Here is a 257,009-nt window from a genome sequence, read left to right as displayed (position 1 = left end):
TGTGCCCAGCTGCCTCTTTAGCCTGTGCCTGTCGGAGCGCCTTTCACAGCCCCCCGCCGCCGGCTGCTCAGTAACACGGCAGAGATGTCCCTCAAGTTACAGGCTTCCCATTCGCCTCCCGTTCTGCCAAGCAAGTCAGCATAATCCTCCTACATCCATCCTCTTACAGCAGGAGAGCACAATTTCTTCTGCAGGGTGGGACCCGCCATATGTTAACCCAAAAACCCAAGAGAGAGGCTCTCATCTCTAACGCAGGAGCAGTCACCCCGCACCCAGGACCCCGAGCGGTTAAACGTGAAGGTAAGACCAGGGAGATGCCCCCGTTGCAGGGGTGAGCAGAGAAAGCCCTTGCTAACTGTGCCCCTCCGGACCTGCCGCCTTACGCAGGCTGTCCGCACATGAACCGCAGCTCTCGCTGCTCTCCCTTATTCTAAAATTTCCACGCGCGATGACTCGGCCGCTTTGGCATTTATTCCCTGCGGACACAAAGCCCTGTGTACTGGCTCGGGCACGCTGAGGTGCCGCATCCCACCGCAACACGGGAAGACGACTTTCCAACAGGATCCAGCTGGAAGGCTGCACAACAGCTGCTGCCCGGGAGCGCGATCAGCAGCATGAACGAACCCACGTGGCACCTTTTTTTTACTAGCTCTGTTTACGTGCACAATAGAGACAACAGTAAATAACACTTTCCCCCACCTTTCTTCTCCATACCCATTTTTCTTCTCTATCATCTAATTTCTCCTTATCATGAGTTGGCTTCACTGATGAAAACTTCGCCTAGAGCATGGGATAATTTTCCCTAAAACTGTGTGTGATATTGCAGACATCTCTGGCCTCTTTTAAACTCCATCTCCTCCAATAAATGCCCAAGGGAACGTCTGAGTTACCGCAATTTCCTCGGGAATAACAGGGAGGACTGACCACAGTATCTCATGCACCACTGCGTGGCAACTCAAGGACATGTTGACCTCTTGTAACGATTGGTTTCCTTACCCCAAGAGAGACAACAGCGTCATCATATCTAGAGTTTTAATTGGTGAAAAACTGCCTTGCTAATTTTGCTATCAGCGATCGCAAGTCTTGAGTATTAACGGTTAAAAATGACTGAATGATGCAAATATCCGTGGTGTGTTAACCTTGTTAAGGGTTGTGAAAAGCAAATGCACAAGCAATGGATGAAATTAAATACCTGGAAAAGACAGGTTAGATATCAAGAGAGGCTCCTAGGAGACCCGGGAGGCACAGATCGCGCCTTTTGTTCACTCTTCGGGTTGTGCTGCTTCACCCCACCAGGCATTCACTGCTTTGCACCGCCACTGAAACGTCACAGGGAAGCAATACCGTCTTGTCATCATAGCCGGGAAGATCACCCGGTGAAGCCCCACCCGCATAAAGAAAGGAGAGTTGCACGAACAGCCACAGAGCACAGCTCTGCTGCGTACCTGCTGCCCCAGGCCTTCCCCCTGCTCAAACACAAACCGCTTTAGAAAATACTGGCAAACCCATCTGCGTGATGCTGTTTCCTTCCTCACACCGATGGCAGGAAGAGGGGAAAGAACGTGTTGACTCTTTTTCAGGCGTGAAGCCGTCCCCCTCTCGATGCCCAGGGTGCGACACGTGCCTTGGCATTCCCCTTTGCTGCAGGGCCGGTTCTTGCACACAGAGGAGCTGCACGGCAGCGACTGCCCCGACGGAGCGGGAAGCCAGCTGTAACGCAGGGACCTCACAAGACGTCTGTGCCCCCGTCAGCGAGCCGGGCACGGGCAAGAAGGGCCTTTGCCGTGCCCAAAGCGACCCGGCAGGGCGAGGCGAGGCCGTGTCCCTGATCAATCCAAGCAAACACGAAATCAGCAGCAAAGCAACGGAGCATGTGAAGATCCTGTCAACACACACTTAAAATAAGAACTGTGAGCAGATGCCCTTGGCTTTCTAAGGACTACAGAGAACTTCAGCTCCTTGCTTGGAGCTCCAGCAATTTGCTTCAGAAACGGAAGAACCAGAAGGGACCGCCAGTCCCACAGCGGAGAGCATGTCCATTGGGACGCCGCAGAGCACGTCCATTGGGACGCTGCACCCCCCGCTCAAAGGCTGGCTCTTCAGCCCACTTGCCACAAAACGGCTGAACTGGAATGAGGTCTCTTGTTCAGCTGGGCAACGCCATTAATGAACTAGCAGTGTGGCACAAAAAGGCACGTGCCCATCTGTTCCCTGTTGCCACCACAGCGAATAAACCTAGGGAACTAGTCCCTCCTCTTTATAAACCAAATAGCAGCGACGACATATCAGAGCATCTTCCCCAGGCCATCTGACCCTTCCGCAAAGAAGGTGTCCCTGCCAGCCCTGGTACAGGTATCTACTGCTGATCGCTCCGTATGCTTGATACGGAGATCCCCGTTCCATTTTAACCAGCAAGCCCTACTAGAGCAAGTCGTGGCTAACCTACTTCCTCTAAACGCTATGTAACAAGATATATTGCCGTCTACTGAGTCGAAGAAGGTGGAGGGAGATGATGACAAGTGTTCTGGCAGGAGGAGAATGAGCTCAGGGACCGCTCCATCACCTCTCATCTTCCAACTTATACAGACTGGTTATTATTAAGACCCCCGAAAATACCACTACAGCGGTAATGGTTCAGACCAAACCTCCATCTAGTCCAGCTTCCTGTCACAGTGACACACGGCAGGAGCAGCAGAAAAATACACGGCTATGACAACGCTGCCAGCACACGTATTTTCCCTGTGTACTCTCCCAGGCCACAGTTAGCGGCTCGGGGGTGCCCTGACCCAGAGACAGGAGTTTTTATATCTCGCTGCTGAGATCACATGTGCTCGATCCCACCCTTTAACACGAGATATTTTCTTTAATTGCCAGCATGCAGAATTGGACCATGCAAAACAAAGAAATAAAAACCACAATCCCCAGCCTTAAAAAAACCAGTTTCCACTTAAAAAGCAAAGCTTCTTTTAAACTGCACAGTATATTACTTCAAAGATTGCAGCAAAGAGCTAAAAATCTAAGCCACCAAGATACAAAAGATTTGAACAAATACCATCCCAAAGGTGCTGTTTAAAGTTTTAAAAACCCAAGGTTTAAGCTATTTATAAGCTGCTTGAGGCCCTGTTACCAGGGTTTGAAAGCAAGGGGCTGACAGCATGGAGGCTTTCCTAGGAGAAAGTGGAATTTCTTCACAAACCACCGAGCAAGCAGGGGCAGAGGTCGCGCAGGGTCAGTGTTTAGCACCCAAGTCCCCCAGCTGACACACAAATTCTCCTCCCCTTCTGCAGCGCCAACGTCTTCCACATCCTCTCCACAAGGCTCAGCAGCTCTGCACACAGAGCCCTGCCAGCTTCACTAGCAATGCACTTGCTCTTATCTAAATAGATTTATCAAAGTGTTTTCACGTTGTGGCTAGCAACTCTCTAGAACAGATTCCTCGGGACTCGTGTAAACTGTTCTCTGCGTTCCCTGGTACTTCCTCTGGCAGTACGCAGGGAAAGCGAGCGTGGGGACTGACGGCAGCTGGGGCTCATTGCACTTACTGGGAAATATTTTCGATCGCCACAATCAGTTTTTAAGGAGGACGTGGTGGCCACAGCACATCATAAATCCCGACCAAGCTCTGTAACTATTTTCCTGCCTGCACAAAATAGGTCAGAAAATCCACTGCTTTGTTTCGGCTTCTCCCTGGTATTTCCCAGGGAGTCACGCAGCCATCCCCCTGCAGCACGACCACGCGGGGCACGGGAACAAGCTGCACAATGCTTCCCGGTCCACGCAAAGCTTGGTTTCTTCCGTGACACGCAAGGTTTGATTATCCCCATGTCAGCATGTAAAATACTACCGTGCACAGAATAACCCAGTCACTAAAATGCTGCTACAGCTTTTCTCCCTGTGGCTGCCGGCTGACTATCCACGGCGCTAAGGGATTGAATTTGGCTGTCCAGTGCATCCTCGCTGGCTATCTGCAATGCCCAGAGAAACCTTCAAGACCTCCTAGCACTACCTCTTCCCCGGTCCCAACCTGCCCCGATGCACAGATCGGGTCCTTCTGTTTTCTGCAAGAAAGCCAAAGGAGATGCACATACTGGGCCAAGGCCCCCTGGCCTCAGCCCTTTAAGGCACGTAAGCGTCCGTATATTCTGCAGTCATCGTACAAAAAGATCGCGGTAGGCTTCCCAGGTTCCTCTAAACCAAGCTTTATGGTACTTCTCTCTAAAGCTACAAACATACGGACTGAAGGACTTCTCTGCAACTAGCCACTAACATTTCTGTATCTGTAACTAACTCAAACCAGCTGATGGAGCGGCTTTGCTATTTCAAATAATTTCCTCTGAACAGGCCATCCAATAACCACCAGAAGTTCCCTTTTTTTAATTTTACAGGGCGGTACTATTTGACATCATGTTTGTGTCCAATCCAGCCTGTTGGACAGTAAAAGTCAGCTGAAAGACTTTTACTCATTTCTTTGGTTGCTGGACTTTGCTTTCAAAGCTTTAGAAGTGCTGAGGTGAAAGGCTCTCTCCAGAAAGGGAAACACGCCATTTCTGCTTCTTCTGATGCATAAAAATGGTATAAAACTTGTTTTCTCAAGCCATTTTATTTTCTTTATGTGAAAAATTCCTTTTTTCTTAAAAGCAGCTGGAGAAATAGGTGAAGTTCTGCTATTATGTGTAACAGCAGCACCTGAGAAAAAAACCTGAGGACCTGAGAAAGTAAACAGACTTTGGCCTGACCACTTAACGACGATTTTAGTCTTTGAGATCTAACTTCTTTGTTTTGTAAGAACTATCAACTCCCTGGTGCAAACTCATCGCTTCACCCCCCCTGCGAAAAGGCTCATCCCTCTCTTTGGTTTGATTAGAGAGGCAAAAGCTTCCTTGAAGTTTTGGGTGCTTCCAGGTGAAAGTCAGCAGCGGCAGAAGGCAGCGGCCCCGCAGCCCAGAGCTGTTCCTTGCCATCGCTACACCCTGCACCGCCCCTGGTCTTCACAATTAAACGCTTGCCACTGATAATCTCTTTAAATCACCCTTCGTGATGAGAAGCAGCCACAAACACAGTGAAAGAGACCGGCGACGGGCGATTCTGTCTCTGGCAGAGCAGACCGAACACAGCGTCTTATCCCGCTCCTGCAGCAGCCCCGGTCCCGGCTCAGCACTTGCGGGTATGCAGTGGGCTGGAAGCACTTTGCAATCCCTTTGCTCTGCAAAGGTGAGGTCTAACCTGTGCCCAACAGGCCCTAAATGCAGGAGAAGAGCGGCAGCTCGGAGCCAGCCACGTTCTCTTCTCCGTTCCCCACGCTGCCGACCAGGTCACAGGAAAGGACACGTGAACCCTCGCCTCAGAGATGACTTACTCCTTCGATATTGCAGCTACGGGCCATGTCTGAGCAACCAAAGAAAACATTTTATGTTGCCAAAATATTACATAGCGCGGGGAGGCGGGTAATACAGAATTAGGGAAGAGCTGGCAAGTGTGAGGTTTCCTGTAGCTGGGCTCTCAAACATGTTGAGTAAAGATGTATCTTGGGAAGAGTGAAAGGAAGTCCAAGCCCTCGGCAGAATGGGGATCCAGAGCCCACAGCAGTTCAAAAGGGAGGAGAGAAGGAAAGCTATTAGCTCTGCATCCCAGCTGAAGGGAAAAGCAGTATCAGTGGTAAGACCTGGAGAGATAAATTAAGTGCCAAGGAAAAGCTCTCGCAACATTGTTGCGGCGTTTTACCTAACATAAGCCACTTCCATCTCTCATGTCCTCCCCGCTCCCCCAGAGATGCCCCTGTTTTGACGCAGGGCCAAGAGGGGGGCAGATGTCTCCTGGGGAGCATCGCCTGAGCCCACGGACACCTCCAGCCCTGCCGGCGCCTTCCAGAACTGCTGTCACGCTGGCTAACGGCAGCTGAAACCACTCACAGTGTTCATCTTCCTGCCAAGACAGGACTGTAGCAAAGAGGTTTACTTGACCGGGACCTCGAAATCTTTCAGATGAGTTGCCCACACAAAGCCAACGGTGAGTAAATTCACGCTGGGTGGTGTCTTTCAATACCCTCGCAGAACAGCTGGAAACTGAGCCAGGACATCCGCTGCCATCACCTAACAAGGTCAGACCCACCGAGCTGTCCAAGATCAAGCCTTGTTCTCCCAAAGCAGCCCAAACCGCATTTTACTCCTCTCTCTCTCTCTCCCAGGGATGAGGCTGTGCCCTCTGCCATACACATCTAGAGGAACTTCTTCAGCTGTACGGAGGTGAAGAGGACTTCTTAAAGGGGCCGATGTGACGCTGGGTACCTCCCTCGCCCAGATGTTGCGGTCGGGGTGACTGGTGGCACCAGCAGACCGCCTTCTCCTCTACCCCCAAACGCACCACGGGGTCTGTATTAAGCAAGTAAATGTTTGCAGGACAATGGCACTCCCTTTTTATTTACATTTGTTTCCCGTTACGTAGCTGCTTCAACCAGCAGCTGAAGTTTAAATAGGACTGGCTTAAAAGGTAAACATTTCTCACAGCTTTCTCATCAACTATATTAAATACAGTCATAAAAAAAAAAAAAAAAAGCCCCACAATATTTTCTGTATTTGCTGAAGGATGAAGTCCTCCTTGCCTTAAGCGTGTGCCAGATTACTCATAAACCTGGACCATATGCCACTGCAATTTACTGATGGGCCCAAGCTGTTTTGGTAGATACAAAATCCGAGGGGATTAGGGAGGCTCGATCCACGCTGAAAACAGAGCAACAGTGGTGGGGCAGCTGCTTGCTCTCTTTGCTCACTCTCAATTTAGGTCAGTAGCCAACAGACCGCCCAAACGCGAGGCTCAAGAGCTGGGCTGGGCTGTGTGCAGGCACACGCAGAGGTCGGCCCCAGCCACGGGCATCCCCTCCCTTCGGGATGCTCGCCCTTCGTCGGGACTCAGCGTCCAGCCGGGGCTCTGCGGCGAGAAGAGCGTGCAGGAGCAGATGAAACGGCCCCGGTTTCTCGTATTTAGAGTTAGGCTGCCAGACCTAACTGAAGAACCCTCAATTCCGAGCAAAAAAGGGGTTGCTTCTCCCGCCGTCCTGTTTGCCTTCCCGTGCGAATACAGGAATCACAGCTGCGTGGTTATATACCCCTGGGGTGGTGTGGGTGGGAAAAGCCCGAGTGCGGGGACAACGGAGCAGGGCGACATCCAGCAATAGCTCTAGCAAAGCTGCCTCGTGCAGACCTCGCTGGCGGCCTGTCTGAAAGGCGACCGGTAACTGGCAGGTCACCACAGCTCTGCTTTTCAAGAGGGGTCCGCTTTTCAAGAAAAGAAGGGGAGAGCTCAACTGAAAGGACCGCCTGAAATGGGGGCCTCTCCCGCGTGGTAGTTACTCGAAACAGAGGTGCTCGCAGTCAGCCAGACCTTGGCTCTCAGTCTGGTGCCTCGGCTTCTTCCTGAAGAGGCTGATACTCACATGAAACATCAAATGACATAGATGATCTGCTGATTCAAGAAAAGCCTATTTAATACCTGGCAGTACACATAATTCAGTTGGAGCAAGCAGCTACATATTAAACAACTTCTTCGCGAGATCACTGGAATCTCTTTCCCCTCCACGTTATCTTAAATTTCTTCTTTCCTAAGTAAAAAGACAAGCACCTCCGTCACCCTGAAGAAAGGCGCTGCGTATCATCAGGGAATTACAAAGTATTGCAGAGAGTACGATAGGAAATGGGGACCAGAGAGGCCGAGTGTGAACACCCTACATTTCTCTATACAGATGAGCAGCTCTCCAGATCACGGCTCCTGTGCATGAAATATTAAACCTAAATCATGTGAACTTTCTTCTCAGAATATTCCTCCACTGGCTATCATTTGGGATTGTAAGTTCTCATCACTTAGGACATGCTCGTGATCAACACAGCCCGACTGAACTTCCCAGCTGTCAACGCTAGCAGACTGCTTCCTTCAACACAGCGGCTTCGTACCCCTGCAAGGATGAGTCGCACCCAGAGATTTCACTGCTTGGCACAATTAAGTAGATTAGAGTCTGGCCATTATTACTTTTAAGTAAGAGTTCGCCATTTTAAGCTCGCATGTCTCATCTTGACAGCCGAAACGCATCAAAAAGCTACAGCGTGGTATCTGCCAGGCTTCAGAGGTAGGCACGACAGAGTCCGATAGCAAAAGCTTGGCTCAAGAAACCCGCGCTTCAAGTACGTGTGAAGGGTGAGGCAGCGGCAGGCTTCCAGCTGAATCGCTTGCCTGCTCCCTCTCCTTCAAGAGATGAACCCATCCCGCGCCTCCCTGCCTTCGCTCTCAGACCCCGATGCGGAGGGAGGAACCGGCACAGCGATCCCTCTAAACCACTCGTCAGATGTGGCCATCCTCCTTCGCCTCTTGCTTACGCCAGGGAAACTTCATTTGTCTCAGACTTATTACTCCTCCTCTCGCCAGGAAGCTTGGGCCCTGCTACACTGCGTCCCATCTGCTGTAATAAAACAACGGCCTTAAGTCTTCACTGATGTTGAAATCCTTTTGTATCAATCTGGCAAAGCAGAGAGGCTACACGGCTTCGTGAAAACGAGCCCCGAGCATCCAGCGATGGGTTGCCAGGAGGCGAGGACACTAATGGCTGGTTGGAAGGGTATTTATTAGGGTTTTTTTACTTCTTTTACAGATTCGTCCTCCTCAAGTTTCTTTGTCATTGCTGCGTCCCAGAGTGACCCCGAAACACGCATGCCTTCTCTTCTGGGCCAGGGCAGCTGAGATTGAATACTGTCGCTCCCTGCTTCGCATGCCCAGATGTGCAATGCAGATGGGGTGTGCAGAAAGGGACAAGGTCTGGCTGATGATAATTGTTTACAACTTTTATTAAACCCATTTTCCTTTTCTAATTATTATAATAGTTCCCGAAAACATCGTCCGTGGACTTTAAATGTTTGATGATTGTGTGTTTTAATGAAAGCTGTGGAATTATCCTGTGCTCGGTGCCACATGGCCCCACAAAGCTATGGAGATGCTAAATAATTTTTAAAAATTTATAGTTTACAAGATGTATTTCCCATCTGTGGCAATACAGTAGCTCCCAAATGCATTAAATTTCACTACATTAACAACACCTCTTAAAAACAATTGGCTTAACTCCACAGGATGGTTTTATAATGGCCCGAGAAGTGCGTTATAAGGTATACACATGTTGAAGATTAACATCGCTGAAGATCAAATGCCACCAAAGCAAATAAACTCCATGTTCAAACCAAGTGCTTTTATACTTCAAAGTAATGCATTGCTGTTCAAAGTATTAATCCCCTTAATACAGAGAGAAAGAAGTTCGTTTTGGCACTTTGCAAAAGCTCAGCCCAACAACCGAAGCTACGACAACAACAAAAACCTGTAGAGTTTAAACTGTAGTATCTATAAAATGATTAATCCCTGGGGTGAGATTAGTAGTGACTTCTCCTTCCCTTCTCTCCCCAGAGACGTTCTCTGTTACAAGGCAAAAATACACGAACTGTGCCCAACTTAAAAATTGATTTTGGGATGTAAGCCAGACCAGATGGTTAGAAAAGCTAAATACCGTTGATTTATTTCTTACCCTTTACGAAGCAATATTAGAGACAATGGACCTTATCAGAACAAATGAGAATAAACATGGGGATGCAGACTCAATAGAGAATTAACAACCAAAGCTACCAGATTCTATTATGCTATGATTAATTCTGAATTTGTGGAAGCATTATCAGCAGCAAACGTCTAGCTTTATCGAATGAAACCAGTGCCAAACCAGACAACCTTTTAGTTAGCGCTCTTCAATTTGCAAGATACTTCGGCAGAAAAAAAAAGCGCAGAAGATGCCAGGCTTTGTGCTGTGAAGTCAGCTGGAAAACCGGCTGAAACACCGCGGCCCACCCAAGCCCCAAGAAACCAACAAAGCAGCCCAGACGGACACCACCGCGCGCTGGAAGTCTCCGAGTAAAGGAGGCCTGAGGGACCTCACCAGGCACACCTCCGAGGTGCAGCCAGAAGGCCGTCACCCTTCCTCGCCTGTTCCCTCCGAAACAAGCAAATGGCCTTCCGCCCCCTGCTTCCTACCAACCGCCCCGCGAGGCCAAGGGGGTAACGTCGCCACGGACTATCCATCCTTCCTCTTCACCCGCTACGGCTTCCCGTGGCTCTGTGTTCTGCTCCAGATGATACAACGGCTTTGCTCACAGGGCAGGTAACTTTGGCCCGCGGTCACAAAGTCAGCAAGGCGTTCTTGCATCGGGAAGCAGCGGGCACCGAAACGCTTCCGCGGCTCTGGCCTTTGCCCCGTGCGCCTCGGTTTCCCCGTCCACAATCCACCACGGCCTCCCCGCTGGGTGCTGCAGCACGACCGACGCTTCCGTGGCAGAGCTCCCCCTCCCTCCGGCAGAGACAAGAGGTGCGAGACACTATTTATTGCCTTGTGACTGTCGGGTACTCCTTGTAAACAGGTTATATTAATTACTTAACAAATGTTCACCGCTGTCCTATATCACCCTCAGGTTCAACCGTCTCTGCAGAGAGAATATTCAGCGCTGGTTAACTGCTGCTGGCAACAAGAGGAAATGGACTTTCTGATGAAAACGTTTAAGGCCCTTTATTTGTGAGATGCAGCCGAGATGGGACTTAATGAATTTAGCCTTGTTTCGCTTCATTTACCATAGCTAACGCATACAATAAAAGTTTAGTTTATACTCTGGTGCTGCCATGTGTGAATATCTCATTATAACTGCAAAGACTTTTTATTTTTATTGGGACCGGTAACAGCATTGTGCCGTGTTAATTACCAACCATGTAACAAAAGTGCAGCAAGGTTTGTTTCCTTCCTTCCTTCCTTCCCCTTACATGGGCATAATGGAAACCAAGGGGGCCTGCGGACGGGCCACTGTTCAAGCTGGCACGTTTTATTAGATTACGGCTGCAGTTAATAGGGACTAGACGGGGGAAAACGGCGAGGAAGTCACTCCCGCCTCGGCGCGCAGCCACGTCCCTGCCACCTGCAAAGAGCCTCCCCGGAGCTCGGGCCGCTCCTCCCGCCGGCCCCCGGCGGCACCTCTCGCCGCAGGCGCCAGGGGCACGCACCGAACCTCCAGCGGATCCGTCTGCGGCGCTCCCTGCTCTCCGCTCCCTCCCCTTCTCGTCCCAGCACGTGGGTCAAGACCAGCACTCCGGCCACGTACAACAGGGGAGACCCACCGCTTCATAAGGAGCCGCCGCTGGGCTGGGGCCAAGGGCACCGGGCCGACTCAGCTTAGAGAAGATGCTAATCTTCTCGCTGCCTTTCCACCGCCTAGAGTACGATTTCTGTTACGGCAAGAAACGTGTATTAGAGCCCGTTTGTTTGATTAAAGACCGGGCTGCGGCTGCCCCGCTTGCCTCGGGCAGGGTCTCACCACCCGCCCACAGCTCCCGACACGCCAGGAGATGTATCTCAGATGCACTTGATGAGGGTATGGCCTTTTGGAGAAAAGGGAAGAAGGACAGGGCTAGCAGGTCAGCAACTGAGCAAAGACGGGCACCCGAAGTTAGGAAGTGGGATTAGATCTATTTTAGGACATCCCGGTCTGCTGAACATCCTGGCTATCGGGAAAGCCAGGCTGCCGCAGTCCTGCACGTCAGACTCATCAGTGGGGAGATCACAAAGGTGACATCGTGTCCCAACACGTGGCTAGCAGAAAAAAAATCCCAGCACGTTATCATATCCTGCCTTTCAAAGAAGTGGTTTCTTGTGACACTTGACCATTTGAGGAACAGGCACCACTGCTGGTGCTTGAAAAGCCACATGTTACTGGCTTGACGCCAGTTTCTTAGGGAGGCCGGCATTTTTCTTAGGACCTTGCTGAAAGCTGGGACTTTGTTTCACCTTCAGCTCCAGGCAGGGAAAGCAGGTGTTTTCTACCTCTGTGCAAAAGGACTTCTTTGAACACAGCTGATCTGCTTGTAGCTTCAACAAGGTCATATTTCCCAGCTCTTCCACAACATCCCTAAAGCAGAGCCAAAAGAGAAAGGAGCAGCTGGGAGGAGGTGGAGGACATTTAAGGAGGCCTTGCAAAGGGTACAAACTGATTTACTTCTGAAAAGCTGAAGGCTCACTAAAAAAGGGACAACAGTGAAGGCGCGCAGGAACGAAATGCCAACGCAGAGAAAGACGGAGCCAGCATATGTAGTGAAATACCAGCACACAAAAGATCTAGATACTTATTAGGTAACATAATCCTCCAGCCCAGATGTCTTTTACAAAACTGGCTCCTTCAAAACCCTCGGAGTCTTTTTTTCCTTTCGTGAACGCTCATATTTTGGAAAACTCCACGCTGGAAGTTGCTCAAACTGTTAACGCTCCCAGGGCTGCGGCTACAGTGAGTCACTCTGCTACACACAGCGACCTTTTGAAAACCCTCTGCAGAACTGAGCAAGCGGCTGCAATCACAACAGTAAAAAAAGATGTAAACTGTTCTTTTTAAGGGGCTCCTAAGACCGGGCTCAGATCTGACCCAAGCGGGTCCAATGCTACTGGCAGCAGCAATTTTTAGCCCAAAAAGCCAGTTTTCCAGATTTGTGCCCAAAAGAGAAACAGATGAGCGGTGGCTTGTCCTGTGCCCTCTTCACCCATCAGAAAGGATTCTGCCTCTCCAGGTATACAAAATGCATCCCTTTTATCCCCGAGAGGTTCACGCAAAGGTTCACTCGGTGTCAAGATTGCTTTCTCCTTCCCTGCCAAGTTTTGCTTTCAGCTTACGAGTCCACTGAATGAGAGAGAAACCTCAAAATGCTTTAAATCAGGCAGCTCCACCTTGGTCACTGGCTTCAGACGCAAAAGTCCGTAGCTACTAGCTGCAGGAACATGGCTGCAGGATTGGCCAGGGAAAGCAACTGCTACGCTCGTTTTTTCTTTCACCTCAAGACAACCGTGAGCAAGGGGACAACTTCACTGCACTGCTGCATCCACAGACCTGTCAGCATTTCTTCAACTACCTCTCAGATTTTTGGAGAGGTGACCTTTTGGCAATTGGTGCTGATGGGGCTTTGCACTGCCCGTCTGGTTACCTGCAGACGGCAATGAATCCTTCCCTGTGTCCGCTGGAGAGGTCCCGGTTAAGTCTGTTCACGTGCCACGGTTTTTTAGCACTCAGATACTGAGGAGCACAGAGCTTTGACTTCCTGAATAATGATTTTTACAGAACCGCTCGCTTTGCGTAAGGCCTTAGCCACCTGCCGCCGAAGCTCAAGTCCACGTGCTCACCCAGTCAAAACCAAACTAAAACACTGCGGAGGGACCGATAGCTTGGCGGTAATGGGGCGAGCGGGCTGCCAGCTGGACGCGGCAGGGTTAGAAATCTTTCTGCGCTCTCCCTCTGAAGACGCACCGACCGCCAGGCCAGACCGGGACGGCTGGCAGGCCACGGGTCCCTGCGGGGCAGCGGCCGAGCAGGTGCTGCCCCGGGGGCCACAACGGACTGGCGCCCAGCTCACGGTTGCGGCATTTGGCAGATCGATCGATCGGCCCCTCTGTTGAAGGGGGAGTCACGGTTGAGGTCAGGCTTTCAAGAGCCTCCCAGCCTGCAGGCGTGCGTTGGGTGTTCTGCTCCGCGCCGGGTTCGAGAGCCGGGACTCTTCTCCAGCGCGCGGGGCCCGCGCTCTTCGCCTCTCGGAGCAATGGGGAGGACACAAGGCTGCGTCCCGAGGCAGGAGGTGGCGGCAGTGGAAGGCGTTCGCCAAGACTGCTGGGGTGGGAGCCTCCGTAAAACTTCTGAGGTCTGGACAGCAAAATAGCAATCTACTTTACTGCTTCTCAAACTCTTTCAGCCTTTTTATTGCTCTCCTGTCCGTTACTGCCGCTGCGGCTTGTGACTAAGTTGCATTGCTATTCACACTTCATTTTCTCCAGTTTGGCTCCTTTAACAGGTCTCTCCCAAAAGCCGAGCAAGGTCTGAGCCGCCCTTCAGCTCTGCCTGACCTTTGCTTTCCCTCTTCACTTTCAGCTCTTTTCGTCAGAAGGGCTTTCTAATCTTCTCGGCTCCCGCATGGTCTTGAACCTGGTCTCGGTCTACACGTCTGTCGGTGGGGTGCTACGGCCAAAACGCACTTACTCCCTCCATTTTCATGGGGTAGGCTCCTATAACCAGAGCAGCACCTGGCCAAATCGGGTCACCCAGGGCAATCCAAGAGATCACCCTGTTCCGATCATCTGACAAAGACTGCAGTAGCTGTGCCAAAACAAAAGCTTTGGCAAACCCCGCTTGCACCGGAGAGGAAACGCAATCCCTCGCAGTCTTCTCGAGTTTAGACTGCTCAGTAGAAGTGCGTTACTTTTAAGCACTGCACTTATTCAAGTACAAGGTCCGGGCTGCAACGGCTTGGCCCCGGCAGCACCTAAGGCATTGCAGTTCAATGTAACTCTACTTTTCCAGTGCTTTCAGTTCAGCCTTGGCTGGTTAGCAAGCCTAAACAACTTCTTTATTGCTTATCCAGGCCCACCAGGGAACTTTCCTGACATTTCTCCAGTTTTGCTGGACTTGGAGTTTAGCTCCAAGTTCGTATTGACCTGTGGGTACAGCAACGAGTTTGAAGCCAGATCCGCCAGAAAGCCAAGCAGCCCCCTACGCATACCTTCTGTACATGGTTTTATGCAGCAGTTACTTCATCTAGGGTCAGCTCTAATTTACACTCAGAAACTTGCCTCCAGACCCACATTTTGCAGCTTGTAGCATACAAATAACTTGATGTGGGACATAAACACCTGCTTTTGCCATCTGTGGTCCGAAAAGCTCAGGAGATACGCATCTGGCAATATATGCTTTTAGCATGAGAGCAGAAAATGGGTGGTTCAAAACTTCAGGTTTTTTGACTCTTCAAAGGGAACAGTTAGCACAGCTCTTAAAATTGTACACGTATAGATGGGAGGGAATAGAATTTCTCCCTACAGCCTTTAGCAAAAACCCAATCTAACTCATACCCTATGAAAGTTACTGCTCTTACAATGAAGTTGGTGCCAAGTCGCTGAGAAATGGTGATGGGAGATGCGCTCTGAGTACTGCCATGAAGAGGTTTTGAACTGGAAGCCAACAGTACTTCTAGAAAGGGAACTATCCATACAGCAGAAGGTAGGTATGGTTCCTGGCCTTCCAGAACACCTGACTGCGTGGTAATCGTTGCAGAATAACACATCGCCCCACTGGTGCGCTCCTGACTGCATTCGTAGCATTCAGCTCACCTTACTTTTAGTGACGTGCAAAACACCTTCCCCCTAAACCGTTGACATGACAAGGGCTGCCCTACGGCTGTTCCTTTTCACTGTTACAGCTCATCTGCCATTCAGTCCTGAGCCATCTTGCACTGAATCAGCTCGGTGACTCGATGCAGGCATGGTCCTCCCCTCTCTGCTGCTCAGATTCCCTGTAGCCACTCCGCAGGAGGGCAATATTTTGCTGTCTGTATCACCTACAAAGCGCAGAGGCTTTGTGTAACAGCTGAGGCTTGTTCTGCGTGCCTCGCAGGCCGGAGCTCATGCGAGTCAGCAGGCAGCGAGCTGGAGACACTTCTCTCCTCCCAGCTTGCAAAACCAAACAAAGCAACCCCTCCTTGAGAGGCAACAATGGCAGTGGAAAACGGGAACCAAGAACTTCTCGCTGCATCTGCTGTTCAGCGTTGAGCGACGATACGCAAGCGGTGCAACATAGCTGGCCACACCTAAAAAGCTTCTGTCGTAAGTGCACAGGCAGATCTCCTGGGGAAGGGGTTCATGCCCTGTTACTCCCAAATCCCATCTCCTGTTGTTCCAGAGTGCGCCCTCCCCTCCGCCTCCCTGCGGAGGAAGCGGGATGGATGTGACATGTGCCGGGAGGGGAGGCTGTTACACACGTCTGACTTGGGCAGCTGGCTCTGTATTTTTCTTTGGCCCTGACAAGACACTGATGTTCAGGCTCTCTCGTTTCCAAGAGTTTGTGTAATGAGAGCTGCCCTTTGAAAACCAACAGCACGATTACAAATAAAAGGAGAGCACTGAACTCAAACCTGAGCTCTAGCTCAACAAGAGAAAACAACTTCAGATAAAGATGAGGAGGTCACTTTTTAGTGCCCCTTGGGCAAACCAGCATCCCGAGGGCTTCCCGTATGGGCTCAGCAAAGCCACCTAGGCACGCTACACCAGTCAGAAAAACAGAAGTAGCAATGGCAGTGCCTTACCCATGGGTTAAAAGCTGTTCTAGTTTGGGGTACTCAGCAACTTAGAATAAAGCCCTGCCTTTACTTGCAGAAGAGTTCAAGATGCACTCAGAACAAAGAACAAATGAAAATCATGCTGGCTACAATCCCGCAGTCAGAGAACTCCTGGCTGGGATGCTGCGTTACACATGCATCTTGCTTCGAAGAGGTGTTCGGTAACTCGGGGATAGGGTGCTTGTGGGCAAGTCCCACACACTAACAGCCACGGCTCTACTCCTCCCCAGCAGCACTTAGAAAACCCAGGAGGCCACAGCTCCCGCTCGCCTGGGGCTGTCTGCCCGTTGGAAGCGCTCACCGCTGCGCTGCGGCCGGGGACTGCCGCCTCCGGTTCCCGAGCATCAGCCAGCCCTGCCACCGTGGATCTGTGGCACCGGCGGCATCACCCCTGCTGCTGGCGCTAGCTATGAGACACCAGAAAGGGCACCGCTCTCCTGCGCGCCAGTTCTATCCGTAAAGCTAAGACAGCTACAGGGGACAGAGACACCTCCTGCTATTAAGCATAGACCGCGGTACACGTGCTTAACGTCAGCTGATACGCAAGACAACCTGATCCCTTTTCGTTGGGACTCCCCACGTTGTGAAGTACTGTACAGCGGTCCGATCTATTTCTCCGAAGAGACTGGTGGCATTTCTGTTTTGCCACTCTGCTGACATACACATAGAAGAAATTTTTTCTGCATAGAGCAGGAACAAGACAGGGGAGTACAACGTTAAATACTACAGGAACTCTAGTCACATCCGATGCTGTATTTTTCAGGTGGGGAACTTCCAAGTCTTGTCTCCAGCTTCCATTGTATAAAGATTTTATCTAACCAATTTCTTTCCCTCAGTAGATTTGGATATCAAAATAAATAAAATAAACGCAGCTCTGCTGCAGGCTTTGAAAGATTCCCTGGTAAGTGTGGCAACTGATGCAGAGTTGGTATTCCTCTTAAAAAAAAAATACCATTTTTAATTTCTGCTTACATGATTAGGTCCTGCAGCATAGATACATTCAATCACCATCCTGGAGTACATCGTAAATCTCTGCTCAGTATTAGAGTAGTAACAACAGAAAAGAACCTAAAATGCTTGAGGCAGAATATTCCCATTTGCTCTGCTTCGAGTAAGGTTTGTCTTCCTACAGAGAGCGTGTCGCTTTACCCGAGGGTGCAGAAACAGCAATAAATTGCTCTCGGGCCAGCGGGGCTGTGACTTAGTACCTATCAGCTACGTTGGACTGGGTGCCCAGGTGCCCTGCAACATCCCCCTTCATAGGCTGTCACCTCTGGACTCCTCAGGCACCACAGGTCTCTTCCCCATCTCCCCCAGCTTCGTTGGAGACCCCATGCCCTGAAATCACTTTCAAAATTGAGCTAGTTAAGTTGCTGGAAATTTCTGTGGGGGTGAATGGAAATCAATTTCGCTCCCGTTTACGTCAAATATAGCTTAAATCACCATGGGATCAGACTAAGTTACATCAGTACAAGACAGGTTTAAAATAAGTGTCCACAAGAGGTTCCCTACCAGTGCAGTGGAACAGATTACAACCAGTTTATACCAGTGCTACTTTGTCTGAATCACACGTTTCTGCCACTGATGCTCGTACTCCTTCTGCAAGCTTATGACCGAGAACAAGAACTGGGGGGGGATGCTCAGGATTTGGCTCCATTAACTCCACAGAGAGGTAACCGCGCCAGGAGCGCTGCCCTGTACCAGAGATCTGTGTCGCACACTTCTCTTTCCTCAACCCCTTATCCCAGTTGCAAGTTTTGGGGCGCAATTCCCACTTCAGCTACTACTCTCTCCCCCCGCCCCACACAGCCCGTGTTTCTAGATCTGTGCAGACGACAGCTGGAAAAGGTGGCCCGAGCCCTAAACACAAGTCATGTCTGGATTGAATTGTTGACCCTTGGGTCTTTATGGCTCCAGGTTATTTATTACAGGACACAAAACTTCCTTCTCTGGGGCTGGGAAGCTCAACGTTTCTTCACAGTAGAAAAGGGCTAAGCAAATACAACCGAGGCTTAGGTGAAGTGCTGGAGGCTTACCGCGCACGAAGGACAACGTCTGTGCGGCACGTGCTCAGCTCTCAGACAAAGAAGCCAAATGCAGGAGGTGGCGAGCTACTGAAATACCGTTCTCCCGCTTCTTTTAAAATGGAATTATGATCACAGCAGGGCCTGTTGCGATAGGACAAGAGCTAATGGTTTTAAACTCAAAGAGGGTAGATTTAGACTAGATATAAGGAAGACATTTTTTACGACGAGGGTGGTGAAACACTGGCACAGGTTGCCCAGAGAGGTGGTAGATGCCCCGTCCCTGGAAACGTTCAAGGTCAGGTTGGAGGGGGCTCTGAGCGACCTGATCTAGCAGAAGGCATCCCTGCTCACTGCAGGGGGGTTGGACTAGGTGGCCTTTAAAGGTCCCCTCCAACCCAAACTATTCTATGACTCTATGATCATCTGGTGAAAGTACAAATCCAAATTATATATAGCATTACACTGCAGCGACTAAATAATACAGTGACTACTCCTTACGCTCAGATTAACCTTGTGGTCAGGCAAAGAAATTACACAGCTCTGAAACTGCTCTGCAAGCGTAAATGCCAACTACCGCTTACATGGGCCAATGCTGTACAAAAGGGAGCTACGTGCAATAGCTTACTCCGGCCAGAAACTATGAGGCAAACTTAGCAGTGCAAGTGAAAGAAGAAAAGGCTTTAAAGAAGAGAACTGAAGTATAAAATCTTCCTATGTTGAGAGGAGTATAGGGCATTCATCTGACAGTGTTGCAGGTAACGAAAAGGTAAGTGGTTTGGAGGGGCTCTGGGGACCGCAGCACTCGGGTGGGGGTTTTGAATAGAAGCTGTTGGGTAAAGATGCCTGGTGGCCCATGAGAAATTGTTTGATTTGAGAGGGCCTCTCCTGAAATGCTTGGGAGGGGTTAAGTGAAGCAGAAGAAACACGTGAGCAAAAATACACTGTGTATCAGTTTGACTCTGTCCTGGTTTCAGCTAGGACAGAGTTAATTTTCTTCCTAGTAGCTGGTACAGTGCTGTGTTTTGGATTTAGCAGGAAAAGAATGTTGATAACACACTGATGTTTTTAGCTGTTGCTAAGTAGTGTTTATCCTAAGCCAAGGATTTTTCAGGTTCTCACGCCCAGCCAGCAAGAAGGCTGGAGGGGCACGAGAAGCTGGGAGGGGACACAGCCAGGACAGCTGACCCCAACTGGCCAAAGGGATATTCCATACCTTATGACATCATGCCCAGTATATAAACTGGGGGAGCTGGCTGGGAGGGGCGGATCGCTGCTTGGGAACTGACTGGGCATCGGTCAACAAGTGGTGAGCAATTGCATTGTGCACCACTTGCTTTGTATATTCTAATTCTTTTAGTATTACTATTGTCATTTTATTATTATCATTATCATTGTTTTTCATTCCTTTCTGTCCTATTAAACTGTCTTTATCTCAGCTCACGAGGGTTTTTTTTCCTGATTCTCTCCCCCATCCCAGGGGTGGGGGGGCAGTGAGCGAGCGGCTGCGTGGTGCTTAGCTGCCGGCTGGGGTTAAACCACGACAGACTCTGAATGTAATTTGCAGTTTGGCCATATTAAAAGATCTTGTGTATTCGCTTATTGTGAAAAGGTAGATGTGCAGACTTGCTTAGAGAAAATACTGAATGCTAGCCTTAAATATTCACCAAAATCAAACTTCCAGATGATAAATGAACATTTAACACTCATAAATTAAGTCAGCACTGGAACCAAGGAATTCATTAAGAAAAACAGAAACACAAACCTTGCCTCAAATAATTATCAACCTAAACATAAGTACTAGAAAACCTCCTTATACGATTTGTTGCGTTGCGATTAAGCGCTGTGCTGGAAGCAGCCTCGACTAAGTAGAGCCCATTCTTCTCTCTTCTCGTCCATACACCGTGTTTCTTCCACCACATCTGCCTTGTGCATTTTCCCAACTGAAAATATTCATTTCAAGCAAATTTCATAACGCTGCGGCACACTGTGTTCTCATACGATACAGAGAGCAGTGAGGCGCAGCTTTTATGAGGGCAATACAGCGCCGGATGCGTTTCTGCCTGGTTGGTTTTTAAGTCCATTTCCTTTTCTTTCAGGTGACAAGAAGACGTTTTGAACGGTGCGAACAAAATGTTTTTTCTCCGAATAAACGCTCATCTGTTCCCAGCCTCACTTCTATTCCTATGCACGTGTTATCAAGAAAATACATATTTAAAATATTGTTATAGCAGAGTTCACCAGGGGATGGCATTACCCCAATGCTAAAAATACTTTTTGCTTAGCTCATGACCAAGCTTTTTACTGTTGCAAGATGAACTTTGACTCTGTGTTTTCTAACACAGTGCCTTTGGGGGAGCTGTGGCGGCAGCAGCAGCAAGTCTCATTTCTGCTCAGCCGTTCTACCTAGACTCCATTTTTGAAACCGCGTTGCTCACGGAGAAGCGGGCCTCCATGTCTGAGAATAAGAGCAGCCCCAGCTGCGAACAGCTCTGACGCAAGGCTAGCTTGCCAAGCGTAAATGGCACAGGAGCGCACTAAGAAAATACCCACGGAAAGAAGCCGAGCCCAGCGAGCTCAGCATCTTTTCACGCCACTGATTTTCTCCTGTGTTTTGATGCAGACGCAACTGTGCCTCTTCACAACTCAGGCTCAGCAGATACCGAGACACAGGGGGACTGCGTGACTGACGGCGGGTGAACACGGACGGGGTATTTCGCTTCGGTGCGGTCAGAACCTGAGCCAAAGCCCACTGAGGGCAATAAGATGTCACTGGAGTTTGTGTCAGGCCTCTGCATGGATGAAGCGAAGAAAGCAGTAGCACAGTAACGTGAAGCTAAGGAAAACAAAGGAACTGGGGAAAGCGGTCACCTACGCAACGTCCAGTCAAATGACTCTTCAGCACAGATGACTGCCTGGAAAACACAACTCCACTAGGCTATGGGATGCTATAAAGCAGGCATATCTGCAATAGAAGGGCCTAAGCCCCTGCCAAAATTCCTTTCATGAACCCAAACTGGTTTCCAGTTTCACACTGCAGCTTTAGCTATGTTTTTATAATAAGATCTCTCATCCTTGTGTTTCTCTCTAATCTATTATTGACCAGGCAACTCGGTTTCACACACTAGTTGCTCTACAATCATTTAACGACGACACTCTCCTCCTCAAAGACAAGAGTAGAAACACTCTAAAAACCCCTCTGCAGCCCGGGAGAGGGCCATCGGGGAAACGGTGAGGAAAGCTCCTCTTTTATTCTCTTGGAACGTTCACTAAGATAAGCGGCTACAGAGATTTTATTTTTCACTATTAATTGGACACTAAAGTGGAACACTGCATTTTCAAGCTTGCTTTTACATTACGCTACGAACAAGCTCACGCATATTACAAGACGTGTGTAACAGTACAAAAAAGGTAGGTTAAAGGCAGGGGAAGAAGATGACAACAGAGAGTTACCTAAATATTTGATTCTTCTCTACTTTAAGTTCAGGAATAGTCACAGACACACAACCGGATGAAAAAACACCCCAAAACCTCCAGACAGAAAATCAGTGCTGACCTCTTCCCTATCATACTCCCAGATCACAGCACTCGGCATCCTGCAAAACCCAGCTTTGTGCCCATGAGGGATGATGCTCATCTACTTGCAGTTACTGACAGCCTGAGAACGAAGGAATATGCGAAAGAGGAAGGGACTGAACAATAAAAATTGTGCCCTATGCTTTGAAGCTAGTAAGACCTGAGTTTAAACTGATCCCCTACGGCAGAGAAGTGAGTGGCTGAGAGCGTTCTTGTTGAGCAATCCTGCCCCATTTGGGTTGCTGCTCAACAAGAGGGCTAAGCTTTATCCTTTCAAGACAAGAAGCACCATTTCCTAAGGTAGCCGTGCCTGACCATCGCTATTGCGAGATGTCTTCAGCCCTGTGCCTAACTCCAAAAATCAGTATGCGCTTAAAATTAGGCCCCTGCCTTTGCTGAACTTGCCCCGAAAGCAGGGGGAACTCGCTTCCTTCGGGCTGCAGTCTCAGGTGACGAGCAACGGGGCTAGAGCAGCGCCTGCGACGAGGCTATTTACGCCACACCACGCTGATCTGGCTCCCTCTGTGTGACAGCTGAGCTCTGCCGTGCCCGTGCACATCACCGGTGCATCCGCAGAAGCACAAGCACCCCTCACAGCGCCGTCAGTCATGTCCAAGGTGCGATGAGCAGAAGCGAGAGTCCTGCAGAGAATCACAGGTTTTTCAAGTGGCACTTCACACCCCAACGCATGCAAATGCTTGCAGCTTTAGGGCTCAGGAGGCGTACGTGTAGGAGACCGAGTCAGGACACCACGACGACTACATGCATGCTTGCTCCTTATGGCTTCTGGAGAGCACACCGAAGCAGACCGGTCCCCTTGTATCACCAACTGTCCCGTTACCACCCCTGAATGACAAATATATCGGGACTGTGACATTGACGGCTCTCCTTTGGCTGCAAGTCCCCTTCAAGGAGGAAGCCGTGCGAAACGGCGGGAGATGCTGACAGCATGATGTTTGAGCCAGCCAAGACGCCTGGGCTGCGGGAGATGGAGTTGGAAGGAGGGCAGACGAAGGCCCAGGCGCCGCGCACGCATGACCGGTGATCTGTGGGGTTCAGGCTGTCAGTTCCTGAAGGTCCACGGACTTGGCAGGCACCGCTCCCTGTCCCTTCTGTGCAGACAGAAAGGTAGGTGCCAAAAATGCTCCCCATCCTGGATGCATTTCAGATGGTGAGGGGAAGGCAAAGAGCTGGACTGCACCGCAGCTTGTGAGCCACCATGATTTTCCTCCGAGAATTCAGTCTGGTATCAGCTTACCCAATACGAAGGAACTTGCTTATTAAAGCAGCATCAAGTTTATAACCTCTTTTCAGCTGTTTGACACTGATTTTTTTCAACGAGGAGTTGATAACAGCATAAAAATGAGGGGTTTCTTGAGTGCCCTCCTCTTCAGTCATTCTCCGGGCAATTCTGAGCTTATGCAAAAATCTGTCTTTTGCTTTGTCTGTGTGCCGTGGGAAGGGGACCACGCAAGGTGTGTCTGGATGCTGCAGAAGCAGCAGTGTTACATTAGTCTAGTCATAGCTACAGACTTTTTTTTTTCTTCTTTTAAACTTTTCGAATTTTGAATGTAAAAAAAAAAAAAAACCAAAGAAACCTCCAAGTACCTTAACCAAAAACCGTATTCACCTGCAATTCAGTGTTTAAGTAATGAGAGAGGTAGCTGAGCTTTTCTCCCCCCAAAGATTGCAATTTCCAATTTGGAAGTGATGATGCTTACGGTCTTAATGGTTTTCCTTTAATGGGACAGCTCTGAATATAAACAAAAATTATCAACAAGCTATGCTTTCATTTATAAATATTATTCCAAGACACTCATGCTTTGGTAGCCTGAGAAGTCATTTGAAGGTCATCTATTATTCCTGAATAAATACAAACAAAAAAAAAAAAATTATGTATAGTTCCACTTTTTAATGTGGAGCTCAAAAGATAAATATCAACCGTGTCCTGATGAAATACACATCCATCCATTAACTATGTACCGTCCATCTCATAAGCTTTGGGGTACGGTGGCTGTTTACAGGCTCACAAGTTTGTGTCTTTGGCAGTTTTTCACTCACCTCGTTTGGTCTAATAAAAGGTTTTATCTCCACACCCAGCTTCACATGGATTGCATTTGGCTCTGCCCTATCAGTAAGATACGTTTTCATGCTTTTGACGTACCTCCCATAAAAGCTATTCCACGTATTTTCCGAAGGTGGCGAAACCATTTTACCTCTGTCTGACAAAACGCAGCCGCAGGGTCCCTCAGTGAATAAATCTAGAATCCAGAAGTGTGATCTCCAAGGTACATCACTGCCTTTCATACCGCCTTCCCCTGCTCCGACCAGGGAAAGGAAAAAAGCCCCGGGGGCGCGCGAGCAGCCGGCACGCTGGTACCCTCCCCGCTTGTGAGGATGTGCCAGTGCTCGGGGGACAGGACCGGGAACAGCGGGTATCGGGCCGCTACGATCCACCGTGCGCATCTGTCGCCCACAGGCCTACATGCTTTCCATCTTTAATATCCGCAATTATTTCAGCACGGAATGAAAGCCAGCGGTTTCCGTGAGGCTGAAACCCCTGTCCGCTGCTAGGCAATTCCTTTGCATTTGGTGGAGAAAGAGCGCAAAGTTCAGCTACTAGCGAAAAGGCTCGTGAGGAAAACAACTGAAACTTTATATAGACCTGTCCTACGTGCTGGACAGAAGCGAGCAGTGAAGAACCAGAAAGGTTTAGCAGTCTCCTGACTGCCTCAGTGAGACCTAGAGAAAAGGGCAAGAAGGGCAAGATAGCCAGAACTGCAGACTATAATAAAGTCAAAAAGTAATTAACAAAGAACTATGCAGTCAGACACAGACTTACATCATTGAGGCAGCTAGGCTAAAACATGGCAAACGCTAGAAATCAAGGCAGATAAATGGAGAATACTGAATCTTGAGCAAAGAATAAGAAGAATTAATATCTGCTAGAGTGAATAAATGCAGCAAGACATCGACAAGGAAGAGGTCTGGGAAGCACGGAGAAAATTTCCCCAAGCTACCGACACAAAGAGCATCTCTGCAGCGACGGCAACAAACAAGCAAAGCGCTAGTACGAGCTGTTAGTCTAAACCAAAAGACAAGGGGAGTCACAGTTACGTACAGCACGACTCCCCCTTACTGCTCTTCGGCAACGTTAACCATAGTACGAGGCGCTGGCTAGCAGACGTGTCTGAGAACAAGACGGCAACGCAACTATTACGAGTGCAATTTATTAAAACTATAGGGCACCTCCAGCAAATAAGCGCGACTGTCTTCCTCATCACCCAAAAGCACAGGCATTTACTTTCTGTACCGTACAGTGTCTTTCACTTTTAATTGTATTTTTTCTTGGCTTTGGCATCACCAACTGCTACTCCATTTGACAGCTTTGCCTAACAATAGACTGTACGCAAATGTGCTAATTACACAGGGATTTAAAAGAAAAAAAAAAATTACCCACACTTACTGTAATGTGGTTCTCAGCTGAAACAGACCTGAATCTAGCATCCTTTCCCCCACGGCCATCGCAAAAACACTTCTACATTACGGCAGTAACCAACCAGTCATATATTTCAGCAAACCTCCTCTCAGAAATTGCAGGAGACACATTGTTCTCCGGAGGGGAATGTAAGGCTCTTAAAGATCCTATATCCTAATGAAGGGGACTGCTAGTATAACGCCCGAGAGGGGGCAAGGCACGCTGGTCGCTTGTTTCCCGTTTAAGCAACACACTTCACGACAAAGAATATTTTTCATTGCAAACGTCAAGATGGGGGAAGCTGTCTCCACCACTAGAAACTCTATTTTAAACCCCATCACATGCAGGACGAGGGTCGCTGGCACCAGGAAGCAAGCTGGGCTCCTTAAAACAACATGGATCGCTCGGTGAATGTTATTGCCAATGTTATTGCCATCCAGATATAAATATGTACATGGACTATCATTTTCTTGTAACAAATGGTAAAAGCTATCCTGGTGACAGTGAGGCAGTGATGGAGAAAGGATGACTTTATCACCTACCTATGACTATGTTTCCCAAGCAACCTTCTCACCAATCCGGAGCCCTGTGTGATCATTAGTTCCTGCACATGGCAGCAATGAAATTGTCCCTTAAAGTAAATCATTCAAGGATTTTTATAATCTGAAATAAAATTTTCTAATATTTTTTTCCTAAGTTTTCCAGGTTTAAGGTTTTAATCTTTTATTATTTATTGTACGGCAGTTGTGAAGGGCATGATGAGAAGCCCTGCGTAAATAGTCGTCGTTGGAGGATCGGTGCGTGACAATGCTGCATTTAAGAAATTAATGATTTCTTTTCTTTTTCTTATTACTGCCACGGTCTGTCTGAGGGTGTTCAAATACAACAACAAAAAAAGTAAGACTAAAACAAAACAAAATACAGCTGCACTCAGGCTTCTGTGTGTTTTCCTACCTTGTGGCTGAACTTGCTGATAAATATTCTTTAGAAACGGCACCGAAGGAGGAGAACGGCATATATATTTTCTTTTCTTCCTTCGCACTCGGAGCATCAAATTCAAAAGAGGACAATTTTCTACTGTTTGAGATGCAGAGTATTCCTCTATTTTTGTACTCTCTAGGATTTATCGCTCTTTTTAACTACTATAAACACAATTTAACCTTTGCTATCTTTACCTCTGGTAGTTCTTCCTATCCCACCAGAGCCTGAATTACATGCTAATCATAGCAAAATACTGGACATTGTCTTAACCGTGGGCTTAAAAATAATCCTCTTTCAATAGAAAAAGACATAAAATACCTCATTAGACCAACAGCACTACCAGGCACAATCCATCCTAGAGTATAAAAAAATTTATGCTACGCGTCATTTCTTTCTACCTAACTTCCCTGACACCTGGAACTCAGCGATGGAATATTTTGGTGCGAGACCATTGCTGAATTGGCAGTCACATAGCTCCAGCGCTTACTTTCAGGCTTCATCCTGCTCAAATGAACAACAAGGCCCGGGCAGCAGCAGGGTCAAAGCGGCGTACAGAGGTCTTCTAAGCTATTGAAGCACCTGACTGTTGTATTAAGGGCGTGATCAAAAGATATCAAATCGGGACCTTTATTTCTACGTATCACATTTTTACTCTTCATGTACCCCTGCTTGTCCAATATTTCATACCAGATGTGTAAAATCGCTAAGGTACGTGTCCGGGAGGGATTTCAGCAGAGCCTCCGCAAACCTTTCCTCACCGCGCGTGAGCAGCGTCTACCCCGGCAGCCCAGGAGCAGAATCCCCCCGGGCGAGCGCAGCGCCCCGGGACCGGACGCCGCAAGCGGCACCGCATCGCCCAGGGGTCGCTCGGCACTGCCCTTTTTCTGACCGCAAACGCGTCTCTAACGTTACAGCGTCATCACTTACCGTCGGTATGATGAGAAATGCTGGTCTGGAAAGAAAGTGGGAGCGGGCCGTCCGCTTTCTGCAAAGAGAACTTAAGGAAGGGAAGCCACAGAAACTACGCAGTCATTGACAGGGTAAGCGCTTAGAGATACGGGAGATGGCGGAGAATAAATCCCAGCCCCACAGATGCTGCTTACTCACCCAACACCACAGAGGACGCAGGGTCTCCTTTTTAGACCTACCGCTCAACACCGTATATAGGACAGAGGCTCTCCTTACTAGACCTACTTGTACTTGACTTTAGAAAGCAACTAGAATACATTTGGGGCTCAATCACGTAAAAAAAAATTACAAGAGTAACCTGCTTCTGAGGAACAGCTCAGGTGACAAAGTGCTTGCAGGATCCGGTCCACTGTGGCTTTTAAATCCTTCTGAACAAACCCCCGTCCTCAAACGAAGGCAGCCGAGGCTCCTCCTTGCGCTTCACTGTTCTACGTCCTTCACATCTTTTTTATCGGCTTGACTCTATGTCCTACATCAGGACCAAATCCATACAGTAGTAAGGACATATAATTCATCCCAAATGATCAAGGATAATTATATGCTTAAAGAGCAATATGCAGAGGTTCTCCTACAGATAATTAAGGAGAAAACTCACAGTTCACCCATGTGGGAAGTTAGCCAGGAAGTGCAGACATACTTTGGGAATTCATCCATTATTTATAATCTGCAGTGTCTTGTCAAAAACCCTAAATGAAAAGTTAAAGCTTTAACACATTCTCTAGCATACTGCTGGGCCATCACCTCCCATTAGTTTTTAAGTAACACTCCCATTGGGCCAGATTCATCAGAAGGTTTCCTGGCACCCGCTTAAACTCGCTGGACCTCAGTGCCGAGTCGGCTCAAGGAAGCTCCAAATCAGCCGCCGTCACCGCCCCGGCCCTGGGACTCTGCCAGACGTGTGCGAACACGGCTTCGCGTCCCGGGGTGAGCCAGGGGGTCAGCCCCGAACCAGCACGCCGCTGACATCCCAGCGGGGCTTTCCGCACCGGCTGCGAGGGTGGGCTTGTACGAGCGCTCCAGGCCTCGTCCTCCCAATACGCTTACCACTGCTGTGCGTGGACGATGTCGAACGTGGGAGCGGTCGACGGCAAGACGGCTGCTTAGGGGCCAGAACTAAGTCGCAGTCTTGCGTACCCGTCTGAATCGGAGGCTCTCCAACCTCTATACTACAGGTGACAAAATAGCGCCGTGTGTTGTTGGTACTGTAACGCTACCATTGGTTTCCTCTTGGAAACAGCCTCCCATTCGATTTTTCCTTTGCGTTAAAAACGTAAAATAACACCAGGGTACCATTTCCACTATGGAAGGATCCTACAGTATTTCAATTAAAATAGCTCATCTTTAGACCCATTTTTTTTCTCCTGGACACCCCTACACTCCATTCACAGCTGAGGCACAAAACCCAATTAGTTATTAATTGAGGCACGTTAAAATTCATTAACTCTGCTTGTGAAGCTTAAGCTATAATTAACTGTCTTGCCAGGCTTTTGTTCTTTAATCTCCAGGTAGAAGGTCCCATTGTTAATAAGAAAGATAACGCATAATCCTACCATCTCTCTTGTGGGTAGATAGCTTAGTTCTGGTGGTGGCAATGTGACATTAACCCCGGCGGGGACTTCACATGTTAATGCTGTCCTGTCAGCTATCGACTATCCTGCGCCACATGTGATTTGGAGCATATTTTGGAAGAACGGGAGCACAAAAGAACCCCGATGAAAGTATTTGGAAAAAGGTCACTTTCAACAAGCTCAATGTCCTGCTAGAGGACACGTACAGCAGTCTCATTACGACACGCAGATCTTGCCTTCCAGCTTCGCCTCTGCAAGAAATTTCAATTTAAAGAGCTACTAAAAAAGCAGCTCAAGACAAATTCTTGATTCACATATGGAACAGCAGGAAGCCAACCTTTATTTTAAAGCAAAACGAACGCAGAAATTAACTTACATGTCAAGTTCCAAGGCTTAACGTGGCAGCGCTCGCTCTGGCATTTACATACATTTCTGCTACATCTCCACTCACTATACGGATGCCCAGGCTTGTGAAGAAAGCAGCTGAAATCTAACCTACATAAAAAGTGGCTCTTCCCAAATGGAGCTGCTTTCGGGGTGGAATTTCAAGAACAGTTCAGCGGAAGCGACTTCCCACTTCTAGTATGAGCCGCCTTTGGCGGAACGGAAATATTTTGGCTTTAAACCTGGAGATGGTGGATTCTGTATCAGTAAGCAACATCAGTAACAGAAGAACATGAGGAAACGGAGCAACCGAAAAGGAAAAGGGGGGTGTCTTGTGCTCGATGTTTTGTTGAGGCGCTGACCTCTGAGTCATGGCATTGAGGTGCTATGAATAAGTAAATAATCAAGTAAAGGCAAAGGGGAAAGCAGAAGAGAGAGAAAACAAGCTGCTTTTTGCGTCGGGTATTTTTTCCAAGCTCAGCCACCACTCATTTATTCCATGCGCTCTTTTTGCAGTAATAACCGAGATGCTCTGTGCATCGGAAGGACGGTTCACACCAGGCGTAACAAGCAGGTCGAGACAGTGCCTGTACTCAGGGAGAGGTGGGAGGCTCTGCCTCGGGTTTCGGGCCTGTAGCGCTTCCCCAGATTTGGGAGGGCACCTGTATATTTATTTTCTAAATGTTACCAGCGGCAGTTCAGAAAGTCCACGGGTTGCACAGCATCAGGGCACTCCCCTCCCCGCAACGTCTGCGGTACCGGCTGTGGCAAACCGGAGCGAGGGACAAGGTGGCGGCAAGGCTGCCCTGAATTTAAAGCGCGCTGCACCCCTGTCCGAAGTGCCGCCTGCTCCAGAGCCCCACGGCTTCCCTGGGGTGAGGAAGGGGACAGCCTTAAGGAACCCAGCCTTCCTTGGGGACTCGTGCTGCCCAGTGACGCCAACAGCCGGTTTGCCTCACCACAAAGAGAGGTTCCCATGGAGCCAGGGACGGCCAGGGGACGGGGCAGGTCAGAACGGGAGGCGAGGGAGCCAGGACTCTGTTTCCACTCCTTCCCCCGTCCCGTCCCCCGTCCCCCCCCCCCTCATTTCTGCCATGTGCCAGCCTACACATTGGAGCTGGCACAGAGGGAAGGCAGTCGGTGCCAGAAAACAAGTCTGGTGCAGATTATTTCCCTGCTGGAGCAACGAGGAAGCCATAGAGACTCTGGGAGTCGCAATATGGTCGCTAACCCCGTTCCTGCTGCAACACAATCACGCGCTGCTGCTTACGGGGGCTGGACCGGCTGCAGGCCCTCATCCAGACCGCGGTGCCGAGAGCGGCAAGAGCAGCACCGCTGCAGCGATACAGCTGATTTCCTCAGGCTCTAGCGAAGCTTTTAGGGTGGTATGAATATCTGTATGAGCTGCACGAGCTCATCCAGTGGCAAGTGCGTTCCAGGTACCGATCTGGAGACATCTGGGGGAAGAACCATTTCCTGCTTCCACAGCCAGCAGCACCAGCAGCAAAGGACAATGAAACTGGAAATCGGACAACAGTCAAAACACGATCCAGGTTTTGCAGTACCCTCTGCGTGTGCTATGATTTGTCATGCTATTCCGCTTCACAGAACACGTGGACGCTTTGTGTCTGTCCACACAGATGTGCCTTTAAACGGGCGATCTGCACTGCTGTCTTGATATGGCATCAACCACTGCAAAGCTGCATCTGAGGTCTTGCATCTGTAAGTACGTCAGCCCACGGAGCCAGCTCCGTCAGACGTACAGGCTTACCAGTACGCTTCTCCCTTCCTTTCTCTCTCCAGGGCTGACTAGTCTGTGCCACGGATCTGCGGATCCACGGGAGGACATTTTTCCCGCTGGTGGTCTCCAGAGGGCAAAAGCTCAAGCAAACAGCCTCAGAGCCCGCCAAAGTGCTGTCTGAAAGCACCAACGCTTATCTGTCAGGCAGGCAGAGCCAGCGTGGTGGGTTGCTTACTCATCTTGCCAACTGACTTAGCAGCAGCACGGATAAATTCATTTCCCTGTGTTGAGGAGACAGGGAAGCAAACAGGGCTTTTGTGAAAGCCCAGAAAAAAAATTGCAGCGACCTTGCACAATTTTTCACATGCCTCCGTATCAATCACACATGTCCTGTCCTCATAAGCTGGAAAAGTAGCTCTAATACTAATATTGATGATGCTGTCAAGCCTTCACAATAGGTGCCTGACAGCACCATGTAAGCCAGAGATACAGATAGTTCGGGCAATCAATAGCTTGACAAAAAAGACTCGGGTGGAAACCGCCACTCAGTACAAGTACAGAAGAGACTGCGAAAAGCTTCTGCCTTCCTTCTTCTGATCTTGCAAGGATTAATGCTTAAGGGAGTTACCTACCTCACACTCTGCCAGAAAGACGCTTATTTTCACAAGAGAAGACCAAAACAACTAAGCCCTGTTTCTGCCAAGGAGCATCTGGAGTTGAGAATTCACTGCGCTCTGTTGCGAGAAGCAGCTGAACACAAAGCAGAGGATGATAACAACCGTATTAAACTTCCACCTTCGAGTCTGGGAACGCTGCGGTGAATTTGCTTGCCATTGCCGGGTTTTCCTCATATGGGTCCGCAAGCTAATGGATCACCTCATCAAGAAGCCTGTCTCAGCTCTAAATCCAGGTGGCTTCATTACTCTAGCAAAGTATTAATAGCCATGTTATAAGATCAACATTTGTTTTGCCAAGAGCAATGAATAATGCAAACAGCACCGCCTAAAATCATTACTATTTTATTTAGATCAGAGGCTGAGAGTCACCCTCTGATCCTGTGCCAAAACTGAAAGAAAATGAAGTGCATTTAGAGCTAGTGGAAGGTAATGCATACAAAGGCACAGAGAATGAACTGCTTCATTCATCAACAAAATACAAAAAGTCAACAGCAGCACCGCATTCCCCAAACTACACCTGCCAAATACACCATTTTTATCTTACACGTCACCTTTGGAGCCTGTATACCGCAGAAGCCAAAGAATGCTTGTTTCTAGAAGAAAGAAGTTTTCTGCTTTGCTTCTTTCTGAAAGCAGTGACCCAAAAACTCTGTCATTAGTAACAATAATTAAAAGGTGCCATAAGAGGGAGTGTATGGATGATTGCTACTAAAAGGAACATTCTCATTAATTTACTACAGATTTTTAACTTGGCTTCATTAGGACATGTCTGTTGAAGGCCATTTAGGACTCTGGGGATATTCCTGTACTTCAGGCTCCCCCAGTGCTGTCGGGAAGGAAGGCAGGCAAGAAAGATCTGTTGGCTGGCGCACAGTTTTGCCTGTGTAGCCAGGGAAGCTATCACTTTGTCAGCCTTCTAGCCAAGAAAAAGCACCCTCTCGAAATCAGGGACCCGACCGACTGTGCGGCTATTCCAACAACGTCCTCCTGACATTTCCAGTCTCACAAACGCACCAGCGTGGCCCCGAAGAGGAGCAACACATCAGGCTGTCTCAATAGCGACCTTCTTTCCATGGCATTTGGGCACCTCACTCCCTTAAACAGTTTTGGAGACACCGGTTCCACTGAATGTTTTTCCTAAAAACACCCAAAGTTTGCTCTTAAACATAGCTTTTTAACTGGGACACAGAAAAGACACAGCAGCCCTCCAAAGAGATGAGAACTAATGATGAGCACTTGGGAGAAGTTCCCTTGTTAGACAATACCCATAAAGCAGAGTTAACTAATAATTAACAAACCTAGCACATACTAAGTATGCAGCCCTCTCTAATGGAGCAGAAGACAGGGAAATATTAAAGAAGTACTAACAGCTGGCTTGTTAATACTCTGAGAGCCAATTTCTTACATAAGACACAAATGGGAAGGCAGAACTGTAATTAAAGTCTATTTTAAGATAAACAGAAAAAACCTATCATGAATCGTATCTTTTGTTACACGTGTATTTTGCAGCTATTGGCCTACCCAATTTCCCTGGCTGGCCCCCGCCCTTGCCCCGGACAGATCCAACAGCCCACTGAGGAAAGAAACACCCCGGGCACGCTGCTCAGCTCCTGCAATGGTGTTGCAGCAGAAGGGCGTATTAAGTTAAGAGGAAAATTCCCTCCAAAAGCACCTGTGCACAGGGAAGCTTTTCAACAGAGGCGGGCCGTGGACTCCCCACGCTAAGCAGACCAGGTAACACTAGCGTTCCTCCGCCGCCTTCACAAAGACCATTAGCTGAGACCGTCAATCCCTCGATTTTTCACAGCGACGGAGTAGCCAGCGCGCACGGCGGGCGCTTGAGAAGGAGAAGGCAAGGCCGAGCCCCGCAAAAGCGAGACGCGGGCCACCGGCCGAAGGCACTGTGGGCGACTTCCAGCCTCCTGCACTCACTGGAGGAATCGGCTGTAGGAAACAACATCCTCGTACTATCGCGTTAGAAAAAATACTTCCATAAAAGCAGAGTTTTAAACTAAGTTGTTCTTACTTACAATGAACTTTCAGGGATGCCTTGAGGCGCGTGCCTCAAAGGAAGAAGTCTGTGATTTTCTTTTCTTTCGCAAAACACCTAATCTGTGAATTGCCTCCGCCTTCCTTTTACGAGCAGCAGGCTTTGTTCCTGTGTACACTTTTCTTCTAATTGCAGTCAGAACAAAAAAGCTCAGGTCTTTCATCAGATACCATCCGGACTGAGTTATCAGGGTTAAATCCACCCTGGATGGTACAAGCAAATTCATCTAGGCTGATAAAGCGTGAGCCTTTAGTTGCCAGGAATCCGCTAAAGCCCCAATCTGCAGAGATTTATTCCTGCACTTCATTTCAAGAACACAGCCAGCCTGCCTCCCTCCAACCCAGCACAACCTCACTGCATGCGTGTGTACATTTATTTTCTCAACTGAAACGTAAATAAAGAATTTTCTACCTGCTGCTAACACTTAACATGCAACTAAGAAGCTTACACAGTAAGGAATCTTTAATTAATTTAAAGTAACATCTAACACGTGTATTCGTATTTCACCAAAGTAAAAGCTAAAGTGCCACCAGTCTTTCAAGGGAGTGCAAATCACCAATATTTTAAATAGCAAAGTAAACAGAGACAAGAATCACATGTTCTAGATCACTGCATGTCTAAAATATGCTACTTCATCCAGAAACCATTTTTATAGCACGATTCTTTTCATGTCCAAAGATTTTTTTCATTATCAGACCAAAAATGTTGGGTGAGAAAGGTGGGACAAAACGTTGGGGCAAGGTAGATGATCGCTCCAGCCACCGTTTAACTCCGTCTCCTGTGCGCTCACCAGCAGCCGCACGTGGCAAGTCACTGCTACGTTACTGCAATGTTTATGGAAGTGTGTTTGGATGAGCTATTTAAAAGCTCTGGGGTGCAGTATCTACCTACTCGCTGACCTGATGCTAGCAAATACACGGAGCCCAAGACACCTGATCTGAAGCACAGGCTAAATATATTTGTGGAAGTAAGCGGGGTCCTAATATTGCTAGTTTCCCCATAGAGCAAAGAAAGACATATCCCGTCTCTCCTGAAATGGTTCTCTCCTCCTTGCAAAAGAAAAGACTTGAAGGAAGAGTAAAAAAATTATGAGAAGTGCCCTATACACAAACACCGGGATGCCAGACATCCTAAGATACATACATCAGATCCAAGGGCACTCCTACTCCTTATAGAAAATAAAAGCCTAGTATTTCTGCCCTAGGCAAGGGGAGGTTGTCAGCGTCTGTAGGATTCCTCAACTCATTTGTGCCTTAGGAAGCTAACCCCCGCAACAGTTTGTCCTTCCACCGCCTGCTCCTCGGCATGCCAAACCGCCTTACCGACACGAGCCCTGCGGCAGGTCGGGTGCTGGCAGTGAGGATTCGCCAAGGAGCCGGGAAAGCCACCGCGGCCCGGCCCGGCCCGAGCGAGCCGCCAGCTGACGGAGGAAGCCAACGCCGCTGGCCCAGGCTTGCGGCAAACAGCTCTGGCAATTGGACACCTGTAGCTCCAGGACCAGGGAAAGAAATTCACGTTTTACGACTAGGATCTAAAGCAAGTTTTATTGGAAGCTTTTATGTTTGTAGGTTTGAGTAGTTTTTATAGAGAGGAGTTCTGAAAACTGCCATAAAATTTTGCCTTGGGGGTTATGATTACATTTGTATCTTTCCCAAACTTATATAAATAAAGACGACAGTTTTTACTGTAGAAGCTTAAAAGGTTAGAGTGGTATTTGGTCTGTGATGAACCTTTTATAGATAGGATGTTGTAAGAATTTATTCTCAAATATCAATAAAAAAATACAACTTAACATTTCTTGATAAAGCAATGGTGATTAGAAAGAGAGCTGTCGAAGAGGTGGCGGCATTGCTACTCGCTTCCTTTCTGCTAAAATAATGCTTTATTACATTTTTGTTCACTGGAAACAACTAATTTGCATTCTGTCAGAGGAGAAACGTTCTTTCTAAGGACAGTGCTTTGCGGTGTCCTAATATTTGATGTGAGATTCACCTCACACCTGACTGTGGTGGTGAGTTGATACAACCCCCCCTTTATGAGGGACTGGCGCCTCACACAATTACACCTTCCTCATTATGCTTTATGCTTTTGGAAAGAGTAAATGAGAAACGATACCTGTGTTTTATGTAGCACGTGCCAGGCTAAAAACATGGAAGGACTCCATGCGTTTGGGCTCCATTGCAGTTCTTTTATTAAGAGACTGCTTTACCAAAAAGCTCTAAACACAGCCGGTGTCCTACCAGCCCACCTCCCGGGGCCGCCCTCCAGCCCAGCCCGCTCCCTGCTCCGGGGGGCCAGCTCCATCCCCTTTATTGCCTGACTCCCCATTTCACGCTCGGCTGTTTCAAACCGGGCTTGCTGTTTAAGTGTGCCACGAGCTACGCTTTCTCGAAGACTCTCTACTCATCTGTTCCCAGCTCCTGCCTCATGGCTTTTGGAGCACCCACCTGCCAGCAGCAGCAGAGCCCAGGTACAGGCAGGCACCCTGCAGCGACCGTGCACCCACAACCCAACGCTGCTCCCACAGCTCCCAGCAAGGCGGCCAGCGCTGCAGAGCCAACGCCTTCCCAGGCCCTCCAAGAGGTGCAGCATTTTTGTGCGCTGGGCCAAACCTGCGCCTCTTGGCTCTTCATCTGCTGGGCAGCTTCTCCTTCAGAGAAGCCCCCATTTACGGGCACGGCTCTTGCCTCCTTCGCCGAGGGGGAGCAGCTGAGCGCAGGCACCACACTCACACGGAGCCTACCCTGCCCGTAGCACCCACCCTGCTTTTCCTTTGGAGAACAAAGATACAGGAGCATGCTGACAGGCTGTTGCAGCCTGGCCGGCATGCCCGGGGGACAGGCGTGCCCTGCCAACAGCAGCGACTTCCCCGCGCTCTGCACAGCACAGCTCTGAAATCTCAGTAACAAGCACTGCTGTTGCTTGGGTGCATGGAGCCCTGGTTTCTTACCGATGGTTTTTAATGGCCTGTGGTCAGGTTGTATGTCTGCCCTATGCCTGTCCTTTGCGCAGCGCTGAGTTTAGTTGAAGTCCTTACCGGTACAATAACCCTGTGTGATGCAGGAGGACCATTTAAAAATTAGCACCTCTGTAACAGCAACAGGTCTTTCCAAAGAGACATTTAAGAGGATTTCATTTTCTAGACACTGTACCCAGACAAAATTTTCAGAAACTGAAACAGTGGGTCAGGGTGTGGTATCAAAGCTTCTCTTGTATCACAAGGATGCTCCCTCCGTTCCTCACAAGAGAGGATAGTCTTGTTGAAAGGGAAGAAGTCAGGAGCTGCGGAGCTCGACGTCTCCCTGGTCCCTCTGAAAAGCCACCAGGCTCCGTGCTTCTGCTGGTTCCTGGCGTACGTTTTCCCGCAGTCCTCCTCCCCTTCTCTCGTCCCCCTCTCCCCATACGTACAAGCGTGCCCATAACCAATTGCTCTCCAAAGTTCAGCAGTGACAGGAACGCAAAAGCAAATACTCCCAGTTCCAGGAGCACTTTGTACTGGTTAAAACGCGCATTGCCACTTGTCTCAGGGGAGCGAGGCAAACCGCAGTGGCGGGGCTCTTCATCGGGATTAATACACTTATTTTGCAAACATGGAACAGATTGTTTGTAAAGTGAACGCTTGAACACTGGAAACAAGGACTATTGAACCCGCTCTCTCTCCTCAAGCACAACCATATTAAGATTTTAAATTTCCATAAAAAACAGGGATAATCTTATTTGTTGCAGATAGGATGACTAATTAGTGAGCAAAACTCCCTCAAAGCATTCAGTATAAGCAGTTCTCAGTCCGAGCGCAGTGTGCGGCACAGTGGGGCTCCGAGCGCTGCATTAGCACAGGCACACCCGACTCATCCGAGCACCCTGTGAATGTGTTCCAGAGAAAGCAGGCAGACTAAACCCTGCTCAAGGCCTTTAGGAAGTTACGTGGTCTTGACCACGCATCTGAATGAAACCTTTTGCCAACAATTATGATAACAGAAAACAAATTGGGCACCTTCATTCAAAAATTATACATATTAAGACAAGTATTCATAACGAACGAGTGCTCTGCATCATTGGCAACAGACACAAAGTAAAATGAAAATTAGAGTATCCAAAAGGAAACAGAACATCCAAAGCACATGGTGGGGCAGAAAAAAAGCCGCTTTATTTATATATTTCTTTAAATCTCCCTCTCTCTTACCTTAATTTCCTCAGTCGAACGCCGCTCAAAACAGAATTGCACGTTCCAGCCATCGGAAAAACATGGATTTCACAGAAAGCCATTTGGAATCACAATATTTGCATCTGTTCGCAGTACTTTCTGCAGGCTTAATGTGCTTTTTAATAATGACCCTTTCATCTGACACAAAGTTCCCTGGTAAGTAAGATTTGAATATCTCTTACCTTAGAGTGTTCATCGCCTGTTCTGCCTCACGACTGCACACCCGGGTGCTCTTTTCATGGCTGTGCTGGGTCACCGGAGATACAGCTGTGTCCTGCAGCATCCAGCGCAGAGGAGATAGCTGGTCCACGAGGCACTGTAATAGCCCTGCAAAATAAATGTGCAGGGTTGAACCAAGCCGCAGTAAAATGCTCGAACATTTCATGACCAAAAATTTTCCATTCTATGACAAATGTAACTGTACTTTGAGTACTAATTAGAAAAATACATTTTGAGCCATTGCGGGCAGCATGAAAATTCTCTTTTCACAGTTCCAGCAGCGTCCCTCCTTTTGCCACCACCTCTCCATCCCTTAATGCCACGTTTTCTCAGAACGGAAGCCCTTGAAAAGCGAGCCCATCCGCTGCTGTGTATTTGCAGAGTGCCTGCTCTCAGTCGGCCTCCAGGCACTATGCTAATACAACTAATAAATAACAGGACATGTTATGACTGGTGCCTGGCTGTCAAGCAATTAATTAACATCCACTTTCTACAAAACACTTCAACATATGCCCAAGCCCCACTGATACCTAAGTTAAACATTTGCTGAACCACTTGCTCAAATAATAAAAGATTTTATTGTATTTGAAAGTGTTTATTTCAGTTGCATCCATAAGCGGGCCTCACAGAGAAAGCTACTGGACAGGCACCCCGTAAATACTACCGCACAGTCACCTGGAAAGTCAGTTACTTTACAGCAATTCAAAATTACGAGACTTTACAATAGCAAATTTTTTTTTTTTTTTTTTTTTCCTCTTTCCTTCAGGAGGAACCCAGGTCTTGCTAAAGCTGGGACACCCATATCTAGTTAAAGTGCTGTTGCCTGGGATAAGTAAGAGGCTACAGGCACCCATCAGGCTTCATCCTTACAGCGGTTTCTCTCCTTCCGATGCCAGGATTTACTTCAAACAAGACATCCTTCTTGTTTCTGAACTTTACGTTTATCCAACCAGCAAACAGCCACAGTAGCATGGGCATTTAGGCTGACAATCACCACACACCTAGCAAGTGACGAAAGGCAAATGTTGGCATCTAAAAGCTCATGAGAATGAATATGACTAAAAATTATTTGCACCACGCATTACCTGAGGAGTTAGAGATAAATATTTTGGTTAAGAACCTCATCTGTCTTCAGTATTTCTGGGTGAAGGAAAAAAGTTTAAATCATCATGTAATTTATTTGTTATGAATTGTCTCTTTAGGTCTTGCCACAGATATTCAAACCTAATTGTTTGAATATAAGGCTTAAAAACGTCACTGACAATGACACAAAGTTTCATCCCAGGCCAAAAAAACATTAAAAAGAAACTTAGTCCTCATAATTCAAGGGTTTTTTTGGGGTGGTTGTGTTAAACAAGAGTTGGTTGGTGTAACTTCGGTTATAAGAAATCCAATTTTAATGAAATGTTTGTGGGAGCTTCCTGACCACGAAGGATTTTTTTGGGATTGCTGTTGCAGTCCACTATTTTCTAACCATCTTTAAGTAGAGGCGGGCATGTGTAGAAGACAGGGAGAGACAGCGCGCTAAACTGAAAACCTCAGCCTCTGGATCTGAAAGCATGCCTTTCAAAAGAAAGGATGAAATGAAGCCTCACTCACAGAAAACCAAGTGGGATGTGGTTTCATTTTCCTTCCACAACAAAGCCAAAGCAAATCTTGAAAATCGGTAGAAAACACACTTGTCCTCCTCCCATTCAATCCAGACTATTCCGAGACCGCAGCAAACGAGTATCTCAAACTCACCCGCCGCCGCTCTCGGCTCCCTGCGGAGCAGAGGCACGGAGATGCCTGCAGTGGAACAACCTATGCCTCACCTTAGAGCCCTTCTGCTTGGGTGAGATCTCTGATGCGAGCAGCCCCACTGATGAAGTCTTTAGAGATGGTAAAGCAAGAGAATTTGGGCCGTGGCCCCCAGGGTTGGAAATTGCCACCCTGCACTGTGGCATTTTGCCAAGCAAGTATCTGTGGCAGGAGAAGTCGCTTCAGCTTGTCCCCACCCGAGGACTTCTGTTCAGTACTGCAGCCTGCATCTGTATGAGTGGCGGAGATGCTGCCTTGCCCTTGACACCAAAACCCAGGACTCAAAGCTTTACTGAAGGCTGATAATCAGCTGTTCCAATAAACTCCTGCCCGTACCCTGAACAGCGTATTCTACATACATTGACTGGGCTCAAAGGACCGTAGCAGCTAAATATTGCCCAAGGGTAAACAGAGTTTCAGAGACGGTGGAATATTGTCGGCAGCTGGAGGCTGAAGGCAATATGCACAATCAAAGGAGCCGTAGTTACCTTAGGCCATCTTACTGCCGCTATCTCCAGGGATAGCCGCTGTTTGTTTATCGTCCTTAAAGTGTTCCTCGGGATGCTGAAGACTTTCTGTGCACAAGGGCTTTGTCTATAAACACCGCACATCTGCAAGGAAAGTTTTCAAGGTGGCAGCCTTTTCAGACGGCACGGCGATGGGCTCGAGCCGCTGCCCTGGGATTTGGTACCAGAACTTGAAACCGCAGAGCTCCAGACCACAGCACAAGCCCAAGCCATTTGTCAGAGACTGAGCCACGCCACCTGACACGCCAAGGAAGGAGAAAGGATGCCACAGGGTATGCAAGGCTTGTATTTGGGGTCCGGATTAAATCGGTAATAACAAACACCACCACGTAGTAACAGGTCTGTGCCTGTACGCCGCTGTTCTGCCCTGGCCAAGGGAAGGGCTTCAGTCCCAGGGCTGGACAGGAGAGGAAAGCGGGCGGCTGGCTCCTCTCGCGAGGGCAGGAGCGAGGGATCCCCGCCAATGCTGGCTGCTGAGTGTCCCGGCCTGCTGCGAACACGCCTGCGGGGCTCCAACGGCACAAAAAGCTTTCCCAGGACAGGAATACTGTGGACATTCGGCTTATTTTTAAACACTGGAGACATCTCCCACCCCCCAATGCATGGCTCTTAATGTGCACACCAGTGCAGTTATTTTATTTCATCATTTTTAACTGATCAAATGCAGAATTATTCCTTATCACACAGGCCAAAAGGTTTTCTAGGAAGGCTAACCAAGTCTTTCCAATTTGATTACGCAGGCCACATGCTTCTGACGCACCGGCCTGTTTCTCTTCCTGCGAATTAGCACGCTTAGAGCAGAGGAAGCTATGGAGTCTTAGGAGGGCAAGTCTTAATGCTGGCAGGCCAACTTTAATACTGACGGTGCATTCTCTCAGTTTATCACACACTGGAACAGAACCTGACCACTGAAGCGGTCGGTAACCTTCCTCACCCAGCTGTACGTGAAACCCAGCAAGCATTTTCCCATCGTGCTGCCTGCAAACGCCAAACCTCCATATACGCTCTTAATTGGCAGAAAACCGATTTGCCTTTTGTTGCAGATGCATTACAGGCGCTGCGTCCTCCAGCTAGCGAAAGGGCTGTTTTAGTTAACCTTTAGGTTTTCCTCATTAAACTGAGTAGCTGTCACTTGGTCTTTTTTTTTTTTTTTTTTAAATTCCTGCATTTGACTTGATCATGTGATGACAAAGAGCTAAAAGCAGATTTACTACGTGGCACAGAAACCGTAGTCTGAAAAGTGTCAATTTCTACAGACGTGCTTGTTTTTTATTAGGTCACTCTTGATTAGTGTTGTCACTTAAAAATATCCAAAATAACCCGGATAATGACCGAAAGTCACACTCTGTCTTTATCCCAGAGGTCTTCACAAGTGATACGCAAGACATGAGCTCACAAAGCTGCCCTGGAAGAGGCTGACCCACCGCACAGGCTCGCAGCTATCTGGAGCGGCAACTGGGGAGCGACAGCAGCGTGGGAGGGGAGGGACACGGCCTTCACCAACTGAACGCACGGCAGGGAAGATGAGGCAAAGGGAATGTCATTATCCTGCTGGGGATGTGCCCAGAAATGAGAGAACGAGGAAACGCCAAACAGGGCAAAAACAGCCGAAACAGAAAGCCTTCGAAACGCCTTCACCCAGTTTTGAGTTGTTCCCCCCCCCCTTTTTTTTTTGTTTTTTAAAATAAAAATGCGCTGTTTGACCCAGGCTTGCTTAAAATATTTGTCTTGTGCTGTGTGAGCAGCATTCCAAGCCCAAACCTCAGAGAAGTCAGCCAGCAGAACGGGAAGAGACGCGCACATTTCCAGATCTACCCTTGGAGAGCACAGACTCCAAACGAAACGCTGAGGCTGCGACCTCGGCGCCAGCCAACTTCAGTGGCCGTTTCCAGAACGGTTTCAGAGGCCCAAAACAGAGACGTGCAGTCTCAAGGTACCACGAGGCATTTGGATAACATCAGCCTTGTTTCTCGCTATTCCAGCAGAAGTGCCCGTGCTCCGAATGGGAAGCAGATAGAGGAACGTCCCGGAGGAGTTCAGGGTTTCAAGCAGCCCCCAAACCTCTTTGCTCCTTACCACCCTCCCTGCTTCATTTCAGAGTTCTTTTCCTCCTCGTAATCAGACACGGGAAGCACATGCTAGAGGTATAAAATGGCTGCGGGGGTGCAACCGTGTGGCAGAGACCGCTCCACAGGCAGGGAATTGTTAGCATCACACCAATGCTTGCAGGGCCTGGGCAGCAATGCCGGCGCCTCCAGCCAGCCTCCACCAGGCCCGCCTGTTGGACTCTCCCGGTCTCCTTCTCTCACACAGGGCGTGCAGACAAGATGAGGAAAGCTTCAGGGAGGAATTTTTGCCAGCGTGTATCTTTTTACTATTGTTAACGGTTGGCATCTCCAAAGAGCAAGGAGAGGGTGCCAAGTTTTTTACTACCCAAGTTTTTTAATTTACAACCTGCACAACTGAAGGCTGAAAACACAGCAATTTTGCAGGGTAATTCTGGGAAGTAACCATCCTGCAGCACCAATTATTAAAACCACTTGCACACATTAAAGCTATAAAGATTAAAAATATAGCACACTTGTCATTAAATATGAATGAAATCATGTAATATGTATTATATACCAGTGCAGTGGCCAGCCGCATGTGCTTCAGCACAACCCTACGGAAGAACTGCAAACCCCAAGTCCCAAATCAGCATGCGTTTTGTCAAAGCCAAGGAACAAGTTTGTCATGCAAAATAAACACAGATGTTCCAAGCGCTGACTGTAGCTTTCAGGCGATGGCTAGGAAAAGAAAGTGCTTGAGGAAAACATGCCTCTTTGTGCAAGTCTACCGGCTCTGCACATACTGTACTTCAGCATCAGCTGAGGCTGGATGAGTCATTTAAAGGACATATCCTGTTGTTGTTTTTAATTTGGTTTGCTGTTCATTGTATTTTCTCCTCAATACTCTGTCTTGAAACGTATTCAAATGGCTCCCCATGCTGATGCGCCTGGCACGCTTTGGTGACACAGGCACTCGTTTGCATGTCGCTTACTAAATCTGCTTCATGTTTCAGAAAGGCTGGAGTTTATTAGCACCTCAGGCCTTGCTTTGCTTTTTTATTGCAATTGTTTTCCTCTTCTCCCTCATTCTGTTCCCCTGAGAAATGAATCATTTTCCATCGTGCCACACAGGAACATCTTTCAGTTTCTCTAACTACCGCGTGCAATTCCCTGCGACGTCGTTGAGGTACACACAGGCCTGTACAAACGTACGCGCCCATACAACGTGTGCGCGCAATGGCATCTCTCAACTTTAAGCCCGGTTTTAATATTTTTCTAGATAAAAGTATAGTCTGTGTTTCCTGGTAGAGCTAATATTTATCTTGGCCATGAAAAAAGATCAACTGAAGCTACGGAAAAAAAAGTTAGGATTCTGCCTTTAAACTACATTTTTTGAATAAGCCTCCGTAGTTGTAACGAGCAATAAAATTGGCTGACTTAGACTTTGAACATGACATTATTTAGCCTTATGGAAGAAAGGTGGTCAGGCTATAAGAGACTCTACGTGGAGATCCTGTTTCTCAGCTTGGCCACAGGCTCGTGTGGGACTGATCAGCTTCTTTCTTCTCTCCCTTAGTTCCTTAGCATGGCGATAACACTCGAAGACGGTGTTTCTGTGACGTACTGTGAAAGCAGGACATGGGAAATGGAGAGGCTTTCGGTCAGTCCAGTAACAAGGACCAAGGCAGAACGACCCTCCTCCCAGCAAGGATTCTGCTGATCTGCTTTCTGTAATCCCACAGAAAAAGCTTTTCAGCTCAATAACCCAGTAAACCACAAATTTTTGTCTTCACAGCACGACTTTGGGCCTGTTTCCCTGAGAACTCACATGGATTTTATGAATTCAAACATGACGCTGGCATCCCTGTACCAGCTCAAACACTGGTACTTCATCCTTGCACGCCACTTTGTATTACGAGCGCAGCCTTCTCTCTCAGGCCACGAAGGGCGCTACTCTACGCGCACTAACAGAACAAAGCTTAAGCGTAACTCTATACACAATTATCACGGAAACTACCATTGCTGAAGCTCAGAAGCACGTTTAAATTTTTCTCAAACATGAAGTCACTCTGGTTTCTGATGCACCAGAAGGTGAACGCGCAGGCACAAGTCCTACCCGCCGGCCATTTCACCTCCCCGAGCCGAGGGCAGGCTTTTTCCTCCTAAACTCAAAACACACCAAAACCAGTTCAAGGTCAAGGGGTTGATTCTGCTGGGGGACAAACGAGACGATTCTCCTCCACAATACCTTCCTTTACTGTCTACAACCCTGCTGAGATCAGTCCCTTGACAAGGAGCAACCTGGTTACTGATTGCATGCCAAGTGCACCTCTGTACCTGTTTAAAAGCTCATCAAATACTTTGTGTTGACCAAACATAGCTGCTAAGAGGTAAACCCACAGCTGTTCCCAACCGCAACAATTCACACCTGCAAGTTTTGCAACATGCTTTGCTTGCAGCCATTCTGTCCCCTCGGCTTCTTCCCTTTGCAAAAAGTAAGATGAAATCGTTCCCCCTCATTACCATGTGCCGTACAGCGCTTACCTTCACGGAGTACGTTCTCTCAGCAACTTTTTTCTTTCCTGCATCAATACTTCAAATATTCAAGTCAATATTCAGGATACGCCATGCTTAAGCTGCTAACCCCTCCTCTCACTAAGAAATAATGCAGATATTCATTACTACATTATTGTTTTAAACTTGGGAAAGCATCTCCTGAACACACTCAGTTACTCATCTCTAAGATCCTCATGCTCTTCCGACCTTTTCCTTCCCTTGACTTCAGTTTAGTATGGCGTGTTGGGAACCTCACTGACCAGCAGCTGGTGCATGTTTGCATCTGCTGCCCCTGCCTTCAGCCAAGACGCATGGGAAGGGACCCGACATCCTCATCCCCCCTAGCCTGACTTGACAGAAAAGGTCCACCCTGCACAATCAAAGCTGGTGATGAAGTTTCCATGCTCTTCCAGCTCACTGCGAGACACTCGCAAACAGCTGTAGAGAAACTGGTATTTTGGCGTACCAAAAGGAGAAAATGGTGCCTGATCTGACCCGGAGGCCCTTTTCATCAAAACCGACTGCATACTTGATTTAGAGGATATGCATATACAAAACAGTCAATAAAACTATTCCAGAATTAAGCTAAGACCATCCTGCACTGACAATGCTCTTCAGGGATTAAGATCGAAGAGTTAAGTTCAAAAACCAATCACGAAAACCCACAACCCTACTGAACTCCAAAGAACCTTTCAGCAGCTGCCCGGGCTCTGATGGAATTACAGCCTTCGGTCCCGATGAGGGTCCCGAATCGGTAACGCGTCAGGCAAACAACGAGCTCACGTATATGCTAAGCTCAACATCTTCATGAACATCCTCACGCTGAAAGGCCCAACGGCACAACTACAGCAGCGAGCAGTGCTATGGTCCGCAGCGTAGCAATGCCTCTGGAAGCCCTCGCAGGGCTGCTACGCTGGTCTCAGGCACGTCACATCAACCTAACTCGATTCAGTTCCCTGCCCTGAATAAGCTTTTCTGGCATATGCAAGGGTCTGTTGGTAAAACTCTCTGCACAGGGGAGGTTTTTCTTCCTGTCGTAATTATGCCACAGCTTCAGCCTCGACAAGGACCGACAGACCTGCAAGAGGGAAACAAACCACCTGCAGTAGATCTTACCTGACTAACCTAAACTAAGCAACAGAGCTTGAATTTCCAGTATATTGAGTAGTGAATTTGCCTGGAAATTTGCATAAAATCAGCCACAGATGAGGGAAGGAGAAACAAAGAAAAGTTCATGGAGTGTACCTCAAAAACATAAATGGGTGCAGGAAACCTGGGATACTTGCAAAGATTTACTATGAATAGAACAAGAGGTTAAATTTGTCAAGTAAATTACTCGCAGAACATTCTTCTCCCAGCCCTAGTTAGCAGTAGCGAGCCTGAGACAATGGATAATTCATTACCCACGCATCTCTGTCTGAACAGGGCAACACAAGTCATTTGGCGTCTGTAGACCTAATTAGGTGTCATTAAACGGACCGATGCTCGTTTTCCTGCCGCACGACTGAGAAGGCAATTTGTTTGTGTGATGCAGTTGCAAAGGTGGAGGAAGCGTTAAAATCTGCTTCAGCTTTGCATAACGTGACTGCAACTGGAACTGCAGCAAACCTGGGGTGGACAGTAAGGCGGGTAACAACACGGGACGGGTTTTTGGCCCCCTGCACCGCTCGTGTGAAGTGTGCAAGCGTGCACAGCTGCCCACGTTCAGTTTGGTATTGAAAGCAGCAGGCCCCGCACAACATACACTGAAGCAGTGGAAATCTGGAGGGAAGGAAGCATAAAATCCCAACATCTGGAAAAAACCCTCCTTAATGAGGTATTTCACACCTGTCTGTGTTTTATGCACTGCTTCTCATTACAAGAGAAGAGCATAAGCCAGAGCCCACTGACGTCAAGGTGGCATTTCCTAGAGAATCATTCGGGTGCCTAAACGTAGGTGTTCAGCGCCTCTCCGCACAGCCTAGAGGCATCCCAACGGAACTGGATGTCAACACCTACCTTTAGGCACGTGCATTACTCCCAGAGTGCTTCCAGCGGGCTCCGGCTGTAGCTCCCCATTGGCCCTATAGTTAATAAAAACTCTGCCGCAAGACCAAGTCAGGCGAGACGCTCGCAACGCCTCCTGCTTCTGGTGGCAGGTAACTACTTTTTTTTCCTGAACATTTCAACTGGAACCCTAGAGCTGAAGCAACCCAGTGTTTTGAAGCTGCTCCAATACATGCATTCTGCTCTGATACGTATATTCTGCTAAATCCAAGGCCTATTTGTGGTTTGGGGATGTAGCCTAAAAAGCAGACAACCAAATATTTTTGCTGTACCTGAACCGATATCCTGTTTGGTTTTCTTTGTACTTGAAACTGAGTATTTACCAGTGCACCAGAACAACTGATGATATTGTCTCAAGCAGGTACTTCTTTTTCTATGGGGTGATGTAAATATCTTAGATATCATGTAAGGACATTTACCAGGCAGACCCAGTTTTGAATCTGGATGAAGGAACATCACGTGAAGATGCTTCGATAAACTGCTAACGGCACAGAGCAATAACAGTTTGCAGAATTACCGCTAGCTAAAGCACCGTATCAGAGCCACATATATACTCAGAGATCACACTAACCCTAACCAGGTATGTTTTAGAAAAACTTACTCTCCTGTGGCTGAGCTTAAATGCCCACACAGGGATTACAGATCGTATCCATACTGTTACTTCATTAAGGTAGCAGCCTCCAAACTTCTCCGGTGCGCAAGTTACTCGTGCAGTGCAATGGCAACTACAGGGACGTACCCTGCTAAATGGCATCCGCCACTGCTCCAAAGCCACGTTGGCATTGTGCATGCCACACCGAATATTGTCGGTTGCACAAAACATTCTGGAACAACAACCCAGAATCACTCATGTTGAAATAGTGAACAACGTAAAACAGCCCTACGGGCTACACTTCAGCAAGCGGTTATTAACAGAGAGACTTCCTGTAACCACAGATAACCTATGGGACTCGCGCTATGCTGGCCTCTCAATGCTTTAACACTATTGCAAATGGTAATAACAACCTTAAACCATCTTCTGAGACCGCCTTTGAAATTTGTGTCCTTCAGTAACAGGTTTGTGGTGACAGCATTTCCAGTTTGGACAGCAGCTGCAGTTTGTTCAACTGAAGGTAGGTACCAGTACAAAAATTGCAAGTTTTATCTCCCTTACTCCAGGAATTTGCACGTCCCACAACTAGAGCAGGCTCTCATCCTTGTGTGGCAACTCACCGGTAGAAGCCAGCCCCGGCACGTTGTGCCGCAGGACCGTGCTGTCGATCCATTAAAAATGACAAAACTGGGGTCTCTCCTTACAACCTCCCGCCCTGTTCACAGACCAGAGCTACACGTACTGGGCCAGGGCAGGAGCTGAGCGAAACCAAACGCATTGAGCATTTGGCCCCCACCATCTAAACAGAGAAATTCAGCCAGGTCATTTACATGATGAGGAACCCAAGTCACCACAAACTATCTGCAGTGAACCCAGGCTGCTCACCGAGTAGCAGACTGAGTAAGCCCCAGTTTCTTCACCCAAGTTCTATGAGCTCAAAGGACACGTCTGTCTGGGGCTCCAAAAGAACCTAAGACAACTTAAAACCAACAGCGCACTGAAAGCGGGTAAGGCTTGCATACTTGTGTCCTACAAGGATGCTTTTAATATGCTACTGCAGGCAAAGAGCACTTTCCTCAAGACTGTTCTTGTTTTGCTTCCTTCGGCTTCCTCCTGAACTACTAAGAGCCTGGGAGAACACGAGAGTGAGGTACAAAGTCACTTAAGACTTGGAGGACAAGCCTAAGGAAAAAATTACTTGCCATTTCTCACGTTAAGGGAATATAGCAATATTCAGTGAAATGATCGGGTGGAAGGTTCAAAACAGCCAGAAAGACGACCTTGACAGAGCAAGTTGGGAATGCCAAAAAGAAAACAGATTCAGAATGCAACTGGGCAAAACCACAGCAGCAAGGTACGCGGGGTTAAAAGGACACAGGTATGACTGCCAGCCCACGGACGCTGCAGAGGTCAAAGAAAGCTTAATCGTCGAGGTCAGAAAGGAGGCCATTACACAGGGAGCGAGGTGGTACCACACTATCAGAGGCGTCCCATATGTAAGTCCATGAAGCTTCAACTCAGCCAACCTACGACAGTCTTTTCTGAGGTTGCTGCCAAGTAAAGTATTGTCTGTACTGTTCTGACTGAAGTCAGCAGTGAAATTGTTACTGGTATAGTTTCATTTACAAATAAAAGAAAAAGTAAACCCAAATATTTTCTTACAGAAAACGTAACTGTGTTTATGTTTATGTTTTCATCAAGACACTATTTCAAACATGGCCTTGATAGAAATAATAACCAACAGCCCTTAAAATATACTTAGGGGAAAATCTAAGAGGGTGGAAAGACAAAGGAAGGAATTCAGTTTGCATGTCTGCAACGGAAACAACGTTAACTTCTTACACGAAATCTTTCCTTTTTTAATTCACCTCTTTACTGAGCCATATAAAGGAAGATGCCTTCTCTCAGTTCTCTTATCAAACAGGAAGGTACAGAGTATCTTACAGACTGCCTCATCAGTAAAGGCACATACACTTCTACTGTGTTTCCCCACAAGCTAAAACAATTTTTCTCGTGAACCAAAACTGAACCAGATTATGCTACTGCATGAAAACCATGTATAGCGGCTGCAGACTGGATTTGTCCTATCAGCCTCCCGGTTACTTGCCTACATTGTATTTGTGGTGGTGGCGATTATTCCTTAAATATTTAGGGGTTCAGGCAAGGCTCTGTAAATGTATTCAAAAAAGATTGTTCTTGCCGTGAAGAACTTTTGGTCTGACATGAGATACAACTGCTCTGGTTACTCCACACCCGTACTATCCTCCAAACAGTATCACCGCTGCTTGCGCAAGCAGCTTTTGCCATTTGCTACTCACACTGACACTGTTGCAGATAGAAACAAGGTAAAAACACTAAACATGTCTCAATTTGTCTGTTTTCTGCCAATATCCTATTGGACACAACCCCATCCTTCTATTTTCCATATGTTCCTGCCTCAGCCAAGACTGCAGGACACAACTGCTCGTTGCTTTCTAGTACCGTGTTTCAGAGTTTGTGTTTGGTGCCTTGCTGCTTCCTTTATTTACTGAACCTTTATTCAAAACCTCTCAGGATTTGCAACTTCAAGCTTTCCAAGATGCTCTTCGCCGCCGTGCCTCCCAAACAAAACCACATCTCACCTACTTACCCCCACTGGAATGGTATGGGGTCCTATTAGGCCTGCTTCCCTAGAGAGGGGGATCTGAAGCAAAGAGATGTTATAATGAACGTGCTCATTACTTTTAAGTACCTGATCCTAGATGCCAAAAACTCAGTTTTTTTTGTATAGCGCATCCTAAATTCCAAGCCCAGCTCCCCTTGAATTCCGACAGACCGTAAGCGTCCCGCATTCCTGCGGAGCACACCCAGGGAACAAAGGCTGTGCTAAGAGCCTCCTGGAAGGAGATGGTCAAGACAGCGCTTGCACGAACACCGTACCATGCGCAGGAACTAAATCCCGTTCATGGGGAACCCTTTCTTCCCCATGTGGCAGTCCCCTGACACATCCACTGTGCGGCTTTCACAACCACGGTCCCTCTCAAAGATCCCTTACTGCCACTGCTCCAAACAAGCTGCTCCTGTGCACACGCGAGAGGGGTCTGCGGAATAGCATCTTGTAAGCATGATGCGCAAGATCAAATGCCAGCAGTTTGGGCAGCCTCCTTTCTGGTAATTTTTACCTATTGAACTTCGCAGGTAAAACCCTTCCAATATGCAGAGGACTATGAGTTATATAAAAAGTGAAATATATTGTTAAACGATATTCAGTTATCATGCTGTCTCTCCTTTCTTTATTATGGTTAGTATTATTTAGCTGAGAAGAAATATCTCCCTATACAAGCATTTTCTAGACTATTCGAAAGGCTGAAGCAACTCTCACTTTATTAATTAACTATTAATTATAAGGCACTAAGTAACACATGGACTATGAACTACTCCCTCCAGCTCTCCTCAGAGACTAGCATAGCTCGGGCTTGCGCTTTTGTCGCAAGGATGTAAGATGGTTTTTGTGAAGCTCTGGCCTTTGCGGTCAGGAAAATCTTGGCTTTCGTCTTCCAGAGCGGTTACTAGCTTTCGGGATCACAGAGAACAGCTGCCAAACCCACCAGCAGTAAGGATAGTTTTTGTTTTGGTCCTGCGAATCTTCAAGCCAAAGTCCTGCGGCCAAGGGGGAGTAGGACCAGCGCAGCGTTTGGGGCTGGGGGTTAGCAGCGCTCTGACATGCAGTCGCCCGAGTCAAGTACAGACCCGGGGACGGCTGCGTCCTCTCCTCTTACGTAATTAAGGCTCTGCCATACAAATCCTGCAGTGCTTGATTATCCACGATTTTCTACTAAAAGCATGCATTGGTCATGCTCTGCACTCGCCTGCGTAGGCAATAAGCTTTATCAGGCCAGATTCTCAGCCGGGGCATTACTCAGTTAATCAACTGAACCCTGTCGAGCTGTTTTACACCAGCTGCTAACGCGGCTTCTTGGTCTTTGTCGTTAATTGCCAGCTAAACGTAATCCTACAGATGTGTACTTTGGTCTTGCTTCTACTAATCCATACTAATGGCCAATGAAAGGAGAAAAGGCAAGGGCCGGTTTACGTTCCGCGTCCGTGGGTGTACACCGGTCACGTCCTACCGACTCACTCGCGGCACAAGGTGAGGCAAAGCGGGAGGACTTCACCTCGCCTGCTCCTTGGGAAAGCCAGCCGCAAAGTCCGAACAACCGTTACTGATTTCAGGAGGCGTAAGACAGCTTCCATTTTCTCCTCGCAGAGAAAATTGCGGCCAACAGCTTGGTTTTTAGCCAGAACGGTACATATGGATAAAATGGGGTCACCTCCCATTCTCAGGAATTCAACATCGGTGCACAGCTGTTTGAGCTGGACTGATACCAGCGCACGACGTACCGGCGAGGGTGGTACCAGAGCTTTTAAGCTACGCAAGGAACAGAAAGGGTAAAGCGAAAAAAAAAAAAGAATGGGATCAGAGTAATACTTCTGGTCTTTTGCAGCATTGTCAGGCAGAGAAATTTGGAACCCACAGTGTTAACACGTATAAGCTGCTTCGACAAGGGAATATATACTGTTAAATCTTGGGAGTTATTTAAAATGCCAGTGAGTATAATAGCAGTGCTCTGAAATAACCACTTCATCTGCCTACATTACTCTAAAATTAATGAATAATGAAGCGATGCCCTTCACATTCTCTTCCCTTTCCATTCCAAGATATATTGATCAGATGACATTTATTTAAGTTTGGGATAATGTATTAATTTCAAGATAATTATTCAATATACTTTTGTCACTGTTGATATGCTTCAATGTCATACAGGGGCCAGGGGATGAATAAACTGTTATCTGACATTGCTGGACAGGGTGCTAGAAATAAATGCAATTTTTCTCCTTGAGAATCACTGTCAGTTCTTCCTTTTCTTTTTCCCCCCTTCGGTGGGGAGGGAGCGTCGAGGAAGGCGTTCTGATGGAGCGGAGCCAGGCGAGACAGATAAGGGGGGCGGAGAGAGAGAGTACTGTGGGATGAACTGCTCTTTCGTTGTCACTGGGGTCAGCCTGATGCTTAGCAAAGCTGACAGAGCCCATCCTTAGTGGATGCCACTGCAATATTAACACTCATTTGGAGCAGATGTGGCTAAAAGCATGAAACATTGAACAAACAGCTGCCACGGATCCAGTGCCATTGCACGAGCACTTATGTTCTATTAATGCAGTGCGTTCCCGAGGCCGGGAGGGCAGCCTTTATTCCCCTCAGTTCTTCGGCAGATGGGTCAAGCGGCGGCATTGCGGCGACGCGGCGCTCGCTCCTTTTGCGGCACGTCAGGCTGCGCCGCTCGCCGCGCTCAACGCCCGCCCGGCCCCTTCACACCGCCCTGCTCCGACCGCCCATTTGAGGCAGCCACATCGTTTTTGCTCCAGATTTATTCGTACAGAGAAATGATAACTTTTTTTTTTTTTTTTTTTTAATCTTCAGCCTTTATGTGGTCCTCCACATATCACCACAGGAGACAGACAGCAAAATGGGACAGTAAAGATTCAAAAATCCCGGCTCAGCTTTGGGAGATCTCCAGTGTCAATCTGGAGTAAATCTGTTGACCCACACGGACTTATTTCTGGTGTGACTGAAAGCCAAAATCTTAGCTGTCGTGTGCGGAGCAGAAGACTAACAATACGAAACCCTGCCTGCGCAAGTAACTGCAGAAAGCAGAAACAAGCAGCAAGCAAGGCATAAGATGCTGTTACCTTAGATTTTAGCTGAACGCTAAAAATTCACACAGAAAGACTACAAGCACATTTCTGGATCCCAAATAAAAGTAGACCATTGACGGAGCTCTCAGTCAGTGCAAGTTCTTTGAAGCCGGCAGGCATACAGGTAAGAGTATATCTGCAGGTTATGAAAAAGACCTGTTTCTTAAAAATTCACCTCCTTGATAGAAAAAAGCCCACAACACAACCAGTGACATGAGCACGGCAAAGCCTCTGGGCAAGCAAGGAAGGTGCCGCTTGGTGCAACTCGCATACACACGCTGTGAACCCCGCATTATAACAACCCCTGAGTTCACAACTCTGCCAGCGTAGAAATAAACCCTTTTATTAATTACTAGAGAACCCCTTTCCCACATCCCCAAGGGCTGCAGGGGCTGAGAGTAGCTGGTTCCAGAAGCAGAATCACTGACAAGATAATCAATTCAGTATCTCTAGAACAGAGAAAGAAGACTCTTATTTGCCCCCTACCTTGCTAAGCAGTGAGGAATGGGTTGGAGAAAATTCCACCTGACAAGGGGAAGGGATGCTGCATACACCGAGGACAAGGTTGCTTATGCTGGGCCAAACTACCGGGCTCACAGAAATGATGTCCGTCCACTGTCCGTTCTCCAGCAGTCTCTGGTGGACTAAAGAACGAGCACGCCTGGTGTCAAAGGAGAACAGCCACAACACTCCTCTCAAACAGAAGGTCCGGTTATTCCAGATAACCCACCCTACGAGTCATGGGAGCTTTAGGAGAGACTTCTGCTACAAACAGAGCCTCTCCTCTGGGCTTAATAGTACAAGGAGAAGAGCCTGCTGGCAGCACCAGCCTTGCCCCGCTAGCTCTGCCTCTCTTCTCTCCTGGCTCACCTCAAGGCAGTACCGAGGCTCCCTGCAATGCAACCAGCCGTCAGCCGCAGGCTGGGAGCAAGCGTGGAGCTTGCTGCACCCTGACGTGGCCACGTACAGCTGGGTCCCTGGCAGGGGCACGCATACCCACAGGCTGACACAGGCCTCAGCGTTACGTACTGCAGCACCGGCTGATAACGAAGGGGACTCTAAGAGGTGTTTCCTGGCTGCGACGACAACGCTACAGGTGGTCCAAGTTGCTCTGCGTCTTCCGCTCTTAAATAATTTTGATGCAACACATCTACTGCTATTTAAGGATCTACCTAATGTGCCACTTCTCAAAAAGAAAACGCTTCAACGGTAGGAGCACAACACACAGGAAAGCTTAGCTGAAGACCACATTAGCGGGTGGACTCGCTGGCTTAGCAGAGTTCCATTGAACAGTGGCAGGGAGTTATGCTCACAATCAAGAAAAAGTGCTGGGGGAAAAAAAAAAGTACAGTGTGGCCAAGTAAAGGCAAGGGGACTATGCCAGCATCCCTGAGGACTTAAGGAGACTACTAACAACAGCAGCTTGAGACTTGTGTATCCATAACCTGCGCTTATCTAGGGCAATATCCTGTAATCAATGAACTAGTTCCCCTGCACTATAGTGAGCCTTTGAAGGACACGTGGATAAGGGACTTGGACTTCACCTCAGACCTCTGGCTGTGTGCCTGCATCGCACTGGGCAGCATCCCCAGGGAGCTGAATTTACTGTGCAGAAAAACGCTCCATAGCAGCTGTTGGCATTCAGGTCCTGCACCTCCAGAGCTGCAATAGCCCTCTTCCTTCTTCCAGACAGAAATGAAGAAAAATATTAAGGGAATAAACATCACTGTTTGGGGGTTAACGCCTTGTGACTTTTACCGTATCAAATCTGTGTGACAAATTTCAGGGGGGAGAGCTCACTGCCTTGAAAAAAAGTTCTACTGGTGACAGATCTGAATCTGTGAAAGTAAGAATCCAAGTATATATAACCTGTCAGGCAAGCCAAAGTTTCTAACATACCAGGATTGGAGAGTTTTCCCTGCAGATCTCAAAGGCTGGCTTGAATGAGAACTATGTAGAAAAGACGACACCAGCCACCTCCTAAGAAACATCCCAGCTCTCGCACGAGAGATGGGGTGACACTGCTTACCCTATAATATCCTTTAGCCGGCAAAGATACGAGTGCCATTTTTCCCAGGCTGAAGACGCGTGGCTCCAAGGGGACAGTGACCGGTAACAGCCTCCTCAGCGCCACTGCTGAAGCCTGCGTGAGGACGTGCGACAACACGGAGTAGGAGTTCACTAGACAGGAGATGCATCAGGATCCTCTAGATTATGGCCAGCTCCTGACGTGTATGCCATTTTAGGATTTGAGGGTTTTCTAAATTATTTTTTTTTTTTTCCATGTTTTAAGATAGCCATCTCTTCACCTGTTACTTACCTAAGCTCTCCTACCAAAAATAACTCCAGGTAGTAAAAAGAAGTTGAGCCTGCTGAGGTAAACACTATTAATTTACCATTAATTACCATAAAGCACCATTAACCGGGAGTCCTCTTTGAAAAGGAAAAAGAATATCTGGTTTTGTTCTATTGAAGAACTAACTCCTGAAGAGGGCCAAAAGCGAAGAGAGCGCAAAAAGAGCACGAGGCATGGGTAAACCTATACCTTAAGCACTATTTCGAAGAGAACATGTTACCAAGAGGGCAGAAACCAAAAGGACACGGATAGCTAGGACCCTAATCACCGTCACCTCTTCGGTTCCATTTCCTCCACCTTGCTCGTGGTCCCCAACAAGACATTAACTCTGCCTTTACTGTCCACCAGGATCGCGTTTCGGTACATGTGGAAAGGACATTTCTGGTGCCTGCAGATTGCTAGCAGCTTAACTGAGATTCATTTGTCATCATTATTATTTGGCAAGTAAGTCAGCTGCCATATTTCCCCACCCAGAACCAGGTATTTGCTATTCAGGTTTTCAAAAGCCAAAGCAGCCACCGCGACTCACGAGGCAAGCTGCAAAGGGGGACGCATGACTCAGGTTTCTGATACGGCGTGCCGCGACGCAACGCAACGTCTCCCTTAGGTGCGGTAAATCACGCTTGGCTTTGCAGTCTGCGCCGTTTGCCAGCTGACAGGGATTCCGATTTTCCTCTCGCTTGTCCTAGTTCACCGAGGGTACCTTCAGCGGTGTCCAACCCTGCCTTTTATTTTTATTACCCTTTGACGCCTGCATTTGCATAAGCCTCAATGGTAACAAAAACCCCCCCAAAACAGTGAAGAAAGGATCAATAATACAGGGGAAAATCTTCTATTCTCAAGTGAAGTGAGATGCCATGGAAGCAGAAACGACACCGTGGCACAGCAGGTTACGCTGACACAATAAAAGAGCATCTCCTCCCTCCCTCAGCATCACCCACAGGATACAACAGCAGCATAATGAAGTGTCATTGCCATCATTAGCGACATGACGGACTGTCCTCCATTAATTCACCTGATGGTCAGGTCTGCCCTCTGTTCACCTCCTTCCACCTTTCAAGCGTGCTCCTAATCCTCAGACTTCAAGTAGCACAGTCTATAAATCAAACTGTCAGCAGTTCCTCTTCAAAATGAGCAAAATCGCGTACTTAACTTCCCTTTCCTGTGTCTGTCATCATTCTGCCTAGTAAATCAGAAGCTGATATGTATTTGTTATCTCCCTGACAGAATGGAGATGAGTCAGCGTCAGCAACTCCCCAAAGGATCCGAATTTCTTACCAGTGACAACTCTTGTCTTTTCTATTGCCTTTTCATCAACCAGCATAATTCAGAAAGCTGTGTTCCCCCACTCCTGTACGTGTTTCTTAGTTCTCACGTGTTCAAAGCTGATGAATAACAACTGGGCGAGGAAGAGGCTAAAAAGTTGCTCAAGGTCTCTCTGTCTCTTCATATTGCACAGTAAGACCTGAAACACCCTAGCACGCCACAAAAACAGCATCTCTCAAAGATACTGCTGAATCACATGACAGCACGTAACCAGGATGAGTTTGGAATTACATGTCGTGCATGTAACATGAATAAGCCACAACCGATTCCCAGGATGCACATGAGCCTACATTCCTTGGAAGCGATGCTCTGAAATGATGTTGGGAGGTATTTGCAAAATGCCTGTGTGACCTAGCAAGTCAATGAGAGTTGTATTTTTAATCACAAAAAGCTTTTGCAGATGTCACTACGTATATATACGGCTAATTTAAAAATATATTGGACAGCCACAGAAACACAGGTATGTTCTACGTCTATCATTCACAAACCATTCCGAGGAAAAGGCCAGGAAAGTTGCATCCAGTTTATGCCATATTTCCACAGGAAACGGACACCTGCTCCTTAAGACTTCTGCAGATGTTGCTGCATTTGTTTCTAGTTTCAGTGAGCCATAATGACATTGCAAGAAAGTCAGCAGCCCAAACTAGCCCCTGTGCCAACCTCTGTGTCTGGTAGGGCTCTTTTTCTCATCGGGCTTAAGTGAATTCTGTGCCTCTTATAATATGGTGAGAGATACTAAAATTAACACACCGATAGTTAAGCCCTTTTGAATCTCAAGACCCTGGGTCAAGGCTTAAATTGATGGGAAACGTGAACATAGCACTTGCTCTTCACCCCACACTTCTCTTCCTCTTGAAGTAACATACTAACCTCTTTATCCAGCCGTGCAAGGTAGCACAGAGACTGCAGAGCCACACCGATTGAAGCCCTCCGATCTGCGCAGCAGAGCGTCAGCCCGGCAGCAGCGAGAAGGCGAAGGGCAGCAGACAGGACAGGTGGGGTGGGACATCAACAGAGAAGGGTGCTGCAAGCACCCGGCAGAGCCCTGAGCTGGGCAAGGCTCAATGCTGCTCTCTCTTCCAGAGCCAGGAGGAGGCCAGGACCGTCCGTGAGACACCTAGCACCAACAGCCCTAGACAACAGCACAGGACAGCCGGCTTCCACCGCTCTTAGGGCCCAGGCACTCTTTCGGTACCTCTGTTTTCCAACTAACCAAAAGAAAGAAAGCTGTTTGATACTTAGTGATGAAAAACCCAACAGCTAAGCAAGACGGTAAGAATGAAGACCAGGACTGACTTGTCCTGTGCATCTACCAGAGACACTCTGGAGCACCAGAAAGTGTTTTAGCGGCAGATATCCGCCTCTTGGCAACAAGTTCCCAACTGCAGCCCCTCCTGTCTTCCTTTCAAATCCCATAGGGAACCTGGGCCAACTTTTTTGCAGTTGGCTTCAGGTTAAACAGGCAGATTCTTTCATGCATTCCTTTTCAGTATTTCATTACAAAAACAGAAATAAAAAAACACCCCCAAGATAATAACACCACGACCAAAGCCCGCAGTCAAGAGTATGGCTTTCATATTTGTTTCTTTCAAGGGTTAGTCTTTAGCCTTTGAATAAAGGGAAGAAAATCTGTGTGATAAGCAAGGTTATTCTGATTGCATCTGACAGCTTTAAAGTGCACCCCTTTCTCCTCAAGAGACTTTGATCCTCTGGCTAACAGGACTTGTAGCTGCAGAAAATTACCTTGTCATCTGCAACACAGTGTTACAGGCTGGTATTGACAGTGCAAAGTGTCAGTAACCGATGCACAGACCAGCAAGGCTAAATAATTAATAACGCAAACTGGCTCCCCCTTTCCTCTCTCACCAAGCAGATGCGGTCCAAGCTGACTGCTCGCTAGGATCCCGCGAAGGCAGCTCCCTTGTCTCGCCCTGGCTCAGCAACCTCCACGCTTACTAAAAAGCCGTACCAGGACAAAACCAAGGCCATCAGTAAAGAGCAGAGATCCAAAAAAGGGCGCATGGAAACCCTGCAGAAATTTGCCAGCTACTGTATTCACCGGCGGGGCACAAAAGAAGCATCTGTACTTCCACTTCGAACAAAGGCTAAATCAAAGAGAATCCCCCAAGTAAAAGGTCAATGACTAATCCACTGAGCTGCAGCACAGTATATCACTTACTCCGCCTTGTAATAACACATGGAGGCACAGGGGAAAAAAAGACAGAAAATCTATCCCGGTAGAAATAACACCTCTGGCTACTGGGTATGAAAAGTGCATTTCTAAAAGCCATTTCGTGATTGAGATGAAGCAGGGAAGGCAGCGAAAAGCTGAACCATCTGAAGGGTGAAGATACTAGGTGAAGCAGACAGGTGAGGGGACAAGGATCACATTTCTGCATTCGTTTGCTCGCAGCTTTACAGCAACGCCCGACTCCCTTCAACGCCCAATGGAGCGTCTCCAGCGAGCGGCTCAGACTCTCCAACTGCTGGGAATGTCCAGCAGGATGGCAAATGGACGCAGATACAAGTGAAAAGGCAAAATTTTTAGCAGATCGTTTTCCTAGCTTCCCCCCACTCCTTAGATGTTCTTAGGACTTACAGGCTGCCCGCCTCCTGTTTCTCTGTTTACCGTAACTGGAATAAGCAACCTGGTTGGCCTGGTTTGCTGAAATTCACCTGAAGTTTTCTGCTCAGGGAACGGCGCTGTAAATCCTAGATGAGCCTACCGCCTTTTGATTCCATATTTGTGTTACAAAGCACGCAGTCTACGCTCACTTCCTCAGGTCAGTGCTGATGAACCCGTGGTCGCGCTTTGCTCCTCCTGCCTTTATCAGGAGTTTATTCTATTCTATCCTTAAAACAAGCTCTGCACACTCTTAACGCATTTCAGATCAAACACAAACATCAAAGCCAAAGCAATTTGCATCTATCAACTGTAATCAAGATCAGTGGCAACGCTGCTGCGGCATCCTGGGTTTCACCTGCCCCGCGAGTTCAAAGGCTACAGCAATAACCATCAGCATATTTCCACAGACAGGGCAAGCAAATGAGTGAATATTTCAACAGCGCCAAAATATCACAACGTTCCTCCTCTGCCTCAGAATTGGATTTGTCAGTTCTTAAATTGCGTGCATTTTCAAGCAACGCGGCTTACCGTCTGAAAAGCCATCACACAGTCCCCATTTCTATAGCAAATTGCTTCATAAATGTTAAGTTAAAGGATAACGTTACATTTCCCATTGCAATTAGGTGGTGCCTCCTGACAGACAGGAATAATGTGTTCCATATATAGTTCGTTATTTACCCGGGAGGAAGCCGGAAAGATTCGTGCTTTCACAAGCAACTGGATACAAATAAAATCTGGGACCAACTGTAGAATGCTTTTACCTCTTCCGTTCGCAGGGAAGCTCTTCACTCACCGATACCGCGTTTCGGTGCTAAGGAAGTAAGAATGAGCAAGACTATTTTTACTGATCGAATGAGTACAGGTACATACTCTAAGTGCCTTCGCAGATAAAAAGGAAAGGCAGAATGAAGACAAGTAACTAGATTTCTAGCAGGAGTCACCAACACGTGTCACACTATGGAGTCACCTTGGAAGTGCTGAGGTGTCATGTAGTGAGGGTCGGTATACTGTTCAGATGGCTCCGGGCTGCCTGATTCTCCACGAGATAGCAGTTGCTGGTTACGTAGTAAGACAAAGCTGGAATCAAGCCAGCCTGGAAGTTTCCTTATAATGGCAAGTTTACCAAAAGTCACTTCTTCAATAAATAATACATAAGTAGAACGCCACGACAAGGTTTTAGCAAAACTGTTGGGAGCCGTACACTCATTAAACAGGTCATGCTGTGGTACCCGAGGCTGAAGACAACACAGTAAAGATAAGGGAAAACATCATGCTTCTAACTCAGAACATATTAAATAGCACGAACACACCCAAGTGCTCAAAAAGACACCACCGAAAGCGTGCTCAGGTTGGTGCCTTCACTTCTACACCCGATCAGCTGTGACAAACTTGAAACTCAGCAAATGTTGGGGTGCACAGCCAACGAGTTACAAACCAATACCAGTTTCATCCGCTTACTGAGACACACTCACTGAACGATTAAAAAACGCCAAGTATTATGGAGAGACTTAGAACAGCCGAAACTGTTCTATACCTCGTTTCTCACACACATACCCAGGGAGGTACTCTTCTGAGCTGCGTCCTGACGGCTGTGGGCACCCCAGAAGGCAGCACAGGGCATCCCGAGAAGAGCTCAGAAACGGATCCAAGGGGTGGCTGGCAGCTAGCTGCAGAGGCCAGAGGACTGGAAGAGTGGGAGACGGTAACAGGCTAGGACCATTTGTGAACTGGAAGATGGGGAGGAATTCATTATGCCGTTACACTGGGATATAACTGAAAACTATTTCAAGGAAAAAGCTAGGTGATAATAGGTGAGTTCCTCGTCCATACTGGAAACTACGTGTTTTGTTTTTATTTTCACCGAGGTCAGGAAGAGAAGAATCGTTTACAGTTATAAGATTTCATCCCCAGTTTGCATTATTTAGGTTTTTTTTTTTTTAAAACTTTTCTTGCTCTGTTATCCTGACAAGGCACCAAAGCACTTAACTCCAGAATAACAACGTGTTCAACCGAAGAGGTTCAAAGTTTCACAACTACCTAAACTACCTCTGTCCCCACAGAAAACATTCCCTCACAACTCACTAGAAGGAAAATAAGCTTTCAGCTTATTTCAGCCCTGCTTTCAACTGCAAGGACTGAGCAGTAACAGATAGCAGAGAGAAGAAGAACAGCACCCAGTGACCCAGCAAGGCTGTGCCTGCTGCTCAGGGACCCGACTGCATAGCACAGAGTGCGCGCTGAGGTCATACGCGGGACGTCATCAGCCAGGACCGGGTTTTAGGCCTGTTATTGCATGGGCTACAGATGAGATAGCCAGGTTCAGTCTTCCCACTGGAAAAGATGTCTCTTGTTTTCTCTGTCTGAAGCTTGTTTTCCCTCTTTCTAAGATGATAACGATGACGGGATTTGGTCCCAGGTTCTCTCAGCTGGCTCACTGCAAAGGCTTTTATGCTCTGCTTGCTTGGCGTAGAAAACAGCAGGTAGCGTCAGAGGCACTCGCGAGGCCGGACAAACTCCTCTGACAGCAGGACTGCATCGCTCCAGACACCTGAAGCTAGGCGACCATGCTGATCTTAAAGGCCGTTACGTCACAGGGTCTGGCCGCCTTAGCCGTTTTTCTTACAACATACATGTTTTACACCAGCTGCTCTTCTGCGTTCAGAGAGAAAACTAAGCAAACCAGACACAGCCGAGAGAGCGTAAGTGACTTGCCCCAAGAACAAGCGGACTACCTTCAGCTCTTCTTCCCACCCTCACTCACCAACCGTCCCTGCAGACATTAGTGTAACACCATCAAACGAAGTGATTCAAAAACCTCATCCTGACTGATTTCCAATCTGACTCAGGCTTCTAACCTGTTCGTATTTTATTTTTTTTTCCTGAAAAGGTCATCACTTTTGCTTTTGCCATATTAACAGGGATTATTTAGTAGAGAGTTTCCAAGACTAATTTTTCAGCAATGGCTTGCGTACTGAAGGAACTGACTCCACACTAACTCTGGACAGCAGCAAATATCCTGTCAAGCCCACGATACAGGATGACACCCTTGTTCACAATTCACCACGAGAAGGGATGGTATCTAAGCCTTGCACATGCTGACATGTAAGTTCTTAAGTGAGGTAACCCTGATTAGATCTGACTGAGATCCAACTTAATTTCTCAACCGGGCTGTGATCTTTATTTACCTGGATGCTGTGCCGCTACTGTCAGGCAGAATAATTCCGCGCTGTGATTTTCCGAGTCATCCAGTAGAGGAATACCTGTAAGGGGAGGTCTGGTGAGACAAACGATAGCCATGAGGAGCGGCTCCATCAGCTGGTCTAGCACCGAGCATGGACATTTTACCTCTATGCATCCTAGAACTGCATTTAGTTACAGTCTCTATACACAGATTATTGAGGGGTGAAGTAGGCTTCAGACTTGACTAGTACCCTACCAGCAAACTCATTTTGGGGGTCAACAGGAATAACTGACCGAAACAGGGGTTCATCCTGGGTGCGCCAGATGCTTGCGTTCAGCTCCTGTTCCTGTCAAAAACTCCATCGCAGACGTGAGGCTAATCGCATAATCGTTCAGCACATGAGGTTCTCCCCCAAAAGGATGGGGGTAGCAAGCCATCCTCTCTTCCCACACAGTGTGGTCTCTTCTGAGATGGCAAATCCCCTCAACCAAGGAATGCGCTCAATCAGTATTTATAGATGGTGCAACTCTGGCGTTCAGGATATTAGTCGGAACATCAAGCACTGCTACAGCAATACAGAGTACAAAACAGCAAGCCATAGGAACACAAGAAAGGTGTTTTCCACACTGTCCGTCTAGTTCTCCTTGAGATAGTATTACAAATAACGTAAACCCTCTGGAGTATGAAAAGCAACCATCATGATCTTTGTGGAGAAGAGAGAGAGGACAAGAGAGGAGGAACTGGAAGGTTAGACTTAAAATTTAGGGACCATTCTTCTCCTTCTAGCCATTTTTATATATCCAATCATTTCCCAGCAGTATAAACTTGCATTTAGTTCACGAAATACACCCCACAACTTACTATGTTTATTTAGAAGGAAAGACATCAAATGATGTAAAGGAGATCAGGCCTTATTGTAAGGAGAAAGTCAACAAGCTCACTATCTTGGTGGCTCAGCTAGAAAAAACAAACATACTGCTAAATATTTAAAGGAGTAAAACCCTTCCACTTCATCTACAGAGGATGGAAAGAGCCAGGTCCCCCAACAACATTCGCCTAGGTAGAGCCGCTTGCTCCCTGGTGAAACTTGGGGAAACGCCAGTGAGCGGGAGTTGATGGCACACGGGATTAATGAGGGGAAACGCCAGCGTGCAAGAGCTGGTGGCACACGGGATTAACGACCGTACTAGCTGAAGGCTCCTATTAGAGTACCCAGCCGAAGTTGTCATTGACTGGACCAAGGCAGAGGTGCCAATGACACCTCTACACCCACAGTGCTTGTCTCCATGACTATGCTGGGACTTGAAGTTCACCATTTAAAACCTCCCCAACCTCTGTGGTGACAAACAAGAGGCGCAGTACGGGCAATACACAACCAATGGAGCTGCAGGGGGAAGCGCTGAGGGCTGTCAAGCTTGTGCTCATGGCAGCACTGGTTTTATCCCCAGATCTACTGTTCCAGCTTTGCCAGTTCAAGACGGTATGGGGGAAAAGGAGAGCTGGCCTGGGGCCGGGCACGGCGCCGCTGAGCCTCTGGCTCAGTGCTGGGCAAAGCCGTCTGGTCCCTCCTGCCTCTCCAGGGGCAAGCGAACGCCCCGCTCAGTGCCCGAGGCAGGGCAGGGCACTCCGGCCAGGGCCGCTGGGGAGAGGCCACTGCCTGTGGCGGTTCTGGTCAAGCCCAACCCCAAGTACAGGGTAATGTCTTGGGATACGGTGCTTGTCCATCAAAGTCAGACTTAAAAGCAGTAGTGCGTGCTCCAAATGAGCTTCATTCAAAATGAACGATAAAGGCTTTTGCTTCCCTTGAGCTCTGGGAAGGGAGGAGACCCTTCCCCAGCACCCTCAGGTGGAGAAGGGCCCCACACTCTGTGCGCAAGCGCCGGGCAGACACCCCGGGCAGGGCTGTGTCTGCACTGAGCTCTGAGTTGTCTCCTATAACCCCACACCACCCCTGAAATGACTTCATTCCCCTTTGCCTTACTCCATAAACACTCCCAGTAGCGTCAGGGGAGCCACTCACAAGAGGAAAGGGCTCCATGGTGCCAGTTCCAGCATTTAAACTCTCTTTTCCGTTTTGTGCTGCCAGTCGTCGGGCTCCTTTTGATTAAAAAACCCAGGAATCTCCAATTAAAACCCAACAATAGCTAATCCAAACTAGTGGAACTTCTGTACACCCTTTACATCCCTAAATGTCCTATCTGCTATAATAAAAGGCAATTCATCAGAGTTCATTTAGAGCCGAGATGCAGGAATACCTCTAACTGCTCCAAAGGGGGCCATGGAAGAGTATTTTATTCATAAACCGAGGCTGCTGATTTTAATTACTGGAGCATATAGATTATTCAATAATGCTCGCAAAGGACTTCCTTTAGCCGTCCCCATGCCCCAGGAGACAGAGCCGGTAGTTGGGTGAACTGTTCTTCGACAGAAAGAGAAAATGTCAGTAACATAACGCTAAACGTGAATAGCTTTGAGGGAGGCTGCTAATGGTTCGCTTCAAGGACAGGGCAGAAATCATCTAGCAGTAGGTTTGCGCTCTGCACCCACACCCCAACACAGAAATGCCTCTTGAAGAACATCAGCAGAAGCTATCTGGCCTCATTTATGCGAAGGAGCCACGGCAGCCGAGCATCCGGATTGCTCTGGTCTGTACTAGCACGAGTGTATTTTTCCATTATGGAGTCCGAGTCTCCCTGTTGATACAGTAAACCGCGTGAATGCACTGCTGAAATCGAAAGTCCCAGCTAAAAATTCCTTCGTATTGCTGCTATTGTTCCCATTTTCAAAGCCCCATGAAACTGGGAAACAGATCCCCTGGAGGTTTTCCCTGCTGCTCTGTGCATCTTTGTGAAATCTAACCCAGCAGCCAAAACCAAGGGAACAGCTTAGCTGTGCCACCAGCTCAGACCCTGCGTTATCAGGACGACGTCCCCAGCTGGTGCCCATGGATCCAACTCCCGTGAAGCCACCAGGGCTGACCTTGCCTGCGCTGGCTGGGGACCGGCATTCAGGCAGTAACGATATGGGTGGGAGAAGGCACAGGCTTCCTATAAACACATCTCATTCCGCGCGGTGCAAAGGGCAGGAGGGAGGCGGTCTGCAGAAATGCTTGTCAGTGCTTGATTCAGAGAAAATTTAATGAACAAAAGGTCAAGTCACTCTAGCATGCCATCATAATCAGACACGTGCAAAAGCAGGGAAAATAATGATGGAGACATACAATTTGGCTGTGCATAAAGGACTGATTCCTATTTTCTTTCTGCATCACATTCTAATCAGGCTAAACATCACTCCTGTCTGCTTCTGCTAGCCAATTTTTAAGGAAGTGTTCATCTCTTCAGGGTTATTTCTGGGTTTTTTTTTTCCCCCAGAGTTTTTTCTACTTCAAGAGAGAGATTGAGCAAAGTGTGATAAAAAGTGTTGAAGTGTTGCCTGAACAAAGGTGAAGCCAAAGCAAGAAAGAAAAAGACTAGGCACTTGCCAAAATAATTTGCGCAGGTTGCAGAGACGAATTCAGTGATCCTTAGCAAGGGCATACGCAGAATTGAGTGCGCACAGACTGGTTTTTCTTTTTCCTTTTTTAAGGACCCCCCATCAAAAACAAAAGCAAGACTGTTAAGCCCATCTCCAGCCCCATTAATTCAGCAGAAAGACTACCTCCAGCTTCAGTGGAAACGGAATACAAATGCTGAACACCACTGGAAGCTTCAGGTGTTCTCACGGGGAAGAGAGAGCTCTGTCTGGAGCAGCAGCAGCAAAGGCCCTGTGACAACCGCAGGCACGCAGAAAGCCATGTCGGGCCCAGAAGCACTCGTTCATCTCTGACTGTACACCACGCCACTTCAGCAGGAGGTGTGGGATCTCTTCTGGCGTAAGCAGAGCGCGTTCAGCCCCCATCCAGATGGGACGCCGAACAAGCCATTCTCCCGCGTCACATGCGCGTCGAGGCTCAGGTATCTCCCCTCGAGTACAGTTTTCCATGTACCGAAAAGAGTAATTTCCCAGCCACAGCCCAGGCTTGACCCCCCCGCCCTCCCCAGCTTGGGGAAGCTCTGAATGCCTTTACAGCCACAGGCAGCCCAAGTCAACACAAACATCTGCTCCTCCTCTGACCGGCCACCGAACCAGAGCGTCCTCCGACCGCTTTGTGCGATGGGGCTTGTTCTCAAGACCCTTTCTTTCACTCGAGCACGGGTGAAGGGCACTCTGTGCACAGAGAAACAGGCCTCTGTTTCCCGGACTGGGATATTCCCTTCTCTGGCCTATTCCAAAGCTTATACAGTCACTGTAAAAATTCCTACCGACAACTAGGATGACTGTGTGGCACCTGGACAAAGGAAGCAGAGTGAAAAGGAGATTAATCCCCCCAAACAGAGCATAACTTTTAACTGCCTTCTTGCTATTGTCATTGTGGCCAAAACTCAGGACACGTACAATCCAGAAGAGAACAGCAAGGCGTGCCAGAACCTCGCTTCATGACCCTCAGGACTGCTCTGCACGTGGACAACAATCCTTTGGGGCCCAAACTCTGACCCGACCATTTCCTCCCTCTCCCGACACACCCTGCTCCACCCCACTACCTCCAAAATCCTCCCTATTTCGGGGAGGCCAAAGAAGAAAAATCTGCTACCTGCCAGGGTACCCTTCTACAGCCAGGAGATCCTCGTAGGAGCTAAAACAACCCATCTTGGGGAAACAGGACCAGACGCACCTTTCAAAGGCAAGAAGCGAGACTAACTGAGGATTTGATTCCCCGTTCTTCAAGGTAACCCAGACTCCAAGATACCTGTGTGGAGCAGAAGATTGGGAACATGCATATAGGAAAAGGGCTCTGCTGGGTCAGCCCGAAGGTGCACGTAGGCTGGCACGGTGTCTCCGACGATGGTCAGCAGCAGATGCCCAAGGAAGACTATACGAATGGCACGAATGCAAAGCCATACCCTCTCATGAATATTCCCCCCACCCCACCCCACAAAAAGATGCTCTAACGGGCCCAATCCATAGGAATTGGGGCCCCTGGGAGTTCAGCTCGCAGGCAACACACTTCCCTAACTGGGGGTGGCTACAATTATAGCCAGGTGAAAGGCAATGGGCTTGCTTGGTCTTTGTCTTATCCTACCTGGCTGCCTATAGGCCTGTGAGGCGTCGGGCCTTGTTATTACGCTGCCCCGTACAATGAAGGTTTTATAGCCCGACTTAAAGAGGAGATCCTTTCCCTGGGTGAGCACGGAAAAGTGCCAGGCAGGCACGTTTTTATGTGATAAATAATCAGTTGCGTGCTCAGTGTGTGATTCTTGTTAAAATCCAGCGTTGGAACAGCTCCCGAACCGCACTGCTACCACCTCCACCAATCTCTTTTGCATCTCATTGGCATTTGAGAACTTTAATTGACTCATTATTTCAATTCATATTCAGGGAAGGAAGTTGATTAAGGAAGGCAGATGCAGAATCTCCAGACACATTTGTAGCGGCGTTGCTGTCCCGGCAGTTTACCCGAGTTATTAGAATACTTAGGAGGTAATAGCCAGGAGAACAGGGAACGAGTCCTGGGAAGGGGGGGTCCCTTGCAGAACGCGTCTTTTAACCCACAATGACACAGCCTTGCCCTTCACCAGACCTTTGCCTGCCAAAGCTCCAACAGACCAGCAATTCTGCCTGAGCACGCAGGGCTAAACACAAACTGCTCCAACACAGCAAGAGACTCCCAGGAAACTACTCAGTAGTGCTTTTCTTTGGGTTTAACTTTGTCGTGGAGAGCCTTCTACAGATACTCTCTACCAGTATTTCGTTAACTACTAGCTCATTCCTACCCTTTTTTTAAAAGCACAGGCACTGTTACTTGCAAGACCATAGCTCTGTGTCCATGTAAAACAGGGCACAAATTTGCCTCGTACATTTTTGCAGACGTGGCTAGCAGAACTGCATGAAACACGCCGTGAGGAATAAAGAACAATGATCTTCTCTGGTCATTGTCAAATATCAACATATTAGGCAGGCTGGATTATTTCAGGCCGTTGTCCAAAAGAAAAACAAACAAACAAACAAAAAACCCACACCCAAAAAACAACCACCCACCACCCAAGGCCTCTCCTCAAGGTCCCTCAAAACACGCTCACCAGGCGGGTGGCTAGGAACAGTTGCGAGTGACGTCCGGGAGGCAGGCAATGGCCTTCACCGCATCAGCCCTCAGGCACGGGTCTAACCAAACAGGCAGGCTGCAGGGCCGGCACGCCCCGGCCCGCGGCACAAGTGCCACAGCGCCCTTCCCACCGCTTCTCCTTTTTAAAATCATTGCAGCGTTGCTTATGGATGTGGCCTTCTCGGTCCCGGCCGCAACACCCCAAAGATTTTGTGGGAGGGCTTTACAGCACTTGCTGAATGCCAAGTTGCAGGCTGTGCTTCATTACAGCTGGTTGGAGCGGAACGGTTGGGTTTGAAACGCACGGGGCTCTTCTCGGTCCTACAAGCAGCTGCACCTACACACAGTCCATGAAAAAGCTGAAATAATTTTGTCTCTTCTTACAGAAGGGAGCTACACTTTCAGTAAAGGTCGGACCCAGAGAGAGGGGGAAAAAAAAAAAAAATACAGCAGCCAGTTTTCACCTGATCTTCATCGTCTTTCAGTAGGGTCTGGTGGTGACCACGTGAGAATTTATTTTGTGCCACCACCACAACCCAAACGCTCTCAAACTAAATCAAACAGCAGGATCTGTTTGAAGAAAACTTCTGTCGATATGCAACAGTTTCACACAAATAAGGAGAGGAGGATGAGCAACTTCCCTCCTCTGCTGCAGCGCAGTATTATTGCTTTTACTAAGAGCCCCACTTGTCACTACTAGTCTCTTTATCTTCAGACGCACAAACACGAACTTGAAGGAGGAAAATATCCCTTACGGAAGTCTATTAGGAGTGACACAGCAGACAATAACGGCTCCTTCAGAGCTGTTATGATCTGTCACGTAAATACACAATTAAGGACTTGTTAAAATGCAGGCTATGTAAATATATATTAAGGGTCTTCTAAAAATGCAGATTATTGACCCACTGGAACCGAAAGACTCCTCTGGAGCTGTTCATAAATACATATTTACATTTCGAAGCACAGATTACCAGCCCAAAAGTCGAGTAGCTTCTCCGTCAGTGACTTTTAAAACTGCCTGTAAATGTATCTATGCGGAGAAGGGATACTTATAAAAAAATTTTCTGGACAATTGCCATCTATGTAAAGGAGAGGCTCCTGAGCGGAGAGGGTCTTTTTTGAAATCACAAAAGAGTTGCTCAGTGCCTCTATCCAGCTGATGCTTCTTCAAGTTAGGAAGCTCTGGACACGCAAACACACGCTTTTCCCCCTACCGCAACTCAAAGCGGCAGCTCAGCAGTATGGACTCAGGCCAACCTTTTGTGCTTTAAAAGCTAGTTAGCCGATAAAGTCATACGATGCTAACAAAGAAAAAGATCAAATAAAATTAAGAATAGTCTCTAAAGCAAAACAGCCTCCTTGCAACAACCAGCATCCCTTCACCTCTTACCAAGCTCCGCACCCATTTCTCCATCAGGGATATTTTTGCTGTTCCCACAGAAGCGTATCCTCTGCACCGGAGCGGCTGGTAGCCGTACGCGGTTAAGTCGTTCTACTGCAAGTTCACAATTCACGCAGGCATCGCATGCGTATCGCTATATACATTAATCTGTACCAATCAGTATGTCAAACCTGTATCTAGCTAAATCAACAGAGAGCTTGGTGGAAGTAAAATTAAAACACTGGCCTCCAAGCGTTTCAAAGCAGCCCTGTGTTCCTCCGCTGAGGCGTGGCAGATGTCTAGGGTCAGGCAGCAGACCCAACTGCTAATAGAGGAGAAATCAGAAGCGTCCAATTGTTTGGACACGCTGAGCAGTCCTGGAACGGAGATACCAACCAATACTAGATAGGGCAATTCCTTCCCCAGAGAACTCTGCTCAAAACTAACTCCTGCCTCTGAACAGCTTTGCCTCGTTGCTCAGCTCGGCTTTGTCCGAGGGGTAACTCGCAACTTCCTCCACAACGAAAATGTAACGGGCAAACAAACCTAACAACGTATTAGTCCTGTCCAAGTCTTGACATTTGTTCACAACCCATGAATTTGGAAGAATATGGCAGTTGCTGGGTAGAACTATGAAACAAGACACTGGGAACAATCTGTTTGGTTTTTGTTGGTCGGGTTTGGTTTTTTTCCCCCCTAAGCTCCTGTGAGGAACACAGGCCTATCAAATTAGTAGAGCTACATCACGTTACACCAGCTGAGATTTTGGCTTATTGAATACATCAGCGGAAGCATTCTTAGGTACGCATTACGCGATACTCCAGGTGCATTAGACAACTCCACCAAGGACTCTGCTTGCGTAAGAAACTACTCTTCCAGGACTTAGAAAGAGAAAAGGCTAATTCTATCAAAAGGTAGCATTAAAAAAAAAAAAAAAAAAAAAAATTACAAGCTAACTGTTCTTCTAAAATCCAGACTGCACATGGAGCCATTTCAGAACCTGATAGATGCACAGAATTTCCATGGAAACTTAACCACTCAAAATGTAACACACACTTGTTAAACCAGAAGAAGTCAGAATCTGCCAAGGTAGATTTTGCGCACCAGAAGGGAGTTAAGTACTGAAAAAAAGGACTACTTATTTTTTCCTCTATGGTCCAGATAACGCATTAACCCATAGAGTTAACCTTTATACATAGAAGCAGCCCAGTTTCTCTCCCTAAGACCCATCATGTCTCAAGATGTTCACCAACAATTTGAAGAATACAAGCTGGATTTGTACTGCTATCACTGTCGAAAATAGAGAATGCTAACAATGTTCCTTCAGACAAATACGGACTCAGTGCTCTGTTTTCAATTCATCGCTTTTCAACTGTATTTAACAGAATGCTTAGATACCTGAGGAGAGCTGGGGAGAGAGACGGGGCAGATCTGTAAAGACAGCACAGGCCAAAATTTGAGTTGAAGAGCTAGACGCTAGATCAGATCTTCACTGCTGCCCTGAAAGAGAATAGCTCTTCTGACATCAAAAACGTAGGACTGCTAAAAAAGTGTGATTCAGCGTGCCTTGGGAAAGGGGACAGGCCTCTGGCCTGAAAAGGTAAGAAACAAGAAATCTACCTGATGCCGCTCAATATTTTGGAGGTGCTCAACTTGTAACATCTGTCAGTGTTTACAGCTTGAGATCCATGTCATACCCCATCTCGCTCCACTACTGATAACAAACCGTACAGCTGACTTCCATATTCACACCCACTTCTCTTATCTCCTCTCTTTTCCCTCCAAATTGTCTGATCTTATAGATTACAAAGAGCTCAGAACAGCGAGTGTGCAAGTCCACGGTGCCCACACATTTCTATTCAGCTTGCTAGGAGTTTATAGATCTTGCCTCAGTTTGTAAGCCACGTTATTTGCTCTTAACATCACCAGGTTTCAAATCCAAAGAGCTAAGGGGATCGCATTACAACACGCTTTTCAGTAATGTTTTAGATGAGTTTTGAAGCAAAATCATAGGTTCTCTGTGCCAAATGAAGCCGGGGAAACATCTCCAGGATGTTCCAACTCTTACAAGATACTTCAATACATGTCGCAGCTACGCTTTAAATCAATTCTGTACTGAAGTAATCGGACACCAGGAGACAGAACTATCAGAGTCACCTGCCATTCAGGGTGTTTAAATTACCGCTGCGAACAAGTTCCTGTAACACAATACACTGCACATTTCACAGTTTGCTTTACCTTCTGTGTTGCAGCACCTGTTCCAAACACAATGTCACCGTGCGAAATTCAGAAACGCTCTCGGATATCCCTGCTCATACCAGCCTGCGATTCACAGCCCTGTGAAGTCAGCGCCACGCTGTCCCTTTGATCAGCATCAGCACGTTCAGAGTTCACTGTCGACCTCTGTCAGGAGGTACCACAGAGAACACTGGAAGGACGTAGCCATACCGGGAGCCAACCTGAACCCGTGCCAAACTGGACTAAACGAAACGTCGTTAAAGTTAAGGCAAGATAAACGTATGTGACAGACGCCACAGCTACAACTGACCCTGCTGTGGCGTGGTGGGGGAACTAGGCGACCTCTGGCAACCTCTGCCTCTGGCATCCTTGGTGAGAAAGCGGTGGAGTCCGTTATCTTTCCCAGAAGGCTTTTAGGGATTAAGAAAGGTTGCTAAGGGGAGAAACACTGCAAACTCCAGTAGTATAATTTTACTCTTGAGAAGAGGCTAGAAATAGGAGAGGTACAGAGTGTTAAAATATATCTATATATATCATATCTATGTATCTAAGAGGCAGCAGGGGGGAGAATAAAGTCAAGACGATGCTTGGAAGGTTCAGATAAATTTCATCTGGTAGCTAAACATTTTTTTTCCCCAAAAAAGTTGATCACTGCGTATTGAACCAACACAAGAACAAGCTACTCTTATGACTATGAGACACGGTGCTTGGTGCTGACCGCTTGAAAACCTGACCTCAGACTTTGGGAAAACGTGGTTTGCAGACATCATTCAGACCACCTCAGATTTGCCCAGTGCTATTCCAGGATGTTAGTGTAGCTGGTCAGGAACATTCTGACGGAATAGTTTCCTGTCACACAGCGACAACTCGTCAAAATTGAAACGTTTCGCATGTTTTGACAATATATCGCTTTTCGAAATGACAAAGGAACTTCTAATAAAGTGAATTCACTTCATTGCGACCTTCATTTTGATTTTCCCCGTTGAAATGAGTTTTTCGTTTGAACATTTTGTATTTCCATATGAAAACACAGTACAAAGAGAACAAAGCATTTTGATTGACTGGGAGGTTTTTTGCAGAAAAGAGAACAATAGACATTGTAGTAATTGTTTTGCTACGCTCCGTTTCAGAAATGAAAGATCACAATTTTCTCCAAGATGTTTAGAATACAAATCTAGACTTGATTCCAGGTATTAATTACAGTATGAGTGACACTGGAAACCCCACGCTGCTGGTAATAATGTTTTTTTAGGAGCGCAGGTGCCTTTTTCAGACGGTCTCTCTTCGACACCAAAGCCTGACTCTTCACCCTACCCTATCCAGTACCTCCGCTTCTAGTACAAGCATCACCGTTGCACGCGCAAAGTCAGGTTCGGACCCCAAAACGCGAAGATGTGCCGACGCGCTCATTTGAATTTGGACTGCTTTTGTTTCACACAACTGCCTTCGCAGCGGCAAAACTGGCCGGTTCGGGGGTCTCCCCACCGCCGCTGCCCTCTGCCCTGACCCCCCCCAGCGCACGGCCTGAGCTCCCGACCAGACTCGGCGTCTCACGTGTGCCAGGGCTCAGCCCCGACAGCTCCGGCACACCAACCCAGCTGGGACAAAGGTGTCCCTCCGCTCAGAGCCGAGCCGCCTCTTCCCGAGGACACTCGCTCACGGGGCCTGACCCAGGCGGTCGGTCAGTGTTCGGTGTCGTCTGCTGCCTCGGGCTTGCGCTGGGGTAAGGCGCAGGAGGCTCGCTTCCGTGGGGCTTGGGGAACAGGCACCGTTACGGGAGAGGCAGGAACAGCATGAGTTAAACAGAAGTAGCTGCCACACCAAGTGCTTTAGGGAGAATAAAAGCCGTTCTAAAAGAAAAGCTGGCTTCCTGACAAACACGTTCCAGCAAATATGATTATCTTTAAGGTCTGCTGCTTTACCAGAAGTAACTAATAATAACAGACCACCCTGCATGCGATACTGAGTGTCTGAAGATTGAATATTCACTGTAAAAACTCTTATTTACTTGCTCTCTCTAATTACCAGTTTAACGCATAATTTGTCAAGTGCTGCCATGTGTCTGGTGTTGCATGAATCGGAGGACGGACAGTTCCTTACAGTCTAACCATGGCATCGTCCTTTGTCATCTGCATCTCTTAGGTGGTATAAGGGGGCAAAAGATTGGCTTCCCACTGCATATTTTTACACCCCTGTTTGCAACAGAGCGCAGAGGACCGAGCGCTGCCTGCTCCCTGTTCTGCCCAGGGCCGATGCTGATGAGCTGGGCAATTGCTTCCCGGGCTCCGCTCCCATGCAAGCTGGTCCATCAGAGCCGCGCCAGCCCAGAGCCCCGGAGCCATCGGCTGCTGCTGACGAAGGCCAGGAGCAGAGCAGGGAGCAAAGAGGGCACTCTTCAGTACACAGGTAGAACTAAAAAAAAAAAAAAAATAAAAAAAAATAAATTTTTTTTTGCGTCAATCCATGACAAAGATGGATTGTGCAATTCAAAATACAACAGAACTAAGGAAATGCAGAGAAACATTCTCCTATGACGTTTTCCCATTTACTGTCCAGTTCAACCGCTGCAGATTCTTCTAAAAAAGGGGACTTTACAAAACAAAGAACCCACCAAACCCCAACCTTCTCCAGCTAATTTTGTCAAAATTACTTGAAACCAAAGGAAGAGCAAGTGCATCATTAAGGAAACAAAGCAAGCCCAGTCTTCCAAGCATCTCAGTCTCTAGTAGACCACAGCCGTTTCCAAACTGGGGGGACAAAACGCCTTGCTATTACATATTGCGGCTGCTACTGCTTCTAATGGTCCAGGCTGATTTGCACTCTTTATAACGGTTAACACGTATTTTCACGTAGGTGACTTACTCTGAGAAGGCACAGCACGTAGTGCTGGCATGGAGGGAAGCAGACAATGGCACCACCTGTACATCGGTGCTGGGGTAAAGTCTGCGTATTCAGGGGGTGAGCCTCTTCCTTTCAGTTCACCAAGATTCTGTCGCCGGATCTCGCAGAGCGGACAAGACCCAAAAACCTAGTCACGCCAGGGGAAGGAGCCGCGCTTTGGATATACGCGCTGCCTATATTGCAGAGTGTCATCTGAACTGCAGCCGTTTTGTTTCTGGGAAACAAACAAGCTGACAGCATTATCTGGACCCGCTTCTCTGCTCGTGCTGTGAAAAGACATTTCTTTCAAGCGCTCCTTTTAATGAAAAAGTCAGATGTCGGCCTTAAACTACTGCTTTTGATTGCCCGTGTCCAGAGTCTAAGATTCCTTCTTTCTTTTCCATGGAGCTGGTGATATTAGTGTAGGTTTTCCTTCTGTTTTCAATTCTTTGTCCGTGACAGATTTCACAGCAGGAAACAGTTCTGTGGCATATGGCCACTAAATTACAGAAACTTCAGAAACTTCTGTCCATGAGTTAATTTTAAAACTGAAGAAACAGAAAATTGTTTTAAAAAACTAAACTAGACCGCATAAAATCCTTTCCCTCTTTACCTACCCTTAAACATATTGTCTCCATCCCGGTTTGCAGAAACAGCTCCGCCATGGCTGCTGGATCACCCTTTTTCAGATCAGAAGGACAGTTACGACTTCACGTGAGGGCTATCGAAGCGCACCTACCAGCACTAATGCACGACATCAGCCGTCAGCAGGCTGGGTAGGCATTGCAGCAGATTAAGGTGTACGGAAACCATTTCTCAACTTCTTCAGCGACCGCTCTATTGAACAGTTGATCCTAGGGCACACGTGGGGAAAAACGTCGGCTCAACTTGGGCCTGAGTAGTTGCAAGCTGAGAGGTAAAACGCCGTCACAAAGGCAGAACTGGCCGTAAGGACAACGCGCGCAAACCAGCGATCCGTTTTCCACAGGCAAAAGGTGGAATGAAACTTTTGTGGGGGTTTGTAGGTGACAAAATGCTCTGTAAAAGAGTGTGAAGTGTTTATAGACGGCGTAAAATTCTGTAGATGCATCAAGACTAGGAAGGAACTGAATAAAACGGTCACAAAAGGAAACTCAAAGAATTGACGATCCAAACCCACCAGAATCTCATGGAAAGCTAGACAAACTAATACCACATGTGTATTTTGCGTATCTTCAATTCTCTCTTTGCCCTGTGCCAGGATAGATTCTCCTCACCTAAGACCGAACGCGTTCCTTCTGGAGTACATGAAATAACTCTGTGGAAGCGTGTGGTACAAGTAAACTGTGTCTTATGGCTCTAGCCAAAATACTGTGCAAAGATTAGCCATATTATGGGGTTTTTTTAAACTTTACAAGGGAGGAATTAGGCATACCTAATGATTAAAAACGAAGGAGTTTATGTACGATTTCGTGTGAGAACGCACAATTATTGATGCAAAGGTTCCACCATGCAGGCCATTGGTGAAAGCATCTTCGTAAACATAGCAGCCAACACACAAGCAGCGCTGCTCAGGCTGGGAACACGGAACAAGAAAAATGGACGAGAGCACCGAGCCTCGAACAACTGCAGCTGAGAGCAGAGAGACAGAGAACACCAAACGGACACAAGGCATACAGCCAAGTGAAAAATAAATCCATGGCTTGGAAAAACGCACGCGTTGGTACACTTATTTGGATTTTGAGTAGAGAGGCAAGATGACAGCCGTCGCTCTCCCACACCGCATTCAGGAAAGCCAGCAGCTCCCACCAAAGGCAGTGACACGGAGTCACCTGAGGGAACGTCGCTGCACGACACTCTGCGTGCCATGGAACCAAGAAATCAAAAATGTTTTCCACAAACACCCCATCAGCTACATTGCTCAAACTGGATGTGCTATCACCCGTAGGGGACCCCCAGAAGACAGCGCTGCCCCACTGCTCACCATTTTCTGTGACCAGCTACGCTCCAGCAGCGAGGAGCCAGCGGAAGAAGCAGGCGTTGACCATGCGCAGGCCTGCTGTCGCTACTTCTGGGCAAGGCACCGAGGCACTGCAGGCCCGTGGCCTGCTCCGTGTTCCCCTAAGGGCCTGAGTGACCGGTCCCAGGTAGCTATTCAAACAACACGATAGCGTGGGCGCTGCAAACTCCCCCTTTCTTTGCTGGGGCTCGAGCCGCGCATTGACCGCTTAGCGTATATGTGTTGCGCACGTCTGCAGCGCTGCATCTTGGCAGGCGAAGGTCGTGGGGCTGCCGGCAGCTGCTCCCGTCTCTGCCTGCCCCCGCAGGGATCTCCGAGGACAAAGCAGAGCCTGGAAGTCCTCAGAGCAAGAAGTCACAAAGCGCGACACACCTTCCTTTCCTTCTCGGTTTAGCCGACAATGAAGGCAACGCATCCGCTACAAGCAAATGCAAAGCGGCCCTTCCGCACAACTACCAAAGCAGAACTCGGCCTCTCTTTTAACGATGGTATCCCTACAATCTTGGCGAGTTGTTATTCTGCAAACCGAGAAGATTAATGCTGCCGTACAAACAGTCTGATCGGATCTGGCACAATCAAGGTTTCTTAGTGAGAAAACGTACAGTTTCCTAACGCGGCTGACAGAAAGCCACACTCAGACCTTTTCAAAGGCTTTCAGGAGTTATTATCGCAGATTCACTATGGCGTGAGCAAAAAGGTTTAAAGTCTTGTTTATAGTTAGCCCATGGCTCTAAATTAGCGACTTATCTCTTAAATGATCAATTGAGTCATAGGCGTTAATGAGTCAAGTTTAGCCAGAAGGGGCGAGGAAGGAGGGAGAAAGATCTCAAGCCACTGCTTTGCATAAAGGCAGTACGAAAATCTCAGTAATTTCTAAAGTCAAATTGTATTTTAATCAATGCCTCCCAAGTAAGATGAAGCAGCCACACTGTGACTTTCCCAGCTGTAAAAAAATGGAAGTCTGGTTTCACATTTGCATGATTTTGAAGGTCAAATGCCTGCTATCCAAGTCTTACTGATCCATATGGACTAGAAATGCCACAATATGCAATCATCATGAAGGCAGATTGTCTCCTGTAAATCTGTCCTTTTTGTAACACGTTCAAAATGTACCGTATTGGATGGATTATAAATCCATTCAGGAAATACAAGCAATATTGTACCGAGCGTCTCTGGTTTGTGAAAACCCATGCGTACGGGTGAATATGCACGTATGTGCGTGTGTGTCTGTGTGTATCCGTGAGAGAGAAGCGGAGACAGATGGCCCAGTCCTGCCCTCACTGAAGTCAACGGGAGTTTTGCCATCCACTTCAGAAGACGGAAGCTTGGATTTGGGCAGAAAGGGACTTTTATTAGCACAATGCTGAGGCTATCTGCGTTTAGAAACGAAAAACACTTACTCGTACCGCAACAGAAAATGGGCAGGGCTGTTGGGAAATTTTCCCTGAAGGGAGCATGCTGCTATTTGTCTAGTAGCTCCTTCTTGTTGAAGCGGTCTGGGCCACGTGAGCGGCTGTGAAGCAGACAACTGCAGTACTTGGTGTCCTGCAGTCCTCAGTCCAGGAGAGAACATGGGAACTCTGTTTCACATCGAACCATTATTCGTTATTCTCACGTTAGGGGCTTTCGAATGACATGGGTTTTTAAAATATTCCAGTATTTCTTTTGAGGGAAGGGCTGGAAGGTCACCGCTCTCTCTCGCAGCCTAAGAGCGCGCAGCATTTTCATTTCTCAATTTTAACAAACCCCTTTACACATTGCCATTTTTTTCTTCCAGCACATGTAATTGAAAAGAGACATATGGAGACCGGCATGCAAACCCTGCAAACATTTCAGCATCGCTTCAAAACTAATGCTAATCAATTTTTTGGAACTTCTTTCCCACCCACCCACCCCCCGCCCCCCCTTCTGTTAACTCAAGAGCAAGTTCTCAAGAACCCAAGGTGGTTTTTTTTAAGACAGTCAGCATAACAATCCTCAGGGAGCAACAGGGTGCCTCCCCACCAAATCTTCTTCCTCTTGTCTTTTTTTGTTTGTTTGTTTTTTTACCCACATGCACACACAGGGTCACCCACAGTATTCACACGAAAGCCTTTGAGCTGCTGGCTTGGAGAGCTCGGATTGGCGCATCTGGGAAACCACAGACTGGCAACTATACGGCGGTAGTTGCATCAGACACCGGTTCCCCTCTTTTTTTCCCTGTGTCCTTGTCAAGAAAAAAAAAAAAACCCCACTCGTAATACAAGCTATCAAAAATCTCCTTCTGCATGATTGTGCTGAACATTACCTGAGAACAAGGAAGGCACAAGATGAACAGACCTTTACAACAGTATGTGCATCTGCCAAGACAAAAATACCCAGCGAGCTTCTGGTGCTGGCACAGTGACAGTATAAGCAAGCTGTCTTTGCAACGATTTTGCAAATGATCCATTACAAGATTGGAGTATGAATTCTGCAAAGGCCGTAAGGCCCCAAGGGCAACACATTCTATATACCGCCACCTAAGCACTCACCAGATAGACAGGGCTACGGGCTAAAAAGAAATCCTTCCAAGACTTTTTGTACAAATGCTTCGCAACAGACTTGTGAGTTGTTTTTTCCTCTCTCTCCCTCTCTCTCTCTCTTTTTGTTCAGTTGCCTGGCATTTGCTAACCCACAAGCTGCTGTTTCCCTTTCCAAAGAAGCTCTGATGGGTGGAGGGCCAGGAAAAATTAGCCCAACTGATGAATGCAATCTCGACAGAAAATATGTTTTTTATCAGAGACCACATGTTGCCAACAGCAATTAAAGTAAAACTGGGAGATTTCATCGGATATAAGCCTGCATAAAAAAACCCCACGGAGTCACTTATCAGGTATCTGTCGGCTCAAGCGGATTACTCACGTGCTCTGGAGACGGCCAGCAGCCAGGGAAGGGGCAGCCACGGAGCCTCAGGCGGGTGCCCGAGCTCCTGCAGCAGCAGGGCAGGGCCGGCCGGGCAGCGGGCTCAGGCCGGGAAACGCAGGGCCGGCGGGAGGGCTGCAGGTAAGAGCTCGTCCTCACGGCTCTTCAGGCTGAGCGTGCCGCCTGCTTGGGAAGCACGTGTCCTCTTGCCCTGGTTTCTTAACGGGTGCGGGCGATCGCATTGAAGACGACAAAGGATACCCCCCAGGGCCACAGGGGCAGAAATGCCAAGAGAAGCACGCGCGCTCGCTGGGATTCTGCTTGCCACCCTAGCAGTGCCAACGTGAAGTACGTTCACTGGCCTCGGAGGGAAGCCGTCTTTGCATCGCAGCCGTGGTAGACCAGAACCTGGCTTTACGTTCAAACGCATGAGCTCGGAGTTGTATTTTTACTCACAGAGCCTTGCCGTGCATTTCAAGTAAAAAGTAAAAGTGACCAGACAGAGCATTAAAACTCTGGCCGACAAGAACTTTCCCTCATTAGTGCTATTTGTGTTATATATGTTCCATTCACGAACCGGCTGAGGCGAGGAACCTTCGCCGTTAGAGCAGCGGAATAAATCACAACAATGGACATTTTCGTACTGAAGAACGACAGGAATTTCCGTAAGGGCTGTGAATCATTTTCCCAGCTATCCATGTTAGCCAAAGAATTTACCAGGATTATTTTCCAATAATTGAAAATATCTGGTAAATGTTATTCAAATATGTCTATTAGCCTTGATTTCAAATGACTACAGTACAATGACATACTTAAAAACTCACAGTGATAGAGAACACCACTTTGCATCCTCTCTGTATTATCCACCAGGTCATCGCAAACTAAATAGAACAACAAGAGTACTAACAGCTATAGTATTCATCTAAGTGTATACAGCATACGAAGCAGGCAACCCTCAAGAAACTTTGGCTATCCACGCAGTAGAGCGAGAGACTGCGTCCTTACGAGTATACGCTCAGCGGTATCGCAAACCATGCAAAATATCGCTATCCTGCCTGAGGTCCGCTAAGGAAGGCTTCAGCCTTCCATCCAGATTCACAGTGCCTGATCAAATTCCTACTGAGGCAAAGAAAGATTCCGATCACCTTTCTTAACAGTATTCACAGGATTTATCCCCAAATTTGTGCCCTTCAGCTTTGCTGAATTGCGCACCACGGACAAAGATTGGGCAAGTTCCTTCATTTGCTTGTGGGTTGTCTTCAGAAATGCGAACACACGTGCTGTGAGAACCTGTGCGGCTAAGAAAACAGGGTGTACTCACGGGAGGAGCGAAGGACGAAGGGCAGCACCGAGAACGGATCCAGAAATGAGAGGACAGCGTGGAGAAAAAAGGATAAGGGAATGATACAGCGGGCAAATGATGAGGAATACGGCAGGGAGGTGGGACAACACAACCCCTTCAGAGCTATGAGCAAGCAGCAACGCAACAGGAGGCAAGGGCTGACCACGATCCTTCGCGCAGATCTCCGTGCACTGCCACTCCGAGGAGCCCACAGTGCCGGGTCCAAAAGGCAAGCAGTTAGGAAGCAAAGAACCATTTTCCATCTATCACACAGGCTGACTCCTACAGCGATTGCCTGTGTTAGCAAAAAAAAAAAAAAAAAAAGACACATCTCAAACAAAATAACCCTAACACACTCTCAAGTTAAATATTTCCAAAGGTTTAGTAGCTAATGCAGGAACTTTGAAAGGCATGACAGAAGGTAAATGTAATTCTAGTGTTAAAAAAAACAACCTCACAGACTTGAATAAATGAACTTAAAACAGAAAGACAGCAAGCCAACACAAACATGTTCTTTTAAGAGGGAAAAAAAAGCTTGTGGTCTAAGGCACTATGGGCCAATCCCTCGTGCACCCAAATGAACCTGTGTACCTCTGTACGGGCACAGACAGCCCAGCCACCTCTCCTCCTTTCACACAAGCTGTTACTCACAACCCGTCCAACAGCGTCATTTCTAGGGGAGGGAGGTAAATTTCCCCCCAAGGATACAGTACAAAGCAACGTCTACTGTTTACAAAAAATTATTGTCCACAGACTAACTAGAGACAAAGGTTCGTTCCTTCCCTTCCAAACATGTTTACTGTTGCCGAAAATATTTCCTTAAGGGAAGAGGATTCCACCCCAATTTGCTGACTTCTCATAACAAACGTGACTTGGAAATCGAAGTGAAGGACATGTTTTAGATATACAGTGCAAACGGTCTTTGGTTTTTTTTAAAGCAAGTTTTTAAAACCAAAACCCCAAAAAACCCCACTGAAGTTCCCACTACAATTAGGATGAGTTTTCAAACTAGTAGCATCTCAGAAACAAGGAAACAGATAATACGAATCTTAGGTACCATTCCTTAACTCAGAGGAGAAAACACAGCTCCTCACCCAGGCAGCCGGGCTACAACATGTCAGCTCTGCTTCACGGCAGAGACGTGCGCTAGCAGCTCTGCGCTTGGGCTGTGGCTATGACGGCCCACGTGGCACACGCCTCCCCGTTAAGCTGCAGTAACTCTATCATGAGTCTGAATTCTTAGGCCAAAAAGGTGTGTTAAAACACAGAGCTACATCTGCTTTCTCTTCGGACGTCGAAACCAAAGAGAATTTATTGTTTTGACTAGGTGACCCAGAGGAGGACAGGTCCTGTGACCTACGTACAAATCATTTTTAAAGCATCTGTAGAAATAATCATCGTTGTTACCTAACAAACCACTAAAACTGCATACGTCTGCTTTTGTTACATGATCAAACTGAAGCGAATACAAAAGTTCAGAGTACATATCCAGCTTTCTATTTCTGTGAATCAGGTATTTGTTTTAGTCCTGGAACTGAAGATTTTGCAATAACCCAGAGAGAGACAAACCAGGGTTCCTGGACAGTATCCTGGGCTACATGGGGAACCGAATTCGACAGTACAAAGATTTCAGCCTAGAAGCCTTTCCTGACTGCATTAAGATTTTACAACTAACCAGCAGTATCCACGAAAGAAGGTAGAAAAGAGTATTCTTCCAGATATAAACACGCAGATCATGTTATTATAAATGTGTGTCACTTCACATATAGTCATACATGCAGAGATATCTATACTTATATACAGACAGACTTACATAAAATTCAACCAACTAGGGGCTACAGCAAGCTCACATGTTTTGGACACAGACAACATCTGGAAAGGTTTCTACAACAGCACATCCGCTGGTGCCGCAACACAACGCTGCAGTGACATTTCCTTGCGCAAACGCGCACTGTGTTTACAAGCTCCAAACCTCTGCAAAGCCACCGTTCCTGAAAATCAGCATCTCGCCGAGCATCAGCATTGCCTCCATCTTACAGTTCCAGAGTTGCAGCAGCAGCAAGGTAATGCACTGTGAAGCAATTGCTGCCGTAGCTTTTCTTCCTCTACGAATAATACTCAGTGATGAGTAACTTGAAGCTGGCATAATTCCACCGCCTGCAATAGACTGTGTGTTGATTTACACCTTGAAAGCATCAAGCCTGTTTTTACTGGAAGGCATGCGAGTCCTTAGCCAGACCTGCCTAACCTGACTCAGCTGTAGGTCAGATAATCCTAGCTGAAACAAAGACAAGGCTAGCAGCTCCGCTTAAGTCCCTGGGTCGGCCTGCATCTGAAGGAAAGCTGCTGACAGAGAAGATCCTGTAGCAAAAGCTGCTAAAGGAAACGCTGAAAGAGCAACTAGAAATAGGAGAAACCCATGCCTCTGTGGGGTTAAGAATATAAAGAGCAGCATAGGGAGACATATTTAAATGGTCATCTTGATATTTTCAAGTCCCTATTGATGCTAAACTTTGTAATTCTAAATCGCAGGCTCTGGGAAATCACACACACTTAAAATAAAATCATGGGTGTGGTTTGCACTTCGTCTTCCACACCTTCTTGCGCACGACTTTACGCTGCAGCGTCCACCTACCCTGCATGGTCAAGTTCCTTCTCCCCTGGGCATCTTGACAACTCTTTTAGTTTTCTGGTTTGGTTTTTTCCCTCCTCCTTCCCTCTTCCGTGCTTGCCTCCTCTGTTTTCACGTGAGTGTCGGAAGGCCCCCCAATCTTTTCTCTGAGCCCACATCATAACTATTCCAGGTACCAACACCACAGAATTTTTTCGAAGCATAGATCTTTTTCAAGCTCCATCTTAAGGCCAATTAGGTTTGAGGTTTTTTGGGTTTTTTTTTGTCTGTGTGTTTGTTTGGTTTTTTCCCACCTCTTCCATTGCCAGAGCCTGAACATTACTAACAGATAACCGTCTTCCTTTAATTTCTAGACCGAGCCCATTTGCTGGCATTTTTGCCCGTCCCCACCTTCTCTATAGCGGTTGCCTCTGCCAAGAATTTACAAGCAGAAGACATTGGAGCAATGTTATTGCATGGGCTTGTGTTCTTGGGTCTTTCTTTTTCCTGTTTTAGAGGAAAACTCAAAACTTTGTTTCAAGTTAACTTAATCACGTTGTTGGAAGAGAAGGGGCTGTTCATTATTTGGGTTTTTTGTTTTGTTCTGACCAGTGAATTAAATAAAGCCTAACAATCTTCACACAACTAACACAAAGGCAGACAAACACAAGCTGCTCACAACTGATACTGCTGCTATCCCAAACACCAGTAACTCTGCCGATTAAAGGGCACAAGCCTCTGTAGCACAGAGTTGGACTCAGGTCTGTTCCGAGACTCGGACTCTCGGTCCTGAAAGGCATTCACTCGTCCCATAGGAGCACCTATCCACTGACATGCTCAAGGTGAGACAAGACAGAAAAATCTGGAGAGAAGCAAAACTATCTAACACTACATGTATTCACTGTTTTCCCAAGCAAAAATCATATTATGTTGCAAGCTAAGCAAAAGCAGTTCCGTTGACTTCACTGGTGTTTTCCTGCTTGTGTCATTTGAACTTTATCTGCTCCCTCATCTAGAGGTATACAGTCTTGATATAACGTACCTTTAGTGGCTCATTCAATAATCTCCAAAACCTGAATATATAAAGTAAATAATTGATTTTAACACACAAAATACAGAAAGAGGGGGGTCCGCCACCGCAGGGCTTCAGAACCTCCTGCTCTTTGTACAGGAGGGGCACAAACAGTTACTGGTGCACCCGCTGCCCCAGCCAGCCATCTACTGCTAAGGAAGACAGCCAGTCATAGAACATGCTTTTATTTATTACATATCATACCCACACGCATAGCTAGCTTCATCAAATTTTAAGTTTTGGATCAACCCCCTACTAGTCATAGAAGCAAAGCAGTTCTGCAAGCTCGCGATACCTGATTTTCTCATATTTAGGAATAAGCTGGCATGAACTGGTCCATGGGCTCACTTCCCAAAAGGGCTCAAGTGAGGAAGGTGGAAGCCTCCTGAGACATTACGGGGATTGAGACTAGGTCGCTGAGCAGCGTTACCCCACACAGACATTTTGCACAGGCCATGTGGAGTTTACCCGACTGGCTCTGGTCTGGGCAGGGGGAAGTTGCCCCGGACTGTTCATGTAGACGACCGGTTTCTCCTGTAACTATTTCGGGCACCTCCTGGCGCGGCCCTTCCGAAGCCGGCCACGTTGCCCAGCACGTGCCTGCCTCCAGCAGCCGGCTGGCGTACGCAGGGCTTGCTCAGGCAGCTCTCTGCAGCTGCATCAGCCTCCTCTCTATCCAGCTGCCTTCCTTTTGCGCAGATAGTTTTGAGCTGCTCAAAGGGCCACTCACCCAGACACAAAACAGCCTTTTTTGCGAGGCTTTCTTTCAAGCAATGGCAAAACCCTGAAGTACACAAGGGAGACTAAAGCACCGACAGGGCAACCCAGAAACAGCCGGTTTCCTCTTGTTCTCCTTTGTCGCTTAGTGGAACACTTATTAAAGAAATAAACACAATTAAAAAGCTGTTCTACATAAGCAAAGCAGCCTTGGCGATTCCAGCGTGGTAATCTGAGGGCCGGGCCGGGGCTGCCACCAACCCTGCACTGCTGACAAGAAACTTGCCACGCTCCTACAATCGCAGAGAGCCACCAGCACTGGGACTCCTTTAACCTCCAAGAGCACAGCTGGATTTTTACATACGACAAAAAAACCTACCCGTATTTCTGTCTCTGAGTCTTGCTGCTCCGTGACCGTTTCTGTCAAAAGCAATGATTTCAACCACTGCTAGCAGTATACGCTTTCCAAGGCGCGTGGATAAAAACCTGCGCTATAAACAAGTAATGCTCTCACAGCCACGTTTGTTCCCGTGTAACAATCACTTCAAGTGACATCTGCATTTGGCCCATAAGCAGAGGAGTTCACCTGACACAGGGTGGCCCAATTAATGCTAAAGACCTTGTCTCTCTGATCCTGAGATGACACCGGATTCCAATACAGCTCCCATTTAAGACTATTACGGAGGAATCAATCACTTGTCCAAAGGGAGCAGCACGCGGAGCTTCGCTGTCGGGAGAGGTTGCTCCTCGCAAGCGGCACGTCAGGCTTTGCCCGAGAGACTCGAAGTGACAAAGAGCCGCTCGCCGTTGGCCATCGATGACTCCTGGCAAGAACGGCAGAGGGAGCGCCGTGGCGGGCAGCCGGCTGGCAGAGCCGGGAGGGCAGGAAGGAGCCGACGCGCGGCCCCCGGAGGTACGGGCCAGCTGAGTGGGCTGCCGGGGCCACCACTGCAAACCGCACCGGGCAGAGAGCCCTGCTTCCCCAGGAGAGCACGAGGAGCAATGTGCAGCACGGAAACAAAGACTGCTCCTCCTGCTCGTTCCGCAGCCAACGCCACGTCGTCTTAGCCGGTTCGGATTGCAAGGCCAGAACCCGGGTTACAGAGGGAAGGGGACAGAAAACGCCATCCTATTTCAGACATCGACTTCTACATCCGCTTAGGAAAAAAAAGAAAGAAGAGAAGAGGGAAACATCTCCTTTGTCCTTCAGTAACATAAGGTTCTGGATAAGAAGTGACTGTTATTTGCAACTAAACAGGAGCACAATATTGTCAAGCGTATGGATTATTTTTTCTTTAACACATAAAGGCAGCGAGAAGAGGCGGCGTGCTAGTGGCACTGGTTTATATAAGATTGCTGCCTTCTTTCTTGTAAAACAGCCAAAAAGCAGGTGAACACAGGGCAGAAACAGCACTGGTTTGTATTCGTGGAGCCAAAAGATAGCAAAAGGGTTAAAGAAGATCTCTGCACGGTCAGATCTAATTTAGCATCCTGACTGCTGATCTAGAAGGACGATTGTAAAGCAAATTAATAGCATTTCTAAAAAAACCCCACCGTTTAGGGATTGTCCGTAAGAATGGGAATGGGGTACCAATACTCTGATGGAAATATACCAAAATGATTACCAGCATAAGAAAAAATAAAGCAGCAGAGAGAAAGCATTTATTAGCTATTATACCATAAATGAAGGGAAACCCCAGCTAACGTCAGGCCCACAGTAGTAGGGGCACCAAGAGAGAGACCTCCTTGCAAACGCCCTTACAGCCTACACAGACGGGGGGGACCACCGTCTGCTCGCCTCACGTGAAAACCAGGACCCAACGGCGGTTCAAGGCAGCACGTCCCCGCCTGCAACCACCTCCCTCCTCACGTCACCACCGCGACGCAAGTGCCAGCTACGGCCGCACGTGCTGCCGCCGGGAAGGAGAGCTGCGGCAGGACCGGAACCGCACCGGCGGCCGGTCAGTTCAGAGCGCGGCGACGGCAGCCGCAGCAACGCCTGACTCGTGGCAAAGGGAGGCTTTACGCAGCTTTTTGTCACCGGCAATCGACACTCATTTCTGACAGGCTTTTAGATAAAATTCATTCAAAAAAGCACAGGGAAGGAAAACAGAGATGAGCACCAAATAGCAGCAGTGGATTAAACTACTTCCTTTTATTTTAATAACTTAGAAGTTTAATCCTGGTGAGTATAACATAACCCTCAGGGACCCAAACATCTGCAAAAAATTTCAGGAGAGACAACGGCACAGCTCCCTCTGATTCTGATGGGGTCAGGATCTCACCGCCTGCGTTTACGTTCCCAGGTTTGTGACCCTCAGAGACGCGTTCCCTGCGTACATACGCAGCCATAAATGCCAGCTGCACAACGTTACAGCCAAAGATGGGAACAGGACAGGAGGTCACGCATTAAGCAGTAACTTCAGGAGTAAGTCTGTCCTCTACGTCAGGAAGTAATTTCTTGCAACAGATGGCTCTTTACTCTAGCAAGCCGTAACGCGAGCCAGTGTTTGGAACCAAAAGGTAGACAACTTGAGATCAAATGTAGAGCCTTTGTTTTTAAATGCGAGAGAGTGAAACCAATGGGACACGTTACGTAGGGACAGGGATGTACTCCCTGTAACTCAGCGTTAGACGCTTCCCCCAGAATAACATTTTTTTTCCTGGAAAGACCTCTCAGAAGTTGGGGGTACTACATGCCACTCTTTCTGTGGCCAGGCATAGAAAGGAACTGCCACCTACCCCGGCTAAGGGACACACGCACCCCATCACCTTTTCCCAGCCCAGCAGGCATAAAATTGCCTGGCTGGCCATCAAGCGTAGCGCAAACTCCTACTGTTTGCTACGCTGTGCGGAGACTGCCGCAGGTCTCCTGTGCAAAAAGATTTAGGAATAAGATGAAGTTCTGGGGAACAAAGCTTTTTCTGGGAGTTAACTTGTGACTTCACTGTGAGACTATAATGCACAGCAGGCTAGATCGTCAGCACTGAGATCAATACAGCTAGGCTGATTGATACGTAAAGATCATGTGGGCTCTATTTTCTGCATGGCCTTAGGACAACTTCTAGTCCAAATATTTTTAAAAGGAAAGAAGCAATGTGGAAACAGTCGCCATCCACGATGCTTTCTTCCCTAACAGGAGCGATGACATTGGACGTGAGTCCAAAGAGCAACATCCACCGCACACGAAGACACGTTTCTGAATAAATGGGTTACGAATACCCTCGGTCATGTCCTAAACCACGCTTCTAGACCACAGATACGGTGAACCTTGGTGAGGAAAGCCAGCATCTGGCACTAAACCAGTGCAGCTGCTAGGAAGAGAGTAGACAGGTTTTCAGACACATATGCCCTTCTTATTTACCTGAAAGTCTTCCTTTTCCTCCAGTTAAGTCTGTTATTCTCATTACATATCTATTTCACACGCTGGAATATCAGCTTCTGTTGTCATCCGGTGTATCAAATTTCATTTGCTTTTTTTCATTAAGTTTGTCGGTGCTCTTTTCAGTACGGCTTTGAGTTGAGTCCAAGTTTAAGCATACGAGATAAAACTAAACATCTTTAAGATGAACTGGGGGTTGCTACGTTACCATGACAGTAGGTTTGTGTTGTAGCTGGTGATGGTTCGTGCTTGCTTGGATGGTAATTACTGTCAAAATGCAAAGGGTTAGCGAACAGGGCCCACGGGAAAGGGCAGGATGACAGTCTATGCAAGACATCCTGCTAATAGGTCTGAGAGCAATTACTGCATGGTTTATGATCACAATACTTAACCCTCTACCTCTCAAATAGCCAAATGCCTTTGCTTTCTGTGTTTGCGCCCCACTGGAAACCATGCTGACTGCAGCCCTGGAGGGTGGCCGCTGGCTCCGCCAAGCCACAGAGCTCGTCGGTGCACTTTTTCCAAGCGTAAGTTGTCCCTCCTCAACGCAAAGCTGCGCACCGAGCCTGCGGACGTCCTGAAACTAATACTGGAAAAATTTCAGTAGAATTCATTTAGCTACCTCTGAAAACTATAATTAACACGTAATTTCTTTTTTCACTGCGTACGTGCTGGCCAAACACAACAGGCACCACCATCTAATGGTCTTATTCCATAATATCCAGCTATAGGAAATGAGGGAAAAAATCCAGACCCAGCTTATTAAAGAATACAACTAGCCTTGCATTGTCATCTCTAATTTGACCATGCCGTGGCTCCACTCGGGCAATACAGATCTTCTATCAGTGTGAGGAAAGGGACAGACATCAAGGGCACTACTTGAGAAATCGACCCGTTCGGTAAGCGTGAACCAGTTTTCAGTCCGTGCCGGGTCTCAACTGCTGCAGGACAAACATCCCTTTGCACTTTCCAGCATTTTAGATCACTTTCCACGCACAGACATTCTTGGGAATGGATACCCGTGCCCCTGAATATCCACAAAATGCATCCGTTTGCATGTGTTCTCGCAAGCATTTTTCTTCAGGAGGGTGTGTTGTACTTGAAGGTGCTGTGAATACTTGCGATGCTCCCTCTCCAGGGGTTACGGATACTTGCTGCCTCATTTACCCGCCTCCAGTCAAAGGACCCAGGTGGGGAAAGGCAGGGAAGCTCAGAGCGATGCTGCCTGTGACAGAGCTGCTCGGTAACTTACTGGGGAGCTATTTTGGGTGACGCTGTAGGTATTTTATGGGACTTCCAGTCACAGAAGGACACCTCATCCTGCCTCTGGCCCTGTCAATTCAGCATCTTTCCCTACAGGAATAAAACCTGAAATCCAACCCAACGTGTTTACAAACCAGAATTTCTGCCTATCAGAGAAACCTCTGTCTAAGATTTGTAATCGGTCCCCTGACTTACAGTTCAAATCCAGTTTGAAAAAAAATAATCAACAGCTTGGAATACCGATTTCCTTCTGATGTCCAGCAGTATTTACTTTATAGCTAGATGAATGATTTTTAAACAAAAGCACCTGCAACAGACCCTGCCCTCCTCGGTCCAAAACCTTGCCAAAGGATTAGAGAGAAGCCCACCCGCAGGGCGTGGATGGGGCAGGACTGCGTCAATTCCAGCGGGTCACTCCATCTGCAAGCGTACTTCTCCTGAAGCGTGCGGTTTGCACAGCAAGGCTCAGGTCACTGCATCCTCCTCCTCACCCGCTGCGAGGGCCACGCCAGCGCTGCTCTCTGGCTCCGCGCGACTCGATGGAAGACCGAAGTATTCTCACTTGTGATGGAAACGCTCTGTAGGTAGAGACTGAAGCGCAGGGCCAAGGCCGCCCGTCGTCCCCGGGATGCAATCAGGGCTCTGTCAACCTCTGCGGCGCAGAGCCCTTCCCTGCACAGCGCAACTCCAATTATAATCTCATTCCGATTAACGGTGCCTTGATGGCAATTTCATTACTCAAAAAGTAACATTTATTAGTCTATTGTAATGTGTTGTGATTGTAACTCTAATGCTAATAGGAAGAAGTTTAACCTCATTTCATTTTCAGTACAGTTAAAAACCTTGTAACAACGTTCATAAATCAGGGTTTCAAATGTCATAAAAGCAAAGTTGCGGCTCTACACTATGCGTGTCTTTTTTTAATTTTTGTATTTCATATTAATCTCGGATCCAGTCTTTCAGAACTCCACTTACAATCCACATTTTATTTAGATTATGATAGCAGAAAAAATCCTCACCCTGCATATCATTTGCATGATTTAGGGAGATTGTGTTTTCAATTACATTAATAACCTAAAATGAGGCATACTGATTAGAGCCCTTTCTCTCACTTAAAACGAACATTTTCATTAGCGATGTCTTCAGAGATGCCCCTCCTTCCTCCAGCACTCCACACACCTACCATGACAGACGTTATAAAGAAATTGCACCGTAACTTCAGTCTCAAGGTATCCTGTTTTCACTGGAAGCCACAGACAAAATGAAAAGACCCTACAGAAAACAGTGCAGCTAGACTGGAATTCTTCGCCTCATCTCTTGGTTTTATGGGCAGATCATTTGAATTTTTTCCTCAAATATTTTCAGAGATGCTTCTTAGAAAATAATTGGGTTTGTACTAAAGGCATTTTAACGAAAACACAGAAGATAGGGATCCAGGGTTCCTTCGCTGTGTCTTGGGTTTGCTTCTCTCCACATAATCCACAGATTTTAACAATTCCATCTTCCAAAGATGATAAAGAACGTGTGCTAATTATGCCAGGCGGTTTAGGTTTGATCTGAGACAAGAGGAACCTCACCTTCGGTCTACATAGGAATGATCGCCCAATAGCTTGCGCCTCATTGATATTACGGCAGACCTATCTTCTCTCACTTGAAGTGCTAAGGAATTTAGTATGTTCACTACCATGCCAGCAGGCCTTACTTTTGAAGACACGTCGCAAAGCCTTTGTCATCGTCACCACCCAGGCTACAAGACGGAAGTTTAAGCTTACCTACCGCCGTATGAATGACAGGCGTAAAGTCACGCCAAGAAAAAAAAAAATATGGGATTGTCTCTGAAACCTTTCCGGTTTGGTCTTTTCACTGGATCTCAAGACGAGCTAGAAGGTAGAAAAGCTGGCACACAGTAACTACCTGTTAGTCACAATTTTTTTCTTCCATCTGTTCAAAGCCCATGCAATTTTCCAAGGCAGATGCCAAGGAAGGGAGATGCCCGGTCCTTTGCTCCCAAAGCCACTCTGCTTTCCGGAGCAGCTGGAGCTCTGTGTAGCGCCTACTCCCAACCTCTACCGCCAGAGAAGTGAAAGCTGCTCTTTCCATTGTACGAGCCCTGGACTATGTTTGAGATTCTCTTCTAAGTGGCTGTGACCAGCTGCTCATCTGGTCCTTCAGCGCACTGCCCTTTCCACAAGATCTCACTTGGGATGACTCAGTCCTTCATGCAAGACCTGCTATTCGGAGGAAGGCAATGCTTCTCTTGGAAGCCACCAGAGAAGAGAGAAAACGGGCCCCATTTATCCTGCTGAAGCCACCCCGTGGGTTGGAGAATTCAGGGTAGATTTTATCTCTTGCAAGCCTCTCACTCAGTAAGGCTTCTCTTCCACACCTGGAGAATGAGCAACAGATCTGTCAAAGCCAGAGGCGGAAAGCCATGCTCTGGTCTCGGCCGCTCAAGCTGCTATGTGGCTGCGGTTAGATCCAGAGGCCCCGAACTGAGCAACTGGTACGCGAAGCCATGGATCTGGAGAGCCACGTTTGGTTCCTGGCACCGCCACTGCCTACAAACCCGTCATTTGCTTTTCATCCTGTTCCATGAGGGTAACGCCAGGCTTTAAATATTTTACGTCTGGGGGACAGCACAGAGATACAGCAAAGAAGGGAAAGCGCCTCAGACCTGCAGCCTTGTCAAATGTGGATACTGGCACACTCTCCCACAAAAAGCCTGACGGGTCCAAGCCTGAGGCAAAAATATATGCCCAGCCCCCACTGCAGCTGTTTATCTGCTCCATAGATGTTGGGGGATTTCTATTCCTTCCTACAGAATCCTCTGCTCCATCGCCAAAGGGAGCCTTGACTGGGAATTGGACTCAAAAACGCATCCACCAGAAACCCAACGGCATCTGTTTGTGCTCTGGAAAGAGAGAGATTTAAGAGAGCAGGGACCTCCCAACCCTCCTGTCCAATTCAGACACTCCATCTCTTTTCCGCATCCCCTCCCTCCACAAGCACCGTCTCTGAGACTCCATCCTGCCTCCACGGTGCGCAGGCAGAGGCGTTGCAACAAGAGCACAGAAGAACAGAGACGATTCATGAAGCCAGTTCTGCTTGCTTCCCCCTAACCCCTGGCCCCTCTTCACGAGTTTTCAACTAAGGCAGAAGAAGCACCTGATCTCAAAACAGACCGTCTTTGCTCAGAGTCTAAGGGTTTACCAAACTTATTTGATCATCTCTTCTATATCCCTTAGCAAACCCAGAACGTTACAGGGACAAATAATAATAATAAAAAAAGAAACCTCCCTCCCTCGGCCAAATCTCTCCTTGCAGCTTCAGCTTGATCGGCATTCTCTCCTCGCCCTCGACTGTTCTCATCTAAAACCCCCACCCACCCCCAGCAATGCGCAGGCCAAACCTGCCCCTCAGCCCCTTCCACCTACTACGTTGCCTGCCAGGGTTCAAGTCCCTCTCCCGTTCCTAAAACCAGTTAAGAACACAGAGAAAAAGACTACTTCGAGTTTCTTGCAGGTGGCGTTTTTCCACGTGCTGCTACACCCCTGCCCAGGTCAGTGCTTTCTCCAGACAGACAGCTGCCCAACACCAAGCACAGCCACCGATTCTCCTCTTCTCTCGCGACCCCTTTCAGAGTCTCACACAAATGACGTTTTCCCTTCTTTATATTTGGAAGCTCTGAATCCTTCTGTGCAGAAGTTAGGCCCGATGTACCACAGACGTTGATGAACTGGGACGCGTCGGTGCGAGCGGAGGAGTCCTGCCTGGAAGAACACCACAGTGGCAGGGGGTGCCCGATTTCCAAACTTTGGAGGCCAACGCTGAGGTATCAGCCTGCCTCAGCAGGCTGTCTCACTGCCGTCGCGTGCATACAGGTCGACGGGTACATAGACATTACTGCGTTAGATGTACGTGTATATAGCACTCCTTGTTGGTATCACAGATAGCTCTCTAAGGCCCCATTACATATGACTCCTGCCATGGGAGTCCCAAACATATATCAAGAAACAGGGTTATGGTCTCAGAGGGAAAAGCAGAACAAGAAGAAACAGACGCAGGCACTGACTTGCATCCAAGGCCAGTCACAGAGTCAGGTTTCTTGAAAACAGCACCTCAGGGCCCCAAAAACTAGTATCACTACCTCTCTTCGGCACACGTCTCAGGTACGCGTTTGCTCGTTTGGTATCTCCGGACGAAAGATTCTGATGAACCGCACCATAAGCCAGCTGGCCTGACACAGGAGCTGCCAGGTCTTCAAGCGAGTTCCCCTTTTACCTCACCTTGCTGACCATCTCGAGAAACGCAGAGCATTCCAAACTATTTGATCTCTGTGCTTGCAGGTAACTGCTCCTGAAGCAAGATCTCTTAGCCGGGGCATCACAGAGCGGTAGCGCTGAGAGGCAAGCACATACCTCATCCTGCATCGCGGGGCGAACTCTGCGCAGCGATCGACGGCGTGTTTGTGCTCGGCAACAGCTGGCAAATCCCCACTTGTCAGAAATACCCTTCAAAGGACACAAAAATAAAATGGGGACAAATACCACCAGTCTGACTCACTGGCTAGAATAAAAGCTACTTCTCTTGTGCGTGCTAGTGACCTTCATGTGACCTGATACATTACTGATGAAAAAGTGTGCTGTTTGCAAGGAGATGGCTTGTGTGAGTTGGGGGTGGTGGGTGGGGGGGGAGATGGGAAAGAATGAAGACTGAGGATTTCACTTGAATTGCCGGTTATTTGGCACACGAGCAGCTTCCCCTACCTTCCTACGGTCAAGGGGAGTGCTTTGCAGCAGACAACACAGACTAAGCTGGTAGCTTGCTGAAAAGGAACAACTGAGGAGGCCTCGTTTCCTCAAGCTGTAAGGTTGCTATCAATACTCCTACCTTAGCTGCACGGAAAGAGGTAATGGTTTCTTCAGAAGACTAATTTTCTAGCTGCACAGACTTGGTGGCTGAGCTGAAGTTCCAGTCTGATTATTACCCCTCAAGTGCCATCAAGCGCAGGAGGAAGCTGAGCCTTCTGAAGGAACTGCCCTTTCGAGAAGGAAAAGCTGTAACGTGGGTTCTTCTTTATCAGAGAAAGTAACGCACACGTCTCAAAGGTGGGATGAAAGCTATGCAAATGCCTTGGGAGTGACTGTGTGTACTTTTTCCTAGGTATCAATACAGCACAAGAAGGTTGCCACACCGGGAATTTTTTTTTTCTTTTCTATTCCCTTGCAACAACATACAAAGCACCTGCTGCAGTGCCAAGATTTCACCTTGCAGACAAGTTCAAGTTATATTGCTGCTGTTCCTGGCTCAGGGAGGCATATGATGCTTTCTTGCACGCTTTCCTGCACTTGCTAGGTATAGTTATACTTGATACCCAACCAGAAATTGAGCACAGCTCCCAACTTAGGCACTCAGCTCTACTCTAAACCCACATCTGTGTGGTGGTTTTCTTTAATCCTGACTCACGGGGAACCCTCCCACGCCATAAAGCAATTACTAGTGCACCAGTAGTTCTATCTGTTGGGCACTGAAAAAGATTTTCCATACTTAGTTGTGGAAGAGCATCGATGGCGTCCTTTGTCTCACTGCCCAGTGCGCAAGTAGCAAGAAGCGGTAGGTTTTGAAGGCATCAGATACTGCTTCATGAGGAATACTGGCGTGAATCGATAGTACTGAAGGAAGTCACACGCCTTCTGCTATGAAATAAATCGGTTTCTGGGCAATGTTATTGTGCACGAGCACTCTGAATTATTCAGCTAGACTTCCATACTTCCTGTTCCTCAATGAAGCCTAAGCACAGGCAAGGTGACAGCTTCTTTTTCCATAGATGCCCTACTGCGAAAGACATGCATTGATTGGCAACCGCATACGTAAAATGAAATCAGCTACTGCGTGAAGACAAAGGTGCAGCAGGGTACTTACAATACTTATAAAGAAAATATATTGTTTCCTGACTACAGTGGGAAGAGGCGGTTCTGGAAAGCTAGACATGCTCTAAACCAGCGCAGGAAAAGTGTTCCTCCCAAGGGAACCCGCAGAAATGCAACTCTGTTGTCAACGGGCAGTCCGTCTAAATCCTTCTTGGCTTTCACCATCTGTGACCTGGTTTTGCCTCTCCAGTGAAAGGGTATTTGGAGTCTTTCCTCCAGTCGTTTTCTCAAAGGTTTCCCCCCCAACACACACCATACTGAGACAGTCCTGCAAAGCCAGTATAAGGCACGGAGCACAATTCTAGCTATACAGAAGTAGACACAGTTTTGAAATATTCTTTTACAGCAGTCACCTCAGACAGATTTCCTACCAAGCGTTGGTTTTGTCATAATACTGCAAATAAATATTGTGGCGCATGGAAAAAAACAAGAACAGTGTTCTATTTCTGCTGACTAAACATCTTCTCCCACATTCGACAGAGCAGACATGGGAAACGCGTTGAGACTTCAGCCTACGTATTTTTCTGAGATGTCAAACGCAGAGGTGCTGATCTCTTCCCACAGTAAACACAACTTCAGAGACACTACACAACCATGGAAGTGGCTTACAGAGCTGCTCTTACTAAGATAGCATAGCTACCTTTCTTCATAGGCACTACATATGGAGGGACATAATCTCTAAACTGTATTTCCCCTTCAGAAACAGCACAAATTTTTCCATCTTCTTCAGGAAGAGCCCTTTAGAAAGCAAAACACAGCTAAAGCCACTCTTTCCCTCGCTGAAAATAACACTGCAATGTTTTCCCTGCTATCCTTCCCCTCAATATTCTCGTCACAGTAATTCGATTTGTTCTGCTCTAAAAGCACCTTCATCTGAAACGGGCATAGCACAAGGCTGGGTTACCTTTTATCACTGGTCAGCGTTCTAGCTGAAACTCAAGCTACTGTATTCATCCGTCTGTGTTGTCGATCAGCATTCCTAAAAATCTCTCTCTCTCGTGTAATTTTGGGGGGGAAGGAGAGGGAAAAGAAGGAAAAGACTCTCTGGGGCTCTTCAGCCTCTTTGGAGGTGCGGCGAGCCGGCAGGCACTCGCGGCTGACCCGGCCGGCACCCCGGCTCTCGGACGTGATCTCATCGGCAGAGGGCTCCCTCGGCTGCGCCAGCCAGGCACATCACCTTCCCAGCCTCTTCCCTCTCCTTCTCCCACGCACTCGCGCTCGCAGAAGATCCAGGTGCGTGAAGCTGTCATTTCTCATTGTTCTCAAGTCAACCCTAATATCAGATGATACGAAAACACAAGGGCTTGGAGGATTTAAAGCCACTCAGGAGAAGAAGTGGCGTCCAAACGCAGCACGTTTAGGGATATTTCACACCTAGGACTATCACAGCTGCCTTGAAGATTTCTCCTCCTGGTACAACTATTTTGCACATCTTGGACTTTGTTTATCTTCCCCCAACTCCACTCTTCATTCACACTTACCTAGCGGCTACTCCTAACTAACACCAGATGTAATGAAAAGCAGGTATCAGAGTTGAGCACACCCTCGAATCAGGCTCTAGAAACAGTGATGATTCAGACAAAAATAAGCAGTAAGCAATAAATTGCCTCTCCACAAATTCTTGCCAGCAGGTCTGCTCAGATTCTAATTAAAGAGGGTAAGGGAATATGGCACCACACTTTTGATTATAATGAATACACCCCAAAGTAGCTATCCAGCACTCCGGCATAGCTAAAAGGGTAATGCTATCCTTAACACAGCTCTTAACTGGCCCATTTAAGAGATTCAACTGAACATCTGCAAGTACGAGACCACAGTGAGGACCAGGACTCCATCTCACTGTGCTGATGAACCACAGAAGCTGGGTTACTCCAAGCACACCCAAACAAGCCTGCTCCCATGATCACTGCTATCGGCCAAACACTTGCATCTACACCAGAAGATGAGCACGGTGAGCGCAGATCCTGCCCCGAGGAACACGACCTCCCTCTTTGACTCTCATTCCAAGTATCTTTGTTGCACGAGTTCTCTTCCATTTCGCCCATCTAATGTCAAAAACTACTTTTGCTCTTACCTGCTGGCAGCAGACCTAAGCGTGTACCTCGATTAACGCATTCCGTAAGGCGAACGAAGGTCACAGCAGCCCGCTCTTAGCGGCACAGAGCAAGGAGGCTTTGAGAGCAAACGCAATGGAGTCAGAAGGTAAGGACGCGCGTTCCTACCTGTATCAGCCTGCTGCAAGGCCCGCCCAGATCAACACACCACCACCACACGTTACGACCACTGAACCAAAACCCAGTGCGGTTCCTCGGCTCTTGCTGCCAAACAAAGAAAAAGCGCCCTTATTGGGAAACGGCACTTGTAAAAACTAAGAAACGAACTCAAGTGTGCCAGTTATTCCTGCATTTGGATTTGAGATCAGCCCCAGCAAATACCTGTACTACGCACCAAAACCAAAGGTAAGGTCATTATTTCCTTTTTAAATACTGACAAACCCTGACACTTTTTTCCTCCACTGCTTCTGCGGTTCTTTCCCCTTCAACCCAAACGTATTGCGCTGGTTCGCCTTCCTTCCCTACAGGCGTCAGTAGCTTCAGCTGCTGACCAGGCATAGCATTACCTCCTTGATTACAAGCATCAATCACTGTGAGGTAAGGGGAAGAGAGAGCCAAAAGAGAAAGTAAACCCAATTTAAAAAAAAAAAAAACATTTAGACATCTCAAATCAGGACACCTACTGCCTATAGTAAGATGGGAGCAGATGGTATAAGGAAGCCCATTGAATTCAAACTCAAAAAGGGGCAAAAGGATAAACAGAGTGCTGTCCTTTACCACCTCTGATCTCATAAATATATCTTTCTATTCTAGATAGCCATCTATTATGCTCTTCATGGACAAAGAAAACAGAGGAAAAGGTTCAGACCTTGCCATAGGACGTTATTTCTTTCCCCTTGACCAGCCTGCTATGGCTTCATACTGGATGCACTGGATTCTTAAAAAGACAGCTGCTTCCACTGACTGCCAGCAGCACAACCATGTATAAGTTTTATCAGTTCACGTCAAGTTACTCACCTGGCCACAAAACGGGGGTGGTGGGGGGAAGAAAAAACCCCAATCCTCAGCCAGCACTGGTATGGTACAGATCAAAGCAGCTTATCAATAGCCCTGATGTTCACCATCAGCTTGGCTTTCCTTCCTAGCCAAAGAATTTTTGTGCATGTCCTTCCCCACTCATGAAAGGCTAGAGTCAAGAAGTTTATGGCTAACGTTAGTAGCTCAAGTTTTTAACTCAGCTAGTTTCTATGCAATTTATTATAATTTACTATATTTTTACTGGACTGCAGATAGCTACATCTCCTCAAACTCTGAATCTGCAAAAAGGATTTACCACCACCCACGCTTTCTCATTAGGTGAGATGTCCACCACTTCAGACCCGCTGTCATTTTATTCCAGCTGGGCATGTCTCGGGTCCACCTGACAACTACCGATTCAGAAACAGGATGCCTGAGCAAGATCCTTTTTCCTCTCCAAGGAAGATCCCACACCTGGAGGTTCCCTGCAGAAATAATGACATCTTTCATTTGGGTACTTGGCTTGCATTTGAGGCTGTCTTTGGATCGTGTGAGGCAACTTACAGCTGTAGCATCTGTCCACATAGATGCAACTGTCTGGCCGGGACCAGCAAGACCCCCTACGCAATCCCAGAAGAGAATTTGGGAGAGGAAACCGAAGAGAGGCACAAGAGCGTGACATAAGGACAATACCGCTTCGGTCCAAAAGTCCACCTCCCCTAGAAACGTGCTCTCCAGCCACAGCTCCAGCAGACGCCTCTGCCGGGGGAAGCCTATGTAACCCTTCCTTCTAACACGCTGCCAGACTCCCGCTAACTGTAGCACAGGTGATTGCCCAAGTCTGACCTCCCTTGCCCATCTAGCAACGCTCCCCTTGCCAATACTTGCCCAGAGCCCCCTGAGCTCCTGTAGAGAAGGAAGGTATATAAACACTTACCCTTGTGTATTTCCTGAAGTTTTCACAGAATGTTATATAAATATAAAACACAAATATATAAATACCAACAGAACTACACATGCTTCATCATAACACCATCTTAAAGGCACTTTCTTTGCACAAATAGCGCTCTCGGTTTTGAAAATCCAAGTGGGAAAATACATTCTCACTTTCCCTACATCTTCCTCCTTCTCCTGCTACCTCTGCTGCAAAGTGTAAAAAAAAAAAAAAAAAAAAAAAAAAAAAAAAAAAAAAGGAAAACTACTGTTTATTAATACCATTAAGTAGCAGATTTTGAATACAATGGATTTTTCACCCATGCAAGATGAAGGAGGAGCAGGCAGAGCTTGTGTTACTAAGTCAGGCAGCGCCACCGTTTCTGACTAACAGTGCTCCAGCAATGGCAAAATCTCCATGCCGGTTAAAAACAGATCTCCGAAGTTACTAACGTGCATGTCATTTTTCTCTCTGCATTACCGTAGAGGACTCAGAACTAGCAAAAATTAGAAGAAAAAAAGAAAAATGAAGCCCCTAACTCGGCCCTCGTGAAAACAAGCGTCTTGAACTCCCAAATGAATAAAACCATGCTTTAACCAGCAACTTTCTGGTTTTGCACAAAGGTCTCCTTAACCAACCTCTACACCGTTAACATTTCCAACACAACTGGAAGCTGGCAAACATCAGAACCCATTAGCTGTGACATGCAGCACACAGCTCGGCTCTTCGTATTATCTGACCTCGTCAACTCACACAGAGTGGCTGCTGAGAAAAAAGTATGCTTTACCCACTGAAAAGGAAAAGCTGTACAACTTGCCACAGGTCCCACCGAGTTTCACACAGACCAAAAAACTTACGTGAGGGGTAAAACTTAAGTTGGAAGTTTCCTACTGAAAGCATGCAATATTGTTACATACCCATCAGAATAACAACTGCACGCCGCTCTTCAGCAAGACCAACTAAGTCCGCTCCCCTTTCTAAGTACGACTTCATGCAGGAAGAGAGGAAAGAAGTGAAATCCCGATCTGAAGCATTATGTGAAGTCTCAGGGCACACGTGAGCTTAGTGAAAACTCCAAACAGGTTCCCATCTGCCGAACAAACTTTTCCCCCCTCATTGCTTCTCTAGAAACATGATCCTCTCTTTCTAAGGTCAGTTCCTTAGGTCTGCTGGGCAGTTATTCCAGGAGCAGTATTTACAGGCACTGCAAACGAGACACTGCCCAACGTGTCAGAAAGACTTTAGAACCAGTCCAGGGGAGCAGTACCGGATGGTAAGCTATCACGAGTTCCACAGGAACCTGAGGGTGAAATTGCTGAACTGCTGACAAGGAAGGTTAAGATTATCTAGGGTGCAAAACAACTGGAGGGTAGCCAATACCCTACCCAGCACTAGAACTTCAGTAGGGGTAAGGCCAAGGAACCTTACCCTAGTGACTGGTAAACCAGAAGGAATTATTAAAATAAGTTTATCGAGCACTCTGACTACTATGACACAGACTTTGTACAGACACCACCGTTTCCTTTCCCTCATTTCTTTCCAAAGCCAAATGATGTCTGTGACATATAGGATTAGATGAGGGAACTCAACAAGTTAGAGCAGGAGAGCAACGAACAGCCAACCAATGAAAAAAAATATCTCAAAGTGACGTCACTAAGTGTGTCTCCTACAAACCCGTAACTACCTTTTGAGACTAAACTTTACTGATCTTCATTTAGTTATGAGCGTTCAAGTTAGTTGCTTGTGCAAATCTCGGGCCTTTGCTCGCTGGAAGCGCCCTAACAAAGAGACTGGATTTTTAATAAGTTCATATAATCACAGATAGACCTTTTTTCCATTAGCCAGAAATCCTTCCCCCCCGCCCCCCTTTTAAAACAAAGGCTATGAAAGGGGACTAAAGATATCAACCTATCTTCACATAATGTAAAGGCACAAAATACATTCATCGCTGTGCTCAGAGCAGCACAGAACTCCAGGATGTAATCCATCTCTTGAGGATGTTGAAGAAATTTTAATTATGGGCTCACTGCAATACGAAAAGGGAGTTGTTCAAAATCCTATTAACAATTTATCAATTTTGGCTTTTGAAAACTGCATCGCTCTCCAAGGCTTTATGATGACCAGGTACAAGGCTGCTTTTCACAAGGCAACTGACACAAAGAAGAACGTACCCTAAAGAACGCGGTTAACAGGCAGAAAGATTTGGGGGGCTTTTGTGTTTTGTGGTCGGGGTTTTTTTCCCCTTAAGGTCCTTAAGTGTATCAAAAATAAACATAGTGAAAGGTAACGTTGCAAGAAGAAACACAAAATATTTTTTTTTTCTTAATCTGCGGGCGACAACAGGAATGGGAAGCTGAACGCGGACGAGACAAGTCAGCCCCAGCAGCCGCTTCTCCTACGATCCCGAAGGGACCACATGTCCCCTGGCAGACGTCCCCACGTGATGGGGGAGCTCAGCACTTCCCAACGCACCACGAATACTGCACGTGCCACCAAGACTCAGAACGGTGCTGTTGGCAGACAGACTCCCTGCAACTTCAGCGGACAGCTGACCCGCTCCTTCACGCAGCAGGATTTAGGTGCCCAAACGCTGAACTGTTATTTCGTCAGTGTTCACAAGTACGAATTTGCTCACTGAGCCCGAGGTTCCTGGAAAGGAAGAGCGCTGTGCTGTACCCACTCTTTCTGTTGCCATGCCTTGCGCTCTTTTTTAGCGACATCAGATCCGATACTTACAAACCCCGCAAGTAGTAATAAAAAACTGGAAAATAAGGAAGCGAAAAAATAACCTTTTCAAGCATCGTATGGGAAACCGCTCTTCCACCTCAGGCATTTCAGTCTGGACTTGCTTTTACTTCATTTCACCTGGCAGAGATTCTTCATTACCCCGAGGTAAGTCACAGCACAGGCATTTTCTTTCCTGTGGCTGATGACTCGAGGCCTTTCTTACACCTCGTCATTCAGTAATGCCTTGCATATTAAAACTCCCTCAGCACCAGAGAAGCGTTTCCTTTACTTGCCCATGACTGCAAAGTAGGATAGGCAACATTATCCAGTCTTGCAAAGTCACTCTTCATTTTGCTCTGAAAGGATGTGACAGCCTGATAGCAAACATGATCTCTCTGTAGGCTGAGAATGTCAGCTCTGGGACACTCTCTGGAGTATCTGGACACAATTCATTTAGCTACTCAACTGCTTATTGACATTGAATCCTTTTATATGAGAAGTAAGAGCTGCTACCACCTACATTCAACTGCTCCAACCTAAAACTTGGAGAGTTCATAATCCTTTCGTCTCTCAGTCTTTGTCAGGGTTAATTTTTGATGCACGCGGAGTAACTGCTGTACAAAAGGTCATTTTTCAATCCAGTATTTTAAACTGAAGGTAAAAATACCTTTCAGCAGGCTATTGTCAAAGGAAAAAAAAAAAATCATTTACTAGAAAGCAAACTTTTGCTTAAACGCCAAGACGGGAAACCAACCTACTGCCGTTTCAAGACCCTCTGTGGGGCCCTGCTGGTGGCTACCGCCTAACCGCTCACCGGGCTCTTCTGGCAGGCTCCCGGGACTCCAGAGCCGTCCTCCGCCACTCTACTGCCGGAGGGAAACCTCCGTAAGGTGTTGTTTTGAGGAAAATACCTCATTACAAAACAGGAAAACAAAACAAGTTGATGTTCACAGAAAATACTGATCTTTGGAAACGAACATAGGAAAGGGTTCAAGAGAAACTAAACCAGCCTGTATTTCCTACTGGCTATGAGACTGGCTCTCTACGTTACTTATCAAACAAAACAATCTGAATATCACACAAGCTTCATTAGATACAACTCCATACACCCTGATGTTTTAGGAAAATCATTCTGCCTGAACTGTCAAAAAATAACCAGCTGCTATTTTTCTTTTAAAGTAAAAGTAATACTAAATTCTACAGCGATCACTTATAAATATTTCTTTCTTTCCACCCGCAGGCTGAAACCTAAGACAGTAACGTATTAGAGAGAGCCGGATCGTTGAGCTCAGCAGAGAGGATAAGGGGAATAACAGTCTTGATGTTTTCTTCTTCCGCTAGCAGGGGAGCCAGCTCCTGTCCACGCGGGCTGCAGTCTTTTACAGGGCTGAAATAAAGGCCAGAACCCCGCTCGCTATTCTGGGCCAGGTTCCCAAGTGACATCAACTGGTACCAGCTCTTCTGATCCCGGGTGAAGTACGCCAGTTTATACCAGCTCAGGTTCTGGCTCCATTACCTCTTCTGCGTTCTGGTTTTTATTTGCCTTTCTGCTGTTGAGCATGCAACGGAGGCAGCCATAGCCCATATCTCTTCCATCAGACTCCCCCCAAATCCCATCATTTCTCCCATAAAGCTCCAGTCAGGCCTCCGAGGGCTGCAGGACTGGGGCACAACACTTGCACGCTGAAGTAAAAAAGTGTCAAAAATTCTGGTGCTGTAAAAGAGGAGGTGAAAATACCATCAACTGTAATGTGAAGCAGATGAGAAGCACAAAGAACCTGCTCAAATTACAACCGCTTGACAATTGTTTTAAATTTAATTTTCTCCTTCCTCACAAAAGAGTGCCAAGTAAATTCACTACATCTCTTTGTCCTTGAAGGCAAACATCAGAACTGAAGAAATCTTCAAAGAGAAGTTATTCCCCAAGTTCACAGTTAATATTTCTTTCTTATTTGTGGGAGTCTTTGGGGACAGGACTGTACCAAAGGAACCAGGGTAGGACGAGGTAAAGGTGTGGCCTTCTGCTCCTAATTCCCGTATTTTGGTCGGGGGCCACGGGAACAAACACGCTTCGCCCCAATCAAGTCAGTCAGCGTATCGACTCCAACACAGAGAAGAAAACATGAACTACGCAAGATATAGAGGTCCTCACCATCTTGTCACCCACTAAATGGGAGAAGCGTAGTTAACAGCACTAGAGAAATGTTTCCTATTTGATTTTATTAACTGATTGACATGAATTAATGCATTGGGATATTTGATTGTGTCATAAAATGTGTATATGAACATCATGATTCAATTTAATGTACCCATTACTGCTTGATGTGCCATTATATTAGACTAAATTAAAAGAATTTTATGGAAAAAAAATTACAATTAAAGACTCAAAATTGATTACATTCATAACTTAGAGGATATTCACTTCTATTCATGTTTTGAATAATGACAATAAAAGAACCAGAAAACACACAGAGACTATGCAAAGATGGACAAAATAAAGGACGGCAGAGATAAACAGCACATATGAGATGAGGGGTCCATAAAACCCCACCTTCCCGCAGACTGGGAAACATCTGAGAACAAACAATCAACACAGCAACAGCATCTTCTCTTACAGGATGAATTTTTGTAGAGAGCCCCGCTGCAGCACAGTTAAAGCAACGCGCAAGACGACCTTTTTCCCGAGCTGCATACCTGTTGGGGGGCGGGTGGATGGGTGGGGGGGGGTGCGTGTGTGCGCAGTTACTGCTGGCTTCGACCACAGCCAAAATTTTTCAGCATGCATTACAACTTCGGTTCCAGGTGCCTGTTCAGCTAACCCTTTTGTAAGGCTGAAGACTGCCCCGTATCCGTCCAAATCAGCACCTGAGGATCTGGGTTGCTGCTCATTCAAAACTTTCTCGTGAAAATCCAGTCACTTCGACTACGATAATCCACGAGAGGACCTACCTGTTGGTTCACGCTGCTGGGGAGAGACGGTGCTAGCTCATTTCCGTAACTACCAACATCTGCCACGCAAGCAAGGTGGCAAAATGAAGTGGGGGAAACAACGGGGGGGGGGGGGAGGAGGGAGAAAGGGGACCAAACCCCAACTATCTCAGCATATACATTAAGAACATCTTAGCATTTCTACTGGAAAAAAAAAAGAGAAAATGGGAGAATGCGCACAGGCATGCACTTTAAGTGCAAGGCACTTCCAAGAGACTACCTTTTTTTTTTTCCCCCTAAAAACTCTAGTGACAGCTTACAAGCTATTGCGTAGCTTTATCCAGTGCTTAACCATCTTTAGAGTTCAAGTGTGTTTCAGTTTTTCACCAGAATCTTTGGTGCCAATTAAACGCTTATATTCTTTATTTTCTTTCTTTAAACTGATCACATATATGCTATAAAATGAAAACACAAAATACCGAGCAGACCGGGCCCATCGGGGACTCCTTTCAGCTGCCACTGAAGACATCTATTAACGAGACAGTGAACCAGCGATAAGGGACTGCAAGTTTACAAGAAGTCCTCATCCCTAGCGTATTTCCTAGGCTTGTTATAAGACTTCCTCTTCTCTTTGAATTATCTAAGACAAAAGATAATCTTTCACAGATGAATTCAGCTCAATATTTGGGAAAACTTCACCATGTTCTGTGGGCCTGAATACACCTATACGTATACAAAATCTCTGACTTTTCCTCTGCTGGGGCATGTACCTTTACTCCTTCCTCAGCCAAACTTTAATCAATTACCTGTTCATTATTACTATTGTTCGGGAATTTGAGAGGCCCAAGAGAGCAATGTAGTCTTCATTCTTTCTCGTGTCACCTATGATGCGAGTTTCTTCCCCTCAAAAGCACACCAGTACTTCCCTTTCCTTCTTCCCTATCTGACATGGTAACAAACACAATTTTGTCTTTCTTACTCAATGAAGATAACGGTTCAAATAAACAACTATTTTGAGTGTGAACAATCTGTCACCTGGAAAGTGATTAAAAGATAGCTAAACCCAAACTATCTCAGCGCCGTTCGATACCTATTTTTATTAACTTACTGACACCTTCATTTGCTAAAAATAATACAAAACATTGCTCAACGGAGTCTGTCATGTGGAGCTGTTCTACAGAAGCGAATCATCCGATCCTCCAAGTGTGGTAAGAAAACAGCTTTGTTTCCACAACGAATACCTTGCCTCAGTTAGGTCCTACATCTTTTAAGAATGCCGGTAATGTGGCCCCTTACCTAGGTTAAGCATCTTCCTGAAGTTTCTGGGCAACAGCATCTCATCCTAACAGCTTCTTTGGCAAACAAGATTTGTCAATATAGGCTGCAACGCTTCATCTATGTCCGGCTGAGTTCAAGTGGCACTGACTCAGTGAAAGATTTGATCTCACATTGAAAGAACTGTTATTTATTTCTTAGAAAAGGCGTTTGGTAGATGAGGCGATCTAAGTTTTGCACGTGTGTCCTTTTGTTCACCTGGTGTTTTGCTTAAATATTTCATTTGGGAAAAATATCCCACGTGCTCTTTCAGGTTAAGATCCACGGCATCAAGGAGTCTCCTCAACTGAAACGGTAGAGTTTTCTTTTAGAGAAAAAAAGATTTTCTCTGTTCAGTTTAGCAGTGAAAGTTTAGTTGAGATCACTAGATTACAACTTATTTTTCATGTCCTGACAATTACGTATTTCTCAATCTCAGGCGTGGTCACACCCCATACAAATTCAATGTCGGGTTAAACATGAGATTTTTCACCAATATTTGCCAGAAACTCAGAACTTGCACCAACACTACAGAAATGAGAACTGTAAAGGAATCACAGGTCAGTAAGTTCCTACACATGTACTGTGCTTCTTCCCGATTTTGGTCTGCACCTACTGCTTGCTGTCTGCCAGCTAGAACGAGATCTAAGTACGCATCAGGAACTGGCAAAACCTACCGTATTTCCTTGCTAGTAGCTTAGGCATTTTCTCCAAAAGGATCAAAAGCCTGAACCTTAGCGTAGGTAACACCAATCATCTGTACTAACCCGTTTGGGGATATTCATTCCGAGATCACGTCCCGGGTCTCAAAGAAGTCAAACGAGGAGAGAGAAGGTATCACACTACCCTCTCACAGTTGTTCTCGTCTCCAGTCATGCTGCAGGGTCACTACTAGTTGACTTTACAGGCTAAAAGCAACCCACTTACACCCACTGAAATCAGAAAACCCTTTCCAGAGTCAGAACAGGCAGAGTCAAGCAGGCACACAGCTCAACCACCAGCTCTAAAACCTGCCCTGCAAGGAACAGCTCTGAGCCCTCGTACGTTCTCAGCTACTATCTGCTTCTGCCTCCGATGCCTACAGAATCTGAAGGGCAGGTGGCACTGCCAGGCGAGCGCGGTGCCCTTTTTCAAACCGGAGACTGTGACCCAGGTGGTGTAAGTGGGTCACCGAATGCTACAAGCTTTCACCGGAACATGCTAAGAATCTACTCATCCAGGCAGGACGCACCTTGACGGCCCACAGCTCACATGCTCCCTCTTCTCCTCCATCAGCAGGCCTGGCACCGGCAGCTAGAGAGGCAGAGCAAAGCCTTGATTCTGCACAGAAGCGTTCTACCTGCCATGCCTGCTGCCAAGCAAATTGACCCAGATTGCGCAATCTTACTGCATTTCACTCACAGCACGAAGCCAGAGCAAAACATTTCAGTTCGGTAACTGAACACTATCCTATGGACCTGAAAGAAGGAAAAAGGGAAAGGAATTCCCAGAGGCGGGGCCAGAACAGAAAACTGGGAAGGAAGAAAGAAAACGTCAAAACGCACTACAAAGTAGGAAGACGACCCACGGAAAACTCAGGCATAAAAGCAAAACAGAAGAGGCGGCAGAAAGCTGCCGTAGAGTCAGCATTGCCAGGACTCTTAGCCCCAAATGTTTCTCCACATCTCAACGCGGAACCTGGGGAGCCTTATTAGTCCAGCCCCGTCATCTGGCATGCTGTTACTGTCAGAGCACTGCAGAGGTCTTGCACACAGCTTTTAGGTATCAAACGAGCCAGCTGACATTCTGAACCTACTGAATCCAAAGGGGTTGGCTTATGGGGTTCGACTCTAAATCCACAGTAAAAGACTCTGCCAGAGGACTAATACCAGTGATGGGTAACACCGGCTGGTTGGTAGTACCTAAACTTTACATTTTTTCTGGGCTCTGAAAATGTTACTAAGAAATCCTGAAGGATTTTCTCAGCATATACAGATGCAGCTCTTGAGTAGGGATTTTGCACACGATCCAAACAAAAATTTCTGATTTAACTTAACACAACTTAAGCGTGGCCTGAGACATGCCCCACCTTCTGCAGACAGGAGATACTGAGCAAGAAGTAGGCATGTTCCTTGGTAGTAAGAAGGTAAAAAAAGTGAACAGACTGGCTGTCAAGCAACTTGCGCTTGTCTCCTAAGCACAAACCCCTCTGTCTCCCAAGCGCTGGTCTCCGGTCCAAGCACAGCACTTAGGGTTTCTCCCGACTCACTCCAGGCGCCCATTATCTATCCGACACTCAAGGAAGTAAACAAACCCTGAAGATGACAATCATTCCTATAAAGAAAACAACTCTCATTCGCAAGTTCTTCCACTTATTTACGGGGATGAATATCTTACTCTGCGTACAGGTGTACTTGAGCTTTCTCTCCGTCTCTGACATGTAGAAGCTGCTACAGAAACAGAGGAGGAGAGGAAGGAACTTGGGACCTGCTCCTTGACTTTGTTTGATGGCGGGCCTGGTAGCTCTCCTGCCTCACAGGAGCGCAGACCATTAATGCGCTCCAGGACAGGACCCTGACGTACATAAAACTCAATACATCCTGGAAGGCAACAGTCGCTCCAACACACACTGAAACTATCTAACTAACAACGTCAACGGAAAGCCTTACATCTACATGTACTGAAATTATCCACATCACTGTCTGTAGTCAGACCGCACGCACATAAAACACACGCAACTAGGCAATAAAAACCTGCGTTTGGAGACTACAACCGCATATACTCCATTGAAAAGGTACAACAGAAGAGTTGGCGCTCCAAGGTCTGTTTTCAGATGGCCGTGAAGAACAAACATAAGGGCATGTTTTTACTCTCTCTTGCTTTGCAGGCCTGCCTGCATCTGTTCCGTCTGACCCGAGTGTTTCAGCTGAAACCCCCGACTTGATATCGCAATGAAACACAGTTTCCAAAAAGCAATCATCTAATTCTGCTAACATCCAGCTCAGATCCAGATTAATATCTGCACTTTGCAGACAGGATTTATGTGCTTAGAAGTTAAGGCATGGCTTTTTTACCCAATGCAACCAGCATTTCTAAGATGCTGTTATTTCATATTTTAAACAACATTTTTACTCTTCACAAGGTATTCCTTGTTATTTCGTGTTTTGGTACGCTGGTGAACAGCGGCTAGGGTACTGAAGTGACAAACACAGCGCAAACCCGGAAAGGGCTGGGAGCTGAAGTGAGAGCAGTACTCGTTCAGGTAGCAATCATAAAGTATCTACTCACGAGCCTCACAAGTCACTAATAATGTTGGTATTACCATTTTTGGCGTGCTTTCTTTCTAGGAACCTTTTTTAAAGCATCTGATTTTCCAGTAAATCAATACCCCAAAGCATCCCGCCACATGCGCAACGTTTTAAGAACCGCAGCTATTTTCCTTCTGGGAAACGAGGGACCGACCATCAGGACTTGCTAGCTAGCCACTTCAGTCTAGGCAGCAGAAATCGGTTGATTTCTGAAAGACAGAAGTTGGACTTGGCGAGATATTTGAAGGAGGAAGCGGTAAGGGCCTTGTGGAATACCCTCTTGAAGAGATGCCAACAAGTAAGTTGTCGAAGTAAAAAAGTACAACGCATGTCAGATTTTTAATTACATGTCTATTTTCCCAACAAAGAAGTGCAATTAAAGTTAATCATTTCTATTATATTACACAATGCCTCCATTACTAATGGAATCAGGAATGCATGAAGGAAATGCACATTAATACATAAACACTCTTTTCATACAGATGAATATTTTGTACTCCGAACACACTCAAATATAGCAGCGCTCAATTATGCATCACCCGCTTTACCACATAACTACGTCAAATGCCTTTGGGGGGTGGCGGAAGAAGAGAGAGCGAGGCTGAATTACAAACTTGAGCGTCCCCAAAGACGCTCATTTGCCCACACGTCCTGAAAGCATCCCGGCGAGCATCCCCGAGCCGCCTCTGACAGCTGTCACCCCGGCACACTGACGCATAAACCAGCGTGCCTTTCCACCTTCCTCTGAGCCCGGGAGCAGCACCGCGCATCGCATCTACAGGAGTTTCAGTATGTCGTGCAAATAATAAACAGCCTGAAGAACAACAGAAAAGATCAGAGCCTTGTATAATTTATACAATCCAGTGCAATCTGATGGAATTTGAGGTACACCCGGTTATTAGGATAAATTTTGCTCTCTGGTGTCAATCCAGAGTAGTGCAATTGAATATGGGGAGTATAATCCCTATTTACAGCAGGTGTAAATCAGAGTAGAATTTGACTTTTTTTTTTTTTCAGCAATTACAGAAATAATATCTGTACACCTTAGTCTATTTTTATAGACTACTATGGCTCCCACGATCACTGTCCAATTCTACCTTTACATACACCTGGTACGCAAGACACAAACTTGCCGGTTCGGACAAAGGAGGTAGCTCTCAAAATCAACAGAGATGAGACTGGTGCCTACCTAGCTTGGTATTTGTAGCAGTGACCTCAGCCCATCAAGGCCAGGGCAGATGCAGATGCCTCTGCAGCAGGTACTATTGCCCGTGCTGCACATTATTTGAGAGAAAAGAATATTAATGGCAACGTTCAACCACACTGCCAGCTCTACTGCAGAAAATGACATTGAGATTTCAGGCGTGCCCTGCTCCTTCGGCTGCACCTCTGAGGATTTAGCCTCCTGTCAAAGAGCTTAAAAGCTGAAGATGTACAGAAGCATGAGAAATTTCCATGCCGATTCCAACTATTTGCTGCTTTAGTTCCTCTCCCAGCCCCCCCTTGGTGAGTGAGTGTAAAAGTTCACATGAACTTTTGTGGTAAAAGGAAAAACTGATGACAATTGGTAGCACATTTCAGTGCGGTTTCCACGTACTTTTGGAAAAGCCCCAATTTAACCAGTTCCACAAGCTTCCGTGATTTTCCTCGGAAGCTACAGAGCCCAGTCTCTGCATTTCTTCTAGCACCAATCCAGCCACCAAGAAATAGGCTGAATTTAAAAATACACTCAGCATGCAACAAAATGCCTGCAAAACACTGCTGCCACACGGTTCACCAAGTCACACGGCTTATCCCAAAGACAAGCAAGGCCCAGGACAACAAACGTAGTTGTAAGAAAATTACTTATTGAGCCCCAAGAAAGAAAATAAGCAAGACATAACAGCATAGTCTTTACAGCCAGGTTAGCGTCTCCTTAGTCCCTTCTGATTAAACCATCATCAGAAATAACAACAACATCATCAATGTTCTTCGCTTTGGGGAACGTATGTGTCCATAGCACTACTTTGAAATGGCTGAGTTGCCCATCTAGAGAGAAGTGAAAACTGCTGGGCATCGAAAAGGAGACAAAGACCTGCTCCGAAGCGTAAGGGGCAGGCTGGAATTATTAATATATTTGCACTCTTGCCTTGCTCGCTAGAGAGTTCAGCTGCACAGCGACATTAGTGCTTACCCTATCAGCAACACTCATGTTCAGAGAGGAATCACAGGCAAAGGATCTCCTGCCGTTAACAACAGGAGGTATAAAGAGCTATTTATTTATTACACTTTCTATACAGAATCATGAATGCACACATCCTCATTTTGCTATACCGGTTTTACCCCCGCCTCCACCCGCCCTTAGCCCGTGATCCTAGGACGGGCTAGGCCTACGGGCAGCCTAGCATCTGTCAGACACATCCCCCGTACGCGGGGACAGCCTATAGCGTCAGGTCAGACAGACGCGCCGTCAGCCACGCAGGCAGCTACCAACAGCTTCCACACCGTGCGTTTTGGCACTGCTGAAAGCCCCCTGCCATGAAAACTTCTGGACCCTGGCTGGCTCTGCTTTCTTCAGTAGGGGTACAGAACTACATTTTCCAGTAGGCCACCTGCCTCAAAGTACCTGGAGATCTTCCTACAGCAGCCATACAGCAGTCCAGGACTCTCCAAATAATCAGTACGTGCGGCCACAAACACGGATTTGTTCTTTCTTCCAGGTACCACGTGCTTGAGGAGAAACATTGCCTCAGTAGTAGCAAACGACTCCTGGAATTTATTTTTTTTTTCAAGTCTACGTTCCAGTAGAGATTTACATACGACCACCAACAAGCATCTAGGTCTAGTTCCCTAGAGATATTCAGCTGCTCACCTCCTACTGAGGTGAAAAGCCTGTGCTCCAGAAAGAGAGCACGCAGCTGAGACAGCTTCTCCAACCTGGAGCTCAGTCTGTTCCTCAAGCCCTCCTAACAACACAGACAGAAAGGAACCTCCGCACCAGGGCTATGGCACAACATAGGTGCTCAGATAGCGAGGGGACCATGCGAAGAACTAAAATGAAAGGGTGATCTTATACATACGCACATCATCCACAGCACGTGCAAACACAATGTCAAGCAACTACAATACACAGTCATTTCGCTTCCACGTGTGACAAATGACCAGAAACTGGATAAAAGCTAACTGTGTGTACGAAGCACGTTCAAGAAGGCCAAAGAAGTCACACAGAAACCAATGTATAAATAGTGTAAGTTTTGCAAAGCCCAGCAGCTTGCTTCAAAGTTTCTAGCAATTGACTAATTCAAATAACTTTTCCTAAGTTTCCCTTTTAATTTGACTTTCTGCCAGTACAGACAATTAACTAGAAACTTTATGTCCCGGCTGCATTTTTCTTTAAGGCTGGTAAAACCGAGTACACTCAAATGGAGCACTGACAGCTTTAACTGCTTTTACTGTGGTGATGAACCATCTTGGAAAAAACCCTGAAGAAGCAAATAATTTGCAGAGAAAATATATTGTTTTAATTTCAGCAAAGTCAACGCAAGCCAATAACCAATGCACGACATCATTATCGAAGCTGTCTGAACTTAATTTACTCTTCTTTTTGAAACAGCAATTTCTAAAGAAGTGTGTTGTACCAAAGCGGGGAGAAGGGGAGGAAGGGACGAACCCAAAATCAGTCATCTTTTTTTGTCGGCACCTCCATTAGTAACCGCTGTCCCTCTTGCTCAAGCCAAAACGTACTTTTAGACTTTTGTGTATTTAATTCTGTAAAATTCAAATTAAACACAGAGCAACTCAAAGAAAACATTCATTTACAACAAAGCTAAACCATTCAAGCTTTTAGCTGCTTTCTACATGTTTCCCTCAGCCACTAAAGACCTACCACTTGCTACTCTCCTCAATAACGTTCAAGCCATCTGTTCCTTCTGAGCCGTCTCAAGACACTTCCACCAGGCCTCTCTGTCCCCAAGACAGGCTCCTTTATCTACAAGGCAAGTGATAATGCATCAACTCAACCATAAACTTATCTGAGAAGAGCAACCTGTTGGCCAAGCATCTGCAATCTTCTCCACGACCCCCATTTTACACCTCTCCGCCTTAAACAACCCGTCAGATACTCCAACACAATCCCACTACCACCACCTCTCTGCTGGGCGCTGGGCTGGGCTGGCTTCTCCACCTAGACTCCGCGCAGCCCACGACTCTGCTTTCAATCATGCTTCACAGTAGGAGTTTGACTGTTAGCTGCCGCGGGACGCCTTTGGTTAACCATTTCTACATAAAATATCAACTGAAGATCTTGAGCAACAGGGGAGCCTACCCAGAGACAGTCTAATAAACACATCAACAAGCAAGTAAGGTGAAATGGGAAGATGTTTGGGAGCAGCAAAACCAGTAGCTCAGTGGTATGAGAGTTTAAGGAAGATGGTTAACTTCTTTCCTTGAAATAGAGGCTCTGCAGCCGGCAGTAAAGGGCGTGTAAGTGATGGGAAGCGTCCACCTGAAAAAGGATTTCCCAGTAAGGGAGAGGAAATGCAGCAGACAACCTTGGGAGTGGAGCTGAACCTAAGCACTGGTTATTAGAATCAAATATTCAAACTCTTTAGAAGCCTGCTTCAGCCCTTTAAAATACACATGCCTAACTGAAAACATCACTTCAAATTCAAGATGCAGAATGCTAACTATTATTGAAGAAGAAATGAAGTGTTTTATGAGATGACTTTCAAAAAAATCAAAAGACCATGAAAGAGAAAACATACGACAGGACTTTCCAGTTAGCAACTGTTGTCAGAAAGCAGTATTCAAAGACAAAATAAGAATAAAAAAAAAAAAAAAAAAAAAAAAATCACTTGATGGTTATAGTTGGGTCTGTTACATAAGTTTGGGCCGACCGAAATTAATTATTTTTAGCTACACAACCTGATCTACACATAAAATCCCTCCACATAGCACGCAGCATCAAGCTAAATTGCTAGCATTAAGCCGAAGATGAGTGTTCTTTTGCATAAATCGGCAAGAACATCATTTAGCCTGGGTTTCTGAATAGGCAGATAGTAACTGAAAGTAATGGCCAAATTATGTCCCGCTTGGTTTAAATTAAGTCAGAAAAATAAACATACAAATCTAAAACCCTCTAGAATTTAAGAACTTTCCATGTACGCAAGTGGGAGCGGCAGTGCACACGGTTTTCCTGATGATCTTATTAAAGTGGTAAGCCTAGCTGTTGAAGACGTTACAGCACACCTGCCAACGTCTCTAAAGAACACAAAACCTGAGCAGCGGCATTCTCCGGCAGAGACAATTCTGTTCCTTGCAGATGGTGCTTCTGATGTTGCAAGAATATAAAAGCAGCTTATTTTGACAATCTTAGCTGTAGCTATCTGAAATACTTCCAAAGGCAAGACCTCTAGGTATTTATAAGTGTTGTCAAATGGAAGGTTTAAGTAGTCTTGAAATGACAATTCCTGTTCAGCAATAAGTTACACGCTGCTCCTAATCCAGAAAAACCACGATGGTTAGGAATAATCATGTCTTATTTGCTTCCAGACTGTTAAAATTAAACATACAGCAACATTAAACAAACCTTCTTTTGGGTCAGTGTTCAGACAAAAGATCGCAGAGAGAAAAACAAAGCTAATAAAAGGATACAGACACAAACAAAGATACTACGGTTTCCCAAAAAAGAATTTCTTTTCCTGGTTTTCTGAGCCGTCAGCTAGAAACCAAACCTTAATAAAGATCAACTTGCAAGAAGTTGCCTTCGTGGCAGAGCACTCACTAGCACTCACTCAGAGGGTGAGGGCAGCTGCTTCAGGCTGCATTAGGTCAGCCAGGGACGAGCCAGCGTCAAAACAGCTCAACTCCAACCTTGCCAAAAAGAGGAGCTTGGGACTCACCTAAGGATTTACTTGGCTTCTCAGGAGAGTTCGTCAGCTCATGCTGACAGCTCCCTGCTCCCACCACTCAATTGCTAGCTGTCTTTGACTAGTCAATTTAAATCTCTGTCAGGTAGGTCTACAAGAAATGCCATCACCGCAGCGTAGACACCGCCGTGCCTTCAGAGCCTGCCGAAAAACCGTAGGCGGGGAGCTCGCTGGAATCAGACACTGTTCCTCTCTCCCCTGCCCTCGCTCAGCTCCATTTAACTGTTGTTTGAATTCATGTGTTTTCTAACTTGCCTCTGGGCTTTTTATTACCATTACTGCAAACATAACACAGCGTTTATGGGTCTGAAGTCATGATTCACCGAGAATTATCTGTTTACAGTGTACGTGTATCACGTGCTGCTTTCTCACAGCCGGCCAAGAAAGAGGCACAGCTCCAAAAAGCTACGCCACTGGACTGCCGGCCACGGAGCGACGCCCCGCTCGAAGCGTGACTTGCAGTAGCAGCAGCTGAAGCCACAAAGGTGAACTTCCCAGCCCACGACTGTGACACTAGTTCAAGCCCACCAATGCTCACAGCTGTTTAAGACTTCAGAAAACATTAAGCAGCAGTTTCACCAGAGTACAGTACGGGTGCTCTTCTCTGGTTGCCACACTCCCATCCCAGGCCTGAAGGTTTGAGTCTTCTTTGAAGGCAGTCAACGTCCATGCCCCATACGGAAATGACTTAGCAGACTCTTAATCCAGCAGAGCTCCATCCTGCCGCCTTGGGTGTTCCTTCTCGTCCTGCCACCGACACACAGAGCCACGTGGATTTTGCCGGCAGCTGCAGAAACGCTGACTTGAATTCAGCTGCGATCGTTACGCCAGCAGCGAACGCGCAACCCTGGCCCAACGGCTGCCTCAGCTGCTTACACTGAGGCCGCTTTTAGTCCGGGCAAAGCGTCCCCTTGGCCATCCTCCCTCTGCCACTTCAGCCGCTCTTGAGCAACGTCTCCCCATTCTCCTCTCTCAGACACTGTGGTGTGAGATTTCTTCACCGCTCTAAGTGTACTTTATAATACCTCAAGAATCCCAGATGGGAGAAGAGGGCAAGCAGTCTTAACGGCATTTAGCGTCCTGGATTTATTAGCCCCAGCCCGCCACAGTGCTCTAACGCACCTTTGACATTTTCTACGTGGAAAGCGCAATGCCTCTCAGTTCTCTTTGCCAGCTTTCCTTGTTATACTGAGAGAGGCAGAAATACTGTTAACAACTCCGTCACGATACTTGGATGACGTCAGTGCTACACCTCACAGATGATACAGAAAATCAAAATAATTGTAATTCACCATTTGCCACACGTAATAAAGGTCCAGGCTTCGACTGATACAGTCAGAAACAACAACTTGTAGAGGATGGACACATGCTCTCAAAGGAGGAAAACGAAGCCTTGCTGGAAGCAGACGTGCTCTCCCCACGGCCATCCTTTCAACTCCGTGCCGTTGGTCCTGCCCCAGGAAACACCGAGGGGCTCGCCCGACTCCCCTAACAGAAAGGGCTACAAATGACGCCTCTCGGCACCCGCGCCCTCAGAGCGATGGAAGGACGAGGTTCGGCTGTCAGGATGGAACCACACAGCTCAGAGCCATCCACTTTCAGACAGACAACAGGGAGCTCTCTTGTGTCCTTCCTCCCACTGGTGCCCTAGTCAATTTATTAAGGATTCATCAATAAGCAGTAAAAGCTTATTGCCAATGAGCAGATATTTACGGAATTAATACAGCTTCTTTTAGGAAGGTCTTGTAGGATCCAGTGGAGTAGCTCAACAGCTCAAGGGGGTTTTTTTCCCCAAAATACTAAACCACAACGTGCGTGCCAAAAGCCAAACATGCGATTCTGTAAAACCTCCAGCGAGTTGGACATGCGAGCTTGTTTGTAAAAAGACCAACACATGAGGAGAGGCCCGTTATCAGAAGAAATCAAGCTGACCATTCTTTCCACCTGGTTGTCCCACAAGTTTCAGGTTTTCCATTATACTCTTGTGGCTACTTTTAATAGAATTTGTGAAAGTATTTTCACAAATAAGGAAACAAGCCTTTTAGTTCCCCTAATTTGAGCTTGATAGAAGCTGAAGTATCAAATAGCAAGTGTTGTAGACAAAAAAAATTCTTCAGGAAACTGAAGGAACTTCCATGTGGGCTCCGACGATATCCCAAAATAAGTTCAGTTTCACTAGACATAAGTTCCTGAGTATACAATGATCTATTTCTCAGCAGACTAACAAAAGCAAGGGGAACGGCGGTCAACCAGATGTGAAAGCAATGACGTGAACGTAAAGAGCTGTTCAAAGCTTACCGAGTGGAATGACAGAGCAGAAGAAAATATTTAAAACAGTCAGAGAAAAATAAAGTTTTTAAACGGTGCTTTTTAATGTTTTGGTGTTATTTTCTGGTAAGGTAGAGTTGAAGAAGAGACTAGGTGTTTGCCAGCCACCGAAAAGTGGGAGAATTTCAGAACATATTTCTTAGTAATGTCTTTAAAAACCTCTCTGAAGTAAAAAAAAAAAAAAAAAATAAAAAAAATATCTGTTTTGTAGGTGAGTTGAAAACTACTAATATATCAGGGCAGGGGCGCGTGTAAAAACATTACAAACCATCCAAGCACAAGTTTTAAAGCATATAAGCTACGCAGCATTTCAAGAGAACACAGAAATAATGAACCGTGTTCTAGAGCACATCACGTCTAAATTAAGAAGTGAAAAAGAGAGAGGTTTCTGAAAAATAAAAAGAACAACTGCAGAAAAGGAAATGAGAATACAAGGGAATCCTGTACGTGTGTAAATTGAGGAGAAGGCAGCGGCAGAAAGTCCCTGCCCAATCCGCCTGCCTTCTGTCAGATTCTCTACCATTCACCGTACCAACTGCCAAACCACCCATCCTAACCTTTATTAAATTTATGGCAATTATTACTATTAATTGGCAATAACTGGGTACCTAATAGCTTTCTTACCCAAAATCACGCATGTTTTTCTCTCCAAATTCCCCAAGCACAACAAATGTAAGTAGGTGGGACTTCAAAGCCAAGCGAAGGTACTAACTCGTCTCGTACAGCAATCGCTCCTGGGGCGCCCAACCTCTCAACGCTTCAGAACCCTATTGCATCATAACCAAAGGCCGCTACTAACCACTGCTTATGTCATTGTTTACATAAGCAGATTACAACATCACGGTCTCATCAGTTCAGCTATTGTGTCTTGTTAGCTTAACTAAATTTCAAACTCCGCAAGGAGCGGCATTTCCCCCTGAAGTTATTAAAGGGTAGATTTCTTTTAATTAAACTCATTTACATGACTAAATTAGATTTAATTACTCCCATTCATTTCACTAATACCTCTCTTTGATTGGAGAAAGGCAACTTTTCTAATTGCTTAAAACAGGACTCAGTGGGTCTTTCCTAGTACAAGCCGTCAAGAAGGAAACAACAGCTCTACAACTGAAGGAGAAGAGACTCACGCAGATTTTTGGGTGTTACACATGCCGGACAACTTTTTACCACTAGACTTGTGTTGTGCACGGTGCAAACCGACAGCTCAACAGATAAGCAGAATTATTTTCCTTATATCCATAACATGTAACATTTATAGCATGATTTAAAGCAAGTGAAAATTCACTACAAATTCTTTTCGAGTACCTCCTACCTGATCAAGAGACACACTAGGAGATAAACAGCAATTAAACTTGCTTCCCTTCTTTTTACTTTTGAAATTTGGAAAAACAAAAAAAATAAATCAGAAATTTTGAAATTGCAGGCTCAATACGTTTTGACTGAATAACAGTTCTTCAGCCTCTTTGTCAGCCAGAAAACTCAGTGCTTTAATTCTGAATTTTTGTAATTGCAACTGTGGACATTTTTTCATTTTCAAAATTTCAGAATTGGAAGTTTCCAGGGGGCTGGCATGCATTTTTTCCCACTTTTTTCCCCAACCCAGCCTCCACACTGACCCGCCCCTCTACCACCGAGAAAACTCAGAGCAGCCGCACGAAGGCTTCCAAGTTCTGTACAAAAATGACAAATATGACAAATGCTAGTAGGAAAAGGACACGCTCCGGAGTCTCTTTATACAGCAGCTGTTGCCCAATGGCATTAGCATGCCACGGACTGTCCCAGCGACGTGACCGCTCCCATCCTTTCTCAGGGCATCCTTACTCCCAGAAAGCACAGCGAGCGAGCGGCTTCGCCAGCCGTTCCTCCCAGCTAGCCTTCGGCACAGCGATTCACATTGCCCGTGACTGCGGTCGGTCACTGCGAGAACACCCAGCAGGCTGCCGCGGAAGCACAGTGACAGTTGTAGGTCTCCAGAAAAGGGGCACCATTGCCTATACCACTAAACTTTACATCACAGAGCTACTACAACCCCTAAAAAACCCCAAACCGGAATTTTAGAATTTAAAAGAAAAAAAAGGGGAAAAAAAAAAAGCCATTGTTTGCCCTTTGATCCAGCACCTCTTTTTTTCATGCCCTTTCTGACAACCACTTAAGTACAAGCAAAGGGAGAAAAAGCTGAAATTTCTATTGACACATTTAATAAAACAAATATTACACAAGTTGTCATGTTGGGAGTGGTAGCTTTTCAAAGCATAAAGGGGAGACCCACGGCAATAAGCTTCAGACAAATATTTAACAAAGACGATGCCTGTCCCCAATATACAAAGTTATCTCGGGATGAAGTTTTCTATGTCTGACACTGAACAGAGAAATATGGTGTGGAACACAGAGTTGAGACCAGTCTTCCAGGCTCTCACACACACCATCGTACGCGTAATAGTTGCCTCCTTTTACACCAGATATCACCTTGCTATCTAAACTATCCATGAAGCCAAAGAGTCAAAGACAAACGTCCCACTAAGCCAAAAGAAGTCATCGTGTTCAACTCAGCGGGACCGTCCGGCACACCCCCCCTCGCCCCCGTTTCATTCCATTAGTCATTATCTTGTGCTGTTCTATCTCAGGAACACGCAAGCACACGAAATTACATGCAGAGTTCACAAAACACTGCATTTCTAGACAACTCCACACACGGCATCAGCCACTTCACTCATGCTAACTAGAATTTTGCCAATGGTGCCACTGGGAGCCGGGCTGGACTTAAGTGTCTGAACACACACAAGAAAGCCCCAAAAGCACACAGGTCACGGCAGGGACACCCAGGTTTTGTCCCACATACTCCTGTTTGTTCCTACTAACAATTTCCCGTATTTACACACAGCAAACATTGATACGTACAGCTGATGAGCGCTTTCTGTCCTCAAGTGCTCCATAGACTTAAGATTACTATTTATGGCCAATTAAGTAAAATATACGTTGCTGAAATAACGCAGCCGACAGAAGACATCAGCAGGAAAATTTAGGCAAAATTCTAAGGCTTGAAATGGAACAAGTACTCCAGTTCTTCGTGATGCCAGCACTGTTGCATATTAGCTCACTAGATCAAATGCAACCCCTCTAACTTCCTAACTTTTTTTTTTTTTAAATTAACCAAAACCTTAATCCACCACGGTGGCATTCTGCCAAAATTTGCCTGACTTGAACCCGCCGCTAAGAACAGCGTACCTGATCTTTGTACAAAATACAGAAATTTAACACCTCTATTTAAAGATTAGTAAAGACACTGTTTGCAAAACACAGTCTTTGTGCTTCACAAAATAGAGTTAATGATATATTTGCAAATTAAACAAACACATTGATCTTTTTTCAGGTGTACGCAGACTGCAACCGTGCTTCTAGGAGTGCATTTTAAGATATCCTAGTTCAGCTGAGGTGAATGAATTTGATTTCTGTAAGACAAACACAAATCTCTCTACTATTTGGCACCAGTTCCTTTCATTAGATATAATTCTTCTGCCCCCTTTCTCAACATGTAAGTAGTATTTATCCAACCACACATGATGTGTGGCCTAATTATCACTCTAATATTTTTCAGGAAAAAAAATTAGTGTAATTAACAAGGAAATAAGAAACAAGCCCCCCTGCCCTGCTTTTTTTTCTTTTTTTTAGATCAGGTTCAGTAGTCATCACAGTGGTTGGAATAAAACGTGGTATTTTGATTCTGTGCCAGGACTTCCTAGATTTTGAAATTCATGAAATCTTTCAAAATAAAAACCTTATCACTTTTCTGGTCACTCTTTCTCCTCAGCCCTCAAGTAACCTTAGTATCTTCACAGTTTCTTCATCAAAAAACATTTTGAGTAAACTGCGTCATCAAAAATCAAGCTAAAATACATACTTTTCATAGGATGAATTATCTGAAATAGGCACATGGCAAATCTAATCCAGGCCCATAGGAAACGGAATTTTTGACGGGCACAGAAGGTGAAGCAGACCTTCAGGTACGCACAACGAGAGAGAAAGGCAGCAGAAGGCAGTGAACAGACTTACACTAGCTTCAGGAGATTAAGAATCAATCCGAGAGCATACATTACTATTGTACGCGTACACAATCTAAGGGCTTGACGTGTCGCACCTTTCTTCGGGGGCGTTTCCCAACGTCTGTGCAAAACAAGTCGTCCCTTTCATATGCATTTCTAGTCTAGGATTTCATTTTGAGTTTCAGGCTAAACGTTTTCAAAGTCGAACCGTAATGCAGCAGAAATCAATTAGGAGCTTCTTCTCAGATAACGCGTCGCAAGCTGACTAACTGACTGCAATTCCAGACTTTGTCAGTTCCGCTCAAAACTGGCGCCGGGTTTGTCCATTGTTTTTTAGCCCGTTTATGCCCCAGTTTTGCGTTTATTGTAAAATCTGCAAACCGTCATGGATTGAGATTATATTGCAACCGATCTTCACAGCACCAGTTTCCATCTACTCGGGACTTCAGCTGGGTGTATCCTAGGCTCTTCTGCCCAACAAACAGCACGCGACCACAGGAGAAAGAACGCGCTTTTTTCTGTCTACTATTACACAGATTCACAACCAAAAATTACCATCACGGCTCCTACTTCTGTTAGCTTTTGCTTTGTTCCAGTAGCTCCTTCATCCAATTTAAAGATTTGAGGAGATAGTTCAACTGCAAGAGATTTGTCCTCAGCCATATAGAAACCCTTAGCATTTTCAACCGGGCAAAACTTAAGACATCTGGTGCTTGAGCTGGTATGCCTGGATTCCTGTCTCGGAGGCGGTCCACGACCCTGACTGAGCTCCCAGGAGCAGCGCGTCCCTTCCTAGCCTCACCACAGGCTTAAGTCAGCATGTTGTAACTCATTTTTAAGCAACAGTCCTCTTCCCTCCAGTACAAAGCCACAGCACAGACACTATCTGGGTGAGGGCCTCCTACTGCTCATCCATTACTAGGCAACGTTCTTCATTTGCATTTCATAGCTCTGTTGTCGCATTCCTCACCGGAAAGAGCGGACATCGTGTTGACCGCTTCCGACAGGTTTTTGAAATGGTAAAGGGCTGCCTTGCTCACCCTGAATATCGCTGTTTCTTCCCCGTGCAGCACGCATTGTTACCCTCGCATTAATGCTAAATACAATTAAGGGAAATTAATATGTAGGGAAGGAAAAGAAGTCTGGAGGAAAAAAGTGGTAACTCCTGCCACGAACAACCATTCACCTGTTACCAGCAATAGTCACCGACCATTTTCTCTCTTTGGGGCCACCAGGGATTTGCTAAGCACTTCTGAAGCCATTTCCTTCCTCTTCATCAAACAGATACCACCACTGAACTCTGATTTCAGGGATTTCTGGACAAGAATAAGGCTGTAATTATACGCTGATGCAAAGTTTTACCGCCACATTTAGGAAATCACTTGAGAACATGGTTAATTTCAGGAATACCATGCCATTATTTTCCAAATCCTACGTGGCAGAAACAGCTTTCTTGGTTCTATTTTCATATGAAGAATTCTGCATGCCCATCTCTCAACCAGGTCTCCTCTATTTTTACAAGAATAAAGGCTGGTTGCATCAGTCAGTCTGAAGGTCTGAGTCTGTTCTTACTTCAACCAAACTACCCCCAAACTTAACTGAAAATATGAGTAAGCACCTCATTGTTGAATCATCAGGAAAAAAAAAAGGTGGGGGGTGTGGTGGGGTTTTTTTGGGGGGTGGGGTGTGAGGGTGGGGTGTGTGTGGGGTGTTAACAGCAAGTAAATGTCTCAGCATTACCTGTCAAGAAATACTTGAGTGACTTAGGGTCATTCGTGTCATACGCTACGTAGGCAAGCTTTGTATTTCGGAACAGGGAGAAGGTGTGGAAAATGTAAATGTCTATATGAGATTGGAGTATGTCTTGAAAAACTTCGATCTAATCATGCCCCCTAACAAATGCTTTTGCTGTCGAGTAAGGAAAAAAGAAAAAAGCGCTGTTTAAAATGTTTGATAATCTGACAAGGCCATAAGGCTTAATGGAATCAATGATTACACACAGATGGATGATTAACTCTCGAGGTTTAATGTTAAAAAAAGAGTGCTGGATTGCTACTTAATGGAATTACGCTGCCCATATGGAAAAGAACTATACCCTGACTATACCCAGAATTATGGAACAGGTGGTAGATCTGGGCAGGACTGCTTGGAATGCACAAAAGCGTTCTGAACTTGTAAGTGCCAGAAAAAAGAAAAAAAAAAGTCTTCCAAACTGTGTTAACTTTTCACGTCTGAGAATCGTAAATGGCAAAAATTAACAAAATGATCCTCAAAGCCCCTTGTTTCAAGAAACAATCCTAGCAGTAATATTTGCCTGCATGCTGCAGCCTCGCAACTGTTCAAAATACCCACGTGCGACTCAGGAATGTTGTTGAACTTGCACATGACAGTAGGTCTTCATTTACAATTTTACACGAATGCTGTAATCCGCTATGTCGAGCCCATACGTACGCTAGCTCCACCGCTTTCCTGAAGAGCTCCAAAAAGCTACCAGCTCCACGGCAGTGGATCCCGAAAGGACAGCCTTTTGCCATTTGAGCGCATCCTACTCTACCCAGCAGTTTCTTGCTTAGAAAGAAAAAACCCCAAGGCCACTGCTACAGGACAGCACGCTTGGTTTTACTGTGATGTCACATTAAAGAATTGCCTCTTTTTCCGGAAAGAACCCTATCTGATTCCGTTCTCAGTAACAGCTGTGACCCCTCATTCACCATCCCAAATGTAATTAAAAGTAAACTATCTCCTAGCCTTCGCTTCTGTTGTTTGTCTGATGGCTCTTAGGCTTGCCAAACACCTTGCCGCAGCAGCTCTAAGGAAACCCATTTTAGACAATACACCAAACGCTCCCGAATTGTTCGGGGGATACAGTCATGAGCAGTATTAAAGCAATCCTTTATTCATGCGACACCTGAAATCACCGTCCTTGAAAAGATGATCTGTGTCCCAGCCTCCACAGTACGTAACGTACATGCAGTCACCATTCCTTTCTTTTTTTTGCCTGCAAGCACTGAGCAGTTCATTTGCCTTCTGTTGTTTTCCCTGAACAAACTAGTCCACTGGGATGTTATCTGGCGACTCACCTACAGACTTTACGAAGCCTCTCTGAGGCTCCTTCTGTAACCAAGGTGGAAAATTGGCACTTTGAAGACCTTTGTTCCATTCCTGGCTTTGCCACAGACCCGTGTCGTTAAACTCCCTCCGCCGTACCTTGGATGAAAAGCGTTTCGTACAAGCGAAGCCGTATCGCCAAAAGCTTCTGTCCACGAGACTCTGAAGGCAATCCAGCTACAAATCAGATCTGGGTTTATAGTGGAATAGCTGCAGTAGCCTTTAGAACGGAGACAGGAGCGGGGGTTACGCAAAGACAAGGGTAACGTATTCCAAGACCCATTTCAAAAGCAGATTTGGTACCTAGACATCCATAGTCTTGCTGGATCGAAGGAGCGTCACTGGTACACTTACGTAATAAACAACACATAATTAAAAAGGCAGAGCTATCCAGAAGGATCTGCTTATTCTACACTAAGAATAGCTTGCTTGTTTAGTTCAAATTATTTCCAAAATGACATCAACTAGATTGGAAAGAAAGTATTTTTAAGTGAAAATACAGCAGTCCACAAAATAATGTTCCCAGAGAGGAGAAACTTTCAATTCACACCTCATACTGGTAAAACAGCTCCATATGGAAATACCCGAAGTCACACTCAGGCTTTGCAAGCCCAGTTAGTAGAAAATTAGGCTCCGCAGATTTCTAAATGAGGCTTCAGACCTAAACTCATTTAAATTTTGAGACTGTCGTAAGGAGGGGGTTAGCTTAACGTATAGCTGAGGTGCGATACGAGACCCCAGGACCCCTCTTCCCTTCCCTGAGCCCTACGCCAGCAACAGGCGGTCCGTTATCAGTCACCACACAGCCCCAGCCCGAACACTGAACGTAGCATGAGTCTGGCTGCCCGTTATGGTGGGCTTTCGAGCCTCTTACACAAGCAATACAGGCCATTTTCAGAGAGGATGAGCTCTTGTTCATTCCCCCCGGTGTAAACACTTAAGGAACCAGTTGTCAGAAATGACCACTCAGAATATACCGAGGGATTTTTTTTTCCCCCATATAATTTATTCATGTTCTTCTGTAACCAAGGAAACAGAAGTGATTCTTCTCTCTCATCCAACGTTTGCTCTTAAGGGTTGGGTTGTTTGTTTTTTTTTTTTTTTAATCCGTAGGGTCTAATAGTTGTTGAAAACCGAATGCCAAATTACATCCAAAGAAGGTCAGCATTTGAGAGACAGAATCAGGACATAAGTCTCCTTTCTTTCATTACCTATATCCCTAGGGCTCCCAGCACCTGTGGCTGCCCTCTCCTATCTTACCTGTCTCGAGCATTTGAAGTACAAGTTTTTCCAGCAGGTACTGTCTTTCATTATCTGTTGGTCCCAAGCATAGCAGAGCATCTGTCTCAAATGATAAGACACACTGTCGGAGTCACTCAGGATACCCTGACCATGGAACTGCCCATGCACTTCCATTAGCTAGGTACCTGGTAGTCATCGACTTGGTTACTGCCCTCCCAGTCATGACGACCGCATCGAGGCTTTAAGCAGCGCTCTCTCCCTTTAATTGCATTTCTGTAAGGCAATAACAAAAGGCTTACAGCAAATCCAGAGGGAACAGCAAAGGAGTCCTGCGATGTTGTCTCAGTCTGGCTCTTCTCCTCTTGCCAAGCAATTTAACTCCACTGACCTAAAACACCAGCTGTGCCGCTTCTTCACGCTGCCCGTCTCCTTTTCAGCGTTCTCCAAGTCCTGGGTGGGGATGATCTCCTGGACAGAACTCTTCCCCTCCCTCCCTCCCTCCCTCTCCTGTTCTCTGGGACCTTTGGTAACTTGACATCACTCTTGAGACAGCATCACCACTTCTGGCGTGAAAAAACAACCCGTTCGCAGTTTCCGTCACGCACCAAACTTCCTAGGTCTGCCTCAGGCAGAACGCTACCTCCTTGCCTGTCTTCTTGAAGAACATGTCACATTATTACGTCATCACACCCATCTCACTTCCACGAATCCCCCTCCCTACGTTCTAGGCATAAAGCAATTCCAAGCCTGCAACATTTAACTCTACTGTTGCTATTTCGTGCAACGAGCCGATGGACTCGAGAGGCGCCGTGGGCAGGATGCCGTACGCAGGCGAAACTTCCTGGCCCAGAGAAACAAGGCAGAGAAGCGATGAAGAGGAGTGAGTACTCTATTACAGAAGGGGAAAAAAGACCAGAGAAAAACTGAGCACCTTTCCTAGCAGTCCACGGGGAGTAAGTCTGGGAGCTGAAGCGACCTTTCTAAAAAGGCACGGCATCCTCTCATTCGTAAAGCAAATGGAATGGGTTTTTCAGCGGAAGGTGATTCAACTGAGGGAATCTTTCGGTGGGCAGGCAGGATTCACCTGCTTCTGCAGCTCCCGGGGCAGCAAGGAACACGCAAGTGCCCGATCCCATTCACCAGCCCAGCTTCACACTGGAACAAAGTGAGATACCTGCGCATTGCGTTCCCCTAAGTGCCGAGCAGCCCCACTTCAGCGTGATCCGAAGCAAAGCGTGCTGGTAAAAGCCCCGAGAGAGGCTGTGACTGCCAGCGAGGTCTCCTTCTGAAGGTCTTCGCTGATGAACTGGAAATGCAAAATACCCGTACCTCTATGCCCAACCACTTCCACTTACTCCAACACAGAGCAGGAAACAGTCATCGCTCTGGCTAGTCTTCCTACTTCTCCATCTTTGTCCTGGGACTGAATCTTTCTTCTAAGGCAAAGAATCCAACGAGGCAGCCCCAGTGACAGAACACAAAGTCTTCATTCTCTAATCTCTAATATTAAGTAATTCTCTAATATTGAGGCTAATAATATCTAACGCAACACAAGCGCAGCACTCATTGCCCAGTCTGACGGCTTCTACTGACTTAAACATCAGCTGGACTATTTGTGAGGCTTGCTTACTCTACCACCGTGAGGAACAAAACAAAAAAAGCCAACATGGCTTCACAGAGATGCCAGGAGAGAGGCAAAAAGTCGTTAGCAGAGTTTGAACTTAAAATACCAGGGAGCTTTAAATGTGCAAAATACAGACCATTTGAGGCAGTAACTCATTTGGTTCTCACTATTCAGCAATTCTGACGGCAGTAACTGGCATTAGAATTACTGCACAATGTCATCCTTACGGAACATAGGGTACTCTCAAATTAAATTGGTACTACTTCTGTGCTGCCATTAAGATGACTTATTTGTTTCTGATTAATTAGGTTTCAGCTTCTTTCTTTTTGGCATTACATTTTCCTCCTGTTCAGTCTATCTGGACAGTCTAGGTCTGTGTTGGCACAAATCAGTCACTGTAATTCTGGATCAGAAATCTGTGGCTTTGATGAACCTGGCTTCTGGTTCCTGTCAATCTCTATTGCGGAGTATCACACGACACACAGACACACAGACTCACACGCACACATACAATGCGAAATCTCTGCAAAGGAGAGAAAGAAAAAAAAAAAAAAAAAAGGCAGCCGTGACAAGGTTGGCTTTTTTGGAACCACGGATAGGTGCCAACTAAAGGTCCTAGCAGCTTGTCTGCCAAAGCTTAAAAAGCTACGACAAACATTTGTCTCCTTGCTCATTTGAAGGCCTCATCATCGCTGGAGTGCTGGATCGCTGCAGGGAAAGGCTGGGACGGAGGACGGAGCTTTACCGGCATAAACTGTTGGTAATACCTCTGAAGCCAGCGGAGTTACAGCAGTCAAGGATCCGGCCATCAGTATTTCTGGCAGACAAACTCTGCTGAGCTTGCATTGCTGCTAGATCGTCAGAGCCTGACACCCTTCTTACACAGCAACAAGAAACCATGAATGAGGAATTAGAACTAATGCAGTTGTAACAACTTAAGGGAGAGAAGAAGCTGAGGTATTTCACATCGTTCCATGCAAAATTATGTAACGCTTGGAAATTGTGCTTTTTTTTGGCAAACAATATATGGGGTCTCCAACGCGCAGATGGAAGAGCAGCTTATATTTAATAAAATAAAATTTGACATTCATGGCACATTATCATATACAGTCATACATTATGTATGATATAGACTTGGTATAGTTTACACACAGTCTAAACGTTTATCCTACAGATGGACAGGGAATTAGAGGGATAATAGTCTACATTATAAAAACGTTCCAAATGTGCGCTTTTCCAAACACAAGTTAGCGGAAAATCAGTTAGAAGTAGAGGACCAACCGTAACGTTTTTGCAATTTCCATTTTCGTGCGCTCCCAGCAGCATTTAGAAATGATCCCCACACATCAAGGTACTTCTAGACAAAACAGAAGTCATGAACTTTTCAAGTTTAGGGAGAACAAAAGGGATCTCCTTGCAAATTCTTCCACCAACCCTCTCGCTTTTTACTCATCTTGGTAAGGAAACAAAAGAGGCTCATCACCATTGACTGCTGTTCATCGCAGGTTTCACGAGCGAGCACATACAGCAACTACGACCGGACCGCGTACTGTTCCGAGCTACTGCCAGCATCGCAAATACCACTGCCCGCTTCAACCCTTGTGCATATTTCCAACCGGTTCCTCCTGAAGAGTTTGAAGAATATATACTTGAAATGTCTGTTAGTCAATGGCCAGGAAAGTTGAGCCATACCACACACTGCCCAAATACAAAGCTAAGTTGTTAATTTCCCGTAAACAGTTTTTAACAAAAAACTAAAGTCTCTTTAAATAGAAGTTCTGCTGTTAAGGTACTCAACTTAGTAGAGGCAGAAACACGTATCTTAACGCACAGAAGCACACGGATCTCTGGCTCTTTAAGCCACACGTGTCTACATATAGCACTGTTGAGAATGTTAAAAACAAAATATATACCTACAAATTCTTTTAATTAAGCTGCCTATCTTAAACTTTTATTTACAGAGACTAATTTGTATCTCTAGACGTGCATTTTTTTAAACAATGCGCATTTTCATTCTAAAACGCCACTTACTGTGCAGAACTTTATAAAAATGTCACGTGAAGTAAAGCTTTCCATCCAAGTTCTACCTAAAAACTTTTTCTGTGTTTTAAAGTAGAAAACACTGTCACGTTTTTAAATACTTAAACAACTTCAAACTGAATTTTGCTATCTTTCACCCTATTCGCAAAGTCCTTCAAAAGCCATTTGTAACTCTGAGCCTCCCTCAAATCACCCTCATCGTACAATAATTACCTGCTTGTAAAAACGGCTTTCAGCCTCACGTAGTTTCATTGAGAAATTACACATTTCTGGGTATGTCCAACAAATGTTTGAAACTGAAATTTTCAACATTTCCTTTGGCTTGTTGGATTGTCTTTTATCGTTTTCAAAAAAGGAAACCTTGCCTTTACAGGAAAAAGAAACCTTCACTCGTTTCAGGGAAAGTTATTTTTTCCAAACCTAGCTCCTTGAGAAGAGAAAAGGACAGAGATAAAATTTGCTTTTAATGGAAGAAATCACCATTTCCTGTTTCTGGATTGTCTGTATTGTTTCGAGGCGCTTTGCTCAACTCTCTAGGAACAAGGTATAAGAAAAAGCTGTCATAAAGAGCAGCTCATTTGCTATTCTGAAAGAAGTTTTACTGGGCCAAAAAGCTACAAAAGTAGCATCATTTACTACATCCTTCCTGTTGTTCGTACTCCTCCTTTTATGGGTTTGTTCACATTCTTTTTTTACTTCAGCTGCACACGATCTAAACAGTGCACGCTTATTGCTAGCACATACTTAAAGCCTACTTAAAATTCCAGTAAGACACACACCAGAGCTTTGCACAGAGATTGGAAAATGTCACCCTCCATGTACATCAACTTTTTCAAGGCAGAGAACAGCCGTCAGGTACTTTAACACCGCACGATAATTCTAGATTGAAAACAAGCTTTCAGTGAGAAGTTACAGTTTCAGTTGGAAACGAGAAGGCCTAGAGAGAAGGTTTTCCACCGAGGCAGACTACAGAATCGGTGTTCGCCAAGAGTTAGGCTAGAATCAGTTTCTCTTCTCATCTTAAGGTATACTATCTGGTCAGAGGAACACAGTGAAATTTCCCATCTCTGGTTACGATGATTTTGTTTTGCATAATAATACAGCATTTTCAGAAGACTAGAAAAGCCCTATGGTTACGTAATGAATTCAAGAGTAGCAGGCGTCTTTTGTGGGATCTTACCAAAGGCAGCTCAGTGGCTAAGAAGTTACTGAGAAACTTTCAAATACTCTTCAGGAAAAAAAAAAAACCCAACATTGGCACCATAGCAACATTCTCCAACTGAATTTGTGAGGGAAAATCACTTTGTTCCTCCAATTTCTGTCCCGTAATTGTGAGTCAGCAGAGGACCAACCCATGAAAATCCAGTCTGAAACCAAGCCCTAACTGCCAACCACCTGGCAGAGTAAAATTAACAGCACTCTTAATTAAGAGACCAAGAGGCTCTTTTTTTTTTTATTTTAGCACCAGAAGGAAGCTTGACATCATCTGCTCTGTTTCCTTGTGAAATACAAATCGGTTAGGCCTGAACAGAGTGTGTGTAAGAGCACTCTCACTAATTTTGTCTAGTGATTTGAATTCGTCTGGCTAAAATGATGAGGTCAACACCGGACTTCATCTGTGCAGAGGGCAGACAGTTCATAACCCAGCAGAGTACCCTTACAGTAAACACAGCCTACACTCACAGCATCGACAGCACGGTACCGGGGCTTTCTTTCCATCTCATTTTTTCCAGTGCCTGAACTTTTTTGTCTACTCTAGTAGACCTGTGACAAGGCATTCAACTGAGTTAAGCGTCATGTAATTAAATACGTCCTCCTCATGGATTCAAACCTGCTGCCTGATCTTTTCATTAAACGCAACTTATGACTCGCGTTTCCCATCTTTTCCCTTATGCTGTACTCTCTCCTCCGCTGTGCACAACAGCCCCTTAGAACTCGTTTCCCCACTGCAAAGATAGTGACAAACCAAAACCGTGTCACTCCCCTCCCACCTCCATAGCATAAAACAGACAGATTCGAGTTCCAAGTCTTTCCATCTCCAGCCTCTACACCCATTCTCCAATTCTTTCCTGAACTTTCTGCAGCTGGGGATAAAGCCCTTCTCACACACGTTCCCTTACTTCAGGTTCACTTTGCACGCTAGCAAATTGTTTAGAGGGATGCAAGTGCTAACTCCACCGGTCCTCGTGTAGCAATGTCACCGTACCCTATGTTTCTTCTGTCAATACCATCCCTAAATCCCAGTCCCAAGAGCGCTAAAAGGAACCCAGCAATAAAAGAGACAAAGTTCCAGTATATTACAACTCTTTAGCAGCAATATTCAAGGTAATAGCTCTCTCCATAATCATTTGTCATGCAATTTTAGACTCAAAGCTCAAAATTAATTACAAACACGAAACAAATCATGCTGTTAAAACATACATTATAAACAAATTATGCTCTCAAAATAGGTAAATTACAGCCTGGAAAAGTAATTGATAAACCTCAAGTGCTCACAAATAATTGCAAAAATGACAGGTCAAGTGATCACTGAGTGACCAACTTATAAAACTAACCAGCACAAGACATAAAACATATAAACTGGGACTGCCACTCACTTTATCACAAACTGTAAATAAACCATATGGGTTTTTTTTTTTTTTTTTTTTTTTTTTTTGAGTTTCAATACTGATGTTCCTGGACAGCATTTCTAAACCAGACCCTTTTACCTGTTAAAAAGCAGTCTCAACCTTCGGCTCAATCCACTGACTCTGACATACGATTAACATTTTTGCTCAGTAATCACTTAAAAAAAAAAACAAAACAAACCCAAGGCTGGAACAAGATCCTGCTTCATTCCAATCCCAAATTCTACGTGCTCAACATTTTGTCATCGAGCCTCTGTATGAGCGGCTATCTTGAGAGCTTAAAACGACGCAGCCTCCTGTACCTTCCAGACAAGGCTACACACAACTACGTCAAATCAGCCATCACATCACAGAATTTTATCTACCTTCCAAAGCTCCAGCTACCTATCACAAAGTTACTGGCTCTCTGAGATATCATCTGCTTCCCTGTGGACATGCAGATCTCGGGTATCTGTCACACTAATTTCAGGTGACACCTAGTTGTCCTACTACCCTGTTTGGAAGAGTCCACCATCAGCTGATGGCCAGCTTAGCTCCCAGCTACTCTGGCTGAGGGACAAGAGCGTTCTCCAGCCGTTTGTTACTGACCATCCTCTGCAAACTCCATCCGCCCCCCCACAGCTCTGTTGCTGGAAAGGGTTGGTAAGAGCACTGCCACTGCCCCATCGACTTCGGGCTAAGCCAACGATTACTGCAGCGATGCCGGTGCATCCTTCCTCGGATGATCAACAGAAAGCACCTAAGAACAGACATAGCTTCAAACGCAAGACGACCACCGCCTAAATCCAGAAGAGGACATCTCTTCTCACAACCTTCTGTTGTGGTTATTGTTGTGACACCTCTGAACCGACTTCCTTGAATCGAGCCCTGAATTTCCCAACTTCCTTATTAGGATGCGCATTCAAAGTCATTCCTCCCGCTCCTGAGGAGCGCGGTGCTCTTCCCGAATTTCAATGCAGTTTTCAAAGCCAATTAGTCAAGAACGTAACAACACCTAATCGCTATTGTTCTCTATTGTCTACTATTTGGCCAAATATCATCTAACAGATACTGTTACAAGAAAAAATGCTCACAGAAGCAAGCGCAGCATAGCAGCCTTCTTTAACGCCACCAAATACGCGCTGTTAGCCCTGTCAAGAAACAGCTGTCTTGCATTCAATGTCAGCTGATACCGAGAGTTGCGTAGCACAGCTTGTTGTACATGATGTTAACTCCACAGTACTTAATAAAACCCACAGAGAAATAATGCAATTGAAACCAGAGTAAGACGTTAATACTGTGCATTTTAATCAAAGTGAGAGATATAATTATTATCTCTATGTAACTAGAAAAGCTGAAAGGTTCTAATGGGAAAAAATAAAACCATCTGTTTACTCTAAATCATTAAACGAGTGCTTTAGGACAATGTCATCTCCCTAAAGCCTATAACAATTTGGGCCTTAAGCAGAGATGCAAATTGATTAAATCCAAGCATATTTTGCCGCAAACGGCTGAACCAAAATATCATCGAACAAATAGTAACTTCTGCCGCGCATCGTAAAGACAAGCGGAAGATGCTTTCCAATTCTTGAATTTGCAGACAGGAACATGATTAGTGGCTTTCTTCTAAGCCAGGTTTAGAAAAAGTCACTGTGTTCTTTACTTTAGGAAGCCCAAAACCCACCTCATACCTACATCCCAATCCGGGAAAATGAGACAAATTTCACTGCACTCCTGTAGTGCTAAGGAAGTCCAGTTCTCTGTGCCTTGCAGCTCTGCTCACCGTATTCTTAACAGTTGTTAGCAAGCCCTTGGGGGCTGACACTTCACCAGGTGCTTCAACGTGGCTGTTAAAACAGCACTTCCCCTTGCCCTCAGGATTGTATTTTAGTTGCCTGACATCACCAGCACTGACCTGAACTGTTCTGCCTCTTCCTCCTCCCTCAGCACGTTTTTCCCAGCAGTATATGCTTAAGCCCTAGGTCCCCAAGGGTGTGCAGTTCCCGACACAACTGGAGTCGCCTAACAGGGTCTGCCTAAACTTACTTAGAAGAAGCCAGGAGGAGAACAGTGGTGGTTATGAGTTGCTTTCCTCAGGAATTCAAATATTGACTCCAGGCAGCCCAGCTTTCAATACTCTTCTGTAGATTAAGCTTATTTTTCCAAATTTATAACGGAATATTTTTGTTTACATACACCTTGAAGAAAAGAAGATGTTGCTTGCGTCCCCCAAACACGCATACATCCAATGCATCAGTCTCTTCCACGTGCTCTGAATGAGAACTCTGAAACAATATCCTGCTCCTGTAGGCGACAGGGTAAAACACAAGCCCCAGTTCACAGGTAGCTGTTGGGCTACGCATCTCCCACATAAGAAAAGGTTTCTCCAGTTGTTTTTTCTATGGGTTTAGAGACAGCCAACGCACAGATAAGCCCATGCAGCTCTGGAACATACAGATGCTGAGGCTCAGCATGTAGAGGTTAAGTATATGTGCCTACAGTGACAGGTACAGGGGATGTGTTGACAAGCACCCAAACATTACCATCTTACCAACGGTAAGATCTGGCTACCTGCGTCCTCTCATGTACATCTAGGCTTGGTTCACTCTGAATGAGAAGTACTTTTTCATGCTGGATTAGTATTTCTGTTGAAATACCTTGAAAGAGGAATCTCACTGCATCCAACAAAGATCTGCTGGAATACAGCATGGATACGAGCAGCTTCAAAGAGATATCTCAGGTTTCATTGCTAACAGAAGCGATGTAGATTTCCAGTTTAAGCGATACGCTACGAAGACAATAATCAAGACACAGCCTTGTAATTACGGCACAGGACTTAAGTTTCATTCTCAGTCTGCCCTTTGTGACCAGACTGCCCTACATCTCGTTTCCTCTCCTGTAGAAAAAAGGGTAAGACTTACCTCCTCACCTGTTTTGCCCACCTTGTCCAGGTAAACAAGTATGTATTTTGGGTGGGGTTTTTTTATACGGTTTCAGCAGAGAGAAGTCCTTATTGATCTTTTGCCTTCACAGGTTATTAAGCGTGTAAACAGAGATACCTATACTGAAAAGCTTTTAAATTATCGAAGCATGATCTACGAAAAGCTGGAAAGGAATCTGAGCAGAACCAGAGTCAAGTGACTCACCTTAGAGCGGACAGCAGGCCAGCTAGGAACGCGGTGCAGATGCGGCGGCGTTAGGTCAAGTGCGCTGTCTAATGCTCCACAACTGCCTTTTTGAGGAACTTCTTGGATTCTTGGTGGCTTTCTGAAACAATTAACAACAATAAAAATGTTAACAAAGGTTTTTAAATTCCAAAGCATTCCCTCCTACGATTTCTCAGGTGTAGTACTCAAAACCTACGACAAAGTAGCACTTGAGTTGCGGTGACCAAAATACACAAACCTATTTTTCTCCATTGCTAGATTTTCCTCTCAGTCTCCTAACTGTCAGCTACGCACACTTATTTTATTAACATTTGACAAATACTTAGTGTAGTATTTGTCTATTATTATGAACTGAATTATGAACTAAATGCTTAAATGGGTTTGTCTTTACTCTGTCTTTACTCTGAAGGGCTTACAACTGAAAGACAGACAGCAGGAGAAGCAATGCTGTGAGGAAATCCAAAGATAAATATATATGATACATCCAGATCAAGTTTCTACCACCGTATCGTATTAGGAATTAAGCCAAGCATAACCCGCAGCTGGGCCCAGTTGCAGAACACAGCCCTGTTGTTCACGTACTGGGACTATACAGACCGCTGACATGAGCAACTTCTCCAACCGCCGAGTAGAACCCTAGCGACTTACTCCAGCGACCCTACTTCTGTAGTTAGTGTTACATTCCTCCAACGAACAGCCCTTGAAGGGAACTGGGAAGGCACAGCAGGGAAGCAGGAACACGGTTGGAAGCAGAGAGGCACTCCGACCGGCCCATGATGGGTTTCCTCACACAGAATAGTGGAATTCCAGCAGTATTATGCTGTTTCATACTAGCAAAGGATCCAAACCAGTACCTATCACATTCCATCAGATTCAGATGTCTTTTACACCTGAAGGCTCTGCCATGACCCAAACGACCTCAAGAAAACAAAGTGTCCAACTCAGACCCTGGTGTAAGCCCTCACACATGACTTCTTCTCAAGGCAGGAGAGGATCAGACCCCCGTGACAGAGCAGCCCTTAAGCACAGCCATCGGAATTGCTTTTCCCTGGCTGCCGGAGGCCACAAATCTGGTTGTGAAGCGCAAAGTCGTGCAGCAGGACTTCTTTTCGACCTCCCCCTTCCGAGCAGGAAGGCTCCCGACTTACAGGAGATCAGACCTTACTCCTTAGTCTTTTCCCACCTCATTCACCTGACAACCTCCTCCACAACAGACATCTTATCAGACGTGACTGATTGCTGTAATCTGTACTCTGGGCAGCCATTAAGCAAATTACCTGAATCATTGCAAGGATTAGTCTCATTAACACATGATTAGCATCAAATTAAAATAATGAGTGTTTAACTTCTGATGTCTTCCAGTTGTTTGAACAGCTTGATCAGCCACACCAGGCTGGCAGGGAGGTGGTGGGTGTCAAAGAGTCAGTGAAGGAAAAAAAAAAAAAAAAAAAAAGAGAGATATATATATAAATAAATCAAGAGGTGGGCCGTACCACACCAGGCAGGCTGCAGCTGACTTGCAGAACAAAGCACAGTCGCTCTCAGAGCGAGCTCCGTGCAAAGTGCTAGCAAAGAGCAGAGGCAACTGGCCAACGCCAAACCCACGCTCTGCTTAACACGTTACGCTGCCTCCGCTCTTCGGGAGCAAGGCTTCACACGCTAATAGCGGCATCACCTGCCTCTCCACCCATAGCTGTAACTTTCTCGAGGCAGTTACAGTGACAGCTAGACATATTAAACAGCAGGGGAGCCAACGCTGCGATTCCAACGCTGCCACGAAAAATGACAGCCTGAGGTGAGTCGATACCTTCTTTCTGGGTTGCCTCCTGGCTGCTAACGTGCCTCGTCTTTTCAGAGTAAAACCAAAGCGGGCCCAAAGTTCAGCCAAGCTTGTAGGTGGAGCCGCCCTCACGCTTCCTGACAGCTACAGACTTCTTCCGAGGCACTCTCCAAGCTCCCCTCTGATCAGCCTCGGTAGCAGCGGTTTGCCACGCCGGGCCCTGCAGCAGGAGCGGCAAAGGCTCACCGCTCCCGGCGCACGCGGCGGACGAGACCGGGCAGCCTCAGGCTCTAAGCTGGGTTGGGTTGAACTCCGGTAGCCACCTGCTGCTGTTCTGTGCCCCGCAGCTCTGTGCCTCTCCCAGGCTCGGCTTGCCTCCTTCAGGGATCGGAGGGTGCTTTGATAGCGCAGACCCATGTTTCTCAGAGTGGTGCTGCGAAGCCTCTGAACGCACCTCCTCCCTGCTCATTTCCACTTCTTCCTGCCTTGCAAAGCCTCGCTGCAGTTGGGTACAGTCCCTAACGCGGCAGAGCTTGACCTGCGTCTCAGCCTCAAGCAGCTGCAAGTGTTCACAACTGGGGGGTTAAAAAAGCTCCATCTCCATTAGAGTTGTAGGGTGAAATGAAAATGTTTTCAAGTAAACTTTGCAAGCGTCACCGCCTACTGCGCATTGGCTCAATTCGCAGAGCCGTTCTGGTACAGACTAACCAGCGACATTTTAGGCGGAACTAAACCAAAAACTCTGTTCTCTGTGTGCACTAAATGCAATCCAACTCATACAGGGGAGGGGGGGGGATTAAAATAAGAGCAGCTTTGACTGGTGACTGGTTTTTCAGGCGCACTGAAGCAACATGAGGCGAGAAGCCTCTGTGCAGGGGCCTGGACTAGGGGAAGCCATAAGCAGCGCCCAGGCAGCGCGCTGTGCCCGCGTGGAGGCCTCTGCACCAGCTGCTCTCATCTGCCCCAACCTGCACCAAATCCCTTGCTAACGGCGGGGGAATTGAATTAAACAGCCCCTCGCTTATCACAGCCTGTTCGCATCGTGTTCCTTTCTTCTGTGTTTCCAAACAGACTGGGGGGGGGGGGGAGAATCAAACCTGTCTCAACTGCGGCAAAGAATTCTGTGAGCAACCACACTCCCTGTTTCTATCTGCAGAGGCTGAACCGCCATTTTTTGCTGTTTGTTCATTCTCCTCGATTGCTCAAACTACCGATCTGCCTGGACACCGTATTAGTTATGCAGCAGCTTGCTACCACTGCCTGGAGCACCACTTCACGGAGCCCACCAGCCAGGGTGCAACAAGCAGCAGAGAACATCCTGAAACCACTCCTCTTCCCTGTCAATCAAGATGGGCTGTGAAAAACATGTTTCACTGCTCGGTGTTTTTTTCAAGGTGATGTGCAAGATTGCCCAGAAAGTGCCCTTCTTCCTCTAGTAGTTTTACATTAGTAACTGTTTTCAAGAAACTTTACACTTGCCTTAAGCATTCAGTGCTTAGCGTATCAGTACTCAATTCCCCGATTACAGGTTATTTTACCTGCACTAAATCCTGAGCCCGTATGTTCAATGTCACCACTATCCCTGGGAAGGTCCTCCCTCCTGCAAGCCCGTGAAGTCCCCAAGTCATTCCCTTCTCAGTGTGCAGAAACAATTACACGTATCCCACAGTCACGCAGGAGGAATCCGATCGCTGTTCCTCTTCATCCCATGTACGCAGCCCTCAGCGTTCAACAAAAAACGACGTGTCTAATTTTAGTGGTGTTGAGGTTTGTCTCCAGAAGGTGCTAACGAGATTTTGAACAGCAATTAGTTATCATGCACTAGCTACCGCGTTATGAGCTAGGAGTACGCAATTTTTATTTTCTCCTTCTCTGTCAAACCATTTCATTCTACTCTGGACAATGAAAATGGCGGCACAAACTTGCGTGCGTTACGCTTGCAACCAAAACCTTTTTTCCCCGAACACCTACGTTGGTCAGGATTTGCTAAACCGGCAGAAGTCTCAGTATAGACATAGTGTAAATCCAGCTGCTCTCCTACCTCACGAGAAAGCCTCTGGTCTTCTTCTCAAGCCTGCTCTACAGTTCAAGGAGTAAGTGAAGCACTTCCATTTAATTGCTTATTTTGACAGCACTTGTCCGAACTTTCAGATTTCCACCCATGCCCGCTCACAACTGTCAGGCAAAGCTCACCGGTGCAATCCATCCGTGGTTGTACTGGCAGGAAAGGATTTACTCAGTCAAATTCTATCTTCAAGTGAAAACTGCACAACTGAGCCTATGACGACTTCACAATTCAAGTGAGTACTGTCCCACGAGCAAAGACTTCACTGGATTCATCTTGGTCAACGCTTACATTCCATAGGTCTATAGCTACTGATGCCAAACTCGAAAGAAATCAGGACTTTTTTGCCGTTTGACAGTGGGGCTTTGCTTGTGAGGTTAAGTAACTAGGTTTGAATGAGGCCCATTTGATTTAGTGTAATTTCTGTTTTGTTTTTTTTTTAAACCCAAGGCTTTTGCTGTTACTTTTACAGAGCACAAGAAGAAAAAGGGGCTGTTGGGTATTTTCAAGAAACTTATGTTCCATTTCAGTTACATCTCGTGCATTAAATTTGTCAGGTCAAAAGGGTAAATGATTTATGAACAACACAAAATCTAATTAAGGTATGCTCTGAACATTTTAAAACATAAGATTCACTGTTTTAAGGATTTTCTCCACGCTTCTATTTCCATTTTTGACTCATCTCCAATGCTAAAGAAGGCAAAGCCAAAATCACATCACCGTGAATAACCCTGGAAAGCATTTTGCTTCAAAACCTCTCCTTTTTGAGCTGGTAACTTGTTAACAGATCACCTCTTTTTCTCCTTTTTTACCCACAATCAACTACTTTCTCTTCTCCCTGCAGCTGGTGTGCTGTTGGGACGGAAGCAAAGTCTGTCCAAAGTCTCAATTCTTCCTAACCTGCTGCAGCTTATTTGGTTTTATCTGCATAGGAATTTAACAAGTTTCCTGCTGTCTCTGATTCTCCTGCATGTCTGCAGAGCTGAAATCAAAGCCTTGCCTTTCCTTGCCTTCCAAAACTACGACCGACTTCTTCAGAGACTTCCTGGGCTGCTTCCAGTGCAGTTCATGCACCATGTCAACGACAGGCATCTTCCCCTACCTCCGAAGGTGGCGCGCGATCCGAATATGCAGGATCTGCAGGATCCGGACCTAAAGCCACACTCAAAGAAACATTTCCCTCTCAACGAAGGAATTGACAGAACATGTGCAGCAGCCAATGTTTAAGCCTCAGCATCTTGGTTATTTATTCTTTGAAATGCCACAAACCATAAGTACGTATTATAGACAAATCACTTGTCAAAGCTCTTTCTTAATTTAATTAAAGCCATTTTTTATTCATAGAAGTGCAAAGAAGCAACTTAAACAGATAACATTTTTCACACTTGCATAAAATGAAAATAGCCAAACTAAATTTTGGCAAAGTATGTAACAACAAAAGATCCAAGCAAAGACTATATATGTGCCAACTTTCATCTCTGCTAAGACGTTAGCAATGACTTACACGCACAAAGTCTCCTCGTTAAATTTCTTATGGACTCCTGACCCTTCACGCGCTACAAACACACCAGCGATTCTCACGCCGTGGCCCGACAGTCCTCTCCCACCACCACGCCGGAGCTGGTCCGTGTTACTCCACGGTAGCGTGACTTCTGTGAATCACTAACAGAGCAGGCAGCAAAAGGTTGCTCGAGTTAAAAATACGGCACCCCGGAAGCACCCTCCACCTTTCCCGTGTGGATCGGAATATTATACTGGCAAAAGCACACGTCAAGCGTCTGTAAGCACCACGAGGAACACGCCGCCCTCCCAGTGTTAGCATGCAGACTGCGTACAAGTTTTTGCTGCAGACACTAATGATTAATTTGGGAGGGAACCCCAATATAGCCACTAAAGCATCGCTCGGCCCAGATCAAGAACCAAATCACTAGTTGAATGAAGCTAGACCGTATCATCTTAGAGTTAAGGTGCCAGGTGCTAATTCAGAAAAGGTTTTCCTTTTGCACTGTAAACAGATCTGCGACTTCTACGTGCTTCAGCAAATCTGTAGTCAAGGCTCAGGCATAATTCTAAAGGCCTAGGTTTGACAGCGTACAAACTGGTCAGGTACCCCGAAAAGTCCTGGAAACGTTTTTTCGTTACAGCCTTAGTCAAAGACTCTGAAAAAACACACTCAAGTTGGCCTTTTTTTAGAAACGTCGTGTTCAGCCCCACTCCCAGACTCTGTAGCCTGTAACAGTAAACAATATGCGAACAGTAAGGTTATGGGGTAGTCATTTGCATATACGCAGATTACAGCCAGTCTCTGGATCTTATTTCACAGCCATGCCTCCTAAGGACAAAAGAACCATCCAAACCCAGGTGATGCCGCAGGCCAATCCGGAAAAGAAACACCCTCAAGCTGAGCAAAGCTCATTTGGGATCAATAACACCAAGGCACAGGGTTTTGCTCTAACTCAAGTTCACAAAATTGACTGGGAGGTAAAGGGACGGAAGAATTCCCTGCCATCCAAATATATCTACGAATACCACTTTTGTCCGTGAAACACACACAACGACTCGAGTCTCGAGGCAGTGTAGGGAATTCGGCAGACCGGGTCACGCGCACCGCCCAACTAGACTATTTTTTTCATATCAGCATTTCCCAACATGAACGATTCGATGCACGTTAGTAGCCATCACTACTGTCCAGAGTAAAAAAAAAAAAAACCTTCTAATTCCATTGGTTTTGTTCACACCTGCTATAGTAAATAGAAAATCATTTATCAATTTACCTTCAAAGTTAGTTTGCTGTTGTGCAATCCCTTACAGCGTTCAGAAATTTCATGATTTAAGCGATACATTCAGACTCCATCTGCTGCATATTATTGACCATATTATGTAAACTACGTTTTAGCAATTCACACTCGCTTGATTCTGCAGTACCTGTGGGTGCCAAACATATGTTTCCTATTCTACTCGCCTCTCCTGGGCCGTATGCAATCCACGCAAACCATCAGCTTTCTTCTACACGCAACTTGCTGCTTGGTAGGCTTTTTTAACGTATAAATCATACCGACTATGCCAAACGCCGTGACTGTAAACCAATTTGAGCAGAAGACTTTGCGGCATTCCATCAGCTTTTCTGAGATCACGAACACGCCGTCGCGAGAGCTATAGGCGCCAGGCAGCAAGGTGGGTGACCGCTTGCAAAGCGCCCCTGCCCTTACGCCCGGCCTCAAGTCACCGGAGGGTGATCTTCCCGCAGCGCCGAAGGAAACCTGGCAGGTCGCACGGCTCAGAAGGCAGCACAAGCCGTCACCCCGTACCCGCGCAGGCAGCCGGCTGGCCTGCCCTGCGTCCCTTCGCCCCGTTCAATAACGCAGCCAAACTGAAGAGTCAGCATGCCAAAAAACCAACAGGACTTGAAGAATCTGGTTTGCAGAAATGAGATATTGCTCTGTTGCTAGGCAAAACGTAAGGGTTTTTCTCTCATCTTTTTGGAGAAGCCTCTGCTCTCTTCTTGAGGGACAGAGCTGAATTTCATATTGTCACTAATGCAAAATTAGAATGACAGCATACAGACCTGCTTCTTATTCCAAGGCACGTCTCCAGCCTGTTCCCTTTTGGAAATAACACCATGTACTCACAAAGTATTTCACGGGGGGGGGGGGGGGGGGGGGCGGGGGGGAACCATCACCCCACTGCTGCAATAGCATGATGTCAGGGGCTCTGTTTTTTACAGTTTGCACTGGAGGAAGGAACAAAAAGATGGAAACTTCAGCAGATTCCATGTGCAAAACAAACAGCTTTAAGCGAACAAAAAAATGGGTCCAGTCCATTCGCAGAAGAAGGGAACGGCTGTCTAGAAACCCATCAATTTGTTGGTCTTCCACTCGTTTATCTGTCACTTTTAAGAGTGTTGAACATACACTGGGATAATGTTGCTCTTTTGTTCAAAACTCTTGACTGATAGTTTTTATCGCAGAGAGGGAGTTCAAATGCTTGAACACATCAACAGGAATTTTCCAATAGTGCCAAAGATATCCCGTATCTGTCCCTAGTCTGCAAAAGAGGGCACAGCATCGCCATTTATAACCCAAGATATCAAATGTCCTGTAAAGAGCGATTTCAAATTGGCTTCACCCTCCAAAATAAAGCTTCTGCATCTGTGGTAGGAGTAAGTCATTTGCTTTGTTCCTACTACAGCCAACCTACCGTAATGCTACTGCTTCAGTTACAAAGCATAGTAGGGACTATGCGTCAATCTTTAACCTATAGATGAGAGCGAGCGATCCGCCACGTCACTGACAAGCTGGTGTTCTCAACTGTCTTGCTTGTTCACAGCAGAGAACTACAGGGACAGACTTGCAGTTTGTCTCCACTCCTGCTTACGCATCCTTGATTCTGACAAAACTCCTCTCCCAACCAGAAACACCAGGCCTGCACCTTCTCACCATCTCGCCAGGCCGCTTCTCTGCATAGGAGCTGCTTGTCCCAAAACCCGAAGCGTAGAGCCATCATCTGCCCGCTCCTTCTGGGGACGAAGGAAGAGCAGAACGATTACGCTCAGCATATCCCCCTTCCCTTGCCACAAACTCCCCGACGTTCCCCGCCGTCTTCTCTTGAAAACGACGACAACATTTGTGAACGGGCGCCTAGGTTGCTCGGCTCCCCGGGACTACCTGTTACACCCTTTGCCTTCCACCCACGGAGCAAGAAAGCGACGCTTGAAAACAGGCAAAAGGGTGACGCTACGCCAAGGAACGGCGCTCCTCGGGTCGTAAGCGCTGTAGGAACATTTGTCACGACTGACATTCTGGCAACACCCGAGTGATATTGAAAAGGTGCCCCGTTAGCCTGCTTGATGAGCTCATCGCCTTCAGAGGAGCGAGGCATTTGCCCAAAGGCTGCCACACGCTAACATCTGTATTAGCTAAGAACGCGAGCTGTGCCCCACGACAGGTTACAAGCCAAAACCGCTCTCCTCAATCACCCTCCTATCAAACTGCTTCCCGCTTGCTTCGAAGCAGTAGCAATTTATTGCTGGCTGATATTAAGCAAATTACGACATCCCAGAAGTCTAGCGCATCTGTGCTGGCTAACACATAAATAGAGACAGGAACACTGGCTTCCCAATAAGAATAAATGATTTCTCCCTTATTTCTGTTCACCTGGCTCAAGGTGCAGGGAAGCAAATAAGAAGAAAGGGCCGGTTTACCGCACAGTTCTAGTTACCATCTCCGTAATTAAACAGATAACTCAGTCTAAGCGTTTGCAATTTCCTAAAACAGCGTTTGTTAGTGATGCATCTGGATCTCAATAACCATTACCTTCTGCTACCTACAGGTAGAGATAATTATCCACGAGTAAACGATTACCTATGCTATAAATTACCTACAAAAATTTGGGCTGGGTTTTTGCCAATCACCATTCCAATTAATTAACCAAAATTGACTAGCTGGCTTTAGACCAAATATTTCCTCATCAGTATTCAATGCCAGTGCCTACGAGATGAAGGAAATAAACCAGAGAGGGGAGAGAGAGAGAAATCCTACAAAGGTTAGAAAGAGATTAAAGCATCAGAGAGACAAGAAGAAATGGTTTCGAAGCGTTCGTGGCGAACACTTTCTTTTTTTGCCGGTGACGCTGCCCACGGGCAGGGCTGCGCACGGGCTGTGGACAGATCACCACCAGCAGCGCACACACAGCCATCTCCATCAAGGAAGGGAGTCACGGCCGTCAGCGGGAACCAGAAAGCTCAGAGTCCTCGAGTCTTCCTCCGGATCGGGGCTTCGGGCAGATTTCCAAGGGCTGTTACGGCGGGCAGGGGACACAGTCGCACTTGGATTACAACGGCTGGGGGAGGAATAATCACCACGCTTGAGCAAAATGTTTCCGAAGGAACTCCTGATTTCTCAGGTCCTCCATTTTGAAGGAGCTAGTCAGACCCTCACAAAACCTTTCGTTTTCAATACTCAAGGTGACAGAAGAATTTCACAGGAATGTAAACGAGGCCTTAAACACCCAGCGTTACACATCTGCAGAACAGCAATTTAGACAACACGCGCTCAATTTCTGTGACTGTACGCACCGAATGTTAAACAAAATCCTGTCATTCCCAGCTGAACGATCACCGCATGCCATCACAGGCAGACTTTTTAGATGCCCGCGTGGCTCCACGAACATTCATAATGGCAGAAGTGGCCACGACAAACAATGAAATTAACTCTTCGAAGAGGCACCACCGCCGGCTCAGCACCACCGGGATACCTAACAACCGCTTCCGACAGAAAACCGCACAGGCGAACGAGCCGTCAACCCAAAGCACGCTACAATTAATAGCAAGTTGCCCGCTGCATAACAGTTTTGTATCAGCACTCGTGAAACCCACTCTGATGGACAACTGGTTCCGTAAATATAGAAGCAAGCACACACTGCAGTGCAAGTACCAGTTTAAGCCAAATCATTACATTTAAGCCAAGCTGAGCTAGACCAAGCGCGTGTCTCCACGCAACGACTCATTCATTCTGTACCTTTTCTGAAGGATCCGACTCACGATACAAATTTGACAGCAAACCCATAGCCCTGGTCCCAGCTCACCACGCTTTGCCTATGAACGCTTACTCCATTTCCTACAGAAGCCAAGGAACTAAGTGATGCGATTCAGCGCTGCCCGCCCGGACTGAAGTTAGTGCACGGCAGAGAGGGAAGGGCCTCCAGCTACTGAAGGAGAACCGGGTGTACGCACGACTCCCAAATTGCTATGCTGTAAGATGCTTCATTTTACCATTCGGGGTCTGCCATTTCAGCCTTACAGCTACAGGCATTTTACAAGAGCCTCGATTTTGTGCAGAGTATCAACTGTTTACTAATACAGGACTCGTACATATATGCTGTACTACAGCTCTTAAACATTATCAAAGGCTATGTGGACAGGAGTGCCGGCACCCCAGGAATGCTGTCCAGAAAAAGAACCCTCTAAGAGTGCAGAATTCAAGTCAGCCATCTGAGCTATTTCTTCTCAACGCAGCACAATTCCTCTCCTCTGTCATAAATAGCAACATGCAGTTAGTTGAAATGGGACAGCAATATTTATTTGGTAGTGATTTTTAGTAGTAGTTCTTGAAAAAGTAAGGCACCTCATGCACTATAAGAAAGATATAAAGCTGCAAATGCTGACAAAAAACAGTGATTAGCAGTCATTCTAGACTGTTCTGGAGAACTCGTCGGGAACTCATTTCAAACCAAACAATTTGCAAAGAAAATCACTAATAAGGATAATCTAGTGCCTTCCACATCACCTCAAAAATCATTTTCAAGATGCTTTTCTCATGTCACCTCCAGTTATTGATTTATTAAAAAGCAACAAGATATTTCACTGCATAAAGTAAGATTTTTATTTATTTATGCAGGCCTGTCAGTGTCGATAAAATACTGTGGATGCTAGATATTACTAGCACTCCATATAATTAAGTGTAAGGCCAGGCCTTTGTGGAAGCGCTTAACAGAATACCGATCCTGACGGGGCAGAAGGGGTGAAGGGAGAAGCGGAGAGGTGCTCCCGAGGGCAGCAAGAGCCCTCTCTCCCTGCTACTCAGCTCCCCAAAATTTCGTGGTATTTCAGGTCAGGGTCGGTCTCCGGGGGTGCCGGACGAAAGATGCAAGGGGAAAAAAGCCTACCGCCAACCAACAGCTTGCCAAGGTCAAAGAAAAAAAACCCGAAACCCTACTAACGAAAAAACAACCAACACAAAGAGCGTCGGAGAGAAAGCCAAATGTTTCCACTAAACTCAAGAATCTACTAATCAGGCTTCAAAGTAACAGATGCATGTGTGAAACATTTCCCAACTGGCTGTACACACTGCATAGCTCTACATCAAAGCGCAAGGCGCCAGTGTCTGGAAACAAATCTCCTCCATTTTGAACTATATTTATGTACCTGTTACAATGAAGACATCATTCCTGCTTCTCTGGGGTTATTCTCGTTTAAAGTTCATTCAAACATTTGTTAATGAACAGTAAATCTTTAAACTACTTAGAATTGCTCTGTTTAATAAACTGTGTGCATTTCATCAACATTATTCAAAACTCAAACTCGTTTATGAAAAAAATCCACATCAGGCAGAGAAAAATGTATTCGACTCCTACGAAGGTCTTGGCAGGGTGACACAGGTTCAGACTGACTGAAACATTTAGGACCGTAAACAGAGTCAGATTTTCAAGGGCTTCATTTTAGAATCCTAAAACGAAGCGCACTGATTTCTGAAAGCACTCTAGACTGCAATCGTAATGTCGGCACTTTAGATGCCTGACATGCTAGAGGGATGCTAGATACCAAGCACTTTTGAGGTGCATCTAAGTGGTATGAGGTGTTTAGAGATAGAAGACCAAAGGCAGCTTAAGCTCTCGCAGATTTTGCTCAGGAACGAGTCCAGAAAAAATGATTTTCCGCAGGATTATAAGCATGCGTACGCCACAAGTCCCTCTTTACCACTTAAAGACTTGATCTTTCTCCGCTCGTGCTTCATGCTGTCGCTCCTCCTTGTGTAAGGGTACGTGGAATTTCACATCTGGGCCATGTTTCAAACTGACTTGGCTGCAGAAGTGTTCCTGGCTAGCTACACTACTGAGCCAAATCAGGGACTCTTTGAAGACAAGAGTGGATTACAGGCCAGATGAAATTAAAAAAAAAAAAAAAAAAAAAAAAAAAAAAAAAATCAGGGTACAACTACATCTATCTGGCAGGTTTTGCAATAACTGAGAAAAAGCATGAAAGACATCTCTGTTTAGCACGGACCATCACTTGACCATTCTGAACGGGTCACGCAGAACTCTGGGTACCATCCTCTGATGTTGGTGAGGTTAGCCCACATTGCTAACCCCACACTTGCCTCTTGCCAACGATACAGAGAACTCTCTTTGATGAGCAAAGTGTAGATTAATCCAAATTCAAAAGCCTAGCAGACTGAAGAAAATGAAGTGGAAAAAAGCATTCTCTTAAAGGTCAGAGCGCTCTCTAGCAGTCCGTGTTTAACTGGTAGTCTGGATTTTACACTTCAAAACTATCTCTTTTCTAACAATAAAGCCAAAATAAAGTGTTTTCATCAGTTGGATTCCACCCCCCCACCCCAAACTGCAATAACAGGTGCTTTGCAAACTGCAGCTTTGGTCTATTTTAGCACCCAAGAAACTTCACCAAATCCCCCTTTTGATCCGTCACGTTCCCAGCGCGGCAGAACGAACAGCCTGGTTCCCACCCCGCAGCATCACATCCCAGCGCCTGCTGTGCCAGCGCTCGGGATCTCCCAGTGCTACAATCCTGAAAGTGCTTGGACCTCCTCCAAAAAAACCCAAAACAAAGCCCAAACCAAAACAACCCCCAAAACACGAAGGAAAAGCTGCAGCTGAGGGTCCTGCCTTGAGAAACTCTCCAAGACTCTCGACGCTACCAGAGCGGTTAGGTGGAGTCCACCTGAAGTCTCGCCGGGATATGCCCAGATGCACTCTCATCACATGCATCCCGCTGTCTCGCTGGGACCCGCCTCGGCCTTTTGCTAACTTTATTCTTTCTTTATCCTCAAGGTCATTTCTTGTTTATTTAATCATCATCCATTGTGCTTGCAGTCTGATAGGTCTCTTAATCCCCGGGCTGGTTTCTTAACTTTAAATTAGTTTCCAGTAAAGCGAGGCTTGTACCTCACAGGAGAAAAAGCATTGTTTTTAACACACTTGTAACTAACGCTGCCGGTCCTTGGGGAGGTTCGAAGGACCTCAAAGGCAATAGTTCTCTGCCCAGGAGCAAAGAAGCCATTACAGCCTGTACTAGAAGATTTAATAGGTGTCATAATTTATCATGTAAACCGAAAAGTGTTTCTTAATTAAGTGCGTACGTTAATGAATTTTTTAATTTGATCCCTGTAAGTACCTTGCTATACTAATTGCAATATTCTACACATTAGTCATCCGCTGTTGCCCTTGGCTATTTTCTACCCTGAGAGGGAGAGATAGAGCTTTTCAGTTAAAGTTCATTTAACTCTTTCCACCCAACAAATTAAATTTCCTGTTATTCACACTGGAGAGTGACAGCTGCATTTCAGTCCTAGAGCACTTGAAGGATAGCATTTCGCATACACATCAGCTCGGGTCTCGGCACGGTCTCCCACGTAGAGGGGATGAGAGAGAAACGAGGGAGAAGTCAGACGATACACCCACAGAGGAAAACCATCACCTTGCATTGCAGAAGACTAGGAGTTCGCTCCTGGCACTGGGAACAGATGCAGTACAGGAAGATCGTGAGCGATGGACGCTTCCTAGCGTGGTTTCAAACGCAGCGACTGGGGTTCATTTCATCACCTTGATTACAAACAGCACTAAGTGCCGGAAGTTTTCCAAACCGCAGATCGTTCCAGGTTTCAACACGTGCTTGAGCGAGGCGTCAGCTTTTCTCATACTTTCCGCTCACACCCAAAATCCAAGAGCAAGAGGGTGGGAAACCTGCCACCGAACATCCAGAGAGTGGAAGGAAAGAAGCAGCAGCTGAAGGTATGGCACGTGGCTCATCCACTTCACCAGCCGCAACAGGAATTTGTTCTCCAGTTGGTATAGACAAACTGTCAAGACATGAAGTAATACGGAGGTAGCTGACAAAGCTGACGAGCGTCTCTGACAATTCCATGCTGTAGCTCATTTCTGGTACCTGAACAGCTGAAAGGGGGGCTTCGAAAGCCTCTTAAACATTACAGACTACAAAACTCATTTTCTTTCTGCAGGGATAATGCTCTTGTGGCTGCCTATGTCAATTAGAAGAGCCGCTACAAATTGAAAACTCCTCACCTCCAGTAAGGATACTTTGCAAACACATTAAATAAAGCAGTTAGACCCCTCCAGACTCAGTAGTAAGACAAGACAAAGCAGAAGGGTTATACCCACGACCAGACAAGAAGTTGGTGCAACCGAAAACACACAACTTCCTTCTTAGCCATATCCTTCACATTTTAATTTGTTTCTGCTTCTGGAGTTTGCATAAAGGAATTCAGAATTTCAACTCAACAATGACTCCGTATGGGAGAATTTTAGATTTTCAAAGAGAAACTTCACTGTTCTTTGGGGAAGAAAACCCCAATCAATCTTATTTTCCATCTTGTCTGCCAACACAAAGGTGTCATGGATAATACAAACGCTCCCTTTCACAGTGTTTGTTTCTATGACATAGATGAAACAATTAATAGCAGCAAGTCATCATCTGCTAAAGCACGTTAGTCCTCACAGTCTGCATCTCCAAGATGTTTAAAAGGAACACAAGGCTTCCCCCGAATGCTTCTTAGCTTGCATGCCAGATAGGTATTTACAATGAAGTCTTCGTCGCGTATGAACTGATGCTCTGCAGAACTGAGAGAGACGAACTCTCCCAGGCTCTGGACTACAAACGAGGCAGCGCAGCACTTAATTACAACTTCCTTTCTATGTTATATTAGCGTTCGTTTCCTGCTTTGTACATGACCACAGCGTGCATTTCCTGCCGCTGCACGAGCACGACCCCAGGTCCGATAAACTCTAATAAGGTACAGGAAAGACATTCCGTATTTGTAATATCTGAACTCTCCTCTACCGATTTTCTTAACCTAGCCTGTGCGACACAATATTAGCCTGTCGTGCATCCGAATAAAAACTCTTTGGAAGTAATTAAAAAAACCAATTCTACCTTTGTAAAAGCTGGTGTCAGCAGTCAATTCGTAGAAACACCCTTTGAACACAACTGGTCAAATGCCCTGCTGTCTTTCATGTAGGCATACACAGTATTCTAAGAGAAGTGCCTTCCTGAAGCCCAGGGAAATCTGATGCCAATTAGGAGCTGCACTTCGTTAGGCCTCTCAGAGTCCTGGCGACAGCCATTTCGGAAGCCTGTTGAGTAACAGTCCCTATGCTTAGCCCATAGAAGAAAGGCTGACATACCACAGAGCATCTCCCCGACTCCACGCAGTTTCTGTCAACAGACGTGCGATCATCCTGCTAAGACATTGACAGCAAGGAGGCAAGGCGCGTGCACGTGATTTAACTAAGGCACGGTTCTTCGCAGCATCAGGACCTAAGCAATACTACTGCTTCCGCCTGTACTTCGCATCCCTTTCTGAGTTACAGACAAACAGAAAAACAAACAACAGAAGAAATCAGCGTCCTGCTTGATGACCTCTAATTCTGAATTCCTGAAGTGCCTAACCGTACAACCCATCGCTCTGCCACTGTCCCTAACGAACCCCCGATTTCTGCAGCGAAGCACTGCACGCAGCATGTCAATACTGACTCCTGCCCCATGCGTTTCCCCTCACCCGCCAGAAACGCCAAGGATTCCAACTTCAGGCAGAACCGAGCAGGACCCGTCCCAAGCGTGGGCAGTTGCAACGCCGCTTCCCTCAACGGAAACCCGACCGGATCTGACGGGTGAGGCCGTCAACCCTGTATTATCTCAAGCGTTACACTACCCTACAGCTTATCATTCCAGTCGAATGCTTTCTGCTACACCTGCTGTCAGCCTTATACAGCAGCCACACCTGACTCCTTCTATATTAAGATCCAGCAGCAACTGCTCTCATTATTGACTTGGAATTAAACCTGCCTCCCAACTCAGGAAGACAGTAATGCACTGTAGTAATTCAGCATTCAGTTTGTTTCCCCCCGCCACTTCTGAGCGCGTTAGGGGTTTGCTTCTGCTGGAAGTTCTCCTGACAAGCTTACACGTGCAATTAAGCGGATTACATGGAACATGTTTAAATAGCCTAGGAACCTCGGAGGCCAAGGCGGCTTTGTACAGCAGTACTGCATCACTCATTCGCTTCCCCACTCGCAAGCAGAGCTTGTGAAATTAATAGCAACAGCACAGCATAACACAGTTCAGGGAAGTGAGACTCTTTACATGGGTGGCTGTCACCTGCTTTTCAACAAATTTCAAACAGTGTTGCCTACAGCATCCCGTTCTATTAGATAAAATGCATCCTGACACCTTTCTTACTCTATTACGCTCGACTGCTAAAATACTGAGATGCAAACCTCCCTCTTAATTTTTAAAAAAAGAAAACACTGTCCAGTAATTGCCAGAGGTTACGTCTTGTCAGTTGATAGCAGATCCTGTCTGCACAGTCCTACAGATGCCAAAGGTTGCTGATAGCAACCAGGTCTAAAAAGCCTTCTCAGGTGTCTCGACAACTAACACAGTTATTGCTGAGGAGCGAAGGAGGTGCTGCCTGCTATCAGCTATTTCGAAGTCAGATCTCTGGCTACCGTACTCCAACACAGCTCCACGTTAGCTACGCTGGCATCGCTCGACGTGGCCCTTCTGGTCAAATGACATCTTCTAAACTTCCAGCCCAACACACTAAAGTTGTAATGATCAAATTAAGTCAAAAGTCCTTTCCCCTAGTATAATGAATCCTATCCTCGGCTGACCAGTATTCATCTAGTTCCAATAACCTCAGCAGAACTATCACAAAGCATTTCATCGGGGGAGGATCGGGCCAACCACAGGTAAGGATTTGCTAAGAGCAAAATAATCGCGTTCCTCTAGTTCCACAATCCGAGTAAGACAAGAGTTAGAGAACTGGTATTTATCTTTCAGAGAGTTCTGAAGGGAGTACCAGTGAGTAATTTTCAACGATTTTCAACAATGCATTACTGAAGCACGCCGCAGGTAGACCTGTCAAAAAATTACCTTCAGCGCTACACTTACCATATGTTTATGAAGACAGAAGTTATAAATATTTTATCCTAGCGTGGGATCTGACACGACAGTGTCAAACAAAGCTCACCAAGTTTATCACTCAAGCAGTCGCATTCTCTTCGTATTCCCATGTTTATACTTAACCACTCCCACTAATGCTATTTCCATTACAAATTCTCTTCTCCTTTCGTATGCAAGATGCTTTTACTGTAATTATCCAAAGATAGAGAGATATAGAAGACGCAAAACTATGAACTCATGCTTCAACTTAGACACCCCAGAAATCAACGTTTCCACTGCGCAGCTATCTCTGGGAAAACAGACGGGCTTCTCTTCCAAGTGCCTTGCACTTTTTGCGCGTATCTACATCTGTCTGTATCACCATTTTGATCTTGTACCAATTTTCACAGGTGTGAAATCATTACATAAAGTGCAACGCAATAGAAAGCACCAGGCTCATGATATTTCTCTCTCCTCAAGACCATCTGGACCATATTTTCAGCTGGTGTCAACTACCATAACACCACCGACATCGCTGGAAAGATGCCAAAGTTGCACCAGTTAAGGACTCGGCCCTCTTTTCTCTCGCACGATCCACCGCGCTTGCTGTCATACCGTAGCGCCGACTGAACGCTCAAGACTTGATGAGAGCGAGGCTATTTTACAGACGTCTTTCCCTTTAGAAAGGGAAATTGAGTATTCGTTTTCTCACTTTTCTGAGAAAGCTTTGGGAAAGCTTAAGGCCGCTCAAGTACAACAGCAGAGCAAGAACAGCTGCCCAGACTTTGACCGATTTCTGCAGGGACCCTCCTGCCTTCAGCTGGACATCACCGTTCCAGGCCTCCTCCATTCTGCCGCGGCTGCCCCAGTCTGCAGCCGTCTCGAAAGCACTTCTGCAAATGTGGGAACGGTGGCTCTAGGTTAAGCAAGCACTACATCTGTCTGCAGTTGTTCTCCTCGTCATCCTGTCGATAAAATAATCTGTGTGCTATTCTTTACAAATGGTTCCTGCGTCAAAATAAAATACCTACCGATTCTTTGTAGAGCTAACAGGCAGATACCCATGGCCCACATGTGCTTTTTTAAGCGCACATGCCAACCCAATCGCAATCCCTAAGAATCACCTAAATGAAAATACATCATCTAAAACAGGAGCCGAGAAGCACCTCTCTCACCCGCTGGTTTATTTTCACCTATTCTCTTGACCTTTTCCACTTGCAACAGTGAAAAAATACCGGAGGGAGAAACGGTTACGAAGTCTCATACGGGCGAGTAAAAAGCAAAAATTGAACCACGTGCTCTTCTGTAACAGCAATAAAAGTCAAATGCCAATAGACATTAATCCCATAAACACCCTGACTTCTCTACACATCATTGGTGCCGATTCTATTTATCAATTGTTCAAAGCTAACCCTCCCCACTTATCAGTCCCTTTAATACTCACTACAATACAGGGACTACAATTTTAGGGACTTAAGTCCAGTCCTGAACCGTGCAGCCTCCTTGCCCCCCACTGAGGCGGTGGCTTCTCGACTTCTGGGTACGTGTCAAAAAAGCGGCAGAGGCCCACCAGCACAGGTAACACCGTACCCTGCGGCTCTTCGGTCGGTTTTGTCTCTTAGACAAAAGCTGTTCCTTGGGAATTCCCGGTAACCAGGCAGAAGACAAAAACTTGAAGCTCACCGACATCTGGTCAACCCCCTAGCAATGCCCTTTGACAGAACAAATCAAACTCTAGTGTCTGAAATAAATCCGGAGAAGTTTTTGTATGCAGTCGCTAATTGTGTACCCAGCATCCCCACAGAGCAGATGACAGGTGCCCGAGACACTTCTTGGTCTTGCTGAATGGCATTTAATGCCGAAGACATCTGATCTGCCGCTGAAAGCAGCAGTAAGTGGTCTGATCAGAAATGACATCTGAGCCAAACAAGCTAATTAGTTTACAGGATTTCCCCTTTCTCCCCCCAACAACAACAAAAGTCGATTTGTGTTGTCCCCTCAGCTTAAGGTCTCACTATAGGGTGCCATCCTATTGTTGAAACTATAGCCTGACATGTATAAAAAAGATTAAATGCACGTGTTGGCAATTCCGTCAAACCAGGCACATCTGCTGCTGATAAACACTGTCAGTTCTTTGTCAGGAGAAACACAGTATCTCCGGTTTAAAAAACAGTAGTAATAGCTTAAAAAAACCAAGCAGCTTCCACCTAGGTAGGAAACTAGCAGTAGCAAAGCGGGACAGGGCAAGCCTGAGGCTTTGAATCTAACAGATTCATTAACACAGTCTGAGGGCTTCCTTGAATTCATTTCTGTTTACATTGCGGTGGCGACTGGACGCTCCGATATAATTAAGGATGTCATATTCACCGTTTTAAGTAAACCCACCGCATCCAACCTCAAAGCCACCTTGGAGGCCTAAAGGGAATCCCCACGTAAGCACAGTGGAGACAAAACAGCCACTCCGCTCCCAGTTCTTCGGGCTGCGGACCGGCGAGGAGACACAGCTAGGGAACAGGCACAGCCCCTTCAGGCTGGGCGAGCAACGGGGAGAAGTGCTCCTCGCCTCCCGTCGCTTCTCGGCTCTACATCTTACAGGCACAACACAGGCCCAGCCTAACAGCTCAAACGCGTCCTCACCTATACTGGGTGCGGCTTTTAGAGCTGCAGTCTCACTCCTGCTTAAGCGCAGCACGGAGTCACGGGAGAAGTAGGACCGGCGGACAAAAAGGGTGCCTGTATTACCCTCGCCTGCTCAAACTCGGTTCTCAGGGAGGGCGGCAGCAACGTGCCGTTTGTCCGTTGCTTCGGCCAGCCCTTTAAGCGCTCAACGCCACTCTTACTGCGATTTCTTCAAGTCTACAGGAAAACACAAATCTTGTGGTGCAGCAGTGACACCATTGGCAAAATTAAAGAAGTGCAGTGGCTACTGGTTTCAGAGAGATCACGATATTTATACTCGCAAAACCAAAGCGGGACAGTTTCAGCGAAAGGTCGGTGAACTGTGAAGTAGCAGTGAAGCACTCTGTGGCTTGACGACTGAACGGTGCAACTACTTACAGATCACAGGTAACAGTTCCAGACGCTTCCAGCCAGCCAAGCAACTCGTGCCGCTATTTGCCAGAACCTACGTCACAGATTCGCCGTTCATTTTAAGCGAAGCTTGGAGGCTGGACTGTAAATAGTTCTCTTGAACACAGTACCAAAGCTGCAGTTTGCTTAGAAACTGATTTGAGAGGTTTATGCTGCAGCTGGACAGAAACAGTCCTTCACCTTCCCTGTAACACTACAGTGGCCTGAAACACGGGCCTTGAGCCACCCCAGCAACAGCTCTTTCCAACTCACAAAGCAGAGGATCCAGTCCCCTGGGATACGAGGCTGTAGTGGCACTCGTGCACCGTAACTCCACGCCGTCACGCCGAGCAAGATGAGAAACCAAAGACGTGACAACCACGAGAACAATCCTAAGTTCTATTGCTGACTTGGCTTAACATCATCACAGCGCTGCCTTTCGTCCCACACACGCTGTCGAGCTGTCGGGACCATTTTGGAGCGCTTTCAATGCCGAGTTTGGTTTGCTTTTTCCCGCAGACCCATCGGCGCATCAGCTGAGCTGTTTGAAAGCATTCAGGCAAGCTCTGCGACGACTTTCAAGGACTGCTGCGCCGTACTGGATTTGAGGGGCAGATCTTCATTACGGCAACAGTTTTAACTAATTAGAACGGATTTATGCAATTTTAATACCCAATATTAAACCATTTAATATATGATTTATATAAGTACAGGTTTTAATAGGTCTTAACAGAGCCATTAACCTGAATAGGACAGAAGAGTTACGCACCCTTTCTAGCAAAATAAGAGCAGACTTGGGTCTGACTTGTTGATGCCACGTTAAAACTTTTAAAATGATGAGCAAAGCAGCACGTGGTAATAGCTGGATCACAAAAGTAAAGCTATTTACGGATCCGTACGAGTATAAAAACAAGTTACCTCGCACTGCGAACAGCGACTACAGCTTACCAAAAGTTTCGTGTGGTCTTTTCACAAAAGGTAAATCGGCCAAATTTCTCACAGCCTCTCTCTCGCTATTGTACACGTAGCAGAGAAGGTGAGCAACAGGACAATACTCTGCACTGCTGCACTCCGAGCACACGGGGTTCAGCTGTCGGCCGCGCTATCGACATGTTCGGTAGCTTTGAATGATTCTCTTCCTGTGCCTCAGCTGGCTGCCTAAAATGGCTATCATGATATTTGTATCCCCTATAAAATACTTCAGGAGCACTGATGAAAAGAGCGAGCCGCGCTTGAAAAAAACAGGCGTCTCGTGGAGAAACTAATTTACGACAGCACACCAAAAGCAGGAAAAACCAAACCACAAAATTCTACTTTTTTACCTGGCTGGAGCAAGGGAACACACCCTGTCCCTCAGTTTCAACAGCACAGTCATTTTCCACAGGTCTCGACAGGGAAAGCTCCTAAAGTCATCTCGCTCACGGACATGGTTCTCACTGCCGCAAGCCTCTCACAGTAACACACCTGCCTGTGACAGCAGCGAGGATTTGGTGACACCAGGCATCTCCTCCAGCCTCCCGCTCCTAAGTGGGGCACTGTTACTCTATTACTATCACCACACCGGGCTGCTCTGACTTAACAGGACGACGCAGTGCAAGGTCTACTTCTTTCCCAGCCTCTTCCATCTCCTTCACAGGTTCTGTACGTAAGACTGAGCAGAGCACTCTGCATATTAAAGCATTTTGGCCGCAGCAGTCAACTGCTTCTCTGCGACCGTGCACAATATGAAATACGTCTTCCTTCATGAAAGGGAGGGTGAATTTACACATGCAAAGTAATCACTGAAGGAGGAGCGATCCAATGAAAAGGTCACCTTTTTGTCTGCAGGAAGACAAATCTTTATCGAAATTAGACGTAGGAAAGAACGTTAGAGCTCCTCTCAGCAGGCTCCACCAGTTCTGCCCTCATACCCTGGGGTGATCGGGGCAGAGATTGAGGACAGCGTCACAGACAGCTTTCTGTAAGAAGCTGCTATCTGCCTGCCACTAATCTGCTTTTGAGTTCGCTTCGCGTCTAACCTCACTTTCCATAAGCGTCCGGGCTGCGATGCCCTTATTTTTTTTTCAGTTGCGACGTTTTCGGAGGAAGACTGAGACAGCCCAGCGAGACGGACGGCGACAAGGCACATTTTGCAACGGCTTCGTATCCACCCAGTCCATTAGCGCAAGCGTGAAGGCTGGAAGGCAGAAGGAGGTTCAGACTGGATGCTTCCGAGTTAAAACACAGGTAAAGCTGAGGAGATTTTATGTCTCGTTATCCCCAAGAGGAAGTGGGGGAACCAGGCATACAAAAGACAGAAGGGATCCCAATGTACCCTTAATCTATAAATATTTAAGTAGTCCCTCCTCCCCCTCTCCCCAACAACATATGCCAGTGTCTCCTTCAGCTCATAAAAGCCAATTCCCTCCTGCTGTTTCTGAGCACCAGAAGTCTCCGAGTGGTGATTAGTGGATTACGTGCATCTCAGGGAGTGACTCCAATCACTTTCCCCTTGCAAATTGCTCAACTTCAATGCAGCAGCACAGAGCAGAGCGGGCTTCGTCACCGGGGCCTGGTCCTCATTATGACCAGGAGACTTCAGGAGTTTGTTTACGTGGCTGGAACATCATCCTCCTGGGCAGCTAATCAGCCTTTCCCCAGGGTTTCTGCTCTTTGAATACTTAAGGGTAATCACCACCAGCTATCTACACCCAGAGCAGCATCTAAGCAATTTCACCAAGTCAACTGACAACAGCTTGAGGTAATATTAGCCCCCTTATATGAAGACAAGTGCTCTCCACACAAGGATGCTGGAGCTTAGCACCACTCAATAAATCAGAGCAACATCCTGGAAAGCTTGCCATTAGTTCTGAGCCATTAATTTTTGCTGGGTCTTTGACACAACTGTTTGAGAGCACTATAACCCGCTCTCTGAAAGTTAAATTATAAAGAGCAACTTCCCTGAAGGTGCTAGTCTAACCAACCCATTTAAGTCCTTGGCTAAACACCTAAAATAAATCACTGGAGAGCTGCAAGGCAGAAGGTTTCCTACTGTGCAATATGTAAGAATAAGCCATTCCCTCTCAAAACAAACCCCAGCCAGGAAACCTTTCGCCCTAAGCAATACCTTTACAAGATATTCCATATAGTACCGTACCAGCCAAGCGAAACGAGACGTTTTACCATACGTAGTTCCACGTAACAACACCTTCCTCTAAAGTCCTTTCCAGTAAGTTTTCTTCCCGATGATTAAATGCCAAAGGGATTAAAAAATACTAGAAAGCAAATAAGCCCCAAAATTTCCAGTCCTGTTCCCACTGCACACCTGAAGACACAGTAACTGTGTTCTTTGAGGGTCCCTGTAAGCCCGCACTTCTTGAAAGTTTCCATCACAAAATAAATAAATAAATTAAAAAGGAGTTGTTTTGCTACCAACAGGAAAAAAAACCTTTAACATCCATCACATTTCAAAGCAACTGCAAGGTCAGTCGTCAGGCGTATGGGGCAGACTGCCTACCCCTGAGTCACGTTCATCAGAAGGAACCCGTTTACTCACAGAAGTAAATCAGTACCCCTGCGTTAACTGACCGCTGCCCAAGGCTGCCCAGACCTTTGCTTTGTTATTGCAAGAATAACTGAAAAGGGGATAGCAACATTATCAGGGAAAGGCAACACGTCACTTTTGCCTCAACTTCCTCTATAAATACGGCTGCTAGTAAAACTGAATCCACGGCCGTATTCTTATGCCCACGCTATGCCCCGCCAGAGAGACCTATCAATTGGAGGCGTGTCGTTCTGTTGTTTGGTTGTTTTGTTGTTTTTTTTTTTTCCCCACGGTAGCCCCTAAAATCCTATCCCCCTTTATGGCAAAACAAGCCCCCATCAAACAACGGGCTCAAACCTCAGAGATGTTTAGCTGAAGGTCCGAGATGAGAAACTACGGCTGCGATGTGCACAAGCCTCCTGCCGCTCCGGGAAGATCGACTCGAGAGCATTTGCACTATACCAGCTTTCCGTGCGCAGGTCTGGACCCAGCTGCCCACCGCACAGCACCGTAACGTTGCTCAGAGTTTTCAGCACTCTGTGCTTCTGGATGAGACTGTAATGGGAAATCCTAATTAAAGGCACAGAAGGAAAAAGGCCTTCCAGACAATTAATAATCAACCTAGCGTTAGGTTAAAACCGCGTTTTAATTGGACTGTAATGAGGCAACAATGTATCTCTGATTCCATTCAAAACCAAAAAGCCTGTTTCAGGTAAATGAAACCAGTGTGTTCATAAAGACGGGTAGTTATCAACCTTGTTCCATATGGCACCATAAATTATAAAGAGCAGGTAATGAAGCAGTGCCAAAAAGTAAATACTTCACAATACCAGTTTCCTTACATCTCTCAGCGGGGGCGTAGTCTCACTGCCATGACCATGAAAGTACCCTAAAAGAACAAACCGCTCAGACCGCCTACCCTTTACTAAAATACGGCGAGTAAGATTTCTGGGTCTGGTTTTTTCCTTCCCTAGAGAAATCCTTGCGAGGATTTTACTGTCCCCGCATGAGAGTAGAATAACTGACTTCCTATCTGTGGGAAAGCCGTCCTACCCGGCCAAGTCTCAACCAACCTATTTCTGCCCACAGGCTCGCACTCGAGCATGGTTTCACTGTGGTCCTGCTACAAATGGGCCGACAGATCCCAAGGAAGCCCTGAAACGGGATGAAAAAGCTACACGAGAAAGGCCATTCCACTGTTTTTCTTGGAAATGTCTACTACACTGGGTGACATAGGAAGAAGTGAAATAGCTGGAAACCAAGCTGAGACTGCATAAGCACTACTGAAGTGTCACAGGGACCCAAGCACCACCAAGAGTGGCATCAAGGAGTACCAGTGTCCTGGTTTCGGCTGGGACAGAGTTAATTTTCTTCTTAGTAGCTGGCACAGTGCTGTGGTTTGGATTTAGTGTGAGAATACTGTTGATAACACGCTGATGGTTTAGTTGGTGCTAAGTAGCGCTTATCTTAAGCCAAGGACTTTTCAGTTTCCCCTGCTCTGCCAGCAAGGAGGTGTGCAAGGAGCTGGGAGGGAGCATGGCCAGGGCAGCTGACCCCAACTAGCCACAGGGCTATTCCATACCATGGAACCTCATGCCCAGTATATAAACTGGGGGGAGTTGGCCGGGAGGGGCGGATGGCTGCTCAGGCATCCGTCAGCAGGTGGTGAGCAATTGCATTGTGCATCACTGGTTTCCTCCCCCCTCCTTTTTTTTTTGTTATATTCCTTTTCATTATTATTATTATATTTCATTATTATTAGTAGTAGTATATTATTATTATTGTTAGTATTATATTTTACTGTAGTTATTAAACTGTTCTTATCTCAACCCACGAGTTTTACCTTCTTTCCCGATTCTCCTCCCCGTCCCACTGGGAGCAGGGGGGAGCGAGGGAGCGGCTGCGCGGTGCTTGGCTGCTGGCTGGGGTTAAACCACGACATGCCAGTGACAGATCACAATGTCTCTTTAGCACCTCGCGAAAAACCTGTCCCTGGAGGCAGCACCACTCCTAACAAATCCATCCGCATCTTTTCACTTCTGTTCCTCGCCCCTCTCCCAATTCCCTACCTTGCCTAATGCAGATCTCCAGAACAAAACTCCAGTTGTACTGAAGACATTCAGCAGCCTTCCAAACCAAACCAGTTTCAACGCACAGCTGCTGCTCCTTCCCCCCTGCCAATGGTCCAAGCGCAAAGACGACCCTTTCCAAGGCTGCACTTACACTCCCGACCATCGCTGAGGAGAAAAGGGTGACTGTATTCTTAGTTTTTTATTTTCGCAATGGTCTTTCTCTTCTGCAAACAAGTCTGTTTTTCAAAATCATTAACCTCAGCCAAGAGAAAGCACTATCTCCAGTAATAATCCAAGTTCCATTCATGCACTAATACAGAGTGAAAATCATTTCTTGAACAAAGAAAATCGCAACCATCACCTTACTGGATCAAACATGTTTATAGACACTCCTCCATCTTTTCCAACAGAAAATGCATCTTACTCATCACCTTCTCTGTCTCGTTTTGCACGTTCTGCAGGCTAAAAGCTCTATCAGCTTGTTTACAGCTACAGTCAGTTTTCCAAATGTAAATAAGACCTCTAATTTCATTAGTTGATAATTTAAGAAAGCATAGCCTCTTTTGTACTAATCAGATTCTCATTACCACTTAGTGCTGTCCACACTAAGCAGTCACATCGTTTGTGCCAATGAAGTGAACGACTGCCTGGAGAACAGGTGGGACGCAACACATGGAGCATCGAAACAGATAAAGGTGCTACTCCTGCTCCTGCTCTGAAAGCATTTATCAGAGGTAAACTTTAAAGAGCACCATTTCCAAAAGATCTTACAGGCTACTGACTTACACCTCAGATATAGGTAGCGACTAACTCCGTCTAAGTCACTATCTGAGGCACAAGACGTTCTCTCTGTGGATGGGACACAAAAAGGAGACACAAAAATATTCAAACGTGACAACAAACTCCTTGCTGACATCTCAAGTTGTCTTTGATCTCTCACCTTAATATATCAGCGATGCAATACGACGTTTCATTTTAGACACGAGGGTAAACACCACAAACCCTCAGCGCAAAGCTTGCTTAGGACATCTACTCAGCAGCCATGCAATCGGCAGTGAGGGAGTCTCCTCCTCGCTGTCTGGGCCAGGGTGCGCATTCCTGCTTTCGGTACACAAACAGCAGGTAGATCAGGAAAGAAAGAGCGCAGGCTAAGCCTAGAAAGAAAAGGGCTCAGTAACTCAGCTCAGAAAGCTCCTTTACTGTAAGACATGAATATATGTGAGACTGTTTTTATTACTATTATTATTTGCAGGCTTAACTAAATTGTCATTTAAATAACATATTGAAAGGTAAACTGCCACCTGCTCCTGCCAGATGTTCTGCAAATCTTTAGTACCACTTCAAGCGTGCTACACTACTGAAGGAAGTAGAAGACTGGACCTCAAAGGTATTTATCTTCCCAGTCTCCTACTGGGCTATAAGGAAATTTCTATTATGCAGACTCATCATCAAAATAATAAGGACTGTGCTCCAATTAGTTATGTAAATGAGAGCATACAATAGCACACTCCTGTTATTATTCCAAGGATCCGAACGTGTATAAGCATGCCGGGAGACGTATGGCAATGCTCCCTTGTAACTCAATTTCCATTCGATAGGAGGACACGTCTTGAAAGGGCTTTGTTTCTGCTCTTTGGGTTTTGAAAAGAAATGGAAACATTCTCTTCCTTTAAAATACGCACAACTCCTGTAATAATCAAGAAAAGACTGTTCCGATATCCTCATCCATTTGAGCGAGTCCCCGTTCTGCAACAGTCCCACTGAAGCGCTGGCACAAGACGGCCTCGCGTGACATCTTCCACATCGGCAGGCGCTGGGGAAGCGTTTTGTTGCATCTAGATAGACAAGCTATCGGCTATCAGGCTGTCAGGTCTCTACTTATAATTAAAATTCTGCAGCGAAGTTATCCAAAATAGCTACGAGTGAGCATCAGCAGGTGAAATGAAAGACTTTTCCTGCCTGTTTCTCCACAAGCAGTCCTGCAAGTGTAGGCAACTCCTCAAAGCAAAGGAACACTGGATTAACAGAAAAGAGAAAAAGCACCTGACACTTAATACTTTTCAAACGAAGACGTGCCTTGCATCGCCACCGCACACCCTACCGCCGCGTTGTTTCGTCGGGCTCACTCGCCCACCTGACTGTGGCCTGACTAAGCTGTCGGGAGGAGATCTACGTTCTGCTTTGGTGCAGCAGCCTGCAAAGAAGCTTATCCCCAGAGAGCTGCCTGGAAATCTCCAGCAGCGGCACAAAGCAAACAGTACGTGGCCGTTACATGCACAAAAGCTTGCCAAGCCGTAAAGTTTTGCACACCTTTTTTGCAAGTAACACCGATCTTTTTAAGCACTTCCAAGCAACAAATAACCCGGTCCCTGCACCCAGCAGCTAACGGAACTTGCAGCTTATATTCATTAAGAGAGTCACGAGTCACTTTTTTTTGTAAGATGCCATCAGCTGGAAGGAGCTAACTCCCTGCCTGCTGGTAAACAGATGGGACCTCTACACCCCCTTGCAGGCAGAAGGATGTCTGTAAATAAAAAAAGATAAAGACAAGCGGGGAAAGACGACAAGCAAGCCAGGGAAGAGGAGACTGGAATCCGTCACGTAGCACGGTTGCTCGTGGTCATACAGCCAACCGTCTCATACTCCCTTTGCCCACGTTAAAATGCCACTACTGCCTTACAGGAGACTGTCCCCTGTCTCCCTGTGAAAGCGGCCATCGCCCATTCGCTTCAATCCCGGCCACCCGTTAAGATCCTCCTGGAGCTCCCGCAGTATCGTCAGTCTCTGCGGGTCCCTTAACCGCTGTGATGAAAGGCAGAAAATTCAGGGTACTTGAGAGTTCTGAAGTCGCCTTCCTCCTGTCCCCTCAGGCTGACTGCGGAGCCCATCTGCCTCGGATTTCCACAGTCACATAGAGGTCCGTCATGTACAAAATGAAGTAGCTAATGAACTAGAAAGGCCTGTCAGAACACAAAAAGGCTGTCAATATATACAGCTTTTTCCCCACAAGTGACATTTTACTTGCAAAATGAACTATCAGCAGCCAGACATTCCGCTCTTTCAATGATTTCACTTTACTCCAAGCAACACACCTTCGCAGCAAGCAAAGGTTTTCTGCTCAGGGGCTTTAGAAAGGACGAATGGCCTTACAAGTAGGGCCCCAGCACGGAGTATTGATTAAAGGAAGGATATTCGAGCCTACTTTCCAGGTATTGTTTCCTTACTGTAAACATCCCTTGGTTGCTTTTTCTACCAAGATCTCAAACCACGGAAAATTGAGCCTACCTTTTACCGTGGAAACTCGCACCTACAAGCGTAAAATTCTTTCAACCGCAGCTTCCAGACACGGTCTCTTACTACGCAGTTGTCTTACTGCAGGTTTATGTCTCTTTACTGAAGAGGTTTTTATTACCCAAGTGCCAATGCCCCTGGCTGCTATTCCAACCTCTCCTCAGCTTTTTCCCTCCTTAATTTCAATAGAGCGAGTGTGCAGCTTTCCCAGGAGACATCTCATTCCATTTTTCGGTCTTTTTCACAGTTTTCAAGTTCCCTTAAGTTTCACACGACTACTAGAATAGCTAGCCCCAGAACCACGCGCATCCTTTAAAAAAGCAGTCACAAGCCTTTTTAGGCACAGAAATACCTAACTCCTCTAGCTGTTAATTCCTTAGTGCCTTTCAAAGAACTCTAATGGCATCTTTAGCTAGAGCATTGCTCACCTCTAACTCTGTAGTCACCGTGACCCCCGATTCTTCTTCCAAGTCACTGCTTTCCAGAAAGACTCTCCCCTACTACAGGCAGGGCCCGCATTCTTTGCTCTCAGACGCGTGGCTTTGTATTTCTCCACAGGAAGAAGGAAATTGTTTCCTGCCACCACAAAATCCACATGGCTCGGCATCCGCAAGTGGCCATCATCATGCCATCGCTAAGAGTTGCAGTGTATTTTCTTCTATGTCAGTAACAGAGAACAATGAGGTGTAACAGTGCAGGACTAAAAAGCTATTCCTGCAGGACAGCATTAGAATCACACCTGCTCAACACTGATAACCTGGTTACAGTTGCATTTTAAGACTTCACAGTTAGCAAGTTTTTAACCCATTTAATCATGTATTGCGTGATCGTTTTGCATCATCGCGGTTTCTTAAGCAAAATATCAGTCGGTACCAAGAGAAGTCTATCAGCCAGACTCATAATCTCATCAAAAAAGGTATCAAGTTCATTTGACAAGATCTATTTTCTATAAGGCCAGGTTGATTGACATTAATTATATTCAATACTCGTTTCTGCCCCAGACTGCCTGCGTGTGGGTGTTGCTTGCTCTTTCCAGACTTCAATCTTCATCTTTGTAAATGAGCATATCGCCACGTCCTACTTCACGGGAGGTTGTGAGGACGTACGTATCGGCGCTTACAAATCCCTCGAACGCTACGACGACCCTTGCAGAAAGCAAAGCAGCGAGCCTTCTGACAACGCTACCAGGGAGCGTAGCAAGGCAAACAGGCTGCATCAAGTGGCATCCAGCTCACGCAACGCCCCACCTCAAAATGCCTGACAAACCAAGTGATCCAAAAACAGCTGGAAGAAGCTTGACCACAGGCAGCTAAGACGACATCGTATTAGCTCTTAGTAGTTAGAGCCTTGACTCCTGCAGATCTACAGTCTTTCCAAAACGTAAGTTTTCGTTAAACAGCTCTGGGTACTCCTGATCAAGTAGTTCTTCCCTCCTTTAAGCCCAAGCGCTCCGGATGGCACGCCCACGTGCACAACTGTTACCAAAGACACCGCAGACGTGTTCTGGAGAGCTACTAACCGCCTCCGCTACAACGTAAAGCGCACTTCGCAAGCGAGAAGACAACGCTGCACCACCCAAACGCTAATTCATGAATTGCTGGGTATACCGTTGGGTGAGGTCTTGACCAGGAGCCCAGGAAATGAAAGTCAACTTCCCCATGTTGTGCAGTAAGCCGTTTTTAAGTCACAAAATGGTCTAGCCCGAGATAGCGAGCAAAAACGAGAAACCTCCTGAAGATGCATGTAACCCATTGCCCCGATTCTGTTTCGGGTACTTAGGACATTCATATCATTTCACAACCTAATCTTTGAAAACCATTTTCTTTACTTTTGTATGAAATATTGGTTTTGACTGAGAGACTTGGCTATAATGTGGTGCCGTGTTGAGACCTTTGCAGAATTAGTCAGCGACACGGGTAAATAGTGACAGACAACTCATCTCCGATGTAGACAAGAAATCGGACGGTGAAATCAATTGATTTCTGTCTCCGCTTTTTCACTAGTGACAATACAGCCATGTGAAGAGGACTATCACTCTGAGGGGAAAAGCGCTTTACAAATTTCTGAAATGAACCTCTGTCTCCTCTCTGAGATGCTGCCATTGGATTAAGAAGACTTCTCCAAGACATTAAAAAAAAAAAAAAAATCCCACCAGTTTCTGCAACGTTCATCTACGTACAAATCTCATTAAGTAGTTCAACAACAGATACCTGCGATATATGACCCAAAGCAGTTCATGTGGTGTCTCTCCTTCAACTATACACTGCTAGGCTATTATTGCTAGCTCTTTCGATAATTTGTACTATTTCCATTCTCACTGCAATCTGCAAACAGAGCAACGCGGGTTGGAGGGGGCACAATTAAAATCCTCGTTTATTAGGATCAACGTACAGGAAAGGAGGAACCCGCTTCATCCTCAGAGATTGTGAGTTTTTGCAGAGATGACTAAGAAAGTAAATCTTTCTATGTCATCCATGTGAAGCTCAAACGCATCCCAGACAGAAATTCAAGGTACACCATACGCAGAGTAGAATGATACTGTTTAAGTGCATTTTTACCAAAAGTGTTTCTTAGGAGTAAGAAAAGGACATTCTTGTTATGCCTTCTTTCAGATTTTCAGCTGCCTTGATTTCAAATCAACACTACGTTCCTGAACTCGTTTTGTCAGAAAACCATCGACGGGACAGTTGGTTCCTAGCTTAGCACACAGCCCTCACAGACACGCTCGGCACGGGAAGTTTGCAGACTCTAGTACACAGAAGAGGGAAAAGACGTTAAAAGACTTCCCGACCTGACGGGTAATTTTGCAGGCCACGTGCATCTTTAATGAAACAGAAAATAAACGCAGCTGGAACAAAAAGAAGGAATGAGCTCCCATCAAAAACACCTCCGATACCACAAGTCTAATCCAATGCCAATTACAGCGAAAGAAAAGCTTCCCGAGGACTGAAGCCGACATTAGAAGACCTTCAGCACTCGCAAATACGCCTCATCCAAGACTCCACCTTTTTTCTAGGCTTTTCGCTCCCTTCCTTCCATCGGATTTCAAGTTCCTGCCTTTTCAACCATTTAGTGTGCCTGCCTGGCAGTCAGGCAACAAGGATGGAAACAGGCACAGCAGACGAAAGGGCAAAGGCAGAAGAGGGACTCCGAAAAGCCATTCGCGCTCCCAGCAGAGGAGACGCGTGTCTGCTCGCACAGGCGGCGACAAATGGCGAGGTTCGGACTTCCACACAGAAAAGGATATATCTCAATGAGAGGATGTGAGCAAGCACATCTTCCACACAATGCTTTTTCTAAGGAAGCATCCAATGCAGCTTGCCATGATAACTAAATTTATTATTAACTGTGTATTTCATGATGTTAGTGACAATATGTTAATGTGATTTTTCACGTCCTCCTGCAGTGAACAGATGGCTCCTTTTACTTTACTTTCCACATCAAGTGTGATTATTTCTTGGTGCCAAAAGCCACCTGCCGCTCCCTGGTCTCCAGTCTAATTTTTTATGTTGGTAAAACACAGCAGGACTTGTTATCAGTTGGATGGCATCTTAATAAAAGGAGACATGCCAACATATTGACATCATGTTCAAGGGGAAATTTTAGCCCCATCCTGGCCCCTCCCCCAGTTCATAAAAAATAATAAAATGAAACTAAGAAAAAAAAGCCAACGAGCCCCCCTCCCCTCCCCAGACTCCACCAGTTCCAAGATGCTCAGTCACAATTTTTGGGCCCCGTGCCAAGATGCAGAGTTGGCCTCCTTTTGTTCCCATACCAAGCACCTCAGTCAGGGCTCTGATCTCTCGTCCTGTGTAATGATAATTAGCCATAACATATTCAGAAGTCAAATGTAAGCAGGAATACATTAACATTGAGATCAGTGCCGGGGTAATTTTCATTGGGAAAATGACAAAGAAGGACACAAAAATTAAAATACGGGATGTGGAGATTCTCAGTATCACTTTCAAATAGATGAAGGGTAAACTCATTTGTTTGTCAGTCACGAGCCGGCACTCAACAGACAGCTGTGGTTTACAATAAATAAACAAGACGACTCTGATAAGCTATTGTAGCCCAGCTCCATTTCTCCGCACGCTGCTGGAAACAAAGCAAGGTGCAATTCAGATGAAGATATGCAAAACCAAAAGCACAAAATTTAGTAAGCCCATGTTGAGACACCTGTATAAATAGCCCATTGTTCCAATACGTATCTCGCTTTGCCTGCTTTAGGAACAGCCAAGTACCGGACACCGGGCCGTTCGGAACAATCGTATCAACGACCGATGAGACTTAAGGCGACTTAAGGCAGGTCCTTCTGAAAACACCACTCTGAAGTCACTCAACGTTTCATGGCAAGGACAAACAACGCTACCTCGAGGCAGCGCTGGCACAAAACTGTAGGAACCGCCTGCCTAAGAAACATCGCTAGCGTATTTCCTTCAATATTTATGTGCTCCTATGTCATATGGGACCAAAAATTAAGAGAAATTCTCTAGAGTACATCACTATTTCCAACTTAACAACTTAAGAGCTGCACCCAAAAGTTGTTACAGGTCCGAAGCAGTTCAAACAAGCTGTAACGACAAAAACACTTGGATATCTTAACGAGAACTACGTTAAAACAACAGTCACTGAGGACTTTGCTAAAGCTTGCAAACAGTTGACTGCTCTGCTTAACATCTGCATAATCATAACTGCAGATCGGAGCTCTAGCCACCCTATCAATAGCCAGGCATCCTTTATTCAGTACTTCTTAAACCTAGAAAACAACTTTTTCCTCTTATCCGTTTACCTCCGAAAACAGACAAGCTGAATTTGGTAACACACTCACTGTATATTCCATCAACCTGTACAGAATTATTCATGACTAACTACTATTACGCAATCAGCAGCGTGCAACTATTGTGCAATCAGCGTGACAGATTTGAAACAATTCAACTGGCAGAGTCCCTGTATTGCTCAAAGCCAAAGTTGGGTAAAAACTGGGGGAAGAAATTATTCTGTGGGATACGACGTAGAGAGAAAAACATTTCACTCTGTGCCAAAAAAAGCAGCCGTGAAACTTACGGGAAGACAGGCCTTTTCCATTACACAGTGAAATGCAAGCATTTTTATAATTATGTCTGTATTTCATTACATGTTCGTTCATTCAGCCACTGAATTGCAAGGAAGTTAGTTTTGGTGTTTTGGTTTGTTTTCCTTTTGGTTTGGTTTTTTTTTTCCTGTGTGTGTGTGGTTTTTTTGTTGGTTGGTTGGGTTTTTCTTTTTTTCTTTTACACAGAAAGTGTTCTTCATCTTCAGCATCAGGAAGGGGCTATCATTGAAACTAATTCAACAGGACAAAAGAATCATCAATCCACATTAGTTACTTCACTGGCAATGACATCTGCTGTAGGAGGGGGAAAAACAAAACACAACACAACACAACATTCCCTCTTCTTCCATTTCCTAAAAAGTCTGAAGTGTTATCAGCAACTTCCAATAAAACATACGCTTTCCATACAAAAATCTTTCTTGTTTTTCAAGCTGCCCTCCTGTCTCCTCCTGTTTATTTTGTCCCCTCTCATAAAGCTGAGCTTCCTGCTTCTGCCTCCTACTTCAACACATCGTTAGGAAGAACTGAAAGCTTTATCTTCAGTCTAGTCCGTGTCAAACTAGACCACCGGAGCAGACGAGCTCCCTCCCTTGAAATCGCCCATGTTAAGAGACCCGATGAGACTCGTTGGCTCTTGGCTGTGGAAACGCGTGAAGCAGAGCGCTCGGACAACCATATACTGCCCCTTGCTGCTGCGTACAGATTTTGGAAGGCATACGAGATTTTAGGCTCCGTATTGGCATCGCCCGGCGCAATCTACGTTATGGCACCGAGTCAGTCCCAACAGCGTGGCCCGGCAGGTCTCAGCCGATGCGACGGACTGACACCGGCTTCCTGCGCTGCACTGCCTCACCTCCTGACAAAAGGCACCTCAGAGGAGTGCTGCGAGCCGTGGCTGCTGGGGCTTTCATTCCTCGACCGCCTGATTTGTATAAGCTACAGTCTTTTTTACCCCCCAATGAACTCCCGTTAGAGACATGTACCTTTCCTAGTCATAGAGCTTGATCTCCGTATTTCCCTCTTCATTGGGTTCACAGCAGGAGCGCTCTATCATTTAGGAGTGCTTCATGCTGCAGTATCACGTCTGCTTATTGATTCAAAAACTGAGCTTCAGTAAGCCACCCTGCATTCTCAATACTCATTTCTTACAAAAAAAAAAAAATCCAAAATTATTTGATAGTGTTGTGGTCTTAATTTTTACAGTACATGGCACTTTAGGCTCTCCTTACATTTTATCTTCATTCTGGCGTACTAACACATCACCCGTCCTGAAAGCAGCTTTCATTCAGTCAGGACAAAACAAAAATCCTTTGTGAAATCCCCTCCCTTCCCAGCCGTAGCTAGGAGCGCGTCACTGTGTGACTGGACCAGCGTGGTAAGTGGTAAGAGAACATCAGCGCTCTGCGATGGAATATTCAGAGCAAGCACCTAGGAAGGAAAATGCAACAGGAGGGAATTTTCTCCCTAGGTATTTGAGAAAGAAGTAATCAGACCTCCCACCTTCCCCTGATAAACTATCTGAAAGCCACATCCTTTGATTTATATACCCACATTGCTTTCAAAGCTGCGTCTTCCTCTTTGGCCAAATGTCTCCAGCAACTCAGTGAGATCTTTCAACAAATGAATCTGGTTTGGTTTCATTCTAGCATAGCGCTTCTTCCTAAGACCCAATTAATCCTTTAGAACTACAAGCGCAAGGGTAACAGTTCATTTACCTTACTGGTAGAGGATCAAAGCGGCACCCTAGAAATCATCTTGCTCCCCCTCCGCAGCTCCTCTGCGTCTATCTAACATGAATCCAAAGGAAGGGAGTCGAGGCTTTTGCAGCCACTGTGTCCCACAGGGGATATTCATACCACCTACTCGAAGTCTGTAGCCTGGGTGCTTTTCATTCCTCCCTTACATGCATCTTACCACACAACTGAAGGAACTCAATAGGGAGCTTTACTCAGGGAATTTTGGTCCTCTTGAGTCGCAACAGTTTTTGATTTATAATGTGTGAAATGCAACACAAAGGATCAGGCACCAATTTCATTATGTTCCCAAAACACTCATTTGAATTCAACTGTCTGCAGCTTTCCTACTTGCTTTCTAAGATGAGGAGACTTTAAGACACGCTAGAGTACTACATTCACTTTACCTGAATATGAGCAGCACGAACAATGGGATTACACCTTGTGACTCCTGAAAGAGGAGCAAGAATTTGTAGTAGGAACGGAGCATGTGTTGGAGAATGGTATCTCGTCACACTTGGAAGAGTCCACGTGACGAAGAATACACTCTGGCCTTCATTAACCAAGTGGCACACAGCCATACTCAACCAAGCAAAAAACCGAGCTTCTGAACCCACAGCCCTTCTCCGTTCCATCATATGGATGAGCAGAGTCATTAGGTTTTACTACGAAAAGGATGCAAAGTAACAAAACAAAAAGGAAGTCTCCAATATATCCAAAATAAAACTATGACTAAAAATCGCACACCGGCATTCTCTTTCTAGTAGCGTTACCGTACGCACGTTGCCCTTCCAAGAGTGGGTTCATACCAGCTTCTTCAATTATGACAAAGTTTAAGTTACGAAATCCCTCGCAGCAATTTGAACTAGTACAACGCAGCAGCGAATTACCACTGATCCAGGAAAACAAGAGCATTCGCTTTCTTTCCTTTGATGGCACCGATTCGGCAAGATAACCAAGGGCACGCTTAAGGACAGGAGCGGTTCCTCAGCACTGAAGCCAGGACGGCAGCTGGCCCTTCCGACATCGCCCAAGCAGGAATCCTGCCCCTGCCTTTTACAGATGCGGCATCGGGCTCCTAAACCAGCTCCAGCTTACAAGCGAATTACGTATCGATACAAAGACAGGCAACTCCTTGGAAGTAAGCTCTAACTGCATTCACTTCGCCTGTGGCTGAACATGGTGTACAGCTACATCCTAACATGGTCTGATATTCAGAGATAAAAAGGGATGGTTGGACAGGACTTGGGGTTTGCAGGATTTTTATTCCCCCCCCCAACTTTTGTTTTATCCTCACGCACAGTAGCCGATTCTCAAAACTGCATGGCACTCTGTGCATCTGTGTCTGATAGACGGATTAAGCTTGTCATTAGGAATCATTTTGGTGGCTGAAAATGCAGTCTCTCTCCTGATAATGTGTAGTATCATTTAAAACAAATTAATTTCTCATTTCTTGCTGCTGGTCATAATTCTCAGCATGGGACACATCACAAATGACCTTAAGGATGGACATACAATAATCATTAGCAAATCAGAAAAAACGGCAACTAAAAAGCAACTCAAAACCATTACAGCCATATTTTTTCCTCTACATTCCTGCAGTTTTTGAAGCTCATTTTCATAATATAATTCATCTGTTACAGCAAATTACAGCCCTCTCTTCCTCCTTTAGGCAACTACATCGCCTCTGTATATTCTATTATAAAATTGGTTAATTAATAATTTCTCTATATTGCCACTAAGCAGAACTACAGTTAAATTATGATGATGGTGCCTCATTACATGCACATTCTGAGACACCAAGTCATCATTTAACGTCAGCGTGTGTTGTCTGCACGTGCACCGATCGCTAGGCAGGACCACGCTTTTCCCCTGCAACACTTTCCTGGGCTGCTCTTTCCATTTTGAAGATGTCAAACTGGGTGGATGGAGAAAGAAGGGGCAACGAGGGGTAGGGCGGAAAGGCGATGAGCGCTAACTGAAACACAGGTTAGGCACGTGAAGGCAGTCAGAGCCCACAGCTCGTTAGTTTAACTGAAGGACAAGGTGTACTGCGCAAATCTCATCAGGGATTTCCGCAGGAGCCTAGCTCGAGTCTTTGGTTTCACCTACAGGCACAGGGAACCCTGCAGCTGTTACAGCTTCTCTTTTCTCTCAAGAAGTAAAAGTTACCGTGAGATCAACCAAATAAATCAGCTCCTATGAGGACCGGGCTGCTTTGAATCCTCCAGCTCTCTGAGCACGGCTCTGATGCTTGCGTTATCATTTTGATATTAATGCCCATAATCCCCCGGGAGTAAGCAATTGTTTGTCTGAGTAAGCCCATGCATAAGACTAAACATTAAATTAAACTATCATCCATCTAGATGCAACATTATGCAGCCACTGTATGTGTTAGATATTGAAAATTTGTTGCTGCTGCTTTTTTCTTTTTTTAATCATGCAGCCTAATAAGATCCCTATGAGTAATCTCCCTACTGCGGTCTAAAGTAAATACGATCACAACTCGGTCAGTCACCTACTTTAACCTCCTGTTGAAATTACAGCCACACAGTCTTTTCTGATTGTTTCAATCAAAACAAAATGAATAAACTTAACCTGGGGAATATTTAAATACCCACTTCAGTTTCCAGTAAAACCTTTACTGTGTGATTTATAGGAGCACTGGAGAAATTGCCTGCAGTGCTTGGCCTCTGTGTTTAGCATACATTATAGCCCATTACTATCCTAGCAGCTCCGGATGCTATTTTCTATTTTTCACACACGTATATACGTCTATTTTCTCTCTCGAGCAGCGTTTGACACTAGTGGGTCGGTAAGCATATCGTACTATCGGGTTGGTGAGGGCCAAGACCCATCAGGAAACGTGTCTAGACACCTGAACATCTTCCTAGGTCGCTGGAGGCAAACGGAGAGGGTAACTCTTACAGCCCCTTGAGCGTGGTGCGCCTTCAACAAACCAGCTCAGCAGGTCACCTGTCACCAGCCTCAGCTTCTACTTTTTCAAGTCCGCCACTGCAATGAGAAAAATATTCTGGTATTTCCCTCTCCTCCACCTCTTGTCTCCTTGCCTACGCAGCAACGCACAGAAAGCCGTGTCCCCTCCTCACACCCCTAACCAACTCTTCCTGCAGCGGTACACCTTCGGGCAGCAGTCGGAGAAATGGCAGGGCCCCGAAGTGACTCTGTGTTCCAAATACATCAAACGGAGAGCACGAAGCTGGTTCTGGTCTAAGTTATCATTAATACACACAGTGAACCAGCACACAAGCAATACAGAAACCTCTTTGACAAATTTCAAGCCACCAGGGCTGCCAATTTTTCTCAAAGCAACTCTACCTTAAGCATTAACTTCACATCAGGATGAAGCAAAGTCCAGATACACAAATCATTCTGAAATGTCTACTGCACAGTTAAACTAACCTCAATGAGTTCAAACAACTAAAAACTACCTCCTCTGCTTCAAAAAAAAGGACCAGCAGTACTATGCTACATACCTACAAGCATCATCTGGCGTCCCTCGCTACAAAACCATGTGAGCGTAACAAACATAAGCACAGTTGCACCCTTCTAGTTGTGCCACATCGTCAGGAAGTTTCCAGTACATAATCTCCCTTAAGTCTCCCCCCCAGTTTCCTATGGCCTTAACACTTTGGTCCTGATGCCAAGACAGCCTCTTACTCCCGCGCAGAGATGTCCTCCTTCGCAGTGGCACGCCACTGACTCGCTCCTCTCAGCCCAGCACGCCGAACTCCACGTTGCGGAGCCCCGACAGAGGATTGTTCTTCACTAGCGTCGCAGGAGGTTCAAAAATAGCATCCCAGAATTCACAAACCCATCTCTGCTTTCCTAAAGCCCAAGGAACACCTTTTCATAATGTGAAAACCAAGCTAATTACGTGATCCATTATTCCTCCATAGGTGATTGTTATCTTTCCATCACCTTCAGACATTTCCTTTAGCTGAAATTAATCTTCTTCTCTATCATTACCGCAAGCCCTAGAAGTACTTTTCCTTTGGTACTAGTTGATAACAAGTGCCACCTTAGGCCCTCACGCGCACGCTGCAGGATCCGAGAGACACGAACCCGAAGTACAGGGGGTATATTTTATTCGAGGTTGCCGTTAAAATATCCTCAGTCATTAGCAGATTGCACGATGCAGAATACATGCTTCTATTACTAGCAATACCGTACAGAGATGCTAATAAAACTGTAGAGGTATGTGTGCACACATACATGCTCGCTCCAGTCTGCAGTTACACCCGGCGTGACTGTTTCCTACTCTAAAGCAACGATTCTCTGCTATAAAAATACAGTGCTTGTTTTCAGCTGCCAACATATACCTAACTAGGAATGCCGATTAAGATGTATTTCTACATCATTGAGCATTGACTTGAGTTTCATCGAGCCTTACAGCATGCTCCGACCGCACACAGCCGTTTGGATTTCCCCTGGACTCACTGTAGGGCATAATCTGCTCCTGCACCACCACCTTTACAAACCGCAACACTCGGGACCCCCGAGTTTGCAACAAGAGAGGTCAACCCAGTTGACAGAGAAAAACTTGAGGGCTCTCAACGAACGGGAAACTCTTGTCTCCAGGAGGAAAAAACATCTAACGGCTTTGGTGCCTCAGATGACTCTCCACACACACACACACACACTAACAAGTCTGCGTATCCTCAATATAGCCACATGATGTCAAAATGGGGCACATTCTGTGTTTAATTACATCTAACGAGCGAAGAAGCTGGGTACCTCATGACTACTCAGATGAGCAGTAAAACCGTATCCTCAAATACCTCAAATTTGCAGAGCTCCGAAGGAGACAATGCAACAATTTTGACAGACTCCATCTCACCCATAACAGGAAAGATATGAAAAGCCAAAGGAGACTTCAATGATCACGTTTCCAAAAGCTGTTCGGGTATATCTAAGAATCGTTGCTCCCTAGTCCATTAACGTCAGTATTAGGATCAGCTAAAAAGCAAATAGTTACACAGTAAATAGTTAAACACTTAAAACAGTCTCTGCTGTCTTCCTATCTTGTGGTAGCACTCTGCCAACATCCCACTGGTTGCTTTGTCCGACAGACTTCCAGGGAAACAAGTCTTCTCGCTTGAGGGCTAGGCAATATTTATAATTTTTTTTTTTTTTTTTAATTCATAATCATAGTTTCTTGTTTCTTCTGAAAACCCGATTGAAAGAATCATGGTCATCTGAACCCTGAACTGATGTATATCACCTGATTTGTAAGCCCAGTAAAATTCACACATCTCATGATAAACCAAAGTGCCAATCTTTATAGTAAAGGTTCACACAGACAATAATGCAGCGTTTTTCTGGCCAAGCGCTTGAAAGTTGTTTTTAAATACCGGTTCAAGGTGCATCAGTTTTGGAGAGTATCTTGGATCTCTGTCTCTGCCAGACTCCCAGGAATTATTTGGGATGAAATACCCTCTTTTCCTTTTTCTCCTTACCTGTTTAAGACTCTAAGCTCTTTCAGGCAGAAACAGTTTTCCTTGTGCACTTAAAAACCGTGAGGCCTTGACCTCAACTTGGTTTTTAGGTCAGACTATTACCACAATCTAGTTAAAAAAAAAAAAAAAAAACCAAACAAAACCAATAAACCATGCCTCATCATAGAGTAATATCCTCAAAGGAAAGAAAAAGAGCAGAACAGTGGCATCCTTATGGGGAGTATTTAACTTCTAAGAGAGAAGAGCAGGCACCGTTCTGCACAGCGGCTCAAGTTCACGAGTCCACGCCGTGCTGCAATTTGTTTCTTGCGCACTAACCTGTCAGTTCAATGCAGGAAGCGTGAAGTCTCCAAAAGAACGTGTTGAGTAAAAGAATAAGATACATTCGTAGTGGTCAGCCACGTCACATCAGGTAACTGTGACAAGTCACTAGGATGCCGGGTTAGTCTGTAGGCTCAGCTTTCAGCTCAGATAAGTGTAAGCTGATAACTCAACAGTAGCTCAGTGCTCCAGTTGCCTGGAGAAATTCCAACAGAATTAACATGAGCCCACCCTAGGGCTATTCAGGGTTCTCTCCGCATTTAGATATAACATCTAAACCCGAGGCACACTTACACATGAGAGCCTTTTAAAGAAAAAAAACGACTGCACAGAGAGTGTAGCAAGACTTAAAGCCATAGGAGAGGACTTGGTGTTTAACCAGGGATTTTACCTCCCCGCGGACTTGTCTACAGTTCAGGCCAGAGCGTACGGTAGGAACGCCTGAACCACCTCAGTTACCAGAAGCCATCGGCAGGGAAAGTTAGTACATGTGAAACCGTGCTGCTAAAACCATTCAGTGCCCAATATACTTCAAATAGCCAAAATATTGCCTATAATTACCATTACCTTTATCTTCGCAATCGTAAAGTACGATTGTCCTTCGTATTGGCATATCGCCCAATTGTAGACAAGACATCACTATTGTAAACCCAACGCAAGCTCAAAACGAAAAGAGAAGAGCCAACAGAGAGAAACAATCGAGGGGCAGTGAATAAATTGGTTTCCTATTCAGTGACCTAGCACAAGGAGATATTAGGGTCAGAATATATTTATCAACATAACACTCGGTCAGAACTTGCACAAAGAATTCACCGCAGATAGAAACTCCCAAGATTTTTTTGGCTCATCATATTCAACGATGCTGAAACCAACACGAGCCAGCCATTTTCCACTAACATCAAGTGAGATGAACGAAAAAAGACATGGGTCATCAGAACGACAGGATCCAACACCTTACGGCTAAGGCTGCTCAGAGCTTGGAGGATGTTCTAACAGTTCCTTAATGCAAAAAGCCAAAGTGGAAATAGACTGGGCAAAACCTGAGGTAACTCTATTCCAAAACACCGCAACAGTACTTCATTTCAAATGGAATTTGACTGCTCTACGCTCCCAATCACCTCCGTAAGGTCAGAAACCTGGCTGAAAAACATCTGTAAGTAACAACACATGCCCTGTTATACTGAAGCAAGTAGTGCATCATCAAGAACACTGTCATGCTAGGATCCCAGCTGAAAAAAGCACAGGGAGATAAACTAACCTGCCCCAATCAAAATATTTTCTTTTCAGAGGATGTTGGAGAGAGGGGAGGGGGTTGAAGTGTTAAACATGTCTATTTTCCATAGACTGGGGAGGGGGGAGGGGAAACCAACACTGAATATTCAGTGGAAGGGGGAGCCTTTTTATGAAACTGTTTCAGTCAGGAAACTTTTTTCCATAAAAATGCATACTATCGAGATTTTCTGTTAGACTCAACTTCTAGATTATACTTTGCCACAGTACAATTCTATTATCCAGCAAGCACGTGAGGCACGAAACCACTCCTGAGTTAGGGACCTATTTTTGAGCTTTCAGACCGTTTCAGGCGACAGCGGCGTAGGTTCATCAAGAGCGAAACATAGCAACTGGGGCAACCAGGTCTCACCCACAGCCCAGCTCCCGGTAGCAAAGCTCAAGCATCTATTCCATGTGACTGCGCTGGGACGTCCCCCTTTATCACATCTCTCTCTGCAGAAACAGAGCATCTGAACGCACCGCTTCGTGCTGCAGGAACAAACCACTTAAGGAAATCATATGACAAAGGAGGGGAACCTCCTTGAAAAATGAAAATCAAGGACATGCTGAACATTACGATTCAGCCACCTTTATTTCTTAAGCAGTGTAAAGTTTTTTGGCTAATGCTGCTTCTTCCCTAGAATTTTTTCATTATTTCCAATTTGATTAGTCTCTTTTCTCAGATCACATTTATTTTAGCAGGGCCTTCCACTTTTTGGAAGGCCAGGAAGCAGCCACAGGTTAAATTAAACCTTCAGTTAGACCTGCAGCTTCATTCCAGCTACCAGACAGGTTTCGCACTTACCGCCTGCTTTCTCTCCTTTTTGTCCGTTTGCCAACAACTCCTAGCACACAGGTAAGCCCTGTTACTTTTCCTCCTGCTACAAGCTATTACTCAGTAGGACAACTGAGAGTATTACTTAGTATGAATACCTAAGTTGTTCTTTCCCTTCTGTCCTTCTTTAAGAGACCTGTCAAATGGAAACATGTAGATTACCTTATTTTTCTAAGCCTAGTTACACGTCTTCTTGAGCAATGTACAGAAAAAAGAAAATTGACCGTATAGTATAATAATACCAAGACATTTTCCAATTTCATCTTTAGAACCGTCTTTGGGGTTTGAGAAATCCACACTTTTTTATCTACTAATTGCCACGAGCGACATACTGACACATTAGTACTACACACTACATGCGTTACACTAAAACTCACAGAAACCGTACAGCTTACTGTATTTGTTGGACTGCTAGACATTAAGCAACCCAATGGTCCACTGCGAGCGAAACCGAGAATGCGCTCCTGCTCACAACTCCCAACGCCTTTGCTTCTGCTGTGGCTCCTAGACCAGGTACGCGTTACAAGCGAGCAGTCTAAAAGACTCCAAGTGAATACAGAAGCTGTTTTTCATCCTGTCAGGCACAGGCTCATCACTGACACAGGGTGAAAGCAGAGACACGCTGGGTTTCTCCCTATCGGAGAGCATCAAGACAGGTAAGCCACAGGTCACTTGACCACAAGGTTTTTCATCTCCATTTTCAAACCATTGGTTTTGTTTCACCTTTATCAAATTCTTTCCAGTTCAGTTTTCCCCCTGCCTGGACAATTTTGAGATAGCTTTCAGGAATTTCTTCTGCGTGTGTTTTAAGTTCTGGTTTGAGGGAAGATTGCCCGCTAGCAACACAGCAGCGAAGCAATCCAAATGTATTTAACTAGCTCTTGCTCCATAAAGACAGTAAACAACGGGCTGTGCATTTAAGTCCTTACTCAGGCAAAAATGACTTTGGAATTCTTTGATATTTTCGCCTTCCAAGTTCCTTATTTGATCCAAACAGTTATAGAAGCACTAAAAGCCACTGCAGGGACCCTTCAGTCAAATCGCTGCTCACGTAACTTCTCCCCTCCTCGCAAGATACCCATCTAGTTAGCCAACACAAAGGTCAGCGGACAAACCTTGACTCGCTCTGTGCTGGGCCCGAACTGGCTTGAACCACCAACAGGGCTGATGACAAATGAGAAGCCAGGCTTCCAGCTGAATTTCAGTTTAGTTATTTTTGTTTTAATGTATGTGTGAATCAATTAATCCTGTCATAGAAGGGCATCGTAAACTGTGTGCCAGAGTTAATGAGTCAGACATTATCACATCATTACACCAGCTGGCATAATGTAGCATGTGTTGTTTGTCATAATATACACTGCCATGCTTAACAACCATTAATTGTTTACATGAGCAGTCATATTTTTCTTCAAAGAACCTTCAGCGACTGGTTAATATTTTGAAAGCTTCTTAAGCGAGTAACTCTTACTAGTGAAAGATAATAAAAATAACCCCCTCTCTCACAAAGTTAAACGGAACGGATTTACACATAATGACAATTAAAGCTCATCTCCTTCATTAAAAAAATTGAAAACCAAAAGCGTTCTGATTCCAGCCAGTTCCATTAATTCAATCCCCACTGGTCAACGCTGCCATAAATATTAATAGACTAGATGCCAAAGTCCTCCTCTGTTTCGGGGGTATCGAGCGCTTTCTTCGCTTGCTTGTGCGGAGCACTAAGCACAAAGTTTGAGCTCATTCTCCCTCTGCTCTGGAAGATACCAGAAGGAAGAGGATGGCAGTTAAAAGCCTCGCTGGCATAAGACCGATAGAATACTAGGGTGAGATCTGCTCTTTGGAGGTATAAACCTGTACTACTTGAAAGAGATGCTGGTGGTTTTCTGTCACTCCGTGCGTTCATCACCTGTGTTTGTCAGGTGAAAACACAGCAATCAGTCTTACTTTATCATAATAGTTTGGCTGCTAGTATTTTCTTGGCTGACTAAAGACAACATTTGGACACTCTCAGCAACAAATCCAGGTTTACCAGCTTTCTGTGAATTGGATTCAGTCTGCTTCTGGCCAGATTTGTTGGCCATATGGCTTTCCAAAGCCAAAGGCTAATAACATGTTTAAGGCTGAATTTACTACAGCAGCCAGGAACACTGAATTTGACCTGCAGGTACCGCGTGCGTCCATTGACACGCTCACACACACACACACGCACACTTTTGTTACATTGGAGTTCTGCTTTTAAAGAAACATCCCTTTGACGCAGGCAAGGGAGTAAGAAAAAAAAACATCGGTAAGGCACTGCTATGGAAAAGAACACCAGCTATAGGGAAGCCTGAAAAACTAAAGATAAGGTCCTTCTTGAAAAAAAGGGAATTTGGAAATATGGAGTATTAATACCTCAAACAACCTTAACGTACTGTTAGTTTGATTTAAGACACCCGTGATTCCGGAAAGTGCTAAAAACAACAGATGCTGCTCTTTTGATGGGAAACATACAATCCTGCTCATTCACCTTATGGAATTCATTGTCACCATCCATTGCTATTCCGCATGAAGGGAAGATGGGTACCACAGATGTGAATAAGAAGACATCGTGCAGCAGCAAGGTCTCTCTGATATTTTTAAACCCTATGTGCCCGTCAGCTCACACCTATGGCTACAGAGAACCGACTCTGAACACTCCATCGTCTCAGATTCACACCTAAGTAAGACCCGATTCAACAAAGCACATGGGCATATGCTAATCTTTAAGCATCCGAGTAGTCCGCTCAAGTCATACGTTTCCAAAGAGAAGCACGTGTTACCTTCCACTCGCATCTTTATAGCCTGTAGCTAACACACAGTAATAGAGTTCACGATTTATTCGTCTCTGCCATCTTTCCATGTCTTCAATCTTAAGTCTAGTTAGCTTTTACATGAGCGTATTTCCTTTTTGACAAGCAGAAAATCAATACCCTGCTACACAGATATAAACACCGACTGACCTATGTGTAGGTAAAACCAGATATTTCTGGTTTGGCATTAGTATTTAATACCCTGTTCTATCAACCTTCAGCCTACCGGGCCATACTCCGACGTTTCCACGTGCTTTCACTCAGACAGAAACACGTAAAGCTCTGCGAGAGCCTTCACTGATCTGCGCAGCTCCTAGGGCCGGAAAGTTTCACGGCAGCCGCTACTGTGGAATTTGCCGAGGGACCGATTTACTGCAACGCTGCAGGTCAGCAAAGTCGCCCCAAAGATTTGGCAACTTCTACCTCCTCCAATATCTTCTCAGCACCTGAGTGCCACCAGCTATCGGCTAGAATTTTAGGATCACGAAGCTCCGACACCATCGCTGTTTTCATCACCAAAAATAATCCCATTTCTCTAAGCCCTGCGTCTCAGCCCTAATTCCTGGGTTTTGCATCAAATTCAGGCCAAGACGTAGCTTGCCCACTTGGCATCAAAACCTGGATCCCAATTATTTCACGTGGAATGGAAGAAAATTAACCTACTGACTGACACGCCAGGTCCTAAAGGGTTACCTGTTCTCAGTTCTGTTACGGACAAAATATGCGCCTTTCTTCAGGAGACTCGTGTTGGTAAGCAGAGGGGAACGGGTCCTTCTCAAGACATTTTTAATTCTTTTAAGGAATACACAAGCCTTCAAAACCAGCCACCGACAATACAGATAAGCGTGTGCCAACAGAACCGAGGACAGGCCTGGTTCATACCATCTGCAGAGGATGCCGTCAGGAAAGCTGTGCGAAGCATCTGCTTTGCACAAATCCTCAAAGAAAAAAAACCTTAAAGTCCATATGAAAATTATCTTTTCCCAAGTATTATCCCTCAATTTTTCAGCTCATTCTCCCAGAAAAACAGAGCTATCTTCCTGAAAGATGTTACTGAGCTGTCCAACATAAAGACCCTTGACAGACATCCATTTAGAGACCCGTTCCTCTGTCACTTTGTTTGCAATTATACAGAAGTCCCACGCTATTCTTCCTACAAGGAGTCAACGATGGGCCCGGAGATCTGTCCAACAACTTTCTCTGTGTGTTCTCACATCATATTACCCAACATGAACCGTCACCAGCCAACACTTACACTGCATGTGGGATATCCCCGTGTGCTGGTACCGCTGTCACATTTACTGATGTTCAGGCACCCAACAGTTGAGCATGCGTGTAACTCCCGGCCCTTTCAAGCGTTGTGTTTTTTTAACATCTCTTTGCATAGCAGCGGTGTCTGTGCAGAGCCAGCGGAAGCTATCTGTCCAACGTTTGCGTATCTGCGCTTCGTTAAGCGAGTACAATCGGTACCGGGGCCTTATTCCTCGTTGACTGTGACCCTTAGAATTACCTCTGTTCTTTGTACTCCCGATAGCTTCTTGAGGACTTCTTCCTCTTTTGGGTTAAATCTCATTTGCTAGGTCACACACAGAATGATTGCCACCCAGCTACTGAAAAGAACCAACCTGTTTTCCCTGTCTCCTAAAAAAACCCATTTCTGTTTATAAAGGAAATTCAGGAACATTTTCAAAATCAATCAAGACTATACATTGTGAAAGGAAGAAGCTCTTAAATTCATTCTCCTTTTGCAAACAGTGGCACATAATGCCATTATGTATTTGTCACCCTACAGTTATAAGTAGTTACGAGTTCTCAGTCCCAGTTCCACTGGCCTTGTAGTTCCAGAAGCACCTGCTCTGCTGTCAAAGCTTTCTAACACAGAGCAATAGATTGTTCAGAGACAACTCGCTCTCAGGTATTCTAACGCGCAGACGTCCTCCTTCAACTCGTCTGTAACATCTCCCCTGCCTTATAAGACTTTTAGCAAGCGACCCTCTTTCCCAGCATTTGCCAAGTCGTTCAAGAAAATCTCTTCTACTCTCACGGTTTCTGCTCCATGCACACAGTTATCCTGGATCCTAGATCATCTGAAACAAAAGGTCCCCTTATTTTACAAGGGTAGCCCACTCAACTCACACAAACTGGGAAACTTGGGAAACTGTTTTTCCCCAAGGAACATAATACGTGCATCAAGGTCTGAGAGAGCTCGATGCCTTAATTCCTACTTAACAGTACCTTAATGAATCAAGAGGCCAACTAGCATCAGCAGAGCCAGTCGGAGCTGGATGTAAGCTTTCCAGTGAGAATTTCCACCCCCTTCAGTAACAGTCATTCTGGTAACACAGAAAACAGAAAAGTCCTTCTGGTAGCACCACCTACGCTTCAACTAAAGTTCACTTCGGAAAGAGAATGGGGCAAAAGCGTTCTTTGTCATGTGACTGAAGCACCTTGACTGCAGAACTTCCCAATTAATTATCAAACAATATTAGTTTTGGAAGTCTTTTGTTGTTTGTTTGGTTGGTTTTTTTACTGTAAATGTAAAAACCTGCTGAAACATCAGGTGAAAATTGAAACAAAAAGCATGCGTGACCCTGAACACTTTGCCATAGTGTTTCTTCAATGTTTTTTTTTCATTCTGCGTTGCAACTAAGCTGACTCCAAGGTGTCAGGGTTTCTTGCAGAATGAATCTGCAAGAAACGTGCAGTTAGCTGCCAGTCCAAAAGAAAACAGTTCGCGGAACCTTGCAGAAATCAAGCCAGCACAGGCCCAAGGAATATTGATCTGTATAGCTTTAAGAGATGTAGGGAAGGAGGATCCAAGCGTCTATCACACCTGATACGCCATATGCCTGAGGATATATCAAACCCAGATGAAAATGAAGAAGGATTCTTGTTTTCCTAATGAAATTGAAGCCTAGGGAAAGTCATGTCAGATCAGTATCCTCTCCTATTCCATCTTGAGGAAATTATTTTACCTCTTAGTTGGACTTACAGTAATTGTATAAAGGCTTCCAATCTCTGAAATCTGTAATGAAATCTGTAATCCTGACCTGCTGGATATGAGCTATACAATTACTCTGAGTATATTTAGAGCAAATAATCCATTGCCATAAAGCTCCAAATATTCATAGCTTCTGATGCACGACACTGTGTCCAAGGGTCTGGATTATAATTACTTCCGCAACAAGGTGGAAGGCCGCATCCGACTTCTGCTAAGCCCTTTAAGGGAGCTCATCCTCTCCTTTTGACAGTGTTTGAGACACGGTAAGTCTTTGGTCAAATCAATATCTATTGTGTGGGAGCAGAAAACGGGGAGATTTAAAACAAAACAAAACAAAACAAAAAAAACCACACAACACACCAAACCATCCAAGGCACTCCACTCATTACAAACCAACGCAGAATAACCCATAACCTACCCTGAGCCGGAAGCAAAACGCACCGATATTGTTCACTTCTGTAAACTAAACCAGCAGATAAAAGGTTCATTGCGTACGCTGCTGAAAACTGTTGTAATCACAGGAAGTTTGTTTAATAGGGTAAAGGCTACCGTTTGCTTCTCCTTGGTTATCCGCAGCACTGTGCGGAGTCAAATTCTCGTAGAGCCGTGCACGGCTCTAAAAAACCGTGTAGTTGCGAAGCTAGCGTAGAGGCTTACTGAGACAGAGGCACTCCAAGCACAAAGGGCCCCACTGCAAATTAACACAAAGCCTCCCACAGACTTCCACGGTCACGAGAGTGGGCCCATATCCATCCGCTTCACTTAAATATATGCTTAAGTTGCACCGAAATGGATAAAAGGCTTCATCTTACACATGAAGTTACACAGGCTCTGAAGCTGCTTACTTAACTAGGGGTTAAAAAAAGCAAGCTTTATTCAAGCACATTTCACAGTATAGGTAGTCTGATACTCAAATGTCTCTATCAGCTTATCCTTCGCAAAAAGACTCGAGGTGTAATAGTCAGACACGCCTACCAACCACCTTACGAAATGAAGCACATCTTCATCTAGGTGAGGAAGTTTCCAAATTTCTAGACTTTAAAATAACCTCTTTGCCCTGTACTAATGACATCGCTAATAGCATGCCAATGATATCAGCTCGTGAACTTCCTAACCATTTTCCCACCTCCCTTCACCAGCCCCTCTAATTGTACTGACACGAAGCCGGCAAAACATTCTGCCATTGAAACCTGCAGAACTCTCCAGCTGATATTATTCCCTTCTCCATTACGAGAAGTCATTTTTAACCTCTGTCATTACAGTGAGCCATTCTTCATCCAGTGGAATTGCAGGGGAGACCGGCAAACAGGGAGAGAAGGGTTATACTAACAGCTTAAACTGCTTTTACTGTCTCAACTAACAGTTCAACTGCACCGTGAAAAACATTTTGTGCAAAATTACAGATGCCTAAAATGTGTGCTCTTGTCCCCAAGTGCTCAAGTGGCAGCATGACTAACGCCAGGACAAGGTCAGAACTCTTTACTCATCAGTAAAGGTTAAGAAAGTTATTGAAAAGAGTATTAAAAATACAAATCAGTGCTTCCACGAAGAAGGAAATAGCGCTATGCCCACTATACGGCAACAGCGTGCAAGGGCCGGACTGACGTTCAACAGGAGAAGATACCACAAACCAGCACTCATGAGAGAATCCTCCCACGGTATGGCTGCTCGGCCCTTTGCAGACACCAGCCTCCTTATCCTGCGGTCGTTACGGCTTCTCCCCATCTCACGTATCCAGTCAAACCATACCCTACCTGCTTCTTTACTGCCAGCTAACACGAGACCTTTTCTGTGCAAACCGCACTTTTTCGCCTGCAACATCGATAACCAAACGCCTTTTTTTGCTCTGCATACAAAGTGCAGCTGCTAAAGCAGCCTACCCAAATCGTCCTTCTCAACAGATTACTATCTAGTCAAACGCTGAATATTTCCACATCTTCACCGACACTAAGAACAAGTTATTCACACAGATGACACCTTCCTGTTTCGTGCCCTATCATATTGGCCTTCTAGTCATCCAAAGAATAACTTCAGTTATTTCCTATTTAACAATTTGATTTTTTTATTTATGTAGTATTTATCTCTTCTGGGTATTATTGCCTTTGTGTTTTCTTCTGCCTTAAACTCACTGCACAGAATAAGCATAAAGAATTGCCTTATGGATTGACTTCTCCTTCAAACCTCTTCCTAGGGTTTATTTCCGCTGCAGCGCCTCCAAAGCTGCTAACTGCTGGCACGTACGTACACGTAGCTATAATTTCTCTTTGTGAGTTGTGAACGATGCTACGCGCTATTGAGAGAAGCGAATACAAAGAGCTGCCATGTTGTGATGGTACAGCACGGGTTTTAAATCCGCTCAATGACTGAAGTCAACAAGTTTATTACTGTTTCCAAGATTGAGTCCTAAAAGCCAGTTACTCCGACAATCGTGCAGTGATCCAAGCACTCATAGCCCTAAAGCTTTTCAAGTCTTCCGTGTCGTGCTTTATGTTGGGCATTTAAGCACTCCTTCACCTGCAGCTAAACTTAATCAGGGCCTTACGTTCTTTGCTAGATCAGGTCCAGTGTTTTCAGCCTGTTGTAAGATCAAGTCCTCCTAGCAAGATTCAAATGACTTCTTTTACAAAGCCTTGCAGAGAGGAAAACTTCTTCAGACAATAAATATGCAACAGCAGTTCAGAACAGGGAGCGAAGACTCAGGCGACCCAAGTTTTACAAACCCCGAGAAAGTTCCTGTGCTTGAAAGATGGTAACAGATTGTCAAAAAGGGTTAAAGCAGCTGTCCACATGGCTCTCCTCAGCTCTCCGGAGTGCGGCAAAGCGTATTGTTTGGCGTAATCATGACACAGATCTGCATGTGTACGTCTTCAATAATTCATGTTGCAGCTTGTCTCACTGTGGGGACAGATGTCAGTGAAATCAGTGACAGCCGATCATGCTGATCCCTCACATAATCATGTGAGGGCTGATCCTGTGGCGACACTGAGCCTCGGGAACACGCCCGTCGATGTCGATGGGAGGATGACAAGAAAAGGCAGATACAGATACATAGGTGCGGTACGTACACGTAAGAAAATACACCAGCGCACGTGCGGCACCACTGTGCATTTGCACAAGTATCAGTGAACGTGACTTCGGTCAAGTCAGAGCAGCCTTCACGGTCTGCAGATGCAACGGAGGGGGCCCATTTTAGAGACGCCCCATGTGAAGGATCAGTAGAAGCCACCGTATAATAGCTTACGTGAACACTGTACAAGTTCCTATGCACTTCAAAACGAACCAATGGTTCCTGCTGGTTTGCCTGCTTCCTTGAATGCTTTGATGCAAAACCGATACAACACCTCCTTTTACATCTTTACCATTTTGCATTATATTAGTCTTGTTAAATATCGCAAGAGATTACAGGAGAAGGCAAAGCACAGTTACACCCGCTACAAAGCTCGAATATAATCTCTCAGGGAGAGAAAGTGACTTAGTGATAATTAGAACGATTGGATCCTTTCATCTGATTTGAAAAATCTATTGTTGTTGGACAGAAAACCCACATTATTCTCAGCATTGAATGGGTTCCTGGTTTTTTTTTAATCCAATGTCTAGTCTGAATTGTTTTATGTCCTCTGTTTTGATACTAAAAAAACCATCTGATTCATTATTTATGGTGGGGGCTTTTCAAATACACAAATGTTTAGCTCAGTTTGGTTAGCTTTCTAACTAAGCATATTCTTCTTTGCTCACTTGATTTCTGTATCCGCCTGTGAAGCGGCAATTAAGAAAACCTACAGCTAACTTAATTGGGCATGTTACATCTTCTATCACTGGCAGAATTTGAGAGGCGTTAAGTTATACGTGAAAAATAGGAGTTAAACGGAGGGATAACTTTTGCACTTTTATGGAAGCATTTTAAAAGCCCGAGCGAAATCTTTGTCTTACAGACATACATCAGAATATGACACGTGTCTATACACACGTGTGCACGTACGGGATTTCCGTCAAGCGACACAGGCAGAATGCCAGGAGCAGAAACTTACACGTCCAGGGAAATACCACAGGCAAGGACTTTGTAAGAGACGCCTCTTTCTAGAGAAGGCCACAGCAGTAGGACAATCATCGTGAAGCTCTGGCAAAGCTGGATTTATGCAGAAGCAGTTTCTCCTCCAAGCGACTTGAGTAATAGCCAACGGTCGCTTTGAATTATTGCATAAGCGGTCTTCGCGAAACCCAGCAATTAAAAACGTGACTGGTTGAACGCATGCCCCGAGTCCAGTCCGCATCAGCTTATAATACTGCACTGCAGTGAGATATACCACAGCTCTAAGATCAGGCATTTCTAATTCACAGAACGGTACGTTCTGCACTTTTGTCTTTCAATCGCTTTCTTTCCTCCTGTTATTAGAGTGTGCAGAGTATTTTCTCCAGCGATGCCAGCCCCAGCAGAAATCTCATCTAAGATCAGTGCATTTAAAAAAGGACATTAATTTCTCATTATACTGGGATCAGATTGTTTTCAAGGCAACATCCTGACTGAGTCGAAGTATCTCATTAGAGCTGCCATGCATACTGTTGTTTAACATCATGTGCCATTTTTCTTTGGAAGGTGCATTTACATAAACATTTCTAATCACAGCCCTGTAAAGAGACACAGTATAATAATTTATGACTTTTAGGTAATATGTCATATGAATCTTAACATATGGCATTACACTGTATGATGGCAATCTTGGCTCTTCTAAGGGAACCTGGATAACATCCAGTGAGACGTGAATGAGCCAAATGCAGTAGAAAACCATATCAATGCTAATCCAGGTTTACACCTTTCATTCAGCACTCCAAGCTTTCCACCAGATGGTTTTGCACAGAAGCATTAATGCCAGAAATAATTGTGTAGACTCCCCCGGTTTTCAGACACGCTATATTTCTGAAGCCTCGAACACGAAAATAATCCTAGTAAACGGCACCAGCAATTCACTGGTGCAAGAAACGGTTTGAAGCCTTTGGAAGAAGGTGCCGAAAGGTGACTTAAGAGCTTCGCCATTCCGGGTCACGGCCACTTTCTTTGTTTTGCAAGGGCAATTCAGGGCAGCTTCCTCATCGGTTTTACAAAAGCCCTTTGCCAACAAAAAACATCGTCAGTTCACAGGAGATGAACAAAATGCAGAACGACTTGGCGCAGCACGCCGCTAACTGCTGCCATGAAACTTTATATCAGACAGCCATTTTTTATCACCACCCAAACGAGCGGCCACGGCCACCAGGTCAGGGAAAACTCTGCTGCGTACACGAGTTCGCTACCACACGTGGCAAGACACCACGCATTGGTTTCGCTGTGCCGTTACCCCGATACAAGGCTAAGTAAGTATCAATTCTGGAATCACGTCTTCAAGCTCAAGTGTCCCGGGCGCCCCAAGAGCCTGCTTAAATCAGCATTTATAACTGTACTTCCTTAAGTGCCCACAAGGAATTTCACTCAAAGTGTGCGACTGTACAGTACTGACCAAAATACTAGCGTCAACGCATCAGAGTATCACGCGCAGAAGAGAAATATAACTTAAGATTTCAGAGACCATTAAGGAGCTGATGCCAAAATTAAATCATCTAACTACAAAAACAGTGCCCAGATGACCTTCTTGTACCATTTTACAGAACTGCAGACATGGAGTCAGCCGCCATACGTACAGATAACAGCTAGGGACACATTTGTTCAGGCACGCACACGACTCTACTCATTTTACCCTGGACAGGTAAAGGAGGGGGTTGTGCTTACCTACAATACTTAATTCAGAAAGCAACGCAAGTAGTTAGCAACTGGCATACAGAAATTTAAATCAAGTTTGACACTAGTAGTAAAATACACAGTATGGAAACATTAAACAGAGATGCAAGTCTATTGTGGAAATTACTGGCCTGCTTTCGCTACTTAGCTTGGGAGTCCTGTTCTGTTCTTGACTTTTTCTCAGCATCCAGCCGGGAACTCCAACCCAAGTTTATTTCTTTACCTCTGTGTGGATCCTTCCTCACACCCAGTCATCGTTTTGTTGGAGGTATTACTGCTAAGCATGAACCTATTCCAAGAGGTCTGTCATAGCCCATCTCCCACAACAATGCTAACTTCCATTTCTCAGCCTACATCCAGCGATGAGATTGACCTCCATAGTGGAGACACACCTAGAAAAGGCAAGATGTGACTCTAAATGATTTCCTTCTTGGACAAAAGCGCTCTCCAGGAGCTACAAGTACTGTTCTGTAGCAGCTACCAAGTTTCAATAGTGTAAGCTGAAAGAGATAAAAGACAATCTGCTCTCCAAGACGTAGAGAACCCCAAAATAGGTACATAAATAACATAGGTAACATACCCCCCTCTACACCAGTTGCAACCAAGAAGTTCACAGCCCAACAGAAACCTTGCCAAGCTCACCAGCCCACCCCTGTTACAGGCCTTTCTCTGTACCTTAGCCACACAGGTGGCTTCATCCCTCCTCTCAGGCTCCACTGCCACAAACAGTGAACTGAACAGCTCACGTACTTGTCAAACTCTGGAGGTTTACAAGTCACTGCCTGCCCCCAGCTCCAACCCTCTATCATGCAAAATAGCGATCACTGCATTTGCATTCACCTGATAATACGTCAAAATTTCACCAGCTGTAAGAGACGTAGCAAATACTTCTCAGTTTTGCCTGTGTTATTTCATGTATTATCACTTCTACTGTGTATTTTATTTTCCCTATGTATGAAACGGTCCTTGGAAGCTCCGATTTGAGTGTTTGGCTTAAATAAACATCCACAATGAAGCGTTTTGTCTCAGGTCACCTGCGAAGCCTATACCTGAATCAGAAGACAGCATCTGGTACATCCTCCATCTCTACAAACTACTAAGAACTGCAGAAATAAAAATGTCAAAACGATTATTGTTGAGGGATGATTCAAGTCCCTGGAGCAGCTACCACAGGGAGCTTACAGACTGGCCATAATGCCCCTGTATTACTGGGGTTTTTTTTGTTGGGGGTGGGGGTGCATTGGATTTTGGGGGGCAGCGGGGTGTTTGTTTGGTTGGGTTTTTTGTTTGTTTGTTTGAAACTCATCTAACGAGAAACACGCTGATCACAGTGGACTGCATCAGGCAGTGCCTTTGGAATTAATAAAACAATCTCGCAACGCTGCCGAGAGCGAAATCAAGGCTTTGGTACAAACACCAGGATCAAGTCTTCCCATATCTTATCTTACAGACTATATAAAGCTATAAGGCTTTCCCCCAATACTCTGGGCATGGGCGGGGGGAATCTATAGGAACCCCTTCTATGCCAGGAAGGCATTTTTTAACCATTCCGGTTCTTCAACACATACAGCCCCATTCGTGCCTCAGCGTTCTTACTCGCTTGATACCGTATCATCCGCTTCGCTCCACAGAAGGCTCTCTTTGTCTGAGGTATCTAAAAATGGCATCTCCCTGGTCCTAAATGCTGCCGGCCATAGGGGACATGCCCCTTAGGTGACACATAGGAAGAGCACGTATGTCAGCTTTTTATTTCCTAAAAAACCAAAAGCCTACTTTTTTTTTTTCCACAGCAGCATATGCGTGGTGAGCCAGCTGTCAAGGAAACACAATTTTAAGCTTCCTGCCTCAAACGTACATTTTCAGAGCAGTCGAACAAAACAGCATATTGCCGACATTGTTGCAGAAGTGCAAGGAAAAAGAAAGAAAAGATTTAACTTTTGCTGTTAGATCCCTGTTCTTTTGTAGTAGACATGGCTCCATCAGACACAATGGCTTTGTTACAGCACATTTTATTCAGGGCTAAAGCTTTGAATATTCAGCAGGGCTCCAGGCTAGCGATTCTGTTGCAGCTAGGTTTCTTGTCTTCCAGGAAGCCCTTGACAAAGGTCACAAACAATTTGCTCGTTCCTCTTATTAAAATAAAGATGGAAAGCATTGATGATAGCTCTGCCCAGCAGCTAACCATCATCTGTAGCGCTTCCAACATATGCTTGTGAGATAATGAAAAATATAGCACTAAATACAGTGGCAGATTGAATCTTGTTTCAGGGTAAATATAGTAAGTCATTTTTTTTTCCTCCTCATTTCCTCAGAACCTGTTTAGCATTAGACTGTTAATATCATCACTGATACATGACAAAACCATTGCATAATATACTGCATCCGAAGCCAGCCCCCCCATAAAAGTGAGCAATGACCAAGTATGAACGTTATTCAGGCATTCATAATAATCAAGTGCTCCGAGCCAGCCCTCTTCCGGCATGTTTCCATTCGCAGACCTTCAAAGAACTTGGCTTTAGATTGGGCCGTGCGCCTCCAAGTCCCTCACCTTCTAAGTCAGGTTCAAAGCACAGAGTCACTTCAGACTTCTTGTCAGGTCCTGCAACTTTGCGCATGTCCTTGGCCCTTGCAGTTAGCCACCGTTGCATTGCTTACTGTCAAAGCATACCTCAAACTGTATTTGTATTGGGTTTGTGTGGCAAGGTTTTGGTAGCGGGGGGGGGGGGGGGGGGGGGGGGGGGCTACAGGGGTGGCTTCTGTGAGAAGCTGCCAGAAGCTTCCCCCATGTCCCACAGAGCCAATGCCAGCCGGCTCCAAGACGGACCTGCCGCTGGCCAAGGCCGAGCCCATCAGTGACGGTGGTAGTGCCTCTGGGATGACAGATTTAAGAAGGGGGAAAAGTTACTGCGCAGCAGCAATTGCAGCCGGAGAGAGGAGTGAGAAGATGTGAGAGGAACAACTCTGCAGACCCCAAAGTCAGTTGAGAAGGAGGGGGAGGAGGTGCTCCAGGCGTCGGAGCAGAGAGAGATTCCCCTGCAGCCCGTGGGGAAGACCATGGTGAGGCAGGCTGTCCCCCAGCAGCCCATGGAGGTCCACGGGGAAGCAGATACCCACCTGCAGCCCAAGGATCCCACACCGGAGCACAGGGATGCCCGAAGGACGCTGTGACCCCGTGGGAAGCCCACTCTGGAGCAGGCTCGTGGCAGGACCTGTGGCCCCGTGGAGAGAGGAGCCCAGGCTGGAGCAGGTTTGCTGGCAGGGCTTGTGACCCCATGGAAGGGACCCACGCTGGAGCAGTCTGTTCCTGAAGGACTGCACCCCATGGAAGGGACCCACGCTGGAGCAGTTTGTCAAGAATGGCAGCCCGCGGGAAGGACTCACATTGGAGAAGTTCATGGAGCACTGTCTCCCATGGGAGGGACCCCACGCTGGAGCAGGGGAAGAGTGTGAGGAGTCCTCTCCCCAAGGAGGAAGGAGCGGCAGAGACGTGTGATGAACTGACCTAAACCCCCATTCCCCGTCCCCCTGCGCCGCTGGGAGGGAGGAGGTAGAGAATTCAGGAGTAAAGCTGAGCCCGGGAAGAAGGGAGGGGCGGGGGGGAGGCGTTTTTAAGATTCGGTTTTATTTCTCCATGTCCTACTGTGATTTGACTAGTAATAGATTTTTTTTCCCCCCCAAAGTCGAGTCTGTTTTGCCCGTGACGGTAATTGGTGAGTCATCTCCCTGTCCTCATCTCGACCCACGAGCCTTTCATTTTATTTTGTCTCCCCTGTCCAGCTGAGGAGGGGAGTGACAGAGCAGCTTTGGTGGGCACCTGGCAACATATGAGACAGCTGATTTATTTTCTCCAAGGAATCTTAATTAGAAGCCTAAACAGTATTTTTCCCAGCTTTCCTGTGTTTCTGTGTGAAATATGTATTTTCAGTAGACCAAATAGAGGTGGAGTTCTCAATCCTCACATCCTGTTTCATGACGGTATATAACACCAGTGACGACCAATAAATCTGCTCATGGGGTCAAATCACTGCACTATGTGTTTCCGCATACTCCAACAGAGATCAAATCGAACCACGTGCCTCAGAACAAACTTTGCTGGGTTTTATTGTTTTCAAGGTATCTTTCTAGATATTTCTCAGGCTCTTCGTGAAACCAAACGTACAAAACCCCTAGAATTTGGCAAGTTTCAAAGATGTACGCTTCTGGAATATGGCTGTACCACAACTCTCAGCTAGTTGCTAAACGCTTCATGCAAAAATTGTCCCCAATATCACCAGTTATTTTTGTCGCATGCTTAACTGTAAGCCATTTGCAGTACCTGCCTCATTGTCTGTGCTAAATTCTGTAGAAAAAAACCCCACGGAGTTGCATATGATTCAACATACACATTGACCAACTGCTTTTTTCACACGAAAAGGAACGGCAGGTAGTGCTGTTGACTGTCTCTTATTGCCCACTGAAAAGGTTTGTAACTTCCTCTGTACTACCCACACGCTGAGCTCTTGCCACCTGGTAGCATTACACGTTATGCTGCAAGTTTCATCCCCGCAGGAGAGAAACAAATCTATTCCTCATCACAGAAGCCAATAAATCCTTTTGATACAGCAAAGCCACCAGCACAGTCCAAAGTCTATTTCAAGAGGAAGAGGGCACCAAATAGACCCCTCGGATACTGTTACACTGGAAAGGCAAAGGCTGTAAATGGTTTCTTTATGGACCAGGCTATGATACCTCCTATGATGCACCTGCTTTTTGATGTGAGATTGGTATAAGCGGTTGATATCAAAGTTCTCCATCTATCAGATAGTTATGAGCCATTACAGTACCACAAAAGCATTACCACCACATCACCTGAATGCTTCTGCCGTCGGTGCTCTGTAGAGTTCACAATCAGAAGCAGCAAAGTCCTCATCTTGCTCTACCTGGACTTCAATGCCACAAATTACGTTAGGAGAACAAGAACACTCTGCTCATGTGTTATCACCAGGGATGTGCAAGCTACAGACACTTCAAAGAAGAGTTCACACACAGAAATACCTGCAGAACAGCAAGAAATGAACTGACAAAATATTTTATCAATTGTACCACATTAATAGAAAGTCTCAAAGAGCATCACCGCAGCACTGAGTCACTAGCACTGCAGCAGAGCCCCAAGAGCCACAGAGGAGAACACAGCCCTCCGATTCCAACCGGGCCGTTGCCCGAAGCATTTTTGCCAATGATGCGTTACCCAGACGTGAAACGACGAATGCCAAGTATTTATTTTACAGTGCTTTTTAGCGCAGCAGTCAGGAAAAGGTGGTAAAGACCGTGACATTCTGTAGCCATGAAAACGCACAACCCATTTCTTGCTAAACAACGCATTCACGGGCTTAATTCGATCACATCAGGAGCACAGCGTCACTTTACAACAGCTAGTACGCTGGCCCCATGTATTCTGTACGCAGATTCGGCATGACCGGTTAAAGCGCCAGGTTAACCCTGCTCTCTGTTGGCACTCCGTGAGAACTTAGCACGTAAGGAGTGGATAGTACTTGCTTGTAGCTGCTTCACATTTTCCTTCTCCGCTGATACAAAGACTGACACTTTGGGGTAATTTCCAAGCATGCACACAGAGATAGAGAGTTATCAGGTTTCTTAACAGGTGCAAGCGAAAAAGTAAAGCTGCCCATGTGTCTCCTGCCGGTATTTCAAATATCCTTCCCTTCGTTCCCTGGGGCTTCAGGATGGCTCTGGCCTTGATATTACGACCTCGGATATATTTTGCAGGCTGAAGCAGTCAGCCAAAGGTGATGGATGCAACCGATTCACCTTTTTTCTAGTACTATGCACATATATTACATTGATACTTTTCACTGACAGAATAAAAACCATGGTGAATTAAGTCAGTAGCAAGACAGAAGGCTTACGAAGCAGCTGCTGTAACCTTTACAGCTAACAGCAGCCGTGTTTGTACCAAGCTCTTGAGGAGCGGGGTGACTGACAACCAAGTTTTGAGAAGGAATGACTCATTTAAACCCCACCCAAGCTCCTCTTCCAACTGCTTATTAAGTGAACCTTTCAGAAAAATCCCGCAGACGCATTCCCACAGCAAGAGCATTTATCTCGAAGTCAGCAAACTGCAGCCCTGCTACCTTACTCAAGAAGGGTGCTACAGCTCTCCGAGCGACCTGCCAGGAACACTGGGAGAAGCAGGCAATACCCAGCTGATCGAGCGACTACGGGGAAAGCCACGGCCGCCCAGACCGAAGCGTGACATCACCACCAACGTCACCGCAGTGCAGCACAGGTGAGAGAAACCGGCATCTCTAGGAGAGTTAGTCGGGCAAGTTCTCTGGATACTTCTCCGCTCCCCTGCGATATTCCTCTACAGGCATACCTCCTGACCTGGGCCCGTCTTAACAGTCACAAGCCTTTTGTCTGGACAAATTCCTTCAGCATATCCTCACGCCTCTCATTACAGCGAACAATTCCAATAAAAATCCCCAGACAGCGCGCAGTGGCTCCCTTCTCCCCTTAATTAGGAGTGGCAGTTCCACTACATCAGCCAAGTGAGGCAGGAGACTAGTGACCAACATGTCATCTTTCTTCCCGCTGCTGGATGTTTTGCATTTCCCATTCCTGTTGTGTCGCTGAGAGTGAAGCTGAGAGGCAGCATGCAAACCCAAGACAGACCTAACCCGCCAAAAAAGCTGAGGAAGGCCAATATTCGAAATCAGCATCATTTTTTACCGGTTTGCAAGTGGCAAAGTGCTGTTTGTGAACTGCCTTCCCAAACGAGACACCCCACCTACGTTTATGATGTTGAACTGCTTCACATAAAGAGTTCCTGCATTATGAACAGGGAACGTCATCTCATAATGCTTTGGCAAACGGCAGCAGAACTGAACTACGAAAGCCTTCCCTTGAAGAGTTACACTCAGAAAAAAGGGGGGGGGGAAGGTTTACTGCTTGAACACTTTTGATTTTCACTAGGCATTAACTCCAATATTTAAATGCAATCCTTTGGCCAGAACAGCGGCTGCTCGAGGCAATGGCATCTATTACGGGCAGCCACACTATAAAGGAAAAAGGCGGTGTGTCATCGGACAGAACAGAAGCACATACTTAAACTCGCGTCGGTCGATGGCATCGACAGCTATTTAATAAGGTACAGTGCTAATCTCGGGCGAACAGCCCTTGGGGTTCTCAGAACACACACGCAGCCCCGGAAATGGCAGTTTCACTTGAGCAGCTTAATTAAAAGCCTGGCTCTGAAGCTGCTGCTCTTTTTCCCCAGAAACTCTTTCATGTTAGGTTCCATTTTGTCAGCACTCATGATATAAAAAGCAGAAAACAGGGAACAACTTCACATCTCATTTTCTGCCTGCCTTTAAAGCCTTTAGCCTTACAAGACAGCACCACCACTTCAGGTCCCACAGACCTACTCAGCAGTGCTTATTTGCCATTCACAAAGCACACCCGCTTCAGCCTTGGACCCAGATTTTTCCTCCATTTAGCTTGAAGTCAGCATCTTAAATCTCGATACTTCACCTTCCTTGCTTATTTCCTCACAAATTAACAGATGTCAGTGCTGGGGCTCAAAGAAGCCAAAAAAACCATTCCTTACAGCATGACCTGCAAGAACTCAACCCACAACCAGCCATGTTTAATGAAACATGAGGGCTTAAAATAGCAATCCATTTATTAGTATTTACTAAGGACTTTTGGAAATACTTAGCCTCGCATTTAGATTTCTCTAGTGACGTTACAGCAAAAAAAAAAAAAATTTTCTTCTGAATTGCTCGAAGATGTTTTAGCCGAGAAGCCAATGACTTACAGATACATATACATCCCGGCAATTTCAATTTCCGTTATTATTACTAGCATCACGTAGCTATTCTGCTGTCCATTCAGATCATGAGAACATGACTAAATCAATTAGCCCATACTGCAGCTGGGAAAACTGAGACTCAGCAAATAAAGGCGCCTGGTCAGCCACGTTGGAACAGCTATTAGAAGCACTTAAGTGCAAACAGACATCAGCCAAGACAGGGATGCGCAGCCATTATAGCTAGCGATTCTTCAGTTTGAAGGCAATCATCCAGATTTGCTTGGAGAGGGATAAAAACAAGGCAGCAGGAGGAAGGTGGGAACAACAGACAAGAAAGGAGACAAGCACATTTTGCAATGCTATGTGCGGATTGAACTATTCGGTATTCTCAGCTGAGAAATTGATCTTAATGATTAAAATAGCTTTCCCGGATGACAGAGGTGTCAAAATACTCAACTGATTCAGTTCAGCCGAACAACGCAGTCGGGTCAGTTGAAAGTTATTACACCAACAAACTGCCACTTGGCCCGAGACTGGGAACCCGCAGCCGATGGAGCTGACAGCAGTGCAACCGCTGCCCGGCGGGGCCAAGCACCCAGGGCTAGGCTGCTCAGCCACGCGCGCTGCCAGAGCCAGCTCACGCTTCCCCTGCTCTTGGAGTCACCCTCTCAACACCAAGCACCTAAACATTCACGTGAGCACTCCTTGAAACAGACTGCTCTTAATTTCACCGGACAACTAATTATAAGGCGAATGATGTAATGACATACGCAAGTAAGTTATAAACTGACAACCTGGGTAAGTTCCAACTATAACCTTACCCTAGATGTGCCAAAAACTATACATTTCAAACACAACTGCAGAAATTTTAGCATTGCTGGGCGGATGGGTGCGTCTGGTTTTGGAATACTCACCGGTGAGACCGTATTTACAGCACCAGGAACAACTGTCCAATCTTGCCTTCCGTTCCCCTGCAGAGGTTCTCCAGAGCACGGCATTACTAGCCATCCTGTTCAAAGAACGAACCTATGAGGACAAACTTCTTCAGCAACTTAATACACTAAAAAAGGATATAAAGAAGCCTCCTGTATCACACCCAAGGCTATCAGAGGCCTAACTGAACCTTGCTAACCCAGCACGTAACCTCCTACATTCAATTAATACTAGATATACCTTTTTCATCCTTACATCTCCTACCAGCAGACTGTTTTAAAACTTGATACCTCTTAACATCAGAGCCCATCGTCTGATTTCCAGTGATTTTATCCATGGTCAGTTTATATACATTTCTTTGTGTGCCCATTTCATCTCTCAGCTTAAACAGCTCGTCTCCCTGACATGTTCCTAGACATGTGCCATCACACAAGTCTAACCAAGCTAGTCTTTCCAGCCTTGTCTCTTAAGACAGGCATTCCTGCCCCTAACGGTACTCGTGCCTTCTCTCCCCATTTGTCCCAGTTTGCCATCTTCTTTACTGCGCCTTGCACAATGCTTCCATGTCTTTATGAGGAATAAAGGCAAAAAAACCCTAAGGGAACTTGATAGGAAGAAGTATAGCTGAATTTTAGCGCTTTTCTGAACCTTTTAAATGGTATTTATACTAAAACAGGCAATAGCTTTGGAGTTACTTGATACAAGACGACTGTGTGAAGACAGCAAGAGAGCTGTGGACCGGCCACACAAAAATACCCGTGTCAGTTGCGAGCGTCAGCATCTTCTCTCTTGCCATTTTCTCAGCCCATTCTGAGTAAACGCTAGCACCAACCAAAGTCAATGACAGAAAATGCCAGAAGCCCAAATAATACTTGGGCACCTATGGACAAGCATTATCTAGCAAGGCTGTCAAAGCAGGTTGTATACCGGACTCCCTCTCACTTACTATAAAGCAGGCATGTCATCTGCTTTGACACTCTTAGCCCCACCTGACCTGAGAAGTAAATAAATACTTTTGAGGGTCAGGGTCCAAGCCAAACACTCATAAGCATTCAAGTGATTTGGACGTAGCAGAGGCATAGGAAGGTCACATGCCTAAAACGTGAAGCCCATGGGAAAACTCAGAAGATAATCCAAATCTCCCACTCTTTTTTGGGTCTTCCCTTTTGGATTAGCCACCTCTACCTGTTCTTACTACACCTGTAGTATCCTTTGCCTTTTATCACACCCCAAATGCACGCAGTTCACTTCAGTGAAAAGTCCTTCGGCACAAGGGGCCAGTTTGGAATCTTAGCCCAAGTCAGAGACCTCACTGACACCAAACCGTCTCTGCACTCCTTCCACCCCTCTCAAGGAGCCTCAAGTAGGAAGGGTAATGCAAGCAGGGCGTGATGAAGTGGCCCTGCAAGCAAGAGTTACTATAAAATCATACAATCACCATTAAGGTGAGAATCTATCGCCAACTGCTGCTCATACGTCCCTCATATCAACATCTGGCCATTGACCTTACATGACTTCAGAATTTATGTTTTCAAACGTCTATTTTTAATGTTTCTATCCCTTTAAGCCGCTCCTGCTGGTAACCAAGTATGTAATTTGCTATTTCCACCTGCTATGTAAATTGATTAATCGCAGGCAAACATAAGGCTGATTCTCATGCTGAGGAGGAAGGAGATCCATATCAACTAATCTTTTTAACACTTAAATTTCATAAGGCTTCCACCAATGCTAAACCTCCAGCCTGCGCTCCAGCTCAAAACTTAGCTTTCTTCTGGCCAGAAGGGAACAACTTGTCACAAGGCTTTTAAACGCCCTGGGAATCTCAGCACAAGAAACACAAAGATTATGTTCTTTATTTCAGCCCAACACAACAAATATTCCGTCAGGCACGCAGGACTATACAGATGGTCACTGAAGGGAATGGACCATCTTTCAAGGGCCAGTTGCAAAGTGACACCATCACTTTGTCACTCCAGCTTCCCACTTAAGGCAGAGTTGGAAAAATCTTCATAAAGAAGCATTCTGCAGATGGCAACATTTACACATGATGTATACTGCCTTTAGGGAACCTGAGAGGTTATGCAGCCTTCAGAACGTCCCTGGTGCTGTCATCCATCACATTACCAAAGTGAGAAAGTTAAAACGTAACCCTCCTTGGTGGCGAGTCACTGAAGCTCTCTGCACTTTGGCAAGAGGTAGGGAAAACTCCCTCACACTCCGCTCAATGAGCCGAAGGATCGTCGGGACGACCCCCCAAATAAACGGCTGCGTCCTCCCCACCTCAAAGGGAATGACTTCACCGTTGCCTTGCTGAGTGTTAGGTCTCACCATTATAGGGTACTCATCTACTTCCCACAGCACCCATCTTGAAAAGAGGAAGGCGCATCCCTTATTTGATGACCCCTATACCGACTCTTCCACCAGAATAACCTGAGAAGCTGAGTAAGTGCCGGTTTCTGACTCCAGGCGCTGCGTGCAACTATCAGGCATCCATAGGAAATCCTGAACCAGTGGAACGCTTGGGGGTCAACTGCCCCTCAGTCCAGGACCTCCTGGGTGAGAAAAGCAAGCTGTAGTTTTCAAACAAAGCAGCAAAGGAGATCTCAGGGTAGTATAGCTCAGCGGCAAGATAAAACAAGAAAGAAAAAAGAAAAAGAGGTAATTCCTTGATGGGGTTGGCGCTGTAACAAATCATGTCAAACACTGCAGCACCGTAAGGAGGTACTAAGGAATCAGTAAGGCTAAATGCTACCACGTAGCATTAGAAATAAGAGAGGTCAGAAGAAGGATTAGACTGAAGAAAAGCAAGAGGTGGGCAATAAAGAAGAAAATAGAGACTACGCTAATATGTAATGAAGGTGACAGGATAATCAAGTGGGATAAAGAGAAAGAGGAGGCCATAAACGAACACAAACAGAAAGGAGGCGTTAACTTGACAAAGAACGAGATTAAGCAGGACTGCAGCAAACAGAGGTTGATTTTCAAGGCCTAACTTTGGACGGGAATTCATGTACCGATTCATCCATTACTGGAAATTTGCTTTCCCCTTTTCTGTATTTCATATGGATACGAGTGCATTTCTACCTCTGAGCAATTCCATGTGCGGAGGCCACTGAAGTAACTGTGAGACCCAGAGCCAAGGGTAACAAATATTACTACAAATGTTTCAATTAACTTTTTTTTTTTTTTCTCTTCTTTTTCGGACTCCACAGCATCTCCCACCTCCAAGTAGTACTAGCCGGGGGTCTGGCTGCCCACCTCCTACCATATACCATTGCATCCATGCCCAACAAGTTGTCTCTGCCCATCCCAAGGGGCATCAGACTGATTTTTTTTTTTTTTTTCCTGACAACTCCCATTATCAGAGATCCCCTTTCCAGTGGGATCACTGGGTAACTGCCAGACGGGCACCCTAAATGATGCCGTACCACCGAAGAATCACACGGGAGCTCTCGATCAGTGCGGGTACCTGACCCACATTGGCTACCCGCAGAGTCAGGAAGCTTCGCTAGCAGCTTCCTCCTCTGGCACCAAACCTGCAAGGTACTGCAAGTTTTGCTAGAGACAGGAGCCAGAGACGGGCTCTCACATCCTTAGAGAAAGAAGCGGAGACTTCTCTTCCTCCCTAGGCACTACGTCCCCAAGCTCCCTGCTACCCACTTCTTTTGAAGCATTTCTGGTTAAAACTTGCAATTTATTATCGCCCCTCCCCCAACGTGCAAAGGCATGCAAACCACGGCTACAAGCCAATTATGGTTTGATGGCCCAGCAGATCAGTTGATATGCTTACATCTGCTGTTAAATAGCTTGTACGGATAAAACACAGCTTGCTCAAAGGATGACTCTTCGGAGCTGATTACCACTTGAGGGTCAGCATTACGGCAAGGCTCAGGGCTAGCTACCGAAGAGCAGCATAATGCCACCGTTAATTGCACCGAAGGGAACCCATTCCGAAGGAGAAAGCTGGCAGTGCCTGCCACGCACCGCAGCAGCGCTACGCAAGTCAAAAGACACATCTGAAAGATACCTACATGCAAATATCACACAATTAGACACGCCAACTACCTGTAGCATGGAAAAGGTCTTCCAGACAGTGGGCCTCCTGTTCATTTATACCCCCTGAAGTCAAGCATCACCTGTCTCCTATGTCCGACCAGTACAGAAGTAAATCTTTACAATTACAGAATAAGATACCGTCTGCCATAAGCAGCAGCACAGCTGGTAAATATAAGAACAGACACAGGTTAAAAAGCTGGCTAAGCTCACTTTCCTCCCTTGCTCCTATAAAGCCGTTTATCCTAAAGCAGCAGGATTGACCCCCTCAGTCTGCCTTCAGGTAGTAACAACTCCTCCTTTTGTATTCTACTACAGGCTCTTCCTCTTTCAGCTCCTTGTTCTCCCTTCCCTCCTCCCACTCAGCCCATGCAGTCAAAAAAAAAAATAATCATCTTTCCATCCGTCCTGCAAGCATGTGTTTATCTCTTTATTTTTAAATGTTACAGCTTCCCAAACATCTGTCTCTGTGTGGTATAATCTTACTGATGAAATATTTCATGTTTTCCTTGAGCCCTCATCAATATGTCTCTGTGTTATCAGCTTAGCAGATGGAGACACAAAAGGAATAACCTCAGCTTACCTGGGTGATTTCTTCTTAAGTACATACTTACTGTACTCCAGGACAAGAGTCACAATAATTTTAGCAACGCAACACAATCTCTCTCCGTAGCAAACTAAATTCTCTCCCCTTATGTCACACACGCTTACTTCACTGTAATTTTTCCCCTTGGATTCTCCAAGTTTCTCTCACTCAACACTAATTTCATTTCCTTATTTCCTACATTTCACAACCTCATTTCCTACATACTGAAAAAACTCAGGGAGACACCAAGGCCGCCAGAAAGGCCACTGGCATAGCCAGGAATTGAACCTCATTTTCCCATACTAAACCACACTCGTACTGTTGACCTACATAGCCCTCAGCCGGATGACTACTCTTCTTCAAGCGCCTAAAGAAACGCTGCTGAAACACCTCCGAGAATTCCAGCCGGCCACGAAGCTGTACGACGCACATTCCCACGTGTTTAAAACTCACTCGAACAATCCCAGCACCAGCGACATCAGTAGGTGCTTTGTCACTGACTTTTATCAAACCAGCACTGCCTGCCTCGTCTGTTAACTGTGCCAAAACATGCAAAAAAAAGAAACAATCCCTGTGCTCAGGGAAAGAGCCTTGGTTACTTGCAGCTCTACAGATTACCTGAGAAGCGAAAGAAAGTACAGCCAGTTCCTCCTTAGCCTCGTAAAAGACGCCTACAGTGCTTGGCTATTCAAGCAGGCTTGCATGTCTAATACCCTTGCACGCCTCTGAAAAACCGCCGCTTAAACATTCAGGCAACTCTGTGCAAGCCAAACTAAGACTTCTGCAATTGTTACTAGGAAGCAACTTGGCAAACTCGGAGCCAGATCCTCTCCAAGACTAAATCACCCTTTATTTTGTCAAAAATCAGAAAGAGTCAATAAAATTAATTAAGAAAACCCACCACCAAATCAACACTTTTTCCCACTTGCACTTCCTATTTTGGAGGTTCCTCTCTTCTCCGTGTAAAGTAAAAATTCCAGTGATTATAAAGAGCAAAGAGATTTCCTTAGGACTTTCTCACCACTATGGAATTCAGCCTCCAAAAGCCTGCCTGCCTTTTTGGCACAGTTGGATTTTGTGTTAGCCCTCCAATATAATCAAAGACGCTTGACCGTGACATTACACCGCAACAGCTCCCCTGTATTTGACTATTAAAAGGAGACAGGCGTAGGTCTCCTTTCTCTACCACTTCCCCTCTCCTACAACACAGAAAGCCTGCTCCGCACATTGAAAAAGCAAGCAAGCAATAATCCGAGAAACCATTTTGACCATTATTTACTGACCACTAAGGCAGTTAACAGCCCAAGGCAAAGCCTACAGCCATTAAGGTTCTGGCAAAAAAAGCCATTCATCGTATTCAGCTGAACAGAGTTTTTGGCCAGGCCACCAAAAACTCATCAGCTGATTCTAGTTCTTTGTCTTGGAGTTGCACCCAGCATAGAAATAAAATGTCAGTACCGTAAAGCCGAGTAGAGGAGGTACGCTTAGCAGGAGCAGCCTACCCACACACGCTAGCCTACCCGTCTGCAACCTCCACTGACATTTATACCGTGTCCTCTTTACGCCGTGCCTGCGAGCACGGGGGATCAGAGCACCGACAACTGCAAACAGGAGGGTGGCCGTAACACCGTTCAGCAAACACGCTCCCTTCTCCAAGAGCTCTCGGGCAGTGCTGCTGTGGTGTAATAGCAACTGTACAGTAAGCAAGAATCGAGCCCAGAGCACCGACTGGCTCAGCCTAACACATTAGAGAACGATTACTGAACTGAAGGTTATTTGTTGTATGTTAGGGTATGTTAGGGCGGGGGGGAGGTTTTCTATTTATTTGGTTTATAATCCTATCTGAACAAAGGTAAACACATAGGGATTATAAATGAAATAAATCTGAAGCAGAATAGAATGGGGGTGGTAGAAAAAAATCTCAAGAGGGTCAGGAGATAATGAAGATTATACCTCAATATTGGGATTATGATGTTAGTTCTTTATTTCAATAAAACTGGATAGAGATCTTTTATATCAGGGACAGAGCTTAGCTGTAAGGACAAAGTAATCTTCTGGGAATTATGCATACAGGCTCGACATCATTTTTATTGGATGGCTGATGAACTGGAAAACTCCAGGATAGCCTGGTTTTAATTTGTAATCTTAATTTTCATATAAATCGGTACAGTTGGAGGAAGGGGGGCAGATGTAGAGGGACTCTGATGCTGTGCTAATATTGCAGCATTAAGACAGCACATGCATTAAGGCTACAACTGTAACTCATCTAGTATCTGATCCTGTCTTTTTGTCTATCCATCTGTCTCCCGTCTTCGCATCTATCTATCATTTCCTCACCAAAAAATCTCAACCATGACCCAAGAGCAGAGGATACAGTTAGCGTAACATTTCATCCACAAAGAACCATCTACAACACATCTACAAATGCCTAGTTGCTCACCAGGAGGCAGCGGTGTGAAGGAAGCAGATTCAGACGAGTCCCATGTTTTGAGATCAACTCCATCCTGACCCTCCGGTCTGAAATACACCGCCACCAAGCCGTTAGAGAGAGAACATTCTACTTGCGTTTTGCAGTATAGGGCCACCTAAACACGGGTCCTAAGCCCTACGGGCAGCGCAGCTCTGACCATCAGATGGGCTGAGTATCCGCAACTTCCGCCGCTAGCCTGCTGGGGAGGAATGGTGCAGAGATTCAGGTGCCTTAAGCCTTCGATGTTGTACATTCTCCGTTTCTACAACAAGATGTACCTTTTTCCCGAGGCCTAGGAGAAGTTCCTCCTCCGTCCCAGGAACGTTCTCTATGGCATTTCGCTGCTCCCAAACCCCACCGTACACAGCAACGGGAAATGGCAGGTTCAGCTTGAACTACAGGCCCACATCACAGTATCAAGTATGGTATAGAGGCCGCTCCTGCCTGAACAACTGACAGTCTCAATACACAGGACACGTAAAAGACAGCCAAAGAGGCACCGAAGGGGATGGGTCTTGTTTAAGGTCATACAACGGGGCGCTTGCTGCTTACGCTGCCTGGGGCGGTCTATTAACGCCCAGGTCAAATTCCCGTCCTGTGAGACACGGGGACTCCCATCTGCAAGCTTCTCAAAGCGCTCGCTTAATACAGCTACGACAGCAGTGAAACTGATAACCTGGCCCCCACGCATAGCATTTAGTCTCTCCCTTAATTCACCAGAAATCATTTGCCAACTCTGCTTTTCGTTCTGCAGAGTTTCTTTCAGTCGTTTCTCCTACTTCCATCACCTCCCTCTTCAGGAACAGGAGAGGAAATCCTGAATACAACACAAGTGAGCCGGGAACCGAAACAGACCAGTCTTGGTGCCTTAACCAAAGAAAAGCCCGCTGCTCTTCTCAACAGTTCTGTCACACGGGGCTTGTACGCAGAGAGAGGAAGCATTTACCTAACTAACAGTCCCGAGCTGCACAACCGTCAGGAATGAGTAACTGCCCTGGAGTTGATTTATTTCATCAGTAACACTCAGCTGAACAAGCAATGGATTGAAGTAGCCAGGCTATCCCCCCAATCGCCCGTATTCCTCTACCTTCTCGATAAGCCACAAAATCCACAGCATTGATAGAACAGCTGCTTTCATAAGGGCAGCAATAGCAAAGAAGCTCCCAGAATTCCGCAGCACTTGAGCATCAAAAGAAGATTTCCAGGGGGAAAATTGAAATGCCAAAAAGATTTATATTTACTTATGCAGATATCCTGCAACCCTAGCTTTTAAAACACGGCCTATTATATTGGTGCTGAGGGAGACAAGGAAGAACCACCAAACTTATCATTCCATTTCCCAAATATACAGCTACTGTAAAACGCAGAGAATGGGCAAAGCTATTTTTTAAAACCTGCCTGATACCGAAACGGTGAGAGCGAACGACAGAAAAGAATCTGATCTACTCAGACGTAATCTTGAAGTGTAAATTTCTTTCTTTTATCACTGTCGGGAAGGCCTTAAATCAACTCCCGCTTCTGCTTTTGTTTCCGAGACGACATCGTGACGTGCTGACAGAAATACTGCGCAAGCGAGCTGAAGAAAGGGCTCGTTTCCCTTTCCCTGTTCCTCCTCTTCCCCTGTCACATACATCTCTCCTCAAGTTCCTTCCCCACCTCAATCATCCACCCCGGGAGAGCCAAGAAGTCGCTAAAAGGAGCGAGCGCAACCATCAGTAGCGGTCACAGCGGCGCAATGAATCATCAACGAGCCCGGGTAGAGTGTGGAAAATCATGCCAGATAATGGCATTTCATCAAAAAAGAAGATAAAGACGTATGTGATGACATCTTATTTGGGACTTCCAAAAAGAATCCGAGTGCCCCATAAGGCCTTCCAGGAGAATTGAGCAGTTGTGCACAGACAGACATTTTGGCTGCAAGTGAGACAGAGGGATGAAGGGAGGGGCAGGGGAGAGATTAGGATCAAATGGTCAATTACTATAATGGCTCAAGATTAACAAGGAGGTGCCCCAAGACACTAAGACCAGAGTTATTTACAGTCGTTAGTCATGATTTAGAGAAGAGGCTGAGAAATGAGGTGACGACCTATGCAGATAATACCAAATCATTTGGATTAGTCCAATCTGGAGAAGACCGCAAGGAACATAGAAAAGATAAAAGACAGAACAATCGCAGCAGCAAAAAAGAAAAGTAACGAGCATTGGAACAAATAACGGGAACGCTCCTGTGCCAAATTCTAGGCAGAGACGACTGCAAATCCGAAAAGCCAGCCAGCTTTTTTGGACAGCTGGATACGTAACTCGTCTCTTGTAGCGGTACAGATAAAGGAGAACAGAACAGTGTACTGGAAGTATCTAGGTATGGAAGCCATACTACAACACAGCTCCAGATACGAACACTGCAAGTGATCATAGGTTCCCCGTAAAGGGCTTGGATTTGGTTTTTTCCTTCAATTACACATAATCATTTCAGAAAGCAATAGACAAAAACAAAACTGGGGAAATCTGAACAAACCAATATAACTACTTAGTATGAAGAGAACATTACACTCAGTAAGACAGAAAGGCAGCCACACTAAAAAATCAAGATCAAAATCCTTCTTCGTATTTTTGCTGTTTAACCTTGAAACTCATTGTACCCAACTTTGGGTTTGTTTTGTTGTGTTTTTGGTTTTTTTAATAAAACTAGACAGTTACACATTTTTCCATATCAGACAGTTGCCAGAAACCAGACTGCCTATTCATGTTTAAAAATAGCCATCTATACCATCACGTATCAAACACGTTCACGCTTGTTTTTACTACTCGGCCTCTGTCGCTTTGCAACTGCCCATTCTAGAATGAGTTTTTTCCTTTTTAATTTTCCTCTGGAGTATTCGGTCTGCTCATCATCAGCAAGAAGATACAGGATTGCCATGTCATTCAGTGTAACGTTTTAGGGTTCTGCTGCATTACTTCATGACAGCATGACTATACAGAACGTACGAGACTTACAAGGCATTACTTTTATCACCTTGCTATACCCAGGCGTCCGTGGATCCCTGGTGATGTTAAGTTAACGAGTTAAAAAAGCGTGTCTAAACTAAAAAAGCAAGCAGTGAAATTCAGGTAGAGAAACAGTATTCCTTCCCAAATGACTATCGGTATCTATCATCTGGAGGACAGAAGTGAAAACTACACAGTGGTGGGAAAAGATCAGTTCTCTATTGGTTTTATGCAGTATTTTACAGCCTTCCTGTGTTCCTGTTGCTCCCAACAATTTTTGAACTTCCTACCAAGTTAAGAAAAGGTACAGCAGAAAAATATCTCCTGGCTGCTCTGCGCGCACTTCTCATAGGCCCATCGCACCGTTTGTCAGCTGTGACCAGGACCTGAAATACATCCTTAGTGACAGCCCAGAGCCAAAGAGATCCAGCACATCCTTCCGCAAGGCAACAAAGCAAACACCGGCACAAAGCCCGGGAGCGTGCCCTGGGGACAGATGGTACGCTGGGTTGTTGGAGCAGAACGCAGACTTCTACAGGTCACTGGAACTCCTCTTGCAACCCCGCCGGGAAGTTTGTCTTGGCCTCACAAAACTCTTCGGAAAGACAGAAAGTTCAGGGAGAAACAACAGACCTCCCATTTGCACAGTTCTGGAAACAGACTGCAGGTAAATGGACGCCCCAAGACATCTCGTCCCTGATGCAGGATTAAAAAAGTCCGCGGCCAGTCCCCACTACATCAGGTACTGAGAACTGCACGGTTCCCTCCCAAACGGCAAGCTTTCACAGCATGTATGCCCAGTACCCTGCAAAAATGCAACTCTTCTCCATCCCTAATTCTTCCAGAGATTCCAGCCATTCAGGGAACACAAGAACCAAGAGTGCTCAGCGCCACCAGAATAAGCCACCGGGACAGCCATGACAATTGAAAGCAAGCAGAGGTGTCCTAGTTACACCTCACAAACACTAGTAACAACTGCTTATTCTGTCCGATTCAGCAATGCTGAGAAGTTTCCGCATGAGAAGGAGACGCTACTATAAAGTTACATGCTCAAACCACTTAACAACTGCATGCAGAAAGGCAAGCATGGCGGGGTCCTCTCTGAAGTATTTAATATTATGTAAAACATCTTTTATCTACTGCAAGGAACCCCTTCTCCTATGTTCCCATACTTCTGCTTTCAGTTTCATCCCAAATAATGGAGAAAGCAGTCACATCCAAACTGAAAAAATATACCCGATACACTAACTTCCCAGACATGATAAAAATCCAAACTAGATCTCACTCATCACAAACTATTTCTTTTTCTTATTTGTTAGCTACCCAACTGCATCGGTTACGACAATCTAAAACTAACAAACTCTCTTTTCAGCTGAAAATACTATTATTTTTCACAGGCATTAACAAGACTTATCCCCCCACGTCCTTGCAAACAAGCTATCATCGTCAACAGAAAAGAAAACGGAGTATGAACACGGCTGAACACAGACTGTGCTAGCGAGTTACCGTAGTGGGTGTCACAGAGCAGCTCGTAACTATGTATGTGCATATACATCTCTATAGAAAGGACAGATTTCCTGACAATTTCAGACTCGAAGGAAACACATAGGAGCCTAACCGTATTTCTTTAAAAGACTCCCAGTGCAACATTAGCCAATTTTGGGGGTCCCTGTTCTCAAACTGGAACAACATCCTTTTTACATCTCTCTCAACTCATACTTACGCTTAGGCTGTCCTTTCTTTTGTGTTTGCACAGAGTCCTGCTCACTGTACAGAGCCTTCCCCAGTCTCGGTTAGATCTAGGCAGTGCTTCTATCAAATCAACAATGTCTAAGACAACATTAGCGAACGTTTCTCTTGCCCAATCTGCGATACGGGCTGTCTGTGATATGGGTTGTATGACTTGGTACCCACGGTTTCCCGCCTAGCACACATTTGGTTTCGTCTTTCTCTTCTTCTAACCACTAGAGCCTTCTGCCATGGAGGCTCAGTATGCCACATAGTCTCAATTACAAAAGCAGTCAGAATTACGGCGCGCTGTCTCTTCCTGGTATTATTTCCTGTCAAGTTCCCATCAATGGCAAGTAGAAGCAACTAAAAGCTCCTTTGGGTTCCAGCTGTCATCTTCCCTCCTTATGCCATCTTTTCTTGCAATTTCAGGCTTGTTCATTCCAAATGCGCTTAGTTAAAAGCTTTTCTTTCGGCTCTCAGGGCAAAGACTTGAGCACTAAGTAGCTTTCCCACTGTTCCTGTCTAATCTTCCTATTTACCAACCTGGAGATTCCTCAGCTTTGCTAATCTTTCCTGAGAGCACATAATCCTGATAGTGATTTCCTAAGCAAGAGAGAGTTAAACAAACTGCTTGATAATTGCCATTTGGAACTTCTGGTCTTACTTTGCACATTACGCTCCAACTCAGCCAGGACTATATCATTTGATACAACACAACTGCAGCATGCCTTTAATTCCCATTCTCTCCTCAAATATTTAATGGGACCCTTCCTTTTTCCCCAGCATGGAGAACAGTAATTCCTTGCTATTCCCCTTGACTTCAGCATCCACAACAGGACCGCTTTATTTGTGGTCGGCAGCACTAGCCAGACAACAGCTTGGGGGGGGGGGGGGGGGGGGCAGATAAAAAAGAGGTTTTACACAGGAAAACTACCCACCACACCCCTTTTCTCAACAAGCTGATCACCAGGTAAAGCAACTTTTCCTGCTGCTGTGCTAAGCAGAGGCTTGATCTTGAAGGCAGGACTGCCCTTTGTTCTCTTGACAAACCTACCCAAAGTTCTCCCTCATAAACGCTAGTTGTTCTCCTCTAAAAAGGGAGAGTGAGTAAGAACAACATCCAGCCCTCGCACAGTCCGTGATCTCCACCGCGCTATCATGTCGCCGAAATTCCAGCATTAGTCTTAAGCAAAGTAGATCTGTACTATTTCTTCTCCCTCTACTCAAGGGTGGGATGGCAGCAGAATCGATAAAGACTTTTAGATAGATTTCAATTTTAATAGAGCAAATTATGTGGATTTATTCCTTATTTATATGTGAAATACATAAATACAGTAGTCCAAACACTTCTGTACTAGATAGAAGACAACACTACGTACAATACAAACATTTAGGCTTTTTTGATACATATGTATATCAAGTACACATATGTGTATAAATAAAATACATAGGTTATTAAGTTCTTCTATCGTGCAGCACGTTTGTCTTCCGGATGTACTCCTTCCATCCACACGCATTCCAAACCAGGTCTTCAATCACCTCGCTATGGGAGGCGGGCACCCCAGTATCCTGTCTTCTGTGACAGGTCATCTTGTCCCACACGGCATCTCTCCTCTACCTGCAGCTTAAGAACCGCTTTTCCTGCCATTTTGCACCAAGGTGGAAAAGAATGGCTTGCAAAAACCTGGCTTTTTGCTATTACTTGCTGAACCCGATTCAGCTTAGGCCTTAAGGAGAGGCTTCCAATTAGATACTGGAGTCACTTACTCAGAGGAGGCTGATCCCATCCTCAGTAGAGCTACATACCTCAAGTCGACCCAGACACAGATTCAGCATTGCTACCTTCCAATATTCAAGGACACAGTAAACAAAGGCCTGGTTGCTGCCAACCGTTCAGATCAACACTTCTGAATTTCCTTGGGAACTAATTAAGTAACAAAATTCTACTTTCTGTATTTCCAAATTTCTCTGCTCTGTTAGCACGCTGCCTGGGAAATCGCTTCATTTTTGCTTTCTTCCAAGCAAGAAGAGACACACAGCTAGGCAAGAATTTAAACGCCCCCGCCGCCCCCCCCCCATCTCTGTACAATATCTTTTTAATCAAGAATCGCAGGTTAATCCCAGCTTTCAAAATACAATAATCATAGAACATTTTATATACTACAACCATTCCAGAACTGGACATGAAAATACCTAATCCTGTATAACTACACAAATTTCTGATCAAAGGATAGCAGGTAAATCAAACCTGAAATGAAAGGATTAGAAAAGGTTACTGTAATTTTTTTCTGTTAAGTAACACAGAAGCAGATTTCACTGAATCTTGCTCTATAATTCCCATCTGGAAAAGCAGCACTGGAGGAATGAACAGGTTTGAAGAATGCCTTTTTATGACATCTGTAAAGTAAAACACAGCAATTGGAGCCCATCATAATCCTTCATCTGGCAGCACGTACTTTGCCTACAGTCGCGGCAGCACTGATCAAAACCCAGTACTTGGGCTAGCCACAGCGATTCAGACAAGCCAAGGTCTTTCCCCAACGTTGCCCATCAGCTTTCCAACTTCTCTAACCCAGCTGAGAGCCAGCTACATAGTTAGAGAAAGGTTTCCTCCTCCTCCTCCTCCTCTCCCTCTTCTCTCTACCTGGCACCCACCTGCTCTATCCATTATTAACACGCATCATTGCGCAGCGATGTCACGGCCCGTGGCGCTCCATAGCACCGTAACAGAAGAACATTAACAGGTTGCTGCTGGAGGTACTTACCTGAGGGACCAACTCCACCTCCTCCACTCCTCCTTTTTCATGAACACTTTTTTACAAAATGAAGACACATCAAACCGTCATTTTGCTAGCTCCCACTGGAGCCTAAAGGAACGCTTGGGAACATGGCATGGTTAAGAACTACGCACCCACCTAGCTCTGAGGCACCAAAGGACAACAAAACCTGAAGGTTTCCCTCTTCCTTACAGATGATCCAATACTCCCCAAAGCCAAGAGACCACCTTTTACTCACTTCATCAGGATCTGAAGGATCCCCGTGTGGTCAGCTCAGCACTGCAAAACATCACACAGCAGCCAAGGGAATTTTACCTTGCTATGTGTGAAGATACAGCAAGCAGACGTTCTTTCTCTTGGTTTTCCTCAACCTGAAAAAGCCTAACGGCCACCTTATTTCCCCACATCTCCGCTTCCCCCTGTGGAAACACAAAATAAATCGTTCACAACAATGAGCTGCAGGTCTGTCATCGCCCTGAACCTGGCCTCCTACACGCTGACTGCATTCAACAGACGTGCTTTTCAAGCACATAGGAGCTATAAGAAAAGTCCAGCTAAACACATTCCTGGCCCCTTCCTGTTAAAGTGCAGTTGAAGAATTATTGCAACGCGCTTTTAAAACAAGGGAACAATCTTTGTTCGTCTTCCCATTCACTCCTTACAGCTTTGCTGCAGTTTTCTGCCTCCTGCACTTTGGGAAGGAGGACAACCACCACTCACGTTCTACCTAGAATTTAGACTGCCTGCCTGTACAAACCTCTTCTATAATAACTTCTGAGTGTGGCTTTTCAAATACTTAAGAGCACTTCGGAAAATAACCACCCCAGCAGCAACCTCAGGAGGAGAGGCACATACAGGAAAGCAACTGCTGTGTCGGTCAAGGCCTAGCTAGCAGCATCAAGATAACTGCATGTTCCAGTAACATCCGTACGTGCATTCCTGCAATCATCCACCCCAAACAAAGTGGGTATAAAAACCCAGCTACCGTTCCTGCGTTTTGCCCGTGTCACATGTTTCAGCACCATTCTGTCCCTCATGAAGGCACAAAATGCTTCTGACCTTGCATAAGGTATCTATTTTTTCTTCTTACAACGTATTAATTATTGTTCTGGCACGCTGGCCTTCTCATGAAACCAGTTAAGCATGAAATGCCTCTGCACAGAATAGTATTTCATATTTTCTGTCTTATGTGTTAATTACTTCCCTGCTTTTCTTCATTGGGACGGGGGGGGGGGGGGGGGGGGGGGAAAGGAAGAATTAACCCACACAGCCTGTGAGAACGAACTAATATGCCAAGAAAAGGAAAAATAGCATACTGTACCACTCTGCTGCCCGTTTCAAAGCCTTTCATCCATACTAATTCTTTTTCTCAACTTCTAAACTACAATTTAGGAACTAATCGGATTCATTCCATTCCAAGAGCAGCTTGTAATTTATTAAACAGAGATGCTACAAGCTAGGAAAATACACCATTTGTTTATTTCTTTGTTTTAAAACCATGTGGAAACTATAAAATGATGCACTCCTGTCACATTGAAAGAAAAACAATGAGAGAAAGCAAATTAAGATGTATACAAGCTGGATCTAAAAGGAGACTACAATGCTGTGCGATTCCTTTGTTCATATTACTGGAAAAATCGAGTTGCTGGTCTTTGACTAAAGAAGTTCTGCGAGGCAGAGAGATGCATAGAACTCCGACTCTGAAAATTACCTATTGTTAACAACAGCTGAGAGGAAGTGTCAGAAGCAAAAGGTACCTTTCCAGTTAACAAGTGGTAAAGGGCAGTAAAACGCTGTCTGATCTACCCTTTTTTTGTTTCATTTTTAAATAATGGAGACAAACCAAGTAGTGAACTAAGAGCAGAAAAAACATCCATCACAGACTAAACACTGCCAAGGTATCCAGCCCAGGGAAGTGACTTTTCATCACAAATACTGTGTGAGTATTTCTAATGATCCTTCCTACTGAAAGAAGATCTTACTCTGAAAGGGTTAAAAGAGATACTCCCTCCATAGAGATTCTGGGGCCTTTTGGGCTTCTTATTTTTTCCAGAGCCTACGAAAAGTAGCGAATGAAAATTACACATTAAAAAATTGAAAGCTAGGGATTTCATACTAAACTATCCCTACTTTTTGTTTTGTTAAATACTATTCATTTAGACCCAACTGGAAAGTCAAGTGTGACATTTTGCGATTCAGAAGCCACGTGAAGCTGTAATGAGTTTTCTGTAATTTACAACTAAGAAGAAAGACAACCTAAAAGACTCCAGCCCCAGTTTGCTTAAACAATACACCTCTGAGGTCACCAAAGAGCCAGAAAAGCTTCCCTGTACAACATAACTTTACTGTCATTAGTTACTGTTTGTTGCCAGGGTCTTCCGAGTTAATCGGGTGTTTCTCCGAGAAGCTTTGCTAGCAACTGCTAGATCCCGAGCTCTTTGGCTTCTCTCGGTCTTTCCTCTCCTCAAGCGCCTCCCAACCAACGACCTCATCCCAGCTGACGGCAAGCCCTCGAGATCTAGGCGTAGGCGCTCGGCCAAGGCATCAACGATACGTGCAGTTTCGTCAAAGCTGGCGGAATGTACCTCAGTACAGCACTCCATCGTGACTTGATCTTGACTTACAGCTCCAGAAGCCGTAACAGTTCAAGGCCCCTGAATACCACGTTACCTGAAGACTGACAGAAGAGTCTTAAGCACCTCGCTTCTCTCTGCATAACCAAACCAGCAACTTCCCTCCGCTTTTCCTGAGAGGGGAAACACGCAGCAAGCCGGCACAGGTACAGGCTCGTTCTATTGCTCTTCACCTCTTGTTCTTCACAGCTCAGTACTAATCATCAGTCCATAATGCAGTGTAGAATTGCCAGCCCCATCCTGATGATGTAGTTATTTCCAGTTGGCACTTGGGAGCAGTGAAGATGGGAGGCATTACTCATCGCCAAGAGTACAGATGTTTCTAATTGCTTTCCATTACCCAGAATAACAGCTGTTTACATCTCTCAGCAAATAACGCACAAGAGCTCCAGCCTATTAAGATAACACACCCCACCTGGTCACCATCACAAGTTGTCAAGGCCAAGGCAGTGGCTGCCAGAACCCCCTTCTGCATCTCTGTTCATCAAATGACAGCATGTGTCACCTTCACATATCCTTATGCTACCCTACAAGCCCGGGCTTCTTGGTGGCCTGACAGATCAAACGGACATATGGATTCTTCATGGCTTCGCAGTAAACGTTTTACGGTTATACGGCAGCCAAGGGCAAACAACAGAGGAGCAAGGGACTCGCAAACAACCCGGTGAAAGAAATATCCGCACTTTTCGTAAATTAGTTCGCAAAAAAGCGCGCCTGCTTTGCTCTGCAGCTGTGCACAGAACGGTCTTTCAAAATACACAAAGTAGCTGACGAAATGATTAATTCTTCACCTCTCTTGCGCACTGCGCAGGGATCAGGTAACGAGCCTGCAGAAAACTGTCAGCGAGGGAACTCCGTCGTTCGCTTAACCGAACCAAGTTACCTTTTCTAAGGCTAGCAAGGTGCAAACAGCCATCGACTCCCATTTTCGTCCCGTCAGCCAGTCCAGACTGTTAGCTCCACGGCAGGCAGGACTGTCCTTTTTACAGCGCTTCGCAGCTTGGGGTCCGGGTTTGTGGCAAAGGCTCCCCACCACTTATGCAGTACAAATAGATAAGCAGCCAATTAAAATTAATAATTAGGAAACAGGCAGAGTAACACCCTACAAGTGACTGATATCTAATGAGTTCATCAGTATTAACCATTTCCTGATAATTAAGGCTGCGTTCTCATTTGCCTTACAGAGCTCTGTACGTTCACGTGTCTGTAAACAAAAAACCTGACCGCACAAATTAAAGCGGATTACTACCACAGATTCTGAGGCAATTGGACTGATCGAATGAGAAACAAAGGAGACGGAGAAAGAAGAGTAAGGTCTCCATCAAATGCTTCGGTCCACGCGTAAACCCTTCCACCAGCCATTCTCTGGGAAACTTTTTCCTCATGTATAAATCCCTTGCAGAACAGATTAGCTGTCTCCGGTAACAGTACCAGTATATCAGGATCTTCTCTTAACTCCCGTTATACTAAACTGTTTCCACTCCGGACAGCTTGCTTGATTATTATTTGATACCCTAATAACTATATCCTTAAAATGCTAACGTAAGACTTGACCCTACTTCATTTTGGTCCAGGCTAAGCACCTCATATTGCTTTAATTAGATTAGCATAAATGTGGCACAAGTCCTTCAAAGCGTTAGCGTGCAGTTCCTATGAGTTCAGTATACCAAAAAGAAGAGGACTTTGACAAACTAGATCATGTGGAAGCTGCTCTGATTTCACGAGTGTCATCTGTGCCCCCTCCAGACCCCCACCCCATCCCCTGCCCCATCCTTTATGCCTTAAAAACAAATTCCAAAAGACTCTTCCCTGAAGTCACAGAGGTGGGACCAGTACATCACTTTAACTTCTGAAAAGTTTATTTAGCCCCTCATGCACAGGAAAGCATCCCTTGGGTTAGGCCATCGCTTTTTTTTTTTTTTGCCTTGGGAACGTCAAGACACCCCTTAGCATCTCCTTTGCAAGTTCCTTTAAACACAGCGAACCCAGAAAAGGAATTACTCAAATTCCTCCATGATGTTTTGGTCTCCCAGAGCTGTCTAGCTATTGTTGTTCTCATCATTTCTGCTATTTCAGGGCAGCGTCTCCTGCCCAGGGATCCCTGCCAACAAGAGCAGAATGCCATTACGAGAGGAGGCTGCTGTGAGCTGCCACCATCACAGGGAATTTATCACTGCAAGCCACGATCATAATGGACTCCTTCACCAAATGACTTTGGATGCACAGGGCTTTGGCATCAACTCTGCCATCCACACACAATTATTAAACTGAAAACGCATGTAATAGGAGCAGGGGACAGGGACATCACATCAGTGCAGGCGGCAATCTCTCAGAAGCTCTGCATGCAGAAGCAGAGGAATTCACTCCAAAAGTCCAGACTGCCCGACAGGCGGACAGGAGAAAAAAAAAAAAAAAAAGGAACTCCAGAGCTTTGCTAAATCCAGCAACCCGGGAGGGACGTTAATATTGAATGCTTTTGGCTGGGAGAATGAGCTTGGCCAGAAAAATCGAGATGCAGAAGCCGCAGCATTATTTGCAAATCTTTGATGCCCCAGCTTCTCATCCTTCCCTACCCTGTTCTGGATTATGTGTCAATACGTGAACTCTATTAGGCACACGGGGACCTTCCCCAACATTCATTTCCCAATCAGGCAACTAATTAAGTAGTTGATTTTCGAAAGCGTTCAGCAGCTCCAAACTCTCTCAGTACTCAAAGAACAAGCTTTTCCCTATGTGTGGCCTTGTGATCCTTCTAGGCCAGGATGGAAAAGAAAACCTTATACTTGCGAATGCAGACAGACAGTTGGATGTCGAAAAACGCAACAGCAGAGCGCAACTGGAGAACTCACTGGAGAGTGTCGTCCCGTCTGCACGCAAGCCATACGCTTTCACAGTCTGGCTGGAAGCCCCAATTCTTCTGAAGTGTTTACTACCATCTCTTACGATTATGTCACTTCTCTCTCGAGCACTTCTCCCTCAGGCTGACTCACTTACAACTCATCTAGATCTTTCCATTTTCTTTAGGACGACATGGAATTTCACTGTCTTAAAAAACCAACTATCCAGCTACCAAGAGACAGGTGCAGAGCCATGAGGACAAGGAATATAATCACTAAACCCACAACAAGATCTTCTGCTGTCTTCCCCCTCCCATCCTCAAGCACCTATAGCTTCTCCCACAGCTGTTCTTCAGTCCCTGTGAAAGAGCTGGATTCTTGAAACATTTAACTGGGAGCAACGGGTGCTGCTAAAACTAGCTTCAGCCCCCCCTCACACCATTCTGGCCCCCGGGGTAGCTTCCTAGAGCCTTACCAACTTGTTAGCTTCTCATCCATTCAACAAAGGAGGAAATAAGATCTGGATTGAGGATTCCTGGCTTCTTACATTATTTCTGTCGCTGAGGCTCTAAGCAATCCCAGATCCACCATCGAATCAGAGCCGCCCAGGTGCAAACCACAGCTCAGGCGCTGAAGCCCAAGTCAGACGATCACACATTTCCCGTTTCAAGTCCCTCTTATTTTCCCCAATGTTTTCACCTTCCTGCTTTGCTTTCTCTTTCTTCCTCTTTATCACGCCTCTGCCAGCCACTGGCCCTTGCTACCAGTTGTCACCCTCCGAATTCCTTGCCTTTACAAAAACGTACAGCCAGGGCAGAGAAAGCACTGAACGTCCGCAGATACACACAGCGCAGCAAGGCTTCTCCTCTGCTCCGACGCACGGCACCCAGCACGATACCAAGCCGCGTTTCCAAATGTCCGTGCCTCAGAACAGCGCTGGGTAACATTCAGAGTTCCCAGTCAGCTTCCCCTCATTCCGCAGGCCAGAGCGTGCCAGGAAGGGGGATGTATGCATAAGCAAACACAACCAGTAAGCCTGTCCATGCAAATTTTTTGACAGCTAATCAATTATTAGGGTATACCTAGGACCACAAGAGATATGGAATACAATGCATTGTGACTTCCTTAATCTCTTCGCTCCCCTGGGAATCGCCACTGGTTGGTGACCAGATTAGCTTTTTCACTTGCTATTATCCACGCGGTGTGTTCCGTGTGCCTTACCCTCAGCCTTCTTTCCCCCTTATCATGCCTTTCTGTATAAAATATATTCCTATTAGGCACTGGTCCTTTTGCTCTCTGTCTTTCACCATTTCCAGCTTACCTCACCACCCTGTTCCAACCCACACCAAAATTCTCCATCTACAGATTTCTTGCTGGAAGGAACTGGCACAATTTGCAGTGCCTTCGGTCTCTCCGTCTCCACTCCTCAGTGGAGACTCGTGAGTTTCGTGCCATCTACAACTGCGCTGTATGCATCATCTGCTAGAATCGTAGGATGGTAAAGCAGTTCCCAATATCATTTAAAAAAAAAAAAAAAAAAAAATCAACAAGTTACTCATTCTCCTGGTGGCAGCTTCTTCAAAGCTTCAAAAAACCTGAACATTTAAAAACTCCAGAAGCAAATGCTGGTGTAGGCCTTTTTTTTTTTTCTCTCCTTACTATCATGATTTGAAAGCTAGCCTCAGGATTTCTACAGCACTAGGCTCCTAGTTTTGCATGCTTGAGGCTGCCACCTGCTGTGAGTGCTGGGAAAGCAGAAAGCTGGGAGTAGAGAGATTTACAAAGACAAACAGTAACAAGAACCAGGAACGTAGCAGAGGAGCTTCTGTCCAAGACTAACGCTCCTGCGGGCTCCTTTGCCTTTTGTGTTGAAAACCAAAGTGTCCTGGTAACAGGAGCTGCAGAAGACAGTCAAAGCCTCATCTATCTGTAAGGAACTGTTTAATTTACCCTTATGTTTTTTGACTCGAGCGTACAATGCTACAGTTGATGTGGAAGATGGATAGATAAACCTAAGATGTTGAGTCCTGGAAGATGCCAGCACAATCTGAAACAATTAATCTTCCTGAAGTCAGCGCGTTCTAATAGGGTGTCCAGGCATACGCCATTCATCAAACCACATCCATCCATCATGCTGCACCAGATACAGAGCTCGGCAGGGCTGCCACGACTGCTGGATGACAGCGCACCTCTGAATCTGCATAAGGCAGTTCCTCTAGGTAATTATTTACGTTTGTCCTGAAAAAGAGGAGCTGAGACCTCTTACAAACACTACTTATTTCTTACAAAGACATCACAAGAAAAAAAAAATTCTTCTTTGACTCAACTTGCCTATTTTGATAAGAATGAGAAGCTCGTTTGCAGTAAGTTTTTAAATCTATTCTTCTTTTTGAGGATGGGGTGCCCCAAAGAGATGCTACCGGGACAAACCACTGTACTTTCAAAGTGTATATAAACAGCAATTATTATGCCACCCTGATCAGCGTTCCTACATCTGATGGAAAAGAAGCTCCTGTCGCTTTTTTGTTTGCTCTCATAGCACTCAACATAGCCAGGAGAACGTAAGAGATCCTGATAAAACACACACGTACCAATATACATATGTAGGAGAGGAAGGGGCGGAGGGAGGAAACGAGGCACCGTTTATGCCTATCACAACAGTCCTGTATAAGGAGAAAGGCAAATGCTGTCCTCCAGGAGAGATTTCATAGAACAAAGTGGATCGCATATCCAAGAGATCAACATGGCTCATTGCAAGTGTCACAGCAATGATGTATCGTAATACATCTCATTTGGCTATCGCTTATTATAGAGCTCTAAGCACCGCAGCTACCGCTGTCCGTTCCAATAGGAGCCGGCGGGAGCTCCACAGACAGAGGTAAACACGAGAACAGTTACCGTGGTGTTCATCACCACCGTTGCAACGCTCACCACACAGAGCGGGTCACGTCCCGCTTTAATGGACAACACCCTCTAGGCTCACGACTGTTGGAGAAACACAGTCTTTGATCTAAAAATGACTACACGATGCAGTGGCCAGACTGGACTTCGTAACAAGAAATCACCCCGTATCATACAGAGAAGCCCTGAAATGGCACTAACTGCAGTGACTGCAGTCGCATTTCATGTTCCTCCTAGTTGTCTTGTCCTCTACAATATATTGGGGAAGCTTTTTCATTTTATACAGCTTTACCTTCTTGACATTTTTCCACTAATCTAGCTGTAGCCAGGGCACTCATCCACCTGCTTCAGTCCCAAGATTTACCTCAAGTCTTCCTAAGGTATTCAAAACTCAGGTTTTGAGATGCCCGTTAAAATCTGCACGCACCGCAGGCCCAACAGATGCATGGACAGCCTCAACGAGAATTTCATTTCCAGCAGCAACATTCTTAAGATCTTAGGGTAATTCTAATCAGAAACAACAGCAAGAGGTCACTAGTCCCACCTCCTGCTCAAAACAGGGCCAGCTGTGAGCTCAGACCAGGCTGCTCAGGACTGTATCCAGTCAGGTCTTAAACTGTTTTATCTCCAAAGAGGAGGCTGCTCAACTTCTCTGGGCAACTCATTCCACTGACCAACTGTCCTCATCATGACAAGGCTTCTCCTTATATCCAAGCCGAACCTCTCGTTTCAGCTGCCTGCTGTCTCCCGACCTCCTGCCACGTCTCTCTCTGAAAAGCCATACTCGTCTTCTTGACCACCTCATCGTAGACACTGGGATGCTGCCGTTGGGTCCCCTTGCACCGAACCTGTCCAGGCTCACCAAGCCCAGCTCCTTCAGCCTCTTCTCACAAGCAAGTGCTCCAACCTCCGTACCTTGCTGGCTCTCTGCTGAACTCGCTCCAGTTCATTTATGCCTTTTGCTGTGTTGTGGGGCCCAAAACCAGGCATACTGCTCGGGATGCAGTCTAAGGAGTGCTGAGGAGAGGGAGATAACCCCTTCTGTCAATATACTGGCTGTGCTCCCGTTAATACAGCCCCGCAGGCTGTATTCCTGCCAGGGCACAGCGCAGGCTCACATTCAGCCTGCTGTCTTACCAAGGCCCTCACGTCCTTTTCAGCAGAGCTGCTCCCTACTCAATCTTTAATTGATCGAACCAAAGAGCAACACCTTCTCAAGTTATAGACCAACCCGACTTGTAATTCCTCATCCAGAATACCGCTGCCTACCATATGAAAAAAACTGGGGCCGATTTCAGCGGAGCACACCTTTCTGCACTGTATAGTATCATGAAGATCCCACACCAAAACAAAGCACCTTTCATCCTTTCCAGCAAGACCTTTCTGAATGCTTTTATCCACCTCAAATCCAGTTTTATAGACTTTCTGACTATTTTACATCGAAGAAAGTTATATCCAAGTAACACTTCTATTGTACAAAAGAACCGCATACTCCCCTGTTTTACACTCCATTTAAGCTAACAGAAAAAAGTCATCAGCAAACCTAAGCCTACTGGGGATGGCTGAAACAAATTCAAGTGACAGAAAAGATTCTTTATTAGGGAAGACTAAATGTTTATTCACGCTTTAATCAGAAAGAAGGAAATCAAGTGACCCAGTACAGAACTTCAAAAAGATGAACAAGTTATTCTTGGCTGTTTCACATATACTGGAACAACCGAAGAGAAAAAAATTAAAACTACTTCAGCTAACTAAACCAAACTTCCTCATATAGTGTTGGGTAGTTAACCTGCAGAACTCACCGCTCCTTTCTTTGCCTTTACTCTCACGTGAGAAATTTTTGGGTTTTTATGACACCTCACTGCTACGTGCAGCAAAAACAGCTTCCCAAAAACATGCAGAATTTTCATACAAACACAACACAAACTGTAGCTCTGATGTCTTCTTTTAACTGACAAAGGGCATTTATTCAGATAGGAAATTATTTTACTCTGTGGAACAGGCCTCGCTCATCAAGGCTACAGTAGCCAACTCGGCAACAACTTCCACTTGAGCAGGCTATTCAAAACTGGAACAGTCCTTCTGTCTCTCTCCTCGTGAATTACCTGGCGCTGACCCCCGCCAAAACAAACAGGGACGCAGAATACCTTCTTGAAGAAAGAAGAATAAAGAGCGCAGACAGCATTAGGTCCGTTTCGAGTGTTAAACGGAGTTGGAGTCTGTTCTTCCTTGTTAAGAATTACCAACTCATGCCTTTTAATTACACTGTTTCCTCAGCCCAAGATGAAACGCGCCTCATTTCAGCCCGAGAAGGACATACTATCCCCACGTTCTGAGCCGTGGAAAACAGGGACTGCTACGGAAATGTCCGTCTGAACTCTTCTTAACTGTGGCTGTGCCGAGCTACCACGCTGCTGCACTAAGGCTCTGACGGCTTTCCCGCACGCTTTTCCACCTAAACCTAACAGAGAGTCACTTTGCAAATTTTTTCAGAAGGGAACTTAAAAGCGGTCCTTCCCGGGTGCATTCCCAAGCAGAGACTCCAACAAATCTATCCACGTCCCAGCGACTGCCGTTCTTTGTTCACGGCTATATGAAAACGCAGCCTAGCTAATGGGAGCACAATATGCAAAACGCCAGAGCATCTCTGTGATTTACAGTATGTCTAATGAGCAAATCCAATGAAGAGGTTTGTTGTCTACCATAAAACCAGACGGATGTAAGCAGTGATTAGAAGCAATTAACTCCATGCAGCACTAAATAACTTTCCATCATTAACGTGCTTTTTTCCCACCTCATTAAAGGTACACAGGCAAATATATGAAATAAGGCACACTCCATCTGAATTTCATCTATTCATACGCTTGGGTCAGGTGGAGGATAAGGGGAAGGCGAGAAAAAACAAGAGGATGGAACAAGTCCACAGTTAAAAGAATATATACACGTAGCTGAGTAAGCTGGCACTCCAGAGCCATCTCTGCCACACATAGTAGTCTTCAGGTGACACAAGCCTCCTCTTCTACTCATCCTGATGTCGCAACGGCCACGTAAACACTGCAGCAAAAAACCATTGCTTACAGTCACCTTAGACACGTCATTTTAGTCATCAGCAGAACAGCCATAAGGCCCTAACAACAGTGATGGAATCCTTGAATACTTTCAGTGGAAATGACACAAGGACATAGCCCAGGGAATTCAGCTTCTGTGTGCTAAAAGAAGATCACCAAGTCATTACAACACAGTGCTCCTAACCACTACCGCGGCACAGCTTTCAAACCCTTATTTTAGTATCGGCAACCTAGATGCGTTCTACTGCACACACACAAGCAGTAGAATCCCTTTCTATGAAGCCGTGCAGATTCCACAAGCCTGCAGGGGTTCAAAAAGCTATTAACCATATATAAGAAAATTCAATGTAGCTAGGGCTATGAACAAGAAACATCACCACTCACTCAAAAAGTCCTCATGTAGCAGATGGCCAAAACCAGGGACAACATACCTGAAGGACCAGGATCTTTTCCGTTTTGATCACATTAGCAGGACAGGAAGCCTCACTAGAGGCATCTCTGGTACTCTCTAGTGCCATCAACCATTGCAGTCTGGCTTATGTAAGAGATTCAGAAAGAGAAAAGCAGTTACTAAGCTAGTGCAACCGGTGAATGTTTAAGGACATGAGCTTCTAGGTATAAACTCTGCTTACGAGCCCATAAGCACTTAAAGCCATCATCGTGAGAAGTACGGACTACGCATCGCCCTTGGGCTGCAGCAGAAATAAGGCTCACGTAAAGGAGCACCATCACCCTGTTACTCATAAAGGCCTTGCGAGAATGATAAGCACCTCAGAGAAGCATGCCCAAAAACCAGCAAATAAATTAACTTCCCTATTTGTTGTCTTTCCCACAGCGCCCTGGTCCAGTGCAAGAATTACCGAGCAGGATCAGAGCTACATTGCAGCTGGAACAGAACCCAATCTGCGACAGCAATCCATACCACGTAGTTCAGAAGTCAGCGTGAGAAATTCCGGAATGAGCAGTAACCAACTAAACAGCTTTTGGAAGCTGTTTTTCCCCAACTCCAAGCTGCTGGTATAGTTGGTTTGCATCGAAAGCACTGATACATGGAATTTGGGGTGTTTGTAACAGAGTCATTTTCAAAAGCATTCTGCACTGGCATCTATCTGTTTCTGTCCAATTAACTAACAGTAACATTTACCCAAAAGAATTATCTTCGATTACACCAACTGTAATAAAACTGATACGTTTCTACAATAATTGTACGATCATCTAGCTGTACTTTCACTGAAGTTTATACAAAAGAAGTGTTTTGTACACATTTAAGGCTGCTTAGTCATCATTTCATAGCGGAGATGGCAAGGATTAACATTATCATTTCCCCTATTCCTCTCCAGCGCTTTGCAACACTGTTCTGGTCTTAACTCACAGGCACAACAAGTTTCACGTGCCTATTTGAGAAAGTCAAGCGGTAGAGCAAACTCTTCACTGCTGCTGCTAGAAGGCGTCTAATAAATACCAAGCCTCTGCTAGCCCCACGTTCGATAAGCAGGCATCTGCTTTATTGACAACCTAAGTTCTGCTTGAACAGCGTTACGTAAAATGAACCACCACGACCTACCATGGAGTTCCGCTTGGACGGAACAAAAACCTCTTCAAAGCACAGTTGCCCACACATCACAGAAATTGGACCCTCAAACGACTCCGACGCGATCGCCTAGGCTACAGGCACAAAGAAATTCTGCACCAAATCAGAGTGCTACTCCCAGCGGTAACGGCATAACCGGTCCCCCACACGCTTGGAGCTCCCTGCAAGTAAGGGATGCGTTGGTCAGACCGCCAAAAGAAGCGGTAGCTGGTGAAGTAAAGACACGTGTCCTTTTTAGATAAGGTATTATTCATTTAATTTTTGACCACGTCCAGGAATGGGATCCCAGCACCGCTCCAGGTCCCTGTTTGAATGCCTGACTGCTCTCCCAGGGAATTAATTTTTCCCTTACATTTAGTTGGGATTTCCTGTGTTCCACCTTGTCCCTCTCGCCCGTCACCGTTCACCTCCCAGGAGAGTTTCGCTCTGCCTCCTCTACGCTCTCCCATTAGGCAGCTGCAGACAGCAGCAAGATCTCCCCTATTCAACATCTCAATAAGGTGTTAGGTGACCTTAAGGCTATCCATACCCTCCCTTAAGGGGTTCCCTTCTCAGACTGAAGGGTTTCAGTTGCCTCAGCCCCTCTTCCTACCCTATGCTTTCAAACACTCGTAACATCCTGTATTAGTACAGCAAATAAAAGCTTCTGGCAGAGGAATGCAGCTGACTGCCTGTCTGCTCCAGTTGCCTAGTCTTGTAAAAATGACTTACAGAGCTAGCAGAAAGACTACCTGGAGAGCTTAGTCTTTTTGAAGTGCTGCTCGCTACATGGATTTCCGCAAAGTCCCAGGATTCCCTGCCTTTTCCCTCCTTCCCCTCAGAAAATAAAACCACAGAGAAAAGGCAAGGGGGGGAGGGAGCAAAAAGCTGGCGTGTGGTGGTTTGAAACGAGCAAGATGTTAACTAATTTTACTTTTAATCTTCCCTTTTGCTGCAAAGTGAGCCATTCAGGCATCACATCTTCCGCATTTTCCTTGCCTCTTTCAGAGAAGCATATTGGGGCAGAACTTGCCAGCTGTCTGCCTCCTTTGCCTTCTGCTACCATTATCCTGAGGTACCACCCCACCTTCTGGCCCTCCAGCTTGTGGGGGGGTGGGGAAGGGAAAAGGAGGAGGGAGGGAGGATGGGGAACACACACTTACTCTTACAACACATCACATGGGGGGGAAACCAGAAAGAACCTAGGTAAATACTCTGACAGGGGACAGCATAAACGGAGAGCTACAGTTTTTCCAAATAGAGCGTACACCTGCCTTCATCTACACGCACGCACCCACGCATGCATGGCAAGAGCCCCGTACTGCAGTTTTTACTGCAGCTTGCCCTGCAACTTGATACCATCTTCCTCATTAAGCCCTCCGTTCAGAAACACAGAGCAGCTACCCCTTCCCCCCACGCCTTGGTAGTATTTTCTAATGCTAACGCTCAGCCAACTCAGTTGAGTCAGGTTTGGAATGACTGCAGTTTCACGGCTTGCAGGCTCCAAGTATATACAGCATCCTGGAAATCAAAGCCCTAATGCCTCATACTGTCTGTGAGTAGGTGTAGCTGTTTGCAAAATACGCAGCATATAGAAGCGATGTGTGGCAACAGCTCTACGTTTACAGATGGATTCAAGTGATGTGGAGCATGAGCGCATCGTACGAATGTATAATTTTTCCTATACTTATCTATCACACACAAAAACGTGAAAAAGAGCAAACAACAGAGCATTTCTACGTATGCACTTGCTCAAATATTCCCTCTGCTCTGGTTGCTAACAGCATTTTTGACCTTCTTCCCCCCCCCCCCCTCGATCAAACCACTGCAAACTTAGTGTTTCACCTCAAACTATTTTAACCTCTTAGGAGCCACAAAGAAAGCGCATTTGTACCAACAGCACAACACGCAGTGTCCCGCTGGTTTAAACGGGCAGGCTTTTTTGTTGAGCAGACCACCACCAAATCAGACTATCTGAAAGATCAGGCTACTTACCAACACAGAAACCCAGGATGCTTCACGAACAAGTTTCAGGTTGAGAGACAGGATTTGTGTGGCTTCCCCTAAATTCATTTGCTCATCTGCTTTCTCTTGTCATCTATTAGTACTCATTCATAACTGACACAGTAAATGGAGCTTTCTCCGTTAGCTTCACTTACGTAGTCAAAGAAGACACATAGGCTTTTGTCTTTTGGTTTTAGATTAGCTTTTGCTAATCTTCATACAGCCCCTTCTGCCTACGTCCTCCTTGCCTGACACAAAACGCCTTACTCCACCCAACCCCGCTTCCTGACCGCAGTATGTTTTTCTCAGCCGGACACGTTCTAAGGCCATGAACAGTCCCACTCAACTCAACAAGCTACTCCAACGTTTAAGGACACCTCATTACTTAAGCACTCCACAAGTTCCAGAATTGAGCTGTAGTTAGATCTGCCATAACTTACCTACTCAATCTAGTCTAAACCTAGTCTAAAACTTACAGAAAAAAAGTCATTAACGAGATCCGACAGTTGATGACAATATACAGTATGGTGTAGATCAATAATAACGTACAATTCTCATCAAAATTATAAAGGTCCTCACACACTGGTATAATTCTGTTCCTTCTGGAAGAAACGGAGGTTTGCATTTCACGTCCTGAAGACTTCCTCGATAAACAAGCAACCTCTCCGATACACCACAAAGCACCTAGCAAATACAAAGCAGTATTTCTGCTAACAAAAACAAGCTTTCCAGCCAGAATTAGCAGCCATCTCCGATACTTCCTTCAGAACAAAGAATGCTCGGAACAGACTGATAAATCTCAGGAATTACAGCTGGAAGGAAGCTCAAGAGCCTTTGAGCGCACCCTCCTCCTCCAAAGCAGAATTTTCTGCACTTTAACTCCTTCTGACATGAGATAGTTCCACGCATCTCAAAAGAACTGCTCCATTTTCAATATTTTGCACTAGCTTCTGCTGTTAATTTTAGAAAATCTGGGTATGTGTCAACATCAGCAAGGGAAGAGGTCTGTTCTTCCACCTGCTCCATCTATGGGAAGGAGTTTGTATGACAAACTGAGAAACAAACCAACTTGTCAGGAACTGAACCTTCCAAGTTCCAGACTGCAGCTGCTAGGCAAGCTGGTGCCGTAATACCGAACACATCACAGCAGCCACGAAAATGCCTTTCAAGGAGTCCAGTACACTTTATGAAACCAAGCTCATACCCTCACTGAATCAGTTTCCTTTCCAAAAAAGACATTTGCTAGTTACAGGTAGCGACGGCTGCCATAAGATACCAGCCATACTCGGCTGTTACCAGTGGAGCCACGATAATCTGAAAACTAGAAATCTTGCCAAAATTAACTACCTGGAAAGAAGAGTACCAAAACAGGACATTGGAACCAAAAAATAGTAGTAGTCAGGGAAGCTGAAAGTTAAGAAGGACAATTCAGTAAGAGAGCGAGAAGCGAGGTACACAGACGGTACGTAGACGGTTCAGAGCGCCCATACCATAGTGAAAGCACTATCTACAGGTAAAGCCACCTTATACAGCTATCAAATATGCATGGAGCTAAAAAGTTTCCAAAGCCAACGTATTTTCCTACGTGCTTTCCCAGGACGAGGGAGAAGGGATAAGAAACGAGATGCTGAAGAAGATCCTGAAATCTTCAGGGTTAATCCTAACGCAAGTCAGCGCTGGAAACTAGTCCAAGTATTCCATTTTTTACTGTGTGAGCCACTGTTTTGCAGGCAGATGAAAACAGAGGTTCTTAAACGAGTAAGCACTACTGCTATTGCTTCCATTTAACCACGCTATCACAACACAACACAGTGAGAAGTTCCAAATTTCTCAAGTGCAATGAGAACCCCACAACATGATTTTTTTCCCTGCGCTTGCCGTTACATTTTTAAGTAGCTCTCTTGCAAAAACCTATTGAGGACTATCCTGCTTTTGCAGGTTTTCAACTAAAATCCTCGGGATGGTCCACAGCCTTCCAAGTGAGAAGACCTAAACACTGTGCTTCTCCATTCCACTTATTTTCACCTCGTCAGCATCTCCTACTAAACCAATTTAAGACCTCCAGTAGCCAACGGTAGCCTGTATGATCTGCCAACAACTTTAACGTCGAGTAACCAACTCTGGTTTGCGGGTCCTGTGTACCCTTTATACAGCACAAAGCAGCAGGAATTGTAAAAGGTTACCTCCACAGCTCAGACTCTTCAAAGTTGTTACAGATACACACCGCCTGCCAACTTAAACCTATGTTTCAAATGTAAAGATGCTGTCTAATTGGTGCCTATGTGGGAACGGGGAAAAATAACATTCTAGTGATGAACTGTACGTAACGTATCAAAAAAGCAACGGGGCACCGAAATCCTTCTAGTCACATCCAGAGCGAAAGTATTTTCCAAGACAATATTTTGCCAGAAGTCGGGCATCTCCATCAGGTAACATAGCCAAATTCTCCCGTACAAGCAACTCCAGCGCCATCGCATTCCTGAACACAGGCTTGAAAAACCACCATCATTTAGTGGCCAGCGCTAAATCAGATCAACATACAACACCCGCAGACAGGTTCTTTCAAACATTCCTCAAAAGCTGCACCTGCTACACCTCTTGTCTGAAACTGCACATCCTGAGCTTTGTGGGCAAAAATATCATTTCATTTCCTTTGGGCAATTACGAATCTGCTCCCAAAATAATCACCAGTGGGGCTTCCCATCTACTACAGGGTACGTTTCTCCACCTTTGCTCATCCACAGCAAGCTATACACATTCCTACAGCACCGAATCAAACTAACCGCAGTGTCATGGCATGGCTAGCAGGAACAGGCCAAGGTAGGAAGGTTGACACAGCACATGCCCCTGTGACACACACACGTCGTGAGAGGGAAGCTCCAACCATTGGGCCCTACAGAAGGAGAAACTCATCATAATAATGACATTAGACAAGATCCACATGATCTTTTGTTTCCTTTGAGCTGGCAGTTGAGATCAGCTTTTTCCCCAGCTTTCGTATCTAAAGGAACGAAGATGTTAGCCACACATGGTCCGACGCTCACAGCGCCAGAACGATGACCCAATGCACTTCGGGGATGGGGCGTGCAGGAAAATACCTCCGCTCAGATGATACAAACAGAGCACAAAATCTTAACGGCCGAGACCTGAACTGCAGCGTCAGGTACAGCCACTTGAGTCAGACTTGCAAACGCGAGGAAGCCAGACTTCACTGCCTGCTAAGGCCACAGCTGCTCAGTTTGCAGTAAAAGCGTCTAGAACCCATATAAAAGCTGAAGCACCAGGATGAAGTGCTGCAGGCAAAGCAGCCCCTTGCAGATTCCACACTTGAAACTGGATTAGAACGATGCCTCCGGATGCGTTTACGGCAATGAGTGGAGGACTTCAATCCAGTGACAGCAAGCTGAAATTAGAGATTGCAGGAAAAAGGTTGAAATGGTTCCACTGAAACAATGGATAGGGATACTAACTGCCCTTCCACCTAACCGCAGACAGAGCCCTTAGCCTCTTCCTTTGCGCTGCTCTCCTATTTAGAAACCAACTCTTGAAACAATCTGTAATCTCAAACAAGTTGTGCAGGATAAATAAGCTATTATTCTAATGAGCAGAACTCAGAGTTTTCACGTGGCTTTGTTTTAGGCTCAATTACAGACTTCTTTCTTGCCAGTTGAGCATCTTGTAACTTTCTTGTGCTTTGAGATATTTTTTGAGGTATTTAGCCATCTGGCAAAATACACATCGGCCTCAAGTCAAAGTCTTCCTGAAATATCACTAGCTAACAGCAACACAGAACTACATGCAACGGAATATGAACATTTCATTTTTGTACATGCCTTCCAAGACACCTTCTTCTCTGCTTGTTTTAATAGATGATATGCCACTGAAATCCATGAGGTGGCATCCATTTCTACCAACAGATAGTTTGAATAATTACTTGGTACTGGTTTCAGAAGCTGCAGAACACGCTCTTGTTATTTCCTGCCTAAGTATTTCAGGTATAAATGGGGCACAAGCGGCCAGTCGTCCTTGCAAATTTTCCTTCGCTTCAGCATTTCTAAGCAGCCTAAGCATTTGACTGCAGACACACAGGTCACTGTGGTTCAGCTGATAACTGGATCTTCTCAGCAACATGCCAGCTGCCTGCGAACATACCATAACCCAACTCGGGCACCTGACACGTGCGCCGAGACAGATAATCTTTCCCCACACCTGGCCAACTAGCTCCCTCTTCTCTCACAAGTCTCTCCTCCAGCTGCAGATACAGCTCCGCTCTTCACCAAACAGCTGCTGAACTGCCCAAGTTCCTAGCCAACGCTAAGACACTCGCTTACCTACCCAGCGGGCAGCTAGGCTGCCCTTCTACAAGAGAGGGCAAGGAAGCAGTAACCACTGGAGCCATCCTGTACTCGCAGCAGTGGTAGTAATGTCAGTAGAAATAACAACAGCAGCAACCTGTATTTTCCGTGTTACATCAGTGAAAATTAACACAACAAAACAGTCCTCTCTCTTCCTTGAGCCTTTTTCCTACCCTTCTGTGCAGCCTCTGCCCTTCGTGTTTTTCTATTTTTCAAATCTCTCTTTCTACAGGCCTTGGAGAACAGAAATTCTTCGAACCCTTCACTTACGAGGCCCTTCTATTCTTAACTGCTATTAAACAAAGCAACCCAGGAGACATTTCATGCACACAGCTGAGTTCCGCAAATAAGAACTGAAGGTTTCGAACTGGCCTGGCTGTGAGGAAAGCACTCCGAAAGCTTTAGCACTGCTGATGCTAAGGCGGAGCGACAACTGTTTGCGTGCCTTTCCAGTTAGTCTGATGACTTACTCTTATAGCAGACAACGCGAGATTTTTTTTACGCTGTTAAAATTAGGCTCCCACCGATGAGAAAAATTAAGAATCCTTTATTCCCATTGCAGTGAAAAACTTCTGTTTCAAGTGCCTGCAACAGGTCTAGGAGTTTCACATCTGGACTCTAGTATTTAAAAGCCTGCCTTATATTTTTCACAGCAAAAAACTCTGTTTATACATCAACAGAGCTTCCACTGTTTCCTTGTCTCAGCATGACACACTGTCCCCACCTAAATTCAGTCCCAGCCTTCTTATGACTCCAGTTTTGTTTCTGAAATAACAGAGCTGTCCATTTGCAACTGCACTAGCACTCGCTAGAGGCGGCTGTACAAGTCAACAAATCTCACGGACCTTAGACACCCAATTTGCACATGGAAACACAGCGGTTGTTGGCAATTCCTGAAAATACGTCTAAAATGACAGAAGCACTTTCTTTCGTGCTTACGAACAGATTTTCAGAAGCGACTACCTATTTCAGGTGCTTTAGTTTCTCCATTTTTCCTCTCTGAATATTTAAGCAGCTCGATTTCAAGGCACCCCACATCGCTTAAAATAGTTCTCCTCATGATGGAATTGCAGCACGTGGCATATCTGGAAAATCTTGACTACCAAATACAGAGACACTCAATTCTGTGTGAATTAGTGATGCTCTAGAGAAAAATAAGTAATCGTCGAGATTTTCAACAAGTTTAACATAGCCGGTTCACATGCCAGAAAGCATCTAGTGCAAGTTGCATAACTAACTCTAATACTTTATATTGTGAGGGAATAAGCTGATCTTTTTAAAAGGCCACCTTCATACTCAGCACAAAGGAAAACAACGTAGGGAAGCAGCCTGTGACACGCCGCAGCCTGTGCTCTGGCCACTGTTCATAAAAACTATCCGTTTTACACCTGAGGCATTGCCTGGCTGAACATGAAAAAGTTATGGTGATGGAACAGTACAAACCAGACTTTTCTAAATGCTGCCATCTCTTAATTTCTTATTTGTCTTCAACAAAATGATGTGTCGGATGGCTCCCCTTTAATGTCTGTGCACTGAGTTATTAAATAAATGACCGTGTGCAATGGCAGTGGCCCATGACACGCAGCTATTTCATACTCACAATGCAAATGCAGCTGGATGGATGAAGCTGTCATACCGCATCCTCGGTACGATATTTGTTAGCCTCATTTTGCCGCTGTCACGGGCTATATACGTTACTCTGGCCTACTCTCATGCCAAGCAAGAGTTCGGAAGTCGTTGCTGGAAAAACTAAGCGTGGAAAGCAGCACAGAAAGTTCTCTCTTTCTCAATATGGCCTTCAGAAGAAAACAGAAAGAGAAGTTTTATTACAGTGCAGAGAAAATGCAGATTTAGGAACACACAAACATGTTCAAGAAGCACAAGCGTCTCACACTAGATTTTGAGGCTCAATTTCAAAATGCTTCTGCGTTTCTGTGATGGAGTTCTGAACATCATCTGCTCTGGTGCATCTCCGATACATACCGATAGTGGATATAATTAGCATATGAAGGATACAGGGAATGAATAATTACCCTCTTAAGTGACACTGAGAACAGAAGATAAGCGAAGCCAAAGAGAGGCTCACGTGACCGAGCACCTCCACGATACCATCACCAAACAGGCCCCGGCTCTAGCACCAAGTAGTACAGAGAACCATCTGCTCTTCACGTTCGGTCAGATCCTGGGCTCTCCATCAGTACTATTCATCGCAGCAGTGATTTTTTGAGGCAGGTTCTTGCATACTCAGATCGGTTGCGACACAACCAAAGCCACTTATGGAATGCTACCGGAATTTGGCAGCTTTTAGACAGGCTAACAACACGGATAGGACTTGAGCGTCTCTAAGAGAAGCCAGGATTAATCATTGTATTTCTCCTGGTAATTCAATCCTCACAAGATAACTGCTTTTACACATTCAACTTCCCACAGTCTTGCCCAGTAAGCAGCGCCCTAATGATCTACATGCAGGCACACACAACCACACCACCACGTACACACATACACACACACACACACACAGATTATAAAAGCCAAAATAACTTTGGCACAACACAAAGAGGTGGTTGTCAACAAAAACAGATGGTCAAAGAATTGGGCAAACACTCAGAGTTCCAGAAATGAAGCTTTTGCTTTCATTCTAAATGCCACACTTTCTTACCCAGCTCCAGACAAGAGGATACATGAAGCCAGTCAAAAGCTAGCTTCCTGCCAGGCTTCTCTGTTTTCATGACAAAATTAAGAGTCCACAGATGGAATAACTCAAAGCTAATTTTTACACAGGTTGGTTTCCCCTCTCTCCCTCCTCCCCATGATTCCAAACAACAAGAATAACATATTGTAGGGAATTAAAGCAACAACTACACGGCAGGGGGAGGGGGGGGAGTAAAGTTGCAGTGTGAGGTCATTCTGTTGCTATGACTTCAGTATGAAGAGAGCTCTATTTGATTCAAGAAATTATTTCTTTCGCACTGTGACCCAGGAAGCCTGTTTCAGCTAAAAGCCTGACAATATTAGGCTCCACCGTTCCAAGTTCTCGTTCTTATTTCCTCCCCTAGACTGAAGGCGACTATCTTATTCTTGCTCTGGCCTGGGATCCAACTCCCACCAACTTAAAATAGCTCAAGCTTTCTCCCAGTCCTCCTCTTCTCACTGTTGCTTTCCCCGCTCCCACACCCCCACCCTTCCATTGAATCAAATGGAGCCCAATGGAAAGCAGACAAGGTAAAATCGGGTCGACCAGAAGATGCCTACCTTGCAGCACAGTAAATCACAAGTACTTGACTTACAAGTGCTGGACACCCCTCTGAAACCCTTGATACAGGGAGCTAAGTTCAAAGAAGGATAACAAATGCATTATTAAGAAGCAACAACAGTTAGCAGAGAAAGCACTCACCTTTACATCTTAAAAAAAATAAGGTTTAGAAAGATCCAAGCAGCATATTGAATTATTTTTCATTTGCCTTAAATGAGCACTCCCAAGTACTCATCCAAGAACACAAGCGTGCAAATGTGCGGACTGGATTAAGAGTTAACATCTCAAAGAGCTGTCATTTGCCAACCGTCGCTGCCCTGTCATGTTTTACTTAAAACAAAAGAAAGAACTGGGGTGGAGCGCATTTAAAAACTTTTGTAGAACAAGGTAAAAACATGGTTTTGTTGGGACATCAAAAAAAAAAAAAAGAAATATTTTTAAAGGATGCGTAAAAACACCCAAAGCTTTGAGCAGAAACAGAATGTCCTTGGCCAGTTTAATAGTACCAGGTTCCTGAGGGTGAATTTGATATAAATCCACCACCGTTTATGGAAGCTCTGCCCAAATGTCTATTTTCGGATAGTACAGTAATACTGTAGTCCAGTACTAATGCTGAAATAAACCCGCTTAAAGGACCAGCAGCTGCCATCAGTTTTGGCAGAAGCAATAAGTTATCTGGAGCTGATTAACACCAACATTTAGGGCAACTGAAGAATATCGGTCTATCAGGAGACTTCGCCACCGTCCCTCCAGCCTTTTGTCAACTCGACTATACAGTGTAGGATGCAGCAACAATTTCCACTTGCTTTTTATAAGGAACTACTGCCATGCTACAGTTTACAACAACCATCCCGTTACATAAGGCTCTGTGTGTTTAACAAGCCTAAGCACAAGCACTAAGACAGCAAGAATTTTTGCCCTGGAGGGGGGAGGATTTTCTTTATGAAGATCCTCCTGGCTCTTCACATTGGATCCATACCCTTTTTTTGTTGAGCTTATTTTCAGAAGTGAAATTCCAACTAGCATACCCAAACCTCAGTGCAATTTTTTTTTATTATTTTTTAAATCACACATCTTTCCTGCATATAGCTGCTAATGGAGCCTTACACAGTATTACAATAAAAACTTAATATTTACTTTTTTAAACATATATGAAAAGTAGCAAGCGATTTTGAGCATCACCTACCGGCTAGATACTCCTAACATGATGAAATAACCTATGGTTTACATAGCTACATCTTATATTCCTATACCGGGGAAGACAAGCACTGACGTTCCAATGACTATTAGGGCCTACGTAACTTTTTGTACCTCATATTTAAAAAGCAGTATTCCCATTTTAACTTACACAGGTTTTTACAGTGGCAAACTCCGACCCCCCTGTTCCGCAGTCTCTATAAAAGCCACCCATTGCAAGAGGGAAATAAGCACAAGTAAATCCTTGTAAAATTACAACTTAAGCACACAAATTGCAGACTAAGTCCTGATACGCTGATTTTACCTGACCCGAAATGGAACCGTCAAGATATAGACCTGCTACTCTGTGAGACTTTCTCGGGAAACTAAACCCAGACGCCTAGATCTCTTCAACCTCAGATCGCTGCTTCAAACAGTCAAGATCACCATTCCTCTCAAAGGACTCAAACGATCTAGTCTCTTCTCCCGTTTTTTCCCCCCCACTAGAACACGCAAACCTTCTGAACGTCCAGTTCCTAGGGCAGAACAGCAGTTCTGTTTCTCTAGCATGTTACATAGAGTTTTCACGCACCGCTTCCCTAGTGCACATCTACAGGGCAAAGCTAGTTTCACCGCATACGTGCGTTAACTACACAACCGCATCTGGATTTTCTCTGCATAAAGCACCCATTATGTAACGGAGCTAAGTGCTCATTAGCCACAGCGAACGCTACAAATGGCCGAGGTTAGCTGCCTGAAAGGCTGACCTTTCTGAATATCATGCCTCCAAAATGAACTGCACCATCTACAGCGTTTGATGTTCTAGTTAATTGGAACCTCTTTTTCCTACATTTCGTCAAATGCAGTAAATGTCAGCGCAAATTTTAAGTGACAAGAACTTGGGAGACATTTAATTTCCCAGTGGCAGGCAACAAACTAAACCACTGTTTGCGCTATGCTTGTTAGAGCGGATCTCAAAGGTCCAACACGTAACAAGAATTTGAGGAATGTTCGTTTACACATGAGCTCCTGCCCTTTGACCTCAGCAGTAGTTTAATTTATGATGATGCATAACGGGGCAATTGCAAAAATTCGCTGCGCAGAGCTACAAAGACAAACGCAGCCCGTTGGAAACTCATGACCAACAGCAGACTCCGCTCCAGCCTGGTTGCTTTACCTCACCAAAGAGCCCACATGAAACCTAAGGACAGGGCAGGTCAATCACAAACCTTCAGGCCAACGCAAAGCTGCACCTCCCGGAAGGATGTATGAAACCGACATGCGCTCAGACTGGGGCACGTTCAGATACAGCTCATAGTTTTGATCCTCACCTTTTCTTCCCAATCTAAGTAACTTTCAGATATAGAAGGGTTGAAGACTCTCCTACCGGAAAATAACTTCAGATCTGGACATGGATCAGGATCTTAATTCCTACCCTGAATCTCACATTTTGGGCCTCTAGGAAATACTAGAGCTTCTGAAGTATTTTTCCACATTAAAAATGTCTCGTACTAAAAATTCTCTTTTCTATCTTGGACTAAGAGCTCATCTCCTTCCATACACACTATACTTCCCACAGTCCAGTAAACTGAAATACTAATTAAAAAATACCCAAAGGAAAACACGTCTCAGCACAGATGATGATGTTTATGCAACCAATGTTTTTCTACTTCATTCATCATTTTCCACACTTTGTTACTTCTGCACAACCTCGCTCAGTTTCCCCTTTAAGCATTCCGTAACTTCATACGCATCCTCGCTTTCAGTATATACAGTTATTTACCTACGCATACACTCACTCAAATGCCAAAAAGCAAGTTATAGCATTAGCTGATTGCTCTTAACAATGTCTTAAACCCCAGTCTTAAACCTAACATAGACTTCTTCAGCTGGGGAAAAAAAAAAATCCCAAACGTCCTTAGGAAGACCAAACGTATTTTAAGTAAGCTTTACCATGAGCACCTTTTCACAGTCTCATATGACAGAAAATATGACTCCACATCCACGATGAATATCTCCTCCTTATTGGATTTAATGCCTGTCATTTGAGATACTATCTTCCTTTCTGTTGGCTGGACGACACAAAATCATCGCATACCGTGCTGCTGTTTTGACAGCATCCTGGGGGTGGGGTGCACACAAGGTTTCACAGACAAAAGACAGATCAAGTCCTAACCCAGGTATAAAACAGTCTCACACAGACAATAGAAAAACCATGAAAACTAATGATGGCAGCTGTATCTAGATCAGCCCAGGACTACCCATTCTTTTTCATCTTCCCCCACAGCAGGCAATTAATGCAGCCTTCTCCTCAGAGATTTCAAGGGTCTATCAGATCGGACAAATAAGCATTCAGGCAAAAAGGAAAAGGCACAGCCACAGCCATTGTACCCATATAATCCACGCAGGAACTCTATTATGTATATTACAGAGTAGGACTCTGTGGACATACCTGTCCACACCTACTCCTCTGTAGTTAGTGGAGCTACAGATAGTCTATGCTGGGAAAAAGAAAAGGCAGCTCATACGAGAGTAAATACCGGTTTCTAGTTTTGGTTTGTCCTTTCCACAATAAAGACGAAAAATAGCGATTGGCAGTAAAACAGCAACATTCTTGTTTGACACCCGAGTCAACTCTCCTTTCTCTACCGATCCGAGAGCTCATTTTGCCGCCCGTATTCCTCATCTTAGCACTCTGCAGTCAGTGCCGTGAAGCCACAGGCTGTCGTTAACAAGGCATTAGAATTTCATCACTTCAGAAGAAGCCTTATGATAGATCGATTATGTGATGAAGAGCCCCCTTTCATTTTTCCTCCCCTATATGACCACCGCGCCTTCTGCTGCCCTTTTCCCCGCCACACGAGGTCTGAACAGCATGCTTGCGCCATACGTTGCTTTTGAGGGTATATCCCTTGCCGTATATTCACGCTTATTTCGATTCAAGGTTCCGTATAATTAACGCTACGGTCCACGTACAAACACCCCAACCCTTGCTTCAGCAAGTACTAGATCCTGAGCAACAGCAGTGTTCTACTGACTTGAAGGTCACCCACACCTTCGCCTCTTTTACAAAAAAACCACCGCTGTCAAGCAAAGTATAGCAGGACCCAATCTTCAGCAAGGCTAGAGACAGTGTAAGGAAGACTTTGCAGACTGGCACGTGAGAGTCACAATACAGCATGAAGAAGCGACAGTTAAGTATCTCGGGGACCATGCCGTAGTACCATTTCCGTAACTCTTCCAGCAGAAAGGTAAGCAAAGGCAGATGACTGCAAAGCTGAGGACAAAGCCATAACCAGAATATAACAACAAAGTCTTGAAGCAAGCCTGCCAGAGCCATTTACGTAATCAGAACATGACACCTTTCATTCATCATTAGCTCTGATACCTTTAGGAACTTTTGCATACTCAAGGAGTCATCCACTAACTCCAACATCCCCCACTGTCTTGCAGAGGCTACCCCGATTTACCACTGCCGCCGGCCCAGGATCCTTAAGGGTCAGGGGAATAACCTCATCTGCCCCCCTTCCCCACAACCCCCACAGACCATAGCTTTCTCTGCTTGCTTTCAACAACCAGTAAGTCAGTAAAATCTAGCTAAGTCAGTAAGAAGCTGTGGATGCATTTTGTAAGCATTCAGCGCTCTCTTGGTCTTACATCATTCCTGCAGTAGTTTTTTTTCAGAACATCTGCTGGGGCTCACATCAAAGAACCATCTAGCCCAGCATGCTGTGACAGAGGCCAGAAGCAGACACCTTGCAAAGGGTACAGGAATAGAGCAGGCACACGGGGACGCTCACTCAGAACACGCTCCCGGTCCCTAACAACTTGCAGCTCTGGGACTTCCTGAGCTCAGGATGGCTTTTCTGCATTTAACAACTCCCAACGGGTTTCTGTTCCAGGCGCTGTCCAGACTCCCCTCGCGTCTGACAAGCCATCACTCACTCAGTCAAACCTATCTGCAAACCTGTGCTTTGCTCCCCGGAGACCCCAACGGCTGCCTCCCGCTGCTCAGCCACACCTTCCAGCTCTAGCACATCAAGTCATCTGTATATATCAACGCAGACAGCTTGTCTAAGGATCCTCTGCCATCAAAACAAAGGTCCCTGTCCCCTCAATACATAAAAGACAGACAGCAGACATATGACAGACAAACCCTCATTCTTAGGCACGGTTCTGTCATACATTTGCAATCCACCGCGGCGTGGGAATCTTCTCACAAAACATTAGTCAGGCAACTACCCCGCACTGTTCCCAACTGCGCCTTCGCACCGTAATCCTGAGCTCCTCGCCTAGGCTTCCGCCATCCTCACAGCGGTTAAGTCACATGGCGTGACTCAAGGCATCGCCGGGATTCTTCGGGACAAGGCCTCCAGTCCTGTGCTCACAAAGGACACCAAGTCACGCTTAGTCTGCCGAGGATTCGGCTTGTGCCTTAGAAGAGGCAGAAATAAGTTTCCTGCTTTGCTGGTGGCCTACAGGTCACGAATTATTTAGTTCGCTTTCTGTAACCCTTCTGTTAACCTCTTCTGCAGAGCCTCAGGTCCCTCAATTGGGAGCATCCCACGTAGAACCACTGGTAGCAGACATGAGTCTAAGCCAAAGCAGACACAACATGATCAAGAGAAACAGAAGAGAGCTATTCTTTCATTGCTGCATTTGTAGCTCCACATAGAACACAGAGAAACCCGAGTTCCAGCCCCATTCCTGCTACCTGCTGGAAGTGGGGAAAGCCCCTCCCCTGATCGGAGGGAGCCTGCAGCCCTCCTTGACTGTGTAACAGGAATAGTGACTAGTTCTGCATTTCTTTCTGCGCAACATTAGCATCTCTGAGCAGAGGCCAATTCTTAATGCGTACAGCACCCAGCACTATGGGTTCCAAGCACTCTGACACATTGCTCTAATGCTGTACATCACCTACGGAAACAAGCTTATCCTATTCAGGAGGAGACCATCCCTTCGTCCCATCCTGCTCCGATCAGTCCTGAAACTGTTCCTGAGAAACCTCCTTCCCATTCCTATCCTCATAACTTCCTCCATCTCTCCTCATAGAGCAACGCTGTGTCTTAAGAATTCAATTCCTAGAGGAGCTCTCTGGAGTCGAGCATCTTTATTGCTCTGCAAGATGATAAAAAGCAAACAGCAAAGAAAAAGGAGAGGGGGAAGGTCTTACAAATCCTCGCTGCAAGGTCAGCCACTAATACACTATGAAACTGTTAACAAAGAAACTTAAATTTAACAGGTCCCTTGGGTGAGATCATGTACGTTCCCGTATATTCCCTATCTCCTTTCCCCTTCCGTCCCTTCGTCTCTGCACCGACTCCTGGCAGGACAGACCTACCGAGACACGTCTGACAAAGCCTGACTAACCAGGAATGCTACACGGGAATTTGGCAAACATCCAAAGAACACCCCATTGACCCTCCCCCTTCTCCTTCACTCCATCTCTGTTTGGATTTGGATTCCATCTTCACCCTACTCAGTAAGTGACCTGCATTCCTTGCTTCCCTTCTCCGGGCAGCTTCTTACATATTTCTAGGCACTTTGTAGCTGGTACGCTTCCTTTTCATGTAGAAAAGGAGGACCCTGCTACATGACCACAAAGACCCTGCTGCAGCAAGCCTTGGCTCCCCGGCAGCAGGATCGATGCATGGCAACTACCAGCAGCTGTTAACTCCAATTCTCTCTCAGCACAGCTTAACCCTTCGCAACGCAATGATTCAAAAGCTGCAGGAGGCAACTACACAGCTTGAAACCTCTGCTCTTACGCTTCACTTGGGATGGAGACTGGCTTTCAGAAGCCTCAGATGAACATATTACCTTGAGGTTCCTGTCCTTCCACACCTTCACTACCTAGCACATGCTATTCACAGGCACCTACAAGCCACCGCCCCCAAAGCAAGCGTGTCAGCTCCACATTTTGCTTCGCTGTTGTTGCTAGCACATGTAATACAGCATTACACAACACATCCGTTTTTACTGAGCAGCAGTAATGGCCTCCTGCAAACCTAACTACTTCACACCACCAAACCAACATCTGGACGGGTTCAGTGAGAATGAGTACCCACCTTACACATGACACAGCCATCTTATAAAGGGAGCAGCCCGAGAAGAAATTATGAAGGTTACTCGTGAAGTTTTCCGCCTTTGACTTGTCATGAAGACTACTGCCTTTCACCCCAACAGAAGCAACCCTGTTCAGACGTGATTTACTCAAGTAACTGACCACAAGACGAAGAAACAGCTCCCACATCCTGAAAGAGCGAGCGCTCTACTTGATCTCCTCCATCACACAACTTCTTCCCCAGGACACCAACAATTAATACCATCAGCTGTGGTGATGTTATTCAGAACAAATCAGCTGGAATAACTTCACCTGCTCACACATTCCCAGGTGGCAACGTCTAGGCCCACAGACTGTGTGCTACACAAAAAATGATATTAAAATAAAGAGTCCAAAAAACATAAAACATGGACTAGGTTACATTGCTCCAGAGGTTAAGAGCCTCAAACACTACAGATGAATTAGCTGTCTCCAAGAGAAGAAATTTTTTTTCCACGCTCCCTTTTCAGGTAAACACTAGCTTTCACGCACCACTCTTCGGCTGAGGCCCACGTAATAGCCGAACAGGAGACCTGTTCTTAGCTCTGCCGGTGACGCCCCTCTGCCTTCCCTTACATTTTTTTTTCCCCTAGCCTTTACCTGCTTCCTCCATTCGGGCTGCGGGCTCTGCAACACAGCTTGCCTTGCACCCTCATTTCGTCCAACACCTGATACCACAGGGCCTGGACTCTGACTGCTATACATGCAAGCAGTAACAACAACAGACAGAAAAATACCACTTCATTCCGTACAGACTCCCGCTTTCACCTAGAAGTTTGCAACAATCTCTTCTGTCACAGTATACGCCAGCAGTTTGCTGCTATAGCAGGGAAACTCTTTGGTCTCAGAGCAGCAGCCTTACAGAACAAAATCCTGTTCATCTCTAGCCATCGCATTTACTCAGACATCATTTATTTTAAGTCTGCTCTTTCTTCATTCTGCCTCAGGCCTCGATCAGGTCAAGTAGACCAACCCCAGCCAGAAGCAAGAGCTCTCTACAGCCTCTATTAGCTAAGTGCAGGCTTTCGTACGACTCAAAGAAAGCCTCTCTAATGAGAGCTTTCCTTCCAGCTCTTTGATTAAACATAGTGGCCAGAACAGCAAAAGTGACAGAAATGTTCGCCGTGGGTCCTAAATTTAGCCTGTGTAGCCAGCCAAAACAACTGCAGCTGATCGAATATGCGAACATGCGCTACCCGATGTGAATAAGAGAGAAAACTCGGAATAGGCAGGCAGGACTCTGCACCACGGTGCTGCCGATATTTTTACAGCGGTTACCCCCAGAAAAGCTGTACGTACAGCCTACTGAGCATCGCGACCAGAGCTTCTGGCTTTGAGGTCTCTATGTCACAGATGGTTTATCTGAAGAAAAATGGTAGCGGGATAGAACTGCATAGGTTTCCTCCGTTAACAGAAGCAAAGAAAGGAAGGGAAAAGATGTACGCAGAGTAAGGAAAATATCACAGCAATGGTAAAAACTCCAAATAAAATACAACTCTCAGTGAAAACTGAGGTCATTACCATGCAGTTAATTTTAAGGATTTTTAGGAGTCAATACGAAGGGCAGCCGGGGAAGGGTTCATACCGTGTGGTTTCCGAGATCAGCACGTTGGAGGTGCCTTTATACGAAGACAAATCACAACAGTACTCTTCTGGAAGAGAGAAGCAGTAGATGCCTGGGATTCTCTATAGCACTTGGAATTCCCTTTATACGTCCTAGTGCCGTGGCAAATGCAGCACTTCACACTCCTTTGGAGCTAAGACAGTCAGTGGTATATACTGGACAGCCAGCTGCCTCTTCTTAAAACAGCCATGATTATTATATTCATGGTAGTAGTATTTCATACATGCCAGGGGAATATTCCCTCCAGCTAGCGTACCTGGAAACGAATGCGCGGTGGACAGTCCTCCCCCTCCTCCTCCCCCCCCCGCACATGCACACAAAATCATTTAGAAGCAAGCTCTCCGTTTCATTTATTGACTTCAAGCATAAAAGGCATTGCTTTTCAGTAGCGTTAGCTTTCGCTAAAGGAGCAGAATCCTTTGTAGCTGTCCATGGGTTCCAATCCTCTACAGAATTTTGACAGATTCTGTAATTCACTGAGAACTTTGCCAAATTAACAGCAACATTGTTCAAACAAAATGGTATCTTAGGACATGGGAAGGCTCCACTCTCAAGTCTGTCACTGACTTGCGTGTGCTGCTAAAACACAGCCCAGTCACGTTCGGTTATTCGCATTTAGCACAACACGGAGCTCAGTCTGTGTCCATGCTCCAGCGGAAACAGTTCTTCCTCTGGACCACACTGGGGAAACAGTGCACGCTACTGTATGCCAACTGCCACGCTGAAAGATGCAATTTAAGGTGCTCTTCTCAGTGTTGGCCTGTGTCCTCATCACAGTATTTTAGGGTCTGGTTGTTGTGTTTTGTGCTGGTTTCCTTGGGGGGGGGGGGAAGGTGCGTATTTATCCACATAAAGCACACAAAGCATAACCACAATTCAGAGTTCTCCCCAAGATAATACGCTCGAGGAAGCAAGCGAGCCTTGAGCGCGCTTTGTACCATGCAGCTCCTTCCGCTGTTGACTGCTGCCGACAGAGCTTCTTGCCCCAGCTGGATCCTCTATCTGTCCGCAGTGCTGATTTCCCTCTTTACAACGAAACAACAGTTACAAGCTCCCTATTGTTACAAGCTTCAGGCAAGAAGTCTTAATTTTGTGAAGTAGCTAACACTACGGGTTTACAAACTCCATAATGCTCTTGGCATGGTAGTACAACATTGCTCACTTGGTTTTTATGCTTCACTTAAAAGCAACATCAAGATTACATCAACAAGAACGAATTTTCTCTGCTTTCCATTTGGGCTGGACAGCCACCGACCTGACATTCACCTAAACTCAACTAAAGCGTTTGCGGTCATTCCATTCCCAACACTCAGACCTGGATTCTCAATAGACTACTGAGCCAAGGTAAAAGAGGATCACCACTGAGACTGTTCTGGAAGGGGGAAAATACTGTTAAAAAACCTAAACCTGAACACACTTCTAGGCTTTGGAGTATTTATCTCTCTGTATAAGCTTGGTCCACGCCTTCGCTCTTCCGACGCTGACGTTACATGCTGCTTTATTTCCACACTTCGACCGCTCCTGCAATTGGAAGCGCTAGGATCTCCAAGAGGTGCAGCGCTCCTGTGTTTTGGAGCCAGAGGCAGGGAAGAAGAAAAGGCTGCTACATTTAATTCCCATTTCTCCACAGCCATCAATGAATTCTCCTGTACTTGAGCAGAGCAGGTCCAGTAAGCATTACCACTTAGAGGATGTACATCCTACTGAACCCAAACTTGAGTACTTCACCCAGTAGAGACATTAAGAATTTAGTTACTCAAGGAAAACACATTTAATAGCTTCCTTTTTGACAAAGCTTCTGGAAGCCAGAGTCCGCTGAAATCAATGCAAAGCATTAGATTCGTCCATAACGTTCTGCAGATATGCACCGCTACGCTCCACTTTGGAAGCTACGACTGTGTGTAATAGCCAGTTCTAGAATAGAAGTAATTAAACAAGTTGCAACAAGAGCTAAATGCTCGCTGTGAACAGCCACTTTTGTTTCCTTTAAACCATCTATAGTCAGACAGTTAGTATGTACACTCTGCACCTTTAAAAATGGACTTGAATGTAAGATTTTGCTGCCTTTGTGCTGTCAGCTAGGATAATTTTTTAAGTCATCCACTGCTGTATGTTACACATAATTGAAAAAATGATTTTGGATAGATATTACAATGCTCCAGTGACATCTCTTTCACTTGACCAGCATTATCTGTAACAGCATCCATCTCACTCAAGATTTGGTGCTGTAGATATTGTCCTACCCAAACAAATGTCCACAGCGGTAGACAATTTGTCTTGCCTTTATTTTCTCCATCAAACATAGCTCGGGGAAGTAAAACTCCCCTCCATGCTAAGCTCTTAAGTCTTTCCTACAGTTAGTTTATGTATGTAAAAAGATACATCAGCTATTTCTTCCACTGAGAGAACAGCCACCTCATGTTTTCCTGAAATTATCATACCGACTGCTTACCGAGTGACTAATATGATTTTCCTTATTTAGAAGTCAACAGATGTTTAATATTGCATGTTCTGCTTAGCCTGATTTGTGTCATGCTTGAGGTGTCAAAGCTGAGAGGCTAGCCACAGAAACAGCTGATGTTGTTGAGCCTGGCCCAGGACTGCTATATTTGTACTGCAGGACGCTGAACAGCCAGACCAGAGGAAGCTAAGACATTAACAACTAGGCACATTGTAATTTTCAGCTAGGAACTCTTGTGGGAACCAAGGCGACACAGCAGGGCTGAAATCCACAGCTTCGCTTCACTTGTAAGCGCTAGCTAGCTGTTCTTCAGGAGAACCTAGGCGAGGCCAGCTAACTGAAAAGCGACCCAACAAGAGGAAGAACGTTGCAAAACTATCAAGGAGCCCCTGCAGCTTGCTCCAGGGATGGCTGGCATCCCAGTGAACTGGCATCTCCTCACATGTCTGAACCAAGGCCCGAGAACAGACTTCGGTCAAACATCAATCCTTGAGCGCAGTGCGAGGCTGATGAGACAAGCTGAGCGACCTGCATTATCACACAGGAAATCAAACTCCACTTTCCCCGGCCTAAACATTTATGACTGACAATACACAATAAAGTTATACCGCTCTGGATCTCATGGCGTAATAACCCAAGTCAAAGCCCTCGGGAGAAGACTCCCTGACACGCAGCTACCAGACCGGTTTGGAGCAATATGAAAATCTTTCTGGGTCCGTACGGCCAAGAGCAGCACCTACGACTGGAAAATAAAGGAGAAGGAAATGTTTGGGGAACATTTTCCCTCCACCTTCCTTAAGGCAGTAACTGTCTAATACCACATCTCCCAAACAAGAGAGCTTTTCCACCGCCTTTCATTTTTAATCTCTCTCTCTGCTCAGATACCACGTTTACAGAGACATTAGTCAGAAAAACACCCCTTTGTACCATCACGATCTGTCCTGGCCTGAAGCACTTAAGAACACAGGTAATCACCTGCTTAGAATGAGGCCGGTGCCCGAGTCCTTTCTCTCGCCACCACCGTGTCTTCCTTCCTCCTATCGCATTTTCCAGGACAGCTAAATTAACATGATGAGTCACATAAAGATGGGACCCACACGCTCTACAACCTTGCAGACTCAATTCCTGGCATGTTACAAGTTAAAGGCTCCTCTATCTTCCTATCTCTTAAAGCCTAATAAAAATTATTTATAGTCTCTCTGGGCTATCTGGTTCAAGCCTCTCCAGCTCAAGTATGACACTTTCTGGGACACTATTAGGTTTCTTACGGCACTCTGACTAGCAATCACAGCTGTACCTGACTGTCAGGGGACACTCTTGGCTGAGCTGGCCACCTTGGTCTGTTGCTGAGAGCTCTGAAATTTCTCAATTGCAACATTTGAAAGTTAATGAACCCTTCCGATACAAAGCTCCCACAGCTCAAGAGTTCTTTTACGAGCCCGACACGTGGCGGATGCATAGGAAAACATCACTTCAGGCGGGCCTCTCTTTTCAAAACATGCCAAGGCAGAAGGCCGGACTCTCAGACACCGTAAACGGCTGACCGTCAAGAGCAAAAGGCACGACCCGCAGAAGGTCTGGACGGCTCTGCCATATTACACTATAGTCAAGGCCGCAGCAAGTGCCTGTAGCTGCTACAGGCAAAGCTCTTGTTTTAACTCATGAATTACAACTATCAAGACAAAAGACATCTCACTGAATAACTAGTAGTACATTACTAGAAAATAGGTCAAGCTAAGCCGCTTTGAAGGCACTTGTACACAGGCGCAGGTTTACCAGAAAACCGTAAGCATACGAGAGAGCACACGTAAGATTTTTCCCTTTCCTTGTAATGAAAACCCCCAATCGCCCCTGTGCTGGGGTGGGTTTTCTTCCACCTCTCACAGAGAGAAAGGCAGTGTTTTAAACGGGGCTGGCAATAAATCACAAGCACGCACTGGATGAATACATGGCTGCTACAAATGGCAAACCACTCTTAACTCTCTGAAAACAGTCATCAAGTCACAGCCATTGTCCAAATGCAAAACAAATATAATGAAAAACCCTGGAGTCAGCTACAAAGAAATGCCATAGGAAAAAAAAAAAAAAGCAGCTTTTCAAAGCAACAATTTACTTAGGTACATTTTCATTTGAACTTTGGCTCATGTTTCAGGGACATCTTTCTCTTGCAGAACTTGTACCTGCAAGTAGCGGGATCTAGAAATAGAGCCTGGCTACTGTATTCTCCCCGCAGTTCTACCCCGACCTACCACGCAACTGAGAACTGTTTGGCCATCCATTTTTTAAACGCTGAAACATATCAGTACTCCAGCACACTGTTTCAGATACAGAGAACTGCTACCCATTTTTACAGACATTTAACGAGTTCTTCAGCAGAAGGCAAGAGCAGAAGACAGCACAAAGGAAACCCAAAGCCGCCGGCCCAGAAGCGCAACCTTCTTCCACGTTCTGCTCATTTCAGTTAACCGTTCCCCTCTGCAGTACCGCACAACTTGCCCGAATGACACCGCCAGGCCCAGGGATACCACCGCACTTAGCCAAGAGCACTGAAACAGGATCAGATTGGTACATCCCACCCGCCCCACACACATACACAAAGCGCAGGGCAGACTGGGCTATCGTTGCAGCGGAAGAGGAAGGGACTGGCTTTTGTCTTTTGGTTTGCGGGTTTTCTTTTTTCCCCCCTCTTTGTAACTGCTAAGCCTGCGATTGGGGTTGAGCATGGGGAGGGGGGAAGGGAAGAGAATCTGGTGAACAGCTGGGGCCCATCACTTTTCATTGCAGGTCTTGGAGAGATGTGGTTGACAGAGTGATGCACAGAGGCTGTCCCAGTTAATGACTTCACCATTCTCCATCATTATTCCCATCATTAGGAAATTAGGAGGACAGAAGGTATTTACTGTAAACCTGCCACCTCCCAAGGAGAGATAAATAGAAACTGATAAATGGGATCTTCTGGTGCTGTTCGTCTATTAACCTTCTGCTTCCCAGTTTAGGCATATGCATGCTATCCTGCCATTAATATCCAGTAATTGGCATAGCAGTGGGCAACACAATCCTACCTTTAGCGTACGAACATCTCCTGTGCTGCACGCAAGTGCACAACTACACTTACATCAAAGCTCTGCTAACCAGGCCAGTGAAGGACTCCCGTGCAGTTGCTGACACTTTAGCTCTGAGGTCAGAATTACCAGTCAGACCTGACGGGTCTTAAGAAGAGGCACCAATTCGGTCACAGGAGGCTTTGGAGGAGGAGAGATGGGGAGAGAGGACTGCGTGTGCATGACCTTCCCTCCACAGAAGCAACAAAACAGCAAGTAGATACATTTGCACCTCGAGCTGAGCTGCTGTCGGTTCTCTCAGCCTACCTCTAAATACAGCTCACGAACGCCTCCAGGGAAGAGAGTCCCACTTTGCCGCAAACTCTGAACACCAGCAACAGCATTTTCCTCACCAGCTTGAAGCAAACTGTTCTGGAAACTGTTAAAAAAAAAAAAAAAGCAAGCTTCAGACGGCTCAGAATTTATGAACTTACTTTCCTAGGCAAAAAGTAGCCAACATTTCAGCAACTTCTCCAAGTAACACTTCGGCAGCGCTCCCTCACTGCACGTGAGGAGCCCTCTGCATGCACTGACTTGCTTCACCCTCACAAGACTGAACCTCTCAGAAAGGACTAAGTCCTCAGAGAGATAAACTGAGCCACCACCTCCCTCCTCAGCAACCAAGCCCTGTGAGGCTGAAGCAAGTCCGTATTCAGAGACCAGGACGTTACATGAACCAGCCCCCCCGCCCCACACCAAAAGCAGGCCCGCTTGCAACTAAGTCAAACAACTCTCCTAATCCGTTTCTTCCACCTGTAACGTCACACCTCTACTTAGGGAAACCTCACCCCGCTGCTACTTTCCTCTGTGTATTACTTGACATAATTAACTGCTTTTACTTACTCTACCTCTAGGCATTTTCATTTCAACCAGCATTATAGTTTCCAATTCACATGACGTGCAGGTAACCACAACTCAGAGACCCCAGCTAAGATCACAGCCACATTTCTGATGATGAACAAGTTAAGCCACGTGTTTCCATCAACTCTGACACAAGTCTTTAAAGACTCCCACATTATTATGGTATTTTTTTAACACCACCTAACCTTTTTCAGAAGTTCAGGAAAAACGGAGGGCCTGTTCTTGCACGCACTATCGTAGCAAGCAGGTCATCTGCTCTACGTTGGATGGATGGCTCCAGATCTTGGAACGCAAGTATTTCTCTCTCCTAAGCTCTCGTAACATCCGCAGCGCACACTCGCATCCAGATGACATTTTTCAGGGTCTTGTAGTCAATAAGCCTTCTTAACTGGAATAGAAAAACGCAACATCTGGAAACACTGAAGTTCTGGGGCTTGAAAGAAGTTAAATAGCTTGCTTCTTCCAATAACTCAGCAGAGACATTGCTAAGTCAGGACATGAAAGCAGGACGTAAAATCAGATGGTCTCCTGAACAAAGTGCTGTGGAACTCAAGGGGCGCACAGGCCTAACACAAACAGCAACCGTATCGCAACAGCTATCATCCTCAACACAAAAAAAAAAAAAAACCAAAAGAAACTGAGAGGGTCACAATCCCAGCTCAAAGAGCCTGGCATACTTTCAGTTGTCTCTATAGTATCATTGGAACATTTCAAAAGCCAAGGAACTTTTTTCCGATTTGCATATAACCTGGGCAAAAATTGACAGGTCTAGCCTCAACTCGTTTAAGCACAGACAAAGAAATACTTTCTCATTTCAAATATTTAATGGACACACACACACACAAAAACCCCAACCAAACCCAAAACAAAAAAAAAGCCAAAAACTCCATTGCTGGTTCCTGACACAGGCTTTAGGACTCAAGGGAATCTCTCCTTACAAGATCAAAAAAACAGCCTTTAAATTTTGTGAAAATAGAAGGCCAGGTGAAATACAAAGGAACCACTACCCTTACTCAAGAACACTGTGCAGAAACAGCCTGTACGTGAAAGCCACCTCAAGCACTGCCATTGCAGGGAAGCTTCCTTTAAGACACAAAGGACCATACGTTGTTCATTTGGTGTCGGAAGGCATTTATTACTTTTTTCCCCCAGTACACGTGCCTTCAACGCAAACAGGCACGACAATTCCATCTTGTTCCAGCCTTTCCCCTTCCATGCAAGGCAAAGCAGAGTTTTGGCATCAGCGGGAAAAGCCATGCTACCGCTACACATTTTAAGACTTCCCACATCCCTCAGATTTAAGACAACGCTACTAGAAAACTACTGCAGTCCGAACCCAGTTCGTGTGGGGAACCATTCATCTCTGTTATCTCCTCCCCACGTCCATACCGCCCCTCCCAAAGCCAGCCCAGTGACTGCAATAAATCACAAGCCTTAAAAAGCGCTTGCCCAGCTCTCGGGTGGCTCAACCCATTGCGTCCACAGGGACGCAGAGCTAACGACTCTTTCTTAACCCGGTCTCGCCACCTTTTACTACGGCCGAGAGATGCACGACCCTGCACAGATACACAATGAGCACAGTGCCGCTGGTCTGCAGGTAGAAGTTGTGTTTGCTCCTTCTATACACGTTATCTTGTACGCATTAATTCGGTGCGGAAGACTAATGAAAACGTGACTGTGATAGTGAGTTCTAACGGTAACAGAAGTATTAATTTCCATCTGTCTAAGCAACTGGCAGTGTCCATCAATTATGGCGATAGCCAACTAACAGTTGCAGCTGCAAAATAAAAAAAAGCAGAATTAACATTTCAAGTTACTGTCATTCACCTGAATTTTTTACAGTTGTAATTAGCAAGCTGCAGAAGCTGTCAACAATCAACATCAGCCAATCTGTCTGCACCAGGAACCCGACTGCCTGCCAGAAATTGTCTTCGACAGGTTTTTTTTCTCCCTTTGCTTCCCCCCATTAAAATTTTCCCTTCAAACCTCCCTAACACTCTCATCATCTTTACCACCAGTCAGCAGAATTGAATGTGTCAAAACAGAGAGAGACAGAATGACTGACACTTAACTGATAAAGTCATAATTATTTCCTCTCTTCAAATCGCAGCACAAAAATGCGCTGCTGTCTCTTTCCCCACGACTCTGCTTCCCTGTCAATACAGGAACAACACTACAGCCCCTACACAAAAATTTGACCCTTACCTAACCCTAAACATTTCTGACTTGGAGGTACTAAGAAATTAAAAGAAACATTCCTGAAGGCCTCCTCTTTGATGAGCATGTGCAAGTGTTTCCCATTCTCTAGCTTAAGAGCTTGTTAGACTCGTTACAACATCCACCTGTTCCCTTGACTTGGGCAGCAGACGCCCCAGGACAGCTCTATCTCAGGAACACCCAGTCCTTTAATTTCTTTTTTCTGTTGCACTACACCACACAAACAGGAAACAAAACAAAACCAACAAAACCCCCACCAAAACAAACAAACAAAAAAACAAGCAACAAACCACCTTTGTTTGTGAAAGTTGTTCCTTTCAGTGCTAGCCAGAAACCAACACTTCTTAAACACCACAAAGTATGCAAAGCTTACTCTCTCAGAAAGAAACATCCTGGGAGAAAATAAACATCTTGAACAAGTGCTGCTCTGCTTTCACTGCAAAGTTTTGTTGTTTGTTGGGTTTTTTTGTGGGCTTGGATTTTTTCTATTGTTGGGGGTTTTTCTGTTTTTCTGGTTTTTTTTAAACTAAACCCCCCACATTTTTAAAGCTATTCATCCTCCTTGAAATCAAGTTGTGGCACAGACAAGATATACTTGCTTATCAATTAAGAGTTTATTTTTAACCCTTGCATTTGTAGTAACAGACATCAAAT

At 45.9% G+C, this 257,009-nt stretch overlaps 1 long non-coding RNA gene across 1 annotated transcript; it reads right to left on the bottom strand.

Moving 5' to 3' along the window:
- Positions 1-38,037: 38,037 nt before the first annotated feature.
- Positions 38,038-254,519, bottom strand: LOC127016306 (uncharacterized). The gene is made up of 4 exons (XR_007766473.1): positions 254,324-254,519; positions 253,545-253,656; positions 136,998-137,118; positions 38,038-38,176 (listed from the first exon to the last, which is right to left on the bottom strand). It is a non-coding gene; the product is annotated as an uncharacterized LOC127016306 (long non-coding RNA).
- Positions 254,520-257,009: the final 2,490 nt, after the last annotated feature.

The sequence above is a fragment of the Gymnogyps californianus genome, chromosome 4 (genome assembly GCF_018139145.2).
Source record: "Gymnogyps californianus isolate 813 chromosome 4, ASM1813914v2, whole genome shotgun sequence".
In the NCBI taxonomy this organism is placed as follows: Eukaryota; Metazoa; Chordata; class Aves; order Accipitriformes; family Cathartidae; genus Gymnogyps; species Gymnogyps californianus.
Note: the sequence above shows the minus strand (reverse complement) of the source record. Positions and strands in the feature narration are given on the sequence as shown.